Source organism: Larus michahellis, chromosome 3 (genome assembly GCF_964199755.1).
Source record: "Larus michahellis chromosome 3, bLarMic1.1, whole genome shotgun sequence".
In the NCBI taxonomy this organism is placed as follows: Eukaryota; Metazoa; Chordata; class Aves; order Charadriiformes; family Laridae; genus Larus; species Larus michahellis.
Window position 1 is genome coordinate 4,316,783 of NC_133898.1, and position 285,553 is coordinate 4,602,335.

Below are 285,553 nucleotides of genomic sequence, written 5' to 3' on the forward strand. Positions count from 1 at the left end.
CAAAGCACATATCAAGACCTATCTCCACATGGAAAGTGCCAGCAGGGAAAGGTGGGGACTATTCTTGGACTCGATAGGAACTGCTTCAAGTCACCTAATTCTCTCTCTGCCTACTCTCGCCATAAATCTAGGCACAAAACCAACCAACAATCTTCTTGCTGTACCTCCAACATGGAAAGAGCCAGGAGGGAATTGTAGGGCTTGTTTCTCAGTGTCTCCAATAACGGCATTCAGTGTGCCACCAACTTTTTCTTCTACACCCTCCAGGAGTTCTCCTCAAAATCCATAAACGTCTTGTTATACGTAAAACAAGCAAAGGGCCCAAAGCGAATTGTATAGCTGTTCTCAGTGTCTCTGAGAATTGCTCTGATTATCCGTGTTACCTCTTTGCTAAGACTCTCCAGAGAGCCGTCCTCAAAACCAACACACATCTTGACATATCTCCCACATTGATCGCAGTGTCTCCAGGAACGGCATTCGAGGAGCCAGGAACTTTTCTGCCTACACTGTCTGCGGACAGTTCCTCAAAACCAATATACATCCTGCTATATCTCCCACATGGAAAGTGCCAGGAGGGAAAAGTGGGGATTATGTTTAGACTTTCTCGGAACTGCTTCAAATCAACTAGCTAGCTTTGTGCTGCAAATCTCCCAAGAGCCAAATGTAAAAGCAGCAAACATCTCGCTGTATGTCCCACATCCAAAGCGCCAAGAGAGAGCTTGCTCTCCCTGTCTTTGAGTACTGTTTTCACTGTCCCGGTTACCTCTTTGCTAACATTCTCTTCAGAGCTGCACTGAAACCAGGAACCACGTGGAGAAGGCACCCACACTGAAAATGCCTGGAAGGAACACTGGGGCTTCTTCTCAGTGTCTCTGATGTCGGGTTTTACTGTCCCGGGAAAGTCTCTGCTAACAGCCTGCAGAGCGCTGTGCCCAATATACAGAAACGTCTTGCGGTATCTCCTACAGGGAAAGTGCCAAGAGGGAATTGTCGAGCTCGTTCTCAGTGTCTCTGAGAATTGCTCTGATTATCCGTGTGACCTCTTTGCTAAGACTCTCCAGAGAGCCGTCCTCAAAACCAACACACATCTTGACATATCTCCCTCATTGATCGCGGGGTCTCCAGGAACGGCATTCAATGAGCCAGGAACTTTTCTCCCTACACTGTCCATTGAGTTGTCCTCAAAAGCAATATACATCCTGCTATACCTGCTACATGGGAAGTGCCAGGTGGGAAATGTAGAGCTTGTTCTCCCTGTCTTTGAGTACTGCTTTCTACTCTCCCCGTTACCTCTTTGCTAACATTCTCTCGAGAGAGTTGTGCTCAAAAGCAAAGCACATATCAAGACCTATCTCCACATGGAAAGTGCCAGCAGGGAAAGGTGGGGACTATTCTTGGACTCGATAGGAACTGCTTCAAGTCACCTAATTCTCTCTCTGCCTACTCTCGCCATAAAGCTAGGCACAAAACCAACCAACAATCTTCTTGCTGTACCTCCAACATGGAAAGAGCCAGGAGGCAATTGTAGGGCTTGTTTCTCAGTGTCTCCAATAACGGCATTCAGTGTGCCACCAACTTTTTCTTCTACACCCTCCAGGAGTTCTCCTCAAAATCCATAAACGTCTTGTTATACGTAAAACAAGCAAAGGGCCCAAAGCGAATTGTATAGCTGTTCTCAGTGTCTCTGAGAATTGCTCTGATTATCCGTGTTACCTCTTTGCTAAGACTCTCCAGAGAGCCGTCCTCAAAACCAACACACATCTTGACATATCTCCCACATTGATCGCAGTGTCTCCAGGAACGGCATTCGAGGAGCCAGGAACTTTTCTGCCTACACTGTCTGCGGGCAGTTCCTCAAAACCAATATACATCCTGCTATATCTCCCACATGGAAAGTGCCAGGAGGGAAAAGTGGCGATTATGTTTAGACTTTCTCGGAACTGCTTCAAATCAACTAGATAGCTTTGTGCTGCAAATCTCCCAACAGCCAAATGTAAAAGCAGCAAACATCTCGCTGTATGTCCCACATCCAAAGCGCCAAGAGAGAGCTTGCTCTCCCTGTCTTTGAGTACTGTTTTCACTGTCCCGGTTACCTCTTTGCTAACATTCTCTTCAGAGCTGCACTGAAACCAGGAACCACGTGGAGAAGGCACCCACACTGAAAATGCCTGGAAGGAACATTGGGGCTTCTTCTCAGTGTCTCTGATGTCGGGTTTTACTGTCCCGGGAAAGTCTCTGCTAACAGCCTGCAGAGCGCTGTGCCCAATATACAGAAACGTCTTGCGGTATCTCCTACAGGGAAAGTGCCAAGAGGGAATTGTCGAGCTCGTTCTCAGTGTCTCTGAGAATTGCTCTGATTATCCGTGTGACCTCTTTGCTAAGACTCTCCAGAGAGCCGTCCTCAAAACCAACACACATCTTGACATATCTCCCTCATTGATCGCAGGGTCTCCAGGAACGGCATTCAATGAGCCAGGAACTTTTCTCCCTACACTGTCCATTGAGTTGTCCTCAAAAGCAATATACATCCTGCTATACCTGCTACATGGGAAGTGCCAGGTGGGAAATGTAGAGCTTGTTCTCCCTGTCTTTGAGTACTGCTTTCTACTCTCCCCGTTACCTCTTTGCTAACATTCTCGAGAGAGAGTTGTGCTCAAAAGCAAAGCACATATCAAGACCTATCTCCACATGGAAAGTGCCAGCAGGGAAAGGTGGGGACTATTCTTGGACTCGATAGGAACTGCTTCAAGTCACCTAATTCTCTCTCTGCCTACTCTCGCCATAAATCTAGGCACAAAACCAACCAACAATCTTCTTGCTGTACCTCCAACATGGAAAGAGCCAGGAGGGAATTGTAGGGCTTGTTTCTCAGTGTCTCCAATAACGGCATTCAGTGTGCCACCAACTTTTTCTTCTACACCCTCCAGGAGTTCTCCTCAAAATCCATAAACGTCTTGTTATACGTAAAACAAGCAAAGGGCCCAAAGCGAATTGTATAGCTGTTCTCAGTGTCTCTGAGAATTGCTCTGATTATCCGTGTTACCTCTTTGCTAAGACTCTCCAGAGAGCCGTCCTCAAAACCAACACACATCTTGACATATCTCCCACATTGATCGCAGTGTCTCCAGGAACGGCATTCGAGGAGCCAGGAACTTTTCTGCCTACACTGTCTGCGGACAGTTCCTCAAAACCAATATACATCCTGCTATATCTCCCACATGGAAAGTGCCAGGAGGGAAAAGTGGGGGTTATGTTTAGACTTTCTCGGAACTGCTTCAAATCAACTAGCTAGCTTTGTGCTGCAAATCTCCCAAGAGCCAAATGTAAAAGCAGCAAACATCTCGCTGTATGTCCCACATCCAAAGCGCCAAGAGAGAGCTTGCTCTCCCTGTCTTTGAGTACTGTTTTCACTGTCCCGGTTCCCTCTTTGCTAACATTCTCTTCAGAGCTGCACTGAAACCAGGAACCACGTGGAGAAGGCACCCACACTGAAAATGCCTGGAAGGAACACTGGGGCTTCTTCTCAGTGTCTCTGATGTCGGGTTTTACTGTCCCGGGAAAGTCTCTGCTAACAGCCTGCAGAGCGCTGTGCCCAATATACAGAAACGTCTTGCGGTATCTCCTACAGGGAAAGTGCCAAGAGGGAATTGTCGAGCTCGTTCTCAGTGTCTCTGAGAATTGCTCTGATTATCCGTGTGACCTCTTTGCTAAGACTCTCCAGAGAGCCGTCCTCAAAACCAACACACATCTTGACATATCTCCCTCATTGATCGCAGGGTCTCCAGGAACGGCATTCAATGAGCCAGGAACTTTTCTCCCTACACTGTCCATTGAGTTGTCCTCAAAAGCAATATACATCCTGCTATACCTGCTACATGGGAAGTGCCAGGTGGGAAATGTAGAGCTTGTTCTCCCTGTCTTTGAGTACTGCTTTCTACTCTCCCCGTTACCTCTTTGCTAACATTCTCTCGAGAGAGTTGTGCTCAAAAGCAAAGCACATATCAAGACCTATCTCCACATGGAAAGTGCCAGCAGGGAAAGGTGGGGACTATTCTTGGACTCGATAGGAACTGCTTCAAGTCACCTAATTCTCTCTCTGCCTACTCTCGCCATAAAGCTAGGCACAAAACCAACCAACAATCTTCTTGCTGTACCTCCAACATGGAAAGAGCCAGGAGGGAATTGTAGGGCTTGTTTCTCAGTGTCTCCAATAACGGCATTCAGTGTGCCACCAACTTTTTCTTCTACACCCTCCAGGAGTTCTCCTCAAAATCCATAAACGTCTTGTTATACGTAAAACAAGCAAAGGGCCCAAAGCGAATTGTATAGCTGTTCTCAGTGTCTCTGAGAATTGCTCTGATTATCCGTGTTACCTCTTTGCTAAGACTCTCCAGAGAGCCGTCCTCAAAACCAACACACATCTTGACATATCTCCCACATTGATCGCAGTGTCTCCAGGAACGGCATTCGAGGAGCCAGGAACTTCTCTGCCTACACTCTCTGCGGGCAGTTCCTCAAAACCAATCTACATCCTGCTATATCTCCCACATGGAAAGTGCCAGGAGGGAAAAGTGGGGATTATGTTTAGACTTTCTCGGAACTGCTTCAAATCAACTAGCTAGCTTTGTGCTGCAAATCTCCCAAGAGCCAAATGTAAAAGCAGCAAACATCTCGCTGTATGTCCCACATCCAAAGCGCCAAGAGAGAGCTTGCTCTCCCTGTCTTTGAGTAGTGTTTTCACTGTCCCGGTTACCTCTTTGCTAACATTCTCTTCAGAGCTGCACTGAAACCAGGAACCACGTGGAGAAGGCACCCACACTGAAAATGCCTGGAAGGAACATTGGGGCTTCTTCTCAGTGTCTCTGATGTCGGGTTTTACTGTCCCGGGAAAGTCTCTGCTAACAGCCTGCAGAGCGCTGTGCCCAATATACAGAAACGTCTTGCGGTATCTCCTACAGGGAAAGTGCCAAGAGGGAATTGTCGAGCTCGTTCTCAGTGTCTCTGAGAATTGCTCTGATTATCCGTGTGACCTCTTTGCTAAGACTCTCCAGAGAGCCGTCCTCAAAACCAACACACATCTTGACATATCTCCCTCATTGATCGCGGGGTCTCCAGGAACGACATTCAATGAGCCAGGAACTTTTCTCCCTACACTGTCCATTGAGTTGTCCTCAAAAGCAATATACATCCTGCTATACCTGCTACATGGGAAGTGCCAGGTGGGAAATGTAGAGCTTGTTCTCCCTGTCTTTGAGTACTGCTTTCTACTCTCCCCGTTACCTCTTTGCTAACATTCTCTCGAGAGAGTTGTGCTCAAAAGCAAAGCACATATCAAGACCTATCTCCACGTGGAAAGTGCCAGCAGGGAAATGTGGGGACTATTCTTGGACTCGATAGGAACTGCTTCAAGTCACCTAATTCTCTCTCTGCCTACTCTCGCCATAAAGCTAGGCACAAAACCAACCAACAATCTTCTTGCTGTACCTCCAACATGGAAAGAGCCAGGAGGGAATTGTAGGGCTTGTTTCTCAGTGTCTCCAATAACGGCATTCAGTGTGCCACCAACTTTTTCTTCTACACCCTCCAGGAGTTCTCCTCAAAATCCATAAACGTCTTGTTATACGTAAAACAAGCAAAGGGCCCAAAGCGAATTGTATAGCTGTTCTCAGTGTCTCTGAGAATTGCTCTGATTATCCGTGTGACCTCTTTGCTAAGACTCTCCAGAGAGCCGTCCTCAAAACCAACACACATCTTGACATATCTCCCACATTGATCGCAGTGTCTCCAGGAACGGCATTCGAGGAGCCAGGAACTTTTCTGCCTACACTGTCTGCGGACAGTTCCTCAAAACCAATCTACATCCTGCTATATCTCCCACATGGAAAGTGCCAGGAGGGAAAAGTGGGGGTTATGTTTAGACTTTCTCGGAACTGCTTCAAATCAACTAGCTAGCTTTGTGCTGCAAATCTCCCAAGAGCCAAATGTAAAAGCAGCAAACATCTCGCTGTATGTCCCACATCCAAAGCGCCAAGAGAGAGCTTGCTCTCCCTGTCTTTGAGTACTGTTTTCACTGTCCCGGTTCCCTCTTTGCTAACATTCTCTTCAGAGCTGCAGTGAAACCAGGAACCACGTGGAGAAGGCACCCACACTGAAAATGCCTGGAAGGAACATTGGGGCTTCTTCTCAGTGTCTCTGATGTCGGGTTTTACTGTCCCGGGAAAGTCTCTGCTAACAGCCTGCAGAGCGCTGTGCCCAATATACAGAAACGTCTTGCGGTATCTCCTACAGGGAAAGTGCCAAGAGGGAATTGTCGAGCTCGTTCTCAGTGTCTCTGAGAATTGCTCTGATTATCCGTGTGACCTCTTTGCTAAGACTCTCCAGAGAGCCGTCCTCAAAACCAACACACATCTTGACATATCTCCCTCATTGATCGCAGGGTCTCCAGGAACGGCATTCAATGAGCCAGGAACTTTTCTCCCTACACTGTCCATTGAGTTGTCCTCAAAAGCAATATACATCCTGCTATACCTGCTACATGGGAAGTGCCAGGTGGGAAATGTAGAGCTTGTTCTCCCTGTCTTTGAGTACTGCTTTCTACTCTCCCCGTTACCTCTTTGCTAACATTCTCTCGAGAGAGTTGTGCTCAAAAGCAAAGCACATATCAAGACCTATCTCCACATGGAAAGTGCCAGCAGGGAAAGGTGGGGACTATTCTTGGACTCGATAGGAACTGCTTCAAGTCACCTAATTCTCTCTCTGCCTACTCTCGCCATAAAGCTAGGCACAAAACCAACCAACAATCTTCTTGCTGTACCTCCAACATGGAAAGAGCCAGGAGGGAATTGTAGGGCTTGTTTCTCAGTGTCTCCAATAACGGCATTCAGTGTGCCACCAACTTTTTCTTCTACACCCTCCAGGAGTTCTCCTCAAAATCCATAAACGTCTTGTTATACGTAAAACAAGCAAAGGGCCCAAAGTGAATTGTATAGCTGTTCTCAGTGTCTCTGAGAATTGCTCTGATTATCCGTGTTACCTCTTTGCTAAGACTCTCCAGAGAGCCGTCCTCAAAACCAACACACATCTTGACATATCTCCCACATTGATCGCAGTGTCTCCAGGAACGGCATTCGAGGAGCCAGGAACTTTTCTGCCTACACTGTCTGCGGGCAGTTCCTCAAAACCAATATACATCCTGCTATATCTCCCACATGGAAAGTGCCAGGAGGGAAAAGTGGGGGTTATGTTTAGACTTTCTCGGAACTGCTTCAAATCAACTAGATAGCTTTGTGCTGCAAATCTCCCAACAGCCAAATGTAAAAGCAGCAAACATCTCGCTGTATGTCCCACATCCAAAGCGCCAAGAGAGAGCTTGCTCTCCCTGTCTTTGAGTACTGTTTTCACTGTCCCGGTTCCCTCTTTGCTAACATTCTCTTCAGAGCTGCAGTGAAACCAGGAACCACGTGGAGAAGGCACCCACACTGAAAATGCCTGGAAGGAACACTGGGGCTTCTTCTCAGTGTCTCTGATGTCGGGTTTTACTGTCCCGGGAAAGTCTCTGCTAACAGCCTGCAGAGCGCTGTGCCCAATATACAGAAACGTCTTGCGGTATCTCCTACAGGGAAAGTGCCAAGAGGGAATTGTCGAGCTCGTTCTCAGTGTCTCTGAGAATTGCTCTGATTATCCGTGTGACCTCTTTGCTAAGACTCTCCAGAGAGCCGTCCTCAAAACCAACACACATCTTGACATATCTCCCTCATTGATCGCAGGGTCTCCAGGAACGGCATTCAATGAGCCAGGAACTTTTCTCCCTACACTGTCCATTGAGTTGTCCTCAAAAGCAATATACATCCTGCTATACCTGCTACATGGGAAGTGCCAGGTGGGAAATGTAGAGCTTGTTCTCCCTGTCTTTGAGTACTGCTTTCTACTCTCCCCGTTACCTCTTTGCTAACATTCTCTCCAGAGAGTTGTGCTCAAAAGCAAAGCACATATCAAGACCTATCTCCACATGGAAAGTGCCAGCAGGGAAAGGTGGGGACTATTCTTGGACTCGATAGGAACTGCTTCAAGTCACCTAATTCTCTCTCTGCCTACTCTCGCCATAAAGCTAGGCACAAAACCAACCAACAATCTTCTTGCTGTACCTCCAACATGGAAAGAGCCAGGAGGGAATTGTAGGGCTTGTTTCTCAGTGTCTCCAATAACGGCATTCAGTGTGCCACCAACTTTTTCTTCTACACCCTCCAGGAGTTCTCCTCAAAATCCATAAACGTCTTGTTATACGTAAAACAAGCAAAGGGCCCAAAGCGAATTGTATAGCTGTTCTCAGTGTCTCTGAGAATTGCTCTGATTATCCGTGTTACCTCTTTGCTAAGACTCTCCAGAGAGCCGTCCTCAAAACCAACACACATCTTGACATATCTCCCACATTGATCGCAGTGTCTCCAGGAACGGCATTCGAGGAGCCAGGAACTTTTCTGCCTACACTGTCTGCGGACAGTTCCTCAAAACCAATATACATCCTGCTATATCTCCCACATGGAAAGTGCCAGGAGGGAAAAGTGGGGATTATGTTTAGACTTTCTCGGAACTGCTTCAAATCAACTAGATAGCTTTGTGCTGCAAATCTCCCAACAGCCAAATGTAAAAGCAGCAAACATCTCGCTGTATGTCCCACATCCAAAGCGCCAAGAGAGAGCTTGCTCTCCCTGTCTTTGAGTACTGTTTTCACTGTCCCGGTTCCCTCTTTGCTAACATTCTCTTCAGAGCTGCAGTGAAACCAGGAACCACGTGGAGAAGGCACCCACACTGAAAATGCCTGGAAGGAACATTGGGGCTTCTTCTCAGTGTCTCTGATGTCGGGTTTTACTGTCCCGGGAAAGTCTCTGCTAACACCCTGCAGAGCGCTGTGCCCAATATACAGAAACGTCTTGCGGTATCTCCTACAGGGAAAGTGCCAAGAGGGAATTGTCGAGCTCGTTCTCAGTGTCTCTGAGAATTGCTCTGATTATCCGTGTGACCTCTTTGCTAAGACTCTCCAGAGAGCCGTCCTCAAAACCAACACACATCTTGACATATCTCCCTCATTGATCGCAGGGTCTCCAGGAACGGCATTCAATGAGCCAGGAACTTTTCTCCCTACACTGTCCATTGAGTTGTCCTCAAAAGCAATATACATCCTGCTATACCTGCTACATGGGAAGTGCCAGGTGGGAAATGTAGAGCTTGTTCTCCCTGTCTTTGAGTACTGCTTTCTACTCTCCCCGTTACCTCTTTGCTAACATTCTCTCCAGAGAGTTGTGCTCAAAAGCAAAGCACATATCAAGACCTATCTCCACATGGAAAGTGCCAGCAGGGAAAGGTGGGGACTATTCTTGGACTCGATAGGAACTGCTTCAGTCACCTAATTCTCTCTCTGCCTACTCTCGCCATAAATCTAGGCACAAAACCAACCAACAATCTTCTTGCTGTACCTCCAACATGGAAAGAGCCAGGAGGGAATTGTAGGGCTTGTTTCTCAGTGTCTCCAATAACGGCATTCAGTGTGCCACCAACTTTTTCTTCTACACCCTCCAGGAGTTCTCCTCAAAATCCGTAAACGTCTTGTTATACGTAAAACAAGCAAAGGGCCCAAAGCGAATTGTATAGCTGTTCTCAGTGTCTCTGAGAATTGCTCTGATTATCCGTGTTACCTCTTTGCTAAGACTCTCCAGAGAGCCGTCCTCAAAACCAACACACATCTTGACATATCTCCCACATTGATCGCAGTGTCTCCAGGAACGGCATTCGAGGAGCCAGGAACTTCTCTGGCTACACTCTCTGCGGGCAGTTCCTCAAAACCAATCTACATCCTGCTATATCTCCCACATGGAAAGTGCCAGGAGGGAAAAGTGGGGATTATGTTTAGACTTTCTCGGAACTGCTTCAAATCAACTAGATAGCTTTGTGCTGCAAATCTCCCAAGAGCCAAATGTAAAAGCAGCAAACATCTCGCTGTATGTCCCACATCCAAAGCGCCAAGAGAGAGCTTGCTCTCCCTGTCTTTGAGTAGTGTTTTCACTGTCCCGGTTACCTCTTTGCTAACATTCTCTTCAGAGCTGCACTGAAACCAGGAACCACGTGGAGAAGGCACCCACACTGAAAATGCCTGGAAGGAACATTGGGGCTTCTTCTCAGTGTCTCTGATGTCGGGTTTTACTGTCCCGGGAAAGTCTCTGCTAACAGCCTGCAGAGCGCTGTGCCCAATATACAGAAACGTCTTGCGGTATCTCCTACAGGGAAAGTGCCAAGAGGGAATTGTCGAGCTCGTTCTCAGTGTCTCTGAGAATTGCTCTGATTATCCGTGTGACCTCTTTGCTAAGACTCTCCAGAGAGCCGTCCTCAAAACCAACACACATCTTGACATATCTCCCTCATTGATCGCGGGGTCTCCAGGAACGACATTCAATGAGCCAGGAACTTTTCTCCCTACACTGTCCATTGAGTTGTCCTCAAAAGCAATATACATCCTGCTATACCTGCTACATGGGAAGTGCCAGGTGGGAAATGTAGAGCTTGTTCTCCCTGTCTTTGAGTACTGCTTTCTACTCTCCCCATTACCTCTTTGCTAACATTCTCTCGAGAGAGTTGTGCTCAAAAGCAAAGCACATATCAAGACCTATCTCCACGTGGAAAGTGCCAGCAGGGAAAGGTGGGGACTATTCTTGGACTCGATAGGAACTGCTTCAAGTCACCTAATTCTCTCTCTGCCTACTCTCGCCATAAAGCTAGGCACAAAACCAACCAACAATCTTCTTGCTGTACCTCCAACATGGAAAGAGCCAGGAGGGAATTGTAGGGCTTGTTTCTCAGTGTCTCCAATAACGGCATTCAGTGTGCCACCAACTTTTTCTTCTACACCCTCCAGGAGTTCTCCTCAAAATCCATAAACGTCTTGTTATACGTAAAACAAGCAAAGGGCCCAAAGCGAATTGTATAGCTGTTCTCAGTGTCTCTGAGAATTGCTCTGATTATCCGTGTTACCTCTTTGCTAAGACTCTCCAGAGAGCCGTCCTCAAAACCAACACACATCTTGACATATCTCCCACATTGATCGCAGTGTCTCCAGGAACGGCATTCGAGGAGCCAGGAACTTTTCTGCCTACACTGTCTGCGGACAGTTCCTCAAAACCAATATACATCCTGCTATATCTCCCACATGGAAAGTGCCAGGAGGGAAAAGTGGGGATTATGTTTAGACTTTCTCGGAACTGCTTCAAATCAACTAGATAGCTTTGTGCTGCAAATCTCCCAAGAGCCAAATGTAAAAGCAGCAAACATCTCGCTGTATGTCCCACATCCAAAGCGCCAAGAGAGAGCTTGCTCTCCCTGTCTTTGAGTACTGTTTTCACTGTCCCGGTTCCCTCTTTGCTAACATTCTCTTCAGAGCTGCAGTGAAACCAGGAACCACGTGGAGAAGGCACCCACACTGAAAATGCCTGGAAGGAACATTGGGGCTTCTTCTCAGTGTCTCTGATGTCGGGTTTTACTGTCCCGGGAAAGTCTCTGCTAACAGCCTGCAGAGCGCTGTGCCCAATATACAGAAACGTCTTGCGGTATCTCCTACAGGGAAAGTGCCAAGAGGGAATTGTCGAGCTCGTTCTCAGTGTCTCTGAGAATTGCTCTGATTATCCGTGTGACCTCTTTGCTAAGACTCTCCAGAGAGCCGTCCTCAAAACCAACACACATCTTGACATATCTCCCTCATTGATCGCAGGGTCTCCAGGAACGGCATTCAATGAGCCAGGAACTTTTCTCCCTACACTGTCCATTGAGTTGTCCTCAAAAGCAATATACATCCTGCTATACCTGCTACATGGGAAGTGCCAGGTGGGAAATGTAGAGCTTGTTCTCCCTGTCTTTGAGTACTGCTTTCTACTCTCCCCGTTACCTCTTTGCTAACATTCTCTCCAGAGAGTTGTGCTCAAAAGCAAAGCACATATCAAGACCTATCTCCACATGGAAAGTGCCAGCAGGGAAAGGTGGGGACTATTCTTGGACTCGATAGGAACTGCTTCAGTCACCTAATTCTCTCTCTGCCTACTCTCGCCATAAATCTAGGCACAAAACCAACCAACAATCTTCTTGCTGTACCTCCAACATGGAAAGAGCCAGGAGGGAATTGTAGGGCTTGTTTCTCAGTGTCTCCAATAACGGCATTCAGTGTGCCACCAACTTTTTCTTCTACACCCTCCAGGAGTTCTCCTCAAAATCCATAAACGTCTTGTTATACGTAAAACAAGCAAAGGGCCCAAAGCGAATTGTATAGCTGTTCTCAGTGTCTCTGAGAATTGCTCTGATTATCCGTGTTACCTCTTTGCTAAGACTCTCCAGAGAGCCGTCCTCAAAACCAACACACATCTTGACATATCTCCCACATTGATCGCAGTGTCTCCAGGAACGGCATTCGAGGAGCCAGGAACTTCTCTGGCTACACTCTCTGCGGGCAGTTCCTCAAAACCAATCTACATCCTGCTATATCTCCCACATGGAAAGTGCCAGGAGGGAAAAGTGGGGATTATGTTTAGACTTTCTCGGAACTGCTTCAAATCAACTAGCTAGCTTTGTGCTGCAAATCTCCCAAGAGCCAAATGTAAAAGCAGCAAACATCTCGCTGTATGTCCCACATCCAAAGCGCCAAGAGAGAGCTTGCTCTCCCTGTCTTTGAGTAGTGTTTTCACTGTCCCGGTTACCTCTTTGCTAACATTCTCTTCAGAGCTGCACTGAAACCAGGAACCACGTGGAGAAGGCACCCACACTGAAAATGCCTGGAAGGAACATTGGGGCTTCTTCTCAGTGTCTCTGATGTCGGGTTTTACTGTCCCGGGAAAGTCTCTGCTAACAGCCTGCAGAGCGCTGTGCCCAATATACAGAAACGTCTTGCGGTATCTCCTACAGGGAAAGTGCCAAGAGGGAATTGTCGAGCTCGTTCTCAGTGTCTCTGAGAATTGCTCTGATTATCCGTGTGACCTCTTTGCTAAGACTCTCCAGAGAGCCGTCCTCAAAACCAACACACATCTTGACATATCTCCCTCATTGATCGCGGGGTCTCCAGGAACGACATTCAATGAGCCAGGAACTTTTCTCCCTACACTGTCCATTGAGTTGTCCTCAAAAGCAATATACATCCTGCTATACCTGCTACATGGGAAGTGCCAGGTGGGAAATGTAGAGCTTGTTCTCCCTGTCTTTGAGTACTGCTTTCTACTCTCCCCGTTACCTCTTTGCTAACATTCTCTCGAGAGAGTTGTGCTCAAAAGCAAAGCACATATCAAGACCTATCTCCACGTGGAAAGTGCCAGCAGGGAAAGGTGGGGACTATTCTTGGACTCGATAGGAACTGCTTCAAGTCACCTAATTCTCTCTCTGCCTACTCTCGCCATAAAGCTAGGCACAAAACCAACCAACAATCTTCTTGCTGTACCTCCAACATGGAAAGAGCCAGGAGGGAATTGTAGGGCTTGTTTCTCAGTGTCTCCAATAACGGCATTCAGTGTGCCACCAACTTTTTCTTCTACACCCTCCAGGAGTTCTCCTCAAAATCCATAAACGTCTTGTTATACGTAAAACAAGCAAAGGGCCCAAAGCGAATTGTATAGCTGTTCTCAGTGTCTCTGAGAATTGCTCTGATTATCCGTGTGACCTCTTTGCTAAGACTCTCCAGAGAGCCGTCCTCAAAACCAACACACATCTTGACATATCTCCCACATTGATCGCAGTGTCTCCAGGAACGGCATTCGAGGAGCCAGGAACTTTTCTGCCTACACTGTCTGCGGACAGTTCCTCAAAACCAATATACATCCTGCTATATCTCCCACATGGAAAGTGCCGGGAGGGAAAAGTGGGGATTATGTTTAGACTTTCTCGGAACTGCTTCAAATCAACTAGATAGCTTTGTGCTGCAAATCTCCCAAGAGCCAAATGTAAAGGCAGCAAACATCTCGCTGTATGTCCCACATCCAAAGCGCCAAGAGAGAGCTTGCTCTCCCTGTCTTTGAGTACTGTTTTCACTGTCCCGGTTACCTCTTTGCTAACATTCTCTTCAGAGCTGCACTGAAACCAGGAACCACGTGGAGAAGGCACCCACACTGAAAATGCCTGGAAGGAACATTGGGGCTTCTTCTCAGTGTCTCTGATGTCGGGTTTTACTGTCCCGGGAAAGTCTCTGCTAACAGCCTGCAGAGCGCTGTGCCCAATATACAGAAACGTCTTGCGGTATCTCCTACAGGGAAAGTGCCAAGAGGGAATTGTCGAGCTTGTTCTCAGTGTCTCTGAGAATTGCTCTGATTATCCGTGTGACCTCTTTGCTAAGACTCTCCAGAGAGCCGTCCTCAAAACCAACACACATCTTGACATATCTCCCTCATTGATCGCAGGGTCTCCAGGAACTGCATTCAATGAGCCAGGAACTTTTCTCCCTACACTGTCCATTGAGTTGTCCTCAAAAGCAATATACATCCTGCTATACCTGCTACATGGGAAGTGCCAGGTGGGAAATGTAGAGCTTGTTCTCCCTGTCTTTGAGTACTGCTTTCTACTCTCCCCGTTACCTCTTTGCTAACATTCTCTCGAGAGAGTTGTGCTCAAAAGCAAAGCACATATCAAGACCTATCTCCACATGGAAAGTGCCAGCAGGGAAAGGTGGGGACTCTTCTTGGACTCGATAGGAACTGCTTCAAGTCACCTAATTCTCTCTCTGCCTACTCTCGCCATAAAGCTAGGCACAAAACCAACCAACAATCTTCTTGCTGTACCTCCAACATGGAAAGAGCCAGGAGGGAATTGGAGGGCTTGTTTCTCAGTGTCTCCAATAACGGCATTCAGTGTGCCACCAACTTTTTCTTCTACACCCTCCAGGAGTTCTCCTCAAAATCCATAAACGTCTTGTTATACGTAAAACAAGCAAAGGGCCCAAAGCGAATTGTATAGCTGTTCTCAGTGTCTCTGAGAATTGCTCTGATTATCCGTGTGACCTCTTTGCTAAGACTCTCCAGAGAGCCGTCCTCAAAACCAACACACATCTTGACATATCTCCCACATTGATCGCAGTGTCTCCAGGAACGGCATTCGAGGAGCCAGGAACTTTTCTGCCTACACTGTCTGCGGGCAGTTCCTCAAAACCAATCTACATCCTGCTATATCTCCCACATGGAAAGTGCCAGGAGGGAAAAGTGGCGATTATGTTTAGACTTTCTCGGAACTGCTTCAAATCAACTAGATAGCTTTGTGCTGCAAATCTCCCAACAGCCAAATGTAAAAGCAGCAAACATCTCGCTGTATGTCCCACATCCAAAGCGCCAAGAGAGAGCTTGCTCTCCCTGTCTTTGAGTACTGTTTTCACTGTCCCGATTACCTCTTTGCTAACATTCTCTTCAGAGCTGCAGTGAAACCAGGAACCACGTGGAGAAGGCACCCACACTGAAAATGCCTGGAAGGAACATTGGGGCTTCTTCTCAGTGTCTCTGATGTCGGGTTTTACTGTCCCGGGAAAGTCTCTGCTAACAGCCTGCAGAGCGCTGTGCCCAATATACAGAAACGTCTTGCGGTATCTCCTACAGGGAAAGTGCCAAGAGGGAATTGTCGAGCTTGTTCTCAGTGTCTCTGAGAATTGCTCTGATTATCCGTGTGACCTCTTTGCTAAGACTCTCCAGAGAGCCGTCCTCAAAACCAACACACATCTTGACATATCTCCCTCATTGATCGCAGGGTCTCCAGGAACGGCATTCAATGAGCCAGGAACTTTTCTCCCTACACTGTCCATTGAGTTGTCCTCAAAAGCAATATACATCCTGCTATACCTGCTACATGGGAAGTGCCAGGTGGGAAATGTAGAGCTTGTTCTCCCTGTCTTTGAGGACTGCTTTCTACTCTCCCCGTTACCTCTTTGCTAACATTCTCTCGAGAGAGTTGTGCTCAAAAGCAAAGCACATATCAAGACCTATCTCCACATGGAAAGTGCCAGCAGGGAAAGGTGGGGACTCTTCTTGGACTCGATAGGAACTGCTTCAAGTCACCTAATTCTCTCTCTGCCTACTCTCGCCATAAAGCTAGGCACAAAACCAACCAACAATCTTCTTGCTGTACCTCCAACATGGAAAGAGCCAGGAGGGAATTGGAGGGCTTGTTTCTCAGTGTCTCCAATAACGGCATTCAGTGTGCCACCAACTTTTTCTTCTACACCCTCCAGGAGTTCTCCTCAAAATCCATAAACGTCTTGTTATACGTAAAACAAGCAAAGGGCCCAAAGCGAATTGTATAGCTGTTCTCAGTGTCTCTGAGAATTGCTCTGATTATCCGTGTGACCTCTTTGCTAAGACTCTCCAGAGAGCCGTCCTCAAAACCAACACACATCTTGACATATCTCCCACATTGATCGCAGTGTCTCCAGGAACGGCATTCGAGGAGCCAGGAACTTTTCTGCCTACACTGTCTGCGGGCAGTTCCTCAAAACCAATCTACATCCTGCTATATCTCCCACATGGAAAGTGCCAGGAGGGAAAAGTGGCGATTATGTTTAGACTTTCTCGGAACTGCTTCAAATCAACTAGATAGCTTTGTGCTGCAAATATCCCAACAGCCAAATGTAAAAGCCGCAAACATCTCGCTGTATGTCCCACATCCAAAGCGCCAAGAGAGAGCTTGCTCTCCCTGTCTTTGAGTACTGTTTTCACTGTCCCGATTACCTCTTTGCTAACATTCTCTTCAGAGCTGCAGTGAAACCAGGAACCACGTGGAGAAGGCACCCACACTGAAAATGCCTGGAAGGAACATTGGGGCTTCTTCTCAGTGTCTCTGATGTCGGGTTTTACTGTCCCGGGAAAGTCTCTGCTAACAGCCTGCAGAGCGCTGTGCCCAATATACAGAAACGTCTTGCGGTATCTCCTACAGGGAAAGTGCCAAGAGGGAATTGTCGAGCTTGTTCTCAGTGTCTCTGAGAATTGCTCTGATTATCCGTGTGACCTCTTTGCTAAGACTCTCCAGAGAGCCGTCCTCAAAACCAACACACATCTTGACATATCTCCCTCATTGATCGCAGGGTCTCCAGGAACGGCATTCAATGAGCCAGGAACTTTTCTCCCTACACTGTCCATTGAGTTGTCCTCAAAAGCAATATACATCCTGCTATACCTGCTACATGGGAAGTGCCAGGTGGGAAATGTAGAGCTTGTTCTCCCTGTCTTTGAGGACTGCTTTCTACTCTCCCCGTTACCTCTTTGCTAACATTCTCTCGAGAGAGTTGTGCTCAAAAGCAAAGCACATATCAAGACCTATCTCCACATGGAAAGTGCCAGCAGGGAAAGGTGGGGACTATTCTTGGACTCGATAGGAACTGCTTCAAGTCACCTAATTCTCTCTCTGCCTACTCTCGCCATAAAGCTAGGCACAAAACCAACCAACAATCTTCTTGCTGTACCTCCAACATGGAAAGAGCCAGGAGGGAATTGTAGGGCTTGTTTCTCAGTGTCTCCAATAACGGCATTCAGTGTGCCACCAACTTTTTCTTCTACACCCTCCAGGAGTTCTCCTCAAAATCCATAAACGTCTTGTTATACGTAAAACAAGCAAAGGGCCCAAAGCGAATTGTATAGCTGTTCTCAGTGTCTCTGAGAATTGCTCTGATTATCCGTGTTACCTCTTTGCTAAGACTCTCCAGAGAGCCGTCCTCAAAACCAACACACATCTTGACATATCTCCCACATTGATCGCAGTGTCTCCAGGAACGGCATTCGAGGAGCCAGGAACTTTTCTGCCTACACTGTCTGCGGACAGTTCCTCAAAACCAATATACATCCTGCTATATCTCCCACATGGAAATTGCCAGGTGGGAAAAGTGGGGATTATGTTTAGACTTTCTCGGAACTGCTTCAAATCAACTAGATAGCTTTGTGCTGCAAATCTCCCAACAGCCAAATGTAAAGGCAGCAAACATCTCGCTGTATGTCCCACATCCAAAGCGCCAAGAGAGAGGTTGCTCTCCCTGTCTTTGAGTACTGTTTTCACTGTCCCGATTACCTCTTTGCTAACATTCTCTTCAGAGCTGCACTGAAACCAGGAACCACGTGGAGAAGGCACCCACACTGAAAATGCCTGGAAGGAACATTGGGGCTTCATCTCAGTGTCTCTGATGTCGGGTTTTACTGTCCCGGGAAAGTCTCTGCTAACACCCTGCAGAGCGCTGTGCCCAATATACAGAAACGTCTTGCGGTATCTCCTACAGGGAAAGTGCCAAGAGGGAATTGTCGAGCTTGTTCTCAGTGTCTCTGAGAATTGCTCTGATTATCCGTGTGACCTCTTTGCTAAGACTCTCCAGAGAGCCGTCCTCAAAACCAACACACATCTTGACATATCTCCCTCATTGATCGCAGGGTCTCCAGGAACGGCATTCAATGAGCCAGGAACTTTTCTCCCTACACTGTCCATTGAGTTGTCCTCAAAAGCAATATACATCCTGCTATACCTGCTACATGGGAAGTGCCAGGTGGGAAATGTAGAGCTTGTTCTCCCTGTCTTTGAGTACTGCTTTCTACTCTCCCCGTTACCTCTTTGCTAACATTCTCTCGAGAGAGTTGTGCTCAAAAGCAAAGCACATACCAAGACCTATCTCCGCATGGAAAGTGCCAGCAGGGAAAGGTGGGGACTATTCTTGGACTCGATAGGAACTGCTTCAAGTCACCTAATTCTCTCTCTGCCTACTCTCGCCATAAAGCTAGGCACAAAACCAACCAACAATCTTCTTGCTGTACCTCCAACATGGAAAGAGCCAGGAGGGAATTGTAGGGCTTGTTTCTCAGTGTCTCCAATAACGGCATTCATGTGCCACCAACTTTTTCTTCTACACCCTCCAGGAGTTCTCCTCAAAATCCATAAACGTCTTGTTATACGTAAAACAAGCAAAGGGCCCAAAGCGAATTGTATAGCTGTTCTCAGTGTCTCTGAGAATTGCTCTGACTATCCGTGTTACCTCTTTGCTAAGACTCTCCAGAGAGCCGTCCTCAAAACCAACACACATCTTGACATATCTCCCACATTGATCGCAGTGTCTCCAGGAACGGCATTCGAGGAGCCAGGAACTTTTCTGCCTACACTGTCTGCGGACAGTTCCTCAAAACCGATATACATCCTGCTATATCTCCCACATGGAAAGTGCCAGGAGGGAAAAGTGGCGATTATGTTTAGACTTTCTCGGAACTGCTTCAAATCAACTAGATAGCTTTGTGCTGCAAATCTCCCAACAGCCAAATGTAAAGGCAGCAAACATCTCGCTGTATGTCCCACATCCAAAGCGCCAAGAGAGAGCTTGCTCTCCCTGTCTTTGAGTACTGTTTTCACTGTCCCGGTTACCTCTTTGCTAACATTCTCTTCAGAGCTGCACTGAAACCAGGAACCACGTGGAGAAGGCACCCACACTGAAAATGCCTGGAAGGAACATTGGGGCTTCTTCTCAGTGTCTCTGATGTCGGGTTTTACTGTCCCGGGAAAGTCTCTGCTAACAGCCTGCAGAGCGCTGTGCCCAATATACAGAAACGTCTTGCGGTATCTCCTACAGGGAAAGTGCCAAGAGGGAATTGTCGAGCTTCTTCTCAGTGTCTCTGAGAATTGCTCTGATTATCCGTGTGACCTCTTTGCTAAGACTCTCCAGAGAGCCGTCCTCAAAACCAACACACATCTTGACATATCTCCCTCATTGATCGCAGGGTCTCCAGGAACTGCATTCAATGAGCCAGGAACTTTTCTCCCTACACTGTCCATTGAGTTGTCCTCAAAAGCAATATACATCCTGCTATACCTGCTACATGGGAAGTGCCAGGTGGGAAATGTAGAGCTTGTTCTCCCTGTCTTTGAGGACTGCTTTCTACTCTCCCCGTTACCTCTTTGCTAACATTCTCTCGAGAGAGTTGTGCTCAAAAGCAAAGCACATATCAAGACCTATCTCCACATGGAAAGTGCCAGCAGGGAAAGGTGGGGACTCTTCTTGGACTCGATAGGAACTGCTTCAAGTCACCTAATTCTCTCTCTGCCTACTCTCGCCATAAAGCTAGGCACAAAACCAACCAACAATCTTCTTGCTGTACCTCCAACATGGAAAGAGCCAGGAGGGAATTGGAGGGCTTGTTTCTCAGTGTCTCCAATAACGGCATTCAGTGTGCCACCAACTTTTTCTTCTACACCCTCCAGGAGTTCTCCTCAAAATCCATAAACGTCTTGTTATACGTAAAACAAGCAAAGGGCCCAAAGTGAATTGTATAGCTGTTCTCAGTGTCTCTGAGAATTGCTCTGATTATCCGTGTGACCTCTTTGCTAAGACTCTCCAGAGAGCCGTCCTCAAAACCAACACACATCTTGACATATCTCCCACATTGATCGCAGTGTCTCCAGGAACAGCATTCGAGGAGCCAGGAACTTTTCTGCCTACACTGTCTGCGGGCAGTTCCTCAAAACCAATCTACATCCTGCTATATCTCCCACATGGAAAGTGCCAGGAGGGAAAAGTGGCGATTATGTTTAGACTTTCTCGGAACTGCTTCAAATCAACTAGATAGCTTTGTGCTGCAAATCTCCCAACAGCCAAATGTAAAAGCAGCAAACATCTCGCTGTATGTCCCACATCCAAAGCGCCAAGAGAGAGGTTGCTCTCCCTGTCTTTGAGTACTGTTTTCACTGTCCCGATTACCTCTTTGCTAACATTCTCTTCAGAGCTGCAGTGAAACCAGGAACCACGTGGAGAAGGCACCCACACTGAAAATGCCTGGAAGGAACATTGGGGCTTCTTCTCAGTGTCTCTGATGTCGGGTTTTACTGTCCCGGGAAAGTCTCTGCTAACAGCCTGCAGAGCGCTGTGCCCAATATACAGAAACGTCTTGCGGTATCTCCTACAGGGAAAGTGCCAAGAGGGAATTGTCGAGCTTGTTCTCAGTGTCTCTGAGAATTGCTCTGATTATCCGTGTGACCTCTTTGCTAAGACTCTCCAGAGAGCCGTCCTCAAAACCAACACACATCTTGACATATCTCCCTCATTGATCGCAGGGTCTCCAGGAACGGCATTCAATGAGCCAGGAACTTTTCTCCCTACACTGTCCATTGAGTTGTCCTCAAAAGCAATATACATCCTGCTATACCTGCTACATGGGAAGTGCCAGGTGGGAATTGTAGAGCTTGTTCTCCCTGTCTTTGAGGACTGCTTTCTACTCTCCCCGTTACCTCTTTGCTAACATTCTCTCGAGAGAGTTGTGCTCAAAAGCAAAGCACATATCAAGACCTATCTCCACATGGAAAGTGCCAGCAGGGAAAGGTGGGGACTCTTCTTGGACTCGATAGGAACTGCTTCAAGTCACCTAATTCTCTCTCTGCCTACTCTCGCCATAAAGCTAGGCACAAAACCAACCAACAATCTTCTTGCTGTACCTCCAACATGGAAAGAGCCAGGAGGGAATTGTAGGGCTTGTTTCTCAGTGTCTCCAATAGCGGCATTCAGTGTGCCACCAACTTTTTCTTCTACACCCTCCAGGAGTTCTCCTCAAAATCCATAAACGTCTTGTTATACGTAAAACAAGCAAAGGGCCCAAAGCGAATTGTATAGCTGTTCTCAGTGTCTCTGAGAATGGCTCTGACTATCCGTGTTACCTCTTTGCTAAGACTCTCCAGAGAGCCGTCCTCAAAACCAACACACATCTTGACATATCTCCCACATTGATCGCAGTGTCTCCAGGAAGGGCATTCGAGGAGCCAGGAACTTTTCTGCCTACACTGTCTGCGGGCAGTTCCTCAAAACCAATATACATCCTGCTATATCTCCCACATGGAAAGTGCCAGGAGGGAAAAGTGGGGATTATGTTTAGACTTTCTCGGAACTGCTTCAAATCAACTAGATAGCTTTGTGCTGCAAATCTCCCAAGAGCCAAATGGAAAAGCAGCAAACATCTCGCTGTATGTCCCACATCCAAAGCGCCAAGAGAGAGCTTGCTCTCCCTGTCTTTGAGTACTGTTTTCACTGTCCCGGTTCCCTCTTTGCTAACATTCTCTTCAGAGCTGCACTGAAACCAGGAACCACGTGGAGAAGGCACCCACACTGAAAATGCCTGGAAGGAACATTGGGGCTTCTTCTCAGTGTCTCTGATGTCGGGTTTTACTGTCCCGGGAAAGTCTCTGCTAACAGCCTGCAGAGCGCTGTGCCCAATATACAGAAACGTCTTGCGGTATCTCCTACAGGGAAAGTGCCAAGAGGGAATTGTCGAGCTCGTTCTCGGTGTCTCTGAGAATTGCTCTGATTATCCGTGTGACCTCTTTGCTAAGACTCTCCAGAGAGCCGTCCTCAAAACCAACACACATCTTGACATATCTCCCTCATTGATCGCAGGGTCTCCAGGAACGGCATTCAATGAGCCAGGAACTTTTCTCCCTACACTGTCCATTGAGTTGTCCTCAAAAGCAATATACATCCTGCTATACCTGCTACATGGGAAGTGCCAGGTGGGAAATGTAGAGCTTGTTCTCCCTGTCTTTGAGTACTGCTTTCTACTCTCCCCGTTACCTCTTTGCTAACATTCTCTCGAGAGAGTTGTGCTCAAAAGCAAAGCACATATCAAGACCTATCTCCACATGGAAAGTGCCAGCAGGGAAAGGTGGGGACTATTCTTGGACTCGATAGGAACTGCTTCAAGTCACCTAATTCTCTCTCTGCCTACTCTCGCCATAAAGCTAGGCACAAAACCAACCAACAATCTTCTTGCTGGACCTCCAACATGGAAAGAGCCAGGAGGGAATTGTAGGGCTTGTTTCTCAGTGTCTCCAATAACGGCATTCAGTGTGCCACCAACTTTTTCTTCTACACCCTCCAGGAGTTCTCCTCAAAATCCATAAACGTCTTGTTATACGTAAAACAAGCAAAGGGCCCAAAGCGAATTGTATAGCTGTTCTCAGTGTCTCTGAGAATTGCTCTGATTATCCGTGTTACCTCTTTGCTAAGACTCTCCAGAGAGCCGTCCTCAAAACCAACACACATCTTGACATATCTCCCACATTGATCGCAGTGTCTCCAGGAACGGCATTCGAGGAGCCAGGAACTTTTCTGCCTACACTGTCTGCGGACAGTTCCTCAAAACCAATTTACATCCTGCTATATCTCCCACATGGAAAGTGCCAGGAGGGAAAAGTGGGGATTATGTTTAGACTTTCTCGGAACTGCTTCAAATCAACTAGATAGCTTTGTGCTGCAAATCTCCCAAGAGCCAAATGTAAAAGCAGCAAACATCTCGCTGTATGTCCCACATCCAAAGCGCCAAGAGAGAGCTTGCTCTCCCTGTCTTTGAGTACCGTTTTCACTGTCCCGGTTACCTCTTTGCTAACATTCTCTTCAGAGCTGCACTGAAACCAGGAACCACGTGGAGAAGGCACCCACACTGAAAATGCCTGGAAGGAACACTGGGGCTTCTTCTCAGTGTCTCTGATGTCGGGTTTTACTGTCCCGGGAACGTCTCTGCTAACACCCTGCAGAGCGCTGTGCCCAATATACAGAAACGTCTTGCGGTATCTCCTACAGGGAAAGTGCCAAGAGGGAATTGTCGAGCTTGTTCTCAGTGTCTCTGAGAATTGCTCTGATTATCCGTGTGACCTCTTTGCTAAGACTCTCCAGAGAGCCGTCCTCAAAACCAACACACATCTTGACATATCTCCCTCATTGATCGCAGGGTCTCCAGGAACGGCATTCAATGAGCCAGGAACTTTTCTCCCTACACTGTCCATTGAGTTGTCCTCAAAAGCAATATACATCCTGCTATACCTGCTACATGGGAAGTGCCAGGTGGGAAATGTAGAGCTTGTTCTCCCTGTCTTTGAGGACTGCTTTCTACTCTCCCCGTTACCTCCTTGCTAACATTCTCTCGAGAGAGTTGTGCTCAAAAGCAAAGCACATATCAAGACCTATCTCCACATGGAAAGTGCCAGCAGGGAAAGGTGGGGACTATTCTTGCACTCGATAGGAACTGCTTCAAGTCACCTAATTCTCTCTCTGCCTACTCTCGCCATAAAGCTAGGCACAAAACCAACCAACACTCTTCTTGCTGTACCTCCAACATGGAAAGAGCCAGGAGGGAATTGGAGGGCTTGTTTCTCAGTGTCTCCAATAACGGCATTCAGTGTGCCACCAACTTTTTCTTCTACACCCTCCAGGAGTTCTCCTCAAAATCCATAAACGTCTTGTTATACGTAAAACAAGCAAAGGGCCCAAAGTGAATTGTATAGCTGTTCTCAGTGTCTCTGAGAATTGCTCTGATTATCCGTGTGACCTCTTTGCTAAGACTCTCCAGAGAGCCGTCCTCAAAACCAACACACATCTTGACATATCTCCCACATTGATCGCAGTGTCTCCAGGAACGGCATTCGAGGAGCCAGGAACTTTTCTGCCTACACTGTCTGCGGACAGTTCCTCAAAACCAATATACATCCTGCTATATCTCCCACATGGAAAGTGCCAGGAGGGAAAAGTGGGGATTATGTTTAGACTTTCTCGGAACTGCTTCAAATCAACTAGATAGCTTTGTGCTGCAAATCTCCCAACAGCCAAATGTAAAAGCAGCAAACATCTCGCTGTATGTCCCACATCCAAAGCGCCAAGAGAGAGCTTGCTCTCCCTGTCTTTGAGTACTGTTTTCACTGTCCCGGTTACCTCTTTGCTAACATTCTCTTCAGAGCTGCAGTGAAACCAGGAACCACGTGGAGAAGGCACCCACACTGAAAATGCCTGGAAGGAACATTGGGGCTTCTTCTCAGTGTCTCTGATGTCGGGTTTTACTGTCCCGGGAAAGTCTCTGCTAACAGCCTGCAGAGCGCTGTGCCCAATATACAGAAACGTCTTGCGGTATCTCCTACAGGGAAAGTGCCAAGAGGGAATTGTCGAGCTTGTTCTCAGTGTCTCTGAGAATTGCTCTGATTATCCGTGTGACCTCTTTGCTAAGACTCTCCAGAGAGCCGTCCTCAAAACCAACACACATCTTGACATATCTCCCTCATTGATCGCAGGGTCTCCAGGAACGGCATTCAATGAGCCAGGAACTTTTCTCCCTACACTGTCCATTGAGTTGTCCTCAAAAGCAATGTACATCCTGCTATACCTGCTACATGGGAAGTGCCAGGTGGGAAATGTAGAGCTTGTTCTCCCTGTCTTTGAGGACCGCTTTCTACTCTCCCCGTTACCTCCTTGCTAACATTCGAGAGAGAGAGTTGTGCTCAAAAGCAAAGCACATATCAAGACCTATCTCCACATGGAAAGTGCCAGCAGGGAAAGGTGAGGACTATTCTTGGACTCGATAGGAACTGCTTCAAGTCACCTAATTCTCTCTCTGCCTACTCTCGCCATAAAGCTAGGCACAAAACCAACCAACACTCTTCTTGCTGTACCTCCAACATGGAAAGAGCCAGGAGGGAATTGGAGGGCTTGTTTCTCAGTGTCTCCAATAACGGCATTCAGTGTGCCACCAACTTTTTCTTCTACACCCTCGAGGAGTTCTCCTCAAAATCCATAAACGTCTTGTTATACGTAAAACAAGCAAAGGGCCCAAAGTGAATTGTATAGCTGTTCTCAGTGTCTCTGAGAATTGCTCTGATTATCCGTGTTACCTCTTTGCTAAGACTCTCCAGAGAGCCGTCCTCAAAACCAACACACATCTTGACATATCTCCCACATTGATCGCAGTGTCTCCAGGAACGGCATTCGAGGAGCCAGGAACTTTTCTGCCTACACTGTCTGCGGACAGTTCCTCAAAACCAATTTACATCCTGCTATATCTCCCACATGGAAAGTGCCAGGAGGGAAAAGTGGGGATTATGTTTAGACTTTCTCGGAACTGCTTCAAATCAACTAGATAGCTTTGTGCTGCAAATCTCCCAAGAGCCAAATGTAAAAGCAGCAAACATCTCGCTGTATGTCCCACATCCAAAGCGCCAAGAGAGAGGTTGCTCTCCCTGTCTTTGAGTACCGTTTTCACTGTCCCGGTTACCTCTTTGCTAACATTCTCTTCAGAGCTGCACTGAAACCAGGAACCACGTGGAGAAGGCACCCACACTGAAAATGCCTGGAAGGAACACTGGAGCTTCTTCTCAGTGTCTCTGATGTCGGGTTTTACTGTCCCGGGAACGTCTCTGCTAACACCCTGCAGAGCGCTGTGCCCAATATACAGAAACGTCTTGCGGTATCTCCTACAGGGAAAGTGCCAAGAGGGAATTGTCGAGCTTGTTCTCAGTGTCTCTGAGAATTGCTCTGATTATCCGTGTGACCTCTTTGCTAAGACTCTCCAGAGAGCCGTCCTCAAAACCAACACACATCTTGACATATCTCCCTCATTGATCGCAGGGTCTCCAGGAACGGCATTCAATGAGCCAGGAACTTTTCTCCCTACACTGTCCATTGAGTTGTCCTCAAAAGCAATATACATCCTGCTATACCTGCTACATGGGAAGTGCCAGGTGGGAAATGTAGAGCTTGTTCTCCCTGTCTTTGAGTACTGCTTTCTACTCTCCCCGTTACCTCCTTGCTAACATTCTCTCGAGAGAGTTGTGCTCAAAAGCAAAGCACATATCAAGACCTATCTCCACATGGAAAGTGCCAGCAGGGAAAGGTGGGGACTATTCTTGGACTCGATAGGAACTGCTTCAAGTCACCTAATTCTCTCTCTGCCTACTCTCGCCATAAAGCTAGGCACAAAACCAACCAACAATCTTCTTGCTGTACCTCCAACATGGAAAGAGCCAGGAGGGAATTGTAGGGCTTGTTTCTCAGTGTCTCCAATAACGGCATTCAGTGTGCCACCAACTTTTTCTTCTACACCCTCCAGGAGTTCTCCTCAAAATCCATAAACGTCTTGTTATACGTAAAACAAGCAAAGGGCCCAAAGCGAATTGTATAGCTGTTCTCAGTGTCTCTGAGAATTGCTCTGATTATCCGTGTGACCTCTTTGCTAAGACTCTCCAGAGAGCCGTCCTCAAAACCAACACACATCTTGACATATCTCCCACATTGATCGCAGTGTCTCCAGGAACGGCATTCGAGGAGCCAGGAACTTTTCTGCCTACACTGTCTGCGGACAGTTCCTCAAAACCAATCTACATCCTGCTATATCTCCCACATGGAAAGTGCCAGGAGGGAAAAGTGGGGATTATGTTTAGACTTTCTCGGAACTGCTTCAAATCAACTAGATAGCTTTGTGCTGCAAATCTCCCAAGAGCCAAATGTAAAAGCAGCAAACATCTCGCTGTATGTCCCACATCCAAAGCGCCAAGAGAGAGCTTGCTCTCCCTGACTTTGGGTACTGTTTTCACTGTCCCGGTTACCTCTTTGCTAACATTCTCTTCAGAGCTGCAGTGAAACCAGGAACCACGTGGAGAAGGCACCCACACTGAAAATGCCTGGAAGGAACATTGGGGCTTCTTCTCAGTGTCTCTGATGTCGGGTTTTACTGTCCCGGGAAAGTCTCTGCTAACACCCTGCAGAGCGCTGTGCCCAATATACAGAAACGTCTTGCGGTATCTCCTACAGGGAAAGTGCCAAGAGGGAATTGTCGAGCTTGTTCTCAGTGTCTCTGAGAATTGCTCTGATTATCCGTGTGACCTCTTTGCTAAGACTCTCCAGAGAGCCGTCCTCAAAACCCACACACATCTTGACATATCTCCCTCATTGATCGCAGGGTCTCCAGGAACGGCATTCAATGAGCCAGGAACTTTTCTCCCTACACTGTCCATTGAGTTGTCCTCAAAAGCAATATACATCCTGCTATACCTGCTGCATGGGAAGTGCCAGGTGGGAAATGTAGAGCTTGTTCTCCCTGTCTTTGAGTACCGCTTTCTACTCTCCCCGTTACCTCTTTGCTAACATTCTCTCGAGATAGTTGTGCTCAAAAGCAAAGCACATATCAAGACCTGTCTCCACATGGAAAGTGCCAGCAGGGAAAGGTGAGGACTATTCTTGGACTCGATAGGAACTGCTTCAAGTCACCTAATTCTCTCTCTGCCTACTCTCGCCATAAAGCTAGGCACAAAACCAACCAACAATCTTCTTGCTGTACCTGCAACATGGAAAGAGCCAGGAGGGAATTGTAGGGCTTGTTTCTCAGTGTCTCCAATAACGGCATTCAGTGTGCCACCAACTTTTTCTTCTACACCCTCCAGGAGTTCACCTCAAAAATCCATAAACGTCTTGTTATACGTAAAACAAGCAAAGGGCCCAAAGTGAATTGTATAGCTGTTCTCAGTGTCTCTGAGAATTGCTCTGATTATCCGTGTTACCTCTTTGCTAAGACTCTCCAGAGAGCCGTCCTCAAAACCAACACACATCTTGACATATCTCCCACATTGATCGCAGTGTCTCCAGGAACGGCATTCGAGGAGCCAGGAACTTTTCTGCCTACACTGTCTGCGGACAGTTCCTCAAAACCAATCTACATCCTGCTATATCTCCCACATGGAAAGTGCCGGGAGGGAAAAGTGGGGATTATGTTTAGACTTTCTCGGAACTGCTTCAAATCAACTAGATAGCTTTGTGCTGCAAATCTCCCAACAGCCAAATGTAAAAGCAGCAAACATCTCGCTGTATGTCCCACATCCAAAGCGCCAAGAGAGAGCTTGCTCTCCCTGTCTTTGAGTACTGTTTTCACTGTCCCGGTTACCTCTTAGCTAACATTCTCTTCAGAGCTGCACTGAAACCAGGAACCACGTGGAGAAGGCACCCACACTGAAAATGCCTGGAAGGAACATTGGGGCTTCTTCTCAGTGTCTCTGATGTCGGGTTTTACTGTCCCGGGAAAGTCTCTGCTAACACCCTGCAGAGCGCTGTGCCCAATATACAGAAACGTCTTGCGGTATCTCCTACAGGGAAAGTGCCAAGAGGGAATTGTCGAGCTCGTTCTCAGTGTCTCTGAGAATTGCTCTGATTATCCGTGTGACCTCTTTGCTAAGACTCTCCAGAGAGCCGTCCTCAAAACCAACACACATCTTGACATATCTCCCTCATTGATCGCAGGGTCTCCAGGAACGGCATTCAATGAGCCAGGAACTTTTCTCCCTACACTGTCCATTGAGTTGTCCTCAAAAGCAATATACATCCTGCTATACCTGCTGCATGGGAAGTGCCAGGTGGGAAATGTAGAGCTTGTTCTCCCTGTCTTTGAGTACCGCTTTCTACTCTCCCCGTTACCTCTTTGCTAACATTCTCTCGAGATAGTTGTGCTCAAAAGCAAAGCACATATCAAGACCTGTCTCCACATGGAAAGTGCCAGCAGGGAAAGGTGAGGACTATTCTTGGACTCGATAGGAACTGCTTCAAGTCACCTAATTCTCTCTCTGCCTACTCTCGCCATAAAGCTAGGCACAAAACCAACCAACAATCTTCTTGCTGTACCTCCAACATGGAAAGAGCCAGGAGGGAATTGTAGGGCTTGTTTCTCAGTGTCTCCAATAACGGCATTCAGTGTGCCACCAACTTTTTCTTCTACACCCTCCAGGAGTTCTCCTCAAAATCCATAAACGTCTTGTTATACGTAAAACAAGCAAAGGGCCCAAAGTGAATTGTATAGCTGTTCTCAGTGTCTCTGAGAATTGCTCTGATTATCCGTGTGACCTCTTTGCTAAGACTCTCCAGAGAGCCGTCCTCAAAACCAACACACATCTTGACATATCTCCCACATTGATCGCAGTGTCTCCAGGAACGGCATTCGAGGAGCCAGGAACTTTTCTGCCTACACTGTCTGCGGACAGTTCCTCAAAACCAATCTACATCCTGCTATATCTCCCACATGGAAAGTGCCAGGAGGGAAAAGTGGGGATTATGTTTAGACTTTCTCGGAACTGCTTCAAATCAACTAGATAGCTTTGTGCTGCAAATCTCCCAACAGCCAAATGTAAAAGCAGCAAACATCTCGCTGTATGTCCCACATCCAAAGCGCCAAGAGAGAGCTTGCTCTCCCTGACTTTGGGTACTGTTTTCACTGTCCCGGTTACCTCTTAGCTAACATTCTCTTCAGAGCTGCAGTGAAACCAGGAACCACGTGGAGAAGGCACCCACACTGAAAATGCCTGGAAGGAACATTGGGGCTTCTTCTCAGTGTCTCTGATGTCGGGTTTTACTGTCCCGGGAAAGTCTCTGCTAACACCCTGCAGAGCGCTGTGCCCAATATACAGAAACGTCTTGCGGTATCTCCTACAGGGAAAGTGCCAAGAGGGAATTGTCGAGCTTGTTCTCAGTGTCTCTGAGAATTGCTCTGATTATCCGTGTGACCTCTTTGCTAAGACTCTCCAGAGAGCCGTCCTCAAAACCAACACACATCTTGACATATCTCCCTCATTGATCGCAGGGTCTCCAGGAACGGCATTCAATGAGCCAGGAACTTTTCTCCCTACACTGTCCATTGAGTTGTCCTCAAAAGCAATATACATCCTGCTATACCTGCTACATGGGAAGTGCCAGGTGGGAAATGTAGAGCTTGTTCTCCCTGTCTTTGAGTACCGCTTTCTACTCTCCCCGTTACCTCTTTGCTAACATTCTCTCGAGATAGTTGTGCTCAAAAGCAAAGCACATATCAAGACCTGTCTCCACATGGAAAGTGCCAGCAGGGAAAGGTGAGGACTATTCTTGGACTCGATAGGAACTGCTTCAAGTCACCTAATTCTCTCTCTGCCTACTCTCGCCATAAAGCTAGGCACAAAACCAACCAACAATCTTCTTGCTGTACCTCCAACATGGAAAGAGCCAGGAGGGAATTGTAGGGCTTGTTTCTCAGTGTCTCCAATAACGGCATTCAGTGTGCCACCAACTTTTTCTTCTACACCCTCCAGGAGTTCTCCTCAAAATCCATAAACGTCTTGTTATACGTAAAACAAGCAAAGGGCCCAAAGTGAATTGTATAGCTGTTCTCAGTGTCTCTGAGAATTGCTCTGATTATCCGTGTTACCTCTTTGCTAAGACTCTCCAGAGAGCCGTCCTCAAAACCAACACACATCTTGACATATCTCCCACATTGATCGCAGTGTCTCCAGGAACGGCATTCGAGGAGCCAGGAACTTTTCTGCCTACACTGTCTGCGGACAGTTCCTCAAAACCAATCTACATCCTGCTATATCTCCCACATGGAAAGTGCCGGGAGGGAAAAGTGGGGATTATGTTTAGACTTTCTCGGAACTGCTTCAAATCAACTAGATAGCTTTGTGCTGCAAATCTCCCAAGAGCCAAATGTAAAAGCAGCAAACATCTCGCTGTATGTCCCACATCCAAAGCGCCAAGAGAGAGCTTGCTCTCCCTGTCTTTGAGTACTGTTTTCACTGTCCCGGTTACCTCTTTGCTAACATTCTCTTCAGAGCTGCACTGAAACCAGGAACCACGTGGAGAAGGCACCCACACTGAAAATGCCTGGAAGGAACATTGGGGCTTCTTCTCAGTGTCTCTGATGTCGGGTTTTACTGTCCCGGGAAAGTCTCTGCTAACACCCTGCAGAGCGCTGTGCCCAATATACAGAAACGTCTTGCGGTATCTCCTACAGGGAAAGTGCCAAGAGGGAATTGTCGAGCTTGTTCTCAGTGTCTCTGAGAATTGCTCTGATTATCCGTGTGACCTCTTTGCTAAGACTCTCCAGAGAGCCGTCCTCAAAACCAACACACATCTTGACATATCTCCCTCATTGATCGCAGGGTCTCCAGGAACGGCATTCAATGAGCCAGGAACTTTTCTCCCTACACTGTCCATTGAGTTGTCCTCAAAAGCAATATACATCCTGCTATACCTGCTACATGGGAAGTGCCAGGTGGGAAATGTAGAGCTTGTTCTCCCTGTCTTTGAGTACTGCTTTCTACTCTCCCCGTTACCTCTTTGCTAACATTCTCTCGAGAGAGTTGTGCTCAAAAGCAAAGCACATACCAAGACCTATCTCCACATGGAAAGTGCCAGCAGGGAAAGGTGGGGACTATTCTTGCACTCGATAGGAACTGCTTCAAGTCACCTAATTCTCTCTCTGCCTACTCTCGCCATAAAGCTAGGCACAAAACCAACCAACAATCTTCTTGCTGTACCTCCAACATGGAAAGAGCCAGGAGGGAATTGTAGGGCTTGTTTCTCAGTGTCTCCAATAACGGCATTCAGTGTGCCACCAACTTTTTCTTCTACACCCTCCAGGAGTTCTCCTCAAAATCCATAAACGTCTTGTTATACGTAAAACAAGCAAAGGGCCCAAAGTGAATTGTATAGCTGTTCTCAGTGTCTCTGAGAATTGCTCTGATTATCCGTGTGACCTCTTTGCTAAGACTCTCCAGAGAGCCGTCCTCAAAACCAACACACATCTTGACATATCTCCCACATTGATCGCAGTGTCTCCAGGAACGGCATTCGAGGAGCCAGGAACTTTTCTGCCTACACTGTCTGCGGACAGTTCCTCAAAACCAATCTACATCCTGCTATATCTCCCACATGGAAAGTGCCAGGAGGGAAAAGTGGGGATTAGGTTTAGACTTTCTCGGAACTGCTTCAAGTCAACTAGATAGCTTTGTGCTGCAAATCTCCCAAGAGCCAAATGTAAAAGCAGCAAACATCTCGCTGTATGTCCCACATCCAAAGCGCCAAGAGAGAGCTTGCTCTCCCTGACTTTGAGTACTGTTTTCACTGTCCCGGTTACCTCTTTGCTAACATTCTCTTCAGAGCTGCAGTGAAACCAGGAACCACGTGGAGAAGGCACCCACACTGAAAATGCCTGGAAGGAACATTGGGGCTTCTTCTCAGTGTCTCTGATGTCGGGTTTTACTGTCCCGGGAAAGTCTCTGCTAACACCCTGCAGAGCGCTGTGCCCAATATACAGAAACGTCTTGCGGTATCTCCTACAGGGAAAGTGCCAAGAGGGAATTGTCGAGCTTGTTCTCAGTGTCTCTGAGAATTGCTCTGGTTATCCGTGTGACCTCTTTGCTAAGACTCTCCAGAGAGCCGTCCTCAAAACCAACACACATCTTGACCTATCTCCCTCATTGATCGCAGGGTCTCCAGGAACGGCATTCAATGAGCCAGGAACTTTTCTCCCTACACTGTCCATTGAGTTGTCCTCAAAAGCAATATACATCCTGCTATACCTGCTACATGGGAAGTGCCAGGTGGGAAATGTAGAGCTTGTTCTCCATGTCTTTGAGTACTGCTTTCTACTCTCCCCGTTACCTCTTTGCTAACATTCTCTCGAGAGAGTTGTGCTCAAAAGCAAAGCACATATCAAGACCTATCTCCACATGGAAAGTGCCAGCAGGGAAAGGTGGGGACTATTCTTGGACTCGATAGGAACTGCTTCAAGTCACCTAATTCTCTCTCTGCCTACTCTCGCCATAAAGCTAGGCACAAAACCAACCAACAATCTTCTTGCTGTACCTGCAACATGGAAAGAGCCAGGAGGGAATTGTAGGGCTTGTTTCTCAGTGTCTCCAATAACGGCATTCAGTGTGCCACCAACTTTTTCTTCTACACCCTCCAGGAGTTCACCTCAAAAATCCATAAACGTCTTGTTATACGTAAAACAAGCAAAGGGCCCAAAGTGAATTGTATAGCTGTTCTCAGTGTCTCTGAGAATTGCTCTGATTATCCGTGTGACCTCTTTGCTAAGACTCTCCAGAGAGCCGTCCTCAAAACCAACACACATCTTGACATATCTCCCTCATTGATCGCAGGGTCTCCAGGAACGGCATTCGAGGAGCCAGGAACTTTTCTCCCTACACTGTCCATTGAGTTGTCCTCAAAAGCAATATACATCCTGCTATACCTGCTACATGGGAAGTGCCAGGTGGGAAATGTAGAGCTTGTTCTCCATGTCTTTGAGTACTGCTTTCTACTCTCCCCGTTACCTCTTTGCTAACATTCTCGAGAGAGAGTTGTGCTCAAAAGCAAAGCACATATCAAGACCTATCTCCACATGGAAAGTGCCAGCAGGGAAAGGTGGGGACTATTCTTGGACTCGATAGGAACTGCTTCAAGTCACCTAATTCTCTCTCTGCCTACTCTCGCCATAAAGCTAGGCACAAAACCAACCAACAATCTTCTTGCTGTACCTCCAACATGGAAAGAGCCAGGAGGCAATTGTAGGGCTTGTTTCTCAGTGTCTCCAATAACGGCATTCAGTGTGCCACCAACTTTTTCTTCTACACCCTCCAGGAGTTCACCTCAAAAATCCATAAACGTCTTGTTATACGTAAAACAAGCAAAGGGCCCAAAGTGAATTGTATAGCTGTTCTCAGTGTCTCTGAGAATTGCTCTGATTATCCGTGTGACCTCTTTGCTAAGACTCTCCAGAGAGCCGTCCTCAAAACCAACACACATCTTGACATATCTCCCACATTGATCGCAGTGTCTCCAGGAACGGCATTCGAGGAGCCAGGAACTTTTCTGCCTACACTGTCTGCGGACAGTTCCTCAAAACCAATCTACATCCTGCTATATCTCCCACATGGAAAGTGCCGGGAGGGAAAAGTGGGGATTATGTTTAGACTTTCTCTAAACTGCTTCAAATCAACCTGCTAGCTTTGTGCTGCAAATCTCCCAAGAGCCAAATGTAAAAGCAGCAAACATCTCGCTGTATGTCCCACATCCAAAGCGCCAAGAGAGAGCTTGCTCTCCCTGACTTTGGGTACTGTTTTCACTGTCCCGGTTACCTCTTTGCTAACATTCTCTTCAGAGCTGCAGTGAAACCAGGAACCACGTGGAGAAGGCACCCACACTGAAAATGCCTGGAAGGAACATTGGGGCTTCTTCTCAGTGTCTCTGATGTCGGGTTTTACTGTCCCGGGAAAGTCTCTGCTAACAGCCTGCAGAGCGCTGTGCCCAATATACAGAAACGTCTTGCGGTATCTCCTACAGGGAAAGTGCCAAGAGGGAATTGTCGAGCTTGTTCTCAGTGTCTCTGAGAATTGCTCTGATTATCCGTGTTACCTCTTTGCTAAGACTCTCCAGAGAGCCGTCCTCAAAACCAACACACATCTTGACATATATCCCTCATTGATCGCAGGGTCTCCAGGAACGGCATTCAATGAGCCAGGAACTTTTCTCCCTACACTGTCCATTGAGTTGTCCTCAAAAGCAATATACATCCTGCTATACCTGCTACATGGGAAGTGCCAGGTGGGAAATGTAGAGCTTGTTCTCCCTGTCTTTGAGGACTGCTTTCTACTCTCCCCGTTACCTCCTTGCTAACATTCTCTCGAGAGAGAGTTGTGCTCAAAAGCAAAGCACATATCAAGACCTGTCTCCACATGGAAAGTGCCAGCAGGGAAAGGTGGGGACTATTCTTGGACTCGATAGGAACTGCTTCAAGTCACCTAATTCTCTCTCTGCCTACTCTCGCCATAAAGCTAGGCACAAAACCAACCAACAATCTTCTTGCTGTACCTCCAACATGGAAAGAGCCAGGAGGGAATTGTAGGGCTTGTTTCTCAGTGTCTCCAATAACGGCATTCAGTGTGCCACCAACTTTTTCTTCTACACCCTCCAGGAGTTCTCCTCAAAATCCATAAACGTCTTGTTATACGTAAAACAAGCAAAGGGCCCAAAGCGAATTGTATAGCTGTTCTCAGTGTCTCTGAGAATTGCTCTGATTATCCGTGTGACCTCTTTGCTAAGACTCTCCAGAGAGCCGTCCTCAAAACCAACACACATCTTGACCTATCTCCCACATTGATCGCAGTGTCTCCAGGAACGGCATTCGAGGAGCCAGGAACTTTTCTGCCTACACTGTCTGCGGACAGTTCCTCAAAACCAATCTACATCCTGCTATATCTCCCACATGGAAAGTGCCAGGAGGGAAAAGTGGGGATTATGTTTAGACTTTCTCGGAACTGCTTCAAATCAACTAGATAGCTTTGTGCTGCAAATCTCCCAAGAGCCAAATGTAAAAGCAGCAAACATCTCGCTGTATGTCCCACATCCAAAGCGCCAAGAGAGAGCTTGCTCTCCCTGTCTTTGAGTACTGTTTTCACTGTCCCGGTTACCTCTTAGCTAACATTCTCTTCAGAGCTGCAGTGAAACCAGGAACCACGTGGAGAAGGCACCCACACTGAAAATGCCTGGAAGGAACATTGGGGCTTCTTCTCAGTGTCTCTGATGTCGGGTTTTACTGTCCCGGGAAAGTCTCTGCTAACACCCTGCAGAGCGCTGTGCCCAATATACAGAAACGTCTTGCGGTATCTCCTACAGGGAAAGTGCCAAGAGGGAATTGTCGATCTCGTTCTCAGTGTCTCTGAGAATTGCTCTGATTATCCGTGTGACCTCTTTGCTAAGACTCTCCAGAGAGCCGTCCTCAAAACCAACACACATCTTGACATATCTCCCTCATTGATCGCAGGGTCTCCAGGAACGGCATTCAATGAGCCAGGAACTTTTCTCCCTACACTGTCCATTGAGTTGTCCTCAAAAGCAATATACATCCTGCTATACCTGCTACATGGGAAGTGCCAGGTGGGAAATGTAGAGCTTGTTCTCCCTGTCTTTGAGGACTGCTTTCTACTCTCCCCGTTACCTCCTTGCTAACATTCTCTCGAGAGAGTTGTGCTCAAAAGCAAGGCACATATCAAGACCTGTCTCCACATGGAAAGTGCCAGCGGGGAAAGGTGGGGACTATTCTTGGACTCGATAGGAACTGCTTCAAGTCACCTAATTCTCTCTCTGCCTACTCTCGCCATAAAGCTAGGCACAAAACCAACCAACAATCTTCTTGCTGTACCTCCAACATGGAAAGAGCCAGCAGGGAATTGTAGGGCTTGTTTCTCAGTGTCTCCAATAACGGCATTCAGTGTGCCACCAACTTTTTCTTCTACACCCTCCAGGAGTTCTCCTCAAAATCCATAAACGTCTTGTTATACGTAAAACAAGCAAAGGGCCCAAAGCGAATTGTATAGCTGTTCTCAGTGTCTCTGAGAATTGCTCTGATTATCCGTGTTACCTCTTTGCTAAGACTCTCCAGAGAGCCGTCCTCAAAACCAACACACATCTTGACATATCTCCCACATTGATCGCAGTGTCTCCAGGAACGGCATTCGAGGAGCCAGGAACTTTTCTGCCTACACAGTCTGCGGACAGTTCCTCAAAACCAATCTACATCCTGCTATATCTCCCACATGGAAAGTGCCAGGAGGGAAAAGTGGGGATTATGTTTAGACTTTCTCGGAACTGCTTCAAATCAACTAGATAGCTTTGTGCTGCAAATCTCCCAACAGCCAAATGTAAAAGCAGCAAACATCTCGCTGTATGTCCCACATCCAAAGCGCCAAGAGAGAGCTTGCTCTCCCTGTCTTTGAGTACTGTTTTCACCGTCCCGGTTACCTCTTTGCTAACATTCTCTTCAGAGCTGCAGTGAAACCAGGAACCACGTGGAGAAGGCACCCACACTGAAAATGCCTGGAAGGAACATTGGGGCTTCTTCTCAGTGTCTCTGATGTCGGGTTTTACTGTCCCGGGAAAGTCTCTGCTAACAGCCTGCAGAGCGCTGTGCCCAATATACAGAAACGTCTTGCGGTATCTCCTACAGGGAAAGTGCCAAGAGGGAATTGTCGAGCTTGTTCTCAGTGTCTCTGAGAATTGCTCTGGTTATCCGTGTGACCTCTTTGCTAAGACTCTCCAGAGAGCCGTCCTCAAAACCAACACACATCTTGACCTATCTCCCTCATTGATCGCAGGGTCTCCAGGAACGGCATTCAATGAGCCAGGAACTTTTCTCCCTACACTGTCCATTGAGTTGTCCTCAAAAGCAATATACATCCTGCTATACCTGCTACATGGGAAGTGCCAGGTGGGAAATGTAGAGCTTGTTCTCCCTGTCTTTGAGGACTGCTTTCTACTCTCCCCGTTACCTCTTTGCTAACATTCTCTCGAGAGAGTTGTGCTCAAAAGCAAAGCACATATCAAGACCTATCTCCACATGGAAAGTGCCAGCAGGGAAAGGTGAGGACTATTCTTGGACTCGATAGGAACTGCTTCAAGTCACCTAATTCTCTCTCTGCCTACTCTCGCCATAAAGCTAGGCACAAAACCAACCAACAATCTTCTTGCTGTACCTCCAACATGGAAAGAGCCAGCAGGGAATTGTAGGGCTTGTTTCTCAGTGTCTCCAATAACGGCATTCAGTGTGCCACCAACTTTTTCTTCTACACCCTCCAGGAGTTCTCCTCAAAATCCATAAACGTCTTGTTATACGTAAAACAAGCAAAGGGCCCAAAGTGAATTGTATAGCTGTTCTCAGTGTCTCTGAGAATTGCTCTGATTATCCGTGTGACCTCTTTGCTAAGACTCTCCAGAGAGCCGTCCTCAAAACCAACACACATCTTGACCTATCTCCCTCATTGATCGCAGTGTCTCCAGGAACGGCATTCGAGGAGCCAGGAACTTTTCTCCCTACACTGTCCATTGAGTTGTCCTCAAAAGCAATATACATCCTGCTATACCTGCTACATGGGAAGTGCCAGGTGGGAAATGTAGAGCTTGTTCTCCCTGTCTTTGAGTACTGCTTTCTACTCTCCCCGTTACCTCTTTGCTAACATTCTCTCGAGAGAGTTGTGCTCAAAAGCAAAGCACATACCAAGACCTATCTCCACATGGAAAGTGCCAGCAGGGAAAGGTGAGGACTATTCTTGGACTCGATAGGAACTGCTTCAAGTCACCTAATTCTCTCTCTGCCTACTCTAGCCATAAAGCTAGGCACAAAACCAACCAACACTCTTCTTGCTGTACCTCCAACATGGAAAGAGCCAGGAGGGAATTGTAGGGCTTGTTTCTCAGTGTCTCCAATAACGGCATTCAGTGTGCCACCAACTTTTTCTTCTACACCCTCCAGGAGTTCTCCTCAAAATCCATAAACATCTTGTTATACGTAAAACAAGCAAAGGGCCCAAAGTGAAGTGTATAGCTGTTCTCAGTGTCTCTGAGAATTGCTCTGATTATCCGTGTTACCTCTTTGCTAAGACTCTCCAGAGAGCCGTCCTCAAAAGCAACACACATCTTGACCTATCTCCCACATTGATCGCAGTGTCTCCAGGAACGGCATTCGAGGAGCCAGTAACTTTTCTGCCTACACTGTCTGCGGACAGTTCCTCAAAACCAATCTACATCCTGCTATATCTCCCACATGGAAAGTGCCAGGAGGGAAAAGTGGCGATTATGTTTAGACTTTCTCGGAACTGCTTCAAATCAACTAGATAGCTTTGTGCTGCAAATCTCCCAAGAGCCAAATGTAAAAGCAGCAAACATCTCGCTGTATGTCCCACATCCAAAGCGCCAAGAGAGAGCTTGCTCTCCCTGTCTTTGAGTACTGTTTTCACTGTCCCGGTTACCTCTTTGCTAACATTCTCTTCAGAGCTGCAGTGAAACCAGGAACCACGTGGAGAAGGCACCCACACTGAAAATGCCTGGAAGGAACATTGGGGCTTCTTCTCAGTGTCTCTGATGTCGGGTTTTACTGTCCCGGGAAAGTCTCTGCTAACAGCCTGCAGAGCGCTGTGCCCAATATACAGAAACGTCTTGCGGTATCTCCTACAGGGAAAGTGCCAAGAGGGAATTGTCGAGCTCGTTCTCAGTGTCTCTGAGAATTGCTCTGATTATCCGTGTGACCTCTTTGCTAAGACTCTCCAGAGAGCCGTCCTCAAAACCAACACACATCTTGACATATCTCCCTCATTGATCGCAGGGTCTCCAGGAACGGCATTCAATGAGCCAGGAACTTTTCTCCCTACACTGTCCATTGAGTTGTCCTCAAAAGCAATATACATCCTGCTATACCTGCTACATGGGAAGTGCCAGGTGGGAAATGTAGAGCTTGTTCTCCCTGTCTTTGAGGACTGCTTTCTACTCTCCCCGTTACCTCCTTGCTAACATTCTCTCGAGAGAGTTGTGCTCAAAAGCAAAGCACATATCAAGACCTGTCTCCACATGGAAAGTGCCAGCAGGGAAAGGTGGGGACTATTCTTGGACTCGATAGGAACTGCTTCAAGTCACCTAATTCTCTCTCTGCCTACTCTCGCCATAAAGCTAGGCACAAAACCAACCAACAATCTTCTTGCTGTACCTCCAACATGGAAAGAGCCAGCAGGGAATTGTAGGGCTTGTTTCTCAGTGTCTCCAATAACGGCATTCAGTGCGCCACCAACTTTTTCTTCTACACCCTCCAGGAGTTCTCCTCAAAATCCATAAACGTCTTGTTATACGTAAAACAAGCAAAGGGCCCAAAGCGAATTGTATAGCTGTTCTCAGTGTCTCTGAGAATTGCTCTGATTATCCGTGTGACCTCTTTGCTAAGACTCTCCAGAGAGCCGTCCTCAAAACCAACACACATCTTGACATATCTCCCACATTGATCGCAGTGTCTCCAGGAACGGCATTCGAGGAGCCAGGAACTTTTCTGCCTACACAGTCTGCGGACAGTTCCTCAAAACCAATCTACATCCTGCTATATCTCCCACATGGAAAGTGCCAGGAGGGAAAAGTGGGGATTATGTTTAGACTTTCTCGGAACTGCTTCAAATCAACTAGATAGCTTTGTGCTGCAAATCTCCCAAGAGCCAAATGTAAAAGCAGCAAACATCTCGCTGTATGTCCCACATCCAAAGCGCCAAGAGAGAGCTTGCTCTCCCTGTCTTTGAGTACTGTTTTCACCGTCCCGGTTACCTCTTTGCTAACATTCTCTTCAGAGCTGCAGTGAAACCAGGAACCACGTGGAGAAGGCACCCACACTGAAAATGCCTGGAAGGAACATTGGGGCTTCTTCTCAGTGTCTCTGATGTCGGGTTTTACTGTCCCGGGAAAGTCTCTGCTAACACCCTGCAGAGCGCTGTGCCCAATATACAGAAACGTCTTGCGGTATCTCCTACAGGGAAAGTGCCAAGAGGGAATTGTCGAGCTTCTTCTCAGTGTCTCTGAGAATTGCTCTGGTTATCCGTGTGACCTCTTTGCTAAGACTCTCCAGAGAGCCGTCCTCAAAACCAACACACATCTTGACCTATCTCCCTCATTGATCGCAGGGTCTCCAGGAACGGCATTCAATGAGCCAGGAACTTTTCTCCCTACACTGTCCATTGAGTTGTCCTCAAAAGCAATATACATCCTGCTATACCTGCTACATGGGAAGTGCCAGGTGGGAAATGTAGAGCTTGTTCTCCCTGTCTTTGAGTACTGCTTTCTACTCTCCCCGTTACCTCTTTGCTAACATTCTCTCGAGAGAGTTGTGCTCAAAAGCAAAGCACATACCAAGACCTATCTCTACATGGAAAGTGCCAGCAGGGAAAGGTGAGGACTATTCTTGGACTCGATAGGAACTGCTTCAAGTCACCTAATTCTCTCTCTGCCTACTCTCGCCATAAAGCTAGGCACAAAACCAACCAACACTCTTCTTGCTGTACCTCCAACATGGAAAGAGCCAGCAGGGAATTGTAGGGCTTGTTTCTCAGTGTCTCCAATAACGGCATTCAGTGTGCCACCAACTTTTTCTTCTACACCCTCCAGGAGTTCTCCTCAAAATCCATAAACATCTTGTTATACGTAAAACAAGCAAAGGGCCCAAAGTGAAGTGTATAGCTGTTCTCAGTGTCTCTGAGAATTGCTCTGATTATCCGTGTTACCTCTTTGCTAAGACTCTCCAGAGAGCCGTCCTCAAAACCAACACACATCTTGACCTATCTCCCACATTGATCGCAGTGTCTCCAGGAACGGCATTCGAGGAGCCAGGAACTTTTCTGCCTACACTGTCTGCGGACAGTTCCTCAAAACCAATCTACATCCTGCTATATCTCCCACATGGAAAGTGCCAGGAGGGAAAAGTGGGGATTATGTTTAGACTTTCTCGGAACTGCTTCAAATCAACTAGATAGCTTTGTGCTGCAAATCTCCCAACAGCCAAATGTAAAAGCAGCAAACATCTCGCTGTATGTCCCACATCCAAAGCGCCAAGAGAGAGCTTGCTCTCCCTGTCTTTGAGTACTGTTTTCACTGTCCCGGTTACCTCTTTGCTAACATTCTCTTCAGAGCTGCACTGAAACCAGGAACCACGTGGAGAAGGCACCCACACTGAAAATGCCTGGAAGGAACATTGGGGCTTCTTCTCAGTGTCTCTGATGTCGGGTTTTACTGTCCCGGGAAAGTCTCTGCTAACACCCTGCAGAGCGCTGTGCCCAATATACAGAAACGTCTTGCGGTATCTCCTACAGGGAAAGTGCCAAGAGGGAATTGTCGAGCTCGTTCTCAGTGTCTCTGAGAATTGCTCTGATTATCCGTGTGACCTCTTTGCTAAGACTGTCCAGAGAGCCGTCCTCAAAACCAACACACATCTTGACATATCTCCCTCATTGATCGCAGGGTCTCCAGGAACGGCATTCAATGAGCCAGGAACTTTTCTCCCTACACTGTCCATTGAGTTGTCCTCAAAAGCAATATACATCCTGCTATACCTGCTACATGGGAAGTGCCAGGTGGGAAATGTAGAGCTTGTTCTCCCTGTCTTTGAGGACTGCTTTCTACTCTCCCCGTTACCTCCTTGCTAACATTCTCTCGAGAGAGTTGTGCTCAAAAGCAAAGCACATATCAAGACCTGTCTCCACATGGAAAGTGCCAGCAGGGAAAGGTGGGGACTATTCTTGGACTCGATAGGAACTGCTTCAAGTCACCTAATTCTCTCTCTGCCTACTCTCGCCATAAAGCTAGGCACAAAACCAACCAACAATCTTCTTGCTGTACCTCCAACATGGAAAGAGCCAGGAGGGAATTGTAGGGCTTGTTTCTCAGTGTCTCCAATAACGGCATTCAGTGTGCCACCAACTTTTTCTTCTACACCCTCCAGGAGTTCTCCTCAAAATCCATAAACGTCTTGTTATACGTAAAACAAGCAAAGGGCCCAAAGCGAATTGTATAGCTGTTCTCAGTGTCTCTGAGAATTGCTCTGATTATCCGTGTGACCTCTTTGCTAAGACTCTCCAGAGAGCCGTCCTCAAAACCAACACACATCTTGACATATCTCCCACATTGATCGCAGTGTCTCCAGGAACGGCATTCGAGGAGCCAGGAACTTTTCTGCCTACACAGTCTGCGGACAGTTCCTCAAAACCAATCTACATCCTGCTATATCTCCCACATGGAAAGTGCCAGGAGGGAAAAGTGGGGATTATGTTTAGACTTTCTCGGAACTGCTTCAAATCAACTAGATAGCTTTGTGCTGCAAATCTTCCAACAGCCAAATGTAAAAGCAGCAAACATCTCGCTGTATGTCCCACATCCAAAGCGCCAAGAGAGAGCTTGCTCTCCCTGTCTTTGAGTACTGTTTTCACTGTCCCGGTTACCTCTTAGCTAACATTCTCTTCAGAGCTGCACTGAAACCAGGAACCACGTGGAGAAGGCACCCACACTGAAAATGCCTGGAAGGAACATTGGGGCTTCTTCTCAGTGTCTCTGATGTCGGGTTTTACTGTCCCGGGAAAGTCTCTGCTAACACCCTGCAGAGCGCTGTGCCCAATATACAGAAACGTCTTGCGGTATCTCCTACAGGGAAAGTGCCAAGAGGGAATTGTCGAGCTTGTTCTCAGTGTCTCTGAGAATTGCTCTGGTTATCCGTGTGACCTCTTTGCTAAGACTCTCCAGAGAGCCGTCCTCAAAACCAACACACATCTTGACCTATCTCCCTCATTGATCGCAGGGTCTCCAGGAACGGCATTCAATGAGCCAGGAACTTTTCTCCCTACACTGTCCATTGAGTTGTCCTCAAAAGCAATATACATCCTGCTATACCTGCTACATGGGAAGTGCCAGGTGGGAAATGTAGAGCTTGTTCTCCCTGTCTTTGAGGACTGCTTTCTACTCTCCCCGTTACCTCTTTGCTAACATTCTCTCGAGAGAGTTGTGCTCAAAAGCAAAGCACATATCAAGACCTATCTCCACATGGAAAGTGCCAGCAGGGAAAGGTGAGGACTATTCTTGGACTCGATAGGAACTGCTTCAAGTCACCTAATTCTCTCTCTGCCTACTCTCGCCATAAAGCTAGGCACAAAACCAACCAACAATCTTCTTGCTGTACCTCCAACATGGAAAGAGCCAGCAGGGAATTGTAGGGCTTGTTTCTCAGTGTCTCCAATAACGGCATTCAGTGTGCCACCAACTTTTTCTTCTACACCCTCCAGGAGTTCTCCTCAAAATCCATAAACGTCTTGTTATACGTAAAACAAGCAAAGGGCACAAAGTGAATTGTATAGCTGTTCTCAGTGTCTCTGAGAATTGCTCTGATTATCCGTGTGACCTCTTTGCTAAGACTCTCCAGAGAGCCGTCCTCAAAACCAACACACATCTTGACCTATCTCCCTCATTGATCGCAGGGTCTCCAGGAACGGCATTCAATGAGCCAGGAACTTTTCTCCCTACACTGTCCATTGAGTTGTCCTCAAAAGCAATATACATCCTGCTATACCTGCTACATGGGAAGTGCCAGGTGGGAAATGTAGAGCTTGTTCTCCCTGTCTTTGAGTACTGCTTTCTACTCTCCCCGTTACCTCTTTGCTAACATTCTCGAGAGAGAGTTGTGCTCAAAAGCAAAGCACATACCAAGACCTATCTCTACATGGAAAGTGCCAGCAGGGAAAGGTGAGGACTATTCTTGGACTCGATAGGAACTGCTTCAAGTCACCTAATTCTCTCTCTGCCTACTCTCGCCATAAAGCTAGGCACAAAACCAACCAACAATCTTCTTGCTGTACCTCCAACATGGAAAGAGCCAGGAGGGAATTGTAGGGCTTGTTTCTCAGTGTCTCCAATAACGGCATTCAGTGTGCCACCAACTTTTTCTTCTACACCCTCCAGGAGTTCTCCTCAAAATCCATAAACGTCTTGTTATACGTAAAACAAGCAAAGGGCCCAAAGTGAATTGTATAGCTGTTCTCAGTGTCTCTGAGAATTGCTCTGATTATCCGTGTGACCTCTTTGCTAAGACTCTCCAGAGAGCCGTCCTCAAAACCAACACACATCTTGACCTATCTCCCTCATTGATCGCAGGGTCTCCAGGAACGGCATTCAATGAGCCAGGAACTTTTCTCCCTACACTGTCCATTGAGTTGTCCTCAAAAGCAATATACATCCTGCTATACCTGCTACATGGGAAGTGCCAGGTGGGAAATGTAGAGCTTGTTCTCCCTGTCTTTGAGGACTGCTTTCTACTCTCCCCGTTACCTCTTTGCTAACATTCTCTCGAGAGAGTTGTGCTCAAAAGCAAAGCACATATCAAGACCTATCTCCACATGGAAAGTGCCAGCAGGGAAAGGTGAGGACTATTCTTGGACTCGATAGGAACTGCTTCAAGTCACCTAATTCTCTCTCTGCCTACTCTCGCCATAAAGCTAGGCACAAAACCAACCAACAATCTTCTTGCTGTACCTCCAACATGGAAAGAGCCAGCAGGGAATTGTAGGGCTTGTTTCTCAGTGTCTCCAATAACGGCATTCAGTGTGCCACCAACTTTTTCTTCTACACCCTCCAGGAGTTCTCCTCAAAATCCATAAACGTCTTGTTATACGTAAAACAAGCAAAGGGCACAAAGTGAATTGTATAGCTGTTCTCAGTGTCTCTGAGAATTGCTCTGATTATCCGTGTGACCTCTTTGCTAAGACTCTCCAGAGAGCCGTCCTCAAAACCAACACACATCTTGACCTATCTCCCTCATTGATCGCAGGGTCTCCAGGAACAGCATTCAATGAGCCAGGAACTTTTCTCCCTACACTGTCCATTGAGTTGTCCTCAAAAGCAATATACATCCTGCTATACCTGCTACATGGGAAGTGCCAGGTGGGAAATGTAGAGCTTGTTCTCCCTGTCTTTGAGTACTGCTTTCTACTCTCCCCGTTACCTCTTTGCTAACATTCTCGAGAGAGAGTTGTGCTCAAAAGCAAAGCACATACCAAGACCTATCTCTACATGGAAAGTGCCAGCAGGGAAAGGTGAGGACTATTCTTGGACTCGATAGGAACTGCTTCAAGTCACCTAATTCTCTCTCTGCCTACTCTCGCCATAAAGCTAGGCACAAAACCAACCAACAATCTTCTTGCTGTACCTCCAACATGGAAAGAGCCAGGAGGGAATTGTAGGGCTTGTTTCTCAGTGTCTCCAATAACGGCATTCAGTGTGCCACCAACTTTTTCTTCTACACCCTCCAGGAGTTCTCCTCAAAATCCATAAACGTCTTGTTATACGTAAAACAAGCAAAGGGCCCAAAGTGAATTGTATAGCTGTTCTCAGTGTCTCTGAGAATTGCTCTGATTATCCGTGTGACCTCTTTGCTAAGACTCTCCAGAGAGCCGTCCTCAAAACCAACACACATCTTGACCTATCTCCCTCATTGATCGCAGGGTCTCCAGGAACGGCATTCAATGAGCCAGGAACTTTTCTCCCTACACTGTCCATTGAGTTGTCCTCAAAAGCAATATACATCCTGCTATACCTGCTACATGGGAAGTGCCAGGTGGGAAATGTAGAGCTTGTTCTCCCTGTCTTTGAGGACTGCTTTCTACTCTCCCCGTTACCTCTTTGCTAACATTCTCTCGAGAGAGTTGTGCTCAAAAGCAAAGCACATACCAAGACCTATCTCTACATGGAAAGTGCCAGCAGGGAAAGGTGAGGACTATTCTTGGACTCGATAGGAACTGCTTCAAGTCACCTAATTCTCTCTCTGCCTACTCTAGCCATAAAGCTAGGCACAAAACCAACCAACACTCTTCTTGCTGTACCTCCAACATGGAAAGAGCCAGGAGGGAATTGTAGGGCTTGTTTCTCAGTGTCTCCAATAACGGCATTCAGTGTGCCACCAACTTTTTCTTCTACACCCTCCAGGAGTTCTCCTCAAAATCCATAAACATCTTGTTATACGTAAAACAAGCAAAGGGCCCAAAGTGAAGTGTATAGCTGTTCTCAGTGTCTCTGAGAATTGCTCTGATTATCCGTGTGACCTCTTTGCTAAGACTCTCCAGAGAGCCGTCCTCAAAACCAACACACATCTTGACCTATCTCCCACATTGATCGCAGTGTCTCCAGGAACGGCATTCGAGGAGCCAGTAACTTTTCTGCCTACACTGTCTGCGGACAGTTCCTCAAAACCAATCTACATCCTGCTATATCTCCCACATGGAAAGTGCCAGGAGGGAAAAGTGGGGATTATGTTTAGACTTTCTCGGAACTGCTTCAAATCAACTAGATAGCTTTGTGCTGCAAATCTCCCAAGAGCCAAATGTAAAAGCAGCAAACATCTCGCTGTATGTCCCACATCCAAAGCGCCAAGAGAGAGCTTGCTCTCCCTGTCTTTGAGTACTGTTTTCACTGTCCCGGTTACCTCTTTGCTAACATTCTCTTCAGAGCTGCACTGAAACCAGGAACCACGTGGAGAAGGCACCCACACTGAAAATGCCTGGAAGGAACATTGGGGCTTCTTCTCAGTGTCTCTGATGTCGGGTTTTACTGTCCCGGGAAAGTCTCTGCTAACACCCTGCAGAGCGCTGTGCCCAATATACAGAAACGTCTTGCGGTATCTCCTACAGGGAAAGTGCCAAGAGGGAATTGTCGAGCTCGTTCTCAGTGTCTCTGAGAATTGCTCTGATTATCCGTGTGACCTCTTTGCTAAGACTCTCCAGAGAGCCGTCCTCAAAACCAACACACATCTTGACATATCTCCCACATTGATCGCAGTGTCTCCAGGAACGGCATTCAATGAGCCAGGAACTTTTCTCCCTACACTGTCCATTGAGTTGTCCTCAAAAGCAATATACATCCTGCTATACCTGCTACATGGGAAGTGCCAGGTGGGAAATGTAGAGCTTGTTCTCCCTGTCTTTGAGGACTGCTTTCTACTCTCCCCGTTACCTCCTTGCTAACATTCTCTCGAGAGAGTTGTGCTCAAAAGCAAAGCACATATCAAGACCTGTCTCCACATGGAAAGTGCCAGCAGGGAAAGGTGGGGACTATTCTTGGACTCGATAGGAACTGCTTCAAGTCACCTAATTCTCTCTCTGCCTACTCTAGCCATAAAGCTAGGCACAAAACCAACCAACACTCTTCTTGCTGTACCTCCAACATGGAAAGAGCCAGGAGGGAATTGTAGGGCTTGTTTCTCAGTGTCTCCAATAACGGCATTCAGTGTGCCACCAACTTTTTCTTCTACACCCTCCAGGAGTTCTCCTCAAAATCCATAAACATCTTGTTATACGTAAAACAAGCAAAGGGCCCAAAGTGAAGTGTATAGCTGTTCTCAGTGTCTCTGAGAATTGCTCTGATTATCCGTGTGACCTCTTTGCTAAGACTCTCCAGAGAGCCGTCCTCAAAACCAACACACATCTTGACATATCTCCCACATTGATCGCAGTGTCTCCAGGAACGGCATTCGAGGAGCCAGGAACTTTTCTGCCTACACTGTCTGCGGACAGTTCCTCAAAACCAATCTACATCCTGCTATATCTCCCACATGGGAAGTGCCAGGAGGGAAAAGTGGGGATTATGTTTAGACTTTCTCGGAACTGCTTCAAATCAACTAGATAGCTTTGTGCTGCAAATCTCCCAAGAGCCAAATGTAAAAGCAGCAAACATCTCGCTGTATGTCCCACATCCAAAGCGCCAAGAGAGAGCTTGCTCTCCCTGTCTTTGAGTACTGTTTTCACTGTCCCGGTTACCTCTTTGCTAACATTCTCTTCAGAGCTGCAGTGAAACCAGGAAGCACGTGGAGAAGGCACCCACACTGAAAATGCCTGGAAGGAACATTGGGACTTCTTCTCAGTGTCTCTGATGTCGGGTTTTACTGTCCCGGGAAAGTCTCTGCTAACACCCTGCAGAGCGCTGTGCCCAATATACAGAAACGTCTTGCGGTATCTCCTACAGGGAAAGTGCCAAGAGGGAATTGTCGAGCTCGTTCTCAGTGTCTCTGAGAATTGCTCTGATTATCCGTGTGACCTCTTTGCTAAGACTCTCCAGAGAGCCGTCCTCAAAACCAACACACATCTTGACATATCTCCCTCATTGATCGCAGGGTCTCCAGGAACAGCATTCAATGAGCCAGGAACTTTTCTCCCTACACTGTCCATTGAGTTGTCCTCAAAAGCAATATACATCCTGCTATACCTGCTACATGGGAAGTGCCAGGTGGGAAATGTAGAGCTTGTTCTCCCTGTCTTTGAGTACTGCTTTCTACTCTCCCCGTTACCTCTTTGCTAACATTCTCGAGAGAGAGTTGTGCTCAAAAGCAAAGCACATACCAAGACCTATCTCCACATGGAAAGTGCCAGCAGGGAAAGGTGAGGACTATTCTTGGACTCGATAGGAACTGCTTCAAGTCACCTAATTCTCTCTCTGCCTACTCTCGCCATAAAGCTAGGCACAAAACCAACCAACAATCTTCTTGCTGTACCTCCAACATGGAAAGAGCCAGGAGGGAATTGTAGGGCTTGTTTCTCAGTGTCTCCAATAACGGCATTCAGTGTGCCACCAACTTTTTCTTCTACACCCTCCAGGAGTTCTCCTCAAAATCCATAAACGTCTTGTTATACGTAAAACAAGCAAAGGGCCCAAAGTGAATTGTATAGCTGTTCTCAGTGTCTCTGAGAATTGCTCTGATTATCCATGTGACCTCTTTGCTAAGACTCTCCAGAGAGCCGTCCTCAAAACCAACACACATCTTGACATATCTCCCACATTGATCGCAGTGTCTCCAGGATCGGCATTCGAGGAGCCAGGAACTTTTCTGCCTACACTGTCTGCGGACAGTTCCTCAAAACCAATCTACATCCTGCTATATCTCCCACATGGAAAGTGCCAGGAGGGAAAAGTGGCGATTATGTTTAGACTTTCTCGGAACTGCTTCAAATCAACTAGATAGCTTTGTGCTGCAAATCTCCCAAGAGCCAAATGTAAAAGCAGCAAACATCTCGCTGTATGTCCCACACCCAAAGCGCCAAGAGAGAGCTTGCTCTCCCTGTCTTTGAGTACTGTTTTCACTGTCCCGGTTACCTCTTAGCTAACATTCTCTTCAGAGCTGCAGTGAAACCAGGAACCACGTGGAGAAGGCACCCACACTGAAAATGCCTGGAAGGAACATTGGGGCTTCTTCTCAGTGTCTCTGATGTCGGGTTTTACTGTCCCGGGAAAGTCTCTGCTAACACCCTGCAGAGCGCTGTGCCCAATATACAGAAACGTCTTGCGGTATCTCCTACAGGGAAAGTGCCAAGAGGGAATTGTCGAGCTTGTTCTCAGTGTCTCTGAGAATTGCTCTGGTTATCCGTGTGACCTCTTTGCTAAGACTCTCCAGAGAGCCGTCCTCAAAACCAACACACATCTTGACATATCTCCCTCATTGATCGCAGGGTCTCCAGGAACGGCATTCAATGAGCCAGGAACTTTTCTCCCTACACTGTCCATTGAGTTGTCCTCAAAAGCAATATACATCCTGCTATACCTGCTACATGGGAAGTGCCAGGTGGGAAATGTAGAGCTTGTTCTCCCTGTCTTTGAGGACTGCTTTCTACTCTCCCCGTTACCTCCTTGCTAACATTCTCTCGAGAGAGTTGTGCTCAAAAGCAAAGCACATACCAAGACCTGTCTCCACATGGAAAGTGCCAGCAGGGAAAGGTGGGGACTATTCTTGGACTCGATAGGAACTGCTTCAAGTCACCTAATTCTCTCTCTGCCTACTCTCGCCATAAAGCTAGGCACAAAACCAACCAACACTCTTCTTGCTGTACCTCCAACATGGAAAGAGCCAGGAGGGAATTGTAGGGCTTGTTTCTCAGTGTCTCCAATAACGGCATTCAGTGTGCCACCAACTTTTTCTTCTACACCCTCCAGGAGTTCTCCTCAAAATCCATAAACGTCTTGTTATACGTAAAACAAACAAAGGGCCCAAAGCGAATTGTATAGCTGTTCTCAGTGTCTCTGAGAATTGCTCTGATTATCCGTGTGACCTCTTTGCTAAGACTCTCCAGAGAGCCGTCCTCAAAACCAACACACATCTTGACATATCTCCCACATTGATCGCAGCGTCTCCAGGAACGGCATTCGAGGAGCCAGGAACTTTTCTGCCTACACTGTCTGCGGACAGTTCCTCAAAACCAATCTACATCCTGCTATATCTCCCACATGGAAAGTGCCAGGAGGGAAAAGTGGGGATTATGTTTAGACTTTCTCGGAACTGCTTCAAATCAACTAGATAGCTTTGTGCTGCAAATCTCCCAAGAGCCAAATGTAAAAGCAGCAAACATCTCGCTGTATGTCCCACATCCAAAGTGCCAAGAGAGAGCTTGCTCTCCCTGTCTTTGAGTACTGTTTTCACTGTCCCGGTTACCTCTTTGCTAACATTCTCTTCAGAGCTGCACTGAAACCAGGAACCACGTGGAGAAGGCACCCACACTGAAAATGCCTGGAAGGAACATTGGGGCTTCTTCTCAGTGTCTCTGATGTCGGGTTTTACTGTCCCGGGAAAGTCTCTGCTAACACCCTGCAGAGCGCTGTGCCCAATATACAGAAACGTCTTGCGGTATCTCCTACAGGGAAAGTGCCAAGAGGGAATTGTCGAGCTTGTTCTCAGTGTCTCTGAGAATTGCTCTGATTATCCGTGTGACCTCTTTGCTAAGACTGTCCAGAGAGCCGTCCTCAAAACCAACACACATCTTGACATATCTCCCTCATTGATCGCAGGGTCTCCAGGAACGGCATTCAATGAGCCAGGAACTTTTCTCCCTACACTGTCCATTGAGTTGTCCTCAAAAGCAATATACATCCTGCTATACCTGCTACATGGGAAGTGCCAGGTGGGAAATGTAGAGCTTGTTCTCCCTGTCTTTGAGTACTGCTTTCTACTCTCCCCGTTACCTCTTTGCTAACATTCTCGAGAGAGAGTTGTGCTCAAAAGCAAAGCACATATCAAGACCTATCTCCACATGGAAAGTGCCAGCAGGGAAAGGTGGGGACTATTCTTGGACTCGATAGGAACTGCTTCAAGTCACCTAATTCTCTCTCTGCCTACTCTCGCCATAAAGCTAGGCACAAAACCAACCAACAATCTTCTTGCTGTACCTCCAACATGGAAAGAGCCAGGAGGGAATTGTAGGGCTTGTTTCTCAGTGTCTCCAATAACGGCATTCAGTGTGCCACCAACTTTTTCTTCTACACCCTCCAGGAGTTCTCCTCAAAATCCATAAACGTCTTGTTATACGTAAAACAAGCAAAGGGCCCAAAGTGAATTGTATAGCTGTTCTCAGTGTCTCTGAGAATTGCTCTGATTATCCGTGTGACCTCTTTGCTAAGACTCTCCAGAGAGCCGTCCTCAAAACCAACACACATCTTGACATATCTCCCACATTGATCGCAGTGTCTCCAGGAACGGCATTCGAGGAGCCAGGAACTTTTCTGCCTACACTGTCTGCGGACAGTTCCTCAAAACCAATATACATCCTGCTATATCTCCCACATGGAAAGTGCCAGGAGGGAAAAGTGGGGATTATGTTTAGACTTTCTCGGAACTGCTTCAAATCAACTAGATAGCTTTGTGCTGCAAATCTCCCAACAGCCAAATGTAAAAGCAGCAAACATCTCGCTGTATGTCCCACATCCAAAGTGCCAAGAGAGAGCTTGCTCTCCCTGTCTTTGAGTACTGTTTTCACTGTCCCGGTTACCTCTTTGCTAACATTCTCTTCAGAGCTGCAGTGAAACCAGGAACCACGTGGAGAAGGCACCCACACTGAAAATGCCTGGAAGGAACATTGGGGCTTCTTCTCAGTGTCTCTGATGTCGGGTTTTACTGTCCCGGGAAAGTCTCTGCTAACACCCTGCAGAGCGCTGTGCCCAATATACAGAAACGTCTTGCGGTATCTCCTACAGGGAAAGTGCCAAGAGGGAATTGTCGAGCTTGTTCTCAGTGTCTCTGAGAATTGCTCTGATTATCCGTGTGACCTCTTTGCTAAGACTCTCCAGAGAGCCGTCCTCAAAACCAACACACGTCTTGACATATCTCCCTCATTGATCGCAGGGTCTCCAGGAACGGCATTCAATGAGCCAGGAACTTTTCTCCCTACACTGTCCATTGAGTTGTCCTCAAAAGCAATATACATCCTGCTATACCTGCTACATGGGAAGTGCCAGGTGGGAAATGTAGAGCTTGTTCTCCCTGTCTTTGAGTACTGCTTTCTACTCTCCCCGTTACCTCTTTGCTAACATTCTCGAGAGAGAGTTGTGCTCAAAAGCAAAGCACATATCAAGACCTGTCTCCACATGGAAAGTGCCAGCAGGGAAAGGTGGGGACTATTCTTGGACTCGATAGGAACTGCTTCAAGTCACCTAATTCTCTCTCTGCCTACTCTCGCCATAAAGCTAGGCACAAAACCAACCAACAATCTTCTTGCTGTACCTCCAACATGGAAAGAGCCAGGAGGGAATTGTAGGGCTTGTTTCTCAGTGTCTCCAATAACGGCATTCAGTGTGCCACCAACTTTTTCTTCTACACCCTCCAGGAGTTCTCCTCAAAATCCATAAACGTCTTGTTATACGTAAAACAAGCAAAGGGCCCAAAGTGAATTGTATAGCTGTTCTCAGTGTCTCTGAGAATTGCTCTGATTATCCGTGTGACCTCTTTGCTAAGACTCTCCAGAGAGCCGTCCTCAAAACCAACACACATCTTGACATATCTCCCACATTGATCGCAGTGTCTCCAGGAACGGCATTCGAGGAGCCAGGAACTTTTCTGCCTACACTGTCTGCGGACAGTTCCTCAAAACCAATCTACATCCTGCTATATCTCCCACATGGAAAGTGCCAGGAGGGAAAAGTGGCGATTATGTTTAGACTTTCTCGGAACTGCTTCAAATCAACTAGATAGCTTTGTGCTGCAAATCTCCCAAGAGCCAAATGTAAAAGCAGCAAACATCTCGCTGTATGTCCCACACCCAAAGCGCCAAGAGAGAGCTTGCTCTCCCTGTCTTTGAGTACTGTTTTCACTGTCCCGGTTACCTCTTTGCTAACATTCTCTTCAGAGCTGCAGTGAAACCAGGAACCACGTGGAGAAGGCACCCACACTGAAAATGCCTGGAAGGAACATTGGGGCTTCTTCTCAGTGTCTCTGATGTCGGGTTTTACTGTCCCGGGAAAGTCTCTGCTAACAGCCTGCAGAGCGCTGTGCCCAATATACAGAAACGTCTTGCGGTATCTCCTACAGGGAAAGTGCCAAGAGGGAATTGTCGAGCTTGTTCTCAGTGTCTCTGAGAATTGCTCTGATTATCCGTGTGACCTCTTTGCTAAGACTCTCCAGAGAGCCGTCCTCAAAACCAACACACATCTTGACATATCTCCCTCATTGATCGCAGGGTCTCCAGGAACGGCATTCAATGAGCCAGGAACTTTTCTCCCTACACTGTCCATTGAGTTGTCCTCAAAAGCAATATACATCCTGCTATACCTGCTACATGGGAAGTGCCAGGTGGGAAATGTAGAGCTTGTTCTCCCTGTCTTTGAGGACTGCTTTCTACTCTCCCCGTTACCTCCTTGCTAACATTCTCTCGAGAGAGTTGTGCTCAAAAGCAAAGCACATACCAAGACCTGTCTCCACATGGAAAGTGCCAGCAGGGAAAGGTGGGGACTATTCTTGGACTCGATAGGAACTGCTTCAAGTCACCTAATTCTCTCTCTGCCTACTCTCGCCATAAAGCTAGGCACAAAACCAACCAACAATCTTCTTGCTGTACCTCCAACATGGAAAGAGCCAGGAGGGAATTGTAGGGCTTGTTTCTCAGTGTCTCCAATAACGGCATTCAGTGTGCCACCAACTTTTTCTTCTACACCCTCCAGGAGTTCTCCTCAAAATCCATAAACGTCTTGTTATACGTAAAACAAGCAAAGGGCCCAAAGTGAATTGTATAGCTGTTCTCAGTGTCTCTGAGAATTGCTCTGATTATCCGTGTGACCTCTTTGCTAAGACTCTCCAGAGAGCCGTCCTCAAAACCAACACACATCTTGACATATCTCCCACATTGATCGCAGTGTCTCCAGGAACGGCATTCGAGGAGCCAGGAACTTTTCTGCCTACACTGTCTGCGGACAGTTCCTCAAAACCAATCTACATCCTGCTATATCTCCCACATGGAAAGTGCCAGGAGGGAAAAGTGGCGATTATGTTTAGACTTTCTCGGAACTGCTTCAAATCAACTAGATAGCTTTGTGCTGCAAATCTCCCAACAGCCAAATGTAAAAGCAGCAAACATCTCGCTGTATGTCCCACATCCAAAGCACCAAGAGAGAGCTTGCTCTCCCTGTCTTTGAGTACTGTTTTCACTGTCCCGGTTACCTCTTTGCTAACATTCTCTTCAGAGCTGCAGTGAAACCAGGAACCACGTGGAGAAGGCACCCACACTGAAAATGCCTGGAAGGAACATTGGGGCTTCTTCTCAGTGTCTCTGATGTCGGGTTTTACTGTCCCGGGAAAGTCTCTGCTAACACCCTGCAGAGCGCCGTGCCCAATATACAGAAACGTCTTGCGGTATCTCCTACAGGGAAAGTGCCAAGAGGGAATTGTCGAGCTCGTTCTCAGTGTCTCTGAGAATTGCTCTGATTATCCGTGTGACCTCTTTGCTAAGACTCTCCAGAGAGCCGTCCTCAAAACCAACACACATCTTGACATATCTCCCTCATTGATCGCAGGGTCTCCAGGAACGGCATTCAATGAGCCAGGAACTTTTCTCCCTACACTGTCCATTGAGTTGTCCTCAAAAGCAATATACATCCTGCTATACCTGCTACATGGGAAGTGCCAGGTGGGAAATGTAGAGCTTGTTCTCCCTGTCTTTGAGGACTGCTTTCTACTCTCCCCGTTACCTCCTTGCTAACATTCTCTCGAGAGAGTTGTGCTCAAAAGCAAAGCACATACCAAGACCTGTCTCCACATGGAAAGTGCCAGCAGGGAAAGGTGGGGACTATTCTTGGACTCGATAGGAACTGCTTCAAGTCACCTAATTCTCTCTCTGCCTACTCTCGCCATAAAGCTAGGCACAAAACCAACCAACACTCTTCTTGCTGTACCTCCAACATGGAAAGAGCCAGGAGGGAATTGTAGGGCTTGTTTCTCAGTGTCTCCAATAACGGCATTCAGTGTGCCACCAACTTTTTCTTCTACACCCTCCAGGAGTTCTCCTCAAAATCCATAAACGTCTTGTTATACGTAAAACAAACAAAGGGCCCAAAGCGAATTGTATAGCTGTTCTCAGTGTCTCTGAGAATTGCTCTGATTATCCGTGTGACCTCTTTGCTAAGACTCTCCAGAGAGCCATCCTCAAAACCAACACACATCTTGACATATCTCCCACATTGATCGCAGCGTCTCCAGGAACGGCATTCGAGGAGCCAGGAACTTTTCTGCCTACACTGTCTGCGGACAGTTCCTCAAAACCAATCTACATCCTGCTATATCTCCCACATGGAAAGTGCCAGGAGGGAAAAGTGGGGATTATGTTTAGACTTTCTCGGAACTGCTTCAAATCAACTAGATAGCTTTGTGCTGCAAATCTCCCAAGAGCCAAATGTAAAAGCAGCAAACATCTCGCTGTATGTCCCACATCCAAAGTGCCAAGAGAGAGCTTGCTCTCCCTGTCTTTGAGTACTGTTTTCACTGTCCCGGTTACCTCTTTGCTAACATTCTCTTCAGAGCTGCAGTGAAACCAGGAACCACGTGGAGAAGGCACCCACACTGAAAATGCCTGGAAGGAACATTGGGGCTTCTTCTCAGTGTCTCTGATGTCGGGTTTTACTGTCCCGGGAAAGTCTCTCTAACACCCTGCAGAGCGCTGTGCCCAATATACAGAAACGTCTTGCGGTATCTCCTACAGGGAAAGTGCCAAGAGGGAATTGTCGAGCTCGTTCTCAGTGTCTCTGAGAATTGCTCTGATTATCCGTGTGACCTCTTTGCTAAGACTCTCCAGAGAGCCGTCCTCAAAACCAACACACATCTTGACATATCTCCCTCATTGATCGCAGGGTCTCCAGGAACGGCATTCAATGAGCCAGGAACTTTTCTCCCTACACTGTCCATTGAGTTGTCCTCAAAAGCAATATACATCCTGCTATACCTGCTACATGGGAAGTGCCAGGTGGGAAATGTAGAGCTTGTTCTCCCTGTCTTTGAGTACTGCTTTCTACTCTCCCCGTTACCTCTTTGCTAACATTCTCGAGAGAGAGTTGTGCTCAAAAGCAAAGCACATATCAAGACCTGTCTCCACATGGAAAGTGCCAGCAGGGAAAGGTGGGGACTATTCTTGGACTCGATAGGAACTGCTTCAAGTCACCTAATTCTCTCTCTGCCTACTCTCGCCATAAAGCTAGGCACAAAACCAACCAACAATCTTCTTGCTGTACCTCCAACATGGAAAGAGCCAGCAGGGAATTGTAGGGCTTGTTTCTCAGTGTCTCCAATAACGGCATTCAGTGTGCCACCAACTTTTTCTTCTACACCCTCCAGGAGTTCTCCTCAAAATCCATAAACGTCTTGTTATACGTAAAACAAGCAAAGGGCCCAAAGCGAATTGTATAGCTGTTCTCAGTGTCTCTGAGAATTGCTCTGATTATCCGTGTGACCTCTTTGCTAAGACTCTCCAGAGAGCCGTCCTCAAAAGCAACACACATCTTGACATATCTCCCACATTGATCGCAGCGTCTCCAGGAACGGCATTCGAGGAGCCAGGAACTTTTCTGCCTACACTGTCTGCGGACAGTTCCTCAAAACCAATCTACATCCTGCTATATCTCCCACATGGAAAGTGCCAGGAGGGAAAAGTGGGGATTATGTTTAGACTTTCTCAGAACTGCTTCAAATCAAGTAGATAGCTTTGTGCTGCAAATCTCCCAAGAGCCAAATGTAAAAGCAGCAAACATCTCGCTGTATGTCCCACACCCAAAGCGCCAAGAGAGAGCTTGCTCTCCCTGTCTTTGAGTACTGTTTTCACTGTCCCGGTTACCTCTTTGCTAACATTCTCTTCAGAGCTGCAGTGAAACCAGGAACCACGTGGAGAAGGCACCCACACTGAAAATGCCTGGAAGGAACATTGGGGCTTCTTCTCAGTGTCTCTGATGTCGGGTTTTACTGTCCCGGGAAAGTCTCTGCTAACAGCCTGCAGAGCGCTGTGCCCAATATACAGAAACGTCTTGCGGTATCTCCTACAGGGAAAGTGCCAAGAGGGAATTGTCGAGCTTGTTCTCAGTGTCTCTGAGAATTGCTCTGATTATCCGTGTGACCTCTTTGCTAAGACTCTCCAGAGAGCCGTCCTCAAAACCAACACACATCTTGACATATCTCCCTCATTGATCGCAGGGTCTCCAGGAACGGCATTCAATGAGCCAGGAACTTTTCTCCCTACACTGTCCATTGAGTTGTCCTCAAAAGCAATGTACATCCTGCTATACCTGCTACATGGGAAGTGCCAGGTGGGAAATGTAGAGCTTGTTCTCCCTGTCTTTGAGGACTGCTTTCTACTCTCCCCGTTACCTCTTTGCTAACATTCTCGAGAGAGAGTTGTGCTCAAAAGCAAAGCACATATCAAGACCTGTCTCCACATGGAAAGTGCCAGCAGGGAAAGGTGGGGACTATTCTTGGACTCGATAGGAACTGCTTCAAGTCACCTAATTCTCTCTCTGCCTACTCTCGCCATAAAGCTAGGCACAAAACCAACCAACAATCTTCTTGCTGTACCTCCAACATGGAAAGAGCCAGCAGGGAATTGTAGGGCTTGTTTCTCAGTGTCTCCAATAACGGCATTCAGTGTGCCACCAACTTTTTCTTCTACACCCTCCAGGAGTTCTCCTCAAAATCCATAAACGTCTTGTTATACGTAAAACAAGCAAAGGGCCCAAAGTGAATTGTATAGCTGTTCTCAGTGTCTCTGAGAATTGCTCTGATTATCTGTGTTACCTCTTTGCTAAGACTCTCCAGAGAGCCGTCCTCAAAAGCAACACACATCTTGACATATCTCCCACATTGATCGCAGTGTCTCCAGGAACGGCATTCGAGGAGCCAGGAACTTTTCTGCCTACACTGTCTGTGGACAGTTCCTCAAAACCAATCTACATCCTGCTATATCTCCCACATGGAAAGTGCCAGGAGGGAAAAGTGGGGATTATGTTTAGACTTTCTCGGAACTGCTTCAAATCAACTAGATAGCTTTGTGCTGCAAATCTCCCAAGAGCCAAATGTAAAAGCAGCAAACATCTCGCTGTATGTCCCACATCCAAAGCGCCAAGAGAGAGCTTGCTCTCCCTGTCTTTGAGTACTGTTTTCACTGTCCCGGTTACCTCTTAGCTAACATTCTCTTCAGAGCTGCAGTGAAACAAGGAACCACGTGGAGAAGGCACCCACACTGAAAATGCCTGGAAGGAACATTGGGGCTTCTTCTCAGTGTCTCTGATGTCGGGTTTTACTGTCCCGGGAAAGTCTCTGCTAACACCCTGCAGAGCGCTGTGCCCAATATACAGAAACGTCTTGCGGTATCTCCTACAGGGAAAGTGCCAAGAGGGAATTGTCGAGCTCGTTCTCAGTGTCTCTGAGAATTGCTCTGATTATCCGTGTGACCTCTTTGCTAAGACTCTCCAGAGAGCCGTCCTCAAAACCAACACACATCTTGACATATCTCCCTCATTGATCTCAGGGTCTCCAGGAACGACATTCAATGAGCCAGGAACTTTTCTCCCTACACTGTCCATTGAGTTGTCCTCAAAAGCAATATACATCCTGCTATACCTGCTACATGGGAAGTGCCAGGTGGGAAATGTAGAGCTTGTTCTCCCTGTCTTTGAGGACTGCTTTCTACTCTCCCCGTTACCTCTTTGCTAACATTCTCTTGAGAGAGTTGTGCTCAAAAGCAAAGCACATATCAAGACCTATCTCCACATGGAAAGTGCCAGCAGGGAAAGGTGGGGACTATTCTTGGACTCGATAGCAACTGCTTCAAGTCACCTAATTCTCTCTCTGCCTACTCTCGCCATAAAGGTAGGCACAAAACCAACCAACAATCTTGTTGCTGTACCTCCAACATGGAAAGAGCCAGGAGGGAATTGTAGGGCTTGTTTCTCAGTGTCTCCAATAACGGCATTCAGTGTGCCACCAACTTTTTCTTCTACACCCTCGAGGAGTTCTCCTCAAAATCCATAAAATTCTTGTTATACGTAAAACAAGCAAAGGGCCCAAAGTGAATTGTATAGCTGTTCTCAGTGTCTCTGAGAATTGCTCTGATTATCCGTGTGACCTCTTTGCTAAGACTCTCCAGAGAGCCGTCCTCAAAACCAACACACATCTTGACATATCTCCCACATTGATCGCAGTGTCTCCAGGAACGGCATTCGAGGAGCCAGGAACTTTTCTGCCTACACTGTCTGCGGACAGTTCCTCAAAACCAATCTACATCCTGCTATATCTCCCACATGGAAAGTGCCAGGAGGGAAAAGTGGGGATTATGTTTAGACTTTCTCGGAACTGCTTCAAATCAACTAGATAGCTTTGTGCTGCAAATCTCCCAAGAGCCAAATGTAAAAGCAGCAAACATCTCGCTGTATGTCCCACATCCAAAGCGCCAAGAGAGAGCTTGCTCTCCCTGTCTTTGAGTACTGTTTTCACTGTCCCGGTTACCTCTTAGCTAACATTCTCTTCAGAGCTGCAGTGAAACCAGGAACCACGTGGAGAAGGCACCCACACTGAAAATGCCTGGAAGGAACATTGGGGCTTCTTCTCAGTGTCTCTGATGTCGGGTTTTACTGTCCCGGGAAAGTCTCTGCTAACACCCTGCAGAGCGCTGTGCCCAATATACAGAAACGTCTTGCGGTATCTCCTTCGGGGAAAGTGCCAAGAGGGAATTGTCGAGCTTGTTCTCAGTGTCTCTGAGAATTGCTCTGGTTATCCGTGTGACCTCTTTGCTAAGACTCTCCAGAGAGCCGTCCTCAAAACCAACACACATCTTGACATATCTCCCTCATTGATCGCAGGGTCTCCAGGAACGGCATTCAATGAGCCAGGAACTTTTCTCCCTACACTGTCCATTGAGTTGTCCTCAAAAGCGATATACATCCTGCTATACCTGCTACATGGGAAGTGCCAGGTGGGAAATGTAGAGCTTGTTCTCCCTGTCTTTGAGGACTGCTTTCTACTCTCCCCGTTACCTCCTTGCTAACATTCTCTCGAGAGAGTTGTGCTCAAAAGCAAAGCACATACCAAGACCTGTCTCCACATGGAAAGTGCCAGCAGGGAAAGGTGGGGACTATTCTTGGACTCGATAGGAACTGCTTCAAGTCACCTAATTCTCTCTCTGCCTACTCTCGCCATAAAGCTAGGCACAAAACCAACCAACAATCTTCTTGCTGTACCTCCAACATGGAAAGAGCCAGGAGGGAATTGTAGGGCTTGTTTCTCAGTGTCTCCAATAACGGCATTCAGTGTGCCACCAACTTTTTCTTCTACACCCTCCAGGAGTTCTCCTCAAAATCCATAAACGTCTTGTTATACGTAAAACAAGCAAAGGGCCCAAAGTGAATTGTATAGCTGTTCTCAGTGTCTCTGAGAATTGCTCTGATTATCCGTGTGACCTCTTTGCTAAGACTCTCCAGAGAGCCGTCCTCAAAACCAACACACATCTTGACATATCTCCCACATTGATCGCAGTGTCTCCAGGAACGGCATTCGAGGAGCCAGGAACTTTTCTGCCTACACTGTCTGCGGACAGTTCCTCAAAACCAATCTACATCCTGCTATATCTCCCACATGGAAAGTGCCAGGAGGGAAAAGTGGGGATTAGGTTTAGACTTTCTCGGAACTGCTTCAAATCAACTAGATAGCTTTGTGCTGCAAATCTCCCAAGAGCCAAATGTAAAAGCAGCAAACATCTCGCTGTATGTCCCACATCCAAAGCGCCAAGAGAGAGCTTGCTCTCCCTGTCTTTGAGTACTGTTTTCACTGTCCCGGTTTCCTCTTTGCTAACATTCTCTTCAGAGCTGCAGTGAAACCAGGAACCACGTGGAGAAGGCACCCACACTGAAAATGCCTGGAAGGAACATTGGGGCTTCTTCTCAGTGTCTCTGATGTCGGGTTTTACTGTCCCGGGAAAGTCTCTGCTAACACCCTGCAGAGCGCTGTGCCCAATATACAGAAACGTCTTGCGGTATCTCCTACAGGGAAAGTGCCAAGAGGGAATTGTCGAGCTCGTTCTCAGTGTCTCTGAGAATTGCTCTGATTATCCGTGTGACCTCTTTGCTAAGACTCTCCAGAGAGCCGTCCTCAAAACCAACACACATCTTGACATATCTCCCTCATTGATCGCAGGGTCTCCAGGAACGGCATTCAATGAGCCAGGAACTTTTCTCCCTACACTGTCCATTGAGTTGTCCTCAAAAGCAATATACATCCTGCTATACCTGCTACATGGGAAGTGCCAGGTGGGAAATGTAGAGCTTGTTCTCCCTGTCTTTGAGTACTGCTTTCTACTCTCCCCGTTACCTCTTTGCTAACATTCTCGAGAGAGAGTTGTGCTCAAAAGCAAAGCACATATCAAGACCTATCTCCACATGGAAAGTGCCAGCAGGGAAAGGTGGGGACTATTCTTGGACTCGATAGGAACTGCTTCAAGTCACCTAATTCTCTCTCTGCCTACTCTCGCCATAAAGCTAGGCACAAAACCAACCAACAATCTTCTTGCTGTACCTCCAACATGGAAAGAGCCAGGAGGGAATTGTAGGGCTTGTTTCTCAGTGTCTCCAATAACGGCATTCAGTGTGCCACCAACTTTTTCTTCTACACCCTCCAGGAGTTCTCCTCAAAATCCATAAACGTCTTGTTATACGTAAAACAAGCAAAGGGCCCAAAGCGAATTGTATAGCTGTTCTCAGTGTCTCTGAGAATTGCTCTGATTATCTGTGTGACCTCTTTGCTAAGACTCTCCAGAGAGCCGTCCTCAAAACCAACACACATCTTGACATATCTCCCACATTGATCGCAGTGTCTCCAGGAACGGCATTCGAGGAGCCAGGAACTTTTCTGCCTACACTGTCTGCGGACAGTTCCTCAAAACCAATCTACATCCTGCTATATCTCCCACATGGAAAGTGCCAGGAGGGAAAAGTGGGGATTATGTTTAGACTTTCTCGGAACTGCTTCAAATCAACTAGATAGCTTTGTGCTGCAAATCTCCCAACAGCCAAATGTAAAAGCAGCAAACATCTCGCTGTATGTCCCACATCCAAAGCGCCAAGAGAGAGCTTGCTCTCCCTGTCTTTGAGTACTGTTTTCACTGTCCCGGTTACCTCTTTGCTAACATTCTCTTCAGAGCTGCAGTGAAACCAGGAACCACGTGGAGAAGGCACCCACACTGAAAATGCCTGGAAGGAACATTGGGGCTTCTTCTCAGTGTCTCTGATGTCGGGTTTTACTGTCCCGGGAAAGTCTCTGCTAACAGCCTGCAGAGCGCTGTGCCCAATATACAGAAACGTCTTGCGGTATCTCCTACAGGGAAAGTGCCAAGAGGGAATTGTCGAGCTTGTTCTCAGTGTCTCTGAGAATTGCTCTGATTATCCGTGTGACCTCTTTGCTAAGACTCTCCAGAGAGCCGTCCTCAAAACCAACACACATCTTGACATATCTCCCTCATTGATCGCAGGGTCTCCAGGAACGGCATTCAATGAGCCAGGAACTTTTCTCCCTACACTGTCCATTGAGTTGTCCTCAAAAGCAATATACATCCTGCTATACCTGCTACATGGGAAGTGCCAGGTGGGAAATGTAGAGCTTGTTCTCCCTGTCTTTGAGGACTGCTTTCTACTCTCCCCGTTACCTCCTTGCTAACATTCTCTCGAGAGAGTTGTGCTCAAAAGCAAAGCACATACCAAGACCTGTCTCCACATGGAAAGTGCCAGCAGGGAAAGGTGGGGACTATTCTTGGACTCGATAGGAACTGCTTCAAGTCACCTAATTCTCTCTCTGCCTACTCTCGCCATAAAGCTAGGCACAAAACCAACCAACAATCTTCTTGCTGTACCTCCAACATGGAAAGAGCCAGGAGGGAATTGTAGGGCTTGTTTCTCAGTGTCTCCAATAACGGCATTCAGTGTGCCACCAACTTTTTCTTCTACACCCTCCAGGAGTTCTCCTCAAAATCCATAAACGTCTTGTTATACGTAAAACAAACAAAGGGCCCAAAGCGAATTGTATAGCTGTTCTCAGTGTCTCTGAGAATTGCTCTGATTATCCGTGTGACCTCTTTGCTAAGACTCTCCAGAGAGCCGTCCTCAAAACCAACACACATCTTGACATATCTCCCACATTGATCGCAGTGTCTCCAGGAACGGCATTCGAGGAGCCAGGAACTTTTCTGCCTACACTGTCTGCGGACAGTTCCTCAAAACCAATCTACATCCTGCTATATCTCCCACATGGAAAGTGCCAGGAGGGAAAAGTGGGGATTAGGTTTAGACTTTCTCGGAACTGCTTCAAATCAACTAGATAGCTTTGTGCTGCAAATCTCCCAAGAGCCAAATGTAAAAGCAGCAAACATCTCGCTGTATGTCCCACATCCAAAGTGCCAAGAGAGAGCTTGCTCTCCCTGTCTTTGAGTACTGTTTTCACTGTCCCGGTTACCTCTTAGCTAACATTCTCTTCAGAGCTGCAGTGAAACAAGGAACCACGTGGAGAAGGCACCCACACTGAAAATGCCTGGAAGGAACATTGGGGCTTCTTCTCAGTGTCTCTGATGTCGGGTTTTACTGTCCCGGGAAAGTCTCTGCTAACAGCCTGCAGAGCGCTGTGCCCAATATACAGAAACGTCTTGCGGTATCTCCTACAGGGAAAGTGCCAAGAGGGAATTGTCGAGCTTGTTCTCAGTGTCTCTGAGAATTGCTCTGATTATCCGTGTGACCTCTTTGCTAAGACTCTCCAGAGAGCCGTCCTCAAAACCAACACACATCTTGACATATCTCCCTCATTGATCGCAGGGTCTCCAGGAACGGCATTCAATGAGCCAGGAACTTTTCTCCCTACACTGTCCATTGAGTTGTCCTCAAAACCAATATACATCCTGCTATACCTGCTACATGGGAAGTGCCAGGTGGGAAATGTAGAGCTTGTTCTCCCTGTCTTTGAGGACTGCTTTCTACTCTCCCCGTTACCTCCTTGCTAACATTCTCTCGAGAGAGTTGTGCTCAAAAGCAAAGCACATATCAAGACCTATCTCCACATGGAAAGTGCCAGCAGGGAAAGGTGGGGACTATTCTTGGACTCGATAGGAACTGCTTCAAGTCACCTAATTCTCTCTCTGCCTACTCTAGCCATAAAGCTAGGCACAAAACCAACCAACACTCTTCTTGCTGTACCTCCAACATGGAAAGAGCCAGGAGGGAATTGTAGGGCTTGTTTCTCAGTGTCTCCAATAACGGCATTCAGTGTGCCACCAACTTTTTCTTCTACACCCTCCAGGAGTTCTCCTCAAAATCCATAAACGTCTTGTTATACGTAAAACAAGCAAAGGGCCCAAAGTGAATTGTATAGCTGTTCTCAGTGTCTCTGAGAATTGCTCTGATTATCCGTGTGACCTCTTTGCTAAGACTCTCCAGAGAGCCGTCCTCAAAACCAACACACATCTTGACATATCTCCCACATTGATCGCAGTGTCTCCAGGATCGGCATTCGAGGAGCCAGGAACTTTTCTGCCTACACTGTCTGCGGACAGTTCCTCAAAACCAATCTACATCCTGCTATATCTCCCACATGGAAAGTGCCAGGAGGGAAAAGTGGCGATTAGGTTTAGACTTTCTCGGAACTGCTTCAAATCAACTAGATAGCTTTGTGCTGCAAATCTCCCAAGAGCCAAATGTAAAAGCAGCAAACATCTCGCTGTATGTCCCACATCCAAAGCGCCAAGAGAGAGCTTGCTCTCCCTGTCTTTGAGTACTGTTTTCACTGTCCCGGTTACCTCTTAGCTAACATTCTCTTCAGAGCTGCAGTGAAACCAGGAACCACGTGGAGAAGGCACCCACACTGAAAATGCCTGGAAGGAACATTGGGGCTTCTTCTCAGTGTCTCTGATGTCGGGTTTTACTGTCCCGGGAAAGTCTCTGCTAACACCCTGCAGAGCGCTGTGCCCAATATACAGAAACGTCTTGTGGTATCTCCTACAGGGAAAGTGCCAAGAGGGAATTGTCGAGCTCGTTCTCAGTGTCTCTGAGAATTGCTCTGATTATCCGTGTGACCTCTTTGCTAAGACTGTCCAGAGAGCCGTCCTCAAAACCAACACACGTGTTGACATATCTCCCTCATTGATCTCAGGGTCTCCAGGAACGACATTCAATGAGCCAGGAACTTTTCTCCCTACACTGTCCATTGAGTTGTCCTCAAAAGCAATATACATCCTGCTATACCTGCTACATGGGAAGTGCCAGGTGGGAAATGTAGAGCTTGTTCTCCCTGTCTTTGAGGACTGCTTTCTACTCTCCCCGTTACCTCTTTGCTAACATTCTCGAGAGAGAGTTGTGCTCAAAAGCAAAGCACATATCAAGACCTATCTCCACATGGAAAGTGCCAGCAGGGAAAGGTGGGGACTATTCTTGGACTCGATAGCAACTGCTTCAAGTCACCTAATTCTCTCTCTGCCTACTCTCGCCATAAAGCTAGGCACAAAACCAACCAACAATCTTCTTGCTGTACCTCCAACATGGAAAGAGCCAGGAGGGAATTGTAGGGCTTGTTTCTCAGTGTCTCCAATAACGGCATTCAGTGTGCCACCAACTTTTTCTTCTACACCCTCCAGGAGTTCTCCTCAAAATCCATAAAATTCTTGTTATACGTAAAACAAGCAAAGGGCCCAAAGTGAATTGTATAGCTGTTCTCAGTGTCTCTGAGAATTGCTCTGATTATCTGTGTTACCTCTTTGCTAAGACTCTCCAGAGAGCCGTCCTCAAAAGCAACACACATCTTGACATATCTCCCACATTGATCGCAGTGTCTCCAGGAACGGCATTCGAGGAGCCAGGAACTTTTCTGCCTACACTGTCTGCGGACAGTTCCTCAAAACCAATCTACATCCTGCTATATCTCCCACATGGAAAGTGCCAGGAGGGAAAAGTGGGGATTAGGTTTAGACTTTCTCGGAACTGCTTCAAATCAACTAGATAGCTTTGTGCTGCAAATCTCCCAAGAGCCAAATGTAAAAGCAGCAAACATCTCGCTGTATGTCCCACATCCAAAGCGCCAAGAGAGAGCTTGCTCTCCCTGTCTTTGAGTACTGTTTTCACTGTCCCGGTTACCTCTTTGCTAACATTCTCTTCAGAGCTGCAGTGAAACCAGGAACCACGTGGAGAAGGCACCCACACTGAAAATGCCTGGAAGGAACATTGGGGCTTCTTCTCAGTGTCTCTGATGTCGGGTTTTACTGTCCCGGGAAAGTCTCTGCTAACACCCTGCAGAGCGCTGTGCCCAATATACAGAAACGTCTTGCGGTATCTCCTACAGGGAAAGTGCCAAGAGGGAATTGTCGAGCTCGTTCTCAGTGTCTCTGAGAATTGCTCTGATTATCCGTGTGACCTCTTTGCTAAGACTCTCCAGAGAGCCGTCCTCAAAACCAACACACATCTTGACATATCTCCCTCATTGATCGCAGGGTCTCCAGGAACGGCATTCAATGAGCCAGGAACTTTTCTCCCTACACTGTCCATTGAGTTGTCCTCAAAAGCAATATACATCCTGCTATACCTGCTACATGGGAAGTGCCAGGTGGGAAATGTAGAGCTTGTTCTCCCTGTCTTTGAGGACTGCTTTCTACTCTCCCCGTTACCTCCTTGCTAACATTCTCTCGAGAGAGTTGTGCTCAAAAGCAAAGCACATACCAAGACCTGTCTCCACATGGAAAGTGCCAGCAGGGAAAGGTGGGGACTATTCTTGGACTCGATAGGAACTGCTTCAAGTCACCTAATTCTCTCTCTGCCTACTCTCGCCATAAAGCTAGGCACAAAACCAACCAACAATCTTCTTGCTGTACCTCCAACATGGAAAGAGCCAGGAGGGAATTGTAGGGCTTGTTTCTCAGTGTCTCCAATAACGGCATTCAGTGTGCCACCAACTTTTTCTTCTACACCCTCCAGGAGTTCTCCTCAAAATCCATAAACGTCTTGTTATACGTAAAACAAACAAAGGGCCCAAAGCGAATTGTATAGCTGTTCTCAGTGTCTCTGAGAATTGCTCTGATTATCCGTGTGACCTCTTTGCTAAGACTCTCCAGAGAGCCGTCCTCAAAACCAACACACATCTTGACATATCTCCCACATTGATCGCAGTGTCTCCAGGATCGGCATTCGAGGAGCCAGGAACTTTTCTGCCTACACTGTCTGCGGACAGTTCCTCAAAACCAATCTACATCCTGCTATATCTCCCACATGGAAAGTGCCAGGAGGGAAAAGTGGGGATTAGGTTTAGACTTTCTCGGAACTGCTTCAAATCAACTAGATAGCTTTGTGCTGCAAATCTCCCAACAGCCAAATGTAAAAGCAGCAAACATCTCGCTGTATGTCCCACATCCAAAGCGCCAAGAGAGAGCTTGCTCTCCCTGTCTTTGAGTACTGTTTTCACTGTCCCGGTTACCTCTTAGCTAACATTCTCTTCAGAGCTGCAGTGAAACCAGGAACCACGTGGAGAAGGCACCCACACTGAAAATGCCTGGAAGGAACATTGGGGCTTCTTCTCAGTGTCTCTGATGTCGGGTTTTACTGTCCCGGGAAAGTCTCTGCTAACACCCTGCAGAGCGCTGTGCCCAATATACAGAAACGTCTTGCGGTATCTCCTACAGGGAAAGTGCCAAGAGGGAATTGTCGAGCTCGTTCTCAGTGTCTCTGAGAATTGCTCTGATTATCCGTGTGACCTCTTTGCTAAGACTCTCCAGAGAGCCGTCCTCAAAACCAACACAGATCTTGACATATCTCCCTCATTGATCGCAGGGTCTCCAGGAACGGCATTCAATGAGCCAGGAACTTTTCTCCCTACACTGTCCATTGAGTTGTCCTCAAAAGCAATATACATCCTGCTATACCTGCTACATGGGAAGTGCCAGGTGGGAAATGTAGAGCTTGTTCTCCCTGTCTTTGAGGACTGCTTTCTACTCTCCCCGTTACCTCTTTGCTAACATTCTCTCGAGAGAGTTGTGCTCAAAAGCAAAGCACATATCAAGACCTATCTCCACATGGAAAGTGCCAGCAGGGAAAGGTGGGGACTATTCTTGGACTCGATAGCAACTGCTTCAAGTCACCTAATTCTCTCTCTGCCTACTCTCGCCATAAAGCTAGGCACAAAACCAACCAACAATCTTCTTGCTGTACCTCCAACATGGAAAGAGCCAGCAGGGAATTGTAGGGCTTGTTTCTCAGTGTCTCCAATAACGGCATTCAGTGTGCCACCAACTTTTTCTTCTACACCCTCCAGGAGTTCTCCTCAAAATCCATAAAATTCTTGTTATACGTAAAACAAGCAAAGGGCCCAAAGTGAATTGTATAGCTGTTCTCAGTGTCTCTGAGAATTGCTCTGATTATCCGTGTTACCTCTTTGCTAAGACTCTCCAGAGAGCCGTCCTCAAAAGCAACACACATCTTGACATATCTCCCACATTGATCGCAGTGTCTCCAGGAACGGCATTCGAGGAGCCAGGAACTTTTCTGCCTACACTGTCTGCGGACAGTTCCTCAAAACCAATCTACATCCTGCTATATCTCCCACATGGAAAGTGCCAGGAGGGAAAAGTGGGGATTAGGTTTAGACTTTCTCGGAACTGCTTCAAATCAACTAGATAGCTTTGTGCTGCAAATCTCCCAAGAGCCAAATGTAAAAGCAGCAAACATCTCGCTGTATGTCCCACATCCAAAGCGCCAAGAGAGAGCTTGCTCTCCCTGTCTTTGAGTACTGTTTTCACTGTCCCGGTTTCCTCTTTGCTAACATTCTCTTCAGAGCTGCACTGAAACCAGGAACCACGTGGAGAAGGCACCCACACTGAAAATGCCTGGAAGGAACATTGGGGCTTCTTCTCAGTGTCTCTGATGTCGGGTTTTACTGTCCCGGGAAAGTCTCTGCTAACACCCTGCAGAGCGCTGTGCCCAATATACAGAAACGTCTTGCGGTATCTCCTACAGGGAAAGTGCCAAGAGGGAATTGTCGAGCTTGTTCTCAGTGTCTCTGAGAATTGCTCTGATTATCCGTGTGACCTCTTTGCTAAGACTCTCCAGAGAGCCGTCCTCAAAACCAACACACATCTTGACATATCTCCCTCATTGATCGCAGGGTCTCCAGGAACGGCATTCAATGAGCCAGGAACTTTTCTCCCTACACTGTCCATTGAGTTGTCCTCAAAAGCAATATACATCCTGCTATACCTGCTACATGGGAAGTGCCAGGTGGGAAATGTAGAGCTTGTTCTCCCTGTCTTTGAGTACTGCTTTCTACTCTCCCCGTTACCTCTTTGCTAACATTCTCTTGAGAGAGTTGTGCTGAAAAGCAAAGCACATATCAAGACCTATCTCCACATGGAAAGTGCCAGCAGGGAAAGGTGGGGACTATTCTTGGACTTGATAGGAACTGCTTCAAGTCACCTAATTCTCTCTCTGCCTACTCTCGCCATAAAGCTAGGCACAAAACCAACCAACAATCTTCTTGCTGTACCTCCAACATGGAAAGAGCCAGGAGGGAATTGTAGGGCTTGTTTCTCAGTGTCTCCAATAACGGCATTCAGTGTGCCACCAACTTTTTCTTCTACACCCTCCAGGAGTTCTCCTCAAAATCCATAAACGTCTTGTTATACGTAAAACAAGCAAAGGGCCCAAAGCGAATTGTATAGCTGTTCTCAGTGTCTCTGAGAATTGCTCTGATTATCCGTGTGACCTCTTTGCTAAGACTCTCCAGAGAGCCGTCCTCAAAACCAACACACATCTTGACATATCTCCCACATTGATCGCAGTGTCTCCCGGAACGGCATTCGAGGAGCCAGGAACTTTTCTGCCTACACTGTCTGCGGACAGTTCCTCAAAACCAATCTACATCCTGCTATATCTCCCACATGGAAAGTGCCAGGAGGGAAAAGTGGGGATTATGTTTAGACTTTCTCGGAACTGCTTCAAATCAACTAGATAGCTTTGTGCTGCAAATCTCCCAACAGCCAAATGTAAAAGCAGCAAACATCTCGCTGTATGTCCCACATCCAAAGCGCCAAGAGAGAGCTTGCTCTCCCTGTCTTTGAGTACTGTTTTCACTGTCCCGGTTACCTCTTTGCTAACATTCTCTTCAGAGCTGCACTGAAACCAGGAACCACGTGGAGAAGGCACCCACACTGAAAATGCCTGGAAGGAACATTGGGGCTTCTTCTCAGTGTCTCTGATGTCGGGTTTTACTGTCCCGGGAAAGTCTCTGCTAACACCCTGCAGAGCGCTGTGCCCAATATACAGAAACGTCTTGCAGTATCTCCTACAGGGAAAGTGCCAAGAGGGAATTGTCGAGCTTGTTCTCAGTGTCTCTGAGAATTGCTCTGATTATCCGTGTGACCTCTTTGCTAAGACTCTCCAGAGAGCCGTCCTCAAAACCAACACACATCTTGACATATCTCCCTCATTGATCGCAGGGTCTCCAGGAACGGCATTCAATGAGCCAGGAACTTTTCTCCCTACACTGTCCATTGAGTTGTCCTCAAAAGCAATATACATCCTGCTATACCTGCTACATGGGAAGTGCCAGGTGGGAAATGTAGAGCTTGTTCTCCCTGTCTTTGAGGACTGCTTTCTACTCTCCCCGTTACCTCTTTGCTAACATTCTCTCGAGAGAGTTGTGCTCAAAAGCAAAGCACATATCAAAACCTATCTCCACATGGAAAGTGCCAGCAGGGAAAGGTGGGGACTATTCTTGGACTCGATAGGAACTGCTTCAAGTCACCTAATTCTCTCTCTGCCTACTCTCGCCATAAAGCTAGGCACAAAACCAACCAACAATCTTCTTGCTGTACCTCCAACATGGAAAGAGCCAGCAGGGAATTGTAGGGCTTGTTTCTCAGTGTCTCCAATAACGGCATTCAGTGTGCCACCAACTTTTTCTTCTACACCCTCCAGGAGTTCTCCTCAAAATCCATAAACGTCTTGTTATACGTAAAACAAGCAAAGGGCCCAAAGTGAATTGTATAGCTGTTCTCAGTGTCTCTGAGAATTGCTCTGATTATCCGTGTGACCTCTTTGCTAAGACTCTCCAGAGAGCCGTCCTCAAAACCAACACACATCTTGACATATCTCCCACATTGATCGCAGTGTCTCCAGGAACGGCATTCGAGGAGCCAGGAACTTTTCTGCCTACACTGTCTGCGGACAGTTCCTCAAAACCAATCTACATCCTGCTATATCTCCCACATGGAAAGTGCCAGGAGGGAAAAGTGGGGATTAGGTTTAGACTTTCTCGGAACTGCTTCAAATCAACTAGATAGCTTTGTGCTGCAAATCTCCCAACAGCCAAATGTAAAAGCAGCAAACATCTCGCTGTATGTCCCACATCCAAAGCGCCAAGAGAGAGCTTGCTCTCCCTGTCTTTGAGTACTGTTTTCACTGTCCCGGTTACCTCTTAGCTAACATTCTCTTCAGAGCTGCACTGAAACCAGGAACCACGTGGAGAAGGCACCCACACTGAAAATGCCTGGAAGGAACATTGGGGCTTCTTCTCAGTGTCTCTGATGTCGGGTTTTACTGTCCCGGGAAAGTCTCTGCTAACACCCTGCAGAGCGCTGTGCCCAATATACAGAAACGTCTTGCGGTATCTCCTACAGGGAAAGTGCCAAGAGGGAATTGTCGAGCTCGTTCTCAGTGTCTCTGAGAATTGCTCTGATTATCCGTGTGACCTCTTTGCTAAGACTCTCCAGAGAGCCGTCCTCAAAACCAACACACATCTTGACATATCTCCCTCATTGATCGCAGGGTCTCCAGGAACGGCATTCAATGAGCCAGGAACTTTTCTCCCTACACTGTCCATTGAGTTGTCCTCAAAAGCAATGTACATCCTGCTATACCTGCTACATGGGAAGTGCCAGGTGGGAAATGTAGAGCTTGTTCTCCCTGTCTTTGAGGACTGCTTTCTACTCTCCCCGTTACCTCTTTGCTAACATTCTCTTGAGAGAGTTGTGCTCAAAAGCAAAGCACATATCAAGACCTATCTCCACATGGAAAGTGCCAGCAGGGAAAGGTGGGGACTATTCTTGGACTCGATAGGAACTGCTTCAAGTCACCTAATTCTCTCTCTGCCTACTCTCGCCATAAAGCTAGGCACAAAACCAACCAACAATCTTCTTGCTGTACCTCCAACATGGAAAGAGCCAGCAGGGAATTGTAGGGCTTGTTTCTCAGTGTCTCCAATAACGGCATTCAGTGTGCCACCAACTTTTTCTTCTACACCCTCCAGGAGTTCTCCTCAAAATCCATAAACGTCTTGTTATACGTAAAACAAGCAAAGGGCCCAAAGTGAATTGTATAGCTGTTCTCAGTGTCTCTGAGAATTGCTCTGATTATCCGTGTGACCTCTTTGCTAAGACTCTCCAGAGAGCCGTCCTCAAAACCAACACACATCTTGACATATCTCCCACATTGATCGCAGTGTCTCCAGGAACGGCATTCGAGGAGCCAGGAACTTTTCTGCCTACACTGTCTGCGGACAGTTCCTCAAAACCAATCTACATCCTGCTATATCTCCCACATGGAAAGTGCCAGGAGGGAAAAGTGGGGATTAGGTTTAGACTTTCTCGGAACTGCTTCAAATCAACTAGATAGCTTTGTGCTGCAAATCTCCCAAGAGCCAAATGTAAAAGCAGCAAACATCTCGCTGTATGTCCCACATCCAAAGCGCCAAGAGAGAGCTTGCTCTCCCTGTCTTTGAGTACTGTTTTCACTGTCCCGGTTACCTCTTTGCTAACATTCTCTTCAGAGCTGCAGTGAAACCAGGAACCACGTGGAGAAGGCACCCACACTGAAAATGCCTGGAAGGAACATTGGGGCTTCTTCTCAGTGTCTCTGATGTCGGGTTTTACTGTCCCGGGAAAGTCTCTGCTAACACCCTGCAGAGCGCTGTGCCCAATATACAGAAACGTCTTGCGGTATCTCCTACAGGGAAAGTGCCAAGAGGGAATTGTCGAGCTTGTTCTCAGTGTCTCTGAGAATTGCTCTGATTATCCGTGTGACCTCTTTGCTAAGACTCTCCAGAGAGCCGTCCTCAAAACCAACACACATCTTGACATATCTCCCTCATTGATCGCAGGGTCTCCAGGAACGGCATTCAATGAGCCAGGAACTTTTCTCCCTACACTGTCCATTGAGTTGTCCTCAAAAGCAATATACATCCTGCTATACCTGCTACATGGGAAGTGCCAGGTGGGAAATGTAGAGCTTGTTCTCCCTGTCTTTGAGGACTGCTTTCTACTCTCCCCGTTACCTCTTTGCTAACATTCTCTCGAGAGAGTTGTGCTCAAAAGCAAAGCACATATCAAAACCTATCTCCACATGGAAAGTGCCAGCAGGGAAAGGTGGGGACTATTCTTGGACTCGATAGGAACTGCTTCAAGTCACCTAATTCTCTCTCTGCCTACTCTCGCCATAAAGCTAGGCACAAAACCAACCAACAATCTTCTTGCTGTACCTCCAACATGGAAAGAGCCAGGAGGGAATTGTAGGGCTTGTTTCTCAGTGTCTCCAATAACGGCATTCAGTGTGCCACCAACTTTTTCTTCTACACCCTCCAGGAGTTCTCCTCAAAAATCCATAAACGTCTTGTTATACGTAAAACAAGCAAAGGGCCCAAAGTGAATTGTATAGCTGTTCTCAGTGTCTCTGAGAATTGCTCTGATTATCCGTGTTACCTCTTTGCTAAGACTCTCCAGAGAGCCGTCCTCAAAACCAACACACATCTTGACATATCTCCCACATTGATCGCAGTGTCTCCAGGAACGGCATTCGAGGAGCCAGGAACTTTTCTGCCTACACTGTCTGCAGACAGTTCCTCAAAACCAATATACATCCTGCTATATCTCCCACATGGAAAGTGCCAGGAGGGAAAAGTGGGGATTATGTTTAGACTTTCTCGGAACTGCTTCAAATCAACTAGATAGCTTTGTGCTGCAAATCTCCCAAGAGCCAAATGTAAAAGCAGCAAACATCTCGCTGTATGTCCCACATCCAAAGCGCCAAGAGAGAGCTTGCTCTCCCTGTCTTTGAGTACTGTTTTCACTGTCCCGGTTACCTCTTTGCTAACATTCTCTTCAGAGCTGCACTGAAACCAGGAACCACGTGGAGAAGGCACCCACACTGAAAATGCCTGGAAGGAACATTGGGGCTTCTTCTCAGTGTCTCTGATGTCAGGTTTTACTGTCCCGGGAAAGTCTCTGCTAACACCCTGCAGAGCGCTGTGCCCAATATACAGAAACGTCTTGCGGTATCTCCTACAGGGAAAGTGCCAAGAGGGAATTGTCGAGCTTGTTCTCAGTGTCTCTGAGAATTGCTCTGATTATCCGTGTGACCTCTTTGCTAAGACTCTCCAGAGAGCCGTCCTCAAAACCAACACACATCTTGACATATCTCCCTCATTGATCGCAGGGTCTCCAGGAACGGCATTCAATGAGCCAGGAACTTTTCTCCCTACACTGTCCATTGAGTTGTCCTCAAAAGCAATATACATCCTGCTATACCTGCTACATGGGAAGTGCCAGGTGGGAAATGTAGAGCTTGTTCTCCCTGTCTTTGAGGACTGCTTTCTACTCTCCCCGTTACCTCTTTGCTAACATTCTCTCGAGAGAGTTGTGCTCAAAAGCAAAGCACATATCAAGACCTATCTCCACATGGAAAGTGCCAGCAGGGAAAGGTGGGGACTATTCTTGGACTCGATAGGAACTGCTTCAAGTCACCTAATTCTCTCTCTGCCTACTCTCGCCATAAAGCTAGGCACAAAACCAACCAACAATCTTCTTGCTGTACCTGCAACATGGAAAGAGCCAGGAGGGAATTGTAGGGCTTGTTTCTCAGTGTCTCCAATAACGGCATTCAGTGTGCCACCAACTTTTTCTTCTACACCCTCCAGGAGTTCTCCTCAAAATCCATAAACGTCTTGTTATACGTAAAACAAGCAAAGGGCCCAAAGTGAATTGTATAGCTGTTCTCAGTGTCTCTGAGAATTGCTCTGATTATCCGTGTGACCTCTTTGCTAAGACTCTCCAGAGAGCCGTCCTCAAAACCAACACACATCTTGACATATCTCCCACATTGATCGCAGTGTCTCCCGGAACGGCATTCGAGGAGCCAGGAACTTTTCTGCCTACACTGTCTGCGGGCAGTTCCTCAAAACCAATCTACATCCTGCTATATCTCCCACATGGAAAGTGCCAGGAGGGAAAAGTGGGGATTATGTTTAGACTTTCTCGGAACTGCTTCAAATCAACTAGATAGCTTTGTGCTGCAAATCTCCCAAGAGCCAAATGTAAAAGCAGCAAACATCTCGCTGTATGTCCCACATCCAAAGCGCCAAGAGAGAGCTTGCTCTCCCTGTCTTTGAGTACTGTTTTCACTGTCCCGGTTACCTCTTTGCTAACATTCTCTTCAGAGCTGCAGTGAAACCAGGAACCACGTGGAGAAGGCACCCACACTGAAAATGCCTGGAAGGAACATTGGGGCTTCTTCTCAGTGTCTCTGATGTCGGGTTTTACTGTCCCGGGAAAGTCTCTGCTAACACCCTGCAGAGCGCTGTGCCCAATATACAGAAACGTCTTGCGGTATCTCCTACAGGGAAAGTGCCAAGAGGGAATTGTCGAGCTTGTTCTCAGTGTCTCTGAGAATTGCTCTGATTATCCGTGTGACCTCTTTGCTAAGACTCTCCAGAGAGCCGTCCTCAAAACCAACACACATCTTGACATATCTCCCTCATTGATCGCAGGGTCTCCAGGAACGGCATTCAATGAGCCAGGAACTTTTCTCCCTACACTGTCCATTGAGTTGTCCTCAAAAGCAATGTACATCCTGCTATACCTGCTACATGGGAAGTGCCAGGTGGGAAATGTAGAGCTTGTTCTCCCTGTCTTTGAGGACTGCTTTCTACTCTCCCCGTTACCTCTTTGCTAACATTCTCGAGAGAGAGTTGTGCTCAAAAGCAAAGCACATATCAAGACCTATCTCCACATGGAAAGTGCCAGCAGGGAAAGGTGGGGACTATTCTTGGACTCGATAGGAACTGCTTCAAGTCACCTAATTCTCTCTCTGCCTACTCTCGCCATAAAGCTAGGCAGAAAACCAACCAACAATCTTCTTGCTGTACCTCCAACATGGAAAGAGCCAGGAGGGAATTGTAGGGCTTGTTTCTCAGTGTCTCCAATAACGGCATTCAGTGTGCCACCAACTTTTTCTTCTACACCCTCCAGGAGTTCTCCTCAAAATCCATAAACGTCTTGTTATACGTAAAACAAGCAAAGGGCCCAAAGTGAATTGTATAGCTGTTCTCAGTGTCTCTGAGAATTGCTCTGATTATCCGTGTGACCTCTTTGCTAAGACTCTCCAGAGAGCCGTCCTCAAAACCAACACACATCTTGACATATCTCCCACATTGATCGCAGTGTCTCCAGGATCGGCATTCGAGGAGCCAGGAACTTTTCTGCCTACACTGTCTGCGGACAGTTCCTCAAAACCAATCTACATCCTGCTATATCTCCCACATGGAAAGTGCCAGGAGGGAAAAGTGGGGATTAGGTTTAGACTTTCTCGGAACTGCTTCAAATCAACTAGATAGCTTTGTGCTGCAAATCTCCCAAGAGCCAAATGTAAAAGCAGCAAACATCTCGCTGTATGTCCCACATCCAAAGCGCCAAGAGAGAGCTTGCTCTCCCTGTCTTTGAGTACTGTTTTCACTGTCCCGGTTACCTCTTTGCTAACATTCTCTTCAGAGCTGCACTGAAACCAGGAACCACGTGGAGAAGGCACCCACACTGAAAATGCCTGGAAGGAACATTGGGGCTTCTTCTCAGTGTCTCTGATGTCGGGTTTTACTGTCCCGGGAAAGTCTCTGCTAACACCCTGCAGAGCGCTGTGCCCAATATACAGAAACGTCTTGCGGTATCTCCTACAGGGAAAGTGCCAAGAGGGAATTGTCGAGCTCGTTCTCAGTGTCTCTGAGAATTGCTCTGATTATCCGTGTGACCTCTTTGCTAAGACTCTCCAGAGAGCCGTCCTCAAAACCAACACACATCTTGACATATCTCCCTCATTGATCGCAGGGTCTCCAGGAACGGCATTCAATGAGCCAGGAACTTTTCTCCCTACACTGTCCATTGAGTTGTCCTCAAAAGCAATGTACATCCTGCTATACCTGCTACATGGGAAGTGCCAGGTGGGAAATGTAGAGCTTGTTCTCCCTGTCTTTGAGGACTGCTTTCTACTCTCCCCGTTACCTCTTTGCTAACATTCGAGAGAGAGAGTTGTGCTCAAAAGCAAAGCACATATCAAGACCTATCTCCACATGGAAAGTGCCAGCAGGGAAAGGTGGGGACTATTCTTGGACTCGATAGCAACTGCTTCAAGTCACCTAATTCTCTCTCTGCCTACTCTCGCCATAAAGCTAGGCACAAAACCAACCAACAATCTTCTTGCTGTACCTCCAACATGGAAAGAGCCAGCAGGGAATTGTAGGGCTTGTTTCTCAGTGTCTCCAATAACGGCATTCAGTGTGCCACCAACTTTTTCTTCTACACCCTCCAGGAGTTCTCCTCAAAATCCATAAACGTCTTGTTATACGTAAAACAAGCAAAGGGCCCAAAGCGAATTGTATAGCTGTTCTCAGTGTCTCTGAGAATTGCTCTGATTATCCGTGTGACCTCTTTGCTAAGACTCTCCAGAGAGCCGTCCTCAAAACCAACACACATCTTGACATCTCTCCCACATCGATCGCAGCGTCTCCAGGAACGGCATTCAAGGAGCCAGGAACTTTTCTGCCTACACTGTCTGCGGACAGTTCCTCAAAACCAATCTACATCCTGCTATATCTCCCACATGGAAAGTGCCAGGAGGGAAAAGTGGGGATTAGGTTTAGACTTTCTCGAAACTGCTTCAAATCAACTAGATAGCTTTGTGCTGCAAATCTCCCAAGAGCCAAATGTAAAAGCAGCAAACATCTCGCTGTATGTCCCACATCCAAAGCGCCAAGAGAGAGCTTGCTCTCCCTGTCTTTGAGTACTGTTTTCACTGTCCCGGTTACCTCTTAGCTAACATTCTCTTCAGAGCTGCAGTGAAACCAGGAACCACGTGGAGAAGGCACCCACACTGAAAATGCCTGGAAGGAACATTGGGGCTTCTTCTCAGTGTCTCTGATGTCGGGTTTTACTGTCCCGGGAAAGTCTCTGCTAACAGCCTGCAGAGCGCTGTGCCCAATATACAGAAACGTCTTGCGGTATCTCCTACAGGGAAAGTGCCAAGAGGGAATTGTCGAGCTCGTTCTCAGTGTCTCTGAGAATTGCTCTGATTATCCGTGTGACCTCTTTGCTAAGACTCTCCAGAGAGCCGTCCTCAAAACCAACACACATCTTGACATATCTCCCTCATTGATCGCAGGGTCTCCAGGAACGGCATTCAATGAGCCAGGAACTTTTCTCCCTACACTGTCCATTGAGTTGTCCTCAAAAGCAATGTACATCCTGCTATACCTGCTACATGGGAAGTGCCAGGTGGGAAATGTAGAGCTTGTTCTCCCTGTCTTTGAGGACTGCTTTCTACTCTCCCCGTTACCTCTTTGCTAACATTCTCTCGAGAGAGTTGTGCTCAAAAGCAAAGCACATATCAAGACCTATCTCCACATGGAAAGTGCCAGCAGGGAAAGGTGGGGACTATTCTTGGACTCGATAGGAACTGCTTCAAGTCACCTAATTCTCTCTCTGTCTACTCTCGCCACAAAGCTAGGCACAAAACCAACCAACAATCTTCTTGCTGTACCTCCAACATGGAAAGAGCCAGCAGGGAATTGTAGGGCTTGTTTCTCAGTGTCTCCAATAACGGCATTCAGTGTGCCACCAACTTTTTCTTCTACACCCTCCAGGAGTTCTCCTCAAAATCCATAAACGTCTTGTTATACGTAAAACAAGCAAAGGGCCCAAAGCGAATTGTATAGCTGTTCTCAGTGTCTCTGAGAATTGCTCTGATTATCCGTGTTACCTCTTTGCTAAGACTCTCCAGAGAGCCGTCCTCAAAACCAACACACATCTTGACATCTCTCCCTCATCGATCGCAGCGTCTCCAGGAACGGCATTCAAGGAGCCAGGAACTTTTCTGCCTACACTGTCTGCGGACAGTTCCTCAAAACCAATCTACATCCTGCTATATCTCCCACATGGAAAGTGCCAGGAGGGAAAAGTGGGGATTAGGTTTAGACTTTCTCGAAACTGCTTCAAATCAACTAGATAGCTTTGTGCTGCAAATCTCCCAAGAGCCAAATGTAAAAGCAGCAAACATCTCGCTGTATGTCCCACATCCAAAGCGCCAAGAGAGAGCTTGCTCTCCCTGTCTTTGAGTACTGTTTTCACTGTCCCGGTTACCTCTTAGCTAACATTCTCTTCAGAGCTGCAGTGAAACCAGGAACCACGTGGAGAAGGCACCCACACTGAAAATGCCTGGAAGGAACATTGGGGCTTCTTCTCAGTGTCTCTGATGTCGGGTTTTACTGTCCCGGGAAAGTCTCTGCTAACACCCTGCAGAGCGCCGTGCCCAATATACAGAAACGTCTTGCGGTATCTCCTACAGGGAAAGTGCCAAGAGGGAATTGTCGAGCTCGTTCTCAGTGTCTCTGAGAATTGCTCTGATTATCCGTGTGACCTCTTTGCTAAGACTCTCCAGAGAGCCGTCCTCAAAACCAACACACATCTTGACATATCTCCCACATTGATCGCAGTGTCTCCAGGAACGGCATTCGAGGAGCCAGGAACTTTTCTCCCTACACTGTCCATTGAGTTGTCCTCAAAAGCAATGTACATCCTGCTATACCTGCTACATGGGAAGTGCCAGGTGGGAAATGTAGAGCTTGTTCTCCCTGTCTTTGAGGACTGCTTTCTACTCTCCCCGTTACCTCTTTGCTAACATTCTCGAGAGAGAGTTGTGCTCAAAAGCAAAGCACATACCAAGACCTATCTCCACATGGAAAGTGCCAGCAGGGAAAGGTGGGGACTATTCTTGGTCTCGATAGGAACTGCTTCAAGTCACCTAATTCTCTCTCTGCCTACTCTCGCCATAAAGCTAGGCAGAAAACCAACCAACAATCTTCTTGCTGTACCTCCAACATGGAAAGAGCCAGGAGGGAATTGTAGGGCTTGTTTCTCAGTGTCTCCAATAACGGCATTCAGTGTGCCACCAACTTTTTCTTCTACACCCTCCAGGAGTTCTCCTCAAAATCCATAAACGTCTTGTTATACGTAAAACAAGCAAAGGGCCCAAAGTGAATTGTATAGCTGTTCTCAGTGTCTCTGAGAATTGCTCTGATTATCCGTGTTACCTCTTTGCTAAGACTCTCCAGAGAGCCGTCCTCAAAACCAACACACATCTTGACATATCTCCCACATTGATCGCAGTGTCTCCAGGAACGGCATTCGAGGAGCCAGGAACTTTTCTGCCTACACTGTCTGCGGACAGTTCCTCAAAACCAATCTACATCCTGCTATATCTCCCACATGGAAAGTGCCAGGAGGGAAAAGTGGGGATTATGTTTAGACTTTCTCGGAACTGCTTCAAATCAACTAGATAGCTTTGTGCTGCAAATCTCCCAAGAGCCAAATGTAAAAGCAGCAAACATCTCGCTGTATGTCCCACATCCAAAGCGCCAAGAGAGAGCTTGCTCTCCCTGTCTTTGAGTACTGTTTTCACTGTCCCGGTTACCTCTTAGCTAACATTCTCTTCAGAGCTGCAGTGAAACCAGGAACCACGTGGAGAAGGCACCCACACTGAAAATGCCTGGAAGGAACATTGGGGCTTCTTCTCAGTGTCTCTGATGTCGGGTTTTACTGTCCCGGGAAAGTCTCTGCTAACACCCTGCAGAGCGCTGTGCCCAATATACAGAAACGTCTTGCGGTATCTCCTACAGGGAAAGTGCCAAGAGGGAATTGTCGAGCTCGTTCTCAGTGTCTCTGAGAATTGCTCTGATTATCCGTGTGACCTCTTTGCTAAGACTCTCCAGAGAGCCGTCCTCAAAACCAACACACATCTTGACATATCTCCCTCATTGATCGCAGGGTCTCCAGGAACGGCATTCAATGAGCCAGGAACTTTTCTCCCTACACTGTCCATTGAGTTGTCCTCAAAACCAATGTACATCCTGCTATACCTGCTACATGGGAAGTGCCAGGTGGGAAATGTAGAGCTTGTTCTCCCTGTCTTTGAGGACTGCTTTCTACTCTCCCCGTTACCTCCTTGCTAACATTCTCTCGAGAGAGTTGTGCTCAAAAGCAAAGCACATATCAAGACTATCTCCACATGGAAAGTGCCAGCAGGGAAAGGTGGGGACTATTCTTGCACTCGATAGGAACTGCTTCAAGTCACCTAATTCTCTCTCTGCCTACTCTCGCCATAAAGCTAGGCACAAAACCAACCAACACTCTTCTTGCTGTACCTCCAACATGGAAAGAGCCAGGAGGGAATTGTAGGGCTTGTTTCTCAGTGTCTCCAATAACGGCATTCAGTGTGCCACCAACTTTTTCTTCTACACCCTCCAGGAGTTCTCCTCAAAATCCATAAACGTCTTGTTATACGTAAAACAAGCAAAGGGCCCAAAGTGAATTGTATAGCTGTTCTCAGTGTCTCTGAGAATTGCTCTGATTATCCGTGTTACCTCTTTGCTAAGACTCTCCAGAGAGCCGTCCTCAAAACCAACACACATCTTGACATATCTCCCACATTGATCGCAGTGTCTCCAGGATCGGCATTCGAGGAGCCAGGAACTTTTCTGCCTACACTGTCTGCGGACAGTTCCTCAAAACCAATCTACATCCTGCTATATCTCCCACATGGAAAGTGCCAGGAGGGAAAAGTGGGGATTAGGTTTAGACTTTCTCGGAACTGCTTCAAATCAACTAGATAGCTTTGTGCTGCAAATCTCCCAAGAGCCAAATGTAAAAGCAGCAAACATCTCGCTGTATGTCCCACATCCAAAGCGCCAAGAGAGAGCTTGCTCTCCCTGTCTTTGAGTACTGTTTTCACTGTCCCGGTTACCTCTTAGCTAACATTCTCTTCAGAGCTGCAGTGAAACCAGGAACCACGTGGAGAAGGCACCCACACTGAAAATGCCTGGAAGGAACATTGGGGCTTCTTCTCAGTGTCTCTGATGTCGGGTTTTACTGTCCCGGGAACGTCTCTGCTAACACCCTGCAGAGCGCTGTGCCCAATATACAGAAACGTCTTGGGGTATCTCCTACAGGGAAAGTGCCAAGAGGGAATTGTCGAGCTCGTTCTCAGTGTCTCTGAGAATTGCTCTGATTATCCGTGTGACCTCTTTGCTAAGACTCTCCAGAGAGCCGTCCTCAAAACCAACACACATCTTGACATATCTCCCTCATTGATCTCAGGGTCTCCAGGAACGACATTCAATGAGCCAGGAACTTTTCTCCCTACACTGTCCATTGAGTTGTCCTCAAAAGCAATATACATCCTGCTATACCTGCTACATGGGAAGTGCCAGGTGGGAAATGTAGAGCTTGTTCTCCCTGTCTTTGAGGACTGCTTTCTACTCTCCCCGTTACCTCTTTGCTAACATTCTCTCGAGAGAGTTGTGCTCAAAAGCAAAGCACATATCAAGACCTATCTCCACATGGAAAGTGCCAGCAGGGAAAGGTGGGGACTATTCTTGGACTCGATAGGAACTGCTTCAAGTCACCTAATTCTCTCTCTGCCTACTCTCGCCATAAAGCTAGGCACAAAACCAACCAACAATCTTCTTGCTGTACCTCCAACATGGAAAGAGCCAGGAGGGAATTGTAGGGCTTGTTTCTCAGTGTCTCCAATAACGGCATTCAGTGTGCCACCAACTTTTTCTTCTACACCCTCCAGGAGTTCTCCTCAAAATCCATAAACTTCTTGTTATACGTAAAACAAGCAAAGGGCCCAAAGTGAATTGTATAGCTGTTCTCAGTGTCTCTGAGAATTGCTCTGATTATCTGTGTTACCTCTTTGCTAAGACTCTCCAGAGAGCCGTCCTCAAAAGCAACACACATCTTGACATATCTCCCACATTGATCGCAGTGTCTCCAGGAACGGCATTCGAGGAGCCAGGAACTTTTCTGCCTACACTGTCTGCGGACAGTTCCTCAAAACCAATCTACATCCTGCTATATCTCCCACATGGAAAGTGCCAGGAGGGAAAAGTGGGGATTATGTTTAGACTTTCTCGGAACTGCTTCAAATCAACTAGATAGCTTTGTGCTGCAAATCTCCCAACAGCCAAATGTAAAAGCAGCAAACATCTCGCTGTATGTCCCACATCCAAAGTGCCAAGAGAGAGCTTGCTCTCCCTGTCTTTGAGTACTGTTTTCACTGTCCCGGTTACCTCTTAGCTAACATTCTCTTCAGAGCTGCAGTGAAACCAGGAACCACGTGGAGAAGGCACCCACACTGAAAATGCCTGGAAGGAACATTGGGGCTTCTTCTCAGTGTCTCTGATGTCGGGTTTTACTGTCCCGGGAAAGTCTCTGCTAACACCCTGCAGAGCGCTGTGCCCAATATACAGAAACGTCTTGCGGTATCTCCTACAGGGAAAGTGCCAAGAGGGAATTGTCGAGCTCGTTCTCAGTGTCTCTGAGAATTGCTCTGATTATCCGTGTGACCTCTTTGCTAAGACTCTCCAGAGAGCCGTCCTCAAAACCAACACACATCTTGACATATCTCCCTCATTGATCGCAGGGTCTCCAGGAACGGCGTTCAATGAGCCAGGAACTTTTCTCCCTACACTGTCCATTGAGTTGTCCTCAAAAGCAATATACATCCTGCTATACCTGCTACATGGGAAGTGCCAGGTGGGAAATGTAGAGCTTGTTCTCCCTGTCTTTGAGGACTGCTTTCTACACTCCCCGTTACCTCTTTGCTAACATTCGAGAGAGAGAGTTGTGCTCAAAAGCAAAGCACATATCAAGACCTATCTCCACATGGAAAGTGCCAGCAGGGAAAGGTGGGGACTATTCTTGGACTCGATAGGAACTGCTTCAAGTCACCTAATTCTCTCTCTGCCTACTCTCGCCATAAAGCTAGGCACAAAACCAACCAACAATCTTCTTGCTGTACCTCCAACATGGAAAGAGCCAGGAGGGAATTGTAGGGCTTGTTTCTCAGTGTCTCCAATAACGGCATTCAGTGTGCCACCAACTTTTTCTTCTACACCCTCCAGGAGTTCTCCTCAAAATCCATAAACGTCTTGTTATACGTAAAACAAGCAAAGGGCCCAAAGTGAATTGTATAGCTGTTCTCAGTGTCTCTGAGAATTGCTCTGATTATCCGTGTGACCTCTTTGCTAAGACTCTCCAGAGAGCCGTCCTCAAAACCAACACACATCTTGACATATCTCCCACATTGATCGCAGTGTCTCCAGGAACGGCATTCGAGGAGCCAGGAACTTTTCTGCCTACACTGTCTGCGGACAGTTCCTCAAAACCAATATACATCCTGCTATATCTCCCACATGGAAAGTGCCAGGAGGGAAAAGTGGGGATTATGTTTAGACTTTCTCGGAACTGCTTCAAATCAACTAGATAGCTTTGTGCTGCAAATCTCCCAACAGCCAAATGTAAAAGCAGCAAACATCTCGCTGTATGTCCCACATCCAAAGTGCCAAGAGAGAGCTTGCTCTCCCTGTCTTTGAGTACTGTTTTCACTGTCCCGGTTACCTCTTAGCTAACATTCTCTTCAGAGCTGCAGTGAAACCAGGAACCACGTGGAGAAGGCACCCACACTGAAAATGCCTGGAAGGAACATTGGGGCTTCTTCTCAGTGTCTCTGATGTCGGGTTTTACTGTCCCGGGAAAGTCTCTGCTAACACCCTGCAGAGCGCTGTGCCCAATATACAGAAACGTCTTGCGGTATCTCCTACAGGGAAAGTGCCAAGAGGGAATTGTCGATCTCGTTCTCAGTGTCTCTGAGAATTGCTCTGATTATCCGTGTGACCTCTTTGCTAAGACTCTCCAGAGAGCCGTCCTCAAAACCAACACACATCTTGACATATCTCCCTCATTGATCGCAGGGTCTCCAGGAACGGCATTCAATGAGCCAGGAACTTTTCTCCCTACACTGTCCATTGAGTTGTCCTCAAAAGCAATATACATCCTGCTATACCTGCTACATGGGAAGTGCCAGGTGGGAAATGTAGAGCTTGTTCTCCCTGTCTTTGAGGACTGCTTTCTACTCTCCCCGTTACCTCTTTGCTAACATTCTCTCGAGAGAGTTGTGCTCAAAAGTAAAGCACATATCAAGACCTATCTCCACATGGAAAGTGCCAGCAGGGAAAGGTGGGGACTATTCTTGGACTCGATAGCAACTGCTTCAAGTCACCTAATTCTCTCTCTGCCTACTCTCGCCATAAAGCTAGGCACAAAACCAACCAACAATCTTCTTGCTGTACCTCCAACATGGAAAGAGCCAGGAGGGAATTGTAGGGCTTGTTTCTCAGTGTCTCCAATAACGGCATTCAGTGTGCCACCAACTTTTTCTTCTACACCCTCCAGGAGTTCTCCTCAAAATCCATAAACGTCTTGTTATACGTAAAACAAGCAAAGGGCCCAAAGTGAATTGTATAGCTGTTCTCAGTGTCTCTGAGAATTGCTCTGATTATCTGTGTGACCTCTTTGCTAAGACTCTCCAGAGAGCCGTCCTCAAAACCAACACACATCTTGACATATCTCCCACATTGATCGCAGTGTCTCCAGGAACGGCATTCGAGGAGCCAGGAACTTTTCTGCCTACACTGTCTGCGGACAGTTCCTCAAAACCAATCTACATCCTGCTATATCTCCCACATGGAAAGTGCCAGGAGGGAAAAGTGGGGATTATGTTTAGACTTTCTCGGAACTGCTTCAAATCAACTAGATAGCTTTGTGCTGCAAATCTCCCAACAGCCAAATGTAAAAGCAGCAAACATCTCGCTGTATGTCCCACATCCAAAGTGCCAAGAGAGAGCTTGCTCTCCCTGTCTTTGAGTACTGTTTTCACTGTCCCGGTTACCTCTTTGCTAACATTCTCTTCAGAGCTGCAGTGAAACCAGGAACCATGTGGAGAAGGCACCCACACTGAAAATGCCTGGAAGGAACATTGGGGCTTCTTCTCAGTGTCTCTGATGTCGGGTTTTACTGTCCCGGGAAAGTCTCTGCTAACACCCTGCAGAGCGCTGTGCCCAATATACAGAAACGTCTTGCGGTATCTCCTACAGGGAAAGTGCCAAGAGGGAATTGTCGATCTCGTTCTCAGTGTCTCTGAGAATTGCTCTGATTATCCGTGTGACCTCTTTGCTAAGACTCTCCAGAGAGCCGTCCTCAAAACCAACACACATCTTGACATATCTCCCTCATTGATCGCAGGGTCTCCAGGAACGGCATTCAATGAGCCAGGAACTTTTCTCCCTACACTGTCCATTGAGTTGTCCTCAAAAGCAATATACATCCTGCTATACCTGCTACATGGGAAGTGCCAGGTGGGAAATGTAGAGCTTGTTCTCCCTGTCTTTGAGGACTGCTTTCTACTCTCCCCGTTACCTCTTTGCTAACATTCTCTCGAGAGAGTTGTGCTCAAAAGCAAAGCACATACCAAGACCTGTCTCCACATGGAAAGTGCCAGCAGGGAAAGGTGGGGACTATTCTTGGACTCGATAGGAACTGCTTCAAGTCACCTAATTCTCTCTCTGCCTACTCTCGCCATAAAGCTAGGCACAAAACCAACCAACACTCTTCTTGCTGTACCTCCAACATGGAAAGAGCCAGGAGGGAATTGTAGGGCTTGTTTCTCAGTGTCTCCAATAACGGCATTCAGTGTGCCACCAACTTTTTCTTCTACACCCTCCAGGAGTTCTCCTCAAAATCCATAAACGTCTTGTTATACGTAAAACAAGCAAAGGGCCCAAAGTGAATTGTATAGCTGTTCTCAGTGTCTCTGAGAATTGCTCTGATTATCCGTGTGACCTCTTTGCTAAGACTCTCCAGAGAGCCGTCCTCAAAACCAACACACATCTTGACATATCTCCCACATTGATCGCAGTGTCTCCAGGAACGGCATTCGAGGAGCCAGGAACTTTTCTGCCTACACTGTCTGCGGACAGTTCCTCAAAACCAATCTACATCCTGCTATATCTCCCACATGGAAAGTGCCAGGAGGGAAAAGTGGGGATTATGTTTAGACTTTCTCGGAACTGCTTCAAATCAACTAGATAGCTTTGTGCTGCAAATCTCCCAAGAGCCAAATGTAAAAGCAGCAAACATCTCGCTGTATGTCCCACATCCAAAGTGCCAAGAGAGAGCTTGCTCTCCCTGTCTTTGAGTACTGTTTTCACTGTCCCGGTTACCTCTTTGCTAACATTCTCTTCAGAGCTGCAGTGAAACCAGGAACCACGTGGAGAAGGCACCCACACTGAAAATGCCTGGAAGGAACATTGGGGCTTCTTCTCAGTGTCTCTGATGTCGGGTTTTACTGTCCCGGGAAAGTCTCTGCTAACACCCTGCAGAGCGCTGTGCCCAATATACAGAAACGTCTTGCGGTATCTCCTACAGGGAAAGTGCCAAGAGGGAATTGTCGATCTCGTTCTCAGTGTCTCTGAGAATTGCTCTGATTATCCGTGTGACCTCTTTGCTAAGACTGTCCAGAGAGCCATCCTCAAAACCAACACACATCTTGACATATCTCCCTCATTGATCGCAGGGTCTCCAGGAACGGCATTCAATGAGCCAGGAACTTTTCTCCCTACACTGTCCATTGAGTTGTCCTCAAAAGCAATATACATCCTGCTATACCTGCTACATGGGAAGTGCCAGGTGGGAAATGTAGAGCTTGTTCTCCCTGTCTTTGAGGACTGCTTTCTACTCTCCCCGTTACCTCTTTGCTAACATTCTCTTGAGAGAGTTGTGCTCAAAAGCAAAGCACATATCAAGACCTATCTCCACATGGAAAGTGCCAGCAGGGAAAGGTGGGGACTATTCTTGGACTCGATAGCAACTGCTTCAAGTCACCTAATTCTCTCTCTGCCTACTCTCGCCATAAAGCTAGGCACAAAACCAACCAACAATCTTCTTGCTGTACCTCCAACATGGAAAGAGCCAGCAGGGAATTGTAGGGCTTGTTTCTCAGTGTCTCCAATAACGGCATTCAGTGTGCCACCAACTTTTTCTTCTACACCCTCCAGGAGTTCTCCTCAAAAATCCATAAACGTCTTGTTATACGTAAAACAAGCAAAGGGCCCAAAGTGAATTGTATAGCTGTTCTCAGTGTCTCTGAGAATTGCTCTGATTATCCGTGTGACCTCTTTGCTAAGACTCTCCAGAGAGCCGTCCTCAAAACCAACACACATCTTGACATATCTCCCACATTGATCGCAGTGTCTCCAGGAACGGCATTCGAGGAGCCAGGAACTTTTCTGCCTACACTGTCTGCGGACAGTTCCTCAAAACCAATCTACATCCTGCTATATCTCCCACATGGAAAGTGCCAGGAGGGAAAAGTGGGGATTAGGTTTAGACTTTCTCGGAACTGCTTCAAATCAACTAGATAGCTTTGTGCTGCAAATCTCCCAACAGCCAAATGTAAAAGCAGCAAACATCTCGCTGTATGTCCCACATCCAAAGTGCCAAGAGAGAGCTTGCTCTCCCTGTCTTTGAGTACTGTTTTCACTGTCCCGGTTACCTCTTAGCTAACATTCTCTTCAGAGCTGCAGTGAAACCAGGAACCACGTGGAGAAGGCACCCACACTGAAAATGCCTGGAAGGAACATTGGGGCTTCTTCTCAGTGTCTCTGATGTCGGGTTTTACTGTCCCGGGAAAGTCTCTGCTAACACCCTGCAGAGCGCTGTGCCCAATATACAGAAACGTCTTGCGGTATCTCCTACAGGGAAAGTGCCAAGAGGGAATTGTCGATCTCGTTCTCAGTGTCTCTGAGAATTGCTCTGATTATCCGTGTGACCTCTTTGCTAAGACTCTCCAGAGAGCCGTCCTCAAAACCAACACACATCTTGACATATCTCCCTCATTGATCGCAGGGTCTCCAGGAACGGCATTCAATGAGCCAGGAACTTTTCTCCCTACACTGTCCATTGAGTTGTCCTCAAAAGCAATATACATCCTGCTATACCTGCTACATGGGAAGTGCCAGGTGGGAAATGTAGAGCTTGTTCTCCCTGTCTTTGAGGACTGCTTTCTACTCTCCCCGTTACCTCTTTGCTAACATTCTCTCGAGAGAGTTGTGCTCAAAAGCAAAGCACATATCAAGACCTATCTCCACATGGAAAGTGCCAGCAGGGAAAGGTGGGGACTATTCTTGGACTCGATAGCAACTGCTTCAAGTCACCTAATTCTCTCTCTGCCTACTCTCGCCATAAAGCTAGGCACAAAACCAACCAACAATCTTCTTGCTGTACCTCCAACATGGAAAGAGCCAGGAGGGAATTGTAGGGCTTGTTTCTCAGTGTCTCCAATAACGGCATTCAGTGTGCCACCAACTTTTTCTTCTACACCCTCCAGGAGTTCTCCTCAAAAATCCATAAACATCTTGTTATACGTAAAACAAGCAAAGGGCCCAAAGTGAATTGTATAGCTGTTCTCAGTGTCTCTGAGAATTGCTCTGATTATCCGTGTGACCTCTTTGCTAAGACTCTCCAGAGAGCCGTCCTCAAAACCAACACACATCTTGACATCTCTCCCACATTGATCGCAGCGTCTCCAGGAACGGCATTCGAGGAGCCAGGAACTTTTCTGCCTACACTGTCTGCGGACAGTTCCTCAAAACCAATCTACATCCTGCTATATCTCCCACATGGAAAGTGCCAGGAGGGAAAAGTGGGGATTAGGTTTAGACTTTCTCGAAACTGCTTCAAATCAACTAGATAGCTTTGTGCTGCAAATCTCCCAACAGCCAAATGTAAAAGCAGCAAACATCTCGCTGTATGTCCCACATCCAAAGTGCCAAGAGAGAGCTTGCTCTCCCTGTCTTTGAGTACTGTTTTCACTGTCCCGGTTACCTCTTTGCTAACATTCTCTTCAGAGCTGCACTGAAACCAGGAACCACGTGGAGAAGGCACCCACACTGAAAATGCCTGGAAGGAACATTGGGGCTTCTTCTCAGTGTCTCTGATGTCGGGTTTTACTGTCCCGGGAAAGTCTCTGCTAACACCCTGCAGAGCGCTGTGCCCAATATACAGAAACGTCTTGCGGTATCTCCTACAGGGAAAGTGCCAAGAGGGAGTTGTCGAGCTTGTTCTCAGTGTCTCTGAGAATTGCTCTGATTATCCGTGTGACCTCTTTGCTAAGACTGTCCAGAGAGCCGTCCTCAAAACCAACACACATCTTGACATATCTCCCACATTGATCGCAGCGTCTCCAGGAACGGCATTCGAGGAGCCAGGAACTTTTCTGCCTACACTGTCTGCGGACAGTTCCTCAAAACCAATCTACATCCTGCTATATCTCCCACATGGAAAGTGCCAGGAGGGAAAAGTGGGGATTATGTTTAGACTTTCTCGGAACTGCTTCAAATCAACTAGATAGCTTTGTGCTGCAAATCTCCCAAGAGCCAAATGTAAAAGCAGCAAACATCTCGCTGTATGTCCCACATCCAAAGCGCCAAGAGCCAGCAGGGAAAACTATGCCTTGTTCTAAAGCTCTTTGGGAACCGCTTGCGTAGCCCCACACACCTGGGGGCTGCAGGCTTTCCTGCTGCCTTCAGCCTCAAAACCACCCTTTCCCACTTGGCGCCGCGCCAGGCACAAAAATGGCCACATCCCTGGAGATTGGTCCCACGCCCAAAGAGCCAGCAGGGAAAACTATGCCTTGTTCTAAAGCTCTTTGGGAACCGCTTGCGTAGCCCCACACACCTGGGGGCTGCAGGCTTTCCTGCTGCCTTCAGACTCAAAACCACCCTTTTGCACCTGGCGTAACGCCAGGCACAAAAATGGCCATATGTCTGGAGATTGGTGCCACGCCCAAAGAGCCAGCAGGGAAAACTATGCCTTGTTCTAAAGCTCTTTGGGAACCGCTTGCGTAGCCCCACACACCTGGGGGCTGCAGGCTTTCCTGCTGCCTTCAGCCTCAAAACCACCCTTTCCCACTTGGCGCCGCGCCAGGCACAAAAATGGCCATATGTCTGGAGATTGGTCCCACGCCAAAGTAGCCAGCAGGGAAAATTATGCCTTGTTCTAAAGCTCTTTGGGAACCGCTTGCGTAGCCCCACACACCTGGGGGCTGCAGGCTTTCCTGCTGCCTTCACCCTCAAAACCACCCTTTCCCACTTGGCGCCGCGCCAGGCACAAAAATGGCCATATCTCTGGAGATTGGTGCCACGCCCAAAGAGCCGGCAGGGGCAACTATGCCTTGTTCTAAAGCCCTTTGGTTACCGCTTGAGTAGCCCCACAGACCTGGGGGCTGCAGGCTTTCCTGCTGCCTTCAGACTCAACACCACCCTTTCGCACCTGGCGTCACGCCAGGCACAAAAGTGGCCATATGTCTGGAAATTGGTCCCACGCCCAAAGAGCCAGCAGGGAAAACTATGCCTTGTTCTAAAGCTCTTTGGGAACCGCTTGCGTAGCCCCACACACCTGGGGGCTGCAGCCTTTCCTGCTGCCTTCAGCCTCAAAACCACCCTTTCCCACTTGGCACCGCGCCAGGCACAAAAATGGCCAAATCCCTGGAGATTGGTCCCACGCCCAAAGAGCCAGCAAGGAAAATTATGCCTTGTTCTAAAGCTCTTTGGGAACCGCTTGCGTAGCCCCACACACCTGGGGGCTGCAGGCTTTCCTGCTGCCTTCAGCCTCAAAACCACCCTTTCCCACTTGGTGCCGCGCCAGGCACAAAAATGGCCATATATCTGGAGATTGGTCCCACGCCCAAAGAGCCAGCAGGGAAAACTATGCCTTGTTCTAAAGCTCTTTGGGAACCGCTTGTGTCGCCCCACAGACCTGGGGGCTGCAGGCTTTCCTGCTGCCTTCAGCCTCAAAACCACCCTTTCCCACTTGGTGCCGTTCCAGGCACAACAATGGCCATATGTCTGGAGATTGGTCCCACGCCGAATTAGGCAGCAGGGAAAACTATGCCTTGTTCTAAAGCCCTTTGGGAACCGCTTGCGTAGACCCACACACCTGGGGGCTGCAGGCTTTCCTGCTGCCTTCAGCCTCAAAACCACCCTTTCCCACTTGGTGCCGCGCCAGGCACAAAAATGGCCACATCCCTGGAGATTGGTCCCACGGCCAAAGAGCCAGCAGGGAAAACTATGCCTTGTTCTAAAGCCCTTTGGGAACCGCTTGCGTAGCCCCACACACCTGGGGGCTGCAGCCTTTCCTGCTGCCTTCAGACTCAAAACCACCCTTTTGCACCTGGCGTCACGCCAGGCACAAAAGTGGCCATATGTCTGGAGACTGCTCCAACGCCCAAAGAGCCAGCAGGGAAAACTATGCCTTGTTCAAAAGCTCTTTGGGAACCGCTTGTGTAGCCCCACAGACCTGGGGGCTGCAGCCTTTCCTGCTGCCTTCAGACTCAACACCACCCTTTCGCACCTGGCGTCACGCCAGGCACAAAAGTGGCCATATGTCTGGAAATTGGCGCCACGCCCAAAGAGCCAGCAGGGAAAACTATGCCTTGTTCTAAAGCCCTTTGGGAACCGCTTGCGTAGCCCCACACACCTGGGGGCTGCAGGCTTTCCTGCTGCCTTCAGCCTCAAAACCACCCTTTCCCACTTGGCGCCGCGCCAGGCACAAAAATGGCCACATCCCTGGAGATTGGTCCCACGCCCAAAGAGCCAGCAAGGAAAAATATGCCTTGTTCTAAAGCCCTTTGGGAACCGCTTGCGTAGCCCCACACACCTGGGGGCTGCAGGCTTTCCTGCTGCCTTCAGACTCAAAACCACCCTTTTGCACCTGGCGTAACGCCAGGCACAAAAATGGCCATATGTCTGGAGATTGGTGCCACGCCCAAAGAGCCAGCAGGGAAAACTATGCCTTGTTCTAAAGCTCTTTGGGAACCGCTTGCGTAGCCCCACACACCTGGGTGCTGCAGGCTTTCCTGCTGCCTTCAGCCTCAAAACCACCCTTTCCCACTTGGCGCCGCGCCAGGCACAAAAATGGCCATATGTCTGGAGATTGGTCCCACGCCAAAGTAGCCAGCAGGGAAAATTATGCCTTGTTCTAAAGCTCTTTGGGAACCGCTTGCGTAGCCCCACACACCTGGGGGCTGCAGGCTTTCCTGCTGCCTTCAGCCTCAAAACCACCCTTTCCCACTTGGCGCCGCGCCAGGCACAAAAATGGCCATATCTCTGGAGATTGGTGCCACGCCCAAAGAGCCGGCAGGGACAACTATGCCTTGTTCTAAAGCCCTTTGGTTACCGCTTGAGTAGCCCCACAGACCTGGGGGCTGCAGCCTTTCCTGCTGCCTTCAGCCTCAAAACCACCCTTTCCCACTTGGCGCCACGCCAGGCACAAAAATGGCCATATCTCTGGAGATTGGTCCCAAGCCCAAATAGCCAGCAGGGAAAACTATGCCTTGTTCTAAAGCTCTTTGGGAAGCCCTTGCGTAGCCCCACACACCTGGGGGCTGCAGCCTTTCCTGCTGCCTTCAGCCTCAAAACCACCCTTTCCCACTTGGCGCCGCGCCAGGCACAAAAATGGCCAAATCCCTGGAGATTGGTCCCACGCCCAAAGAGCCAGCAGGGAAAACTATGCCTTGTTCTAAAGCTCTTTGGGAACCGCTTGTGTCGCCCCACACACCTGGGGGCTGCAGGCTTTCCTGCTGCCTTCAGCCTCAAAACCACCCTTTCCCACTTGGTGCCGCGCCAGGCACAAAAATGGCCATATGTCTGGAGATTGGTGCCACGCCCAAAGAGCCGGCAGGGACAACTATGCCTTGTTCTAAAGCCCTTTGGGAACCGCTTGCGTAGCCCCACACACCTGGGGGCTGCAGGCTTTCCTGCTGCCTTCAGCCTCAAAACCACCCTTTCCCACTTGGCGCCGCGCCAGGCACAAAAATGGCCATATGTCTGGAGATTGGTGCCACGCCCAAAGAGCCAGCAGGGAAAACTATGCCTTGTTCTAAAGCTCTTTGGGAACCGCTTGCGTAGCCCCACACACCTGGGGGCTGCAGGCTTTCCTGCTGCCTTCAGCCTCAAAACCACCCTTTCCCACTTGGCACCGCGCCAGGCACAAAAATGGCCATATCTCTGGAGATTGGTCCCACGCCCAAAGAGCCAGCAGGGAAAACTATGCCTTGTTCTAAAGCCCTTTGGTTACCGCTTGAGTAGCCCCACACACCTGGGGGCTGCAGCCTTTCCTGCTGCCTTCAGCCTCAAAACCACCCTTTCCCACTTGGCGCCGCGCCAGGCACAACAATGGCCATATGTCTGGAGATTGGTCCCACGCCCAAAGAGCCAGCAGGGAAAACTATGCCTTGTTCTAAAGCCCTTTGGGAACCGCTTGCGCAGCCCCACACACCTGGGGGCTGCAGCCTTTCCTGCTGCCTTCAGACTCAAAACCACCCTTTTGCACCTGGCGTCACGCCAGGCACAAAAGTGGCCATATGTCTGGAGACTGCTCCAACGCCCAAAGAGCCAGCAGGGAAAACTATGCCTTGTTCTAAAGCCCTTTGGTTACCGCTTGAGTAGCCCGACACACCTGGGGGCTGCAGCCTTTCCTGCTGCCTTCAGACTCAACACCACCCTTTCCCACTTGGCGTCACGCCAGGCACAAAAGTGGCCATATGTCTGGAAATTGGTGCCACGCCCAAAGAGCCAGCAGGGAAAATTATGCCTTGTTCTAAAGCTCTTTGGGAACCGCTTGCGTAGCCCCACAGACCTGGGGGCTGCAGGCTTTCCTGCTGCCTTCAGCCTCAAAACCACCCTTTCCCACTTGGCGCCGCACCAGGCACAAAAATGGCCATATGTCTGGAGATTGGTCCCACGCCCAAAGAGCCAGCAGGGACAACTATGCCTTGTTCTAAAGCCCTTTGGGAACCGCTTGCGTAGCCCCACAGACCTGGGGGCTGCAGCCTTTCCTGCTGCCTTCAGCCTCAAAACCACCCTTTCCCACTTGGCGTCACGCCAGGCACAAAAGTGGCCATATGTCTGGAAATTGGCGCCACGCCCAAAGAGCCAGCAGGGAAAACTATGCCTTGTTCTAAAGCTCTTTGGGAACCGCTTGCGTAGCCCCACACACCTGGGGGCTGCAGGCTTTCCTGCTGCCTTCAGCCTCAAAACCACCCTTTCCCACTTGGCGCCGCGCCAGGCACAAAAATGGCCACATGTCTGGAGATTGGTCCCACGCCCAAAGAGCCAGCAGGGAAAACTATGCCTTGTTCTAAAGCTCTTTGGGAACCGCTTGCGTAGCCCCACACACCTGGGGGCTGCAGGCTTTCCTGCTGCCTTCAGCCTCAAAACCACCCTTTCCCACTTGGTGCCGCGCCAGGCACAAAAATGGCCACATCCCTGGAGATTGGTCCCACGCCCAAAGAGCCAGCAGGGAAAACTATGCCTTGTTCTAAAGCCCTTTGGGAACCGCTTGCGTAGCCCCACACACCTGGGGGCTGCAGGCTTTCCTGCTGCCTTCAGCCTCAAAACCACCCTTTTGCACCTGGCGTCACGCCAGGCACAACAATGGCCATATGTCTGGAGATTGGTCCCACGCCCAAAGAGCCAGCAGGGAAAACTATGCCTTGTTCTGAAGCTCTTTGGGAACTGCTTGCGTAGCCCCACAGACCTGGGGGCTGCAGGCTTTCCTGCTGCCTTCAGCCTCAAAACCACCCTTTCCCACTTGGCGCCGCGCCAGGCACAAAAATGGCCATATCTCTGGAGATTGGTGCCACGCCCAAAGAGCCAGCAGGGAAAACTATGCCTTGTTCTAAAGCCCTTTGGGAACCGCTTGCGTAGCCCCACACACCTGGGGGCTGCAGGCTTTCCTGCTGCCTTCAGCCTCAAAACCACCCTTTCCCACTTGGCGCTGCGCCAGGCACAAAAATGGCCATATGTCTGGAGATTGGTGCCACGCCCAAAGAGCCAGCAGGGAAAACTATGCCTTGTTCTAAAGCTCTTTGGGAACCGCTTGCGTAGCCCCACACACCTGGGGGCTGCAGGCTTTCCTGCTGCCTTCAGCCTCAAAACCACCCTTTCCCACTTGGCGCCGCGCCAGGCACAAAAATGGCCATATGTCTGGAGATTGGTCCCACGCCCAAAGAGCCAGCAGGGAAAACTATGCCTTGTTCTAAAGCTCCTTGGGAACCGCTTGAGTAGCCCCACACACCTGGGGGCTGCAGGCTTTCCTGCTGCCTTCAGCCTCAAAACCACCCTTTCCCACTTGGCGCCGCGCCAGGCACAAAAATGGCCATATGTCTGGAGATTGGTCCCACGCCCAAAGAGCCAGCAGGGAAAATTATGCCTTGTTCTAAAGCCCTTTGGGAACCACTTGCGTAGCCCCACACACCTGGGGGCTGCAGGCTTTCCTGCTGCCTTCAGCCTCAAAACCACCCTTTTGCACCTGGCGTCACGCCAGGCACAAAAGTGGCCATATGTCTGGAGACTGCTCCAACGCCCAAAGAGACAGCAGGGAAAACTATGCCTTGTTCTAAAGCTCTTTGGGAACCGCTTGCATAGCCCCACAGACCTGGGGGCTGCAGGCTTTCCTGCTGCCTTCAGCCTCAAAACCACCCTTTCCCACTTGGCGCCACGCCAGGCACAAAAATGGCCATATGTCTGGAGATTGGTGCCACGCCCAAAGAGCCAGCAGGGAAAACTATGCCTTGTTCTAAAGCTCTTTGGGAACCGCTTGCATAGCCCCACACACCTGGGGGCTGCAGCCTTTCCTGCTGCCTTCAGCCTCAAAACCACCCTTTTGCACCTGGCGTCACGCCAGGCACAAAAGTGGCCATATGTCTGGAGATTGGTGCCACGCCCAAAGAGCCAGCAGGGAAAACTATGCCTTGTTCTAAAGCTCTTTGGGAACCGCTTGCGTAGCCCCACAGACCTGGGGGCTGCAGGCTTTCCTGCTGCCTTCAGCCTCAAAACCACCCTTTCCCACTTGGCGCCGCGCCAGGCACAAAAAGGGCCATATGTCTGGAGATTGGTCCCACGCCAAATTAGCCAGCAGGGAAAATTATGCCTTGTTCTAAAGCTCTTTGGGAACCGCTTGCGTAGCCCCACAGACCTGGGGGCTGCAGGCTTTCCTGCTGCCTTCAGCCTCAAAACCACCCTTTCCCACTTGGCGCCACGCCAGGCACAAAAATGGCCATATGTCTGGAGATTGGTGCCACGCCCAAAGAGCCGGCAGGGACAACTATGCCTTGTTCTAAAGCCCTTTGGGAACCGCTTGCGTAGCCCCACAGACCTGGGGGCTGCAGGCTTTCCTGCTGCCTTCAGCCTCAAAACCACCCTTTCCCACTTGGCGCCGCGCCAGGCACAAAAATGGCCACATCCCTGGAGATTGGTCCCACACCCAAAGAGCCAGCAGGGAAAATTATGCCTTGTTCTAAAGCTCTTTGGGAACCGCTTGCGTAGCCCCACACACCTAGGGGCTGCAGGCTTTCCTGCTGCCTTCAGCCTCAAAACCACCCTTTCCCACTTGGCGCCGCGCCAGGCACAAAAATGGCCATATCTCTGGAGATTGGTGCCACGCCCAAAGAGCCAGCAGGGAAAACTATGCCTTGTTCTAAAGCTCTTTGGGAACCGCTTGCGTAGCCCCACAGACCTGGGGGCTGCAGGCTTTCCTGCTGCCTTCAGCCTCAAAACCACCCTTTCCCACTTGGCGCCGCGCCAGGCACAACAATGGCCATATGTCTGGAGATTGGTGCCACGCCCAAAGAGCCAGCAGGGAAAACTATGCCTTGTTCTAAAGCCCTTTGGTTACCGCTTGAGTAGCCCCACAGATCTGGGGGCTGCAGGCTTTCCTGCTGCCTTCAGCCTCAAAACCACCCTTTCCCACTTGGCGCCGCACCAGGCACAAAAATGGCCATATGTCTGGAGATTGGTCCCACGCCCAAAGAGCCAGCAGGGAAAACTATGCCTTGTTCTAAAGCTCTTTGGGAACCGCTTGCGTAGCCCCACACACCTGGGGGCTGCAGGCTTTCCTGCTGCCTTCAGCCTCAAAACCACCCTTTCCCACTTGGCACCGCGCCAGGCACAAAAATGGCCATATGTCTGGAGATTGGTCCCACGCCCAAAGAGCCAGCAGGGAAAACTATGCCTTGTTCTGAAGCCCTTTGGTTACCGCTTGAGTAGCCCCACACACCTGGGGGCTGCAGCCTTTCCTGCTGCCTTCAGCCTCAAAACCACCCTTTCCCACTTGGCGCCGCGCCAGGCACAACAATGGCCATATGTCTGGAGATTGGTGCCACGCCCAAAGAGCCAGCAGGGAAAACCATGCCTTGTTCTAAAGCCCTTTGGGAACCGCTTGCGCAGCCCCACACACCTGGGGGCTGCAGCCTTTCCTGCTGCCTTCAGACTCAAAACCACCCTTTTGCACCTGGCGTCACGCCAGGCACAAAAGTGGCCATATGTCTGGAGACTGCTCCAACGCCCAAAGAGCCAGCAGGGAAAACTATGCCTTGTTGTAAAGCTCTTTGGGAACCGCTTGCGTAGCCCCACAGACCTGGGGGCTGCAGGCTTTCCTGCTGCCTTCAGCCTCAAAACCACCCTTTCCCACTTGGCGCCGCGCCAGGCACAAAAAGGGCCATATGTCTGGAGATTGGTCCCACGCCAAATTAGCCAGCAGGGAAAATTATGCCTTGTTCTAAAGCTCTTTGGGAACCGCTTGCGTAGCCCCACAGACCTGGGGGCTGCAGGCTTTCCTGCTGCCTTCAGCCTCAAAACCACCCTTTCCCACTTGGCGCCACGCCAGGCACAAAAATGGCCATATGTCTGGAGATTGGTCCCACGCCCAAAGAGCCGGCAGGGACAACTATGCCTTGTTCTAAAGCCCTTTGGGAACCGCTTGCGTAGCCCCACACACCTGGGGGCTGCAGGCTTTCCTGCTGCCTTCAGCCTCAAAACCACCCTTTCCCACTTGGCGCCGCGCCAGGCACAAAAATGGCCACATCCCTGGAGATTGGTCCCACACCCAAAGAGCCAGCAGGGAAAATTATGCCTTGTTCTAAAGCTCTTTGGGAACCGCTTGCGTAGACCCACACACCTAGGGGCTGCAGGCTTTCCTGCTGCCTTCAGACTCAAAACCACCCTTTTGCACCTGGCGTCACGCCAGGCACAAAAATGGCCATATGTCTGGAGATTGGTGCCACGCCCAAAGAGCCAGCAGGGAAAACTATGCCTTGTTCTAAAGCCCTTTGGGAACCGCTTGCGTAGCCCCACAGACCTGGGGGCTGCAGGCTTTCCTGCTGCCTTCAGCCTCAAAACCACCCTTTCCCACTTGGCGCCGCGCCAGGCACAACAATGGCCATATGTCTGGAGATTGGTGCCACGCCCAAAGAGCCAGCAGGGAAAACTATGCCTTGTTCTAAAGCCCTTTGGTTACCGCTTGAGTAGCCCCACAGATCTGGGGGCTGCAGGCTTTCCTGCTGCCTTCAGCCTCAAAACCACCCTTTCCCACTTGGCGCCGCACCAGGCACAAAAATGGCCACATGTCTGGAGATTGGTCCCACGCCCAAAGAGCCAGCAGGGAAAACTATGCCTTGTTCTAAAGCTCTTTGGGAACCGCTTGTGTCGCCCCACACACCTGGGGGCTGCAGGCTTTCCTGCTGCCTTCAGCCTCAAAACCACCCTTTCCCACTTGGTGCCGTGCCAGGCACAAAAATGGCCATATGTCTGGAGATTGGTCCCACACCCAAAGAGCCAGCAGGGAAAACTATGCCTTATTCTAAAGCTCTTTGGGAACCGCTTGCGTAGCCCCACACACCTGGGGGCTGCAGGCTTTCCTGCTGCCTTCAGCCTCAAAACCACCCTTTCCCACTTGGCGCCGCGCCAGGCACAAAAATGGCCACATCCCTGGGATTGGTCCCACGCCCAAAGAGCCAGCAGGGAAAACTATGCCTTGTTCTAAAGCTCTTTGGGAACCGCTTGCGTAGCCCCACACACCTGGGGGCTGCAGCCTTTCCTGCTGCCTTCAGACTCAAAACCACCCTTTTGCACCTGGCGTCACGCCAGGCACAAAAATGGCCATATGTCTGGAGATTGGTGCCATGCCCAAAGAGCCAGCAGGGAAAACTATGCCTTGTTCTGAAGCTCTTTGGGAACCGCTTGCGTAGCCCCACACACCTGGGGGCTGCAGGCTTTCCTGCTGCCTTCAGCCTCAAAACCACCCTTTCCCACTTGGCACCGCGCCAGGCACAAAAATGGCCATATGTCTGGAGATTGGTCCCACGCCCAAAGAGCCAGCAGGGAAAACTATGCCTTGTTCTGAAGCCCTTTGGTTACCGCTTGAGTAGCCCCACACACCTGGGGGCTGCAGCCTTTCCTGCTGCCTTCAGCCTCAAAACCACCCTTTCCCACTTGGCGCCGCGCCAGGCACAACAATGGCCATATGTCTGGAGATTGGTGCCACGCCCAAAGAGCCAGCAGGGAAAACCATGCCTTGTTCTAAAGCCCTTTGGGAACCGCTTGCGCAGCCCCACACACCTGGGGGCTGCAGCCTTTCCTGCTGCCTTCAGACTCAAAACCACCCTTTTGCACCTGGCGTCACGCCAGGCACAAAAGTGGCCATATGTCTGGAGACTGCTCCAACGCCCAAAGAGCCAGCAGGGAAAACTATGCCTTGTTGTAAAGCTCTTTGGGAACCGCTTGCGTAGCCCCACACACCTGGGGGCTGCAGGCTTTCCTGCTGCCTTCAGCCTCAAAACCACCCTTTCCCACTTGGCGCCGCGCCAGGCACAACAATGGCCATATGTCTGGAGATTGGTGCCACGCCCAAAGAGACAGCAGGGAAAACTATGCCTTGTTCTAAAGCTCTTTGGGAACCGCTTGCGTAGCCCCACACACCTGGGGGCTGTAGGCTTTCCTGCTGCCTTCAGCCTCAAAACCACCCTTTCCCACTTGGCGCCGCACCAGGCACAAAAATGGCCATATGTCTGGAGATTGGTGCCACGCCCAAAGAGCCAGCAGGGAAAACTATGCCTTGTTCTAAAGCCCTTTGGGAACCGCTTGCGCAGCCCCACACACCTGGGGGCTGCAGCCTTTCCTGCTGCCTTCAGACTCAAAACCACCCTTTTGCACCTGGCGTCACGCCAGGCACAAAAGTGGCCATATGTCTGGAGACTGCTCCAACGCCCAAAGAGCCAGCAGGGAAAACTATGCCTTGTTCTAAAGCTCCTTGGGAACCGCTTGAGTAGCCCCACACACCTGGGGGCTGCAGCCTTTCCTGCTGCCTTCAGCCTCAAAACCACCCTTTCCCACTTGGCGCCGCGCCAGGCACAACAATGGCCATATGTCTGGAGATTGGTGCCACGCCCAAAGAGCCAGCAGGGAAAACTATGCCTTGTTCTAAAGCCCTTTGGGAACCGCTTGCGCAGCCCCACACACCTGGGGGCTGCAGCCTTTCCTGCTGCCTTCAGACTCAAAACCACCCTTTTGCACCTGGCGTCACGCCAGGCACAAAAGTGGCCATATGTCTGGAGACTGCTCCAACGCCCAAAGAGCCAGCAGGGAAAACTATGCCTTGTTGTAAAGCTCTTTGGGAACCGCTTGCGTAGCCCCACACACCTGGGGGCTGCAGGCTTTCCTGCTGCCTTCAGCCTCAAAACCACCCTTTCCCACTTGGCGCCGCGCCAGGCACAACAATGGCCACATGTCTGGAGATTGGTGCCACGCCCAAAGAGACAGCAGGGAAAACTATGCCTTGTTCTAAAGCTCTTTGGGAACCGCTTGCGTAGCCCCACAGACCTGGGGGCTGCAGGCTTTCCTGCTGCCTTCAGCCTCAAAACCACCCTTTCCCACTTGGTGCCGCGCCAGGCACAAAAATGGCCATATGTCTGGAGATTGGTGCCACGCCCAAAGAGCCAGCAGGGAAAACTATGCCTTGTTCTAAAGCCCTTTGGGAACCGCTTGCGCAGCCCCACACACCTGGGGGCTGCAGCCTTTCCTGCTGCCTTCAGACTCAAAACCACCCTTTTGCACCTGGCGTCACGCCAGGCACAAAAGTGGCCATATGTCTGGAGACTGCTCCAACGCCCAAAGAGCCAGCAGGGAAAAATATGCCTTGTTGTAAAGCTCTTTGGGAACCGCTTGCGTAGCCCCACACACCTGGGGGCTGCAGGCTTTCCTGCTGCCTTCAGCCTCAAAACCACCCTTTCCCACTTGGCGCCGCGCCAGGCACAACAATGGCCATATGTCTGGAGATTGGTGCCACGCCCAAAGAGACAGCAGGGAAAACTATGCCTTGTTCTAAAGCTCTTTGGGAACCGCTTGCGTAGCCCCACAGACCTGGGGGCTGCAGGCTTTCCTGCTGCCTTCAGCCTCAAAACCACCCTTTCCCACTTGGCGCCGCGCCAGGCACAAAAATGGCCATATGTCTGGAGATTGGTGCCACGCCCAAAGAGCCAGCAGGGAAAACTATGCCTTGTTCTAAAGCCCTTTGGGAACCGCTTGTGTAGCCCCACACACCTGAGGGCTGCAGGCTTTCCTGCTGCCTTCAGCCTCAAAACCACCCTTTCCCACTTGGTGCCGCGCCAGGCACAAAAATGGCCATATGTCTGGAGATTGGTCCCACGCCCAAAGAGCCAGCAGGGAAAACTATGCCTTGTTCTAAAGCCCTTTGGGAACCGCTTGCGTAGCCCCACACACCTGGGGGCTGCAGGCTTTCCTGCTGCCTTCAGCCTCAAAACCACCCTTTTGCACCTGGCGTCACGCCAAGCACAACAATGGCCATATGTCTGGAGATTGGTCCCACGCCCAAAGAGCCAGCAGGGAAAACTATGCCTTGTTCTGAAGCTCTTTGGGAACTGCTTGCGTAGCCCCACAGACCTGGGGGCTGCAGGCTTTCCTGCTGCCTTCAGCCTCAAAACCACCCTTTCCCACTTGGCGCCGCGCCAGGCACAAAAATGGCCATATCTCTGGAGATTGGTGCCACGCCCAAAGAGCCAGCAGGGAAAACTATGCCTTGTTCTAAAGCCCTTTGGGAACCGCTTGCGTAGCCCCACAGACCTGGGGGCTGCAGGCTTTCCTGCTGCCTTCAGCCTCAAAACCACCCTTTCCCACTTGGCGCTGCGCCAGGCACAAAAATGGCCATATGTCTGGAGATTGGTCCCACGCCCAAAGAGCCAGCAGGGAAAACTATGCCTTGTTCTAAAGCTCTTTGGGAACCGCTTGCGTAGCCCCACACACCTGGGTGCTGCAGGCTTTCCTGCTGCCTTCAGCCTCAAAACCACCCTTTCCCACTTGGCGCCGCGCCAGGCACAAAAATGGCCATATCTCTGGAGATTGGTCCCACGCCCAAAGAGCCAGCAGGGAAAACTATGCCTTGTTCTAAAGCCCTTTGGGAACCGCTTGCGTAGCCCCACAGACCTGGGGGCTGCCGGCTTTCCTGCTGCCTTCAGCCTCAAAACCACCCTTTCCCACTTGGCGCCACGCCAGGCACAAAAATGGCCATATGTCTGGAGATTGGTCCCACGCTCAAAGAGCCAGCAGGGAAAATTATGCCTTGTTCTAAAGCCCTTTGGGAACCACTTGCGGAGCCCCACACACCTGGGTGCTGCAGGCTTTCCTGCTGCCTTCAGCCTCAAAACCACCCTTTTGCACCTGGCGTCACGCCAGGCACAAAAGTGGCCATATGTCTGGAGACTGCTCCAACGCCCAAAGAGACAGCAGGGAAAACTATGCCTTGTTCTAAAGCTCTTTGGGAACCGCTTGTGTAGCCCCACAGACCTGGGGGCTGCAGGCTTTCCTGCTGCCTTCAGCCTCAAAACCACCCTTTCCCACTTGGCGCCGCGCCAGGCACAAAAGTGGCCATATGTCTGGAAATTGGTGCCACGCCCAAAGAGCCAGCAGGGAAAACTATGCCTTGTTCTAAAGCTCTTTGGGAACCGGTTGCGTAGCCCCACAGACCTGGGGGCTGCAGGCTTTCCTGCTGCCTTCAGCCTCAAAACCACCCTTTCCCACTTGGCACTGCGCCAGGCACAAAAATGGCCATATGTCTGGAGATTGGTCCCACGCCCAAAGAGCCAGCAGGGAAAACTATGCCTTGTTCTGAAGCTCTTTGGGAACTGCTTGCGTAGCCCCACACACCTGGGGGCTGCAGGCTTTCCTGCTGCCTTCAGCCTCAAAACCACCCTTTCCCACTTGGCGCCGCGCCAGGCACAAAAATGGCCATATCTCTGGAGATTGGTCCCACGCCCAAAGAGCCAGCAGGGACAACTATGCCTTGTTCTAAAGCCCTTTGGGAACCGCTTGCGTAGCCCCACAGACCTGGGGGCTGCAGGCTTTCCTGCTGCCTTCAGCCTCAAAACCACCCTTTCCCACTTGGCGCTGCGCCAGGCACAAAAATGGCCATATGTCTGGAGATTGGTGCCACGCCCAAAGAGCCAGCAGGGAAAACTATGCCTTGTTCTAAAGCTCTTTGGGAACCGCTTGCGTAGCCCCACACACCTGGGGGCTGCAGGCTTTCCTGCTGCCTTCAGCCTCAAAACCACCCTTTCCCACTTGGCGCCGCGCCAGGCACAAAAATGGCCATATCTCTGGAGATTGGTCCCACGCCCAAAGAGCCAGCAGGGAAAACTATGCCTTGTTCTAAAGCTCCTTGGGAACCGCTTGAGTAGCCCCACACACCTGGGGGCTGCAGGCTTTCCTGCTGCCTTCAGCCTCAAAACCACCCTTTCCCACTTGGCGCCGCGCCAGGCACAACAATGGCCATATGTCTGGAGATTGGTCCCACGCCCAAAGAGCCAGCAGGGAAAATTATGCCTTGTTCTAAAGCCCTTTGGGAACCACTTGAGTAGCCCCACGCACCTGGGGGCTGCAGGCTTTCCTGCTGCCTTCAGCCTCAAAACCACCCTTTTGCACCTGGCGTCACGCCAGGCACAAAAGTGGCCATATGTCTGGAGACTGCTCCAACGCCCAAAGAGCCAGCAGGGAAAACTATGCCTTGTTCTAAAGCCCTTTGGGAACCGCTTGCGCAGCCCCACAGACCTGGGGGCTGCAGCCTTTCCTGCTGCCTTCAGACTCAAAACCACCCTTTTGCACCTGGCGTCACGCCAGGCACTAAAGTGGCCATATGTCTGGAGACTGCTCCAATGCCCAAAGAGCCAGCAGGGAAAACTATGCCTTGTTCTAAAGCCCTTTGGGAACCGCTTGCGTAGCCCCACAGACCTGGGGGCTGCAGGCTTTCCTACTGCCTTCAGCCTCAAAACCACCCTTTCCCACTTGGCGCTGCGCCAGGCACAAAAATGGCCACATGTCTGGAGATTGGTCCCACGCCCAAAGAGCCAGCAGGGAAAACTATGCCTTGTTCTAAAGCTCTTTGGGAACCGCTTGCGTAGCCCCACACACCTGGGGGCTGTAGGCTTTCCTGCTGCCTTCAGCCTCAAAACCACCCTTTCCCACTTGGCGCCGCGCCAGGCACAACAATGGCCATATGTCTGGAGATTGGTGCCACGCCCAAAGAGCCAGCAGGGAAAACTATGCCTTGTTCTAAAGCCCTTTGGTTACCGCTTGAGTAGCCCCACAGACCTGGGGGCTGCAGGCTTTCCTGCTGCCTTCAGCCTCAAAACCACCCTTTCCCACTTGGCGCCGCGCCAGGCACAAAAATGGCCACATCCCTGGAGATTGGTCCCACGCCCAAAGAGCCAGCAGGGAAAACTATGCCTTGTTCTAAAGCTCTTTGGGAACCGCTTGTGTCGCCCCACACACCTGGGGGCTGCAGGCTTTCCTGCTGCCTTCAGCCTCAAAACCACCCTTTCCCACTTGGTGCCGTGCCAGGCACAAAAATGGCCACATCCCTGGAGATTGGTCCCACGCCCAAAGAGCCAGCAGGGAAAACTATGCCTTATTCTAAAGCCTTTTGGGAACCACTTGCGTAGCCCCACACACCTGGGGGCTGCAGGCTTTCCTGCTGCCTTCAGACTCAAAACCACCCTTTCCCACTTGGCGCCGCGCCAGGCACAAAAATGGCCACATCCCTGGAGATTGGTCCCACGGCCAAAGAGCCAGCAGGGAAAATTATGCCTTGTTCTAAAGCTCTTTGGGAACTGCTTGCGTAGCCCCACAGACCTGGGGGCTGCAGCCTTTCCTGCTGCCTTCAGACTCAAAACCACCCTTTCCCACTTGGCACCGCGCCAGGCACAAAAATGGCCATATGTCTGGAGATTGGTGCCACGCCCAAAGAGCCAGCAGGGACAACTATGCCTTGTTCTAAAGCCCTTTGGGAACCGCTTGCGTAGCCCCACACACCTGGGGGCTGCAGGCTTTCCTGCTGCCTTCAGCCTCAAAACCACCCTTTCCCACTTGGCGCCGCGCCAGGCACAACAATGGCCATATCTCTGGAGATTGGTGCCACGCCCAAAGAGCCAGCAGGGAAAACTATGCCTTGTTCTAAAGCCCTTTGGTTACCGCTTGAGTAGCCCCACACACCTGGGGGCTGCAGGCTTTCCTGCTGCCTTCAGCCTCAAAACCACCCTTTCCCACTTGGCGCCGCGCCAGGCACAACAATGGCCATATGTCTGGAGATTGGTGCCACGCCCAAAGAGCCAGCAGGGAAAACTATGCCTTGTTCTAAAGCCCTTTTGGAACCGCTTGCGCAGCCCCACAGACCTGGGGGCTGCAGCCTTTCCTGCTGCCTTCAGACTCAAAACCACCCTTTCCCACTTGGCGCCGCGCCAGGCACAACAATGGCCATATCTCTGGAGACTGCTCCAACGCCCAAAGAGACAGCAGGGAAAACTATGCCTTGTTCTAAAGCTCTTTGGGAACCGCTTGTGTAGCCCCACAGACCTGGGGGCTGCAGGCTTTCCTGCTGCCTTCAGCCTCAACACCACCCTTTCCCACTTGGCGTCACGCCAGGCACAAAAGTGGCCATATGTCTGGAAATTGGTGCCACGCCCAAAGAGCCAGCAGGGAAAACTATGCCTTGTTCTAAAGCTTTTTGGGAACCGCTTGCGTAGCCCCACACACCTGGGGGCTGCAGGCTTTCCTGCTGCCTTCAGCCTCAAAACCACCCTTTCCCACTTGGCGCCGCACCAGGCACAAAAATGGCCATATGTCTGGAGATTGGTCCCACGCCCAAAGAGCCAGCAGGGAAAACTATGCCTTGTTCTAAAGCTCTTTGGGAACTGCTTGCGTAGCCCCACACACCTGGGGGCTGCAGGCTTTCCTGCTGCCTTCAGCCTCAAAACCACCCTTTCCCACTAGGTGCCGCGCCAGGCACAAAAATGGCCATATCTCTGGAGATTGGTCCCACGCCCAAAGAGCCAGCAGGGAAAACTATGCCTTGTTCTAAAGCTCTTTGGGAACCGCTTGCGTAGCCCCACACACCTGGGGGCTGCAGGCTTTCCTGCTGCCTTCAGCCTCAAAACCACCCTTTCCCACTTGGTGCCGCGCCAGGCACAACAATGGCCATATGTCTGGAGATTGGTGCCAAGCCCAAAGAGCCAGCAGGGAAAACTATGCCTTGTTCTAAAGCCCTTTGGGAACCGCTTGTGTAGCCCCACACACCTGAGGGCTGCAGGCTTTCCTGCTGCCTTCAGCCTCAAAACCACCCTTTCCCACTTGGCACCGCGCCAGGCACAAAAATGGCCACATCCCTGGAGATTGGTGCCACGCCCAAAGAGCCAGCAGGGAAAACTATGCCTTGTTCTAAAGCCCTTTGGGAACCACTTGCGGAGCCCCACAGACCTGGGGGCTGCAGGCTTTCCTGCTGCCTTCAGCCTCAAAACCACCCTTTTGCACCTGGCGTCACGCCAGGCACAAAAGTGGCCATATGTCTGGAGACTGCTCCAATGCCCAAAGAGACAGCAGGGAAAACTATGCCTTGTTCTAAAGCTCTTTGGGAACCGCTTGTGTAGCCCCACAGACCTGGGGGCTGCAGGCTTTCCTGCTGCCTTCAGCCTCAAAACCACCCTTTCCCACTTGGCGCCGCGCCAGGCACAAAAGTGGCCATATGTCTGGAAATTGGTGCCACGCCCAAAGAGCCAGCAGGGAAAACTATGCCTTGTTCTAAAGCTCTTTGGGAACCGCTTGCGTAGCCCCACACACCTGGGGGCTGCAGGCTTTCCTGCTGCCTTCAGCCTCAAAACCACCCTTTCCCACTTGGCACTGCGCCAGGCACAAAAATGGCCATATGTCTGGAGATTGGTCCCACGCCCAAAGAGCCAGCAGGGAAAACTATGCCTTGTTCTGAAGCTCTTTGGGAACTGCTTGCGTAGCCCCACACACCTGGGGGCTGCAGGCTTTCCTGCTGCCTTCAGCCTCAAAACCACCCTTTCCCACTTGGCGCCGCGCCAGGCACAAAAATGGCCATATCTCTGGAGATTGGTGCCACGCCCAAAGAGCCAGCAGGGACAACTATGCCTTGTTCTAAAGCCCTTTGGGAACCGCTTGCGTAGCCCCACAGACCTGGGGGCTGCAGGCTTTCCTGCTGCCTTCAGCCTCAAAACCACCCTTTCCCACTTGGCGCTGCGCCAGGCACAAAAATGGCCACATGTCTGGAGATTGGTGCCACGCCCAAAGAGCCAGCAGGGAAAACTATGCCTTGTTCTAAAGCTCTTTGGGAACCGCTTGCGTAGCCCCACACACCTGGGTGCTGCAGGCTTTCCTGCTGCCTTCAGCCTCAAAACCACCCTTTCCCACTTGGCGCCGCGCCAGGCACAAAAATGGCCATATCTCTGGAGATTGGTCCCACGCCCAAAGAGCCAGCAGGGAAAACTATGCCTTGTTCTAAAGCTCCTTGGGAACCGCTTGAGTAGCCCCACACACCTGGGGGCTGCAGGCTTTCCTGCTGCCTTCAGCCTCAAAACCACCCTTTCCCACTTGGCGCCGCGCCAGGCACAACAATGGCCATATGTCTGGAGATTGGTCCCACGCCCAAAGAGCCAGCAGGGAAAATTATGCCTTGTTCTAAAGCCCTTTGGGAACCACTTGAGTAGCCCCACACACCTGGGGGCTGCAGGCTTTCCTGCTGCCTTCAGCCTCAAAACCACCCTTTTGCACCTGGCGTCACGCCAGGCACAAAAGTGGCCATATGTCTGGAGACTGCTCCAACGCCCAAAGAGCCAGCAGGGAAAACTATGCCTTGTTCTAAAGCCCTTTGGGAACCGCTTGTGTAGCCCCACAGACCTGGGGGCTGCAGCCTTTCCTGCTGACTTCAGACTCAAAACCACCCTTTTGCACCTGGCGTGACGCCAGGCACTAAAGTGGCCATATGTCTGGAGACTGCTCCAATGCCCAAAGAGCCAGCAGGGAAAACTATGCCTTGTTCTAAAGCCCTTTGGGAACCGCTTGCGTAGCCCCACAGACCTGGGGGCTGCAGGCTTTCCTACTGCCTTCAGCCTCAAAACCACCCTTTCCCACTTGGCGCTGCGCCAGGCACAAAAATGGCCATATGTCTGGAGATTGGTCCCACGCCCAAAGAGCCAGCAGGGAAAACTATGCCTTGTTCTAAAGCTCTTTGGGAACCGCTTGCGTTGCCCCACACACCTGGGGGCTGCAGGCTTTCCTGCTGCCTTCAGCCTCAAAACCACCCTTTCCCACTTGGCGCCGCGCCAGGCACAACAATGGCCATATGTCTGGAGATTGGTGCCACGCCCAAAGAGCCAGCAGGGAAAACTATGCCTTGTTCTAAAGCCCTTTGGTTACCGCTTGAGTAGCCCCACAGACCTGGGGGCTGCAGGCTTTCCTGCTGCCTTCAGCCTCAAAACCACCCTTTCCCACTTGGCGCCGCGCCAGGCACAAAAATGGCCACATCCCTGGAGATTGGTCCCACGCCCAAAGAGCCAGCAGGGAAAACTATGCCTTGTTCTAAAGCTCTTTGGGAACCGCTTGTGTCGCCCCACACACCTGGGTGCTGCAGGCTTTCCTGCTGCCTTCAGCCTCAAAACCACCCTTTCCCACTTGGTGCCGTGCCAGGCACAAAAATGGCCACATCCCTGGAGATTGGTCCCACGCCCAAAGAGCCAGCAGGGAAAACTATGCCTTATTCTAAAGCCTTTTGGGAACCACTTGCGTAGCCCCACACACCTGGGGGCTGCAGGCTTTCCTGCTGCCTTCAGACTCAAAACCACCCTTTCCTACTTGGCGCCGCGCCAGGCACAAAAATGGCCACATCCCTGGAGATTGGTCCCACGGCCAAAGAGCCAGCAGGGAAAATTATGCCTTGTTCTAAAGCTCTTTGGGAACTGCTTGCGTAGCCCCACAGACCTGGGGGCTGCAGCCTTTCCTGCTGCCTTCAGACTCAAAACCACCCTTTCCCACTTGGCACCGCGCCAGGCACAAAAATGGCCATATGTCTGGAGATTGGTCCCACGCCCAAAGAGCCAGCAGGGACAACTATGCCTTGTTCTAAAGCCCTTTGGGAACCGCTTGCGTAGCCCCACAGACCTGGGGGCTGCAGGCTTTCCTGCTGCCTTCAGCCTCAAAACCACCCTTTCCCACTTGGCGCCGCGCCAGGCACAACAATGGCCATATCTCTGGAGATTGGTGCCACGCCCAAAGAGCCAGCAGGGAAAACTATGCCTTGTTCTAAAGCCCTTTGGTTACCGCTTGAGTAGCCCCACACACCTGGGGGCTGCAGGCTTTCCTGCTGCCTTCAGCCTCAAAACCACCCTTTCCCACTTGGCGCCGCGCCAGGCACAACAATGGCCATATGTCTGGAGATTGGTGCCACGCCCAAAGAGCCAGCAGGGAAAACTATGCCTTGTTCTAAAGCCCTTTGGGAACCGCTTGCGCAGCCCCACAGACCTGGGGGCTGCAGCCTTTCCTGCTGCCTTCAGACTCAAAACCACCCTTTCCCACTTGGCGCCGCGCCAGGCACAACAATGGCCATATGTCTGGAGACTGCTCCAACGCCCAAAGAGACAGCAGGGAAAACTATGCCTTGTTCTAAAGCTCTTTGGGAACCGCTTGTGTAGCCCCACAGACCTGGGGGCTGCAGGCTTTCCTGCTGCCTTCAGCCTCAACACCACCCTTTCCCACTTGGCGTCACGCCATGCACAAAAGTGGCCAAATGTCTGGAAATTGGTGCCACGCCCAAAGAGCCAGCAGGGAAAACTATGCCTTGTTCTAAAGCTCTTTGGGAACCGCTTGCGTAGCCCCACACACCTGGGGGCTGCAGGCTTTCCTGCTGCCTTCAGCCTCAAAACCACCCTTTCCCACTTGGCGCCGCACCAGGCACAAAAATGGCCATATGTCTGGAGATTGGTCCCACGCCCAAAGAGCCAGCAGGGAAAACTATGCCTTGTTCTAAAGCTCTTTGGGAACTGCTTGCGTAGCCCCACACACCTGGGGGCTGCAGGCTTTCCTGCTGCCTTCAGCCTCAAAAACACCCTTTCCCACTAGGTGCCGCGCCAGGCACAAAAATGGCCATATCTCTGGAGATTGGTCCCACGCCCAAAGAGCCAGCAGGGAAAACTATGCCTTGTTCTAAAGCTCTTTGGGAACCGCTTGCGTAGCCCCACACACCTGGGGGCTGCAGGCTTTCCTGCTGCCTTCAGCCTCAAAACCACCCTTTCCCACTTGGCGCCGCGCCAGGCACAACAATGGCCATATGTCTGGAGATTGGTGCCAAGCCCAAAGAGCCAGCAGGGAAAACTATGCCTTGTTCTAAAGCCCTTTGGGAACCGCTTGTGTAGCCCCACACACCTGAGGGCTGCAGGCTTTCCTGCTGCCTTCAGCCTCAAAACCACCCTTTCCCACTTGGCGCCGCGCCAGGCACAAAAATGGCCACATCCCTGGAGATTGGTGCCACGCCCAAAGAGCCAGCAGGGAAAACTATGCCTTGTTCTAAAGCTCTTTGGGAACCGCTTGCGTAGCCCCACAGACCTGGGGGCTGCAGGCTTTCCTGCTGCCTTCAGCCTCAAAACCACCCTTTCCCACTTGGCGCCGCGCCAGGCACAAAAATGGCCATATCTCTGGAGATTGGTGCCACGCCCAAAGAGCCAGCAGGGAAAACTATGCCTTGTTCTAAAGCTCTTTGGGAACCGCTTGCGTAGCCCCACAGACCTGGGGGCTGCAGGCTTTCCTGCTGCCTTCAGCCTCAAAACCACCCTTTCCCACTTGGCGCCGCGCCAGGCACAAAAATGGCCATATCTCTGGAGATTGGTGCCACGCCCAAAGAGCCAGCAGGGAAAACTATGCCTTGTTCTAAAGCTCTTTGGGAACCGCTTGCGTAGCCCCACACACCTGGGGGCTGCAGGCTTTCCTGCTGCCTTCAGCCTCAAAACCACCCTTTCCCACTTGGCGCCGCGCCAGGCACAAAAATGGCCATATCTCTGGAGATTGGTGCCACGCCCAAAGAGCCAGCAGGGACAACTATGCCTTGTTCTAAAGCCCTTTGGGAACCGCTTGTGTAGCCCCACAGACCTGGGGGCTGCAGGCTTTCCTGCTGCCTTCAGCCTCAAAACCACCCTTTCCCACTTGGCGCCGCGCCAGGCACAAAAATGGCCATATGTCTGGAGATTGGTCCCACGCCCAAAGAGCCAGCAGGGAAAATTATGCCTTGTTCTAAAGCCCTTTGGGAACCGCTTGCGGAGCCCCACACACCTGGGGGCTGCAGGCTTTCCTGCTGCCTTCAGCCTCAAAACCACCCTTTTGCACCTGGCGTCACGCCAGGCACAAAAGTGGTCATATCTCTGGAGACTGCTCCAACGCCCAAAGAGACAGCAGGGAAAACTATGCCTTGTTCTAAAGCTCTTTGGGAACCGCTTGCATAGCCCCACAGACCTGGGGGCTGCAGGCTTTCCTGCTGCCTTCAGCCTCAAAACCACCCTTTCCCACTTGGCGCCGCGCCAGGCACAAAAGTGGCCATATGTCTGGAAATTGGTGCCACGCCCAAAGAGCCAGCAGGGAAAACTATGCCTTGTTCTAAAGCTCTTTGGGAACCGCTTGCGTAGCCCCACAGACCTGGGGGCTGCAGGCTTTCCTGCTGCCTTCAGCCTCAAAACCACCCTTTCCCACTTGGCACCGCGCCAGGCACAAAAATGGCCATATCTCTGGAGATTGGTCCCACGCCCAAAGAGCCAGCAGGGAAAACTATGCCTTGTTCTAAAGCCCTTTGGTTACCGCTTGAGTAGCCCGACACACCTGGGGGCTGCAGCCTTTCCTGCTGCCTTCAGCCTCAAAACCACCCTTTCCCACTTGGCGCCACGCCAGGCACAACAATGGCCATATGTCTGGAGATTGGTGACACGCCCAAAGAGCCAGCAGGGAAAACTATGCCTTGTTCTAAAGCTCTTTGGGAACCGCTTGCACAGCCCCACACACCTGGGGGCTGCAGGCTTTCCTGCTGCCTTCAGACTCAACACCACCCTTTCCCACTTGGCGTCACGCCAGGCACAAAAGTGGCCATATGTCTGGAGATTGGCCCCACGCCCAAAGAGCCAGCAGGGAAAACTATGCCTTGTTCTAAAGCTCTTTGGGAACCGCTTGCGTAGCCCCACAGACCTGGGGGCTGCAGGCTTTCCTGCTGCCTTCAGCCTCAAAACCACCCTTTCCCACTAGGTGCCGCGCCAGGCACAAAAATGGCCATATCTCTGGAGATTGGTCCCACGCCCAAAGAGCCAGCAGGGAAAACTATGCCTTGTTCTAAAGCTCTTTGGGAACCGCTTGCGTAGCCCCACACACCTGGGGGCTGCAGGCTTTCCTGCTGCCTTCAGCCTCAAAACCACCCTTTCCCACTTGGTGCCGCGCCAGGCACAAAAATGGCCATATGTCTGGAGATTGGTGCCACGCCCAAAGAGCCAGCAGGGAAAACTATGCCTTGTTCTAAAGCTCTTTGGGAACCGCTTGCGTAGCCCCACAGACCTGGGGGCTGCAGGCTTTCCTGCTGCCTTCAGCTTCAAAACCACCCTTTCCCACTTGGCGCCGCGCCAGGCACAAAAATGGCCATATCTCTGGAGATTGGTGCCACGCCCAAAGAGCCAGCAGGGAAAACTATGCCTTGTTCTAAAGCTCTTTGGGAACCGCTTGCGTAGCCCCACACACCTGGGTGCTGCAGGCTTTCCTCCTGCCTTCAGCCTCAAAACCACCCTTTCCCACTTGGCGCCGCGCCAGGCACAAAAATGGCCATATCTCTGGAGATTGGTGCCACGCCCAAAGAGCCAGCAGGGACAACTATGCCTTGTTCTAAAGCCCTTTGGGAACCGCTTGTGTAGCCCCACAGACCTGGGGGCTGCAGGCTTTCCTGCTGCCTTCAGCCTCAAAACCACCCTTTCCCACTTGGCGCCGCGCCAGGCACAAAAATGGCCATATCTCTGGAGATTGGTCCCACGCCCAAAGAGCCAGCAGGGAAAATTATGCCTTGTTCTAAAGCCCTTTGGGAACCACTTGCGGAGCCCCACACACCTGGGGGCTGCAGGCTTTCCTGCTGCCTTCAGCCTCAAAACCACCCTTTTGCACCTGGCGTCACACCAGGCACAAAAGTGGCCATATCTCTGGAGACTGCTCCAACGCCCAAAGAGACAGCAGGGAAAACTATGCCTTGTTCTAAAGCTCTTTGGGAACCGCTTGCATAGCCCCACAGACCTGGGGGCTGCAGGCTTTCCTGCTGCCTTCAGCCTCAAAACCACCCTTTCCCACTTGGCGCCGCGCCAGGCACAAAAGTGGCCATATGTCTGGAAATTGGTGCCACGCCCAAAGAGCCAGCAGGGAAAACTATGCCTTGTTCTAAAGCTCTTTGGGAACCGCTTGCGTAGCCCCACACACCTGGGGGCTGCAGGCTTTCCTGCTGCCTTCAGCCTCAAAACCACCCTTTCCCACTTGGCACCGCGCCAGGCACAACAATGGCCATATCTCTGGAGATTGGTCCCACGCCCAAAGAGCCAGCAGGGAAAACTATGCCTTGTTCTAAAGCCCTTTGGTTACCGCTTGAGTAGCCCGACACACCTGGGGGCTGCAGCCTTTCCTGCTGCCTTCAGCCTCAAAACCACCCTTTCCCACTTGGCGCCGCGCCAGGCACAACAATGGCCATATGTCTGGAGATTGGTGCCACGCCCAAAGAGCCAGCAGGGAAAACTATGCCTTGTTCTAAAGCTCTTTGGGAACCGCTTGCACAGCCCCACACACCTGGGGGCTGCAGGCTTTCCTGCTGCCTTCAGACTCAACACCACCCTTTCCCACTTGGCGTCACGCCAGGCACAAAAGTGGCCATATGTCTGGAGATTGGCCCCACGCCCAAAGAGCCAGCAGGGAAAACTATGCCTTGTTCTAAAGCTCTTTGGGAACCGCTTGCGTAGCCCCACACACCTGGGGGCTGCAGGCTTTCCTGCTGCCTTCAGCCTCAAAACCACCCTTTCCCACTAGGTGCCGCGCCAGGCACAAAAATGGCCATATCTCTGGAGATTGGTCCCACGCCCAAAGAGCCAGCAGGGAAAACTATGCCTTGTTCTAAAGCTCTTTGGGAACCGCTTGCGTAGCCCCACACACCTGGGGGCTGCAGCCTTTCCTGCTGCCTTCAGCCTCAAAACCACCCTTTCCCACTTGGTGCCGCGCCAGGCACAAAAATGGCCATATGTCTGGAGATTGGTCCCACGCCCAAAGAGCCAGCAGGGAAAACTATGCCTTGTTCTGAAGCTCTTTGGGAACTGCTTGCGTAGCCCCACAGACCTGGGGGCTGCAGGCTTTCCTGCTGCCTTCAGCCTCAAAACCACCCTTTCCCACTTGGCGCCGCGCCAGGCACAAAAATGGCCATATCTCTGGAGATTGATGCCACGCCCAAAGAGCCAGCAGGGAAAACTATGCCTTGTTCTAAAGCTCCTTGGGAACCGCTTGAGTAGCCCCACACACCTGGGGGCTGCAGGCTTTCCTGCTGCCTTCAGCCTCAAAACCACCCTTTCCCACTTGGCGCCGCGCCAGGCACAACAATGGCCATATGTCTGGAGATTGGTCCCACGCCCAAAGAGCCAGCAGGGAAAATTATGCCTTGTTCTATAGCCCTTTGGGAACCACTTGCGGAGCCCCACACACCTGGGGGCTGCAGGCTTTCCTGCTGCCTTCAGCCTCAAAACCACCCTTTTGCACCTGGCGTCACGCCAGGCACAAAAGTGGCCATATGTCTGGAGACTGCTCCAACGCCCAAAGAGCCAGCAGGGAAAACTATGCCTTGTTCTAAAGCTCTTTGGGAACCGCTTGCATAGCCCCACAGACCTGGGGGCTGCAGGCTTTCCTGCTGCCTTCAGCCTCAAAACCACCCTTTCCCACTTGGCACCGCGCCAGGCACAAAAATGGCCATATCTCTGGAGATTGGTCCCACGCCCAAAGAGCCAGCAGGGAAAACTATGCCTTGTTCTAAAGCCCTTTGGTTACCGCTTGAGTAGCCCCACAGACCTGGGGGCTGCAGCCTTTCCTGCTGCCTTCAGCCTCAAAACCACCCTTTCCCACTTGGCGCCGCGCCAGGCACAACAATGGCCATATGTCTGGAGATTGGTCCCACGCCCAAAGAGCCAGCAGGGAAAACTATGCCTTGTTCTAAAGCCCTTTGGGAACCGCTTGCGCAGCCCCACACACCTGGGGGCTGCAGGCTTTCCTGCTGCCTTCAGCCTCAAAACCACCCTTTTGCACCTGGCGTCACGCCAGGCACAAAAGTGGCCATATGTCTGGAGATTGGTCCCACGCCCAAAGAGCCAGCAGGGAAAACTATGCCTTGTTCTAAAGCTCTTTGGGAACCGCTTGCGTAGCCACACAGACCTGGGGGCTGCAGGCTTTCCTGCTGCCTTCAGCCTCAAAACCACCCTTTCCCACTAGGTGCCGCGCCAGGCACAAAAATGGCCATATCTCTGGAGATTGGTCCCACGCCCAAAGAGCCAGCAGGGAAAACTATGCCTTGTTCTAAAGCTCTTTGGGAACCGCTTGCGTAGCCCCACACACCTGGGGGCTGCAGGCTTTCCTGCTGCCTTCAGACTCAAAACCACCCTTTCCCACTTGGTGCCGCGCCAGGCACAAAAATGGCCATATGTCTGGAGATTGGTCCCACGCCCAAAGAGCCAGCAGGGAAAACTATGCCTTGTTCTAAAGCCCTTTGGGAACCGCTTGTGTAGCCCCACACACCTGGGGGCTGCAGGCTTTCCTGCTGCCTTCAGCCTCAAAACCACCCTTTTGCACCTGGCGTCACGCCAGGCACAAAAGTGGCCATATGTCTGGAGATTGGTCCCACGCCCAAAGAGCCAGCAGGGAAAACTATGCCTTGTTCTAAAGCTCTTTGGGAACCGCTTGCGTAGCCACACAGACCTGGGGGCTGCAGGCTTTCCTGCTGCCTTCAGCCTCAAAACCACCCTTTCCCACTAGGTGCCGCGCCAGGCACAAAAATGGCCATATCTCTGGAGATTGGTCCCACGCCCAAAGAGCCAGCAGGGAAAACTATGCCTTGTTCTAAAGCTCTTTGGGAACCGCTTGCGTAGCCCCACACACCTGGGGGCTGCAGGCTTTCCTGCTGCCTTCAGCCTCAAAACCACCCTTTCCCACTTGGTGCCGCGCCAGGCACAAAAATGGCCATATGTCTGGAGATTGGTCCCACGCCCAAAGAGCCAGCAGGGAAAACTATGCCTTGTTCTAAAGCCCTTTGGGAACCGCTTGTGTAGCCCCACACACCTGGGGGCTGCAGGCTTTCCTGCTGCCTTCAGCCTCAAAACCACCCTTTTGCACCTGGCGTCACGCCAGGCACAACAATGGCCATATGTCTGGAGATTGGTCCCACGCCCAAAGAGCCAGCAGGGAAAACTATGCCTTGTTCTGAAGCTCTTTGGGAACCGCTTGCGTAGCCCCACAGACCTGGGGGCTGCAGGCTTTCCTGCTGCCTTCAGCCTCAAAACCACCCTTTCCCACTCGGCGCCGCGCCAGGCACAAAAATGGCCATATGTCTGGAGATTGGTGCCACGCCCAAAGAGCCAGCAGGGACAACTATGCCTTGTTCTAAAGCCCTTTGGGAACCGCTTGCGTAGCCCCACACACCTGGGGGCTGCAGGCTTTCCTGCTGCCTTCAGCCTCAAAACCACCCTTTCCCACTTGGCGCTGCGCCAGGCACAAAAATGGCCATATGTCTGGAGATTGGTCCCACGCCCAAAGAGCCAGCAGGGAAAACTATGCCTTGTTCTAAAGCTCTTTGGGAACCGCTTGCGTAGCCCCACACACCTGGGTGCTGCAGGCTTTCCTGCTGCCTTCAGCCTCAAAACCACCCTTTCCCACTTGGCGCCGCGCCAGGCACAAAAATGGCCATATCTCTGGAGATTGGTCCCACGCCCAAAGAGCCAGCAGGGAAAACTATGCCTTGTTCTAAAGCTCCTTGGGAACCGCTTGAGTAGCCCCACACACCTGGGGGCTGCAGGCTTTCCTGCTGCCTTCAGCCTCAAAACCACCCTTTCCCACTTGGCGCCGCGCCAGGCACAAAAATGGCCATATGTCTGGAGATTGGTCCCACGCCCAAAGAGCCAGCAGGGAAAATTATGCCTTGTTCTAAAGCCCTTTGGGAACCACTTGCGGAGCCCCACACACCTGGGGGCTGCAGGCTTTCCTGCTGCCTTCAGCCTCAAAACCACCCTTTTGCACCTGGCGTCACGCCAGGCACAAAAGTGGCCATATGTCTGGAGACTGCTCCAACGCCCAAAGAGACAGCAGGGAAAACTATGCCTTGTTCTAAAGCTCTTTGGGAACCGCTTGCATAGCCCCACAGACCTGGGGGCTGCAGGCTTTCCTGCTGCCTTCAGCCTCAAAACCACCATTTCCCACTTGGCACCGCGCCAGGCACAAAAATGGCCATATGTCTGGAGATTGGTCCCACGCCCAAAGAGCCAGCAGGGAAAACTATGCCTTGTTCTAAAGCTCTTTGGGAACCGCTTGCGTAGCCCCACACACCTGGGGGCTGCAGGCTTTCCTGCTGCCTTCAGCCTCAAAACCACCCTTTCCCACTTGGCGCCGCGCCAGGCACAACAATGGCCATATGTCTGGAGATTCGTGCCACGCCCAAAGAGCCAGCAGGGAAAACTATGCCTTGTTCTAAAGCCCTTTGGGAACCGCTTGTGTAGCCCCACACACCTGAGGGCTGCAGGCTTTCCTGCTGCCTTCAGCCTCAAAACCACCCTTTCCCACTTGGTGCCGCGCCAGGCACAAAAATGGCCATATGTCTGGAGATTGGTGCCACGCCCAAAGAGCCAGCAGGGAAAACTATGCCTTGTTCTAAAGCCCTTTGGGAACCGCTTGCGTAGCCCCACACACCTGGGGGCTGCAGGCTTTCCTGCTGCCTTCAGCCTCAAAACCACCCTTTTGCACCTGGCATCACGCCAGGCACAACAATGGCCATATGTCTGGAGATTGGTCCCACGCCCAAAGAGCCAGCAGGGAAAACTATGCCTTGTTCTAAAGCCCTTTGGGAACCGCTTGCGTAGCCCCACACACCTGGGGGCTGCAGGCTTTCCTGCTGCCTTCAGCCTCAAAACCACCCTTTCCCACTTGGCGCTGCGCCAGGCACAAAAATGGCCATATGTCTGGAGATTGGTCCCACGCCCAAAGAGCCAGCAGGGAAAATTATGCCTTGTTCTAAAGCCCTTTGGGAACCACTTGCGGAGCCCCACACACCTGGGGGCTGCAGGCTTTCCTGCTGCCTTCAGCCTCAAAACCACCCTTTTGCACCTGGCGTCACGCCAGGCACAAAAGTGGCCATATGTCTGGAGACTGCTCCAACGCCCAAAGAGACAGCAGGGAAAACTATGCCTTGTTCTAAAGCTCTTTGGGAACCGCTTGCATAGCCCCACAGACCTGGGGGCTGCAGGCTTTCCTGCTGCCTTCAGCCTCGAAACCACCCTTTCCCACTTGGCGCCACGCCAGGCACAAAAATGGCCATATGTCTGGAAATTGGTGCCACGCCCAAAGAGCCAGCAGGGAAAACTATGCCTTGTTCTAAAGCTCTTTGGGAACCGCTTGCGTAGCCCCACACACCTGGGGGCTGCAGGCTTTCCTGCTGCCTTCAGCCTCAAAACCACCCTTTCCCACTTGGCGCCGCACCAGGCACAACAATGGCCATATGTCTGGAGATTGGTGCCACGCCCAAAGAGCCAGCAGGGAAAACTATGCCTTGTTCTAAAGCCCTTTGGGAACCGCTTGTGTAGCCCCACACACCTGGGGGCTGCAGGCTTTCCTGCTGCCTTCAGCCTCAAAACCACCCTTTCCCACTTGGCGCCGCGCCAGGCACAACAATGGCCACATCCCTGGAGATTGGTCCCACGCCCAAAGAGCCAGCAGGGAAAACTATGCCTTGTTCTAAAGCTCCTTGGGAACCGCTTGAGTAGCCCCACAGACCTGGGGGCTGCAGGCTTTCCTGCTGCCTTCAGCCTCAAAACCACCCTTTCCCACTTGGCGCTGCGCCAGGCACAAAAATGGCCATATGTCTGGAGATTGGTCCCATGCCCAAAGAGCCAGCAGGGAAAACTATGCCTTGTTCTAAAGCTCTTTGGGAACCGCTTGCGTAGCCCCACACACCTGGGGGCTGCAGGCTTTCCTGCTGCCTTCAGCCTCAAAACCACCCTTTCCCACTTGGCGCCGCGCCAGGCACAAAAATGGCCATATCTCTGGAGATTGGTCCCACGCCCAAAGAGCCAGCAGGGAAAACTATGCCTTGTTCTAAAGCCCTTTGGGAACCGCTTGAGTAGCCCCACAGACCTGGGGGCTGCAGGCTTTCCTGCTGCCTTCAGCCTCAAAACCACCCTTTCCCACTTGGCGCCGCGCCAGGCACAAAAATGGCCATATGTCTGGAGATTGGTCCCACGCCCAAAGAGCCATTAGGGAAAATTATGCCTTGTTCTAAAGCCCTTTGGGAACCACTTGCGGAGCCCCACACACCTGGGGGCTGCAGGCTTTCCTGCTGCCTTCAGCCTCAAAACCACCCTTTTGCACCTGGCGTCAAGCCAGGCACAAAAGTGGCCATATGTCTGGAGACTGCTCCAACGCCCAAAGAGACAGCAGGGAAAACTATGCCTTGTTCTAAAGCTCTTTGGGAACCGCTTGCATAGCCCCACACACCTGGGGGCTGCAGGCTTTCCTGCTGCCTTCAGCCTCGAAACCACCCTTTCCCACTTGGCGCCACGCCAGGCACAAAAATGGCCATATGTCTGGAAATTGGTGCCACGCCCAAAGAGCCAGCAGGGAAAACTATGCCTTGTTCTAAAGCTCTTTGGGAACCGCTTGCGTAGCCCCACACACCTGGGGGCTGCAGGCTTTCCTGCTGCCTTCAGCCTCAAAAACACCCTTTCCCACTTGGCGCCGCGCCAGGCACAACAATGGCCATATCTCTGGAGATTGGTGCCACGCCCAAAGAGCCAGCAGGGAAAACTATGCCTTGTTCTAAAGCCCTTTGGGAACCGCTTGTGTAGCCCCACACACCTGGGGGCTGCAGGCTTTCCTGCTGCCTTCAGCCTCAAAACCACCCTTTCCCACTTGGCGCCGCGCCAGGCACAAAAATGGCCATATGTCTGGAGATTGGTCCCACGCCCAAAGAGCCAGCAGGGAAAACTATGCCTTGTTCTAAAGCTCTTTGGGAACCGCTTGCGTAGCCCCACACACCTGGGGGCTGCAGGCTTTCCTGCTGCCTTCAGCCTCAAAACCACCCTTTCCCACTTGGCGCCGCGCCAGGCACAAAAATGGCCACATCGCTGGAGATTGGTCCCAAGCCCAAAGAGCCAGCAGGGAAAACTATGCCTTGTTCTAAAGCCCTTTGGGAAGCCCTTGCGTAGCCCCACACACCTGGGGGCTGCAGGCTTTCCTGCTGCCTTCAGACTCAAAACCACCCTTTCCCACTTGGCGTCACGCCAGGCACAACAATGGCCATATGTCTGGAGATTGGTGCCACGCCCAAAGAGCCAGCAGGGAAAACTATGCCTTGTTCTGAAGCTCTTTGGGAACTGCTTGCGTAGCCCCACAGACCTGGGGGCTGCAGGCTTTCCTGCTGCCTTCGGCCTCAAAACCACCCTTTCCCACTTGGCGCCGCGCCAGGCACAAAAATGGCCACATCCCTGGAGATTGGTCCCACGCCCAAAGAGCCAGCAGGGAAAACTATGCCTTGTTCTAAAGCCCTTTGGGAACCGCTTGCGTAGCCCCACAGACCTGGGGGCTGCAGGCTTTCCTGCTTCCTTCAGCCTCAAAACCACCATTTCCCACTTGGTGCCGTGCCAGGCACAAAAATGGCCATATGTCTGGAGATTGGTGCCACGCCCAAAGAGCCAGCAGGGAAAACTATGCCTTGTTCTGAAGCTCTTTGGGAAGTGCTTGCGTAGCCCCACACACCTGGGGGCTGCAGGCTTTCCTGCTGCCTTCAGCCTCAAAACCACCCTTTCCCACTTGGCGCCGCGCCAGGCACAAAAATGGCCATATCTCTGGAGATTGGTGCCACGCCCAAAGAGCCAGCAGGGAAAACTATGCCTTGTTCTAAAGCCCTTTGGGAACCGCTTGCGTAGCCCCACACACCTGGGGGCTGCAGCCTTTCCTGCTGCCTTCAGCCTCAAAACCACCCTTTCCCACTTGGCGCCGCGCCAGGCACAACAATGGCCATATGTCTGGAGATTGGTGCCACGCCCAAAGAGCCAGCAGGGAAAACTATGCCTTGTTCTAAAGCCCTTTGGGAACCGCTTGTGTAGCCCCACACACCTGGGGGCTGCAGCCTTTCCTGCTGCCTTCAGCCTCAAAACCACCCTTTCCCACTTGGTACCGCGCCAGGCACAAAAATGGCCATATGTCTGGAGATTGGTCCCACGCCCAAAGAGCCAGCAGGGAAAATTATGCCTTGTTCTAAAGCTCTTTGGGAACCGCTTGCGTAGCCCCACACACCTGGGGGCTGCAGGCTTTCCTGCTGCCTTCAGCCTCAAAACCACCCTCTCCCACTTGGCGCCGCGCCAGGCACAAAAATGGCCACATGTCTGGAGTTTGGTCCCACGCCCAAAGAGCCAGCAGGGAAAACTATGCCTTGTTCTAAAGCCCTTTGGGAACCGCTTGTGTAGCCCCACACACCTGGGGGCTGCAGGCTTTCCTGCTGCCTTCAGCCTCAAAACCACCCTTTTGCACCTGGCGTCACGCCAGGCACAACAATGGCCATATGTCTGGAGATTGGTCCCAAGCCCAAAGAGCCAGCAGGGAAAACTATGCCTTGTTCTAAAGCCCTTTGGGAACTGCTTGCGTAGCCCCACAGACCTGGGGGCTGCAGCCTTTCCTGCTGCCTTCAGCCTCAAAACCACCCTTTCCCACTTGGCGCCGCGCCAGGCACAAAAATGGCCATATCTCTGGAGATTGGTCCCACGCCCAAAGAGCCAGCAGGGAAAACTATGCCTTGTTCTAAAGCGCTTTGGGAACCGCTTGCGTAGCTCCACAGACCTGGGGCTGCAGGCTTTCCTGCTGCCTTCAGCCTCAAAACCACCATTTCCCACTTGGTGCCGTGCCAGGCACAAAAATGGCCATATGTCTGGAGATTGGTCCCACGCCCAAAGAGCCAGCAGGGAAAACTATGCCTTGTTCTAAAGCCCTTTGGGAACCGCTTGCGTAGCCCCACACACCTGGGGGCTGCAGGCTTTCCTGCTGCCTTCAGCCTCAAAACCACCCTTTCCCACTTGGCGCCGCGCCAGGCACAAAAATGGCCATATGTCTGGAGATTGGTCCCAAGCCCAAAGAGCCAGCAGGGAAAACTATGCCTTGTTCTAAAGCCCTTTGGGAACCGCTTGTGTAGCCCCACACACCTGGGGGCTGCAGGCTTTCCTGCTGCCTTCAGCCTCAAAACCACCCTTTCCCACTTGGTGCCGCGCCAGGCACAAAAATGGCCATATGTCTGGAGATTGGTGCCACGCCCAGGGAGCCAGCAGGGAAAACTATGCCTTGTTCTAAAGCCCTTTGGGAACCGCTTGTGTAGCCCCACACACCTGGGGGCTGCAGGCTTTCCTGCTGCCTTCAGCCTCAAAACCACCCTTTTGCACCTGGCGTCACGCCAGGCACAACAATGGCCATATGTCTGGAGATTGGTGCCACGCCCAAAGAGCCAGCAGGGAAAACTATGCCTTGTTCTGAAGCTCTTTGGGAACTGCTTGCGTAGCCCCACAGACCTGGGGGCTGCAGCCTTTCCTGCTGCCCTCAGCCTCAAAACCACCCTTTCCCACTTGGCGCCGCGCCAGGCACAAAAATGGCCATATGTCTGGAGATTGGTCCCACGCCCAAAGAGCCAGCAGGGAAAACTATGCCTTGTTCTAAAGCGCTTTGGGAACCGCTTGCGTAGCCCCACAGACCTGGGGGCTGCAGGCTTTCCTGCTGCCTTCAGCCTCAAAACCACCATTTCCCACTTGGTGCCGTGCCAGGCACAAAAATGGCCATATGTCTGGAGATTGGTGCCACGCCCAAAGAGCCAGCAGGGAAAACTATGCCTTGTTCTAAAGCCCTTTGGGAACCGCTTGCGTAGCCCCACACACCTGGGGGCTGCAGGCTTTCCTGCTGCCTTCAGCCTCAAAACCACCCTTTCCCACTTGGCGCCGCGCCAGGCACAAAAATGGCCACATCCCTGGAGATTGGTCCCACGCCCAAAGAGCCAGCAGGGAAAACTATGCCTTGTTCTAAAGCCCTTTGGGAACCGCTTGCGTAGCCCCACAGACCTGGGGGCTGCAGGCTTTCCTGCTGCCTTCAGCCTCAAAACCACCCTTTCCCACTTGGCGCCGCGCCAGGCACAACAATGGCCATATGTCTGGAGATTGGTCCCACGCCCAAAGAGCCAGCAGGGAAAACTATGCCTTGTTCTAAAACTCTTTGGGAACCGCTTGCGTAGCCCCAAAGACCTGGGGGCTGCAGGCTTTCCTGCTGCCTTCAGCCTCAAAACCACCCTTTTGCACCTGGCGTCACGCCAGGCACAAAAGTGGCCATATGTCTGGAGATTGGTGCCACGCCCAAAGAGCCAGCAGGGAAAACTATGCCTTGTTCTAAACTCTTTGGGAACCGCTTGCATAGCCCCACACACCTGGGGGCTGCAGGCTTTCCTGCTGCCTTCAGCCTCAAAACGACCCTTTCCCACTTGGCGCCGCGCCAGGCACAAAAATGGCCATATGTCTGGAAATTGGTGCCACGCCCAAAGAGCCAGCAGGGAAAACTATGCCTTGTTCTGAAGCTCTTTGGGAACCGCTTGCGTAGCCCCACAGACCTGGGGGCTGCAGGCTTTCCTGCTGCCTTCAGACTCAAAACCACCCTTTCCCACTTGGCGCCGCGCCAGGCACAAAAATGGCCATATGTCTGGAGATTGGTGCCACGCCCAAAGAGCCAGCAGGGAAAACTATGCCTTGTTCTAAAGCCCTTTGGGAACCGCTTGCGTAGCCCCACACACCTGGGGGCTGCAGCCTTTCCTGCTGCCTTCAGCCTCAAAACCACCCTTTCCCACTTGGTGCCGCGCCAGGCACAAAAATGGCCATATGTCTGGAGATTGGTGACACGCCCAGGGAGCCAGCAGGGAAAACTATGCCTTGTTCTAAAGCCCTTTGGGAACCGCTTGTGTAGCCCCACACACCTGGGGGCTGCAGGCTTTCCTGCTGCCTTCAGCCTCAAAACCACCCTTTTGCACCTGGCGTCACGCCAGGCACAACAATGGCCATATGTCTGGAGATTGGTGCCACGCCCAAAGAGCCAGCAGGGAAAACTATGCCTTGTTCTGAAGCTCTTTGGGAACTGCTTGCGTAGCCCCACAGACCTGGGGGCTGCAGCCTTTCCTGCTGCCCTCAGCCTCAAAACCACCCTTTCCCACTTGGCGCCGCGCCAGGCACAAAAATGGCCATATGTCTGGAGATTGGTCCCACGCCCAAAGAGCCAGCAGGGAAAACTATGCCTTGTTCTAAAGCGCTTTGGGAACCGCTTGCGTAGCCCCACAGACCTGGGGGCTGCAGGCTTTCCTGCTGCCTTCAGCCTCAAAACCACCATTTCCCACTTGGTGCCGTGCCAGGCACAAAAATGGCCATATGTCTGGAGATTGGTGCCACGCCCAAAGAGCCAGCAGGGAAAACTATGCCTTGTTCTAAAGCCCTTTGGGAACCGCTTGCGTAGCCCCACACACCTGGGGGCTGCAGGCTTTCCTGCTGCCTTCAGCCTCAAAACCACCCTTTCCCACTTGGCGCCGCGCCAGGCACAAAAATGGCCACATCCCTGGAGATTGGTCCCACGCCCAAAGAGCCAGCAGGGAAAACTATGCCTTGTTCTAAAGCCCTTTGGGAACCGCTTGCGTAGCCCCACAGACCTGGGGGCTGCAGGCTTTCCTGCTGCCTTCAGCCTCAAAACCACCCTTTCCCACTTGGCGCCGCGCCAGGCACAACAATGGCCATATGTCTGGAGATTGGTCCCACGCCCAAAGAGCCAGCAGGGAAAACTATGCCTTGTTCTAAAGCCCTTTGGGAACCGCTTGCGTAGCCCCACAGACCTGGGGGCTGCAGGCTTTCCTGCTGCCTTCAGCCTCAAAACTACCCTTTCCCACTTGGTGCCGTGCAAGGCACAACAATGGCCATATGTCTGGAGATTGGTCCCACGCCCAAAGAGCCAGCAGGGAAAACTATGCCTTGTTCTAAAACTCTTTGGGAACCGCTTGCGTAGCCCCAAAGACCTGGGGGCTGCAGGCTTTCCTGCTGCCTTCAGCCTCAAAACCACCCTTTTGCACCTGGCGTCACGCCAGGCACAAAAGTGGCCATATGTCTGGAGATTGGTGCCACGCCCAAAGAGCCAGCAGGGAAAACTATGCCTTGTTCTAAACTCTTTGGGAACCGCTTGCATAGCCCCACACACCTGGGGGCTGCAGGCTTTCCTGCTGCCTTCAGCCTCAAAACGACCCTTTCCCACTTGGCGCCGCGCCAGGCACAAAAATGGCCACATCCCTGGAGATTGGTCCCACGCCCAAAGAGCCAGCAGGGAAAACTATGCCTTGTTCTGAAGCTCTTTGGGAACCGCTTGCGTAGCCCCACAGACCTGGGGGCTGCAGGCTTTCCTGCTGCCTTCAGACTCAAAACCACCCTTTCCCACTTGGCGCCGCGCCAGGCACAAAAATGGCCATATGTCTGGAGATTGGTGCCACGCCCAAAGAGCCAGCAGGGAAAACTATGCCTTGTTCTAAAGCTCTTTGGGGACCGCTTGCGTAGCCCCACACACCTGGGGGCTGCAGGCTTTCCTGCTGCCTTCAGCCTCAAAACCACCCTTTCCCACTTGGCGCCACGCCAGGCACAAAAATGGCCATATGTCTGGAGATTGGTGCCACGCCCAAAGAGTCAGCAGGGAAAACTATGCTTTGTTCTAAAGCCCTTTGGGAACCGCTTGCGTAGCCCCACACACCTGGGGGCTGCAGGCTTTCCTGCTGCCTTCAGCCTCAAAACCACCCTTTCCCACTTGGCGCCGCGCCAGGCACAACAATGGCCACATCCCTGGAGATTGGTCCCACGCCCAAAGAGCCAGCAGGGAAAACTATGCCTTGTTCTAAAGCCCTTTGGGAACCGCTTGCGTAGCCCCACACACCTGGGGGCTGCAGGCTTTCCTGCTGCCTTCAGCCTCAAAACCACCCTTTCCCACTTGGCGCCGCGCCAGGCACAAAAATGGCCACATCCCTGGAGATTGGTCCCAAGCCCAAAGAGCCAGCAGGGAAAATTATGCCTTGTTCTAAAGCTCTTTGGGAAGCCCTTGCGTAGCCCCACAGACCTGGGGGCTGCAGGCTTTCCTGCTGCCTTCAGCCTCGAAACCACCCTTTCCCACTTGGCGCCACGCCAGGCACAAAAATGGCCATATGTCTGGAGATTGGTGCCACGCCCAAAGAGCCAGCAGGGAAAACTATGCCTTGTTCTAAAGCTCTTTGGGAACCGCTTGCGTAGCCCCACACACCTGGGGGCTGCAGGCTTTCCTGCTGCCTTCAGCCTCAAAACCACCCTTTCCCACTTGGCGCCGCGCCAGGCACAAAAATGGCCATATGTCTGGAAATTGGTGCCACGCCCAAAGAGCCAGCAGGGAAAACTATGCCTTGTTCTAAAGCCCTTTGGGAACCGCTTGCGTAGCCCCACACACCTGGGGGCTGCAGGCTTTCCTGCTGCCTTCAGCCTCAAAACCACCCTTTCCCACTTGGCGCCGTGCCAGGCACAACAATGGCCATATGTCTGGAGATTGGTGCTACGCCCAAAGAGCCAGCAGGGAAAACTATGCCTTGTTCTGAAGCTCTTTGGGAACTGTTTGCGTAGCCCCACAGACCTGGGGGCTGCAGCCTTTCCTGCTGCCTTCAGCCTCAAAACCACCCTTTCCCACTTGGCGCCGCGCCAGGCACAACAATGGCCACATCCCTGGAGATTGGTCCCACGCCCAAAGAGCCAGCAGGGAAAACTATGCCTTGTTCTAAAGCCCTTTGGGAACCGCTTGCGTAGCCCCACAGACCTGGGGGCTGCAGGCTTTCCTGCTGCCTTCAGCCTCAAAACTACCCTTTCCCACTTGGTGCCGTGCAAGGCACAACAATGGCCATATGTCTGGAGATTGGTGCCACGCCCAAAGAGCCAGCAGGGAAAACTATGCCTTGTTCTAAAACTCTTTGGGAACCGCTTGCGTAGCCCCAAAGACCTGGGGGCTGCAGGCTTTCCTGCTGCCTTCAGCCTCAAAACCACCCTTTTGCACCTGGCGTCACGCCAGGCACAACAATGGCCACATCCCTGGAGATTGGTCCCACGCCCAAAGAGCCAGCAGGGAAAACTATGCCTTGTTCTGAAGCTCTTTGGGAACCGCTTGCGTAGCCCCACAGACCTGGGGGCTGCAGGCTTTCCTGCTGCCTTCAGACTCAAAACCACCCTTTCCCACTTGGCGCCGCGCCAGGCACAAAAATGGCCATATGTCTGGTGATTGGTGCCACGCCCAAAGAGCCAGCAGGGAAAACTATGCCTTGTTCTAAAGCTCTTTGGGGACCGCTTGCGTAGCCCCACACACCTGGGGGCTGCAGGCTTTCCTGCTGCCTTCAGCCTCAAAACCACCCTTTCCCACTTGGCGCCACGCCAGGCACAAAAATGGCCATATGTCTGGAGATTGGTCCCACGCCCAAAGAGCCAGCAGGGAAAACTATGCTTTGTTCTAAAGCCCTTTGGGAACCGCTTGCGTAGCCCCACACACCTGGGGGCTGCAGGCTTTCCTGCTGCCTTCAGCCTCAAAACCACCCTTTCCCACTTGGCGCCGCGCCAGGCACAACAATGGCCATATGTCTGGAGATTGGTCCCACGCCCAAAGAGCCAGCAGGGAAAACTATGCCTTGTTCTAAAGCCCTTTGGGAACCGCTTGCGTAGCCCCACACACCTGGGGGCTGCAGGCTTTCCTGCTGCCTTCAGCCTCAAAACCACCCTTTCCCACTTGGCGCCGCGCCAGGCACAAAAATGGCCACATCCCTGGAGATTGGTCCCAAGCCCAAAGAGCCAGCAGGGAAAATTATGCCTTGTTCTAAAGCTCTTTGGGAAGCCCTTGCGTAGCCCCACAGACCTGGGGGCTGCAGGCTTTCCTGCTGCCTTCAGCCTCAAAACCACCCTTTTGCACCTGGCGTCACGCCAGGCACAAAAGTGGCCATATGTCTGGAGACTGCTCCAACGCCCAAAGAGCCAGCAGGGAAAACTATGCCTTGTTCTAAAGCTCTTTGGGAACCGCTTGCATAGCCCCACAGACCTGGGGGCTGCAGGCTTTCCTGCTGCCTTCAGCCTCGAAACCACCCTTTCCCACTTGGCGCCAGGCCAGGCACAAAAATGGCCATATGTCTGGAAATTGGTGCCACGCCCAAAGAGCCAGCAGGGAAAACTATGCCTTGTTCTAAAGCTCTTTGGGAACCGCTTGCATAGCCCCACACACCTGGGGGCTGCAGGCTTTCCTGCTGCCTTCAGCCTCAAAACCACCCTTTCCCACTTGGCGCCGCGCCAGGCACAAAAATGGCCATATGTCTGGAAATTGGTGCCACGCCCAAAGAGCCAGCAGGGAAAACTATGCCTTGTTCTAAAGCTCTTTGGGAACCGCTTGCATAGCCCCACACACCTGGGGGCTGCAGGCTTTCCTGCTGCCTTCAGCCTCAAAACCACCCTTTCCCACTTGGCGCCGCGCCAGGCACAAAAATGGCCATATGTCTGGAAATTGGTGCTACGCCCAAAGAGCCAGCAGGGAAAACTATGCCTTGTTCTAAAGCTCTTTGGGAACCGCTTGCGTAGCCCCACAGACCTGGGGGCTGCAGGCTTTCCTGCTGCCTTCAGCCTCAAAACCACCCTTTTGCACCTGGCGTCACGCCAGGCACAAAAGTGGCCATATGTCTGGAGATTGGTGCCACGCCCAAAGAGCCAGCAGGGAAAACTATGCCTTGTTCTAAAGCTCTTTGGGGACCGCTTGCGTAGCCCCACACACCTGGGGGCTGCAGGCTTTCCTGCTGCCTTCAGCCTCAAAACCACCCTTTCCCACTTGGCGCCACGCCAGGCACAAAAATAGCCATATGTCTGGAGATTGGTCCCACGCCCAAAGAGCCAGCAGGGAAAACTATGCTTTGTTCTAAAGCCCTTTGGGAACCGCTTGCGTAGCCTCACACACCTGGGGGCTGCAGGCTTTCCTGCTGCCTTCAGCCTCAAAACCACCCTTTCCCACTTGGCGCCGCGCCAGGCACAACAATGGCCATATGTCTGGAGATTGGTCCCACGCCCAAAGAGCCAGCAGGGAAAACTATGCCTTGTTCTAAAGCCCTTTGGGAACCGCTTGCGTAGCCCCACACACCTGGGGGCTGCAGGCTTTCCTGCTGCCTTCAGCCTCAAAACCACCCTTTCCCACTTGGCGCCGCGCCAGGCACAAAAATGGCCACATCCCTGGAGATTGGTCCCACGCCCAAAGAGCCAGCAGGGAAAATTATGCCTTGTTCTAAAGCTCTTTGGGAAGCCCTTGCGTAGCCCCACAGACCTGGGGGCTGCAGGCTTTCCTGCTGCCTTCAGCCTCAAAACCACCCTTTTGCACCTGGCGTCACGCCAGGCACAAAAGTGGCCATATGTCTGGAGACTGCTCCAACGCCCAAAGAGCCAGCAGGGAAAACTATGCCTTGTTCTAAAGCTCTTTGGGAACCGCTTGCGTAGCCCCACAGACCTGGGGGCTGCAGGCTTTCCTGCTGCCTTCAGCCTCAAAACCACCCTTTCCCACTTGGCGCCGCGCCAGGCACAAAAATGGCCATATGTCTGGAAATTGGTGCCACGCCCAAAGAGCCAGCAGGGAAAACTATGCCTTGTTCTAAAGCTCTTTGGGAACCGCTTGCATAGCCCCACACACCTGGGGGCTGCAGGCTTTCCTGCTGCCTTCAGCCTCAAAACCACCCTTTCCCACTTGGCGCCGCGCCAGGCACAAAAATGGCCATATGTCTGGAAATTGGTCCCACGCCCAAAGAGCCAGCAGGGAAAACTATGCCTTGTTCTAAAGCTCTTTGGGAACCGCTTGCATAGCCCCACACACCTGGGGGCTGCAGGCTTTCCTGCTGCCTTCAGCCTCAAAACCACCCTTTCCCACTTGGCGCCGCGCCAGGCACAAAAATGGCCATATGTCTGTAAATTGGTGCCACGCCCAAAGAGCCAGCAGGGAAAACTATGCCTTGTTCTAAAGCTCTTTGGGAACCGCTTGCGTAGCCCCACAGACCTGGGGGCTGCAGGCTTTCCTGCTGCCTTCAGACTCAAAACCACCCTTTCCCACTTGGCGCCGCGCCAGGCACAAAAATGGCCATATGTCTGGAGATTGGTGCCACGCCCAAAGAGCCAGCAGGGAAAACTATGCCTTGTTCTAAAGCTCTTTGGGGACCGCTTGCGTAGCCCCACACACCTGGGGGCTGCAGGCTTTCCTGCTGCCTTCAGCCTCAAAACCACCCTTTCCCACTTGGCGCCACGCCAGGCACAAAAATGGCCATATGTCTGGAGATTGGTCCCACGCCCAAAGAGCCAGCAGGGAAAACTATGCCTTGTTCTAAAGCCCTTTGGGAACCGCTTGCGTAGCCCCACACACCTGGGGGCTGCAGGCTTTCCTGCTGCCTTCAGCCTCAAAACCACCCTTTCCCACTTGGCGCCGCGCCAGGCACAACAATGGCCATATGTCTGGAGATTGGTCCCACGCCCAAAGAGCCAGCAGGGAAAACTATGCCTTGTTCTAAAGCCCTTTGGGAACCGCTTGCGTAGCCCCACACACCTGGGGGCTGCAGGCTTTCCTGCTGCCTTCAGCCTCAAAACCACCCTTTCCCACTTGGCGCCGCGCCAGGCACAACAATGGCCATATGTCTGGAGATTGGTGCCACGCCCAAAGAGCCAGCAGGGAAAACTATGCCTTGTTCTAAAGCCCTTTGGGAACCGCTTGTGTAGCCCCACACACCTGGGGGCTGCAGGCTTTCCTGCTGCCTTCAGACTCAAAACCACCCTTTTGCACCTGGCGTCACGCCAGGCACAACAATGGCCATATGTCTGGAGATTGGTGCCACGCCCAAAGAGCCAGCAGGGAAAACTATGCCTTGTTCTGAAGCTCTTTGGGAACTGCTTGCGTAGCCCCACAGACCTGGGGGCTGCAGCCTTTCCTGCTGCCCTCAGCCTCAAAACCACCCTTTCCCACTTGGCGCCGCGCCAGGCACAAAAATGGCCATATGTCTGGAGATTGGTCCCACGCCCAAAGAGCCAGCAGGGAAAACTATGCCTTGTTCTAAAGCGCTTTGGGAACCGCTTGCGTAGCCCCACAGACCTGGGGGCTGCAGGCTTTCCTGCTGCCTTCAGCCTCAAAACCACCATTTCCCACTTGGTGCCGTGCCAGGCACAAAAATGGCCATATGTCTGGAGATTGGTGCCACGCCCAAAGAGCCAGCAGGGAAAACTATGCCTTGTTCTAAAGCCCTTTGGGAACCGCTTGCGTAGCCCCACACACCTGGGGGCTGCAGGCTTTCCTGCTGCCTTCAGCCTCAAAACCACCCTTTCCCACTTGGCGCCGCGCCAGGCACAAAAATGGCCACATCCCTGGAGATTGGTCCCACGCCCAAAGAGCCAGCAGGGAAAACTATGCCTTGTTCTAAAGCCCTTTGGGAACCGCTTGCGTAGCCCCACACACCTGGGGGCTGCAGGCTTTCCTGCTGCCTTCAGCCTCAAAACCACCCTTTCCCACTTGGCGCCGCGCCAGGCACAACAATGGCCATATGTCTGGAGATTGGTCCCACGCCCAAAGAGCCAGCAGGGAAAACTATGCCTTGTTCTAAAGCCCTTTGGGAACCGCTTGCGTAGCCCCACAGACCTGGGGGCTGCAGGCTTTCCTGCTGCCTTCAGCCTCAAAACTACCCTTTCCCACTTGGTGCCGTGCAAGGCACAACAATGGCCATATGTCTGGAGATTGGTCCCACGCCCAAAGAGCCAGCAGGGAAAACTATGCCTTGTTCTAAAACTCTTTGGGAACCGCTTGCGTAGCCCCAAAGACCTGGGGGCTGCAGGCTTTCCTGCTGCCTTCAGCCTCAAAACCACCCTTTTGCACCTGGCGTCACGCCAGGCACAAAAGTGGCCATATGTCTGGAGATTGGTGCCACGCCCAAAGAGCCAGCAGGGAAAACTATGCCTTGTTCTAAAGCTCTTTGGGGACCGCTTGCGTAGCCCCACACACCTGGGGGCTGCAGGCTTTCCTGCTGCCTTCAGCCTCAAAACCACCCTTTCCCACTTGGCGCCACGCCAGGCACAAAAATGGCCATATGTCTGGAGATTGGTCCCACGCCCAAAGAGCCAGCAGGGAAAACTATGCTTTGTTCTAAAGCCCTTTGGGAACCGCTTGCGTAGCCCCACACACCTGGGGGCTGCAGGCTTTCCTGCTGCCTTCAGCCTCAAAACCACCCTTTCCCACTTGGCGCCGCGCCAGGCACAACAATGGCCACATCCCTGGAGATTGGTCCCACGCCCAAAGAGCCAGCAGGGAAAACTATGCCTTGTTCTAAAGCCCTTTGGGAACCGCTTGCGTAGCCCCACAGACCTGGGGGCTGCAGGCTTTCCTGCTGCCTTCAGCCTCAAAACCACCCTTTCCCACTTGGCGCCGCGCCAGGCACAAAAATGGCCACATCCCTGGAGATTGGTCCCAAGCCCAAAGAGCCAGCAGGGAAAATTATGCCTTGTTCTAAAGCTCTTTGGGAAGCCCTTGCGTAGCCCCACAGACCTGGGGGCTGCAGGCTTTCCTGCTGCCTTCAGCCTCAAAACCACCCTTTTGCACCTGGCGTCACGCCAGGCACAAAAGTGGCCATATGTCTGGAGACTGTTCCAACGCCCAAAGAGCCAGCAGGGAAAACTATGCCTTGTTCTAAAGCTCTTTGGGAACCGCTTGCGTAGCCCCACACACCTGGGGGCTGCAGCCTTTCCTGCTGCCTTCAGCCTCAAAACCACCCTTTCCCACTTGGCGCCGCGCCAGGCACAAAAATGGCCATATGTCTGGAAATTGGTGCCACGCCCAAAGAGCCAGCAGGGAAAACTATGCCTTGTTCTAAAGCCCTTTGGGAACCGCTTGCGTAGCCCCACACACCTGGGGGCTGCAGGCTTTCCTGCTGCCTTCAGCCTCAAAACCACCCTTTCCCACTTGGCGTCACGCCAGGCACAACAATGGCCATATGTCTGGAGATTGGTGCTACGCCCAAAGAGCCAGCAGGGAAAACTATGCCTTGTTCTGAAGCTCTTTGGGAACTGCTTGCGTAGCCCCACAGACCTGGGGGCTGCAGCCTTTCCTGCTGCCTTCAGCCTCAAAACCACCCTTTCCCACTTGGCGCCGCGCCAGGCACAACAATGGCCATATGTCTGGAGATTGGTGCCACGCCCAAAGAGCCAGCAGGGAAAACTATGCCTTGTTCTAAAGCTCTTTGGGGACCGCTTGCGTAGCCCCACACACCTGGGGGCTGCAGGCTTTCCTGCTGCCTTCAGCCTCAAAACCACCCTTTCCCACTTGGCGCCACGCCAGGCACAAAAATGGCCATATGTCTGGAGATTGGTCCCACGCCCAAAGAGCCAGCAGGGAAAACTATGCTTTGTTCTAAAGCCCTTTGGGAACCGCTTGCGTAGCCCCACACACCTGGGGGCTGCAGGCTTTCCTGCTGCCTTCAGCCTCAAAACCACCCTTTCCCACTTGGCGCCGCGCCAGGCACAACAATGGCCATATGTCTGGAGATTGGTCCCACGCCCAAAGAGCCAGCAGGGAAAACTATGCCTTGTTCTAAAGCCCTTTGGGAACCGCTTGCGTAGCCCCACACACCTGGGGGCTGCAGGCTTTCCTGCTGCCTTCAGCCTCAAAACCACCCTTTCCCACTTGGCGCCGCGCCAGGCACAAAAATGGCCACATCCCTGGAGATTGGTCCCAAGCCCAAAGAGCCAGCAGGGAAAATTATGCCTTGTTCTAAAGCTCTTTGGGAAGCCCTTGCGTAGCCCCACAGACCTGGGGGCTGCAGGCTTTCCTGCTGCCTTCAGCCTCAAAACCACCCTTTTGCACCTGGCGTCACGCCAGGCACAAAAGTGGCCATATGTCTGGAGACTGCTCCAACGCCCAAAGAGCCAGCAGGGAAAACTATGCCTTGTTCTAAAGCCCTTTGGGAACCGCTTGCGTAGCCCCACACACCTGGGGGCTGCAGGCTTTCCTGCTGCCTTCAGCCTCAAAACCACCCTTTTGCACCTGGCGTCACGCCAGGCACAAAAGTGGCCATATGTCTGGAGATTGGTGCCACGCCCAAAGAGCCAGCAGGGAAAACTATGCCTTGTTCTAAAGCCCTTTGGGAACCGCTTGCGTAGCCCCACACACCTGGGGGCTGCAGGCTTTCCTGCTGCCTTCAGCCTCAAAACCACCCTTTCCCACTTGGCGCCGCGCCAGGCACAAAAATGGCCACATCCCTGGAGATTGGTCCCAAGCCCAAAGAGCCAGCAGGGAAAATTATGCCTTGTTCTAAAGCTCTTTGGGAAGCCCTTGCGTAGCCCCACAGACCTGGGGGCTGCAGGCTTTCCTGCTGCCTTCAGCCTCAAAACCACCCTTTTGCACCTGGCGTCACGCCAGGCACAAAAGTGGCCATATGTCTGGAGACTGCTCCAACGCCCAAAGAGCCAGCAGGGAAAACTATGCCTTGTTCTAAAGCCCTTTGGGAACCGCTTGCGTAGCCCCACACACCTGGGGGCTGCAGGCTTTCCTGCTGCCTTCAGCCTCAAAACCACCCTTTTGCACCTGGCGTCACGCCAGGCACAAAAGTGGCCATATGTCTGGAGATTGGTGTCACGCCCAAAGAGCCAGCAGGGAAAACTATGCCTTGTTCTAAACTCTTTGGGAACCGCTTGCATAGCCCCACACACCTGGGGGCTGCAGGCTTTCCTGCTGCCTTCAGCCTCAAAACCACCCTTTCCCACTTGGCGCCGCGCCAGGCACAAAAATGGCCACATCCCTGGAGATTGGTCCCACGCCCAAAGAGCCAGCAGGGAAAACTATGCCTTGTTCTGAAGCTCTTTGGGAACCGCTTGCGTAGCCCCACACACCTGGGGGCTGCAGGCTTTCCTGCTGCCTTCAGACTCAAAACCACCCTTTCCCACTTGGCGCCGCGCCAGGCACAAAAATGGCAATCTCTGGAGATTGGTGCCACGCCCAAAGAGCCAGCAGGGAAAACTATGCCTTGTTCTAAAGCTCTTTGGGGACCGCTTGCGTAGCCCCACACACCTGGGGGCTGCAGGCTTTCCTGCTGCCTTCAGCCTCAAAACCACCCTTTCCCACTTGGCGCCACGCCAGGCACAAAAATGGCCATATGTCTGGAGATTGGTCCCACGCCCAAAGAGCCAGCAGGGAAAACTATGCTTTGTTCTAAAGCCCTTTGGGAACCGCTTGCGTAGCCCCACACACCTGGGGGCTGCAGGCTTTCCTGCTGCCTTCAGCCTCAAAACCACCCTTTCCCACTTGGCGCCGCGCCAGGCACAACAATGGCCATATGTCTGGAAATTGGTGCTACGCCCAAAGAGCCAGCAGGGAAAACTATGCCTTGTTCTAAAGCTCTTTGGGAACCGCTTGCGTAGCCCCACACACCTGGGGGCTGCAGGCTTTCCTGCTGCCTTCAGCCTCAAAACCACCCTTTCCCACTTGGCGCCGCGCCAGGCACAACAATGGCCATATGTCTGGAGATTGGTCCCACGCCCAAAGAGCCAGCAGGGAAAACTATGCCTTGTTCTAAAGCCCTTTGGGAACCGCTTGCGTAGCCCCACACACCTGGGGGCTGCAGGCTTTCCTGCTGCCTTCAGCCTCAAAACCACCCTTTCCCACTTGGCGCCACGCCAGGCACAAAAATGGCCATATGTCTGGAGATTGGTCCCACGCCCAAAGAGCCAGCAGGGAAAACTATGCTTTGTTCTAAAGCCCTTTGGGAACCGCTTGCGTAGCCCCACACACCTGGGGGCTGCAGGCTTTCCTGCTGCCTTCAGCCTCAAAACCACCCTTTCCCACTTGGCGCCGCGCCAGGCACAACAATGGCCATATGTCTGGAGATTGGTCCCACGCCCAAAGAGCCAGCAGGGAAAACTATGCCTTGTTCTAAAGCCCTTTGGGAACCGCTTGCGTAGCCCCACACACCTGGGGGCTGCAGGCTTTCCTGCTGCCTTCAGCCTCAAAACCACCCTTTCCCACTTGGCGCCGCGCCAGGCACAAAAATGGCCACATCCCTGGAGATTGGTCCCAAGCCCAAAGAGCCAGCAGGGAAAATTATGCCTTGTTCTAAAGCTCTTTGGGAAGCCCTTGCGTAGCCCCACAGACCTGGGGGCTGCAGGCTTTCCTGCTGCCTTCAGCCTCAAAACCACCCTTTTGCACCTGGCGTCACGCCAGGCACAAAAGTGGCCATATGTCTGGAGACTGCTCCAACGCCCAAAGAGCCAGCAGGGAAAACTATGCCTTGTTCTAAAGCCCTTTGGGAACCGCTTGCGTAGCCCCACACACCTGGGGGCTGCAGGCTTTCCTGCTGCCTTCAGCCTCAAAACCACCCTTTTGCACCTGGCGTCACGCCAGGCACAAAAGTGGCCATATGTCTGGAGATTGGTCCCACGCCCAAAGAGCCAGCAGGGAAAACTATGCCTTGTTCTAAACTCTTTGGGAACCGCTTGCATAGCCCCACACACCTGGGGGCTGCAGGCTTTCCTGCTGCCTTCAGCCTCAAAACCACCCTTTCCCACTTGGCGCCGCGCCAGGCACAAAAATGGCCACATCCCTGGAGATTGGTCCCACGCCCAAAGAGCCAGCAGGGAAAACTATGCCTTGTTCTGAAGCTCTTTGGGAACCGCTTGCGTAGCCCCACAGACCTGGGGGCTGCAGGCTTTCCTGCTGCCTTCAGACTCAAAACCACCCTTTCCCACTTGGCGCCGCGCCAGGCACAAAAATGGCCATATCTCTGGAGATTGGTGCCACGCCCAAAGAGCCAGCAGGGAAAACTATGCCTTGTTCTAAAGCTCTTTGGGGACCGCTTGCGTAGCCCCACACACCTGGGGGCTGCAGGCTTTCCTGCTGCCTTCAGCCTCAAAACCACCCTTTCCCACTTGGCGCCACGCCAGGCACAAAAATGGCCATATGTCTGGAGATTGGTCCCACGCCCAAAGAGCCAGCAGGGAAAACTATGCTTTGTTCTAAAGCCCTTTGGGAACCGCTTGCGTAGCCCCACACACCTGGGGGCTGCAGGCTTTCCTGCTGCCTTCAGCCTCAAAACCACCCTTTCCCACTTGGCGCCGCGCCAGGCACAACAATGGCCATATGTCTGGAAATTGGTGCTACGCCCAAAGAGCCAGCAGGGAAAACTATGCCTTGTTCTAAAGCTCTTTGGGAACCGCTTGCGTAGCCCCACAGACCTGGGGGCTGCAGGCTTTCCTGCTGCCTTCAGACTCAAAACCACCCTTTTGCACCTGGCGTCACGCCAGGCACAAAAGTGGCCATATGTCTGGAGATTGGTGCCACGCCCAAAGAGCCAGCAGGGAAAACTATGCCTTGTTCTAAAGCTCTTTGGGGACCGCTTGCGTAGCCCCACACACCTGGGGGCTGCAGGCTTTCCTGCTGCCTTCAGCCTCAAAACCACCCTTTCCCACTTGGCGCCACGCCAGGCACAAAAATGGCCATATGTCTGGAGATTGGTCCCACGCCCAAAGAGCCAGCAGGGAAAACTATGCTTTGTTCTAAAGCCCTTTGGGAACCGCTTGCGTAGCCTCACACACCTGGGGGCTGCAGGCTTTCCTGCTGCCTTCAGCCTCAAAACCACCCTTTCCCACTTGGCGCCGCGCCAGGCACAACAATGGCCATATGTCTGGAGATTGGTCCCACGCCCAAAGAGCCAGCAGGGAAAACTATGCCTTGTTCTAAAGCCCTTTGGGAACCGCTTGCGTAGCCCCACACACCTGGGGGCTGCAGGCTTTCCTGCTGCCTTCAGCCTCAAAACCACCCTTTCCCACTTGGCGCCGCGCCAGGCACAAAAATGGCCACATCCCTGGAGATTGGTCCCACGCCCAAAGAGCCAGCAGGAAAATTATGCCTTGTTCTAAAGCTCTTTGGGAAGCCCTTGCGTAGCCCCACAGACCTGGGGGCTGCAGGCTTTCCTGCTGCCTTCAGCCTCAAAACCACCCTTTTGCACCTGGCGTCACGCCAGGCACAAAAGTGGCCATATGTCTGGAGACTGCTCCAACGCCCAAAGAGCCAGCAGGGAAAACTATGCCTTGTTCTAAAGCTCTTTGGGAACCGCTTGCATAGCCCCACAGACCTGGGGGCTGCAGGCTTTCCTGCTGCCTTCAGCCTCGAAACCACCCTTTCCCACTTGGCGCCAGGACAGGCACAAAAATGGCCATATGTCTGGAAATTGGTGCCACGCCCAAAGAGCCAGCAGGGAAAACTATGCCTTGTTCTAAAGCTCTTTGGGAACCGCTTGCATAGCCCCACACACCTGGGGGCTGCAGGCTTTCCTGCTGCCTTCAGCCTCAAAACCACCCTTTCCCACTTGGCGCCGCGCCAGGCACAAAAATGGCCATATGTCTGGAAATTGGTGCCATGCCCAAAGAGCCAGCAGGGAAAACTATGCCTTGTTCTAAAGCTCTTTGGGAACCGCTTGCATAGCCCCACAGACCTGGGGGCTGCAGGCTTTCCTGCTGCCTTCAGCCTCGAAACCACCCTTTCCCACTTGGCGCCAGGACAGGCACAAAAATGGCCATATGTCTGGAAATTGGTGCCACGCCCAAAGAGCCAGCAGGGAAAACTATGCCTTGTTCTAAAGCTCTTTGGGAACCGCTTGCATAGCCCCACACACCTGGGGGCTGCAGGCTTTCCTGCTGCCTTCAGCCTCAAAACCACCCTTTCCCACTTGGCGCCGCGCCAGGCACAAAAATGGCCATATGTCTGGAAATTGGTGCCATGCCCAAAGAGCCAGCAGGGAAAACTATGCCTTGTTCTAAAGCTCTTTGGGAACCGCTTGCATAGCCCCACACACCTGGGGGCTGCAGGCTTTCCTGCTGCCTTCAGCCTCAAAACCACCCTTTCCCACTTGGCGCCGCGCCAGGCACAAAAATGGCCATATGTCTGGAAATTGGTGCCACGCCCAAAGAGCCAGCAGGGAAAACTATGCCTTGTTCTAAAGCTCTTTGGGAACCGCTTGCGTAGCCCCACAGACCTGGGGGCTGCAGGCTTTCCTGCTGCCTTCAGACTCAAAACCACCCTTTCCCACTTGGCGCCGCGCCAGGCACAAAAATGGCCATATGTCTGGAGATTGGTGCCACGCCCAAAGAGCCAGCAGGGAAAACTATGCCTTGTTCTAAAGCTCTTTGGGGACCGCTTGCGTAGCCCCACACACCTGGGGGCTGCAGGCTTTCCTGCTGCCTTCAGCCTCAAAACCACCCTTTCCCACTTGGCGCCACGCCAGGCACAAAAATGGCCATATGTCTGGAGATTGGTCCCACGCCCAAAGAGCCAGCAGGGAAAACTATGCCTTGTTCTAAAGCCCTTTGGGAACCGCTTGCGTAGCCCCACAGACCTGGGGGCTGCAGGCTTTCCTGCTGCCTTCAGCCTCAAAACCACCCTTTCCCACTTGGCGCCGCGCCAGGCACAACAATGGCCATATGTCTGGAGATTGGTCCCACGCCCAAAGAGCCAGCAGGGAAAACTATGCCTTGTTCTAAAGCTCTTTGGGAACCGCTTGCGTAGCCCCACAGACCTGGGGGCTGCAGGCTTTCCTGCTGCCTTCAGCCTCAAAACCACCCTTTCCCACTTGGCGCCGCGCCAGGCACAAAAGTGGCCATATGTCTGGAGATTGGTCCCACGCCCAAAGAGCCAGCAGGGAAAACTATGCCTTGTTCTAAAGCTCTTTCGGAACCGCTTGCATAGCCCCACACACCTGGGGGCTGCAGGCTTTCCTGCTGCCTTCAGCCTCAAAACCACCCTTTCCCACTTGGCGCCGCGCCAGGCACAAAAATGGCCACATGTCTGGAGATTGGTCCCACACCCAAAGAGCCAGCAGGGAAAACTATGCCTTGTTCTAAAGCCCTTTGGGAACCGCTTGTGTAGCCCCACACACCTGGGGGCTGCAGGCTTTCCTGCTGCCTTCAGCCTCAAAACCACCCTTTCCCACTTGGTGCCACGCCAGGCACAAAAATGGCCACATCCCTGGAGATTGGTGCCACGCCCAAAGAGCCAGCAGGGAAAACTATGCCTTGTTCTAAAGCCCTTTGGGAACCGCTTGTGTAGCCCCACACACCTGGGGGCTGCAGGCTTTCCTGCTGCCTTCAGCCTCAAAACCACCCTTTTGCACCTGGCGTCACGCCAGGCACAAAAATGGCCATATGTCTGGAGATTGGTGCCACGCCCAAAGAGCCAGCAGGGAAAACTATGCCTTGTTCTGAAGCTCTTTGGGAACTGCTTGCGTAGCCCCACAGACCTGGGGGCTGCAGCCTTTCCTGCTGCCCTCAGCCTCAAAACCACCCTTTCCCACTTGGCGCCGCGCCAGGCACAAAAATGGCCATATGTCTGGAGATTGGTCCCACGCCCAAAGAGCCATCAGGGAAAACTATGCCTTGTTCTAAAGCGCTTTGGGAACCGCTTGCGTAGCCCCACACACCTGGGGGCTGCAGGCTTTCCTGCTGCCTTCAGCCTCAAAACCACCATTTCCCACTTGGTGCCGTGCCAGGCACAAAAATGGCCATATGTCTGGAGATTGGTGCCACGCCCAAAGAGCCAGCAGGGAAAACTATGCCTTGTTCTAAAGCCCTTTGGGAACCGCTTGCGTAGCCCCACACACCTGGGGGCTGCAGGCTTTCCTGCTGCCTTCAGCCTCAAAACCACCCTTTCCCACTTGGCGCCGCGCCAGGCACAAAAATGGCCACATGTCTGGAGATTGGTCCCACACCCAAAGAGCCAGCCGGGAAAACTATGCCTTGTTCTAAAGCCCTTTGGGAACCGCTTGCGTAGCCCCACAGACCTGGGGGCTGCAGGCTTTCCTGCTGCCTTCAGCCTCAAAACCACCCTTTCCCACTTGGTGCCGTGCAAGGCACAACAATGGCCATATGTCTGGAGATTGGTCCCACGCCCAAAGAGCCAGCAGGGAAAACTATGCCTTGTTCTAAAACTCTTTGGGAACCGCTTGCGTAGCCCCAAAGACCTGGGGGCTGCAGGCTTTCCTGCTGCCTTCAGCCTCAAAACCACCCTTTTGCACCTGGCGTCACGCCAGGCACAAAAGTGGCCATATGTCTGGAGATTGGTCCCACGCCCAAAGAGCCAGCAGGGAAAACTATGCCTTGTTCTAAACTCTTTGGGAACCGCTTGCATAGCCCCACACACCTGGGGGCTGCAGGCTTTCCTGCTGCCTTCAGCCTCAAAACCACCCTTTCCCACTTGGCGCTGCGCCAGGCACAAAAATGGCCATATGTCTGGAAATTGGTGCCACGCCCAAAGAGCCAGCAGGGAAAACTATGCCTTGTTCTGAAGCTCTTTGGGAACCGCTTGCGTAGCCCCACAGACCTGGGGGCTGCAGGCTTTCCTGCTGCCTTCAGACTCAAAACCACCCTTTCCCACTTGGCGCCGCGCCAGGCACAAAAATGGCCATATGTCTGGAGATTGGTGCCACGCCCAAAGAGCCAGCAGGGAAAACTATGCCTTGTTCTAAAGCTCTTTGGGGACCGCTTGCGTAGCCCCACACACCTGGGGGCTGCAGGCTTTCCTGCTGCCTTCAGCCTCAAAACCACCCTTTCCCACTTGGCGCCACGCCAGGCACAAAAATGGCCATATGTCTGGAGATTGGTCCCACGCCCAAAGAGCCAGCAGGGAAAACTATGCCTTGTTCTAAAGCTCTTTGGGAACCGCTTGCGTAGCCCCACACACCTGGGGGCTGCAGGCTTTCCTGCTGCCTTCAGCCTCAAAACCACCCTTTCCCACTTGGCGCCGCGCCAGGCACAACAATGGCCATATGTCTGGAGATTGGTCCCACGCCCAAAGAGCCAGCAGGGAAAACTATGCCTTGTTCTAAAGCCCTTTGGGAACCGCTTGCGTAGCCCCACACACCTGGGGGCTGCAGGCTTTCCTGCTGCCTTCAGCCTCAAAACCACCCTTTCCCACTTGGCGCCGCGCCAGGCACAAAAATGGCCACATCCCTGGAGATTGGTCCCAAGCCCAAAGAGCCAGCAGGGAAAATTATGCCTTGTTCTAAAGCTCTTTGGGAACCGCTTGCGTAGCCCCACAGACCTGGGGGCTGCAGGCTTTCCTGCTGCCTTCAGCCTCAAAACCACCCTTTTGCACCTGGCGTCACGCCAGGCACAAAAGTGGCCATATGTCTGGAGACTGCTCCAACGCCCAAAGAGCCAGCAGGGAAAACTATGCCTTGTTCTAAAGCTCTTTGGGAACCGCTTGCATAGCCCCACAGACCTGGGGGCTGCAGGCTTTCCTGCTGCCTTCAGCCTCGAAACCACCCTTTCCCACTTGGCGCCAGGCCAGGCACAAAAATGGCCATATGTCTGGAAATTGGTGCCACGCCCAAAGAGCCAGCAGGGAAAACTATGCCTTGTTCTAAAGCTCTTTGGGAACCGCTTGCGTAGCCCCACAGACCTGGCGGCTGCAGGCTTTCCTGCTGCCTTCAGCCTCAAAACCACCCTTTTGCACCTGGCGTCACGCCAGGCACAAAAGTGGCCATATGTCTGGAGACTGCTCCAACGCCCAAAGAGCCAGCAGGGAAAACTATGCCTTGTTCTAAAGCTCTTTGGGAACCGCTTGCATAGCCCCACAGACCTGGGGGCTGCAGGCTTTCCTGCTGCCTTCAGCCTCAAAACCACCCTTTCCCACTTGGCGCCACGCCAGGCACAAAAATGGCCATATGTCTGGAAATTGGTGCCACGCCCAAAGAGCCAGCAGGGAAAACTATGCCTTGTTCTAAAGCTCTTTGGGAACCGCTTGCATAGCCCCACACACCTGGGGGCTGCAGGCTTTCCTGCTGCCTTCAGCCTCAAAACCACCCTTTCCCACTTGGCGCCGCGCCAGGCACAAAAATGGCCATATCTCTGGAGATTGGTGCCACGCCCAAAGAGCCAGCAGGGAAAACTATGCCTTGTTCTAAAGCTCTTTGGGAACCGCTTGCGTAGCCCCACAGACCTGGGGGCTGCAGGCTTTCCTGCTGCCTTCAGACTCAAAACCACCCTTTCCCACTTGGCGCCGCGCCAGGCACAAAAATGGCCATATGTCTGGAGATTGGTGCCACGCCCAAAGAGCCAGCAGGGAAAACTATGCCTTGTTCTAAAGCTCTTTGGGGACCGCTTGCGTAGCCCCACAGACCTGGGGGCTGCAGGCTTTCCTGCTGCCTTCAGCCTCAAAACCACCCTTTCCCACTTGGCGCCACGCCAGGCACAAAAATGGCCATATGTCTGGAGATTGGTCCCATGCCCAAAGAGCCAGCAGGGAAAACTATGCCTTGTTCTAAAGCCCTTTGGGAACCGCTTGCGTAGCCCCACAGACCTGGGGGCTGCAGGCTTTCCTGCTGCCTTCAGCCTCAAAACCACCCTTTCCCACTTGGCGCCGCGCCAGGCACAACAATGGCCACATCCCTGGAGATTGGTCCCACGCCCAAAGAGCCAGCAGGGAAAACTATGCCTTGTTCTAAAGCCCTTTGGGAACCGCTTGCGTAGCCCCACACACCTGGGGGCTGCAGGCTTTCCTGCTGCCTTCAGCCTCAAAACCACCCTTTCCCACTTGGCGCCGCGCCAGGCACAAAAATGGCCACATCCCTGGAGATTGGTCCCAAGCCCAAAGAGCCAGCAGGGAAAATTATGCCTTGTTCTAAAGCTCTTTGGGAAGCCCTTGCGTAGCCCCACACACCTGGGGGCTGCAGGCTTTCCTGCTGCCTTCAGCCTCAAAACCACCCTTTTGCACCTGGCGTCACGCCAGGCACAAAAGTGGCCATATGTCTGGAGATGGGGCCCACGCCCAAAGAGCCAGCAGGGAAAACTATGCCTTGTTCTCAAGCTCTTTGGGAACCGCTTCCATAGCCCCACAGACCTGGGGGCTGCAGGCTTTCCTGCTGCCTTCAGCCTCAAAACCACCCTTTCCCACTTGGCGCCACGCCAGGCACAAAAATGGCCATATGTCTGGAAATTGGTGCCACGCCCAAAGAGCCAGCAGGGAAAACTATGCCTTGTTCTAAAGCTCTTTGGGAACCGCTTGCGTAGCCCCACACACCTGGGGGCTGCAGGCTTTCCTGCTGCCTTCAGCCTCAAAACCACCCTTTCCCACTTTGCGCCGCGCCAGGCACAAAAATGGCCATATGTCTGGAGATTGGTGCCACGCCCAAAGAGCCAGCAGGGAAAACTATGCCTTGTTCTAAAGCCCTTTGGGAACCGCTTGCGTAGCCCCACACACCTGGGGGCTGCAGGCTTTCCTGCTGCCTTCAGCCTCAAAACCACCCTTTCCCACTTCGTGCCGCGCCAGGCACAAAAATGGCCATATCTCTGGAGATTGGTGCCACGCCCAAAGAGCCAGCAGGGAAAACTATGCCTTGTTCTAAAGCTCTTTGGGAACCGCTTGCGTAGCCCCACACACCTGGGGGCTGCAGGCTTTCCTGCTGCCTTCAGCCTCAAAACCACCCTTTCCCACTTGGCGCCGCGCCAGGCACAAAAATGGCCACATGTCTGGAGATTGGTCCCACGCCCAAAGAGCCAGCAGGGAAAACTATGCCTTGTTCTAAAGCCCTTTGGGAACCGCTTGCGTAGCCCCACACACCTGGGGGCTGCAGGCTTTCCTGCTGCCTTCAGCCTCAACACCACCCTTTCCCACTTGGCGCCGCGCCAGGCACAAAAGTGGCCATATGTCTGGAAATTGGTGCCACGCCCAAAGAGCCAGCAGGGAAAACTATGCCTTGTTCTAAAGCTCTTTGGGAACCGCTTCCATAGCCCCACAGACCTGGGGGCTGCAGGCTTTCCTGCTGCCTTCAGCCTCGAAACCACCCTTTCCCACTTGGCGCCGCGCCAGGCACAAAAATGGCCATATGTCTGGAAATTGGTGCCACGCCCAAAGAGCCAGCAGGGAAAACTATGCCTTGTTCTAAAGCTCTTTGGGAACCGCTTGCGTAGCCCCACAGACCTGGGGGCTGCAGCCTTTCCTGCTGCCTTCAGCCTCAAAACCACCCTTTCCCACTTGGCGCCGCGCCAGGCACAAAAATGGCCATATGTCTGGAGATTGGTGCCACGCCCAAAGAGCCAGCAGGGAAAACTATGCCTTGTTCTAAAGCCCTTTGGGAACCGCTTGTGTAGCCCCACACACCTGGGGGCTGCAGGCTTTCCTGCTGCCTTCAGCCTCAAAACCACCCTTTCCCACTTCGTGCCGCGCCAGGCACAAAAATGGCCATATCTCTGGAGATTGGTGCCACGCCCAAAGAGCCAGCAGGGAAAACTATGCCTTGTTCTAAACTCTTTGGGAACCGCTTGCGTAGCCCCACAAACCTGGGGGCTGCAGGCTTTCCTGCTGCCTTCAGCCTCAAAACCACCCTTTTCCACTTGGCGCCGCGCCAGGCACAAAAATGGCCACATGTCTGGAGATTGGTCCCACACCCAAAGAGCTAGCAGGGAAAACTATGCCTTGTTCTAAAGCTCTTTGGGAACCGCTTGCGTAGCCCCACAGACCTGGGGGCTGCAGGCTTTCCTGCTGCCTTCAGCCTCAAAACCACCCTTTCCCACTTGGCGCCGCGCCAGGCACAACAATGGCCATATGTCTGGAGATTGGTCCCACGCCCAAAGAGCCAGCAGGGAAAACTATGCCTTGTTCTAAAGCTCTTTGGGAACCGCTTGCATAGCCCCACAGACCTGGGGGCTGCAGGCTTTCCTGCTGCCTTTTGCCTCGAAACCACCCTTTCCCACTTGGCGCCAGGCCAGGCACAAAAATGGCCATATGTCTGGAAATTGGTGCCACGCCCAAAGAGCCAGCAGGGAAAACTATGCCTTGTTCTAAAGCTCTTTGGGAACCGCTTGCGTAGCCCCACAGACCTGGGGGCTGCAGGCTTTCCTGCTGCCTTCAGCCTCAAAACCACCCTTTTGCACCTGGCGTCACGCCAGGCACAAAAGTGGCCATATGTCTGGAGACTGCTCCAACGCCCAAAGAGCCAGCAGGGAAAACTATGCCTTGTTCTAAAGCTCTTTGGGAACCGCTTGCATAGCCCCACAGACCTGGGGGCTGCAGGCTTTCCTGCTGCCTTCAGCCTCAAAACCACCCTTTCCCACTTGGCGCCGCGCCAGGCACAAAAATGGCCATATGTCTGGAAATTGGTGCCACGCCCAAAGAGCCAGCAGGGAAAACTATGCCTTGTTCTAAAGCTCTTTGGGAACCGCTTGCATAGCCCCACACACCTGGGGGCTGCAGGCTTTCCTGCTGCCTTCAGCCTCAAAACCACCCTTTCCCACTTGGCGCCGCGCCAGGCACAAAAATGGCCATATCTCTGGAGATTGGTGCCACGCCCAAAGAGCCAGCAGGGAAAACTATGCCTTGTTCTAAAGCTCTTTGGGAACCGCTTGCGTAGCCCCACAGACCTGGGGGCTGCAGGCTTTCCTGCTGCCTTCAGCCTCAAAACCACCCTTTCCCACTTGGCGCCGCGCCAGGCACAAAAATGGCCATATGTCTGGAGATTGGTGCCACGCCCAAAGAGCCAGCAGGGAAAACTATGCCTTGTTCTAAAGCTCTTTGGGGACCGCTTGCGTAGCCCCACACACCTGGGGGCTGCAGGCTTTCCTGCTGCCTTCAGCCTCAAAACCACCCTTTCCCACTTGGCGCCACGCCAGGCACAAAAATGGCCATATGTCTGGAAATTGGTCCCATGCCCAAAGAGCCAGCAGGGAAAACTATGCCTTGTTCTAAAGCCCTTTGGGAACCGCTTGCGTAGCCCCACAGACCTGGGGGCTGCAGGCTTTCCTGCTGCCTTCAGCCTCAAAACCACCCTTTCCCACTTGGCGCCGCGCCAGGCACAACAATGGCCACATCCCTGGAGATTGGTCCCACGCCCAAAGAGCCAGCAGGGAAAACTATGCCTTGTTCTAAAGCCCTTTGGGAACCGCTTGCGTAGCCCCACACACCTGGGGGCTGCAGGCTTTCCTGCTGCCTTCAGCCTCAAAACCACCCTTTCCCACTTGGCGCCGCGCCAGGCACAACAATGGCCACATCCCTGGAGATTGGTCCCAAGCCCAAAGAGCCAGCAGGGAAAATTATGCCTTGTTCTAAAGCTCTTTGGGAAGCCCTTGCGTAGCCCCACACACCTGGGGGCTGCAGGCTTTCCTGCTGCCTTCAGCCTCAAAACCACCCTTTTGCACCTGGCGTCACGCCAGGCACAAAAGTGGCCATATGTCTGGAGATGGGGCCCACGCCCAAAGAGCCAGCAGGGAAAACTATGCCTTGTTCTCAAGCTCTTTGGGAACCGCTTCCATAGCCCCACAGACCTGGGGGCTGCAGGCTTTCCTGCTGCCTTCAGCCTCAAAACCACCCTTTCCCACTTGGTGCCACGCCAGGCACAAAAATGGCCATATGTCTGGAAATTGGTGCCACGCCCAAAGAGCCAGCAGGGAAAACTATGCCTTGTTCTAAAGCTCTTTGGGAACCGCTTGCGTAGCCCCACACACCTGGGGGCTGCAGGCTTTCCTGCTGCCTTCAGCCTCAAAACCACCCTTTCCCACTTTGCGCCGCGCCAGGCACAAAAATGGCCATATGTCTGGAGATTGGTGCCACGCCCAAAGAGCCAGCAGGGAAAACTATGCCTTGTTCTAAAGCCCTTTGGGAACCGCTTGCGTAGCCCCACACACCTGGGGGCTGCAGGCTTTCCTGCTGCCTTCAGCCTCAAAACCACCCTTTCCCACTTCGTGCCGCGCCAGGCACAAAAATGGCCATATTTCTGGAGATTGGTGCCACGCCCAAAGAGCCAGCAGGGAAAACTATGCCTTGTTCTAAAGCTCTTTGGGAACCGCTTGCGTAGCCCCACACACCTGGGGGCTGCAGGCTTTCCTGCTGCCTTCAGCCTCAAAACCACCCTTTCCCACTTGGCGCCGCGCCAGGCACAAAAATGGCCACATGTCTGGAGATTGGTCCCACGCCCAAAGAGCCAGCAGGGAAAACTATGCCTTGTTCTAACGCTCTTTGGGAACCGCTTGCGTAGCCCCACAGACCTGGGGGCTGCAGGCTTTCCTGCTGCCTTCAGCCTCAAAACCACCCTTTTGCACCTGGCGTCACGCCAGGCACAAAAGTGGCCATATGTCTGGAGATTGGTCCCACGCCCAAAGAGCCAGCAGGGAAAACTATGCCTTGTTCTAAAGCTCTTTGGGAACCGCTTGCATAGCCCCACACACCTGGGGGCTGCAGGCTTTCCTGCTGCCTTCAGCCTCAAAACCACCCTTTCCCACTTGGCGCCGCGCCAGGCACAAAAATGGCCATATGTCTGGAAATTGGTGCCACGCCCAAAGAGCCAGCAGGGAAAACTATGCCTTGTTCTAAAGCTCTTTGGGAACCGCTTGCGTAGCCCCACAGACCTGGGGGCTGCAGGCTTTCCTGCTGCCTTCAGCCTCAAAACCACCCTTTCCCACTTGGCGCCGCGCCAGGCACAAAAATGGCCATATGTCTGGAGATTGGTGCCACGCCCAAAGAGCCAGCAGGGAAAACTATGCCTTGTTCTAAAGCCCTTTGGGAACCGCTTGCGTAGCCCCACACACCTGGGGGCTGCAGGCTTTCCTGCTGCCTTCAGCCTCAAAACCACCCTTTCCCACTTGGTGCCGCGCCAGGCACAAAAATGGCCATATGTCTGGAGATTGGTCCCACGCCCAAAGAGCCAGCAGGGAAAACTATGCCTTGTTCTAAAGCTCTTTGGGAACCGCTTGCGTAGCCCCACACACCTGGGGGCTGCAGGCTTTCCTGCTGCCTTCAGCCTCAAAACCACCCTTTCCCACTTGGCGCCGCGCCAGGCACAAAAATGGCCATATGTCTGGAGATTGGTGCCACGCCCAAAGAGCCAGCAGGGAAAACTATGCCTTGTTCTAAAGCTCTTTGGGAACCGCTTGTGTAGCCCCACACACCTGGGGGCTGCAGGCTTTCCTGCTGCCTTCAGCCTCAAAACCACCCTTTCCCACTTGGCGCCGCGCGAGGCACAAAAATGGCCACATGTCTGGAGATTGGTGCCACGCCCAAAGAGCCAGCAGGGAAAACTATGCCTTGTTCTAAAGCCCTTTGGGAACCGCTTGTGTAGCCCCACACACCTGGGGGCTGCAGGCTTTCCTGCTGCCTTCAGCCTCAAAACCACCCTTTTGCACCTGGCGTCACGCCAGGCACAACAATGGCCATATGTCTGGAGATTGGTGCCACGCCCAAAGAGCCAGCAGGGAAAACTATGCCTTGTTCTGAAGCTCTTTGGGAACTGCTTGCGTAGCCCCACAGACCTGGGGGCTGCAGCCTTTCCTGCTGCCTTCAGCCTCAAAACCACCCTTTCCCACTTGGCGCCACGCCAGGCACAAAAGTGGCCATATGTCTGGAAATTGGTGCCACGCCCAAAGAGCCAGCAGGGAAAACTATGCCTTGTTCTAAAGCTCTTTGGGAACCGCTTCCATAGCCCCACAGACCTGGGGGCTGCAGGCTTTCCTGCTGCCTTCAGCCTCGAAACCACCCTTTCCCACTTGGCGCCAGGCCAGGCACAAAAATGGCCATATGTCTGGAAATTGGTGCCACGCCCAAAGAGCCAGCAGGGAAAACTATGCCTTGTTCTAAAGCTCTTTGGGAACCGCTTGCATAGCCCCACAGACCTGGGGGCTGCAGCCTTTCCTGCTGCCTTCAGCCTCAAAACCACCCTTTCCCACTTTGCGCCGCGCCAGGCACAAAAATGGCCATATGTCTGGAGATTGGTGCCACGCCCAAAGAGCCAGCAGGGAAAACTATGCCTTGTTCTAAAGCCCTTTGGGAACCGCTTGTGTAGCCCCACACACCTGGGGGCTGCAGGCTTTCCTGCTGCCTTCAGCCTCAAAACCACCCTTTCCCACTTCGTGCCGCGCCAGGCACAAAAATGGCCATATCTCTGGAGATTGGTGCCACGCCCAAAGAGCCAGCAGGGAAAACTATGCCTTGTTCTAAAGCTCTTTGGGAACCGCTTGCGTAGCCCCACACACCTGGGGGCTGCAGGCTTTCCTGCTGCCTTCAGCCTCAAAACCACCCTTTCCCACTTGGCGCCGCGCCAGGCACAAAAATGGCCACATGTCTGGAGATTGGTCCCACGCCCAAAGAGCCAGCAGGGAAAACTATGCCTTGTTCTAAAGCTCTTTGGGAACCGCTTGCGTAGCCCCACACACCTGGGGGCTGCAGGCTTTCCTGCTGCCTTCAGCCTCAAAACCACCCTTTTGCACCTGGCGTCACGCCAGGCACAAAAGTGGCCATATGTCTGGAGATTGGTCCCACGCCCAAAGAGCCAGCAGGGAAAACTATGCCTTGTTCTAAAGCTCTTTGGGAACCGCTTGCATAGCCCCACACACCTGGGGGCTGCAGGCTTTCCTGCTGCCTTCAGCCTCAAAACCACCCTTTCCCACTTGGCGCCACGCCAGGCACAAAAATGGCCATATGTCTGGAAATTGGTGCCACGCCCAAAGAGCCAGCAGGGAAAACTATGCCTTGTTCTAAAGCTCTTTGGGAACCGCTTGCGTAGCCCCACAGACCTGGGGGCTGCAGGCTTTCCTGCTGCCTTCAGCCTCAAAACCACCCTTTCCCACTTGGCGCCGCGCCAGGCACAAAAATGGCCATATGTCTGGAGATTGGTGCCACGCCCAAAGAGCCAGCAGGGAAAACTATGCCTTGTTCTAAAGCCCTTTGGGAACCGCTTGTGTAGCCCCACACACCTGGGGGCTGCAGGCTTTCCTGCTGCCTTCAGCCTCAAAACCACCCTTTCCCACTTGGTGCCGCGCCAGGCACAAAAATGGCCATATGTCTGGAGATTGGTCCCACGCCCAAAGAGCCAGCAGGGAAAACTATGCCTTGTTCTAAAGCTCTTTGGGAACCGCTTGCGTAGCCCCACACACCTGGGGGCTGCAGGCTTTCCTGCTGCCTTCAGCCTCAAAACCACCCTTTCCCACTTGGCGCCGCGCCAGGCACAAAAATGGCCACATGTCTGGAGATTGGTCCCACGCCCAAAGAGCTAGCAGGGAAAACTATGCCTTGTTCTAAAGCTCTTTGGGAACCGCTTGCGTAGCCCCACACACCTGGGGGCTGCAGGCTTTCCTGCTGCCTTCAGCCTCAAAACCACCCTTTCCCACTTGGCGCCGCGCGAGGCACAAAAATGGCCACATGTCTGGAGATTGGTGCCACGCCCAAAGAGCCAGCAGGGAAAACTATGCCTTGTTCTAAAGCCCTTTGGGAACCGCTTGTGTAGCCCCACACACCTGGGGGCTGCAGGCTTTCCTGCTGCCTTCAGCCTCAAAACCACCCTTTTGCACCTGGCGTCACGCCAGGCACAACAATGGCCATATGTCTGGAGATTGGTGCCACGCCCAAAGAGCCAGCAGGGAAAACTATGCCTTGTTCTGAAGCTCTTTGGGAACTGCTTGCGTAGCCCCACAGACCTGGGGGCTGCAGCCTTTCCTGCTGCCTTCAGCCTCAAAACCACCCTTTCCCACTTGGCGCCGCGCCAGGCACAACAATGGCCACATCCCTGGAGATTGGTCCCACGCCCAAAGAGCCAGCAGGGAAAACTATGCCTTGTTCTAAAGCGCTTTGGGAACCGCTTGTGTAGCCCCACAGACCTGGGGGCTGCAGGCTTTCCTGCTGCCTTCAGCCTCAAAACCACCCTTTTGCACCTGGCGTCACGCCAGGCACAAAAGTGGCCATATGTCTGGAGACTGCTCCAACGCCCAAAGAGCCAGCAGGGAAAACTATGCCTTGTTCTAAAGCTCTTTGGGAACCGCTTGCGTAGCCCCACACACCTGGGGGCTGCAGGCTTTCCTGCTGCCTTCAGCCTCAAAACCACCCTTTCCCACTTGGCGCCACGCCAGGCACAAAAATGGCCACATGTCTGGAGATTGGTCCCACGCCCAAAGAGCCAGCAGGGAAAACTATGCCTTGTTCTAAAGCTCTTTGGGAACCGCTTGCGTAGCCCCACAGACCTGGGGGCTGCAGGCTTTCCTGCTGCCTTCAGCCTCAAAACCACCCTTTTGCACCTGGCGTCACGCCAGGCACAAAAGTGTCCATATGTCTGGAGATTGGTGCCACGCCCAAAGAGCCAGCAGGGAAAACTATGCCTTGTTCTAAAGCTCTTTGGGAACCGCTTGCATAGCCCCACACACCTGGGGGCTGCAGGCTTTCCTGCTGCCTTCAGCCTCGAAACCACCCTTTCCCACTTGGCGCCGCGCCAGGCACAAAAATGGCCATATCTCTGGAGATTGGTGCCACGCCCAAAGAGCCAGCAGGGAAAACTATGCCTTGTTCTAAAGCTCTTTGGGAACCGCTTGCGTAGCCCCACAGACCTGGGGGCTGCAGGCTTTCCTGCTGCCTTCAGCCTCAAAACCACCCTTTTGCACCTGGCGTCACGCCAGGCACAAAAGTGGCCATATGTCTGGAGACTGCTCCAACGCCCAAAGAGCCAGCAGGGAAAACTATGCCTTGTTCTAAAGCGCTTTGGGAACCGCTTGCGTAGCCCCACAGACCTGGGGGCTGCAGGCTTTCCTGCTGCCTTCAGCCTCAAAACCACCCTTTTGCACCTGGCGTCACGCCAGGCACAAAAGTGGCCATATGTCTGGAGACTGCTCCAACGCCCAAAGAGCCAGCAGGGAAAACTATGCCTTGTTCTAAAGCGCTTTGGGAACCGCTTGCGTAGCCCCACACACCTGGGGGCTGCAGGCTTTCCTGCTGCCTTCAGCCTCAAAACCACCCTTTCCCACTTGGCGCCGCGCCAGGCACAAAAATGGCCATATGTCTGGAAATTGGTGCCACGCCCAAAGAGCCAGCAGGGAAAATTATGCCTTGTTCTAAAGCTCTTTGGGAACCGCTTGCGTAGCCCCACACACCTGGGGGCTGCAGGCTTTCCTGCTGCCTTCAGCCTCAAAACCACCCTTTCCCACTTGGCGCCGCGCCAGGCACAAAAATGGCCATATGTCTGGAGATTGGTGCCACGCCCAAAGAGCCAGCAGGGAAAACTATGCCTTGTTCTAAAGCTCTTTGGGGACCGCTTGCGTAGCCCCACACACCTGGGGGCTGCAGGCTTTCCTGCTGCCTTCAGCCTCAAAACCACCCTTTCCCACTTGGCGCCACGCCAGGCACAAAAATGGCCATATGTCTGGAGATTGGTCCCATGCCCAAAGAGCCAGCAGGGAAAACTATGCCTTGTTCTAAAGCCCTTTGAGAACCGCTTGCGTAGCCCCACAGACCTGGGGGCTGCAGGCTTTCCTGCTGCCTTCAGCCTCAAAACCACCCTTTCCCACTTGGCGCCGCGCCAGGCACAACAATGGCCATATGTCTGGAGATTGGTCCCACGCCCAAAGAGCCAGCAGGGAAAACTATGCCTTGTTCTAAAGCCCTTTGGGAACCGCTTGCGTAGCCCCACACACCTGGGGGCTGCAGGCTTTCCTGCTGCCTTCAGCCTCAAAACCACCCTTTCCCACTTGGCGCCGCGCCAGGCACAAAAATGGCCACATCCCTGGAGATTGGTCCCACGCCCAAAGAGCCAGCAGGGAAAATTATGCCTTGTTCTAAAGCCCTTTGGGAACCACGTGCGTAGCCCCACACACCTGGGGGCTGCAGGCTTTCCTGCTGCCTTCAGCCTCAAAACCACCCTTTTGCACCTGGCGTCACGCCAGGCACAACAATGGCCATATGTCTGGAGACTGCTCCAACGCCCAAAGAGACAGCAGGGAAAACTATGCCTTGTTCTAAAGCTCTTTGGGAACCGCTTGCATAGCCCCACAGACCTGGGGGCTGCAGGCTTTCCTGCTGCCTTCAGCCTCAAAACCACCCTTTCCCACTTGGCGCCAGGCCAGGCACAAAAATGGCCATATGTCTGGAAATTGGTGCCACGCCCAATGAGCCAGCAGGGAAAACTATGCCTTGTTCTAAAGCCCTTTGGGAACCGCTTGTGTAGCCCCACACACCTGGGGGCTGCAGGCTTTCCTGCTGCCTTCAGCCTCAAAACCACCCTTTCCCACTTGGTGCCGCGCCAGGCACAAAAATGGCCACATGTCTGGAGATTGGTCCCACGCCCAAAGAGCCAGCAGGGAAAAATATGCCTTGTTCTAAAGCTCTTTGGGAACCGCTTGCGTAGCCCCACAGACCTGGGGGCTGCAGGCTTTCCTGCTGCCTTCAGCCTCAAAACCACCCTTTCCCACTTGGCGCTGCGCCAGGCACAACAATGGCCATATGTCTGGAGATTGGTGCCACGCCCAAAGAGCCAGCAGGGAAAACTATGCCTTGTTCTAAAGCCCTTTGGGAACCGCTTGTGTAGCCCCACAGACCTGGGGGCTGCAGGCTTTCCTGCTGCCTTCAGCCTCAAAACCACCCTTTCCCACCTGGTGCCGCGCCAGGCACAAAAATGGCCATATGTCTGGAGATTGGTGCCACGCCCAAAGAGCCAGCAGGGAAAATTATGCCTTGTTCTAAAGCTCTTTGGGAACCGCTTGCGTAGCCCCACACACCTGGGGGCTGCAGGCTTTCCTGCTGCCTTCAGCCTCAAAACCACCCTTTCCCACTTGGCGCCGCGCCAGGCACAAAAATGGCCACATCCCTGGAGATTGGTGCCACGCCCAAAGAGCCAGCAGGGAAAACTATGCCTTGTTCTAAAGCCCTTTGGGAACCGCTTGTGTAGCCCCACACACCTGGGGGCTGTAGGCTTTCCTGCTGCCTTCAGCCTCAAAACCACCCTTTTGCACCTGGCGTCACGCCAGGCACAAAAGTGGCCATATGTCTGGAGATTGGTGCCACGCCCAAAGAGCCAGCAGGGAAAACTATGCCTTGTTCTGAAGCTCTTTGGGAACTGCATGCGTAGCCCCACAGACCTGGGGGCTGCAGCCTTTCCTGCTGCCTTCAGCCTCAAAACCACCCTTTCCCACTTGGCGCCGCGCCAGGCACAAAAATGGCCATATGTCTGGAGATTGGTTCCACGCCCAAAGAGCCAGCAGGGAAAACTATGCCTTGTTCTAAAGCGCTTTGGGAACCGCTTGCGTAGCCCCACACACCTGGGGGCTGCAGGCTTTCCTGCTGCCTTCAGCCTCAAAACCACCATTTCCCACTTGGTGCCGTGCCAGGCACAAAAATGGCCATATGTCTGGAGATTGGTGCCACGCCCAAAGAGCCAGCAGGGAAAACTATGCCTTGTTCTAAAGCCCTTTGGGAACCGCTTGCGTAGCCCCACACACCTGGGGGCTGCAGGCTTTCCTGCTGCCTTCAGCCTCAAAACCACCCTTTCCCACTTGGCGCCGCGCCAGGCACAACAATGGCCACATGTCTGGAGATTGGTCCCACACCCAAAGAGCCAGCAGGGAAAACTATGCCTTGTTCTAAAGCCCTTTGGGAACCGATTGTGTAGCCCCACACACCTGGGGGCTGCAGGCTTTCCTGCTGCCTTCAGCCTCAAAACCACCCTTTCCCACTTGGTGCCGCGCCAGGCACAAAAATGGCCATATGTCTGGAGATTGGTCCCACGCCCAAAGAGCCAGCAGGGAAAACTATGCCTTGTTCTAAAGCTCTTTGGGAACCGCTTGCGTAGCCCCACACACCTGGGGGCTGCAGGCTTTCCTGCTGCCTTCAGCCTCAAAACCACCCTTTCCCACTTGGCGCCGCGCCAGGCACAAAAATGGCCATATCTCTGGAGATTGGTCCCACGCCCAAAGAGCCAGCAGGGAAAACTATGCCTTGTTCTAAAGCCCTTTGGGAACCGCTTGCGTAGCCCCACAGACCTGGGGGCTGCAGGCTTTCCTGCTGCCTTCAGCCTCAAAACCACCCTTTCCCACTTGGTGCCGCGCCAGGCACAACAACGGCCATATGTCTGGAGACTGGTGCCACGGCCAAAGAGCCAGCAGGGAAAACTATGCCTTGTTCTAAAGCTCTTTGGGAACCGCTTGCGTAGCCCCACAGACCTGGGGGCTGCAGGCTTTCCTGCTGCCTTCAGCCTCAAAACCACCCTTTTGCACCTGGCGTCACGCCAGGCACAAAAGTGGCCATATGTCTGGAGATTGGTCCCACGCCCAAAGAGCCAGCAGGGAAAACTATGCCTTGTTCTAAAGCTCTTTGGGAACCGCTTGCGTAGCCCCACACACCTGGGGGCTGCAGGCTTTCCTGCTGCCTTCAGCCTCAAAACCACCCTTTCCCACTTGGCGCCGCGCCAGGCACAACAATGGCCACATGTCTGGAGATTGGTGCCACTCCCAAAGAGCCAGCAGGGAAAACTATGCCTTGTTCTAAAGCCCTTTGGGAACCGCTTGTGTAGCCCCACACACCTGGGGGCTGCAGGCTTTCCTGCTGCCTTCAGCCTCAAAACCACCCTTTCCCACTTGGTGCCGCGCCAGGCACAAAAATGGCCATATGTCTGGAGATTGGTGCCACGCCCAAAGAGCCAGCAGGGAAAACTATGCCTTGTTCTAAAGCTCTTTGGGAACCGCTTGTGTAGCCCCACACACCTGGGGGCTGCAGGCTTTCCTGCTGCCTTCAGCCTCAAAACCACCCTTTCCCACTTGGCGCCGCGCCAGGCACAAAAATGGCCATATCTCTGGAGATTGGTCCCACGCCCAAAGAGCCAGCAGGGAAAACTGTGCCTTGTTCTAAAGCCCTTTGGTTACCGCTTGTGTAGCCCCACAGACCTGGGGGCTGCAGGCTTTCCTGCTGCCTTCAGCCTCAAAACCACCCTTTCCCACTTGGCGCTGCGCCAGGCACAACAATGGCCATATCTCTGGAGATTGGTGCCACGCCCAAAGAGCCAGCAGGGAAAACTATGCCTTGTTCTAAATCTCTTTGGGAAGCCCTTGCGTAGCCCCACAGACCTGGGGGCTGCAGGCTTTCCCGCTGCCTTCAGACTCAAAACCACCCTTTCCCACTTGGCGCCGCGCCAGGCACAAAAATGGCCATATCTCTGGAGATTGGTCCCACGCCCAAAGAGCCAGCAGGGAAAACTATGCCTTGTTGTAAAGCTCTTTGGGAACCGCTTGCGTAGCCCCACACACCTGGGGGCTGCAGCCTTTCCTGCTGCCTTCAGCCTCAAAACCACCCTTTCCCACTTGGCGCCGCGCTAGGCACAACAATAGCCATATGTCTGGAGATTGGTCCCATGCCCAAAGAGCCAGCAGGGAAAACTATGCCTTGTTCTAAAGCTCTTTGGGAACCGCTTGTGTAGCCCCACACACCTGGGGGCTGCAGGCTTTCCTGCTGCCTTCAGCCTCAAAACCACCCTTTCCCACTTGGCGCCGCGCCAGGCACAACAATGGCCATATGTCTGGAGATTGGTGCCACACCCAAAGAGCCAGCAGGGAAAACTATGCCTTGTTCTAAAGCCCTTTGGGAACCGCTTGTGTAACCCCACACACCTGGGGGCTGCAGGCTTTCCTGCTGCCTTCAGCCTCAAAACCACCCTTTCCCACTTGGTGCCGCGCCAGGCACAAAAATGGCCATATGTCTGGAGATTGGTCCCACGCCCAAAGAGCCAGCAGGGAAAACTATGCCTTGTTCTAAAGCTCTTTGGGAACCGCTTGCGTAGCCCCACACACCTGGGGGCTGCAGGCTTTCCTGCTGCCTTCAGCCTCAACACCACCCTTTCCCACTTGGCGCCGTGCCAGGCACAAAAATGGCCATATGTCTGGAGATTGGTCCCACGCCCAAAGAGCCAGCAGGGAAAACTATGCCTTGTTCTAAAGCCCTTTGGGAACCGCTTGCGTAGCCCCACAGACCTGGGGGCTGCAGGCTTCCCTGCTGCCTTCAGCCTCAAAACCACCCTTTCCCACTTGGCGCCGCGCCAGGCACAACAATGGCCATATGTCTGGAGATTGGTCCCATGCCCAAAGAGCCAGCAGGGAAAACTATGCCTTGTTCTAAAGCTCTTTGGGAACCGCTTGCGTAGCCCCACACACCTGGGGGCTGCAGGCTTTCCTGCTGCCTTCAGCCTCAAAACCACCCTTTCCCACTTGGCGCCGCGCCAGGCACAACAATGGCCATATGTCTGGAGATTCGTGCCACACCCAAAGAGCCAGCAGGGAAAACTATGCCTTGTTCTAAAGCCCTTTGGGAACCGCTTGTGTAACCCCACACACCTGGGGGCTGCAGGCTTTCCTGCTGCCTTCAGCCTCAAAACCACCCTTTCCCACTTGGTGCCGCGCCAGGCACAAAAATGGCCATATGTCTGGAGATTGGTCCCACGCCCAAAGAGCCAGCAGGGAAAACTATGCCTTGTTCTAAAGCTCTTTGGGAACCGCTTGCGTAGCCCCACACACCTGGGGGCTGCAGGCTTTCCTGCTGCCTTCAGCCTCAACACCACCCTTTCCCACTTGGCGCCGTGCCAGGCACAAAAATGGCCATATGTCTGGAGATTGGTCCCACGCCCAAAGAGCCAGCAGGGAAAACTATGCCTTGTTCTAAAGCCCTTTGGGAACCGCTTGCGTAGCCCCACAGACCTGGGGGCTGCAGGCTTCCCTGCTGCCTTCAGCCTCAAAACCACCCTTTCCCACTTGGCGCCACGCCAGGCACAAAAATGGCCATATTTCTGGAGATTGGTGCCACGCCCAAAGAGCCAGCAGGGAAAACTATGCCTTGTTCTAAAGCTCTTTGGGAAGCCCTTGCGTAGCCCCACACACCTGGGGGCTGCAGGCTTTCCTGCTGCCTTCAGACTCAAAACCACCCTTTCCCACTTGGCGCCACGCCAGGCACAAAAATGGCCACATGTCTGGAGATTGGTCCCACGCCCAAAGAGCCAGCAGGGAAAACTATGCCTTGTTCTAAAGCCCTTTGGTTACCGCTTGTGTAGCCCCACAGACCTGGGGGCTGCAGGCTTTCCTGCTGCCTTCAGCCTCAAAACCACCCTTTCCCACTTGGCGCTGCGCCAGGCACAAAAATGGCCATATGTCTGGAGATTGGTGCCACGCCCAAAGAGCCAGCAGGGAAAACTATGCCTTGTTCTAAAGCTCTTTGGGAAGCCCTTGCGTAGCCCCACAGACCTGGGGGCTGCAGGCTTTCCTGCTGCCTTCAGCCTCAAAACCACCCTTTCCCACTTGGCGCCGCGCCAGGCACAAAAATGGCCATATGTCTGGAGATTGGTGCCACGCCCAAAGAGCCAGCAGGGAAAACTATGCCTTGTTCTAAAGCTCTTTGGGAACCGCTTGCGTAGCCCCACACACCTGGGGGCTGCAGGCTTTCCTGCTGCCTTCAGCCTCAAAACCACCCTTTCCCACTTGGCGCCGCGCCAGGCACAAAAATGGCCATATGTCTGGAGATTGGTCCCACGCCCAAAGAGCCAGCAGGGAAAACTATGCCTTGTTCTAAAGCCCTTTGGGAACCGCTTGCGTAGCCCCACACACCTGGGGGCTGCAGGCTTTCCTGCTGCCTTCAGCCTCAAAACCACCCTTTCCCACTTGGCGCCGCGCCAGGCACAACAATGGCCATATGTCTGGAGATTGGTGCCACGCCCAAAGAGCCAGAAGGGAAAACTATGCCTTGTTCTGAAGCTCTTTGGGAACCGCTTGCGTAGCCCCACACACCTGGGGGCTGCAGCCTTTCCTGCTGCCTTCAGCCTCAAAACCACCCTTTCCCACTTGGCGCCGCGCCAGGCACAAAAATGGCCACATCTCTGGAGATTGGTCCCACGCCCAAAGAGCCAGCAGGGAAAACTATGCCTTGTTCTAAAGCCCTTTGGGAACCGCTTGCGTAGCCCCACAGACCTGGGGGCTGCAGGCTTTCCTGCTGCCTTCAGCCTCAAAACCACCATTTCCCACTTGGTGCCGTGCCAGGCGCAACAATGGCCATATGTCTGGAGATTGGTGCCACGCCCAAAGAGCCAGCAGGGAAAACTATGCCTTGTTCTAAAGCTCTTTGGGAACCGCTTGCATAGCCCCACACACCTGGGGGCTGCAGGCTTTCCTGCTGCCTTCAGCCTCAAAACCACCCTTTCCCACTTGGCGCCGCGCCAGGCACAACAATGGCCATATGTCTGGAGATTGGTCCCACGCCGAATTAGCCAGCAGGGAAAATTATGCCTTGTTCTAAAGCTCTTTGGGAACCGCTTGCGTAGCCCCACACACCTGGGGGCTGCAGGCTTTCCTGCTGCCTTCAGCCTCAAAACCACCCTTTCCCACTTGGCGCCGCGCCAGGCACAAAAATGGCCATATCTCTGGAGATTGGTGCCACGCCCAAAGAGCCAGCAGGGAAAACTATGCCTTGTTCTAAAGCCCTTTGGGAACCGCTTGCGTAGCCCCACAGACCTGGGGGCTGCAGGCTTCCCTGCTGCCTTCAGCCTCAAAACCACCCTTTCCCACTTGGCGCCACGCCAGGCACAAAAATGGCCATATGTCTGGAGATTGGTCCCACGCCCAAAGAGCCAGCAGGGAAAACTATGCCTTGTCCTAAAGCTCTTTGGGAAGCCCTTGCGTAGCCCCACACACCTGGGGGCTGCAGGCTTTCCTGCTGCCTTCAGACTCAAAACCACCCTTTCCCACTTGGCGCCACGCCAGGCACAAAAATGGCCAAATCCCTGGAGATTGGTCCCACGCCCAAAGAGCCAGCAGGGAAAACTATGCCTTGTTCTAAAGCCCTTTGGTTACCGCTTGTGTAGCCCCACACACCTGGGGGCTGCAGGCTTTCCTGCTGCCTTCAGCCTCAAAACCACCCTTTCCCACTTGGCGCTGCGCCAGGCACAAAAATGGCCATATGTCTGGAGATTGGTGCCACGCCCAAAGAGCCAGCAGGGAAAACTATGCCTTGTTCTAAAGCTCTTTGGGAAGCCCTTGCGTAGCCCCACAGACCTGGGGGCTGCAGGCTTTCCTGCTGCCTTCAGCCTCAAAACCACCCTTTCCCACTTGGCGCCGCGCCAGGCACAAAAATGGCCATATGTCTGGAGATTGGTGCCACGCCCAAAGAGCCAGCAGGGAAAACTATGCCTTGTTCTAAAGCTCTTTGGGAACCGCTTGCGTAGCCCCACACACCTGGGGGCTGCAGGCTTTCCTGCTGCCTTCAGCCTCAAAACCACCCTTTCCCACTTGGCGCTGCGCCAGGCACAAAAATGGCCATATGTCTGGAGATTGGTCCCACGCCCAAAGAGCCAGCAGGGAAAACTATGCCTTGTTCTAAAGCCCTTTGGGAACCGCTTGTGTAGCCCCACACACCTGGGGGCTGCAGGCTTTCCTGCTGCCTTCAGCCTCAAAACCACCCTTTCCCACTTGGCGCCGCGCCAGGCACAGAAATGGCCACATGTCTGGAGATTGGTCCCACGCCCAAAGAGCCAGCAGGGAAAACTATGCCTTGTTCTAAAGCCCTTTGGGAACCGCTTGTGTAGCCCCACACACCTGGGGGCTGCAGGCTTTCCTGCTGCCTTCAGCCTCAAAACCACCCTTTCCCACTTGGCGTCACGCCAGGCACAACAATGGCCATATGTCTGGAGATTGGTGCCACGCCCAAAGAGCCAGAAGGGAAAACTATGCCTTGTTCTGAAGCTCTTTGGGAACTGCTTGCGTAGCCCCACACACCTGGGGGCTGCAGCCTTTCCTGCTGCCTTCAGCCTCAAAACCACCCTTTCCCACTTGGCGCCGCGCCAGGCACAAAAATGGCCATATCTCTGGAGATTGGTGCCACGCCCAAAGAGCCAGCAGGGAAAACTATGCCTTGTTCTAAAGCCCTTTGGGAACCGCTTGCGTAGCCCCACACACCTGGGGGCTGCAGGCTTTCCTGCTGCCTTCAGCCTCAAAACCACCATTTCCCACTTGGTGCCGTGCCAGGCGCAACAATGGCCATATGTCTGGAGATTGGTGCCACGCCCAAAGAGCCAGCAGGGAAAACTATGCCTTGTTCTAAAGCTCTTTGGGAACCGCTTGCGTAGCCCCACACACCTGGGGGCTGCAGCCTTTCCTGCTGCCTTCAGCCTCAAAACCACCCTTTCCCACTTGGCGCCGCGCCAGGCACAACAATGGCCATATGTCTGGAGATTGGTCCCACGCCGAATTAGCCAGCAGGGAAAATTATGCCTTGTTCTAAAGCTCTTTGGGAACCGCTTGCGTAGCCCCACACACCTGGGGGCTGCAGGCTTTCCTGCTGCCTTCAGCCTCAAAACCACCCTTTCCCACTTGGCGCCACGCCAGGCACAAAAATGGCCATATGTCTGGAGATTGGTGCCACGCCCAAAGAGCCATTAGGGAAAATTATGCCTTGTTCTAAAGCTCTTTGGGAACCGCTTGCGTAGCCCCACACACCTGGGGGCTGCAGGCTTTCCTGCTGCCTTCAGCCTCAACACCACCCTTTCCCACTTGGCGCCGCGCCAGGCACAAAAATGGCCACATGTCTGGAGATTGGTCCCACGCCCAAAGAGCCAGCAGGGAAAACTATGCCTTGTTCTAAAGCCCTTTGGGAACCGCTTGCGTAGCCCCACACACCTGGGGGCTGCAGGCTTTCCTGCTGCCTTCAGCCTCAAAACCACCCTTTCCCACTTGGCGCTGCGCCAGGCACAACAATGGCCATATGTCTGGAGATTGGTCCCACGCCCAAAGAGCCAGCAGGGAAAACTATGCCTTGTTCTAAAGCTCTTTGGGAAGCCCTTGCGTAGCCCCACAGACCTGGGGGCTGCAGGCTTTCCCGCTGCCTTCAGACTCAAAACCACCCTTTCCCACTTGGCGCCGCGCCAGGCACAAAAATGGCCATATCTCTGGAGATTGGTCCCACGCCCAAAGAGCCAGCAGGGAAAACTATGCCTTGTTGTAAAGCTCTTTAGGAAGCCCTTGCGTAGCCCCACACACCTGGGGGCTGCAGGCTTTCCTGCTGCCTTCAGCCTCAAAACCACCCTTTCCCACTTGGCGCCACGCCAGGCACAACAATGGCCATATGTCTGGAGATTGGTCCCATGCCCAAAGAGCCAGCAGGGAAAATTATGCCTTGTTCTAAAGCTCTTTGGGAACCGCTTGTGTAGCCCCACACACCTGGGGGCTGCAGGCTTCCCTGCTGCCTTCAGCCTCAAAACCACCCTTTCCCACTTGGCGCCGCGCCAGGCACAACAATGGCCATATGTCTGGAGATTGGTCCCATGCCCAAAGAGCCAGCAGGGAAAACTATGCCTTGTTCTAAAGCTCTTTGGGAACCGCTTGTGTAGCCCCACAGACCTGGGGGCTGCAGGCTTTCCTGCTGCCTTCAGCCTCAAAACCACCCTTTCCCACTTGGCGCCACGCCAGGCACAAAAATGGCCAAATCCCTGGAGATTGGTCCCACGCCCAAAGAGCCAGCAGGGAAAACTATGCCTTGTTCTAAAGCCCTTTGGTTACCGCTTGTGTAGCCCCACAGACCTGGGGGCTGCAGGCTTTCCTGCTGCCTTCAGCCTCAAAACCACCCTTTCCCACTTGGCGCTGCGCCAGGCACAACAATGGCCATATGTCTGGAGATTGGTGCCACGCCCAAAGAGCCAGCAGGGAAAACTATGCCTTGTTCTAAAGCTCTTTGGGAAGCCCTTGCGTAGCCCCACAGACCTGGGGGCTGCAGGCTTTCCTGCTGCCTTCAGCCTCAAAACCACCCTTTCCCACTTGGCGCCGCGCCAGGCACAAAAATGGCCATATGTCTGGAGATTGGTGCCACGCCCAAAGAGCCAGCAGGGAAAACTATGCCTTGTTCTAAAGCTCTTTGGGAACCGCTTGCGTAGCCCCACACACCTGGGGGCTGCAGGCTTTCCTGCTGCCTTCAGACTCAAAACCACCCTTTCCCACTTGGCGCCGCGCCAGGCACAAAAATGGCCATATGTCTGGAGATTGGTCCCACGCCCAAAGAGCCAGCAGGGAAAATTATGCCTTGTTCTAAAGCCCTTTGGGAACCGCTTGCGTAGCCCCACACACCTGGGGGCTGCAGGCTTTCCTGCTGCCTTCAGCCTCAAAACCACCCTTTCCCACTTGGCGCCGCGCCAGGCACAGAAATGGCCACATGTCTGGAGATTGGCCCCACGCCCAAAGAGCCAGCAGGGAAAACTATGCCTTGTTCTAAAGCCCTTTGGGAACCGCTTGTGTAGCCCCACACACCTGGGGGCTGCAGGCTTTCCTGCTGCCTTCAGCCTCAAAACCACCCTTTCCCACTTGGCGCCGCGCCAGGCACAGAAATGGCCACATGTCTGGAGATTGGTCCCACGCCCAAAGAGCCAGCAGGGAAAACTATGCCTTGTTCTAAAGCCCTTTGGGAACCGCTTGTGTAGCCCCACACACCTGGGGGCTGCAGGCTTTCCTGCTGCCTTCAGCCTCAAAACCACCCTTTCCCACTTGGCGTCACGCCAGGCACAACAATGGCCATATGTCTGGAGATTGGTGCCACGCCCAAAGAGCCAGAAGGGAAAACTATGCCTTGTTCTGAAGCTCTTTGGGAACTGCTTGCGTAGCCCCACACACCTGGGGGCTGCAGCCTTTCCTGCTGCCTTCAGCCTCAAAACCACCCTTTCCCACTTGGCGCCGCGCCAGGCACAAAAATGGCCATATCTCTGGAGATTGGTGCCACGCCCAAAGAGCCAGCAGGGAAAACTATGCCTTGTTCTAAAGCCCTTTGGGAACCGCTTGCGTAGCCCCACACACCTGGGGGCTGCAGGCTTTCCTGCTGCCTTCAGCCTCAAAACCACCATTTCCCACTTGGTGCCGTGCCAGGCGCAACAATGGCCATATGTCTGGAGATTGGTGCCACGCCCAAAGAGCCAGCAGGGAAAACTATGCCTTGTTCTAAAGCTCTTTGGGAACCGCTTGCGTAGCCCCACACACCTGGGGGCTGCAGCCTTTCCTGCTGCCTTCAGCCTCAAAACCACCCTTTCCCACTTGGCGCCGCGCCAGGCACAACAATGGCCATATGTCTGGAGATTGGTCCCACGCCGAATTAGCCAGCAGGGAAAATTATGCCTTGTTCTAAAGCTCTTTGGGAACCGCTTGCGTAGCCCCACACACCTGGGGGCTGCAGGCTTTCCTGCTGCCTTCAGCCTCAAAACCACCCTTTCCCACTTGGCGCCACGCCAGGCACAAAAATGGCCATATGTCTGGAGATTGGTGCCACGCCCAAAGAGCCATTAGGGAAAATTATGCCTTGTTCTAAAGCTCTTTGGGAACCGCTTGCGTAGCCCCACACACCTGGGGGCTGCAGGCTTTCCTGCTGCCTTCAGCCTCAACACCACCCTTTCCCACTTGGCGCCGCGCCAGGCACAAAAATGGCCACATGTCTGGAGATTGGTCCCACGCCCAAAGAGCCAGCAGGGAAAACTATGCCTTGTTCTAAAGCCCTTTGGGAACCGCTTGCGTAGCCCCACACACCTGGGGGCTGCAGGCTTTCCTGCTGCCTTCAGCCTCAAAACCACCCTTTCCCACTTGGCGCTGCGCCAGGCACAACAATGGCCATATGTCTGGAGATTGGTCCCACGCCCAAAGAGCCAGCAGGGAAAACTATGCCTTGTTCTAAAGCTCTTTGGGAAGCCCTTGCGTAGCCCCACAGACCTGGGGGCTGCAGGCTTTCCCGCTGCCTTCAGACTCAAAACCACCCTTTCCCACTTGGCGCCGCGCCAGGCACAAAAATGGCCATATCTCTGGAGATTGGTCCCACGCCCAAAGAGCCAGCAGGGAAAACTATGCCTTGTTGTAAAGCTCTTTAGGAAGCCCTTGCGTAGCCCCACACACCTGGGGGCTGCAGGCTTTCCTGCTGCCTTCAGCCTCAAAACCACCCTTTCCCACTTGGCGCCACGCCAGGCACAACAATGGCCATATGTCTGGAGATTGGTCCCATGCCCAAAGAGCCAGCAGGGAAAATTATGCCTTGTTCTAAAGCTCTTTGGGAACCGCTTGTGTAGCCCCACACACCTGGGGGCTGCAGGCTTCCCTGCTGCCTTCAGCCTCAAAACCACCCTTTCCCACTTGGCGCCGCGCCAGGCACAACAATGGCCATATGTCTGGAGATTGGTCCCATGCCCAAAGAGCCAGCAGGGAAAACTATGCCTTGTTCTAAAGCTCTTTGGGAACCGCTTGTGTAGCCCCACAGACCTGGGGGCTGCAGGCTTTCCTGCTGCCTTCAGCCTCAAAACCACCCTTTCCCACTTGGCGCCACGCCAGGCACAAAAATGGCCAAATCCCTGGAGATTGGTCCCACGCCCAAAGAGCCAGCAGGGAAAACTATGCCTTGTTCTAAAGCCCTTTGGTTACCGCTTGTGTAGCCCCACAGACCTGGGGGCTGCAGGCTTTCCTGCTGCCTTCAGCCTCAAAACCACCCTTTCCCACTTGGCGCTGCGCCAGGCACAACAATGGCCATATGTCTGGAGATTGGTGCCACGCCCAAAGAGCCAGCAGGGAAAACTATGCCTTGTTCTAAAGCTCTTTGGGAAGCCCTTGCGTAGCCCCACAGACCTGGGGGCTGCAGGCTTTCCTGCTGCCTTCAGCCTCAAAACCACCCTTTCCCACTTGGCGCCGCGCCAGGCACAAAAATGGCCATATGTCTGGAGATTGGTGCCACGCCCAAAGAGCCAGCAGGGAAAACTATGCCTTGTTCTAAAGCTCTTTGGGAACCGCTTGCGTAGCCCCACACACCTGGGGGCTGCAGGCTTTCCTGCTGCCTTCAGACTCAAAACCACCCTTTCCCACTTGGCGCCGCGCCAGGCACAAAAATGGCCATATGTCTGGAGATTGGTCCCACGCCCAAAGAGCCAGCAGGGAAAATTATGCCTTGTTCTAAAGCCCTTTGGGAACCGCTTGCGTAGCCCCACACACCTGGGGGCTGCAGGCTTTCCTGCTGCCTTCAGCCTCAAAACCACCCTTTCCCACTTGGCGCCGCGCCAGGCACAGAAATGGCCACATGTCTGGAGATTGGCCCCACGCCCAAAGAGCCAGCAGGGAAAACTATGCCTTGTTCTAAAGCCCTTTGGGAACCGCTTGTGTAGCCCCACACACCTGGGGGCTGCAGGCTTTCCTGCTGCCTTCAGCCTCAAAACCACCCTTTCCCACTTGGCGTCACGCCAGGCACAACAATGGCCATATGTCTGGAGATTGGTGCCACGCCCAAAGAGCCAGAAGGGAAAACTATGCCTTGTTCTGAAGCTCTTTGGGAACTGCTTGCGTAGCCCCACAGACCTGGGGGCTGCAGCCTTTCCTGCTGCCTTCAGCCTCAAAACCACCCTTTCCCACTTGGCGCCGCGCCAGGCACAAAAATGGCCATATCTCTGGAGATTGGTCCCACGCCCAAAGAGCCAGCAGGGAAAACTATGCCTTGTTCTAAAGCCCTTTGGGAACCGCTTGCGTAGCCCCACAGACCTGGGGGCTGCAGGCTTTCCTGCTGCCTTCAGCCTCAAAACCACCATTTCCCACTTGGTGCCGTGCCAGGCACAACAATGGCCATATGTCTGGAGATTGGTGCCACGCCCAAAGAGCCAGCAGGGAAAACTATGCCTTGTTCTAAAGCTCTTTGGGAACCGCTTGCGTAGCCCCACACACCTGGGGGCTGCAGCCTTTCCTGCTGCCTTCAGCCTCAAAACCACCCTTTCCCACTTGGCGCCGCGCCAGGCACAACAATGGCCATATGTCTGGAGATTGGTCCCACGCCGAATTAGCCAGCAGGGAAAATTATGCCTTGTTCTAAAGCTCTTTGGGAACCGCTTGTGTAGCCCCACACACCTGGGGGCTGCAGGCTTTCCTGCTGCCTTCAGCCTCAAAACCACCCTTTCCCACTTGGCGCCAGGCCAGGCACAAAAATGGCCATATGTCTGGAGATTGGTGCCACGCCCAAAGAGCCATTAGGGAAAATTATGCCTTGTTCTAAAGCTCTTTGGGAACCGCTTGCGTAGCCCCACACACCTGGGGGCTGCAGGCTTTCCTGCTGCCTTCAGCCTCAACACCACCCTTTCCCACTTGGCGCCGCGCCAGGCACAAAAATGGCCATATGTCTGGAGATTGGTCCCACGCCCAAAGAGCCAGCAGGGAAAACTATGCCTTGTTCTAAAGCCCTTTGGGAACCGCTTGCGTAGCCCCACAGACCTGGGGGCTGCAGGCTTTCCTGCTGCCTTCAGCCTCAAAACCACCCTTTCCCACTTGGCGCCACGCCAGGCACAAAAATGGCCAAATCCCTGGGATTGGTCCCACGCCCAAAGAGCCAGCAGGGAAAACTATGCCTTGTTCTAAAGCCCTTTGGTTACCGCTTGTGTAGCCCCACAGACCTGGGGGCTGCAGGCTTTCCTGCTGCCTTCAGCCTCAAAACCACCCTTTCCCACTTGGCGCTGCGCCAGGCACAACAATGGCCATATGTCTGGAGATTGGTCCCACGCCCAAAGAGCCAGCAGGGAAAACTATGCCTTGTTCTAAAGCTCTTTGGGAAGCCCTTGCGTAGCCCCACAGACCTGGGGGCTGCAGGCTTTCCCGCTGCCTTCAGACTCAAAACCACCCTTTCCCACTTGGCGCCGCGCCAGGCACAAAAATGGCCATATCTCTGGAGATTGGTCCCACGCCCAAAGAGCCAGCAGGGAAAATTATGCCTTGTTGTAAAGCTCTTTGGGAAGCCCTTGCGTAGCCCCACACACCTGGGGGCTGCAGGCTTCCCTGCTGCCTTCAGCCTCAAAACCACCCTTTCCCACTTGGCGCCACGCCAGGCACAACAATGGCCATGTGTCTGGAGATTGGTCCCATGCCCAAAGAGCCAGCAGGGAAAACTATGCCTTGTTCTAAAGCTCTTTGGGAACCGCTTGTGTAGCCCCACACACCTGGGGGCTGCAGGCTTCCCTGCTGCCTTCAGCCTCAAAACCACCCTTTCCCACTTGGCGCTGCGCCAGGCACAACAATGGCCATATGTCTGGAGATTGGTGCCACGCCCAAAGAGCCAGCAGGGAAAACTATGCCTTGTTCTAAAGCCCTTTGGGAACCGCTTGCGTAGCCCCACAGACCTGGGGGCTGCAGGCTTTCCTGCTGCCTTCAGCCTCAAAACCACCCTTTCCCACTTGGCGCTGCGCCAGGCACAAAAATGGCCATATGTCTGGAGATTGGTGCCACGCCCAAAGAGCCAGCAGGGAAAACTATGCCTTGTTGTAAAGCTCTTTGGGAACCGCTTGCGTAGCCCCACACACCTGGGGGCTGCAGGCTTTCCTGCTGCCTTCAGCCTCAAAACCACCCTTTCCCACTTGGTGCCGTGCCAGGCACAACAATGGCCATATGTCTGGAGATTGGTCCCACGCCCAAAGAGCCAGCAGGGAAAACTATGCCTTGTTCTAAAGCTCTTTGGGAACCGCTTGCGTAGCCCCACACACCTGGGGGCTGCAGGCTTTCCTGCTGCCTTCAGCCTCAAAACCACCCTTTCCCACTTGGCGCCGCGCCAGGCACAAAAATGGCCATATCTCTGGAGATTGGTCCCACGCCGAATTAGCCAGCAGGGAAAATTATGCCTTGTTCTAAAGCTCTTTGGGAACCGCTTGTGTAGCCCCACAGACCTGGGGGCTGCAGCCTTTCCTGCTGCCTTCAGCCTCAACACCACCCTTTCCCACTTGGCGCCGCGCCAGGCACAACAATGGCCATATGTCTGGAGATTGGTCCCACGCCCAAAGAGCCAGCAGGGAAAACTATGCCTTGTTCTAAAGCCCTTTGGGAAGCCCTTGCGTAGCCCCACACACCTGGGGGCTGCAGGCTTTCCTGCTGCCTTCAGCCTCAAAACCACCCTTTCCCACTTGGCGCCGCGCCAGGCACAACAATGGCCATATGTCTGGAGATTGGTGCCACGCCCAAAGAGCCAGCAGGGAAAACTATGCCTTGTTCTAAAGCCCTTTGGGAACCGCTTGCGTAGCCCCACACACCTGGGAGCTGCAGCCTTTCCTGCTGCCTTCAGCCTCAAAACCACTTTTTCCCACTTGGCACCGCGCCAGGCACAACAATGGCCATATGTCTGGAGATTGGTGCCACGCCCAAAGAGCCAGCAGGGAAAAACTATGCCTTGTTCTAAAGCTCTTTGGGAAGCCCTTGCGTAGCCCCACGGACCTGGGGGCTGCAGGCTTTCCTGCTGCCTTCAGCCTCAAAACCACCCTTTCCCACCTGGCGTCACGCCAGGCACAAAAGTGGCCATATGTCTGGAGACTGCTCCAACGCCCAAAGAGCCAGCAGGGAAAACTATGCCTTGTTCTAAAGCTCCTTGGGAACCGCTTGCGTAGCCCCACACACCTGGGGGCTGCAGGCTTTCCTGCTGCCTTCAGACTCAACACAACCCTTTCCCACCTGTCGCCACGCCAGGCACAAAAATGGCCATGTGTCTGGAGATTGGTCCCACGCCCAAAGAGCCAGCAGGGAAAATTATGCCTTGTTCTAAAGCTCTTTGGGAACCGCTTGCGTAGCCCCACAGACCTGGGGGCTGCAGGCCTTCCTGCTGCCTTCAGCCTCAAAACCACCCTTTCCCACTTGGCGTCGCGCCAGGCACAAAAATGGCCATATGTCTGGAGATTGGTCCCACGCCCAAAGAGCCAGCAGGGAAAACTATGCCTTGTTCTAAAGCTCTTTGGGAACCGCTTGCGTAGCCCCACACACCTGGGGGCTGCAGGCTTTCCTGCTGCCTTCAGACTCAACACCACCCTTTCCCACTTGGCGCCACGCCAGGCACAAAAGTGGCCATATGTCTAGAGACTGCTCCAACGCCCAAAGACCAGCAGGGAAAACTATGCCTTGTTCTAAAGCTCTTTGGGAACCGCTTGCGTAGCCCCACACACCTGGGGGCTGCAGGCTTTCCTGCTGCCTTCAGACTCAACACCACCCTTTCCCAGCTGTCGCCACGCCAGGCACAAAAATGGCCACATCCTTGGACACTGGTCCCACACCCAAAGAGCCAGCAGGGAAAACAATGCCTTGTTCTAAAGCCCTTTGGGAACCGCTTGCGTAGCCCCACAGACCTGGGGGCTGCAGGCTTTCCTGCTGCCTTCAGCCTCAAAACCACCCTTTCCCACTTGGCGCCGCGCCAGGCACAAAAATGGCCATATGTCTGGAGTTTGGTGCCACTCCCAAAGAGCCAGCAGGGAAAAATATGCCTTGTTCTAAAGCTCTTTGGGAACCGCCTGTGTAGCCCCACACACCTGGGGGCTGCAGGCTTTCCTGCTGCCTTCAGCCTCAAAACCACCCTTTCCCACTTGTAGCCATGCCAGGCACAAAAATGGCCATATGTCTGGAGACTGCTCCAATGCCCAAAGAGCCAGCAGGGAAAACTATGCCTTGTTCTAAAGCTCTTTGGGAACCGCTTGCGTAGCCCCACACACCTGGGGGCTGCAGGCTTTCCTGCTGCCTTCAGCCTCAAAACCACCCTTTCCCACTTGGCGCCGCGCCAGGCACAACAATGGCCATATCTCTGGAGATTGGTGCCACGCCGAATTGTACAGCAGGGAAAACTATGCCTTGTTCTGAAGCTCTTTGGGAACCGCTTGTGTAGCCCCACAGACCTGGGGGCTGCAGGCTTTCCTGCTGCCTTCAGCCTCAAAATCACCCTTTCCAACTTGGTGCCACGCCAGGCACAACAATGGCCATATCTCTGGACATTGGTGCCACGCCGAATTATACAGCAGGGAAAATTATGCCTTGTTCTAAAGCTCTTTGGGAACCGCTTGCGTAGCCCCACAGACCTGGGGGCTGCAGGCTTTCCCGCTGCCTTCAGACTCAAAACCACCCTTTCCCACTTGGCGCCGCGCCAGGCACAAAAATGGCCATATGTCTGGAGATTGGTGCCACGCCCAAAGAGCCAGCAGGGAAAATTATGCCTTGTTGTAAAGCTCTTTGGGAAGCCCTTGCGTAGCCCCACACACCTGGGGGCTGCAGGCTTTCCTGCTGCCTTCAGCCTCAAAACCACCCTTTCCCACTTGGCGCCACGCCAGGCACAACAATGGCCATATGTCTGGAGATTGGTCCCATGCCCAAAGAGCCAGCAGGGAAAACTATGCCTTGTTCTAAAGCTCTTTGGGAACCGCTTGCGTAGCCCCACACACCTGGGGGCTGCAGGCTTCCCTGCTGCCTTCAGCCTCAAAACCACCCTTTCCCACTTGGCGCTGCGCCAGGCACAACAATGGCCATATGTCTGGAGATTGGTGCCACGCCCAAAGAGCCAGCAGGGAAAACTATGCCTTGTTCTAAAGCTCTTTGGGAAGCCCTTGCGTAGCCCCACAGACCTGGGGGCTGCAGGCTTTCCTGCTGCCTTCAGCCTCAAAACCACCCTTTCCCACTTGGCGCCACGCCAGGCACAAAAATGGCCATATGTCTGGAGATTGGTGCCACGCCCAAAGAGCCAGCAGGGAAAACTATGCCTTGTTGTAAAGCTCTTTGGGAACCGCTTGCGTAGCCCCACACACCTGGGGGCTGCAGGCTTTCCTGCTGCCTTCAGCCTCAAAACCACCATTTCCCACTTGGTGCCGTGCCAGGCACAACAATGGCCATATGTCTGGAGATTGGTGCCACGCCCAAAGAGCCAGCAGGGAAAACTATGCCTTGTTCTAAAGCTCTTTGGGAACCGCTTGCGTAGCCCCACACACCTGGGGGCTGCAGGCTTTCCTGCTGCCTTCAGCCTCAAAACCACCCTTTCCCACTTGGCGCCGCGCCAGGCACAAAAATGGCCATATCTCTGGAGATTGGTCCCACGCCGAATTAGCCAGCAGGGAAAATTATGCCTTGTTCTAAAGCTCTTTGGGAACCGCTTGTGTAGCCCCACAGACCTGGGGGCTGCAGGCTTTCCTGCTGCCTTCAGACTCAAAACCACCCTTTCCCACTTGGCGCCGCGCCAGGCACAAAAATGGCCATATGTCTGGAGATTGGTGCCACGCCCAAAGAGCCAGCAGGGAAAACTATGCCTTGTTCTAAAGCCCTTTTGGAACCGCTTGCGTAGCCCCACACACCTGGGGGCTGCAGCCTTTCCTGCTGCCTTCAGCCTCAACACCACCCTTTCCCACTTGGCGCCGCGCCAGGCACAACAATGGCCATATGTCTGGAGACTGCTCCAATGCCCAAAGGGCCAGCAGGGAAAACTATGCCTTGTTCTAAAGCTCTTTGGGAACCGCTTGCGTAGCCCCACACACCTGGGGGCTGCAGGCTTTCCTGCTGCCTTCAGCCTCAAAACCACCCTTTCCCACTTGGCGCCGCGCCAGGCACAACAATGGCCATATCTCTGGAGATTGGTGCCACGCCGAATTGTACAGCAGGGAAAACTATGCCTTGTTCTGAAGCTCTTTGGGAACCGCTTGCGTAGCCCCACAGACCTGGGGGCTGCAGGCTTTCCTGCTGCCTTCAGCCTCAAAATCACCCTTTCCAACTTGGTGCCACGCCAGGCACAACAATGGCCATATCTCTGGACATTGGTGCCACGCCGAATTATACAGCAGGGAAAATTATGCCTTGTTCTAAAGCTCTTTGGGAACCGCTTGCGTAGCCCCACACACCTGGGGGCTGCAGGCTTTCCTGCTGCCTTCAGCCTCAAAACCACCCTTTCCCACTTGGTGCCGCGCCAGGCACAAAAATGGCCATATGTCTGGAGACTGCTCCAATGCCCAAAGAGCCAGCAGGGAAAACTATGCCTTGTTCTAAAGCTCTTTGGGAACCGCTTGCGTAGCCCCACACACCTGGGGGCTGCAGGCTTTCCTGCTGCCTTCAGCCTCAAAAACACCCTTTCCAACTTGGTGCCGCGCCAGGCACAACAATGACCATATCTCTGGAGATTGGTGCCACGCCCAAAGAGCCAGCAGGGAAAACTATGCCTTGTTCTAAAGCTCTTTGGGAAGCCCTTGCGTAGCCCCACACACCTGGGGGCTGCAGCCTTTCCTGCTGCCTTCAGCCTCAAAACCACCCTTTCCCACTTGGCGCTGCGCCAGGCACAAAAATGGCCATATGTCTGGAGACTGCTCCAATGCCCAAAGAGCCAGCAGGGAAAAACTATGCCTTGTTCTAAAGCTCTTTGGGAACCGCTTGCGTAGCCCCACACACCTGGGGGCTGCAGGCTTTCCTGCTGCCTTCAGCCTCAACACCACCCTTTCCCAGCTGTCGCCACGCCAGGCACAAAAATGGCCATATGTCTGGAGATTGGTCCCACGCCCAAAGAGCCAGCAGGGAAAACTATGCCTTGTTCTAAAGCCCTTTGGGAACCGCTTGCGTAGCCCCACACACCTGGGGGCTGCAGGCTTTCCTGCTGCCTTCAGACTCAAAACCACCCTTTCCCACTTGGCGCCACGCCAGGCACAAAAATGGCCATATGTCTGGAGATTGGTCCCACGCCCAAAGAGCCAGCAGGGAAAACTATGCCTTGTTCTAAAGCCCTTTGGGAACCGCTTGCGTAGCCCCACACACCTGGGGGCTGCAGGCTTTCCTGCTGCCTTCAGACTCAAAACCACCCTTTCCCACTTGGCGCCACGCCAGGCACAAAAATGGCCATATGTCTGGAGATTGGTGCCACGCCCAAAGAGCCAGCAGGGAAAACTATGCCTTGTTGTAAAGCTCTTTGGGAACCGCTTGCGTAGCCCCACACACCTGGGGGCTGCAGGCTTTCCTGCTGCCTTCAGCCTCAAAACCACCATTTCCCACTTGGTGCCGTGCCAGGCACAACAATGGCCATATGTCTGGAGATTGGTGCCACGCCCAAAGAGCCAGCAGGGAAAACTATGCCTTGTTCTAAAGCTCTTTGGGAACCGCTTGCGTAGCCCCACACACCTGGGGGCTGCAGGCTTTCCTGCTGCCTTCAGCCTCAAAACCACCCTTTCCCACTTGGCGCCGCGCCAGGCACAAAAATGGCCATATCTCTGGAGATTGGTCCCACGCCGAATTAGCCAGCAGGGAAAATTATGCCTTGTTCTAAAGCTCTTTGGGAACCGCTTGTGTAGCCCCACAGACCTGGGGGCTGCAGGCTTTCCTGCTGCCTTCAGACTCAAAACCACCCTTTCCCACTTGGCGCCGCGCCAGGCACAACAATGGCCATATGTCTGGAGATTGGTCCCACGCCCAAAGAGCCAGCAGGGAAAACTATGCCTTGTTCTAAAGCCCTTTTGGAACCGCTTGCGTAGCCCCACACACCTGGGGGCTGCAGCCTTTCCTGCTGCCTTCAGCCTCAACACCACCCTTTCCCACTTGGCGCCGCGCCAGGCACAACAATGGCCATATGTCTGGAGACTGCTCCAATGCCCAAAGGGCCAGCAGGGAAAACTATGCCTTGTTCTAAAGCTCTTTGGGAACCGCTTGCGTAGCCCCACACACCTGGGGGCTGCAGGCTTTCCTGCTGCCTTCAGCCTCAAAACCACCCTTTCCCACTTGGCGCCGCGCCAGGCACAACAATGGCCATATCTCTGGAGATTGGTGCCACGCCGAATTGTACAGCAGGGAAAACTATGCCTTGTTCTGAAGCTCTTTGGGAACCGCTTGCGTAGCCCCACAGACCTGGGGGCTGCAGGCTTTCCTGCTGCCTTCAGCCTCAAAATCACCCTTTCCAACTTGGTGCCACGCCAGGCACAACAATGGCCATATCTCTGGACATTGGTGCCACGCCGAATTATACAGCAGGGAAAATTATGCCTTGTTCTAAAGCTCTTTGGGAACCGCTTGCGTAGCCCCACACACCTGGGGGCTGCAGGCTTTCCTGCTGCCTTCAGCCTCAAAACCACCCTTTCCCACTTGGTGCCGCGCCAGGCACAAAAATGGCCATATGTCTGGAGACTGCTCCAATGCCCAAAGAGCCAGCAGGGAAAACTATGCCTTGTTCTAAAGCTCTTTGGGAACCGCTTGCGTAGCCCCACACACCTGGGGGCTGCAGGCTTTCCTGCTGCCTTCAGCCTCAAAAACACCCTTTCCAACTTGGTGCCGCGCCAGGCACAACAATGACCATATCTCTGGAGATTGGTGCCACGCCCAAAGAGCCAGCAGGGAAAACTATGCCTTGTTCTAAAGCTCTTTGGGAAGCCCTTGCGTAGCCCCACACACCTGGGGGCTGCAGCCTTTCCTGCTGCCTTCAGCCTCAAAACCACCCTTTCCCACTTGGCGCTGCGCCAGGCACAAAAATGGCCATATGTCTGGAGACTGCTCCAATGCCCAAAGAGCCAGCAGGGAAAACTATGCCTTGTTCTAAAGCTCTTTGGGAACCGCTTGCGTAGCCCCACACACCTGGGGGCTGCAGGCTTTCCTGCTGCCTTCAGCCTCAACACCACCCTTTCCCAGCTGTCGCCACGCCAGGCACAAAAATGGCCATATGTCTGGAGATTGGTCCCACGCCCAAAGAGCCAGCAGGGAAAACTATGCCTTGTTCTAAAGCCCTTTGGGAACCGCTTGCGTAGCCCCACACACCTGGGGGCTGCAGGCTTTCCTGCTGCCTTCAGACTCAAAACCACCCTTTCCCACTTGGCGCCACGCCAGGCACAAAAATGGCCATATGTCTGGAGATTGGTCCCACGCCCAAAGAGCCAGCAGGGAAAACTATGCCTTGTTCTAAAGCCCTTTGGGAACCGCTTGTGTAGCCCCACACACCTGGGGGCTGCAGGCTTTCCTGCTGCCTTCAGCCTCAAAACCACCCTTTCCCACCTGGCGCCGCGCCAGGCACAAAAATGGCCATATCTCTGGAGATTGGTGCCACTCCCAAAGAGCCAGCAGGGAAAACTATGCCTTGTTCTAAAGCTCTTTGGGAACAGCTTGTGTAGCCCCACACACCTGGGGGCTGCAGGCTTTCCTGCTGCCTTCAGCCTCAAAACCACCCTTTCCCACTTGGCGCTGCGCCAGGCACAAAAATGGCCATATGTCTGGAGACTGGTCCCATGCCCAAAGAGCCAGCAGGGAAAATTATGCCTTGTTCTAAAACTCTTTGGGAACCGCTTGTGTAGCCCCACACACCTGGGGGCTGCAGGCTTTCCTGCTGCCTTCAGCCTCAAAACCACCCTTTCCCACTTGGCGCCGCGCCAGGCACAACAATGGCCATATCTCTGGAGATTGGTGCCACGCCGAATTATACAGCAGGGAAAATTATGCCTTGTTCTAAAGCCCTTTGGGAACCGCTTGCGTAGCCCCACACACCTGGGGGCTGCAGCCTTTCCTGCTGCCTTCAGCCTCAAAACCACCCTTTCCCACTTGGCGCCGCGCCAGGCACAAAAATGGCCATATCTCTGGAGATGGGTCCCACGCCCAAAGAGCCAGCAGGGAAAATTATGCCTTGTTCTAAAACTCTTTGGGAACCGCTTGCGTAGCCCCACACACCTGGGGGCTGCAGGCTTTCCTGCTGCCTTCAGCCTCAAAACCACCCTTTCCCACTTCGCGCCGCACCAGGCACAAAAATGGCCATATGTCTGGAGATTGGTCCCACGCCCAAAGAGCCAGCAGGGAAAACTATGCCTTGTTCTGAAGCTCTTGGGGAACCGCTTGCGTAGCCCCACACACCTGGGGGCTGCAGGCTTTCCTGCTGCCTTCAGCCTCAAAACCACCCTTTCCCACTTGGCGCCGCGCCAGGCACAAAAATGGCCACATCCCTGGAGATTGGTCCCACGCCCAAAGAGCCAGCAGGGAAAACTATGCCTTGTTCTAAAGCTCTTTGGGAACCGCTTGCGTAGCCCCACACACCTGGGGGCTGCAGGCTTTCCTGCTGCCTTCAGCCTCAAAACCACCCTTTCCCACTTGGCGCCGCGCCAGGCACAAAAATGGCCATATCTCTGGAGATTGGTCCCACGCCGAATTAGCCAGCAGGGAAAATTATGCCTTGTTCTAAAGCTCTTTGGGAACCGCTTGTGTAGCCCCACAGACCTGGGGGCTGCAGGCTTTCCTGCTGCCTTCAGACTCAAAACCACCCTTTCCCACTTGGCGCCGCGCCAGGCACAAAAATGGCCATATGTCTGGAGATTGGTCCCACGCCCAAAGAGCCAGCAGGGAAAACTATGCCTTGTTCTAAAGCCCTTTTGGAACCGCTTGCGTAGCCCCACACACCTGGGGGCTGCAGCCTTTCCTGCTGCCTTCAGCCTCAACACCACCCTTTCCCACTTGGCGCCGCGCCAGGCACAACAATGGCCATATGTCTGGAGATTGGTCCCACGCCCAAAGAGCCAGCAGGGAAAACTATGCCTTGTTCTAAAGCCCTTTGGGAAGCCCTTGCGTAGCCCCACACACCTGGGGGCTGCAGGCTTTCCTGCTGCCTTCAGCCTCAAAACCACCCTTTCCCACTTGGCGCCGCGCCAGGCACAACAATGGCCATATGTCTGGAGATTGGTGCCACGCCCAAAGAGCCAGCAGGGAAAACTATGCCTTGTTCTAAAGCCCTTTGGGAACCGCTTGCGTAGCCCCACACACCTGGGAGCTGCAGCCTTTCCTGCTGCCTTCAGCCTCAAAACCACTTTTTCCCACTTGGCACCGCGCCAGGCACAACAATGGCCATATGTCTGGAGATTGGTGCCACGCCCAAAGAGCCAGCAGGGAAAAACTATGCCTTGTTCTAAAGCTCTTTGGGAAGCCCTTGCGTAGCCCCACGGACCTGGGGGCTGCAGGCTTTCCTGCTGCCTTCAGCCTCAAAACCACCCTTTCCCACTTGGCGCAGCGCCAGGCACAAAAATGGCCATATGTCTGGAGATTGGTCCCACGCCCAAAGAGCCAGCAGGGAAAACTATGCCGTGTTCTAAAGCCCTTTGGGAACCGCTTGTGTAGCCCCACAGACCTGGGGGCTGCAGCCTTTCCTGCTGCCTTCAGCCTCAAAACCACCCTTTCGCACCTGGCGTCACGCCAGGCACAAAAGTGGCCATATGTCTGGAGACTGCTCCAACGCCCAAAGAGCCAGCAGGGAAAACTATGCCTTGTTCTAAAGCTCCTTGGGAACCGCTTGCGTAGCCCCACAGACCTGGGGGCTGCAGGCTTTCCTGCTGCCTTCAGACTCAACACAACCCTTTCCCACCTGTCGCCACGCCAGGCACAAAAATGGCCATGTGTCTGGAGATTGGTCCCACGCCCAAAGAGCCAGCAGGGAAAACTATGCCTTGTTCTAAAGCTCTTTGGGAACCGCTTGCGTAGCCCCACAGACCTGGGGGCTGCAGGCCTTCCTGCTGCCTTCAGCCTCAAAACCACCCTTTCCCACTTGGCGCTGCGCCAGGCACAAAAATGGCCATATGTCTGGAGATTGGTCCCACGCCCAAAGAGCCAGCAGGGAAAACTATGCCTTGTTCTAAAGCTCTTTGGGAACCGCTTGTGTAGCCCCACAGACCTGGGGGCTGCAGGCTTTCCTGCTGCCTTCAGCCTCAACACCACCCTTTCCCACTTGGCGCCACGCCAGGCACAAAAGTGGCCATATGTCTAGAGACTGCTCCAACGCCCAAAGACCAGCAGGGAAAACTATGCCTTGTTCTAAAGCTCTTTGGGAACCGCTTGCGTAGCCCCACACACCTGGGGGCTGCAGGCTTTCCTGCTGCCTTCAGACTCAACACCACCCTTTCCCAGCTGTCGCCACGCCAGGCACAAAAATGGCCACATCCTTGGACACTGGTCCCACACCCAAAGAGCCAGCAGGGAAAACAATGCCTTGTTCTAAAGCCCTTTGGGAACCGCTTGCGTAGCCCCACAGACCTGGGGGCTGCAGGCTTTCCTGCTGCCTTCAGAATCAACACCACCCTTTCGCACCTGGCGTCACGCCAGGCACAAAAGTGGCCATATGTCTGGAGACTGCTCCAACGCCCAAAGAGCCAGCAGGGAAAACTATGCCTTGTTCTAAAGCTCCTTGGGAACCGCTTGCGTAGCCCCACACACCTGGGGGCTGCAGGCTTTCCTGCTGCCTTCAGACTCAACACAACCCTTTCCCACCTGTCGCCACGCCAGGCACAAAAATGGCCATATGTCTGGAGATTGGTGCCACGCCCAAAGAGCCAGCAGGGAAAAACTATGCCTTGTTCTAAAGCTCTTTGGGAAGCCCTTGCGTAGCCCCACGGACCTGGGGGCTGCAGGCTTTCCTGCTGCCTTCAGCCTCAAAACCACCCTTTCCCACTTGGCGCCGCGCCAGGCACAAAAATGGCCACATCCCTGGAGATTGGTCCCACGCCCAAAGAGCCAGCAGGGAAAACTATGCCTTGTTCTAAAGCCCTTTGGGAACCGCTTGTGTAGCCCCACAGACCTGGGGGCTGCAGCCTTTCCTGCTGCCTTCAGAATCAACACCACCCTTTCGCACCTGGCGTCACGCCAGGCACAAAAGTGGCCATATGTCTGGAGACTGCTCCAACGCCCAAAGAGCCAGCAGGGAAAACTATGCCTTGTTCTAAAGCTCCTTGGGAACCGCTTGCGTAGCCCCACAGACCTGGGGGCTGCAGGCTTTCCTGCTGCCTTCAGACTCAACACAACCCTTTCCCACCTGTCGCCACGCCAGGCACAAAAATGGCCATGTGTCTGGAGATTGGTCCCACGCCCAAAGAGCCAGCAGGGAAAACTATGCCTTGCTCTAAAGCTCTTTGGGAACCGCTTGCGTAGCCCCACAGACCTGGGGGCTGCAGGCCTTCCTGCTGCCTTCAGCCTCAAAACCACCCTTTCCCACTTGGCGCTGCGCCAGGCACAAAAATGGCCATATGTCTGGAGATTGGTCCCACGCCCAAAGAGACAGCAGGGAAAACTATGCCTTGTTCTAAAGCTCTTTGGGAACCGCTTGTGTAGCCCCACACACCTGGGGGCTGCAGGCTTTCCTGCTGCCTTCAGACTCAAAACCACCCTTTCCCACTTGGCGTCGCGCCAGGCACAAAAATGGCCATATGTCTGGAGATTGGTGCCACGCCCAAAGAGCCAGCAGGGAAAACTATGCCTTGTTCTGAAGCTCTTTGGGAACCGCTTGCGTAGCCCCACAGACCTGGGGGCTGCAGGCTTTCCTGCTGCCTTCAGCCTCAAAACCACCCTTTCCCACTTGGCGCCGCGCCAGGCACAAAAATGGCCATATGTCTGGAGATTGGTCCCACGCCCAAAGAGCCAGCAGGGAAAACTATGCCTTGTTCTAAAGCTCTTTGGGAACCGCTTGCGTAGCCCCACAGACCTGGGGGCTGCAGGCTTTCCTGCTGCCTTCAGACTCAACACCACCCTTTCCCACTTGGCGCCACGCCAGGCACTAAAGTGGCCATATGTCTAGAGACTGCTCCAACGCCCAAAGACCAGCAGGGAAAACTATGCCTTGTTCTAAAGCTCTTTGGGAACCGCTTGCGTAGCCCCACACACCTGGGGGCTGCAGGCTTTCCTGCTGCCTTCAGACTCAACACCACCCTTTCCCAGCTGTCGCCACGCCAGGCACAAAAATGGCCACATCCTTGGACACTGGTCCCACACCCAAAGAGCCAGCAGGGAAAACAATGCCTTGTTCTAAAGCCCTTTGGGAACCGCTTGCGTAGCCCCACAGACCTGGGGGCTGCAGGCTTTCCTGCTGCCTTCAGCCTCAAAACCACCCTTTCCCACTTGGCGCCGTGCCAGGCACAAAAATGGCCATATGTCTGGAGTTTGGTGCCACTCCCAAAGAGCCAGCAGGGAAAAATATGCCTTGTTCTAAAGCTCTTTGGGAACCGCCTGTGTAGCCCCACACACATGGGGGCTGCAGGCTTTCCTGCTGCCTTCAGCCTCAAAACCACCCTTTCCCACTTGTAGCCATGCCAGGCACAAAAATGGCCATATGTCTGGAGACTGCTCCAATGCCCAAAGGGCCAGCAGGGAAAACTATGCCTTGTTCTAAAGCTCTTTGGGAACCGCTTGCGTAGCCCCACACACCTGGGGGCTGCAGGCTTTCCTGCTGCCTTCAGCCTCAAAACCACCCTTTCCCACTTGGCGCCGCGCCAGGCACAACAATGGCCATATCTCTGGAGATTGGTGCCACGCCGAATTGTACAGCAGGGAAAACTATGCCTTGTTCTGAAGCTCTTTGGGAACCGCTTGCGTAGCCCCACAGACCTGGGGGCTGCAGGCTTTCCTGCTGCCTTCAGCCTCAAAATCACCCTTTCCAACTTGGTGCCACGCCAGGCACAACAATGGCCATATCTCTGGACATTGGTGCCACGCCGAATTATACAGCAGGGAAAATTATGCCTTGTTCTAAAGCTCTTTGGGAACCGCTTGCGTAGCCCCACACACCTGGGGGCTGCAGGCTTTCCTGCTGCCTTCAGCCTCAAAACCACCCTTTCCCACTTGGTGCCGCGCCAGGCACAAAAATGGCCATATGTCTGGAGACTGCTCCAATGCCCAAAGAGCCAGCAGGGAAAACTATGCCTTGTTCTAAAGCTCTTTGGGAACCGCTTGCGTAGCCCCACACACCTGGGGGCTGCAGGCTTTCCTGCTGCCTTCAGCCTCAAAAACACCCTTTCCAACTTGGTGCCGCGCCAGGCACAACAATGGCCATATGTCTGGAGATTGGTGCCACGCCCAAAGAGCCAGCAGGGAAAACTATGCCTTGTTCTAAAGCTCTTTGGGAAGCCCTTGCGTAGCCCCACACACCTGGGGGCTGCAGGCTTTCCTGCTGCCTTCAGCCTCAAAAACCACCCTTTCCCACTTGGCGCCGCGCCAGGCACAAAAATGGCCACATCCCTGGAGATTGGTCCCACGCCCAAAGAGCCAGCAGGGAAAACTATGCCTTGTTCTAAAGCTCTTTGGGAACCGCTTGTGTAGCCCCACACACCTGGGGGCTGCAGTCTTTCCTGCTGCCTTCAGCCTCAACACCACCCTTTCGCACCTGGCGTCAAGCCAGGCACAAAAGTGGCCATATGTCTGGAGACTGCTCCAACGCCCAAAGAGCCAGCAGGGAAAACTATGCCTTGTTCTGAAGCTCTTTGGGAACCGCTTGCGTAGCCCCACACACCTGGGGGCTGCAGGCTTTCCTGCTGCCTTCAGCCTCAAAACCACCCTTTCCCACTTGGCGCCGCGCCAAGCACAACAATGGCCATATGTCTGGAGATTGGTGCCACGCCCAAAGAGCCAGCAGGGAAAATTATGCCTTGTTCTAAAGCTCTTTGGGAACCGCTTGCGTAGCCCCACACACCTGGGGGCTGCAGGCTTTCCTGCTGCCTTCAGCCTCAAAACCACCCTTTCCCACTTGGCGCCGCGCCAGGCACAACAATGGCCATATGTCTGGAGATTGGTCCCACGCCCAAAGAGCCAGCAGGGAAAACTATGCCTTGTTCTAAAGCTCTTTGGGAACCGCTTGCGTAGCCCCACACACCTGGGGGCTGCAGGCTTTCCTGCTGCCTTCAGCCTCAAAACCACCCTTTCCCACTTGGCGCCGCGCTAGGCACAACAATGGCCATATGTCTGGAGATTGGTGCCACGCCCAAAGAGCCAGCAGGGAAAACTATGCCTTGTTCTGAAGCTCTTTGGGAACCGCTTGCGTAGCCCCACACACCTGGGGGCTGCAGGCTTTCCTGCTGCCTTCAGCCTCAAAACCACCCTTTCCCACTTGGTGCCGCGCCAGGCACAAAAATGGCCACATCCCTGGACATTGGTCCCATGCCCAAAGAGCCAGCAGGGAAAACTATGCCTTGTTCTAAAGCTCTTTGGGAACCGCTTGCGTAGCCCCACACACCTGGGGGCTGCAGCCTTTCCTGCTGCCTTCAGCCTCAAAACCACCCTTTCCAACTTGGTGCCGCGCCAGGCACAACAATGGCCATATCTCTGGAGATTGGTGCCACGCCGAATTATACAGCAGGGAAAATTATGCCTTGTTCTAAAGCTCTTTGGGAACCGCTTGCATAGCCCCACACACCTGGGGCTGCAGGCTTTCCTGCTGCCTTCAGCCTCAAAACCACCCTTTCCCACTTCGCGCCGTGCCAGGCACAACAATGGCCATATGTCTGGAGATTGGTGCCACGCCCAAAGAGCCAGCAGGGAAAATTATGCCTTGTTCTAAAACTCTTTGGGAACCGCTTGCGTAGCCCCACAGACCTGGGGGCTGCAGGCTTTCCTGCTGCCTTCAGCCTCAAAACCACCCTTTCCCACTTGGCGCCACGCCAGGCACAACAATGGCCATATGTCTGGAGATTGGTGCCACGCCCAAAGAGCCAGCAGGGAAAACTATGCCTTGTTCTAAAGCTCTTTGGGAAGCCCTTGCGTAGCCCCACACACCTGGGGGCTGCAGGCTTTCCTGCTGCCTTCAGCCTCAAAAACCACCCTTTCCCACTTGGCGCCGCGCCAGGCACAAAAATGGCCACATCCCTGGAGATTGGTCCCACGCCCAAAGAGCCAGCAGGGAAAACTATGCCTTGTTCTAAAGCTCTTTGGGAACCGCTTGTGTAGCCCCACACACCTGGGGGCTGCAGTCTTTCCTGCTGCCTTCAGCCTCAACACCACCCTTTCGCACCTGGCGTCAAGCCAGGCACAAAAGTGGCCATATGTCTGGAGACTGCTCCAACGCCCAAAGAGCCAGCAGGGAAAACTATGCCTTGTTCTGAAGCTCTTTGGGAACCGCTTGCGTAGCCCCACACACCTGGGGGCTGCAGGCTTTCCTGCTGCCTTCAGCCTCAAAACCACCCTTTCCCACTTGGCGCCGCGCCAAGCACAACAATGGCCATATGTCTGGAGATTGGTGCCACGCCCAAAGAGCCAGCAGGGAAAATTATGCCTTGTTCTAAAGCTCTTTGGGAACCGCTTGCGTAGCCCCACACACCTGGGGGCTGCAGGCTTTCCTGCTGCCTTCAGCCTCAAAACCACCCTTTCCCACTTGGCGCCGCGCCAGGCACAACAATGGCCATATGTCTGGAGATTGGTCCCACGCCCAAAGAGCCAGCAGGGAAAACTATGCCTTGTTCTAAAGCTCTTTGGGAACCGCTTGCGTAGCCCCACACACCTGGGGGCTGCAGGCTTTCCTGCTGCCTTCAGCCTCAAAACCACCCTTTCCCACTTGGCGCCGCGCTAGGCACAACAATGGCCATATGTCTGGAGATTGGTGCCACGCCCAAAGAGCCAGCAGGGAAAACTATGCCTTGTTCTGAAGCTCTTTGGGAACCGCTTGCGTAGCCCCACACACCTGGGGGCTGCAGGCTTTCCTGCTGCCTTCAGCCTCAAAACCACCCTTTCCCACTTGGCGCCGCGCCAGGCACAAAAATGGCCACATCCCTGGAGATTGGTCCCACGCCCAAAGAGCCAGCAGGGAAAACTATGCCTTGTTCTAAAGCTCTTTGGGAACCGCTTGCGTAGCCCCACACACCTGGGGGCTGCAGGCTTTCCTGCTGCCTTCAGCCTCAAAACCACCCTTTCCCACTTGGCGCTGCGCCAGGCACAACAATGGCCATATGTCTGGAGATTGGTGCCACGCCCAAAGAGCCAGCAGGGAAAACTATGCCTTGTTCTAAAGCTCTTTGGGAAGCCCTTGCGTAGCCCCACACACCTGGGGGCTGCAGGCTTTCCTGCTGCCTTCAGCCTCAAAACCACCCTTTCCCACTTGGTGCCGCGCCAGGCACAAAAATGGCCACATCCCTGGACATTGGTCCCATGCCCAAAGAGCCAGCAGGGAAAACTATGCCTTGTTCTAAAGCTCTTTGGGAACCGCTTGCGTATCCCCACAGACCTGGGGGCTGCAGCCTTTCCTGCTGCCTTCAGCCTCAAAACCACCCTTTCCAACTTGGTGCCGCGCCAGGCACAACAATGGCCATATCTCTGGAGATTGGTGCCACGCCGAATTATACAGCAGGGAAAATTATGCCTTGTTCTAAAGCTCTTTGGGAACCGCTTGCATAGCCCCACACACCTGGGGCTGCAGGCTTTCCTGCTGCCTTCAGCCTCAAAACCACCCTTTCCCACTTCGCGCCGTGCCAGGCACAACAATGGCCATATGTCTGGAGATTGGTGCCACGCCCAAAGAGCCAGCAGAGAAAATTATGCCTTGGTCTAAAACTCTTTGGGAACCGCTTGCGTAGCCCCACAGACCTGGGGGCTGCAGCCTTTCCTGCTGCCTTCAGCCTCAAAACCACCCTTTCCCACTTGGCGCCACGCCAGGCACAACAATGGCCACATCCCTGGAGATTGGTCCCACGCCCAAAGAGCCAGCAGGGAAAACTATGCCTTGTTCTAAAGCTCTTTGGGAAGCCCTTGCGTAGCCCCACACACCTGGGGGCTGCAGGCTTTCCTGCTGCCTTCAGCCTCAAAAACCACCCTTTCCCACTTGGCGCCGCGCCAGGCACAAAAATGGCCACATCCCTGGAGATTGGTCGCACGCCCAAAGAGCCAGCAGGGAAAACTATGCCTTGTTCTAAAGCTCTTTGGGAACCGCTTGTGTAGCCCCACACACCTGGGGGCTGCAGGCTTTCCTGCTGCCTTCAGCCTCAAAACCACCCTTTCCCACTTGGCGCCGCGCCAGGCACAAAAATGGCCATATGTCTGGAGATTGGTGCCACGCCCAAAGAGCCAGCAGGGAAAATTATGCCTTGTTCTAAAGCTCTTTGGGAACCGCTTGCGTAGCCCCACACACCTGGGGGCTGCAGGCTTTCCTGCTGCCTTCAGCCTCAAAACCACCCTTTCCCACTTGGCGCCGCGCCAGGCACAACAATGGCCATATGTCTGGAGATTGGTCCCACGCCCAAAGAGCCAGCAGGGAAAACTATGCCTTGTTCTAAAGCTCTTTGGGAACCGCTTGCGTAGCCCCACACACCTGGGGGCTGCAGGCTTTCCTGCTGCCTTCAGCCTCAAAACCACCCTTTCCCACTTGGCGCCGCGCTAGGCACAACAATGGCCATATGTCTGGAGATTGGTGCCACGCCCAAAGAGCCAGCAGGGAAAACTATGCCTTGTTCTGAAGCTCTTTGGGAACCGCTTGCGTAGCCCCACAGACCTGGGGGCTGCAGGCTTTCCTGCTGCCTTCAGCCTCAAAACCACCCTTTCCCACTTGGCGCCGCGCCAGGCACAAAAATGGCCACATCCCTGGAGATTGGTCCCACGCCCAAAGAGCCAGCAGGGAAAACTATGCCTTGTTCTAAAGCTCTTTGGGAACCGCTTGCGTAGCCCCACACACCTGGGGGCTGCAGGCTTTCCTGCTGCCTTCAGCCTCAACACCACCCTTTCGCACCTGGCGTCAAGCCAGGCACAAAAGTGACCATATGTCTGGAGACTGCTCCAACGCCCAAAGAGCCAGCAGGGAAAACTATGCCTTGTTCTAAAGCTCTTTGGGAACCGCTTGCGTAGCCCCACACACCTGGGGGCTGCAGGCTTTCCTGCTGCCTTCAGCCTCAAAACCACCCTTTCCCACTTGGCGCCGCGCCAGGCACAACAATGGCCATATGTCTGGAGATTGGTGCCACGCCCAAAGAGCCAGCAGGGAAAACTATGCCTTGTTCTAAAGCTCTTTGGGAAGCCCTTGCGTAGCCCCACAGACCTGGGGGCTGCAGGCTTTCCTGCTGCCTTCAGCCTCAAAACCACCCTTTCGCACCTGGCGTCAAGCCAGGCACAAAAGTGGCCATATGTCTGGAGACTGCTCCAACGCCCAAAGAGCCAGCAGGGAAAACTATGCCTTGTTCTGAAGCTCTTTGGGAACCGCTTGCGTAGCCCCACACACCTGGGGGCTGCAGGCTTTCCTGCTGCCTTCAGCCTCAACACCACCCTTTCCCAGCTGTCGCCACGCCAGGCACAAAAATGGCCATATGTCTGGAGATTGGTCCCACGCCCAAAGAGCCAGCAGGGAAAACTATGCCTTGTTCTAAAGCCCTTTGGGAACCGCTTGCGTAGCCCCACACACCTGGGGGCTGCAGGCTTTCCTGCTGCCTTCAGCCTCAAAACCACCCTTTCCCACTTGGCGCCGCGCCAGGCACAACAATGGCCATATGTCTGGAGATTGGTGCCACGCCCAAAGAGCCAGCAGGGAAAACTATGCCTTGTTCTGAAGCTCTTTGGGAAGCCCTTGCGTAGCCCCACACACCTGGGGGCTGCAGGCTTTCCTGCTGCCTTCAGCCTCAAAACCACCCTTTCCCACTTGGCGCCGTGCCAGGCACAAAAATGGCCATATGTCTGGAGATTGGTCCCATGCCCAAAGAGCCAGCAGGGAAAACTATGCCTTGTTCTAAAGCTCTTTGGGAACCGCTTGTGTAGCCCCACACACCTGGGGGCTGCAGGCTTTCCCGCTGCCTTCAGCCTCAAAACCACCCTTTCCCACTTGGCGCCGCGCCAGGCACAACAATGGCCACATGTCTGGAGATTGGTCCCACGCCCAAAGAGCCAGCAGGGAAAACTATGCCTTGTTCTAAAGCCCTTTGGGAACCGCTTGTGTAGCCCCATACACCTGGGGGCTGCAGGCTTTCCTGCTGCCTTCAGCCTCAAAACCACCCTTTCCCACTTGGCGCCGCGCCAGGCACAAAAATGGCCATATGTCTGGAGATTGGTGCCACGCCCAAAGAGCCAGCAGGGAAAATTATGCCTTGTTCTAAAACTCTTTGGGAACCGCTTGCGTAGCCCCACAGACCTGGGGGCTGCAGCCTTTCCTGCTGCCTTCAGCCTCAAAACCACCCTTTCCCACTTGGCGCCACGCCAGGCACAACAATGGCCACATCCCTGGACATTGGTCCCACGCCCAAAGAGCCAGCAGGGAAAACTATGCCTTGTTCTAAAGCTCTTTGGGAAGCCCTTGCGTAGCCCCACAGACCTGGGGGCTGCAGGCTTTCCTGCTGCCTTCAGCCTCAAAAACCACCCTTTCCCACTTGGCGCCGCGCCAGGCACAAAAATGGCCACATCCCTGGAGATTGGTCCCACGCCCAAAGAGCCAGCAGGGAAAACTATGCCTTGTTCTAAAGCTCTTTGGGAACCGCTTGTGTAGCCCCACACACCTGGGGGCTGCAGGCTTTCCTACTGCCTTCAGCCTCAACACCACCCTTTCGCACCTGGCGTCAAGCCAGGCACAAAAGTGGCCATATGTCTGGAGACTGCTCCAACGCCCAAAGAGCCAGCAGGGAAAACTATGCCTTGTTCTAAAACTCTTTGGGAACCGCTTGCGTAGCCCCACACACCTGGGGGCTGCAGGCTTTCCTGCTGCCTTCAGCCTCAAAACCACCCTTTCCCACTTGGCGCCGCGCCAGGCACAACAATGGCCATATGTCTGGAGATTGGTCCCACGCCCAAAGAGCCAGCAGGGAAAATTATGCCTTGTTCTAAAGCTCTTTGGGAACCGCTTGCGTAGCCCCACACACCTGGGGGCTGCAGGCTTTCCTGCTGCCTTCAGCCTCAAAACCACCCTTTCCCACTTGGCGCCGCGCCAGGCACAACAATGGCCATATGTCTGGAGATTGGTCCCACGCCCAAAGAGCCAGCAGGGAAAATTATGCCTTGTTCTAAAGCTCTTTGGGAACCGCTTGCGTAGCCCCACACACCTGGGGGCTGCAGGCTTTCCTGCTGCCTTCAGCCTCAAAACCACCCTTTCCCACTTGGCGCCGCGCCAGGCACAACAATGGCCATATGTCTGGAGATTGGTGCCACTCCCAAAGAGCCAGCAGGGAAAACTATGCCTTGTTCTAAAGCTCTTTGGGAAGCCCTTGCGTAGCCCCACAGACCTGGGGGCTGCAGGCTTTCCTGCTGCCTTCAGCCTCAAAACCACCCTTTCCCACTTGGAGCCCCGCCAGGCATAAAAATGGCCACATCCCTGGAGATGGGTCCCACGCCCAAAGAGCCAGCAGGGAAAACTATGCCTTGTTCTAAAGCTCTTTGGGAACCGCTTGCGTAGCCCCACACACCTGGGGGCTGCAGCCTTTCCTGCTGCCTTCAGCCTCAAAACCACCCTTTCCCACTTGGCGCCGCGCCAGGCACAAAAGTGGCCATATGTCTGGAGACTGCTCCAACGCCCAAAGAGCCAGCAGGGAAAACTATGCCTTGTTCTAAAGCTCTTTGGGAACCGCTTGCGTAGCCCCACACACCTGGGGGCTGCAGGCTTTCCTGCTGCCTTCAGCCTCAAAACCACCCTTTCCCACTTGGCGCCGCGCCAGGCACAACAATGGCCATATGTCTGGAGATTGGTGCCACGCCCAAAGAGCCAGCAGGGAAAACTATGCCTTGTTCTAAAGCTCTTTGGGAAGCCCTTGCGTAGCCCCACAGACCTGGGGGCTGCAGGCTTTCCTGCTGCCTTCAGCCTCAAAACCACCCTTTTGCACCTGGCGTCACGCCAGGCACAAAAGTGGCCATATGTCTGGAGACTGCTCCAACGGCCAAAGAGCCAGCAGGGAAAACTATGCCTTGTTCTGAAGCTCTTTGGGAACCGCTTGCGTAGCCCCACACACCTGGGGGCTGCAGGCTTTCCTGCTGCCTTCAGCCTCAACACCACCCTTTCCCAGCTGTCGCCACGCCAGGCACAAAAATGGCCATATGTCTGGAGATTGGTCCCACGCCCAAAGAGCCAGCAGGGAAAACTATGCCTTGTTCTAAAGCCCTTTGGGAACCGCTTGTATAGCCCCACACACCTGGGGGCTGCAGGCTTTCCTGCTGCCTTCAGCCTCAAAACCACCCTTTCCCACTTGGCGCCGCGCCAGGCACAACAATGGCCATATGTCTGGAGATTGGTGCCACGCCCAAAGAGCCAGCAGGGAAAACTATGCCTTGTTCTGAAGCTCTTTGGGAAGCCCTTGCGTAGCCCCACACACCTGGGGGCTGCAGGCTTTCCTGCTGCCTTCAGCCTCAAAACCACCCTTTCCCACTTGGCGCCGTGCCAGGCACAAAAATGGCCATATGTCTGGAGATTGGTCCCATGCCCAAAGAGCCAGCAGGGAAAACTATGCCTTGTTCTAAAGCTCTTTGGGAACCGCTTGTGTAGCCCCACACACCTGGGGGCTGCAGGCTTTCCTGCTGCCTTCAGCCTCAAAACCACCCTTTCCCACTTGGCGCCGCGCCAGGCACAACAATGGCCACATGTCTGGAGATTGGTCCCACGCCCAAAGAGCCAGCAGGGAAAACTATGCCTTGTTCTAAAGCCCTTTGGGAACCGCTTGTGTAGCCCCATACACCTGGGGGCTGCAGGCTTTCCTGCTGCCTTCAGCCTCAAAACCACCCTTTCCCACTTGGCGCCGCGCCAGGCACAAAAATGGCCATATGTCTGGAGATTGGTGCCACGCCCAAAGAGCCAGCAGGGAAAATTATGCCTTGTTGTAAAGCTCTTTGGGAACCGCTTGCGTAGCCCCACACACCTGGGGGCTGCAGGCTTTCCTGCTGCCTTCAGCCTCAAAACCACCCTTTCCCACTTGGCGCCGCGCCAGGCACAACAATGGCCATATGTCTGGAGATTGGTGCCACGCCCAAAGAGCCAGCAGGGAAAAATATGCCTTGTTCTGAAGCTCTTTGGGAACCGCTTGCGTAGCCCCACACACCTGGGGGCTGCAGGCTTTCCTGCTGCCTTCAGCCTCAAAACCACCCTTTCCCACTTGGCGCCGCGCCAGGCACAACAATGGCCATATGTCTGGAGATTGGTGCCACGCCCAAAGAGCCAGCAGGGAAAACTATGCCTTGTTCTAAAGCTCTTTGGGAAGCCCTTGCGTAGCCCCACAGACCTGGGGGCTGCAGGCTTTCCTGCTGCCTTCAGCCTCAAAACCACCCTTTCCCACTTGGAGCCCCGCCAGGCACAAAAATGGCCACATCCCTGGACATTGGTCCCATGCCCAAAGAGCCAGCAGGGAAAACTATGCCTTGTTCTAAAGCTCTTTGGGAACCGCTTGCGTAGCCCCACAGACCTGGGGACTGCAGCCTTTCCTGCTGCCTTCAGCCTCAAAACCACCCTTTCCCACTTGGCGCCGCGCCAGGCACAAAAGTGGCCATATGTCTGGAGACTGCTCCAACGCCCAAAGAGCCAGCAGGGAAAACTATGCCTTGTTCTAAAGCTCTTTGGGAACCGCTTGCGTAGCCCCACACACCTGGGGGCTGCAGGCTTTCCTGCTGCCTTCAGCCTCAAAACCACCCTTTCCCACTTGGCGCCGCGCCAGGCACAACAATGGCCATATGTCTGGAGATTGGTGCCACGCCCAAAGAGCCAGCAGGGAAAACTATGCCTTGTTCTAAAGCTCTTTGGGAAGCCCTTGCGTAGCCCCACAGACCTGGGGGCTGCAGGCTTTCCTGCTGCCTTCAGCCTCAAAACCACCCTTTCGCACCTGGTGTCAAGCCAGGCACAAAAGTGGCCATATGTCTGGAGACTGCTCCAACGCCCAAAGAGCCAGCAGGGAAAACTATGCCTTGTTCTGAAGCTCTTTGGGAACCGCTTGTGTAGCCCCACACACCTGGGGGCTGCAGGCTTTCCTGCTGCCTTCAGCCTCAAAACCACCCTTTCCCACTTGGCGCCAAGCCAGGCAAAACACTGGCCACATGTCTGGAGATTGGTGCCACGCCCAAAGAGCCAGCAGGGAAAACTATGCCTTGTTCTAAAGCCCTTTGGGAACTGCTTGTGTAGCCCCATACACCTGGGGGCTGCAGGCTTTCCTGCTGCCTTCAGCCTCAAAACCACCCTTTCCCACTTGGCGCCGCGCCAGGCACAACAATGGCCATATGTCTGGAGATTGGTGCCACGCCCAAAGAGCCAGCAGGGAAAATTATGCCTTGTTGTAAAGCTCTTTGGGAACCGCTTGCGTAGCCCCACACACCTGGAGGCTGCAGGCTTTCCTGCTGCCTTCAGCCTCAAAACCACCCTTTCCCACTTGGCGCCGCGCCAGGCACAACAATGGCCATATGTCTGGAGATTGGTGCCACGCCCAAAGAGCCAGCAGGGAAAACTATGCCTTGTTCTGAAGCTCTTTGGGAACCGCTTGCGTAGCCCCACACACCTGGGGGCTGCAGGCTTTCCTGCTGCCTTCAGCCTCAAAACCACCCTTTCCCACTTGGCGCCGCGCCAGGCACAAAAATGGCCACATCCCTGGAGATTGGTGCCACGCCCAAAGAGCCAGCAGGGAAAACTATGCCTTGTTCTAAAGCTCTTTGGGAACCGCTTGCGTAGCCCCACACACCTGGGGGCTGCAGGCTTTCCTGCTGCCTTCAGCCTCAAAACCACCCTTTCCCACTTGGCGCTGCGCCAGGCACAACAATGGCCATATGTCTGGAGATTGGTCCCACGCCCAAAGAGCCAGCAGGGAAAACTATGCCTTGTTCTAAAGCTCTTTGGGAAGCCCTTGCGTAGCCCCACAGACCTGGGGGCTGCAGCCTTTCCTGCTGCCTTCAGCCTCAAAACCACCCTTTCCCACTTGGCGCCGCGCCAGGCACAAAAATGGCCACATCCCTGGAGATTGGTCCCATGCCCAAAGAGCCAGCAGGGAAAACTATGCCTTGTTCTAAAGCTCTTTGGGAACCGCTTGCGTAGCCCCACACACCTGGGGGCTGCAGCCTTTCCTGCTGCCTTCAGCCTCAAAACCACCCTTTCCCACTTGGCGCCGCGCCAGGCACAAAAATGGCCATATGTCTGGAGATGGGTCCCACGCCCAAAGAGCCAGCAGGGAAAATTATGCCTTGTTCTAAAACTCTTTGGGAACCGCTTGCGTAGCCCCACACACCTGGGGGCTGCAGCCTTTCCTGCTGCCTTCAGCCTCAAAACCACCCTTTCGCACCTGGCGTCAAGCCAGGCACAAAAGTGGCCATATGTCTGGAGACTGCTCCAACGCCCAAAGAGCCAGCAGGGAAAACTATGCCTTGTTCTAAAGCTCTTTGGGAACCGCTTGCGTAGCCCCACACACCTGGGGGCTGCAGGCTTTCCTGCTGCCTTCAGACTCAACACCACCCTTTCGCACCTGGCGTCAAGCCAGGCACAAAAGTGGCCATATGTCTGGAGACTGCTCCAACGCCCAAAGAGCCAGCAGGGAAAACTATGCCTTGTTCTAAAGCTCTTTGGGAACCGCTTGCGTAGCCCCACACACCTGGGGGCTGCAGGCTTTCCTGCTGCCTTCAGCCTCAAAACCACCCTTTCCCACTTGGCGCCGCGCTAGGCACAACAATGGCCATATGTCTGGAGATTGGTGCCACGCCCAAAGAGCCAGCAGGGAAAACTATGCCTTGTTCTGAAGCTCTTTGGGAACCGCTTGCGTAGCCCCACACACCTGGGGGCTGCAGGCTTTCCTGCTGCCTTCAGCCTCAAAACGACCCTTTCCCACTTGGCGCCGCGCCAGGCACAAAAATGGCCACATCCATGGAGATTGGTCCCACGCCCAAAGAGCCAGCAGGGAAAACTATGCCTTGTTCTAAAGCTCTTTGGGAACCGCTTGCGTAGCCCCACACACCTGGGGGCTGCAGGCTTTCCTGCTGCCTTCAGCCTCAACACCACCCTTTCGCACCTGGCGTCAAGCCAGGCACAAAAGTGGCCATATGTCTGGAGACTGCTCCAACGCCCAAAGAGCCAGCAGGGAAAACTATGCCTTGTTCTGAAGCTCTTTGGGAACCGCTTGCGTAGCCCCACACACCTGGGGGCTGCAGGCTTTCCTGCTGCCTTCAGCCTCAAAACCACCCTTTCCCACTTGGCGCCGCGCCAGGCACAACAATGGCCATATGTCTGGAGATTGGTGCCACGCCCAAAGAGCCAGCAGGGAAAACTATGCCTTGTTCTAAAGCTCTTTGGGAAGCCCTTGCGTAGCCCCACAGACCTGGGGGCTGCAGGCTTTCCTGCTGCCTTCAGCCTCAAAACCACCCTTTCGCACCTGGCGTCAAGCTAGGCACAAAAGTGGCCATATGTCTGGAGACTGCTCCAACGCCCAAAGAGCCAGCAGGGAAAACTATGCCTTGTTCTGAAGCTCTTTGGGAACCGCTTGCGTAGCCCCACACACCTGGGGGCTGCAGGCTTTCCTGCTGCCTTCAGCCTCAACACCACCCTTTCCCAGCTGTCGCCACGCCAGGCACAAAAATGGCCATATGTCTGGAGATTGGTCCCACGCCCAAAGAGCCAGCAGGGAAAACTATGCCTTGTTCTAAAGCCCTTTGGGAACCGCTTGTATAGCCCCACACACCTGGGGGCTGCAGGCTTTCCTGCTGCCTTCAGCCTCAAAACCACCCTTTCCCACTTGGCGCCGCGCCAGGCACAACAATGGCCATATGTCTGGAGATTGGTGCCACGCCCAAAGAGCCAGCAGGGAAAACTATGCCTTGTTCTGAAGCTCTTTGGGAAGCCCTTGCGTAGCCCCACACACCTGGGGGCTGCAGGCTTTCCTGCTGCCTTCAGCCTCAAAACCACCCTTTCCCACTTGGCGACGCGCCAGGCTCAAAAATGGCCATATGTCTGGAGATTGGTGCCACGCCCAAAGAGCCAGCAGGGAAAATTATGCCTTGTTGTAAAGCTCTTTGGGAACCGCTTGCGTAGCCCCACAGACCTGGGGGCTGCAGGCTTTCCTGCTGCCTTCAGCCTCAAAACCACCCTTTCCCACTTGGCGCCGCGCCAGGCACAACAATGGCCATATGTCTGGAGATCGGTGCCACGCCCAAAGAGCCAGCAGGGAAAACTATGCCTTGTTCTGAAGCTCTTTGGGAACCGCTTGCGTAGCCCCACACACCTGGGGGCTGCAGCCTTTCCTGCTGCCTTCAGCCTCAAAACCACCCTTTCCCACTTGGCGCCGCGCCAGGCACAACAATGGCCATATGTCTGGAGATTGGTGCCACGCCCAAAGAGCCAGCAGGGAAAACTATGCCTTGTTCTAAAGCTCTTTGGGAACCGCTTGCGTAGCCCCACACACCTGGGGGCTGCAGGCTTTCCTGCTGCCTTCAGACTCAACACCACCCTTTCCCACTTGGCGCTGCGCCAGGCACAACAATGGCCATATGTCTGGAGATTGGTCCCACGCCCAAAGAGCCAGCAGGGAAAACTATGCCTTGTTCTAAAGCTCTTTGGGAAGCCCTTGCGTAGCCCCACAGACCTGGGGGCTGCAGGCTTTCCTGCTGCCTTCAGCCTCAAAACCACCCTTTCCCACTTGGCGCCGCGCCAGGCACAACAATGGCCACATGTCTGGAGATTGGTGCCACGCCCAAAGAGCCAGCAGGGAAAACTATGCCTTGTTCTAAAGCTCTTTGGGAACCGCTTGCGTAGCCCCACACACCTGGGGGCTGCAGCCTTTCCTGCTGCCTTCAGCCTCAAAACCACCCTTTCCCACTTGGCGTCAAGCCAGGCACAAAAATGGCCATATGTCTGGAGATGGGTCCCACGCCCAAAGAGCCAACAGGGAAAATTATGCCTTGTTCTAAAACTCTTTGGGAACCGCTTGCGTAGCCCCACACACCTGGGGGCTGCAGGCTTTCCTGCTGCCTTCAGCCTCAAAACCACCCTTTCCCACTTGGCGCCGTGCCAGGCACAAAAATGGCCATATGTCTGGGGATTGGTCCCATGCCCAGAGAGCCAGCAGGGAAAACTATGCCTTGTTCTAAAGCTCTTTGGGAACCGCTTGCGTAGCCCCACACACCTGGGGGCTGCAGGCTTTCCTGCTGCCTTCAGCCTCAACACCACCCTTTCGCACCTGGCGTCAAGCCAGGCACAAAAGTGGCCATATGTCTGGAGACTGCTCCAACGCCCAAAGAGCCAGCAGGGAAAACTATGCCTTGTTCTAAAGCCCTTTGGGAACCGCTTGTGTAGCCCCACACACCTGGGGGCTGCAGGCTTTCCTGCTGCCTTCAGCCTCAAAACCACCCTTTCCCACTTGGCGCCGCGCCAGGCACAACAATGGCCATATGTCTGGAGATTGGTGCCACGCCCAAAGAGCCAGCAGGGAAAACTATGCCTTGTTCTGAAGCTCTTTGGGAACCGCTTGCGTAGCCCCACACACCTGGGGGCTGCAGGCTTTCCTGCTGCCTTCAGCCTCAAAACCACCCTTTCCCACTTGGCGCTGCGCCAGGCACAACAATGGCCATATGTCTGGAGATTGGTCCCACGCCCAAAGAGCCAGCAGGGAAAACTATGCCTTGTTCTAAAGCTCTTTGGGAAGCCCTTGCGTAGCCCCACACACCTGGGGGCTGCAGGCTTTCCTGCTGCCTTCAGCCTCAAAACCACCCTTTCCCACTTGGCGTCACGCCAGGCACAACAATGGCCATATGTCTGGACATTGGTCCCATGCCCAAAGAGCCAGCAGGGAAAACTATGCCTTGTTGTAAAGCTCTTTGGGAACCGCTTGCGTAGCCCCACACACCTGGGGGCTGCAGGCTTTCCTGCTGCCTTCAGCCTCAAAACCACCCTTTCCCACTTGGCGCCGCACCAGGCACAACAATGGCCATATGTCTGGAGACTGCTCCAACGCCCAAAGAGCCAGCAGGGAAAACTATGCCTTGTTCTAAAGCTCTTTGGGAACCGCTTGCGTAGCCCCACACACCTGGGGGCTGCAGGCTTTCCTGCTGCCTTCAGCCTCAAAACCACCCTTTCCCACTTGGCGCCACGCCAGGCACAACAATGGCCACATGTCTGGAGACTGATGCCACGCCCAAAGAGCCAGCAGGGAAAACTATGCCTTGTTCTAAAGCTCTTTGGGAAGCCCTTGCGTAGCCCCACACACCTGGGGGCTGCAGGCTTTCCTGCTGCCTTCAGCCTCAAAACCACCCTTTCCCACTTGGCGCCGCGCCAGGCACAACAATGGCCACATCCCTGGAGATTGGTGCCACGCCCAAAGAGCCAGCAGGGAAAATTATGCCTTGTTCTAAAGCTCTTTGGGAACCGCTTGCGTAGCCCCACACACCTGGGGGCTGCAGGCTTTCCTGCTGCCTTCAGCCTCAAAACCACCCTTTCCCACTTGGCGCCGCGCCAGGCACAACAATGGCCATATGTCTGGAGATTGGTCCCACGCCCAAAGAGCCAGCAGGGAAAACTGTGCCTTGTTCTAAAGCTCTTTGGGAACCGCTTGCGTAGCCCCACAGACCTGGGGGCTGCAGGCTTTCCTGCTGCCTTCAGCCTCAAAACCACCCTTTCCCACTTGGCGCCGCGCCAGGCACAACAATGGCCATATGTCTGGAGATTGGTGCCACGCCCAAAGAGCCAGCAGGGAAAACTATGCCTTGTTCTAAAGCTCTTTGGGAAGCCCTTGCGTAGCCCCACAGACCTGGGGGCTGCAGGCTTTCCTGCTGCCTTCAGCCTCAAAACCACCCTTTCCCACTTGGCGCCGCGCCAGGCACAAAAATGGCCACATCCCTGGAGATTGGTCCCATGCCCAAAGAGCCAGCAGGGAAAACTATGCCTTGTTCTAAAGCTCTTTGGGAACCGCTTGCGTAGCCCCACACACCTGGGGGCTGCAGGCTTTCCTGCTGCCTTCAGACTCAACACCACCCTTTCCCACTTGGCGCTGCGCCAGGCACAACAATGGCCATATGTCTGGAGATTGGTCCCACGCCCAAAGAGCCAGCAGGGAAAACTATGCCTTGTTCTAAAGCTCTTTGGGAAGCCCTTGCGTAGCCCCACAGACCTGGGGGCTGCAGGCTTTCCTGCTGCCTTCAGCCTCAAAACCACCCTTTCCCACTTGGCGCCGCGCCAGGCACAACAATGGCCACATCCCTGGAGATTGGTCCCATGCCCAAAGAGCCAGCAGGGAAAACTATGCCTTGTTCTAAAGCTCTTTGGGAACCGCTTGCGTAGCCCCACACACCTGGGGGCTGCAGCCTTTCCTGCTGCCTTCAGCCTCAAAACCACCCTTTCCCACTTGGCGTCAAGCCAGACACAAAAATGGCCATATGTCTGGAGATGGGTCCCACGCCCAAAGAGCCAACAGGGAAAATTATGCCTTGTTCTAAAACTCTTTGGGAACCGCTTGCATAGCCCCACACACCTGGGGGCTGCAGGCTTTCCTGCTGCCTTCAGCCTCAAAACCACCCTTTCCCACTTGGCGCCGTGCCAGGCACAAAAATGGCCATATGTCTGGGGATTGGTCCCATGCCCAGAGAGCCAGCAGGGAAAACTATGCCTTGTTCTAAAGCTCTTTGGGAACCGCTTGCGTAGCCCCACACACCTGGGGGCTGCAGGCTTTCCTGCTGCCTTCAGCCTCAACACCACCCTTTCGCACCTGGCGTCAAGCCAGGCACAAAAGTGGCCATATGTCTGGAGACTGCTCCAACGCCCAAAGAGCCAGCAGGGAAAACTATGCCTTGTTCTAAAGCCCTTTGGGAACCGCTTGTGTAGCCCCACACACCTGGGGGCTGCAGGCTTTCCTGCTGCCTTCAGCCTCAAAACCACCCTTTCCCACTTGGCGCCGCGCCAGGCACAACAATGGCCATATGTCTGGAGATTGGTGCCACGCCCAAAGAGCCAGCAGGGAAAACTATGCCTTGTTCTGAAGCTCTTTGGGAACCGCTTGCGTAGCCCCACACACCTGGGGGCTGCAGGCTTTCCTGCTGCCTTCAGCCTCAAAACCACCCTTTCCCACTTGGCGCTGCGCCAGGCACAACAATGGCCATATGTCTGGAGATTGGTCCCACGCCCAAAGAGCCAGCAGGGAAAACTATGCCTTGTTCTAAAGCTCTTTGGGAAGCCCTTGCGTAGCCCCACACACCTGGGGGCTGCAGGCTTTCCTGCTGCCTTCAGCCTCAAAACCACCCTTTCCCACTTGGCGTCACGCCAGGCACAACAATGGCCATATGTCTGGACATTGGTCCCATGCCCAAAGAGCCAGCAGGGAAAACTATGCCTTGTTGTAAAGCTCTTTGGGAACCGCTTGCGTAGCCCCACACACCTGGGGGCTGCAGGCTTTCCTGCTGCCTTCAGCCTCAAAACCACCCTTTCCCACTTGGCGCCGCACCAGGCACAACAATGGCCATATGTCTGGAGACTGCTCCAACGCCCAAAGAGCCAGCAGGGAAAACTATGCCTTGTTCTAAAGCTCTTTGGGAACCGCTTGCGTAGCCCCACACACCTGGGGGCTGCAGGCTTTCCTGCTGCCTTCAGCCTCAAAACCACCCTTTCCCACTTGGCGCCACGCCAGGCACAACAATGGCCACATGTCTGGAGACTGATGCCACGCCCAAAGAGCCAGCAGGGAAAACTATGCCTTGTTCTAAAGCTCTTTGGGAAGCCCTTGCGTAGCCCCACACACCTGGGGGCTGCAGGCTTTCCTGCTGCCTTCAGCCTCAAAACCACCCTTTCCCACTTGGCGCCGCGCCAGGCACAACAATGGCCACATCCCTGGAGATTGGTGCCACGCCCAAAGAGCCAGCAGGGAAAATTATGCCTTGTTCTAAAGCTCTTTGGGAACCGCTTGCGTAGCCCCACACACCTGGGGGCTGCAGGCTTTCCTGCTGCCTTCAGCCTCAAAACCACCCTTTCCCACTTGGCGCCGCGCCAGGCACAACAATGGCCATATGTCTGGAGATTGGTCCCACGCCCAAAGAGCCAGCAGGGAAAACTGTGCCTTGTTCTAAAGCTCTTTGGGAACCGCTTGCGTAGCCCCACAGACCTGGGGGCTGCAGGCTTTCCTGCTGCCTTCAGCCTCAAAACCACCCTTTCCCACTTGGCGCCGCGCCAGGCACAACAATGGCCATATGTCTGGAGATTGGTGCCACGCCCAAAGAGCCAGCAGGGAAAACTATGCCTTGTTCTAAAGCTCTTTGGGAAGCCCTTGCGTAGCCCCACAGACCTGGGGGCTGCAGGCTTTCCTGCTGCCTTCAGCCTCAAAACCACCCTTTCCCACTTGGCGCCGCGCCAGGCACAAAAATGGCCACATCCCTGGAGATTGGTCCCATGCCCAAAGAGCCAGCAGGGAAAACTATGCCTTGTTCTAAAGCTCTTTGGGAACCGCTTGCGTAGCCCCATACACCTGGGGGCTGCAGCCTTTCCTGCTGCCTTCAGCCTCAAAACCACCCTTTCCCACTTGGCGCCGCGCCAGGCACAACAATGGCCATATGTCTGGAGACTGCTCCAACGCCCAAAGAGCCAGCAGGGAAAACTATGCCTTGTTCTAAAGCTCTTTGGGAACCGCTTGCGTAGCCCCACACACCTGGGGGCTGCAGGCTTTCCTGCTGCCTTCAGCCTCAAAACCACCCTTTCCCACTTGGCGCCGCGCCAGGCACAACAATGGCCATATGTCTGGAGATTGGTGCCACGCCCAAAGAGCCAGCAGGGAAAACTATGCCTTGTTCTAAAGCTCTTTGGGAAGCCCTTGCGTAGCCCCACAGACCTGGGGGCTGCAGGCTTTCCTGCTGCCTTCAGCCTCAAAACCACCCTTTCACACCTGGCGTCAAGCCAGGCACAAAAGTGGCCATATGTCTGGAGACTGCTCCAACGCCCAAAGAGCCAGCAGGGAAAACTATGCCTTGTTCTGAAGCTCTTTGGGAACCGCTTGCGTAGCCCCACACACCTGGGGGCTGCAGGCTTTCCTGCTGCCTTCAGCCTCAAAACCACCCTTTCCCACTTGGCGCCGCGCCAGGCACAAAAATGGCCATATGTCTGGAGATTGGTGCCACGCCCAAAGAGCCAGCAGGGAAAACTATGCCTTGTTCTAAAGCTCTTTGGGAACCGCTTGTGTAGCCCCACACACCTGGGGGCTGCAGGCTTTCCTGCTGCCTTCAGCCTCAAAACCACCCTTTCCCACTTGGCGCTGCGCCAGGCACAACAATGGCCATATGTCTGGAGATTGGTCCCACGCCCAAAGAGCCAGCAGGGAAAACTATGCCTTGTTCTAAAGCTCTTTGGGAAGCCCTTGCGTAGCCCCACACACCTGGGGGCTGCAGGCTTTCCTGCTGCCTTCAGCCTCAAAACCACCCTTTCCCACTTGGCGCCGCGCCAGGCACAAAAATGGCCACATCCCTGGACATTGGTCCCATGCCCAAAGAGCCAGCAGGGAAAACTATGCCTTGTTCTAAAGCTCTTTGGGAACCGCTTGCGTAGCCCCACACACCTGGGGGCTGCAGGCTTTCCTGCTGCCTTCAGCCTCAAAACCACCCTTTCCCACTTGGCGCCGCACCAGGCACAACAATGGCCATATGTCTGGAGACTGCTCCAACGCCCAAAGAGCCAGCAGGGAAAACTATGCCTTGTTCTAAAGCTCTTTGGGAACCGCTTGCGTAGCCCCACACACCTGGGGGCTGCAGGCTTTCCTGCTGCCTTCAGCCTCAAAACCACCCTTTCCCACTTGGCGCCACGCCAGGCACAACAATGGCCACATGTCTGGAGACTGATGCCACGCCCAAAGAGCCAGCAGGGAAAACTATGCCTTGTTCTAAAGCTCTTTGGGAAGCCCTTGCGTAGCCCCACACACCTGGGGGCTGCAGGCTTTCCTGCTGCCTTCAGCCTCAAAACCACCCTTTCCCACTTGGCGCCGCGCCAGGCACAACAATGGCCACATCCCTGGAGATTGGTGCCACGCCCAAAGAGCCAGCAGGGAAAATTATGCCTTGTTCTAAAGCTCTTTGGGAACCGCTTGCGTAGCCCCATACACCTGGGGGCTGCAGCCTTTCCTGCTGCCTTCAGCCTCAAAACCACCCTTTCCCACTTGGCGCCGCGCCAGGCACAACAATGGCCATATGTCTGGAGACTGCTCCAACGCCCAAAGAGCCAGCAGGGAAAACTATGCCTTGTTCTAAAGCTCTTTGGGAACCGCTTGCGTAGCCCCACACACCTGGGGGCTGCAGGCTTTCCTGCTGCCTTCAGCCTCAAAACCACCCTTTCCCACTTGGCGCCGCGCCAGGCACAACAATGGCCATATGTCTGGAGATTGGTGCCACGCCCAAAGAGCCAGCAGGGAAAACTATGCCTTGTTCTAAAGCTCTTTGGGAAGCCCTTGCGTAGCCCCACAGACCTGGGGGCTGCAGGCTTTCCTGCTGCCTTCAGCCTCAAAACCACCCTTTCACACCTGGCGTCAAGCCAGGCACAAAAGTGGCCATATGTCTGGAGACTGCTCCAACGCCCAAAGAGCCAGCAGGGAAAACTATGCCTTGTTCTGAAGCTCTTTGGGAACCGCTTGCGTAGCCCCACACACCTGGGGGCTGCAGGCTTTCCTGCTGCCTTCAGCCTCAAAACCACCCTTTCCCACTTGGCGCCGCGCCAGGCACAAAAATGGCCATATGTCTGGAGATTGGTGCCACGCCCAAAGAGCCAGCAGGGAAAACTATGCCTTGTTCTAAAGCTCTTTGGGAACCGCTTGTGTAGCCCCACACACCTGGGGGCTGCAGGCTTTCCTGCTGCCTTCAGCCTCAAAACCACCCTTTCCCACTTGGCGCTGCGCCAGGCACAACAATGGCCATATGTCTGGAGATTGGTCCCACGCCCAAAGAGCCAGCAGGGAAAACTATGCCTTGTTCTAAAGCTCTTTGGGAAGCCCTTGCGTAGCCCCACACACCTGGGGGCTGCAGGCTTTCCTGCTGCCTTCAGCCTCAAAACCACCCTTTCCCACTTGGCGCCGCGCCAGGCACAAAAATGGCCACATCCCTGGACATTGGTCCCATGCCCAAAGAGCCAGCAGGGAAAACTATGCCTTGTTCTAAAGCTCTTTGGGAACCGCTTGCGTAGCCCCACACACCTGGGGGCTGCAGGCTTTCCTGCTGCCTTCAGCCTCAAAACCACCCTTTCCCACTTGGCGCCGCACCAGGCACAACAATGGCCATATGTCTGGAGACTGCTCCAACGCCCAAAGAGCCAGCAGGGAAAACTATGCCTTGTTCTAAAGCTCTTTGGGAACCGCTTGCGTAGCCCCACACACCTGGGGGCTGCAGGCTTTCCTGCTGCCTTCAGCCTCAAAACCACCCTTTCCCACTTGGCGCCACGCCAGGCACAACAATGGCCACATGTCTGGAGACTGATGCCACGCCCAAAGAGCCAGCAGGGAAAACTATGCCTTGTTCTAAAGCTCTTTGGGAAGCCCTTGCGTAGCCCCACACACCTGGGGGCTGCAGGCTTTCCTGCTGCCTTCAGCCTCAAAACCACCCTTTCCCACTTGGCGCCGCGCCAGGCACAACAATGGCCACATCCCTGGAGATTGGTGCCACGCCCAAAGAGCCAGCAGGGAAAATTATGCCTTGTTCTAAAGCTCTTTGGGAACCGCTTGCGTAGCCCCACACACCTGGGGGCTGCAGGCTTTCCTGCTGCCTTCAGCCTCAAAACCACCCTTTCCCACTTGGCGCCGCGCCAGGCACAACAATGGCCATATGTCTGGAGATTGGTCCCACGCCCAAAGAGCCAGCAGGGAAAACTGTGCCTTGTTCTAAAGCTCTTTGGGAACCGCTTGCGTAGCCCCACACACCTGGGGGCTGCAGGCTTTCCTGCTGCCTTCAGCCTCAAAACCACCCTTTCCCACTTGGCGCTGCGCCAGGCACAACAATGGCCATATGTCTGGAGATTGGTGCCACGCCCAAAGAGCCAGCAGGGAAAACTATGCCTTGTTCTAAAGCTCTTTGGGAAGCCCTTGCGTAGCCCCACAGACCTGGGGGCTGCAGGCTTTCCTGCTGCCTTCAGCCTCAAAACCACCCTTTCCCACTTGGCGCCGCGCCAGGCACAAAAATGGCCACATCCCTGGAGATTGGTCCCATGCCCAAAGAGCCAGCAGGGAAAACTATGCCTTGTTCTAAAGCTCTTTGGGAACCGCTTGCGTAGCCCCATACACCTGGGGGCTGCAGCCTTTCCTGCTGCCTTCAGCCTCAAAACCACCCTTTCCCACTTGGCGCCGCGCCAGGCACAACAATGGCCATATGTCTGGAGACTGCTCCAACGCCCAAAGAGCCAGCAGGGAAAACTATGCCTTGTTCTAAAGCTCTTTGGGAACCGCTTGCGTAGCCCCACACACCTGGGGGCTGCAGGCTTTCCTGCTGCCTTCAGCCTCAAAACCACCCTTTCCCACTTGGCGCCGCGCCAGGCACAACAATGGCCATATGTCTGGAGATTGGTGCCACGCCCAAAGAGCCAGCAGGGAAAACTATGCCTTGTTCTAAAGCTCTTTGGGAAGCCCTTGCGTAGCCCCACACACCTGGGGGCTGCAGGCTTTCCTGCTGCCTTCAGCCTCAAAACCACCCTTTCACACCTGGCGTCAAGCCAGGCACAAAAGTGGCCATATGTCTGGAGACTGCTCCAACGCCCAAAGAGCCAGCAGGGAAAACTATGCCTTGTTCTGAAGCTCTTTGGGAACCGCTTGCGTAGCCCCACACACCTGGGGGCTGCAGGCTTTCCTGCTGCCTTCAGCCTCAACACCACCCTTTCCCAGCTGTCGCCACGCCAGGCACAAAAATGGCCATATGTCTGGAGTTTGGTCCCACGCCCAAAGAGCCAGCAGGGAAAACTATGCCTTGTTCTAAAGCCCTTTGGGAACCGCTTGTATAGCCCCACACACCTGGGGGCTGCAGGCTTTCCTGCTGCCTTCAGCCTCAAAACCACCCTTTCCCACTTGGCGCCGCGCCAGGCACAACAATGGCCATATGTCTGGAGATTGGTGCCACGCCCAAAGAGCCAGCAGGGAAAACTATGCCTTGTTCTAAAGCTCTTTGGGAACCGCTTGTGTAGCCCCACACACCTGGGGGCTGCAGGCTTTCCTGCTGCCTTCAGCCTCAAAACCACCCTTTCCCACTTGGCGCCGCGCCAGGCACAAAAATGGCCATATGTCTGGAGATTGGTCCCATGCCCAAAGAGCCAGCAGGGAAAACTATGCCTTGTTCTAAAGCTCTTTGGGAACCGCTTGTGTAGTCCCACACACCTGGGGGCTGCAGGCTTTCCTGCTGCCTTCAGCCTCAAAACCACCCTTTCCCACTTGGCGCCGCGCCAGGCACAACAATGGCCACATGTCTGGAGATTGGTCCCACGCCCAAAGAGCCAGCAGGGAAAACTATGCCTTGTTCTAAAGCTCTTTGGGAACCGCTTGTGTAGCCCCATACACCTGGGGGCTGCAGGCTTTCCTGCTGCCTTCAGCCTCAAAACCACCCTTTCCCACTTGGCGCCGCGCCAGGCACAAAAATGGCCATATGTCTGCTGATTGGTGCCACGCCCAAAGAGCCAGCAGGGAAAATTATGCCTTGTTGTAAAGCTCTTTGGGAACCGCTTGCGTAGCCCCACACACCTGGGGGCTGCAGGCTTTCCTGCTGCCTTCAGCCTCAAAACCACCCTTTCCCACTTGGCGACGCGCCAGGCACAACAATGGCCATATGTCTGGAGATTGGTGCCACGCTCAAAGAGCCAGCAGGGAAAACTATGCCTTGTTCTGAAGCTCTTTGGGAACCGCTTGCGTAGCCCCACACACCTGGGGGCTGCAGGCTTTCCTGCTGCCTTCAGCCTCAAAACCACCCTTTCCCACTTGGCGCCGCGCCAGGCACAAAAATGGCCACATCCCTGGAGATTGGTCCCACGCCCAAAGAGCCAGCAGGGAAAACTATGCCTTGTTCTAAAGCTCTTTGGGAACCGCTTGCGTAGCCCCACACACCTGGGGGCTGCAGGCTTTCCTGCTGCCTTCAGCCTCAAAACCACCCTTTCCCACTTGGCGCCACGCCAGGCACAACAATGGCCATATGTCTGGAGATTGGTGCCACGCCCAAAGAGCCAGCAGGGAAAACTATGCCTTGTTCTAAAGCTCTTTGGGAAGCCCTTGCGTAGCCCCACACACCTGGGGGCTGCAGGCTTTCCTGCTGCCTTCAGCCTCAAAACCACCCTTTCCCACTTGGCGCCGCGCCAGGCACAAAAATGGCCATATGTCTGGAGATTGGTCCCATGCTCAAAGAGCCAGCAGGGAAAACTATGCCTTGTTCTGAAGCTCTTTGGGAACCGCTTGCGTAGCCCCACACACCTGGGGGCTGCAGGCTTTCCTGCTGCCTTCAGCCTCAAAACCACCCTTTCCCACTTGGCGCCGCGCCAGGCACAAAAATGGCCATATGTCTGGAGATGGGTCCCACGCCCAAAGAGCCAGCAGGGAAAATTATGCCTTGTTCTAAAACTCTTTGGGAACCGCTTGCGTAGCCCCACACACCTGGGGGCTGCAGGCTTTCCTGCTGCCTTCAGCCTCAAAACCACCCTTTCCCACTTGGCGCCGCGCCAGGCACAACAATGGCCATATGTCTGGAGATTGGTGCCACGCCCAAAGAGCCAGCAGGGAAAACTATGCCTTGTTCTAAAGCTCTTTGGGAACCGCTTGCGTAGCCCCACACACCTGGGGGCTGCAGGCTTTCCTGCTGCCTTCAGCCTCAAAACCACCCTTTCCCACTTGGCGCCGCGCCAGGCACAACAATGGCCATATGTCTGGAGATTGGTGCCACGCCCAAAGAGCCAGCAGGGAAAACTATGCCTTGTTCTGAAGCTCTTTGGGAACCGCTTGCGTAGCCCCACAGACCTGGGGGCTGCAGGCTTTCCTGCTGCCTTCAGCCTCAAAACCACCCTTTCCCACTTGGCGCCACGCCAGGCACAAAAATGGCCATATGTCTGGAGATTGGTGCCACGCCCAAAGAGCCAGCAGGGAAAACTATGCCTTGTTCTAAAGCTCTTTGGGAACCGCTTGCGTAGCCCCACACACCTGGGGGCTGCAGGCTTTCCTGCTGCCTTCAGCCTCAAAACCACCCTTTCCCACTTGGCGCTGCGCCAGGCACAACAATGGCCATATGTCTGGAGATTGGTCCCACGCCCAAAGAGCCAGCAGGGAAAACTATGCCTTGTTCTAAAGCTCTTTGGGAACCGCTTGAGTAGCCCCACAGACCTGGGGGCTGCAGGCTTTCCTGCTGCCTTCAGCCTCAAAACCACCCTTTCCCACTTGGCGCCGCGCCAGACACAAAAATGGCCATATGTCTGGAGATTGGTCCCACGCCCAAAGAGCCAGCAGGGAAAATTATGCCTTGTTCTAAAGCTCTTTGGGAACCGCTTGCGTAGCCCCACACACCTGGGGGCTGCAGGCTTTCCTGCTGCCTTCAGCCTCAAAACCACCCTTTCCCACTTGGCGCCGCGCCAGGCACAACAATGGCCATATGTCTGGAGATTGGTGCCACGCCCAAAGAGCCAGCAGGGAAAACTATGCCTTGTTCTGAAGCTCTTTGGGAACCGCTTGCGTAGCCCCACACACCTGGGGGCTGCAGGCTTTCCTGCTGCCTTCAGCCTCAAAACCACCCTTTCCCACTTGGCGCCGCGCCAGGCACAAAAATGGCCATATGTCTGGAGATTGGTCCCACGCCCAAAGAGCCAGCAGGGAAAACTATGCCTTGTTCTAAAGCTCTTTGGGAACCGCTTGCGTAGCCCCACACACCTGGGGGCTGCAGGCCTTCCTGCTGCCTTCAGCCTCAACACCACCCTTTCGCACCTGGCGTCAAGCCAGGCACAAATGTGGCCATATGTCTGGAGACTGCTCCAACGCCCAAAGAGCCAGCAGGGAAAACTATGCCTTGTTCTAAAGCTCTTTGGGAACCGCTTGCGTAGCCCCACACACCTGGGGGCTGCAGGCTTTCCTGCTGCCTTCAGCCTCAACACCACCCTTTCCCACTTGGCGCCGCGCCAGGCACAAAAATGGCCATATGTCTGGAGATTGGTGCCACGCCCAAAGAGCCAGCAGGGAAAACTATGCCTTGTTCTAAAGCTCTTTGGGAACCGCTTGCGTAGCCCCACACACCTGGGGGCTGCAGGCTTTCCTGCTGCCTTCAGCCTCAAAACCACCCTTTCCCACTTGGCGCCGCGCCAGGCACAACAATGGCCACATGTCTGGAGATTGGTCCCACGCCCAAAGAGCCAGCAGGGAAAACTATGCCTTGTTCTAAAGCCCTTTGGGAACCGCTTGCGTAGCCCCACACACCTGGGGGCTGCAGGCTTTCCTGCTGCCTTCAGCCTCAAAACCACCCTTTCCCACTTGGCGCCGCGCCAGGCACAAAAATGGCCATATGTCTGGAGATTGGTGCCACGCCCAAAGAGCCAGCAGGGAAAATTATGCCTTGTTCTGAAGCTCTTTGGGAACCGCTTGCGTAGCCCCACACACCTGGGGGCTGCAGGCTTTCCTGCTGCCTTCAGCCTCAAAACCAACCTTTCCCACTTGGCGCCACGCCAGGCCCAAAAATGGCCATATCTCTGGAGATTGGTGCCACGCCCAAAGAGCCAGCAGGGAAAACTATGCCTTGTTCTGAAGCTCTTTGGGAAGCCCTTGCGTAGCCCCACACACCTGGGGGCTGCAGGCTTTCCTGCTGTCTTCAGCCTCAAAACCACCCTTTCCCACTTGGCGCCGCGCCAGGCACAACAATGGCCATATGTCTGGAGATTGGTGCCACGCCCAAAGAGACAGCAGGGAAAACTATGCCTTGTTCTAAAGCTCTTTGGGAAGCCCTTGCGTAGCCCCACACACCTGGGGGCTGCAGGCTTTCCTGCTGCCTTCAGCCTCAAAACCACCCTTTCCCACTTGGCACCGTGCCAGGCACAAAAATGGCCATATGTCTGGAGATTGGTCCCATGCCCAAAGAGCCAGCAGGGAAAACTATGCCTTGTTCTAAAGCTCTTTGGGAACCGCTTGTGTAGCCCCACACACCTGGGGGCTGCAGGCTTTCTTGCTGCCTTCAGCCCCAAAACCACCCTTTCCCACTTGGCGCCGCGCCAGGCACAAAAATGGCCATATGTCTGGAGATTGGTGCCACGCCCAAAGAGCCAGCAGGGAAAACTATGCCTTGTTCTAAAGCCCTTTGGGAACCGCTTGCGTAGCCCCACACACCTGGGGGCTGCAGGCTTTCCTGCTGCCTTCAGCCTCAAAACCACCCTTTCCCACTTGGCGCCGCGCCAGGCACAAAAATGGCCATATGTCTGGAGATGGGTCCCACGCCCAAAGAGCCAGCAGGGAAAATTATGCCTTGTTCTAAAACTCTTTGGGAACCGCTTGCGTAGCCCCACACACCTGGGGGCTGCAGGCTTTCCTGCTGCCTTCAGCCTCAAAACCACCCTTTCCCACTTGGCGCCGCGCCAGGCACAAAAATGGCCATATGTCTGGAGATTGGTGCCACGCCCAAAGAGCCAGCAGGGAAAACTATGCCTTGTTCTGAAGCTCTTTGGGAAGCCATTGCGTAGCCCCACACACCTGGGGGCTGCAGGCTTTCCTGCTGCCTTCAGCCTCAAAACCACCCTTTCCCACTTGGCGCCGCGCCAGGCACAACAATGGCCATATGTCTGGAGATTGGTCCCACGCCCAAAGAGCCAGCAGGGAAAACTATGCCTTGTTCTAAAGCTCTTTGGGAACCGCTTGTGTAGCCCCACACACCTGGGGGCTGCAGGCTTTCCTGCTGCCTTCAGCCTCAAAACCACCCTTTCCCACTTGGCGCCGCGCCAGGCACAAAAATGGCCATATGTCTGGAGATTGGTGCCACGCCCAAAGAGCCAGCAGGGAAAATTATGCCTTGTTCTAAAATTCTTTGGGAACCGCTTGCGTAGCCCCACACACCTGGGGGCTGCAGCCTTTCCTGCTGCCTTCAGCCTCAAAACCACCCTTTCCCACTTGGCGCCGCGCCAGGCACCACAATGGCCATATGTCTGGAGATTGGTGCCACGCCCAAAGAGCCAGCAGGGAAAACTATGCCTTGTTCTGAAGCTCTTTGGGAACCGCTTGCGTAGCCCCACACACCTGGGGGCTGCAGGCTTTCCTGCTGCCTTCAGCCTCAAAACCACCCTTTCGCACCTGGCGTCAAGCCAGGCACAAAAGTGGCCATATGTCTGGAGACTGCTCCAACGCCCAAAGAGCCAGCAGGGAAAACTATGCCTTGTTCTAAAGCTCTTTGGGAACCGCTTGCGTAGCCCCACACACCTGGGGGCTGCAGGCTTTCCTGCTGCCTTCAGCCTCAACACCACCCTTTCCCAGCTGTCGCCACGCCAGGCACAAAAATGGCCATATGTCTGGAGATTGGTCCCACGCCCAAAGAGCCAGCAGGGAAAACTATGCCTTGTTCTAAAGCCATTTGGGAACCGCTTGCGTAGCCCCACACACCTGAGGGCTGCAAGCTTTCCTACTGCCTTCAGCCTCAAAACCACCCTTTCCCACTTAGCGCTGCGCCAGGCACAACAATGGCCATATGTCTGGAGATTGGTGCCACGCCCAAAGAGCCAGCAGGGAAAACTATGCCTTGTTCTGAAGCTCTTTGGGAAGCCCTTGCGTAGCCCCACAGACCTGGGGGCTGCAGGCTTTCCTGCTGCCTTCAGCCTCAAAACCACCCTTTCCCACTTGGCGCCGCGCCAGGCACAAAAATGGCCATATGTCTGGAGATTGGTGCCACGCCCAAAGAGCCAGCAGGGAAAACTATGCCTTGTTCTAAAGCCCTTTGGGAACCGCTTGCGTAGCCCCACAGACCTGGGGGCTGCAGGCTTTCCTGCTGCCTTCAGCCTCAAAACCACCCTTTCCCACTTGGCGCTGCGCCAGGCACAACAATGGCCATATGTCTGGAGATTGGTGCCACGCCCAAAGAGCCAGCAGGGAAAACCATGCCTTTTTCTAAAGCTCTTTGGGAACCGCTTGCGTAGCCCCACAGACCTGGGGGCTGCAGGCTTTCCTGCTGCCTTCAGCCTCAAAACCACCCTTTCCCACTTGGCGCCGCGCCAGGCACAACAATGGCCATATGTCTGGAGATTGGTCCCATGCCCAAAGAGCCAGCAGGGAAAACTATGCCTTGTTCTAAAGCTCTTTGGGAACCACTTGTGTAGCCCCACACACCTGGGGGCTGCAGGCTTTCCTGCTGCCTTCAGCCTCAAAACCACCCTTTCCCACTTGGCGCCGCGCCAGGCACAAAAATGGCCATATGTCTGGAGATTGGTGCCACGCCCAAAGAGCCAGCAGGGAAAATTATGCCTTGTTCTAAAGCTCTTTGGGAACCGCTTGCGTAGCCCTACACACCTGGGGGCTGCAGGCTTTCCTGCTGCCTTCAGCCTCAAAACCACCCTTTCCCACTTGGCGCCGCGCCAGGCACAACAATGGCCATATGTCTGGAGATTGGTGCCACTCCCAAAGAGCCAGCAGGGAAAACTATGCCTTGTTCTAAAGCTCTTTGGGAACCGCTTGCGTAGCCCCACACACCTGGGGGCTGCAGGCTTTCCTGCTGCCTTCAGACTCAAAACCACCCTTTCCCACTTGGCACCGTGCCAGGCACAAAAATGACCATATGTCTGGAGATTGGTCCCATGCCCAAAGAGCCAGCAGGGAAAACTATGCCTTGTTCTAAAGCTCTTTGGGAACCGCTTGTGTAGCCCCACACACCTAGGGGCTGCAGGCTTTCCTGCTGCCTTCAGCCTCAAAACCACCCTTTCCCACTTGGCGCCGCGCCAGGCACAAAAATGGCCACATCCCTGGAGATTGGTGCCACGCCCAAAGAGCCAGCAGGGAAAACTATGCCTTGTTCTAAAGCCCTTTGGGAACCGCTTGCGTAGCCCCACACACCTGGGGGCTGCAGCCTTTCCTGCTGCCTTCAGCCTCAAAACCACCCTTTCCCACTTGGCGCCGCGCCAGGCACAAAAATGGCCATATGTCTGGAGATGGGTCCCACGCCCAAAGAGCCAGCAGGGAAAATTATGCCTTGTTCTAAAACTCTTTGGGAACCGCTTGCGTAGCCCCACACACCTGGGGGCTGCAGGCTTTCCTGCTGCCTTCAGCCTCAAAACCACCCTTTCCCACTTGGCGCCGTGCCAGGCACAACAATGGCCATATGTCTGGAGATTGGTGCCACGCCCAAAGAGCCAGCAGGGAAAATTATGCCTTGTTCTAAAGCTCTTTGGGAACCGCTTGCGTAGCCCCACACACCTGGGGGCTGCAGGCTTTCCTGCTGCCTTCAGCCTCAAAACCACCCTTTCCCACTTGGCGCCGCGCCAGGCACAAAAATGGCCATATGTCTGGAGATTGGTCCCACGCCCAAAGAGCCAGCAGGGAAAACTATGCCTTGTTCTAAAGCTCTTTGGGAACCGCTTGTGTAGCCCCACACACCTGGGGGCTGCAGGCTTTCCTGCTGCCTTCAGCCTCAAAACCACCCTTTCCCACTTGGCGCCGTGCCAGGCACAACAATGGCCATATGTCTGGAGATTGGTGCCACGCCCAAAGAGCCAGCAGGGAAAACTATGCCTTGTTCTGAAGCTCTTTGGGAACCGCTTGCGTAGCCCCACACACCTGGGGGCTGCAGGCTTTCCTGCTGCCTTCAGCCTCAAAACCACCCTTTCCCACTTGGCGCCGCGCCAGGCACAAAAATGGCCATATCTCTGGAGATTGGTGCCACGCCCAAAGAGCCAGCAGGGAAAACTATGCCTTGTTCTAAAGCTCTTTGGGAACCGCTTGCGTAGCCCCACACACCTGGGGGCTGCAGGCTTTCCTGCTGCCTTCAGCCTCAAAACCACCCTTTCCCACTTGGCGCCGCGCCAGGCACAACAATGGCCATATGTCTGGAGATTGGTGCCACGCCCAAAGAGCCAGCAGGGAAAACTATGCCTTGTTCTGAAGCTCTTTGGGAACCGCTTGCGTAGCCCCACAGACCTGGGGGCTGCAGGCTTTCCTGCTGCCTTCAGCCTCAACACCACCCTTTCGCACCTGGCGTCAAGCCAGGCACAAATGTGGCCATATGTCTGGAGACTGCTCCAACGCCCAAAGAGCCAGCAGGGAAAACTATGCCTTGTTCTAAAGCTCTTTGGGAACCGCTTGCGTAGCCCCACACACCTGGGGGCTGCAGGCTTTCCTGCTGCCTTCAGCCTCAACACCACCCTTTCCCAGCTGTCGCCACGCCAGGCACAAAAATGGCCATATGTCTGGAGATTGGTCCCACGCCCAAAGAGCCAGCAGGGAAAACTATGCCTTGTTCTAAAGCCCTTTGGGAACCGCTTGCGTAGCCCCACACACCTGAGGGCTGCAAGCTTTCCTGCTGCCTTCAGCCTCAAAACCACCCTTTCCCACTTGGCGCTGCGCCAGGCACAACAATGGCCATATGTCTGGAGATTGGTGCCACGCCCAAAGAGCCAGCAGGGAAAACTATGCCTTGTTCTGAAGCTCTTTGGGAAGCCCTTGCGTAGCCCCACACACCTGGGGGCTGCAGGCTTTCCTGCTGCCTTCAGCCTCAAAACCACCCTTTTGCACCTGGCGTCGCGCCAGGCACAAAAATGGCCATATGTCTGGAGATTGGTGCCACGCCCAAAGAGCCAGCAGGGAAAACTATGCCTTGTTCTAAAGCCCTTTGGGAACCGCTTGCGTAGCCCCACAGACCTGGGGGCTGCAGGCTTTCCTGCTGCCTTCACCCTCAAAACCACCCTTTCCCACTTGGCGCCACGCCAGGCACAAAAATGGCCATATGTCTGGAGATGGGGCCCACGCCCAAAGAGCCAGCAGGGAAAATTATGCCTTGTTCTAAAACTCTTTGGGAACCGCTTGCGTAGCCCCACACACCTGAGGGCTGCAGGCTTTCCTGCTGCCTTCAGCCTCAAAACCACCCTTTCCCACTTGGCGCCGCGCCAGGCACAACAATGGCCATATGTCTGGAGATTGGTGCCCCGCCCAAAGAGCCAGCAGGGAAAACTATGCCTTGTTCTAAAACTCTTTGGGAACCGCTTGTGTAGCCCCACAGACCTGGGGGCTGCAGGCTTTCCTGCTGCCTTCAGCCTCAAAACCACCCTTTCCCACTTGGCGCCGCGCCAGGCACAAAAATGGCCATATGTCTGGAGACTGCTCCAACGCCCAAAGAGCCAGCAGGGAAAACTATGCCTTGTTCTGAAGCTCTTTGGGAACCGCTTGCGTAGCCCCACACACCTGGGGGCTGCAGGCTTTCCTGCTGCCTTCAACCTCAACACCACCCTTTCCCAGCTGTCGCCACGCCAGGCACGAAAATGGCCATATGTCTGGAGATTGGTCCCACGCCCAAAGAGCCAGCAGGGAAAACTATGCCTTGTTCTAAAGCCCTTTGGGAACCGCTTGTGTAGCCCCACACACCTGGGGGCTGCAGGTTTTCCTGCTGCCTTCAGCCTCAAAACCACCCTTTCCCACTTGGCGCTGCGCCATGCACAACAATGGCCATATGTCTGGAGATTGGTGCCACGCCCAAAGAGCCAGCAGGGAAAACTATGCCTTGTTCTAAAGCTCTTTGGGAAGCCCTTGCGTAGCCCCACAGACCTGGGGGCTGCAGGCTTTCCTGCTGCCTTCAGCCTCAAAACCACCCTTTCCCACTTGGCGCCGTGCCAGGCACAAAAATGGCCATATGTCTGGAGATTGGTCCCATGCCCAAAGAGCCAGCAGGGAAAACTATGCCTTGTTCTAAAGCTCTTTGGGAACCGCTTGTGTAGCCCCACAGACCTGGGGGCTGCAGCCTTTCCTGCTGCCTTCAGCCTCAAAACCACCCTTTCCCACTTGGCGCCGCGCCAGGCACAAAAATGGCCACATCCCTGGAGATGGGTCCCACGCCCAAAGAGCCAGCAGGGAAAATTATGCCTTGTTCTAAAACTCTTTGGGAACCGCTTGCGTAGCCCCACACACCTGGGGGCTGCAGGCTTTCCTGCTGCCTTCAGCCTCAAAAACAACCTTTCCCACTTGGCGCCGCGCCAGGCACAAAAATGGCCATATGTCTGGAGATTGGTGCCACGCCCAAAGAGCCAGCAGGGAAAACTATGCCTTGTTCTAAAGCTCTTTGGGAACAACTTGCGTAGCCCTACACACCTGGGGGCTGCAGCCTTTCCTGCTGCCTTCAGCCTCAAAACCACACTTTCCCACTTGGCGCCGCGCCAGGCACAAAAATGGCCATATGTCTGGAGATTGGTGCCACTCCCAAAGAGCCAGCAGGGAAAACTATGCCTTGTTCTAAAGCTCTTTGGGAACCGCTTGCGTAGCCCCACACACCTAGGGGCTGCAGGCTTTCCTGCTGCCTTCAGCCTCAAAACCACCCTTTCCCACTTGGCGCCGCGCCAGGCACAAAAATGGCCACATCCCTGGAGATTGGTCCCACGCCCAAAGAGCCAGCAGGGAAAACTATGCCTTGTTCTAAAGCCCTTTGGGAACCGCTTGCGTAGCCCCACACACCTGGGGGCTGCAGCCTTTCCTGCTGCCTTCAGCCTCAAAACCACCCTTTCCCACTTGGCGCCGCGCCAGGCACAAAAATGGCCATATGTCTGGAGATGGGTCCCACGCCCAAAGAGCCAGCAGGGAAAATTATGCCTTGTTCTAAAACTCTTTGGGAACCGCTTGCGTAGCCCCACACACCTGGGGGCTGCAGGCTTTCCTGCTGCCTTCAGCCTCAAAACCACCCTTTCCCACTTGGCGCCGTGCCAGGCACAACAATGGCCATATGTCTGGAGATTGGTCCCACGCCCAAAGAGCCAGCAGGGAAAACTATGCCTTGTTCTAAAACTCTTTGGGAACCGCTTGCGTAGCCCCACACACCTGGGGGCTGCAGGCTTTCCTGCTGCCTTCAGCCTCAAAACCACCCTTTCCCACTTGGCGCCGCGCCAGGCACAACAATGGCCATATGTCTGGAGATGGGTCCCACGCCCAAAGAGCCAGCAGGGAAAACTATGCCTTGTTGTAAAGCTCTTTGGGAACCGCTTGCGTAGCCCCACACACCTGGGGGCTGCAGGCTTTCCTGCTGCCTTCAGCCTCAAAACCACCCTTTCCCACTTGGCGCCGCGCCAGGCACAAAAATGGCCATATGTCTGGAGATTGGTGCCACGCCCAAAGAGCCAGCAGGGAAAACTATGCCTTGTTCTAAAGCTCTTTGGGAAGCCCTTGCGTAGCCCCACACACCTGGGGGCTGCAGGCTTTCCTGCTGCCTTCAGCCTCAAAACCACCCTTTCCCACTTGGCGCCGCGCCAGGCACAACAATGGCCACATGTCTGGAGATTGGTGCCACGCCCAAAGAGCCAGCAGGGAAAACTATGCCTTGTTCTAAAGCTCTTTGGGAAGCCCTTGCGTAGCCCCACACACCTGGGGGCTGCAGGCTTTCCTGCTGCCTTCAGCCTCAAAACCACCCTTTCCCACTTGGCGCCGCGCCAGGCACAACAATGGCCACATGTCTGGAGATTGGTGCCACGCCCAAAGAGCCAGCAGGGAAAACTATGCCTTGTTCTAAAGCTCTTTGGGAACCGCTTGTGTAGCCCCACACACCTGGGGGCTGCAGGCTTTCCTGCTGCCTTCAGCCTCAAAACCACCCTTTCCCACTTGGCGCCGCGCCAGGCACAACAATAGCCACATGTCTGGAGATTGGTCCCACGCCCAAAGAGCCAGCAGGGAAAACTATGCCTTGTTCTAAAGCCCTTTGGGAACCGCTTGCGTAGCCCCACACACCTGGGGGCTGCAGGCTTTCCTGCTGCCTTCAGCCTCAAAACCACCCTTTCCCACTTGGCGCCGCGCCAGGCACAAAAATGGCCATGTGTCTGGAGATTGGTGCCACGCCCAAAGAGCCAGCAGGGAAAACTATGCCTTGTTCTAAAGCCCTTTGGGAACCGCTTGCGTAGCCCCACACACCTGGGGGCTGCAGCCTTTCCTGCTGCCTTCAGCCTCAAAACCACCCTTTCCCACTTGGCGCCGCGCCAGGCACAAAAATGGCCATATGTCTGGAGATGGGTCCCACGCCCAAAGAGCCAGCAGGGAAAATTATGCCTTGTTCTAAAACTCTTTGGGAACCGCTTGCGTAGCCCCACACACCTGGGGGCTGCAGGCTTTCCTGCTGCCTTCAGCCTCAAAACCACCCTTTCCCACTTGGCGCTGTGCCAGGCACAACAATGGCCATATGTCTGGAGATTGGTCCCACGCCCAAAGAGCCAGCAGGGAAAACTATGCCTTGTTCTAAAGCTCTTTGGGAACCGCTTGCGTAGCCCCACACACCTGGGGGCTGCAGGCTTTCCTGCTGCCTTCAGCCTCAAAACCACCCTTTCCCACTTGGCGCCGCGCCAGGCACAAAAATGGCCATATGTCTGGAGATTGGTGCCACGCCCAAAGAGCCAGCAGGGAAAACTATGCCTTGTTCTAAAGCTCTTTGGGAAGCCCTTGCGTAGCCCCACACACCTGGGGGCTGCAGGCTTTCCTGCTGCCTTCAGCCTCAAAACCACCCTTTCCCACTTGGCGCCGCGCCAGGCACAAAAATGGCCATATCTCTGGAGATTGGTGCCACGCCCAAAGAGCCAGCAGGGAAAACTATGCCTTGTTCTAAAGCCCTTTGGGAACCGCTTGCGTAGCCCCACACACCTGGGGGCTGCAGGCTTTCCTGCTGCCTTCAGCCTCAAAACCACCCTTTCCCACTTGGCGCCGCGCCAGGCACAAAAATGGCCATGTGTCTGGAGATTGGTGCCACGCCCAAAGAGCCAGCAGGGAAAACTATGCCTTGTTCTAAAGCCCTTTGGGAACCGCTTGCGTAGCCCCACACACCTGGGGGCTGCAGCCTTTCCTGCTGCCTTCAGCCTCAAAACCACCCTTTCCCACTTGGCGCCGCGCCAGGCACAAAAATGGCCATATGTCTGGAGATGGGTCCCACGCCCAAAGAGCCAGCAGGGAAAACTATGCCTTGTTCTAAAACTCTTTGGGAACCGCTTGCGTAGCCCCACACACCTGGGGGCTGCAGGCTTTCCTGCTGCCTTCAGCCTCAAAACCACCCTTTCCCACTTGGCGCTGTGCCAGGCACAACAATGGCCATATGTCTGGAGATTGGTCCCACGCCCAAAGAGCCAGCAGGGAAAACTATGCCTTGTTCTAAAGCTCTTTGGGAACCGCTTGCGTAGCCCCACACACCTGGGGGCTGCAGGCTTTCCTGCTGCCTTCAGCCTCAAAACCACCCTTTCCCACTTGGCGCCGCGCCAGGCACAAAAATGGCCATATGTCTGGAGATTGGTGCCACGCCCAAAGAGCCAGCAGGGAAAACTATGCCTTGTTCTAAAGCTCTTTGGGAAGCCCTTGCGTAGCCCCACACACCTGGGGGCTGCAGGCTTTCCTGCTGCCTTCAGCCTCAAAACCACCCTTTCCCACTTGGCGCCGCGCCAGGCACAAAAATGGCCATATCTCTGGAGATTGGTGCCACGCCCAAAGAGCCAGCAGGGAAAACTATGCCTTGTTCTAAAGCCCTTTGGGAACCGCTTGCGTAGCCCCACACACCTGGGGGCTGCAGGCTTTCCTGCTGCCTTCAGACTCAAAACCACCCTTTCCCACTTGGTGCCGCGCCAGGCACAAAAATGGCCACATCCCTGGAGATTGGTGCCACGCCCAAAGAGCCAGCAGGGAAAACTATGCCTTGTTCTAAAGCCCTTTGGGAACCGCTTGCGTAGCCCCACACACCTGGGGGCTGCAGGCTTTCCTGCTGCCTTCAGCCTCAAAACCACCCTTTCCCACTTGGCGCCGCGCCAGGCACAACAATGGCCACATCCCTGGAGATGGGTCCCACGCCCAAAGAGCCAGCAGGGAAAATTATGCCTTGTTCTAAAACTCTTTGGGAACCGCTTGCGTAGCCCCACACACCTGGGGGCTGCAGGCTTTCCTGCTGCCTTCAGCCTCAAAACCACCCTTTCCCACTTGGCGCCGTGCCAGGCACAACAATGGCCATATGTCTGGAGATTGGTCCCACGCCCAAAGAGCCAGCAGGGAAAACTATGCCTTGTTCTAAAGCTCTTTGGGAACCACTTGCGTAGCCCCACACACCTGGGGGCTGCAGGCTTTCCTGCTGCCTTCAGCCTCAAAACCACCCTTTCCCACTTGGCGCCGTGCCAGGCACAAAAATGGCCATATGTCTGGAGATTGGTCCCACGCCCAAAGAGCCAGCAGGGAAAACTATGCCTTGTTCTAAAGCTCTTTGGGAACCGCTTGCGTAGCCCCACACACCTGGGGGCTGCAGGCTTTCCTGCTGCCTTCAGCCTCAAAACCACCCTTTCCCACTTGGCGCCGCGCCAGGCACAAAAATGGCCATATCTCTGGAGATTGGTGCCACGCCCAAAGAGCCAGCAGGGAAAACTATGCCTTGTTCTAAAGCTCTTTGGGAACCGCTTGTGTAGCCCCACACACCTGGGGGCTGCAGGCTTTCCTGCTGCCTTCAGCCTCAAAACCACCCTTTCCCACTTGGCGCCGCGCCAGGCACAACAATGGCCACATGTCTGGAGACTGGTCCCACGCCCAAAGAGCCAGCAGAGAAAACTATGCCTTGTTCTAAAGCCCTTTGGGAACCGCTTGCGTAGCCCCACACACCTGGGGGCTGCAGGCTTTCCTGCTGCCTTCAGCCTCAAAACCACCCTTTCCCACTTGGCGCCGCGCCAGGCACAAAAATGGCCATATGTCTGGAGATGGGTCCCACGCCCAAAGAGCCAGCAGGGAAAATTATGCCTTGTTCTAAAACTCTTTGGGAACCGCTTGCGTAGCCCCACACACCTGGGGGCTGCAGGCTTTCCTGCTGCCTTCAGCCTCAAAACCACCCTTTCCCACTTGGCGCCGTGCCAGGCACAACAATGGCCATATGTCTGGAGATTGGTGCCACGCCCAAAGAGCCAGCAGGGAAAACTATGCCTTGTTCTAAAGCTCTTTGGGAACCGCTTGCGTAGCCCCACACACCTGGGGGCTGCAGGCTTTCCTGCTGCCTTCAGCCTCAAAACCACCCTTTCCCACTTGGCGCCGCGCCAGGCACAAAAATGGCCATATGTCTGGAGATTGGTCCCACGCCCAAAGAGCCAGCAGGGAAAACTATGCCTTGTTCTAAAGCTCTTTGGGAACCGCTTGTGTAGCCCCACACACCTGGGGGCTGCAGGCTTTCCTGCTGCCTTCAGCCTCAAAACCACCCTTTCCCACTTGGCGCCGCGCCAGGCACAACAATGGCCACATGTCTGGAGATTGGTCCCATGCCCAAAGAGCCAGCAGAGAAAACTATGCCTTGTTCTAAAGCCCTTTGGGAACTGCTTGCGTAGCCCCACACACCTGGGGGCTGCAGGCTTTCCTGCTGCCTTCAGCCTCAAAACCACCCTTTCCCACTTGGCGCTGCGCCAGGCACAAAAATGGCCACATCCCTGGAGATTGGTGCCACGCCCAAAGAGCCAGCAGGGAAAACTATGCCTTGTTCTAAATCTCTTTGGGAAGCCCTTGCGTAGCCCCACAGACCTGGGGGCTGCAGGCTTTCCTGCTGCCTTCAGCCTCAAAACCACCCTTTCCCACTTGGCGCCGCGCCAGGCACAACAATGGCCATATGTCTGGAGATTGGTGCCACGCCCAAAGAGCCAGCAGGGAAAACTATGCCTTGTTCTAAAACTCTTTGGGAACCGCTTGCGTAGCCCCACACACCTGGGGGCTGCAGGCTTTCCTGCTGCCTTCAGCCTCAAAACCACCCTTTCCCACTTGGCGCCGCGCCAGGCACAAAAATGGCCATATGTCTGGAGATTGGTCCCACGCCCAAAGAGCCAGCAGGGAAAACTATGCCTTGTTCTAAAGCTCTTTGGGAACCGCTTGTGTAGCCCCACACACCTGGGGGCTGCAGGCTTTCCTGCTGCCTTCAGCCTCAAAACCACCCTTTCCCACTTGGCCCCGCGCCAGGCACAACAATGGCCACATGTCTGGAGATTGGTCCCACGCCCAAAGAGCCAGCAGAGAAAACTATGCCTTGTTCTAAAGCCCTTTGGGAACCGCTTGCGTAGCCCCACACACCTGGGGGCTGCAGGCTTTCCTGCTGCCTTCAGCCTCAAAACCACCCTTTCCCACTTGGCGCCGCGCCAGGCCCAAAAATGGCCATATGTCTGGAGATTGGTGCCACGCCCAAAGAGCCAGCAGGGAAAATTATGCCTTGTTCTAAAACTCTTTGGGAACCGCTTGCGTAGCCCCACACACCTGGGGGCTGCAGGCTTTCCTGCTGCCTTCAGCCTCAAAACCACCCTTTCCCACTTGGCGCCGCGCCAGGCACAAAAATGGCCATATGTCTGGAGATTGGTGCCACGCCCAAAGAGCCAGCAGGGAAAACTATGCCTTGTTCTAAAGCTCTTTGGGAACCGCTTGCGTAGCCCCACACACCTGGGGGCTGCAGGCTTTCCTGCTGCCTTCAGCCTCAAAACCACCCTTTCCCACTTGGCGCCGCGCCAGGCACAAAAATGGCCATATGTCTGGAGATTGGTCCCATGCCCAAAGAGCCAGCAGGGAAAACTATGCCTTGTTCTGAAGCTCTTTGGGAACCGCTTGTGTAGCCCCACACACCTGGGGGCTGCAGGCTTTCCTGCTGCCTTCAGCCTCAAAACCACCCTTTCCCACTTGGCGCCGCGCCAGGCACAAAAATGGCCACATCCCTGGAGATTGGTCCCACGCCCAAAGAGCCAGCAGGGAAAACTATGCCTTGTTCTAAATCTCTTTGGGAAGCCCTTGCGTAGCCCCACACACCTGGGGGCTGCAGGCTTTCCTGCTGCCTTCAGCCTCAAAACCACCCTTTCCCACTTGGCGCCGCGCCAGGCACAACAATGGCCATATGTCTGGAGATTGGTCCCACGCCCAAAGAGCCAGCAGGGAAAACTATGCCTTGTTCTGAAGCTCTTTGGGAACCGCTTGCGTAGCCCCACAGACCTGGGGGCTGCAGGCTTTCCTGCTGCCTTCAGCCTCAACACCACCCTTTCGCACCTGGCGTCAAGCCAGGCACAAAAGTGGCCATATGTCTGGAGACTGCTCCAACGCCCAAAGAGCCAGCAGGGAAAACTATGCCTTGTTCTAAAGCTCTTTGGGAACCGCTTGCGTAGCCCCACACACCTGGGGGCTGCAGGCTTTCCTGCTGCCTTCAGCCTCAACACCACCCTTTCCCAGCTGTCGCCACGCCAGGCACAAAAATGGCCATATGTCTGGAGATTGGTCCCACGCCCAAAGAGCCAGCAGGGAAAACTATGCCTTGTTCTAAAGCCCTTTGGGAACCGCTTGCGTAGCCCCACACACCTAAGGGCTGCAAGCTTTCCTGCTGCCTTCAGCCTCAAAACCACCCTTTCCCACTTGGCGCTGCGCCAGGCACAACAATGGCCATATGTCTGGAGATTGGTGCCACGCCCAAAGAGCCAGCAGGGAAAACTATGCCTTGTTCTGAAGCTCTTTGGGAAGCCCTTGCGTAGCCCCACACACCTGGGGGCTGCAGGCTTTCCTGCTGCCTTCAGCCTCAAAACCACCCTTTTGCACCTGGCGTCGCGCCAGGCACAGAAATGGCCATATGTCTGGAGATTGGTGCCACGCCCAAAGAGCCAGAAGGGAAAACTATGCCTTGTTCTAAAGCCCTTTGGGAACCGCTTGCGTAGCCCCACACACCTGGGGGCTGCAGGCTTTCCTGCTGCCTTCAGCCTCAAAACCACCATTTCCCACTTGGCGCTGCGCCAGGCACAACAATGGCCATATGTCTGGAGATTGGTGCCACGCCCAAAGAGCCAGCAGGGAAAACTATGCCTTGTTCTAAAGCTCTTTGGGAACCGCTTGCGTAGCCCCACACACCTGGGGGCTGCAGGCTTTCCTGCTGCCTTCAGCCTCAAAACCACCCTTTCCCACTTGGCGCCGCGCCAGGCACAAAAATGGCCATATGTCTGGAGATGGGGCCCACGCCCAAAGAGCCAGCAGGGAAAATTATGCCTTGTTCTAAAACTCTTTGGGAACCGCTTGCGTACCCCACACACCTGGGGGCTGCAGGCTTTCCTGCTGCCTTCAACCTCAACACCACCCTTTCCCAGCTGTCGCCACGCCAGGCACGAAAATGGCCATATGTCTGGAGATTGGTGCCACGCCCAAAGAGCCAGCAGGGAAAACTATGCCTTGTTCTAAAGCCCTTTGGGAACCGCTTGCGTAGCCCCACACACCTGGGGGCTGCAGGTTTTCCTGCTGCCTTCAGCCTCAAAACCACCCTTTCCCACTTGGCGCTGCGCCATACACAACAATGGCCACATGTCTGGAGATTGGTGCCACGCCCAAAGAGCCAGCAGGGAAAACTATGCCTTGTTCTAAAGCTCTTTGGGAAGCCCTTGCGTAGCCCCACACACCTGGGGGCTGCAGGCTTTCCTGCTGCCTTCAGCCTCAAAACCACCCTTTCCCACTTGGCGCCGTGCCAGGCACAAAAATGGCCATATGTCTGCAGATTGGTCCCATGCCCAAAGAGCCAGCAGGGAAAACTATGCCTTGTTCTAAAGCTCTTTGGGAACCGCTTGTGTAGCCCCACACACCTGGGGGCTGCAGCCTTTCCTGCTGCCTTCAGCCTCAAAACCACCCTTTCCCACTTGGCGCCGCGCCAGGCACAAAAATGGCCACATCCCTGGAGATGGGTCCCACGCCCAAAGAGCCAGCAGGGAAAATTATGCCTTGTTCTAAAACTCTTTGGGAACCGCTTGCGTAGCCCCACACACCTGGGGGCTGCAGGCTTTCCTGCTGCCTTCAGCCTCAAAACCACCCTTTCCCACTTGGCGCCGCGCCAGGCACAAAAATGGCCATATGTCTGGAGATTGGTGCCATGCCCAAAGAGCCAGCAGGGAAAACTATGCCTTGTTCTAAAGCTCTTTGGGAACCCCTTGCGTAGCCCTACACACCTGGGGGCTGCAGGCTTTCCTGCTGCCTTCAGACTCAAAACCACCCTTTCCCACTTGGCGCCGCGCCAGGCACAAAAATGGCCATATGTCTGGAGATTGGTCCCACGCCCAAAGAGCCAGCAGGGAAAACTATGCCTTGTTCTAAAGCTCTTTGGGAACCGCTTGCGTAGCCCCACACACCTGGGGGCTGCAGGCTTTCCTGCTGCCTTCAGACTCAAAACCACCCTTTCCCACTTGGCACCGTGCCAGGCACAAAAATGACCATATGTCTGGAGATTGGTCCCATGCCCAAAGAGCCAGCAGGGAAAACTATGCCTTGTTCTAAAGCTCTTTGGGAACCGCTTGTGTAGCCCCACACACCTGGGGGCTGCAGGCTTTCCTGCTGCCTTCAGCCTCAAAACCACCCTTTCCCACTTGGCGCCGCGCCAGGCACAAAAATGGCCACATCCCTGGAGATTGGTCCCACGCCCAAAGAGCCAGCAGGGAAAACTATGCCTTGTTCTAAAGCCCTTTGGGAACCGCTTGCGTAGCCCCACACACCTGGGGGCTGCAGGCTTTCCTGCTGCCTTCAGCCTCAAAACCACCCTTTCCCACTTGGCGCCGCGCCAGGCACAAAAATGGCCATATGTCTGGAGATTGGTCCCACGCCCAAAGAGCCAGCAGGGAAAATTATGCCTTGTTCTAAAACTCTTTGGGAACCGCTTGCGTAGCCCCACACACCTGGGGGCTGCAGGCTTTCCTGCTGCCTTCAGCCTCAAAACCACCCTTTCCCACTTGGCGCCGTGCCAGGCACAACAATGGCCATATGTCTGGAGATTGGTCCCACGCCCAAAGAGCCAGCAGGGAAAACTATGCCTTGTTCTAAAGCTCTTTGGGAACCGCTTGCGTAGCCCCACACACCTGGGGGCTGCAGGCTTTCCTGCTGCCTTCAGCCTCAAAACCACCCTTTCCCACTTGGCGCCGCGCCAGGCACAAAAATGGCCATATGTCTGGAGATTGGTGCCACGCCCAAAGAGCCAGCAGGGAAAACTATGCCTTGTTCTAAAGCTCTTTGGGAAGCCCTTGCGTAGCCCCACACACCTGGGGGCTGCAGGCTTTCCTGCTGCCTTCAGCCTCAAAACCACCCTTTCCCACTTGGCGCCGCGCCAGGCACAAAAATGGCCATATCTCTGGAGATTGGTCCCACGCCCAAAGAGCCAGCAGGGAAAACTATGCCTTGTTCTAAAGCTCTTTGGGAACCGCTTGTGTAGCCCCACACACCTGGGGGCTGCAGGCTTTCCTGCTGCCTTCAGCCTCAAAACCACCCTTTCCCACTTGGCGTCACGCCATGCACAACAATGGCCACATGTCTGGAGATTGGTCCCACGCCCAAAGAGCCAGCAGAGAAAACTATGCCTTGTTCTAAAGCCCTTTGGGAACCGCTTGCGTAGCCCCACACACCTGGGGGCTGCAGGCTTTCCTGCTGCCTTCAGCCTCAAAACCACCCTTTCCCACTTGGCGCCGCGCCAGGCACAACAATGGCCACATCCCTGGAGATTGGGGCCACGCCCAAAGAGCCAGCAGGGAAAACTATGCCTTGTTCTAAAGCTCTTTGGGAACCGCTTGCGTAGCCCCACAGACCTGGGGGCTGCAGGCTTTCCTGCTGCCTTCAGCCTCAAAACCACCCTTTCCCACTTGGCACCGTGCCAGGCACAAAAATGACCATATGTCTGGAGATTGGTCCCATGCCCAAAGAGCCAGCAGGGAAAACTATGCCTTGTTCTAAAGCTCTTTGGGAACCGCTTGTGTAGCCCCACACACCTGGGGGCTGCAGGCTTTCCTGCTGCCTTCAGCCTCAAAACCACCCTTTCCCACTTGGCGCCGCGCCAGGCACAAAAATGGCCACATCCGTGGAGATTGGTCCCACGCCCAAAGAGCCAGCAGGGAAAACTATGCCTTGTTCTAAAGCCCTTTGGGAACCGCTTGCGTAGCCCCACACACCTGGGGGCTGCAGGCTTTCCTGCTGCCTTCAGCCTCAAAACCACCCTTTCCCACTTGGCGCCGCGCCAGGCACAAAAATGGCCATATGTCTGGAGATTGGTCCCACGCCCAAAGAGCCAGCAGGGAAAATTATGCCTTGTTCTAAAGCTCTTTGGGAACCGCTTGTGTAGCCCCACACACCTGGGGGCTGCAGGCTTTCCTGCTGCCTTCAGCCTCAAAACCACCCTTTCCCACTTGGCGCCGTGCCAGGCACAACAATGGCCATATGTCTGGAGATTGGTCCCACGCCCAAAGAGCCAGCAGGGAAAACTATGCCTTGTTCTAAAGCTCTTTGGGAACCGCTTGCGTAGCCCCACACACCTGGGGGCTGCAGGCTTTCCTGCTGCCTTCAGCCTCAAAACCACCCTTTCCCACTTGGCGCCGCGCCAGGCACAAAAATGGCCATATGTCTGGAGATTGGTGCCACGCCCAAAGAGCCAGCAGGGAAAACTATGCCTTGTTCTAAAGCTCTTTGGGAAGCCCTTGCGTAGCCCCACACACCTGGGGGCTGCAGGCTTTCCTGCTGCCTTCAGCCTCAAAACCACCCTTTCCCACTTGGCGCCGCGCCAGGCACAAAAATGGCCATATGTCTGGAGATTGGTCCCACGCCCAAAGAGCCAGCAGGGAAAACTATGCCTTGTTCTAAAGCTCTTTGGGAACCGCTTGTGTAGCCCCACACACCTGGGGGCTGCAGGCTTTCCTGCTGCCTTCAGCCTCAAAACCACCCTTTCCCACTTGGCGCCGCGCCAGGCACAACAATGGCCACATGTCTGGAGATTGGTCCCACGCCCAAAGAGCCAGCAGAGAAAACTATGCCTTGTTCTAAAGCCCTTTGGGAACCGCTTGCGTAGCCCCACACACCTGGGTGCTGCAGGCTTTCCTGCTGCCTTCAGCCTCAAAACCACCCTTTCCCACTTGGCGCCGCGCCAGGCACAAAAATGGCCACATCCCTGGAGATTGGGGCCACGCCCAAAGAGCCAGCAGGGAAAACTATGCCTTGTTCTAAAGCCCTTTGGGAACCGCTTGCGTAGCCCCACACACCTGGGGGCTGCAGGCTTTCCTGCTGCCTTCAGCCTCAAAACCACCCTTTCCCACTTGGCGCCGCGCCAGGCACAAAAATGGCCACATCCCTGGAGATGGGTCCCACGCCCAAAGAGCCAGCAGGGAAAATTATGCCTTGTTCTAAAACTCTTTGGGAACCGCTTGCGTAGCCCCACACACCTGGGGGCTGCAGGCTTTCCTGCTGCCTTCAGCCTCAAAACCACCCTTTCCCACTTGGCGCCGTGCCAGGCACAACAATGGCCATATGTCTGGAGATTGGTGCCACGCCCAAAGAGCCAGCAGGGAAAACTATGCCTTGTTCTAAAGCTCTTTGGGAACCGCTTGCATAGCCCCACACACCTGGGGGCTGCAGGCTTTCCTGCTGCCTTCAGCCTCAAAACCACCCTTTCCCACTTGGCGCCGCGCCAGGCACAAAAATGGCCACATCCCTGGAGATTGGTCCCACGCCCAAAGAGCCAGCAGGGAAAACTATGCCTTGTTCTAAAGCTCTTTGGGAACCGCTTGTGTAGCCCCACACACCTGGGGGCTGCAGGCTTTCCTGCTGCCTTCAGCCTCAAAACCACCCTTTCCCACTTGGCGCCGCGCCAGGCACAACAATGGCCACATGTCTGGAGATTGGTCCCACGCCCAAAGAGCCAGCAGAGAAAACTATGCCTTGTTCTAAAGCCCTTTGGGAACCGCTTGCGTAGCCCCACACACCTGGGGGCTGCAGGCTTTCCTGCTGCCTTCAGACTCAAAACCACCCTTTCCCACTTGGTGCCGCGCCAGGCACAAAAATGGCCATATGTCTGGAGATTGGTGCCACGCCCAAAGAGCCAGCAGGGAAAATTATGCCTTGTTCTAAAACTCTTTGGGAACCGCTTGCGTAGCCCCACACACCTGGGGGCTGCAGGCTTTCCTGCTGCCTTCAGCCTCAAAACCACCCTTTCCCACTTGGCGCCGCGCCAGGCACAAAAATGGCCATATGTCTGGAGATTGGTGCCACGCCCAAAGAGCCAGCAGGGAAAACTATGCCTTGTTCTAAAGCTCTTTGGGAACCGCTTGCGTAGCCCCACACACCTGGGGGCTGCAGGCTTTCCTGCTGCCTTCAGCCTCAAAACCACCCTTTCCCACTTGGCGCTGCGCCAGGCACAAAAATGGCCATATGTCTGGAGATTGGTGCCACGCCCAAAGAGCCAGCAGGGAAAACTATGCCTTGTTCTAAATCTCTTTGGGAAGCCCTTGCGTAGCCCCACACACCTGGGGGCTGCAGGCTTTCCTGCTGCCTTCAGCCTCAAAACCACCCTTTCCCACTTGGCGCCGCGCCAGGCACAAAAATGGCCATATGTCTGGAGATTGGTGCCACGCCCAAAGAGCCAGCAGGGAAAACTATGCCTTGTTCTAAAGCTCTTTGGGAACCGCTTGCGTAGCCCCACAGACCTGGGGGCTGCAGGCTTTCCTGCTGCCTTCAGACTCAAAACCACCCTTTCCCACTTGGCACCGTGCCAGGCACAAAAATGACCATATGTCTGGAGATTGGTCCCATGCCCAAAGAGCCAGCAGGGAAAACTATGCCTTGTTCTAAAGCTCTTTGGGAACCGCTTGTGTAGCCCCACACACCTAGGGGCTGCAGGCTTTCCTGCTGCCTTCAGCCTCAAAACCACCCTTTCCCACTTGGCGCCGCGCCAGGCACAAAAATGGCCACATCCCTGGAGATTGGTGCCACGCCCAAAGAGCCAGCAGGGAAAACTATGCCTTGTTCTAAAGCCCTTTGGGAACCGCTTGCGTAGCCCCACACACCTGGGGGCTGCAGCCTTTCCTGCTGCCTTCAGCCTCAAAACCACCCTTTCCCACTTGGCGCCGCGCCAGGCACAACAATGGCCACATCCCTGAAGATTGGTCCCACGCCCAAAGAGCCAGCAGGGAAAATTATGCCTTGTTCTAAAACTCTTTGGGAACCGCTTGCGTAGCGCCACAGACCTGGGGGCTGCAGGCTTTCCTGCTGCCTTCAGCCTCAAAACCACCCTTTCCCACTTGGCGCCGTGCCAGGCACAACAATGGCCATATGTCTGGAGATTGGTGCCACGCCCAAAGAGCCAGCAGGGAAAACTATGCCTTGTTCTAAAGCTCTTTGGGAACCGCTTGCGTAGCCCCACACACCTGGGGGCTGCAGGCTTTCCTGCTGCCTTCAGCCTCAAAACCACCCTTTCCCACTTGGCGCCGCGCCAGGCACAAAAATGGCCATATGTCTGGAGATTGGTGCCACGCCCAAAGAGCCAGCAGGGAAAACTATGCCTTGTTCTAAAGCTCTTTGGGAAGCCCTTGCGTAGCCCCACACACCTGGGGGCTGCAGGCTTTCCTGCTGCCTTCAGCCTCAAAACCACCCTTTCCCACTTGGCGCCGCGCCAGGCACAAAAATGGCCATATCTCTGGAGATTGGTCCCATGCCCAAAGAGCCAGCAGGGAAAACTATGCCTTGTTCTAAAGCTCTTTGGGAACCGCTTGTGTAGCCCCACACACCTGGGGGCTGCAGGCTTTCCTGCTGCCTTCAGCCTCAAAACCACCCTTTCCCACTTGGCGCCGCGCCAGGCACAAAAATGGCCACATGTCTGGAGATTGGTCCCACGCCCAAAGAGCCAGCAGAGAAAACTATGCCTTGTTCTAAAGCCCTTTGGGAACCGCTTGCGTAGCCCCACACACCTGGGGGCTGCAGGCTTTCCTGCTGCCTTCAGCCTCAAAACCACCCTTTCCCACTTGGCGCCGCGCCAGGCACAAAAATGGCCACATCCCTGGAGATTGGTGCCACGCCCAAAGAGCCAGCAGGGAAAACTATGCCTTGTTCTAAAGCCCTTTGGGAACCGCTTGCGTAGCCCCACACACCTGGGGGCTGCAGGCTTTCCTGCTGCCTTCAGCCTCAAAACCACCCTTTCCCACTTGGCGCCGCGCCAGGCACAAAAATGGCCATATGTCTGGAGATGGGTCCCACGCCCAAAGAGCCAGCAGGGAAAATTATGCCTTGTTCTAAAACTCTTTGGGAACCGCTTGCGTAGCCCCACACACCTGGGGGCTGCAGGCTTTCCTGCTGCCTTCAGCCTCAAAACCACCCTTTCCCACTTGGCGCCGTGCCAGGCACAACAATGGCCATATGTCTGGAGATTGGTGCCACGCCCAAAGAGCCAGCAGGGAAAACTATGCCTTGTTCTAAAGCTCTTTGGGAAGCCCTTGCGTAGCCCCACACACCTGGGGGCTGCAGGCTTTCCTGCTGCCTTCAGCCTCAAAACCACCCTTTCCCACTTGGCGCCGCGCCAGGCACAAAAATGGCCACATCCCTGGAGATTGGTCCCACGCCCAAAGAGCCAGCAGGGAAAACTATGCCTTGTTCTAAAGCTCTTTGGGAACCGCTTGTGTAGCCCCACACACCTGGGGGCTGCAGGCTTTCCTGCTGCCTTCAGCCTCAAAACCACCCTTTCCCACTTGGCGCCGCGCCAGGCACAACAATGGCCACATGTCTGGAGATTGGTCCCACGCCCAAAGAGCCAGCAGAGAAAACTATGCCTTGTTCTAAAGCCCTTTGGGAACCGCTTGCGTAGCCCCACAGACCTGGGGGCTGCAGGCTTTCCTGCTGCCTTCAGACTCAAAACCACCCTTTCCCACTTGGCGCCGCGCCAGGCACAAAAATGGCCATATGTCTGGAGATTGGTGCCACGCCCAAAGAGCCAGCAGGGAAAATTATGCCTTGTTCTAAAACTCTTTGGGAACCGCTTGCGTAGCCCCACAGACCTGGGGGCTGCAGGCTTTCCTGCTGCCTTCAGCCTCAAAACCACCCTTTCCCACTTGGCGCCGCGCCAGGCACAACAATGGCCATATGTCTGGAGATTGGTGCCACGCCCAAAGAGCCAGCAGGGAAAAATATGCCTTGTTCTGAAGCTCTTTGGGAACCGCTTGCGTAGCCCCACAGACCTGGGGGCTGCAGGCTTTCCTGCTGCCTTCAGCCTCAAAACCACCCTTTCCCACTTGGCGCCGCGCCAGGCACAAAAATGGCCATATGTCTGGAGATTGGTGCCACGCCCAAAGAGCCAGCAGGGAAAACTATGCCTTGTTCTAAAGCTATTTGGGAACCGCTTGCGTAGCCCCACACACCTGGGGGCTGCAGGCTTTCCTGCTGCCTTCAGCCTCAAAACCACCCTTTCCCACTTGGCGCTGCGCCAGGCACAAAAATGGCCACATCCCTGGAGATTGGGGCCACGCCCAAAGAGCCAGCAGGGAAAACTATGCCTTGTTCTAAATCTCTTTGGGAAGCCCTTGCGTAGCCCCACAGACCTGGGGGCTGCAGGCTTTCCTGCTGCCTTCAGCCTCAAAACCACCCTTTCCCACTTGGCGCCGCGCCAGGCACAACAATGGCCATATGTCTGGAGATTGGTGCCACGCCCAAAGAGCCAGCAGGGAAAAATATGCCTTGTTCTGAAGCTCTTTGGGAACCGCTTGCGTAGCCCCACAGACCTGGGGGCTGCAGGCTTTCCTGCTGCCTTCAGCCTCAAAACCACCCTTTCCCACTTGGCGCCGCGCCAGGCACAAAAATGGCCATATGTCTGGAGATTGGTGCCACGCCCAAAGAGCCAGCAGGGAAAACTATGCCTTGTTCTAAAGCTCTTTGGGAACCGCTTGCGTAGCCCCACACACCTGGGGGCTGCAGGCTTTCCTGCTGCCTTCAGCCTCAAAACCACCCTTTCCCACTTGGCGCTGCGCCAGGCACAAAAATGGCCATATGTCTGGAGATTGGTGCCACTCCCAAAGAGCCAGCAGGGAAAACTATGCCTTGTTCTAAATCTCTTTGGGAAGCCCTTGCGTAGCCCCACAGACCTGGGGGCTGCAGGCTTTCCTGCTGCCTTCAGCCTCAAAACCACCCTTTCCCACTTGGCGCCGCGCCAGGCACAAAAATGGCCATATGTCTGGAGATTGGTCCCATGCCCAAAGAGCCAGCAGGGAAAACTATGCCTTGTTCTAAAGCTCTTTGGGAACCGCTTGCGTAGCCCCACACACCTGGGGGCTGCAGGCTTTCCTGCTGCCTTCAGCCTCAAAACCACCCTTTCCCACTTGGCGCTGCGCCAGGCACAACAATGGCCATATGTCTGGAGATTGGTGCCACGCCCAAAGAGCCAGCAGGGAAAACTATGCCTTGTTCTAAAGCTCTTTGGGAAGCCCTTGCGTAGCCCCACACACCTGGGGGCTGCAGGCTTTCCTGCTGCCTTCAGCCTCAAAACCACCCTTTCCCACTTGGCGCCGCGCCAGGCACAACAATGGCCATATGTCTGGAGATTGGTGCCACGCCCAAAGAGCCAGCAGGGAAAACTATGCCTTGTTCTAAAGCTCTTTGGGAACCGCTTGCGTAGCCCCACACACCTGGGGGCTGCAGGCTTTCCTGCTGCCTTCAGCCTCAAAACCACCCTTTCCCACTTGGCGCCGCGCCAGGCACAACAATGGCCACATGTCTGGAGATTGGTCCCACGCCCAAAGAGCCAGCAGGGAAAACTATGCCTTGTTCTAAAGCCCTTTGGGAACCGCTTGCGTAGCCCCACAGACCTGGGGGCTGCAGGCTTTCCTGCTGCCTTCAGCCTCAAAACCACCCTTTCCCACTTGGCGCCGCGCCAGGCACAAAAATGGCCACATCCCTGGAGATGGGTCCCACGCCCAAAGAGCCAGCAGGGAAAACTATGCCTTGTTCTAAAGCTCTTTGGGAACCGCTTGCGTAGCCCCACACACCTGGCGGCTGCAGGCTTTCCTGCTGCCTTCAGCCTCAAAACCACCCTTTCCCACTTGGCGCCGCGCCAGGCACAAAAATGGCCATATGTCTGGAGATTGGTGCCACGCCCAAAGAGCCAGCAGGGAAAATTATGCCTTGTTCTAAAACTCTTTGGGAACCGCTTGCGTAGCCCCACACACCTGGGGGCTGCAGGCTTTCCTGCTGCCTTCAGCCTCAAAACCACCCTTTCCCACTTGGCGCCGTGCCAGGCACAACAATGGCCATATGTCTGGAGATTGGTGCCACGCCCAAAGAGCCAGCAGGGAAAACTATGCCTTGTTCTGAAGCTCTTTGGGAACCGCTTGCGTAGCCCCACACACCTGGGGGCTGCAGGCTTTCCTGCTGCCTTCAGCCTCAAAACCACCCTTTCCCACTTGGCGCCGCGCCAGGCACAGAAATGGCCATATGTCTGGAGATTGGTGCCACGCCCAAAGAGCCAGCAGGGAAAACTATGCCTTGTTCTAAAGCCCTTTGGGAACCGCTTGCGTAGCCCCACACACCTGGGGGCTGCAGGCTTTCCTGCTGCCTTCAGCCTCAAAACCACCCTTTCCCACTTGGTGCTGCGCCAGGCACAACAATGGCCATATGTCTGGAGATTGGTGCCACGCCCAAAGAGCCAGCAGGGAAAACTATGCCTTGTTCTAAAGCTCTTTGGGAAGCCCTTGCGTAGCCCCACAGACCTGGGGGCTGCATGCTTTCCTGCTGCCTTCAGCCTCAAAACCACCCTTTCCCACTTGGCGCCGCGCCAGGCACAACAATGGCCATATGTCTGGAGATTGGTCCCATGCCCAAAGAGCCAGCAGGGAAAACTATGCCTTGTTCTAAAGCTCTTTGGGAACCGCTTGCGTAGCCCCACACACCTGGGGGCTGCAGGCTTTCCTGCTGCCTTCAGCCTCAAAACCACCCTTTCCCACTTGGCGCCGCGCCAGGCACAAAAATGGCCATATGTCTGGAGATTGGTGCCACGCCCAAAGAGCCAGCAGGGAAAACTATGCCTTGTTCTAAAGCTCTTTGGGAACCGCTTGCGTAGCCCCACACACCTGGGGGCTGCAGGCTTTCCTGCTGCCTTCAGCCTCAAAACCACCCTTTCCCACTTGGCGCTGCGCCAGGCACAACAATGGCCATATGTCTGGAGATTGGTGCCACGCCCAAAGAGCCAGCAGGGAAAACTATGCCTTGTTCTAAATCTCTTTGGGAAGCCGTTGCGTAGCCCCACAGACCTGGGGGCTGCATGCTTTCCTGCTGCCTTCAGCCTCAAAACCACCCTTTCCCACTTGGCGCCGCGCCAGGCCAACAATGGCCATATGTCTGGAGATTGGTCCCATGCCCAAAGAGCCAGCAGGGAAAACTATGCCTTGTTCTAAAGCTCTTTGGGAACCGCTTGTGTAGCCCCACACACCTGGGGGCTGCAGGCTTTCCTGCTGCCTTCAGCCTCAAAACCACCCTTTCCCACTTGGCGCCGCGCCAGGCACAAAAATGGCCACATCCCTGGAGATTGGTCCCACGCCCAAAGAGCCAGCAGGGAAAACTATGCCTTGTTCTAAAGCCCTTTGGTTACCGCTTGCGTAGCCCCACACACCTGGGGGCTGCAGGCTTTCCTGCTGCCTTCAGCCTCAAAACCACCCTTTCCCACTTGGCGCCGCGCCAGGCACAAAAATGGCCATATGTCTGGAGATGGGTCCCACGCCCAAAGAGCCAGCAGGGAAAATTATGCCTTGTTCTAAAACTCTTTGGGAACCGCTTGCGTAGCCCCACACACCTGGGGGCTGCAGGCTTTCCTGCTGCCTTCAGCCTCAAAACCACCCTTTCCCACTTGGCGCCGTGCCAGGCACAACAATGGCCATATGTCTGGAGATTGGTGCCACGCCCAAAGAGCCAGCAGGGAAAACTATGCCTTGTTCTAAAGCTCTTTGGGAACCGCTTGCGTAGCCCCACAGACCTGGGGGCTGCAGGCTTTCCTGCTGCCTTCAGCCTCAAAACCACCCTTTCCCACTTGGCGCCGTGCCAGGCACAAAAATGGCCATATGTCTGGAAATTGGTGCCACGCCCAAAGAGCCAGCAGGGAAAACTATGCCTTGTTCTAAAGCTCTTTGGGAACCGCTTGTGTAGCCCCACAGACCTGGGGGCTGCAGGCTTTCCTGCTGCCTTCAGCCTCAAAACCACCCTTTCCCACTTGGCGCCGCGCCAGGCACAAAAATGGCCACATCCCTTGAGATTGGTCCCACGCCCAAAGAGCCAGCAGGGAAAACTATGCCTTGTTCTAAAGCCCTTTGGGAACCGCTTGCGTAGCCCCACACACCTGGGGGCTGCAGGCTTTCCTGCTGCCTTCAGCCTCAAAACCACCCTTTCCCACTTGGCGCCGCGCCAGGCACAAAAATGGCCATATGTCTGGAGATGGGTCCCACGCCCAAAGAGCCAGCAGGGAAAATTATGCCTTGTTCTAAAACTCTTTGGGAACCGCTTGCGTAGCCCCACACACCTGGGGGCTGCAGGCTTTCCTGCTGCCTTCAGCCTCAAAACCACCCTTTCCCACTTGGCGCCGTGCCAGGCACAACAATGGCCATATGTCTGGAGATTGGTGCCACGCCCAAAGAGCCAGCAGGGAAAACTATGCCTTGTTCTAAAGCTCTTTGGGAACCACTTGCGTAGCCCCACACACCTGGGGGCTGCAGGCTTTCCTGCTGCCTTCAGCCTCAACACCACCCTTTCGCACCTGGCGTCAAGCCAGGCACAAAAGTGGCCATATGTCTGGAGACTGCTCCAACGCCCAAAGAGCCAGCAGGGAAAACTATGCCTTGTTCTAAAGCTCTTTGGGAACCGCTTGCGTAGCCCCACACACCTGGGGGCTGCAGGCTTTCCTGCTGCCTTCAGCCTCAACACCACCCTTTCCCAGCTGTCGCCACGCCAGGCACAAAAATGGCCATATGTCTGGAGATTGGTCCCACGCCCAAAGAGCCAGCAGGGAAAACTATGCCTTGTTCTAAAGCTCTTTGGGAACCGCTTGCGTAGCCCCACACACCTGGGGGCTGCAGGCTTTCCTGCTGCCTTCAGCCTCAAAACCACCCTTTCCCACTTGGCGCCGTGCCAGGCACAACAATGGCCATATGTCTGGAGATTGGTCCCATGCCCAAAGAGCCAGCAGGGAAAACTATGCCTTGTTCTAAAGCTCTTTGGGAACCGCTTGCGTAGCCCCACACACCTGGGGGCTGCAGCCTTTCCTGCTGCCTTCAGCCTCAACACCACCCTTTCCCACTTGGCGCCGCGCCAGGCACAACAATGGCCACATGTCTGGAGATTGGTCCCACACCCAAAGAGCCAGCAGAGAAAACTATGCCTTGTTCTAAAGCTCTTTGGGAACCGCTTGCGTAGCCCCACACACCTGGGGGCTGCAGGCTTTCCTGCTGCCTTCAGCCTCAAAACCACCCTTTCCCACTTGGCGCCGCGCCAGGCACAAAAATGGCCATATGTCTGGAGATTGGTGCCACGCCCAAAGAGCCAGCAGGGAAAATTATGCCTTGTTCTAAAACTCTTTGGGAACCGCTTGCGTAGCCCCACACACCTGGGGGCTGCAGGCTTTCCTGCTGCCTTCAGCTTCAAAACCACCCTTTCCCACTTGGCGCCGCGCCAGGCACAACAATGGCCATATGTCTGGAGATTGGTGCCACGCCCAAAGAGCCAGCAGGGAAAACTATGCCTTGTTCTGAAGCTCTTTGGGAACCGCTTGCGTAGCCCCACACACCTGGGGGCTGCAGGCTTTCCTGCTGCCTTCAGCCTCAAAACCACCCTTTCCCACTTGGCGCCGCGCCAGGCACCACAATGGCCATATGTCTGGAGATTGGTGCCACGCCCAAAGAGCCAGCAGGGAAAACTATGCCTTGTTCTAAAGCTCTTTGGGAACCGCTTGTGTAGCCCCACACACCTGGGGGCTGCAGGCTTTCCTGCTGCCTTCAGCCTCAAAACCACCCTTTCCCACTTGGCGTTGCGCCAGGCACAACAATGGCCATATGTCTGGAGATTGGTGCCACGCCCAAAGAGCCAGCAGGGAAAACTATGCCTTGTTCTAAAGCTCTTTGGGAAGCCCTTGCGTAGCCCCACAGACCTGGGGGCTGCAGGCTTTCCTGCTGCCTTCAGCCTCAAAACCACCCTTTCCCACTTGGCGCCGCGCCAGGCACAACAATGGCCATATGTCTGGAGATTGGTCCCATGCCCAAAGAGCCAGCAGGGAAAACTATGCCTTGTTCTAAAGCTCTTTGGGAACCGCTTGTGTAGCCCCACAGACCTGGGGGCTGCAGGCTTTCCTGCTGCCTTCAGCCTCAAAACCACCCTTTCCCACTTGGCGCCGCGCCAGGCACAAAAATGGCCACATCCCTGGAGATGGGTCCCACGCCCAAAGAGCCAGCAGGGAAAATTATGCCTTGTTCTAAAACTCTTTGGGAACCGCTTGCGTAGCCCCACACACCTGGGGGCTGCAGGCTTTCCTGCTGCCTTCAGCCTCAAAACCACCCTTTCCCACTTGGCGCCGCGCCAGGCACAAAAATGGCCATATGTCTGGAGATTGGTCCCACGCCCAAAGAGCCAGCAGGGAAAACTATGCCTTGTTCTAAAGCTCTTTGGGAACCGCTTGCGTAGCCCTACACACCTGGGGGCTGCAGCCTTTCCTGCTGCCTTCAGCCTCAAAACCACCCTTTCCCACTTGGCGCCGCGCCAGGCACAAAAATGGCCATATGTCTGGAGATTGGTGCCACTCCCAAAGAGCCAGCAGGGAAAACTATGCCTTGTTCTAAAGCTCTTTGGGAACCGCTTGCGTAGCCCCACACACCTGAGGGCTGCAGGCTTTCCTGCTGCCTTCAGACTCAAAACCACCCTTTCCCACTTGGCACCGTGCCAGGCACAAAAATGGCCATATGTCTGGAGATTGGTCCCAAGCCCAAATAGCCAGCAGGGAAAACTATGCCTTGTTCTAAAGCTCTTTGGGAACCGCTTGTGTAGCCCCACACACCTAGGGGCTGCAGGCTTTCCTGCTGCCTTCAGCCTCAAAACCACCCTTTCCCACTTGGCGCCGCGCCAGGCACAAAAATGGCCACATCCCTGGAGATTGGTCCCACGCCCAAAGAGCCAGCAGGGAAAACTATGCCTTGTTCTAAAGCCCTTTGGGAACCGCTTGCGTAGCCCCACACACCTGGGGGCTGCAGGCTTTCCTGCTGCCTTCAGCCTCAAAACCACCCTTTCCCACTTGGCGCCGCGCCAGGCACAAAAATGGCCATATGTCTGGAGATTGGTCCCACGCCCAAAGAGCCAGCAGGGAAAATTATGCCTTGTTCTAAAGCTCTTTGGGAACCGCTTGCGTAGCCCCACAGACCTGGGGGCTGCAGGCTTTCCTGCTGCCTTCAGACTCAAAACCACCCTTTCCCACTTGGCGCCGCGCCAGGCACAAAAATGGCCATATGTCTGGAGATTGGTCCCATGCCCAAAGAGCCAGCAGGGAAAACTATGCCTTGTTCTAAAGCTCTTTGGGAACCGCTTGTGTAGCCCCACACACCTAGGGGCTGCAGGCTTTCCTGCTGCCTTCAGCCTCAAAACCACCCTTTCCCACTTGGTGCCGCGCCAGGCACAAAAATGGCCATATGTCTGGAGATTGGTCCCACGCCCAAAGAGCCAGCAGGGAAAACTATGCCTTGTTCTAAAGCCCTTTGGGAACCGCTTCTGTAGCCCCACACACCTGGGGGCTGCAGGCTTTCCTGCTGCCTTCAGCCTCAAAACCACCCTTTCCCACTTGGCGCCGCGCCAGGCACAAAAATGGCCATATGTCTGGAGATTGGTCCCACGCCCAAAGAGCCAGCAGGGAAAATTATGCCTTGTTTTGAAGCTCTTTGGGAACCGCTTGCGTAGCCCCACACACCTGGGGGCTGCAGGCTTTCCTGCTGCCTTCAGCCTCAAAACCACCCTTTCCCACTTGGCGCCGTGCCAGGCACAACAATGGCCATATGTCTGGAGATTGGTGCCACGCCCAAAGAGCCAGCAGGGAAAACTATGCCTTGTTCTAAAGCTCTTTGGGAACCGCTTGCGTAGCCCCACACACCTGGGGGCTGCAGGCTTTCCTGCTGCCTTCAGCCTCAAAACCACCCTTTCCCACTTGGCGCCGCGCCAGGCACAAAAATGGCCACATCCCTGGAGATTGGTCCCACGCCCAAAGAGCCAGCAGGGAAAACTATGCCTTGTTCTGAAGCTCTTTGGGAACCGCTTGTGTAGCCCCACAGACCTGGGGGCTGCAGGCTTTCCTGCTGCCTTCAGCCTCAAAACCACCCTTTCCCACTTGGCGCCGCGCCAGGCACAAAAATGGCCACATCCCTGGAGACTGGTCCCACGCCCAAAGAGCCAGCAGGGAAAATTATGCCTTGTTCTAAAACTCTTTGGGAACCGCTTGCGTAGCCCCACACACCTGGGGGCTGCAGGCTTTCCTGCTGCCTTCAGCCTCAAAACCACCCTTTCCCACTTGGCGCCGCGCCAGGCACAACAATGGCCATATGTCTGGAGATTGGTGCCACGCCCAAAGAGCCAGCAGGGAAAACTATGCCTTGTTCTGAAGCTCTTTGGGAACCGCTTGCGTAGCCCCACAGACCTGGGGGCTGCAGGCTTTCCTGCTGCCTTCAGCCTCAACACCACCCTTTCGCACCTGGCGTCAAGCCAGGCACAAAAGTGGCCATATGTCTGGAGACTGCTCCAACGCCCAAAGAGCCAGCAGGGAAAACTATGCCTTGTTCTAAAGCTCTTTGGGAACCGCTTGCGTAGCCCCACACACCTGGGGGCTGCAGGCTTTCCTGCTGCCTTCAGCCTCAAAACCACCCTTTCCCACTTGGCGCCGCGCCAGGCACAACAATGGCCATATGTCTGGAGATTGGTGCCACGCCCAAAGAGCCAGCAGGGAAAACTATGCCTTGTTCTAAAGCTCTTTGGGAACCGCTTGTGTAGCCCCACACACCTGGGGGCTGCAGGCTTTCCTGCTGCCTTCAGACTCAAAACCACCCTTTCCCACTTGGCGTTGCGCCAGGCACAACAATGGCCATATGTCTGGAGATTGGTGCCACGCCCAAAGAGCCAGCAGGGAAAACTATGCCTTGTTCTAAAGCTCTTTGGGAAGCCCTTGCGTAGCCCCACACACCTGGGGGCTGCAGGCTTTCCTGCTGCCTTCAGCCTCAAAACCACCCTTTCCCACTTGGCGCCGCGCCAGGCACAACAATGGCCATATGTCTGGAGATTGGTCCCATGCCCAAAGAGCCAGCAGGGAAAACTATGCCTTGTTCTAAAGCTCTTTGGGAACCGCTTGTGTAGCCCCACACACCTGGGGGCTGCAGGCTTTCCTGCTGCCTTCAGCCTCAAAACCACCCTTTCCCACTTGGCGCCGCACCAGGCACAAAAATGGCCACATCCCTGGAGATGGGTCCCACGCCCAAAGAGCCAGCAGGGAAAATTATGGCTTGTTCTAAAACTCTTTGGGAACCGCTTGCGTAGCCCCACACACCTGGGGGCTGCAGGCTTTCCTGCTGCCTTCAGCCTCAAAACCACCCTTTCCCACTTGGCGCCGCGCCAGGCACAAAAATGGCCATATGTCTGGAGATTGGTGCCACGCCCAAAGAGCCAGCAGGGAAAACTATGCCTTGATCTAAAGCTCTTTGGGAACCGCTTGCGTAGCCCTACACACCTGGGGGCTGCAGCCTTTCCTGCTGCCTTCAGCCTCAAAACCACCCTTTCCCACTTGGCGCCGTGCCAGGCACAAAAATGGCCATATGTCTGGAGATTGGTGCCACTCCCAAAGAGCCAGCAGGGAAAACTATGCCTTGTTCTGAAGCTCTTTGGGAACCGCTTGCGTAGCCCCACAGACCTGGGGGCTGCAGGCTTTCCTGCTGCCTTCAGACTCAAAACCACCCTTTCCCACTTGGCACCGTGCCAGGCACAAAAATGGCCATATGTCTGGAGATTGGTCCCATGCCCAAAGAGCCAGCAGGGAAAACTATGCCTTGTTCTAAAGCTCTTTGGGAACCGCTTGTGTAGCCCCACACACCTAGGGGCTGCAGGCTTTCCTGCTGCCTTCAGCCTCAAAACCACCCTTTCCCACTTGGCGCCGCGCCAGGCACAACAATGGCCACATCCCTGAAGATTGGTCCCACGCCCAAAGAGCCAGCAGGGAAAACTATGCCTTGTTCTAAAGCCCTTTGGGAACCGCTTGCGTAGCCCCACACACCTGGGGGCTGCAGGCTTTCCTGCTGCCTTCAGCCTCAAAACCACCCTTTCCCACTTGGCGCCGCGCCAGGCACAAAAATGGCCATATGTCTGGAGATTGGTCCCACGCCCAAAGAGCCAGCAGGGAAAATTATGCCTTGTTCTAAAGCCCTTTGGGAACCGCTTGCGTAGCCCCACAGACCTGGGGGCTGCAGGCTTTCCTGCTGCCTTCAGACTCAAAACCACCCTTTCCCACTTGGCACCGTGCCAGGCACAAAAATGGCCATATGTCTGGAGATTGGTCCCATGCCCAAAGAGCCAGCAGGGAAAACTATGCCTTGTTCTAAAGCTCTTTGGGAACCGCTTGTGTAGCCCCACACACCTAGGGGCTGCAGGCTTTCCTGCTGCCTTCAGCCTCAAAACCACCCTTTCCCACTTGGCGCCGCGCCAGGCACAACAATGGCCATATGTCTGGAGATTGGTCCCACGCCCAAAGAGCCAGCAGGGAAAACTATGCCTTGTTCTAAAGCCCTTTGGGAACCGCTTGTGTAGCCCCACACACCTGGGGGCTGCAGGCTTTCCTGCTGCCTTCAGCCTCAAAACCACCCTTTCCCACTTGGCGCCGCGCCAGGCACAAAAATGGCCATATGTCTGGAGATGGGTCCCACGCCCAAAGAGCCAGCAGGGAAAATTATGCCTTGTTCTAAAACTCTTTGGGAACCGCTTGCGTAGCCCCACACACCTGGGGGCTGCAGGCTTTCCTGCTGCCTTCAGCCTCAAAACCACCCTTTCCCACTTGGCGCCGTGCCAGACACAACAATGGCCATATGTCTTGAGATTGGTGCCACGCCCAAAGAGCCAGCAGGGAAAACTATGCCTTGTTCTAAAGCTCTTTGGGAACCGCTTGCGTAGCCCCACACACCTGGGGGCTGCAGGCTTTCCTGCTGCCTTCAGCCTCAAAACCACCCTTTCCCACTTGGCGCCGCGCCAGGCACAAAAATGGCCACATCCCTGGAGATTGGTCCCACGCCCAAAGAGCCAGCAGGGAAAACTATGCCTTGTTCTAAAGCTCTTTGGGAACCGCTTGTGTAGCCCCACACACCTGGGGGCTGCAGGCTTTCCTGCTGCCTTCAGCCTCAAAACCACCCTTTCCCACTTGGCGCCGCGCCAGGCACAAAAATGGCCATATGTCTGGAGATTGGTCCCACGCCCAAAGAGCCAGCAGGGAAAATTATGCCTTGTTCTAAAACTCTTTGGGAACCGCTTGCGTAGCCCCACACACCTGGGGGCTGCAGGCTTTCCTGCTGCCTTCAGCCTCAAAACCACCCTTTCCCACTTGGCGCCGCGCCAGGCACAACAATGGCCATATGTCTGGAGATTGGTGCCACGCCCAAAGAGCCAGCAGGGAAAACTATGCCTTGTTCTGAAGCTCTTTGGGAACCGCTTGCGTAGCCCCACAGACCTGGGGGCTGCAGGCTTTCCTGCTGCCTTCAGCCTCAACACCACCCTTTCGCACCTGGCGTCAAGCCAGGCACAAAAGTGGCCATATGTCTGGAGACTGCTCCAACGCCCAAAGAGCCAGCAGGGAAAACTATGCCTTGTTCTAAAGCTCTTTGGGAAGCCCTTGCGTAGCCCCACACACCTGGGGGCTGCAGGCTTCCCTGCTGCCTTCAGCCTCAAAACCACCCTTTCCCACTTGGCGCCGCGCCAGGCACAAAAATGGCCATATGTCTGGAGATTGGTGCCACGCCCAAAGAGCCAGCAGGGAAAACTATGCCTTGTTCTAAAGCTCTTTGGGAACCGCTTGCGTAGCCCCACAGATCTGGGGGCTGCAGCCTTTCCTGCTGCCTTCAGCCTCAAAACCACCCTTTCCTACTTGGCGCCGCGCCAGGCACAAAAATGGCCATATGTCTGGAGATGGGGCCCACGCCCAAAGAGCCAGCAGGGAAAATTATGCCTTGTTCCAAAACTCTTTGGGAACCGCTTGCGTAGCCCCACAGACCTGGGGGCTGCAGGCTTTCCTGCTGCCTTCAGCCTCAAAACCACCCTTTCCCACTTGGCGCCGCGCCAGGCACAACAATGGCCATATGTCTGGAGATTGGTGCCACGCCCAAAGAGCCAGCAGGGAAAACTATGCCCTGTTTTGAAGCTCTTTGGGAACCGCTTGCGTAGCCCCACACACCTGGGGGCTGCAGGCTTTCCTGCTGCCTTCAGCCTCAAAACCACCCTTTCCCACTTGGCACCGCGCCAGGCACAAAAATGGCCATATGTCTGGAGATTGGTCCCACGCCCAAAGAGCCAGAAGGGAAAACTATGCCTTGTTCTAAAACTCTTTGGGAACCGCTTGCGTAGCCCCACACACCTGGGGGCTGCAGGCTTTCCTGCTGCCTTCAGCCTCAAAACCACCCTTTCCCACTTGGCGCCGCGCCAGGCACAAAAATGGCCATATGTCTGGAGATTGGTGCCACGCCCAAAGAGCCAGCAGGGAAAACTATGCCTTGTTCTGAAGCTCTTTGGGAAGCCCTTGCGTAGCCCCACACACCTGGGGGCTGCAGGCTTTCCTGCTGCCTTCAGCCTCAAAACCACCCTTTCCAACTTGGCGCCGCGCCAGGCACAAAAATGGCCATATGTCTGGAGATTGGTGCCACGCCCAAAGAGCCAGCAGGGAAAACTATGCCTTGTTCTGAAGCTCTTTGGGAACCGCTTGCGTAGCCCCACAGACCTGGGGGCTGCAGGCTTTCCTCCTGCCTTCAGCCTCAAAACCACCCTTTCCCACTTGGCGCCGCGCCAGGCACAAAAATGGCCATATGTCTGGAGATTGGTCCCATGCCCAAAGAGCCAGCAGGGAAAACTATGCCTTGTTCTAAAGCTCTTTGGGAACCGCTTGTGTAGCCCCACACACCTGGGGGCTGCAGGCTTTCCTGCTGCCTTCAGCCTCAAAACCACCCTTTCCCACTTGGCGCCGCGCCAGGCACGAAAATGGCCACATCCCTGGAGATTGGTCCCACGCCCAAAGAGCCAGAAGGGAAAACTATGCCTTGTTCTAAAGCTCTTTGGGAACCGCTTGTGTAGCCCCACAGACCTGGGGGCTGCAGGCTTTCCTGCTGCCTTCAGCCTCAAAACCACCCTTTCCCACTTGGCGCCGCGCCAGGCACAAAAATGGCCATATGTCTGGAGATTGGTCCCACGCCCAAAGAGCCAGCAGGGAAAATTATGCCTTGTTCTAAAACTCTTTGGGAACCGCTTGCGTAGCCCCACACACCTGGGGGCTGCAGGCTTTCCTGCTGCCTTCAGCCTCAAAACCACCCTTTCCCACTTGGCGCCGCGCCAGGCACAACAATGGCCATATGTCTGGAGATTGGTGCCACGCCCAAAGAGCCAGCAGGGAAAACTATGCCTTGTTCTGAAGCTCTTTGGGAACCGCTTGCGTAGCCCCACACACCTGGGGGCTGCAGGCTTTCCTGCTGCCTTCAGCCTCAACACCACCCTTTCGCACCTGGCGTCAAGCCAGGCACAAAAGTGGCCATATGTCTGGAGACTGCTCCAACGCCCAAAGAGCCAGCAGGGAAAACTATGCCTTGTTCTAAAGCTCTTTGGGAACCGCTTGCGTAGCCCCACACACCTGGGGGCTGCAGGCTTTCCTGCTGCCTTCAGCCTCAACACCACCCTTTCCCAGCTGTCGCCACGCCAGGCACAAAAATGGCCATATGTCTGGAGATTGGTCCCACGCCCAAAGAGCCAGCAGGGAAAACTATGCCTTGTTCTAAAGCCCTTTGGGAACCGCTTGCGTAGCCCCACACACCTGAGGGCTGCAGGCTTTCCTGCTGCCTTCAGCCTCAAAACCACCCTTTCCCACTTGGCGCCGCGCCAGGCACAACAATGGCCATATGTCTGGAGATTGGTGCCACGCCCAAAGAGCCAGCAGGGAAAACTATGCCTTGTTCTGAAGCTCTTTGGGAAGCCCTTGCGTAGCCCCACACACCTGGGGGCTGCAGGCTTCCCTGCTGCCTTCAGCCTCAAAACCACCCTTTCCCACTTGGCGCCGCGCCAGGCACAACAATGGCCATATGTCTGGAGATTGGTGCCACGCCCAAAGAGCCAGCAGGGAAAACTATGCCTTGTTCTAAAGCTCTTTGGGAACCGCTTGCGTAGCCCCACAGATCTGGGGGCTGCAGGCTTTCCTGCTGCCTTCAGCCTCAAAACCACCCTTTCCTACTTGGCGCCGCGCCAGGCACAAAAATGGCCATATGTCTGGAGATGGGGCCCACGCCCAAAGAGCCAGCAGGGAAAATTATGCCTTGTTCCAAAACTCTTTGGGAACCGCTTGCGTAGCCCCACAGACCTGGGGGCTGCAGGCTTTCCTGCTGCCTTCAGCCTCAAAACCACCCTTTCCCACTTGGCGCCGCGCCAGGCACAACAATGGCCATATGTCTGGAGATTGGTGCCACGCCCAAAGAGCCAGCAGGGAAAACTATGCCTTGTTTTGAAGCTCTTTGGGAACCGCTTGCGTAGCCCCACACACCTGGGGGCTGCAGGCTTTCCTGCTGCCTTCAGCCTCAAAACCACCCTTTCCCACTTGGCACCGCGCCAGGCACAAAAATGGCCATATGTCTGGAGATTGGTCCCACGCCCAAAGAGCCAGAAGGGAAAACTATGCCTCGTTCTAAAACTCTTTGGGAACCGCTTGCGTAGCCCCACACACCTGGGGGCTGCAGGCTTTCCTGCTGCCTTCAGCCTCAAAACCACCCTTTCCCACTTGGCGCCGCGCCAGGCACAAAAATGGCCATATGTCTGGAGATTGGTGCCACGCCCAAAGAGCCAGCAGGGAAAACTATGCCTTGTTCTGAAGCTCTTTGGGAAGCCCTTGCGTAGCCCCACACACCTGGGGGCTGCAGGCTTTCCTGCTGCCTTCAGCCTCAAAACCACCCTTTCCCACTTGGCGCCGCGCCAGGCACAACAATGGCCACATGTCTGGAGATTCGTCCCACGCCCAAAGAGCCAGCAGGGAAAACTATGCCTTGTTCTAAAGCCCTTTGGGAACCGCTTGCGTAGCCCCACACACCTGGGGGCTGCAGGCTTTCCTGCTGCCTTCAGCCTCAAAACCACCCTTTCCCACTTGGCGCCGCGCCAGGCACAAAAATGGCCATATGTCTGGAGATGGGGCCCACGCCCAAAGAGCCAGCAGGGAAAATTATGCCTTGTTCTAAAACTCTTTGGGAACCGCTTGCGTAGCCCCACACACCTGGGGGCTGCAGGCTTTCCTGCTGCCTTCAGCCTCAAAACCACCCTTTCCCACTTGGCGCCGCGCCAGGCACAACAATGGCCATATGTCTGGAGATTGGTGCCACGCCCAAAGAGCCAGCAGGGAAAACTATGCCTTGTTCTGAAGCTCTTTGGGAAGCCCTTGCATAGCCCCACACACCTGGGGGCTGCAGGCTTTCCTGCTGCCTTCAGCCTCAAAACCACCCTTTCCCACTTGGCGCCGCGCCAGGCACAACAATGGCCATATGTCTGGAGATTGGTGCCACGCCCAAAGAGCCAGCAGGGAAAACTATGCCTTGTTTTAAAGCTCTTTGGGAACCGCTTGCGTAGCCCCACACACCTGGGGGCTGCAGCCTTTCCTGCTGCCTTCAGCCTCAAAACCACCCTTTCCCACTTGGCGCCGCGCCAGGCACAACAATGGCCATATGTCTGGAGATTGGTGCCACGCCCAAAGAGCCAGCAGGGAAAACTATGCCTTGTTCTGAAGCTCTTTGGGAACCGCTTGCGTAGCCCCACAGACCTGGGGGCTGCAGGCTTTCCTCCTGCCTTCAGCCTCAAAACCACCCTTTCCCACTTGGCGCCGCGCCAGGCACAAAAATGGCCATATGTCTGGAGATTGGTCCCATGCCCAAAGAGCCAGCAGGGAAAACTATGCCTTGTTCTAAAGCTCTTTGGGAACCGCTTGCGTAGCCCCACACACCTGGGGGCTGCAGGCTTTCCTGCTGCCTTCAGCCTCAAAACCACCCTTTCCCACTTGGCGCCGCGCCAGGCACAAAAATGGCCACATCCCTGGAGATTGGTCCCACGCCCAAAGAGCCAGCAGGGAAAACTATGCCTTGTTCTAAAGCTCTTTGGGAACCACTTGCGTAGCCCCACAGACCTGGGGGCTGCAGGCTTTCCTGCTGCCTTCAGCCTCAAAACCACCCTTTCCCACTTGGCGCCGCGCCAGGCACAACAATGGCCATATGTTTGGAGATGGGGCCCACGCCCAAAGATCCAGCAGGGAAAACTATGCCTTGTTCTGAAGCTCTTTGGGAACCGCTTGCGTAGCCCCACAGACCTGGGGGCTGCAGGCTTTCCTGCTGCCTTCAGCCTCAAAACCACCCTTTCCCACTTGGCGCCGCGCCAGGCACAACAATGGCCATATGTCTGGAGATTGGTGCCATGCCCAAAGAGCCAGCAGGGAAAACTATGCCTTGTTCTAAAGCTCTTTGGGAACCGCTTGCGTAGCCCCACACACCTGGGGGCTGCAGGCTTTCCTGCTGCCTTCAGCCTCAAAACCACCCTTTCCCACTTGGCGCCGCGCCAGGCACAACAATGGCCATATGTCTGGAGATTGGTGCCACGCCCAAAGAGCCAGCAGGGAAAACTATGCCTTGTTCTGAAGCTCTTTGGGAACCGCTTGCGTAGCCCCACACACCTGGGGGCTGCAGCCTTTCCTGCTGCCTTCAGCCTCAAAACCACCCTTTCCCACTTGGCGCCGCGCCAGGCACAAAAATGGCCATATGTCTGGAGATTGGTCCCATGCCCAAAGAGCCAGCAGGGAAAACTATGCCTTGTTCTAAAGCTCTTTGGGAACCGCTTGTGTAGCCCCACACACCTGGGGGCTGCAGGCTTTCCTGCTGCCTTCAGCCTCAAAACCACCCTTTCCCACTTGGCGCCGCGCCAGGCACAACAATGGCCATATGTCTGGAGATTGGTGCCACGCCCAAAGAGCCAGCAGGGAAAACTATGCCTTGTTCTGAAGCTCTTTGGGAACCGCTTGTGTAGCCCCACACACCTGGGGGCTTCAGGCTTTCCTGCTGCCTTCAGCCTCAAAACCACCCTTTCCCACTTGGCGCCGCGCCACGCACAACAATGGCCATATGTTTGGAGATGGGGCCCACGCCCAAAGAGCCAGCAGGGAAAATTATGCCTTGTTCTAAAACTCTTTGGGAACCGCTTGCGTAGCCCCACACACCTGGGGGCTGCAGGCTTTCCTGCTGCCTTCAGCCTCAAAACCACCCTTTCCCACTTGGCGCCGCGCCAGGCACCACAATGGCCATATGTCTGGAGATTGGTGCCACGCCCAAAGAGCCAGCAGGGAAAACTATGCCTTGTTCTGAAGATCTTTGGGAACCGATTGCGTAGCCCCACAGACCTGGGGGCTGCAGGCTTTCCTCCTGCCTTCAGCCTCAAAACCACCCTTTCCCACTTGGCGCCGCGCCAGGCACAAAAATGGCCATATGTCTGGAGATTGGTCCCATGCCCAAAGAGCCAGCAGGGAAAACTATGCCTTGTTCTAAAGCTCTTTGGGAACCGCTTGTGTAGCCCCACACACCTGGGGGCTGCAGGCTTTCCTGCTGCCTTCAGCCTCAAAACCACCCTTTCCCACTTGGCGCCGCGCCAGGCACGAAAATGGCCACATCCCTGGAGATTGGTCCCACGCCCAAAGAGCCAGAAGGGAAAACTATGCCTTGTTCTAAAGCTCTTTGGGAACCGCTTGTGTAGCCCCACAGACCTGGGGGCTGCAGGCTTTCCTGCTGCCTTCAGCCTCAAAACCACCCTTTCCCACTTGGCGCCGCGCCAGGCACAAAAATGGCCATATGTCTGGAGATTGGTCCCACGCCCAAAGAGCCAGCAGGGAAAATTATGCCTTGTTCTAAAACTCTTTGGGAACCGCTTGCGTAGCCCCACACACCTGGGGGCTGCAGGCTTTCCTGCTGCCTTCAGCCTCAAAACCACCCTTTCCCACTTGGCGCCGCGCCAGGCACAACAATGGCCATATGTCTGGAGATTGGTGCCACGCCCAAAGAGCCAGCAGGGAAAACTATGCCTTGTTCTGAAGCTCTTTGGGAACCGCTTGCGTAGCCCCACACACCTGGGGGCTGCAGGCTTTCCTGCTGCCTTCAGCCTCAACACCACCCTTTCGCACCTGGCGTCAAGCCAGGCACAAAAGTGGCCATATGTCTGGAGACTGCTCCAACGCCCAAAGAGCCAGCAGGGAAAACTATGCCTTGTTCTAAAGCTCTTTGGGAACCGCTTGCGTAGCCCCACACACCTGGGGGCTGCAGGCTTTCCTGCTGCCTTCAGCCTCAACACCACCCTTTCCCAGCTGTCGCCACGCCAGGCACAAAAATGGCCATATGTCTGGAGATTGGTCCCACGCCCAAAGAGCCAGCAGGGAAAACTATGCCTTGTTCTAAAGCCCTTTGGGAACCGCTTGCGTAGCCCCACACACCTGAGGGCTGCAGGCTTTCCTGCTGCCTTCAGCCTCAAAACCACCCTTTCCCACTTGGCGCCGCGCCAGGCACAACAATGGCCATATGTCTGGAGATTGGTGCCACGCCCAAAGAGCCAGCAGGGAAAACTATGCCTTGTTCTGAAGCTCTTTGGGAAGCCCTTGCGTAGCCCCACACACCTGGGGGCTGCAGGCTTCCCTGCTGCCTTCAGCCTCAAAACCACCCTTTCCCACTTGGCGCCGCGCCAGGCACAACAATGGCCATATGTCTGGAGATTGGTGCCACGCCCAAAGAGCCAGCAGGGAAAACTATGCCTTGTTCTAAAGCTCTTTGGGAACCGCTTGCGTAGCCCCACACACCTGGGGGCTGCAGGCTTTCCTGCTGCCTTCAGCCTCAAAACCACCCTTTCCTACTTGGCGCCGCGCCAGGCACAAAAATGGCCATATGTCTGGAGATGGGGCCCACGCCCAAAGAGCCAGCAGGGAAAATTATGCCTTGTTCCAAAACTCTTTGGGAACCGCTTGCGTAGCCCCACAGACCTGGGGGCTGCAGGCTTTCCTGCTGCCTTCAGCCTCAAAACCACCCTTTCCCACTTGGCGCCGCGCCAGGCACAACAATGGCCATATGTCTGGAGATTGGTGCCACGCCCAAAGAGCCAGCAGGGAAAACTATGCCTTGTTTTGAAGCTCTTTGGGAACCGCTTGCGTAGCCCCACACACCTGGGGGCTGCAGGCTTTCCTGCTGCCTTCAGCCTCAAAACCACCCTTTCCCACTTGGCACCGCGCCAGGCACAAAAATGGCCATATGTCTGGAGATTGGTCCCACGCCCAAAGAGCCAGAAGGGAAAACTATGCCTCGTTCTAAAACTCTTTGGGAACCGCTTGCGTAGCCCCACACACCTGGGGGCTGCAGGCTTTCCTGCTGCCTTCAGCCTCAAAACCACCCTTTCCCACTTGGCGCCGCGCCAGGCACAAAAATGGCCATATGTCTGGAGATTGGTGCCACGCCCAAAGAGCCAGCAGGGAAAACTATGCCTTGTTCTGAAGCTCTTTGGGAAGCCCTTGCGTAGCCCCACACACCTGGGGGCTGCAGGCTTTCCTGCTGCCTTCAGCCTCAAAACCACCCTTTCCCACTTGGCGCCGCGCCAGGCACAACAATGGCCACATGTCTGGAGATTGGTCCCACGCCCAAAGAGCCAGCAGGGAAAACTATGCCTTGTTCTAAAGCCCTTTGGGAACCGCTTGCGTAGCCCCACACACCTGGGGGCTGCAGGCTTTCCTGCTGCCTTCAGCCTCAAAACCACCCTTTCCCACTTGGCGCCGCGCCAGGCACAAAAATGGCCATATGTCTGGAGATGGGGCCCACGCCCAAAGAGCCAGCAGGGAAAATTATGCCTTGTTCTAAAACTCTTTGGGAACCGCTTGCGTAGCCCCACACACCTGGGGGCTGCAGGCTTTCCTGCTGCCTTCAGCCTCAAAACCACCCTTTCCCACTTGGCGCCGCGCCAGGCACAACAATGGCCATATGTCTGGAGATTGGTGCCACGCCCAAAGAGCCAGCAGGGAAAACTATGCCTTGTTCTGAAGCTCTTTGGGAAGCCCTTGCATAGCCCCACACACCTGGGGGCTGCAGGCTTTCCTGCTGCCTTCAGCCTCAAAACCACCCTTTCCCACTTGGCGCCGCGCCAGGCACAACAATGGCCATATGTCTGGAGATTGGTGCCACGCCCAAAGAGCCAGCAGGGAAAACTATGCCTTGTTTTAAAGCTCTTTGGGAACCGCTTGCGTAGCCCCACACACCTGGGGGCTGCAGCCTTTCCTGCTGCCTTCAGCCTCAAAACCACCCTTTCCCACTTGGCGCCGCGCCAGGCACAACAATGGCCATATGTCTGGAGATTGGTGCCACGCCCAAAGAGCCAGCAGGGAAAACTATGCCTTGTTCTGAAGCTCTTTGGGAACCGCTTGCGTAGCCCCACAGACCTGGGGGCTGCAGGCTTTCCTCCTGCCTTCAGCCTCAAAACCACCCTTTCCCACTTGGCGCCGCGCCAGGCACAAAAATGGCCATATGTCTGGAGATTGGTCCCATGCCCAAAGAGCCAGCAGGGAAAACTATGCCTTGTTCTAAAGCTCTTTGGGAACCGCTTGCGTAGCCCCACACACCTGGGGGCTGCAGGCTTTCCTGCTGCCTTCAGCCTCAAAACCACCCTTTCCCACTTGGCGCCGCGCCAGGCACAAAAATGGCCACATCCCTGGAGATTGGTCCCACGCCCAAAGAGCCAGCAGGGAAAACTATGCCTTGTTCTAAAGCTCTTTGGGAACCACTTGCGTAGCCCCACAGACCTGGGGGCTGCAGGCTTTCCTGCTGCCTTCAGCCTCAAAACCACCCTTTCCCACTTGGCGCCGCGCCAGGCACAACAATGGCCATATGTTTGGAGATGGGGCCCACGCCCAAAGATCCAGCAGGGAAAACTATGCCTTGTTCTGAAGCTCTTTGGGAACCGCTTGCGTAGCCCCACAGACCTGGGGGCTGCAGGCTTTCCTGCTGCCTTCAGCCTCAAAACCACCCTTTCCCACTTGGCGCCGCGCCAGGCACAAAAATGGCCACATCCCTGGAGATTGGTCCCACGCCCAAAGAGCCAGCAGGGAAAACTATGCCTTGTTCTAAAGCTCTTTGGGAACCACTTGCGTAGCCCCACAGACCTGGGGGCTGCAGGCTTTCCTGCTGCCTTCAGCCTCAAAACCACCCTTTCCCACTTGGCGCCGCGCCAGGCACAACAATGGCCATATGTTTGGAGATGGGGCCCACGCCCAAAGATCCAGCAGGGAAAACTATGCCTTGTTCTGAAGCTCTTTGGGAACCGCTTGCGTAGCCCCACAGACCTGGGGGCTGCAGGCTTTCCTGCTGCCTTCAGCCTCAAAACCACCCTTTCCCACTTGGCGCCGCGCCAGGCACAACAATGGCCATATGTCTGGAGATTGGTGCCATGCCCAAAGAGCCAGCAGGGAAAACTATGCCTTGTTCTAAAGCTCTTTGGGAACCGCTTGCGTAGCCCCACACACCTGGGGGCTGCAGGCTTTCCTGCTGCCTTCAGCCTCAAAACCACCCTTTCCCACTTGGCGCCGCGCCAGGCACAACAATGGCCATATGTCTGGAGATTGGTGCCACGCCCAAAGAGCCAGCAGGGAAAACTATGCCTTGTTCTGAAGCTCTTTGGGAACCGCTTGCGTAGCCCCACACACCTGGGGGCTTCAGGCTTTCCTGCTGCCTTCAGCCTCAAAACCACCCTTTCCCACTTGGCGCCGCGCCACGCACAACAATGGCCATATGTTTGGAGATGGGGCCCACGCCCAAAGAGCCAGCAGGGAAAATTATGCCTTGTTCTAAAACTCTTTGGGAACCGCTTGCGTAGCCCCACACACCTGGGGGCTGCAGGCTTTCCTGCTGCCTTCAGCCTCAAAACCACCCTTTCCCACTTGGCGCCGCGCCAGGCACCACAATGGCCATATGTCTGGAGATTGGTGCCACGCCCAAAGAGCCAGCAGGGAAAACTATGCCTTGTTCTGAAGATCTTTGGGAACCGCTTGCGTAGCCCCATACACCTGGGGGCTGCAGGCTTTCCTGCTGCCTTCAGCCTCAAAACCACCCTTTCCCACTTGGCGCCGCGCCAGGCACAACAATGGCCATATGTCTGGAGATTGGTGCCACGCCCAAAGAGCCAGAAGGGAAAACTATGCCTTGTTCTAAAGCTCTTTGGGAACCGCTTGCGTAGCCCCACACACCTGGGGGCTGCAGGCTTTCCTGCTGCCTTCAGCCTCAAAACCACCCTTTCCCACTTGGCGCCGCGCCAGGCACAACAATGGCCATATGTCTGGAGATTGGTGCCACGCCCAAAGAGCCAGCAGGGAAAACTATGCCTTGTTCTGAAGCTCTTTGGGAACCGCTTGCGTAGCCCCACACACCTGGGGGCTGCAGGCTTTCCTGCTGCCTTCAGCCTCAACACCACCCTTTCGCACATGGCGTCAAGCCAGGCACAAAAGTGGCCATATGTCTGGAGACTGCTCCAACGCCCAAAGAGCCAGCAGGGAAAACTATGCCTTGTTCTAAAGCTCTTTGGGAACCGCTTGCGTAGCCCCACACACCTGGGGGCTGCAGGCTTTCCTGCTGCCTTCAGCCTCAACACCACCCTTTCCCAGCTGTCGCCACGCCAGGCACAAAAATGGCCATATGTCTGGAGATTGGTCCCACGCCCAAAGAGCCAGCAGGGAAAACTATGCCTTGTTCTAAAGCCCTTTGGGAACCGCTTGCGTAGCCCCACACACCTGAGGGCTGCAGGCTTTCCTGCTGCCTTCAGCCTCAAAACCACCCTTTCCCACTTGGCGCTGCGCCAGGCACAACAATGGCCATATGTCTGGAGATTGGTGCCACGCCCAAAGAGCCAGCAGGGAAAACTATGCCTTGTTCTGAAGCTCTTTGGGAAGCCCTTGCGTAGCCCCACACACCTGGGGGCTGCAGGCTTTCCTGCTGCCTTCAGCCTCAAAACCACCCTTTCCCACTTGGCGCCGCGCCAGGCACAAAAATGGCCATATCTCTGGTGATTGGTGCCACGCCCAAAGAGCCAGCAGGGAAAACTATGCCTTGTTCTAAAGCTCTTTGGGAACCGCTTGCGTAGCCCCACAGATCTGGGGGCTGCAGGCTTTCCTGCTGCCTTCAGCCTCAAAACCACCCTTTCCCACTTGGTGCCGCGCCAGGCACAAAAATGGCCACATCCCTGGAGATTGGTCCCACGCCAAAAGAGCCAGCAGGGAAAATTATGCCTTGTTCTAAAACTCTTTGGGAACCGCTTGCGTAGCCCCACAGACCTGGGGGCTGCAGGCTTTCCTGCTGCCTTCAGCCTCAAAACCACCCTTTCCCACTTGGCGCCGCGCCAGGCACAACAATGGCCATATGTCTGGAGATTGGTGCCACGCCCAAAGAGCCAGCAGGGAAAACTATGCCTTGTTCTGAAGCTCTTTGGGAACCGCTTGCGTAGCCCCACACACCTGGGGGCTGCAGGCTTTCCTGCTGCCTTCAGCCTCAAAACCACCCTTTCCCACTTGGCGCCGCACCAGGCACAACAATGGCCACATCCCTGGAGATTGGTCCCACGCCCAAAGAGCCAGCAGGGAAAACTATGCCTTGTTCTAAAGCCCTTTGGGAACCGCTTGTGTAGCCCCACACACCTGGGGGCTGCAGGCTTTCCTGCTGCCTTCAGCCTCAAAACCACCCTTTCCCACTTGGCGCCGCGCCAGGCACAAAAATGGCCATATGTCTGGAGATGGGGCCCACGCCCAAAGAGCCAGCAGGGAAAATTATGCCTTGTTCTGAAGCTCTTTGGGAACCGCTTGCGTAGCCCCACACACCTGGGGGCTGCAGGCTTTCCTGCTGCCTTCAGCCTCAAAACCACCCTTTCCCACTTGGCGCCGCGCCAGGCACAACAATGGCCATATGTCTGGAGATTGGTGCCACGCCCAAAGAGCCAGCAGGGAAAACTATGCCTTGTTCTGAAGCTCTTTGGGAACCGCTTGCGTAGCCCCACACACCTGGGGGCTGCAGGCTTTCCTGCTGCCTTCAGCCTCAAAACCACCCTTTCCCACTTGGCGCCGCGCCAGGCACAACAATGGCCATATGTCTGGAGATTGGTGCCACGCCCAAAGAGCCATCAGGGAAAACTATGCCTTGTTCTAAAGCTCTTTGGGAACCGCTTGCGTAGCCCCACACACCTGGGGGCTGCAGCCTTTCCTGCTGCCTTCAGCCTCAAAACCACCCTTTCCCACTTGGCGCCGCGCCAGGCACAACAATGGCCATATGTCTGGAGATTGGTGCCACGCCCAAAGAGCCAGCAGGGAAAACTATGCCTTGTTCTGAAGATCTTTGGGAACCGCTTGCGTAGCCCCACACACCTGGGGGCTGCAGGCTTTCCTGCTGCCTTCAGCCTCAAAACCACCCTTTCCCACTTGGCGCCGCGCCAGGCACAACAATGGCCATATGTCTGGAGATTGGTGCCACGCCCAAAGAGCCAGAAGGGAAAACTATGCCTTGTTCTGAAGATCTTTGGGAACCGCTTGCGTAGCCCCACACACCTGGGGGCTGCAGGCTTTCCTGCTGCCTTCAGCCTCAAAACCACCCTTTCCCACTTGGCGCCGCGCCAGGCACAACAATGGCCATATGTCTGGAGATTGGTGCCACGCCCAAAGAGCCAGAAGGGAAAACTATGCCTTGTTCTAAAACTCTTTGGGAACCGCTTGCGTAGCCCCACACACCTGGGGGCTGCAGGCTTTCCTGCTGCCTTCAGCCTCAAAACCACCCTTTCCCACTTGGCGCCGCGCCAGGCACAACAATGGCCATATGTCTGGAGATTGGTGCCACGCCCAAAGAGCCAGCAGGGAAAACTATGCCTTGTTCTGAAGCTCTTTGGGAACCGCTTGCGTAGCCCCACAGACCTGGGGGCTGCAGGCTTTCCTGCTGCCTTCAGCCTCAACACCACCCTTTCGCACATGGCGTCAAGCCAGGCACAAAAGTGGCCATATGTCTGGAGACTGCTCCAACGCCCAAAGAGCCAGCAGGGAAAACTATGCCTTGTTCTAAAGCTCTTTGGGAACCGCTTGCGTAGCCCCACACACCTGGGGGCTGCAGGCTTTCCTGCTGCCTTCAGCCTCAACACCACCCTTTCCCAGCTGTCGCCACGCCAGGCACAAAAATGGCCATATGTCTGGAGATTGGTCCCACGCCCAAAGAGCCAGCAGGGAAAACTATGCCTTGTTCTAAAGCCCTTTGGGAACCGCTTGCGTAGCCCCACACACCTGAGGGCTGCAGGCTTTCCTGCTGCCTTCAGCCTCAAAACCACCCTTTCCCACTTGGCGCTGCGCCAGGCACAACAATGGCCATATGTCTGGAGATTGGTGCCACGCCCAAAGAGCCAGCAGGGAAAACTATGCCTTGTTCTGAAGCTCTTTGGGAAGCCCTTGCGTAGCCCCACACACCTGGGGGCTGCAGGCTTTCCTGCTGCCTTCAGCCTCAAAACCACCCTTTCCCACTTGGCGCCGCGCCAGGCACAAAAATGGCCACATCCCTGGAGATTGGTCCCACGCCCAAAGAGCCAGCAGGGAAAATTATGCCTTGTTCTAAAACTCTTTGGGAACCGCTTGCGTAGCCCCACAGACCTGGGGGCTGCAGGCTTTCCTGCTGCCTTCAGCCTCAAAACCACCCTTTCCCACTTGGCGCCGCGCCAGGCACAACAATGGCCATATGTCTGGAGATTGGTGCCACGCCCAAAGAGCCAGCAGGGAAAACTATGCCTTGTTCTGAAGCTCTTTGGGAACCGCTTGCGTAGCCCCACACACCTGGGGGCTGCAGGCTTTCCTGCTGCCTTCAGCCTCAAAACCACCCTTTCCCACTTGGCGCCGCACCAGGCACAACAATGGCCACATCCCTTGAGATTGGTCCCACGCCCAAAGAGCCAGCAGGGAAAACTATGCCTTGTTCTAAAGCCCTTTGGGAACCGCTTGTGTAGCCCCACACACCTGGGGGCTGCAGGCTTTCCTGCTGCCTTCAGCCTCAAAACCACCCTTTCCCACTTGGCGCCGCGCCAGGCACAAAAATGGCCATATGTCTGGAGATGGGGCCCACGCCCAAAGAGCCAGCAGGGAAAATTATGCCTTGTTCTGAAGCTCTTTGGGAACCGCTTGCGTAGCCCCACACACCTGGGGGCTGCAGGCTTTCCTGCTGCCTTCAGCCTCAAAACCACCCTTTCCCACTTGGCGCCGCGCCAGGCACAACAATGGCCATATGTCTGGAGATTGGTGCCACGCCCAAAGAGCCAGCAGGGAAAACTATGCCTTGTTCTGAAGCTCTTTGGGAACCGCTTGCGTAGCCCCACACACCTGGGGGCTGCAGGCTTTCCTGCTGCCTTCAGCCTCAAAACCACCCTTTCCCACTTGGCGCCGCGCCAGGCACAACAATGGCCATATGTCTGGAGATTGGTGCCACGCCCAAAGAGCCAGCAGGGAAAACTATGCCTTGTTCTAAAGCTCTTTGGGAACCGCTTGCGTAGCCCCACAGACCTGGGGGCTGCAGCCTTTCCTGCTGCCTTCAGCCTCAAAACCACCCTTTCCCACTTGGCGCCGCGCCAGGCACAACAATGGCCATATGTCTGGAGATTGGTGCCACGCCCAAAGAGCCAGCAGGGAAAACTATGCCTTGTTCTGAAGCTCTTTGGGAACCGCTTGCGTAGCCCCACAGACCTGGGGGCTGCAGGCTTTCCTCCTGCCTTCAGCCTCAAAACCACCCTTTCCCACTTGGCGCTGCGCCAGGCACAAAAATGGCCATATGTCTGGAGATTGGTCCCATGCCCAAAGAGTCAGCAGGGAAAACTATGCCTTGTTCTAAAGCTCTTTGGGAACCGCTTGCGTAGCCCCACACACCTGGGGGCTGCAGGCTTTCCTGCTGCCTTCAGCCTCAAAACCACCCTTTCCCACTTGGCGCCGCGCCAGGCACAAAAATGGCCACATCCCTGGAGATTGGTCCCACGCCCAAAGAGCCAGCAGGGAAAACTATGCCTTGTTCTAAAGCCCTTTGGGAACCGCTTGCGTAGCCCCACAGACCTGGGGGCTGCAGGCTTTCCTGCTGCCTTCAGCCTCAAAACCACCCTTTCCCACTTGGCGCCGCGCCAGGCACAACAATGGCCATATGTTTGGAGATGGGGCCCACGCCCAAAGAGCCAGCAGGGAAAACTATGCCTTGTTCTGAAGCTCTTTGGGAACCGCTTGCGTAGCCCCACACACCTGGGGGCTGCAGGCTTTCCTGCTGCCTTCAGCCTCAAAACCACCCTTTCCCACTTGGCGCCGCGCCAGGCACAACAATGGCCATATGTCTGGAGATTGGTGCCACGCCCAAAGAGCCAGCAGGGAAAACTATGCCTTGTTCTAAAGCTCTTTGGGAACCGCTTGCGTAGCCCCACACACCTGGGGGCTGCAGCCTTTCCTGCTGCCTTCAGCCTCAAAACCACCCTTTCCCACTTGGCGCCGCGCCAGGCACAACAATGGCCATATGTCTGGAGATTGGTGCCACGCCCAAAGAGCCAGCAGGGAAAACTATGCCTTGTTCTGAAGCTCTTTGGGAACCGCTTGCGTAGCCCCACACACCTGGGGGCTGCAGGCTTTCCTGCTGCCTTCAGCCTCAAAACCACCCTTTCCCACTTGGCGCCGCGCCACGCACAACAATGGCCATATGTTTGGAGATGGGGCCCACGCCCAAAGAGCCAGCAGGGAAAATTATGCCTTGTTCTAAAACTCTTTGGGAACCGCTTGCGTAGCCCCACAGACCTGGGGGCTGCAGGCTTTCCTGCTGCCTTCAGCCTCAAAACCACTCTTTCCCACTTGGCGCCGCGCCAGGCACCACAATGGCCATATGTCTGGAGATTGGTGCCACGCCCAAAGAGCCAGCAGGGAAAACTATGCCTTGTTCTGAAGATCTTTGGGAACCGCTTGCGTAGCCCCACACACCTGGGGGCTGCAGGCTTTCCTGCTGCCTTCAGCCTCAAAACCACCCTTTCCCACTTGGCGCCGCGCCAGGCACAACAATGGCCATATGTCTGGAGATTGGTGCCACGCCCAAAGAGCCAGAAGGGAAAACTATGCCTTGTTCTAAAGCTCTTTGGGAACCGCTTGCGTAGCCCCACACACCTGGGGGCTGCAGGCTTTCCTGCTGCCTTCAGCCTCAAAACCACCCTTTCCCACTTGGCGCCGCACCAGGCACAACAATGGCCATATGTCTGGAGATTGGTGCCACGCCCAAAGAGCCAGCAGGAAAAAATATGCCTTGTTCTAAAGCTCTTTGGGAAGCCCTTGCGTAGCCCCACAGACCTGGGGGCTGCAGGCTTTCCTGCTGCTTTCAGCCTCAAAACCACCCTTTCCCACTTGGCGCCGTGCCAGGCACAAAAATGGCCATATGTCTGGAGATTGGTCCCATGCCCAAAGAGCCAGCAGGGAAAACTATGCCTTGTTCTAAAGCTCTTTGGGAACCGCTTGTGTAGCCCCACACACCTGGGGGCTGCAGGCTTTCCTGCTGCCTTCAGCCTCAAAACCAACCTTTCCCACTTGGCGCCGCGCCAGGCACAAAAATGGCCACATCCCTGGAGATTGGTCCCACGACCAAAGAGCCAGCAGGGAAAACTATGCCTTGTTCTAAAGCCCTTTGGGAACCGCTTGCGTAGCCCCACACACCTGGGGGCTGCAGGCTTTCCTGCTGCCTTCAGCCTCAAAACCACCCTTTCCCACTTGGCGCCGCGCCAGGCACAACAATGGCCATATGTCTGGAGATTGGTCCCACGCCCAAAGAGCCAGCAGGGAAAATTATGCCTTGTTCTAAAACTCTTTGGGAACCGCTTGCGTAGCCCCACACACCTGGGGGCTGCAGGCTTTCCTGCTGCCTTCAGCCTCAAAACCACCCTTTCCCACTTGGCACCGTGCCAGGCACAACAATGGCCATATGTCTGGAGATTGGTGCCACGCCCAAAGAGCCAGCAGGGAAAACTATGCCTTGTTCTAAAGCTCTTTGGGAACCGCTTGCGTAGCCCCACACACCTGGGGGCTGCAGCCTTTCCTGCTGCCTTCAGCCTCAAAACCACTCTTTCCCACTTGGCGCCGCGCCAGGCACAACAATGGCCATATGTCTGGAGATTGGTGCCACGCCCAAAGAGCCAGAAGGGAAAACTATGCCTTGTTCTAAAGCTCTTTGGGAACCGCTTGTGTAGCCCCACACACCTGGGGGCTGCAGGCTTTCCTGCTGCCTTCAGCCTCAAAACCAACCTTTCCCACTTGGCGCCGCGCCAGGCACAAAAATGGCCACATCCCTGGAGATTGGTCCCACGACCAAAGAGCCAGCAGGGAAAACTATGCCTTGTTCTAAAGCCCTTTGGGAACCGCTTGCGTAGCCCCACACACCTGGGGGCTGCAGGCTTTCCTGCTGCCTTCAGCCTCAAAACCACCCTTTCCCACTTGGCGCCGCGCCAGGCACAACAATGGCCATATGTCTGGAGATTGGTCCCACGCCCAAAGAGCCAGCAGGGAAAATTATGCCTTGTTCTAAAACTCTTTGGGAACCGCTTGCGTAGCCCCACACACCTGGGGGCTGCAGGCTTTCCTGCTGCCTTCAGCCTCAAAACCACCCTTTCCCACTTGGCGCCGCGCCAGGCACAACAATGGCCATATGTCTGGAGATTGGTGCCACGCCCAAAGAGCCATCAGGGAAAACTATGCCTTGTTCTAAAGCTCTTTGGGAACCGCTTGCGTAGCCCCACACACCTGGGGGCTGCAGCCTTTCCTGCTGCCTTCAGCCTCAAAACCACTCTTTCCCACTTGGCGCCGCGCCAGGCACAACAATGGCCATATGTCTGGAGATTGGTGCCACGCCCAAAGAGCCAGCAGGGAAAACTATGCCTTGTTCTAAAACTCTTTGGGAACCGCTTGTGTAGCCCCACACACCTGGGGGCTGCAGGCTTTCCTCCTGCCTTCAGCCTCAAAACCACCCTTTCCCACTTGGCGCCGCGCCAGGCACAAAAATGGCCACATGTCTGGAGATTGGTCCCATGCCCAAAGAGCCAGCAGGGAAAACTATGCCTTGTTCTAAAGCCCTTTGGGAACCGCTTGTGTAGCCCCACACACCTGGGGGCTGCAGGCTTTCCTGCTGCCTTCAGCCTCAAAACCACCCTTTCCCACTTGGCGCCGCGCCAGGCACAAAAATGGCCACATCCCTGGAGATTGGTCCCACGCCCAAAGAGCCAGCAGGGAAAACTATGCCTTGTTCTAAAGCCCTTTGGGAACCGCTTGCGTAGCCCCACACACCTGGGGGCTGCAGGCTTTCCTGCTGCCTTCAGCCTCAAAACCACCCTTTCCCACTTGGCGCCGCGCCAGGCACAACAATGGCCATATGTTTGGAGATGGGGCCCACGCCCAAAGAGCCAGCAGGGAAAATTATGCCTTGTTCTAAAACTCTTTGGGAACCGCTTGCGTAGCCCCACACACCTGGGGGCTGCAGGCTTTCCTGCTGCCTTCAGCCTCAAAACCACCCTTTCCCACTTGGCGCCGCGCCAGGCACCACAATGGCCATATGTCTGGAGATTGGTGCCACGCCCAAAGAGCCAGCAGGGAAAACTATGCCTTGTTCTGAAGCTCTTTGGGAACCGCTTGCGTAGCCCCACACACCTGGGGGCTGCAGGCTTTCCTGCTGCCTTCAGCCTCAAAACCACCCTTTCCCACTTGGCGCCGCGCCAGGCACAACAATGGCCATATGTCTGGAGATTGGTGCCACGCCCAAAGAGCCAGAAGGGAAAACTATGCCTTGTTCTAAAGCTCTTTGGGAACCGCTTGCGTAGCCCCACACACCTGGGGGCTGCAGGCTTTCCTGCTGCCTTCAGCCTCAAAACCACCCTTTCCCACTTGGCGCCGCACCAGGCACAACAATGGCCATATGTCTGGAGATTGGTGCCACGCCCAAAGAGCCAGCAGGAAAAAATATGCCTTGTTCTAAAGCTCTTTGGGAAGCCCTTGCGTAGCCCCACAGACCTGGGGGCTGCAGGCTTTCCTGCTGCTTTCAGCCTCAAAACCACCCTTTCCCACTTGGCACCGTGCCAGGCACAAAAATGGCCATATGTCTGGAGATTGGTCCCATGCCCAAAGAGCCAGCAGGGAAAACTATGCCTTGTTCTAAAGCTCTTTGGGAACCGCTTGTGTAGCCCCACACACCTGGGGGCTGCAGGCTTTCCTGCTGCCTTCAGCCTCAAAACCACCCTTTCCCACTTGGCGCCGCGCCAGGCACAAAAATGGCCACATCCCTGGAGATTGGTCCCACGCCCAAAGAGCCAGCAGGGAAAACTATGCCTTGTTCTAAAGCCCTTTGGGAACCGCTTGCGTAGCCCCACACACCTGGGGGCTGCAGGCTTTCCTGCTGCCTTCAGCCTCAAAACCACCCTTTCCCACTTGGCGCCGCGCCAGGCACAACAATGGCCATATGTCTGGAGATTGGTCCCACGCCCAAAGAGCCAGCAGGGAAAATTATGCCTTGTTCTAAAACTCTTTGGGAACCGCTTGCGTAGCCCCACACACCTGGGGGCTGCAGGCTTTCCTGCTGCCTTCAGCCTCAAAACCACCCTTTCCCACTTGGCGCCGCGCCAGGCACAACAATGGCCATATGTCTGGAGATTGGTGCCACGCCCAAAGAGCCAGCAGGGAAAACTATGCCTTGTTCTGAAGCTCTTTGGGAACCGCTTGTGTAGCCCCACACACCTGGGGGCTGCAGGCTTTCCTGCTGCCTTCAGCCTCAAAACCACCCTTTCCCACTTGGCGCCGCGCCAGGCACAACAATGGCCATATGTCTGGAGATTGGTGCCACGCCCAAAGAGCCAGCAGGGAAAACTATGCCTTGTTCTGAAGCTCTTTGGGAACCGCTTGCGTAGCCCCACAGACCTGGGGGCTGCAGGCTTTCCTCCTGCCTTCAGCCTCAAAACCACCCTTTCCCACTTGGCGCCGCGCCAGGCACAAAAATGGCCATATGTCTGGAGATTGGTCCCATGCCCAAAGAGCCAGCAGGGAAAACTATGCCTTGTTCTAAAGCTCTTTGGGAACCGCTTGTGTAGCCCCACACACCTGGGGGCTGCAGGCTTTCCTGCTGCCTTCAGCCTCAAAACCACCCTTTCCCACTTGGCGCCGCGCCAGGCACAACAATGGCCACATCCCTGGAGATTGGTCCCACGCCCAAAGAGCCAGCAGGGAAAACTATGCCTTGTTCTAAAGCCCTTTGGGAACCGCTTGCGTAGCCCCACACACCTGGGGGCTGCAGGCTTTCCTGCTGCCTTCAGCCTCAAAACCACCCTTTCCCACTTGGCGCCGCGCCAGGCACAACAATGGCCATATGTTTGGAGATGGGGCCCACGCCCAAAGAGCCAGCAGGGAAAATTATGCCTTGTTCTAAAACTCTTTGGGAACCGCTTGCGTAGCCCCACACACCTGGGGGCTGCAGGCTTTCCTGCTGCCTTCAGCCTCAAAACCACCCTTTCCCACTTGGCGCCGCGCCAGGCACAACAATGGCCATATGTCTGGAGATTGGTGCCACGCCCAAAGAGCCAGCAGGGAAAACTATGCCTTGTTCTGAAGATCTTTGGGAACCGCTTGCGTAGCCCCACACACCTGGGGGCTGCAGGCTTTCCTGCTGCCTTCAGCCTCAAAACCACCCTTTCCCACTTGGCGCCGTGCCAGGCACAACAATGGCCATATGTCTGGAGATTGGTGCCACGCCCAAAGAGCCAGAAGGGAAAACTATGCCTTGTTCTAAAGCTCTTTGGGAACCTCTTGCGTAGCCCCACACACCTGGGGGCTGCAGCCTTTCCTGCTGCCTTCAGCCTCAAAACCACCCTTTCCCACTTGGCGCCGCACCAGGCACAACAACGGCCATATGTCTGGAGATTGGTGCCACGCCCAAAGAGCCAGCAGGAAAAAATATGCCTTGTTCTAAAGCTCTTTGGGAAGCCCTTGCGTAGCCCCACAGACCTGGGGGCTGCAGGCTTTCCTGCTGCTTTCAGCCTCAAAACCACCCTTTCCCACTTGGCACCGTGCCAGGCACAAAAATGGCCATATGTCTGGAGATTGGTCCCATGCCCAAAGAGCCAGCAGGGAAAACTATGCCTTGTTCTAAAGCTCTTTGGGAACCGCTTGTGTAGCCCCACACACCTGGGGGCTGCAGGCTTTCCTGCTGCCTTCAGCCTCAAAACCAACCTTTCCCACTTGGCGCCGCGCCAGGCACAAAAATGGCCACATCCCTGGAGATTCGTCCCACGCCCAAAGAGCCAGCAGGGAAAACTATGCCTTGTTCTAAAGCCCTTTGGGAACCGCTTGCGTAGCCCCACACACCTGGGGGCTGCAGGCTTCCCTGCTGCCTTCAGCCTCAAAACCACCCTTTCCCACTTGGCGCCGCGCCAGGCACAACAATGGCCATATGTCTGGAGATTGGTCCCACACCCAAAGAGCCAGCAGGGAAAATTATGCCTTGTTCTAAAACTCTTTGGGAACCGCTTGCGTAGCCCCACACACCTGGGGGCTGCAGGCTTTCCTGCTGCCTTCAGCCTCAAAACCACCCTTTCCCACTTGGCGCCGCGCCAGGCACAACAATGGCCATATGTCCGGAGATTGGTGCCACGCCCAAAGAGCCAGCAGGGAAAACTATGCCTTGTTCTGAAGCTCTTTGGGAACCGCTTGTGTAGCCCCACACACCTGGGGGCTGCAGGCTTTCCTGCTGCCTTCAGCCTCAACACCACCCTTTCCCAGCTGTCGCCACGCCAGGCACAACAATGGCCATATGTCCGGAGATCGGTGCCACGCCCAAAGAGCCAGCAGGGAAAATTATGCCTTGTTCTGAAGCTCTTTGGGAACCGCTTGTGTAGCCCCACACACCTGGGGGCTGCAGGCTTTCCTGCTGCCTTCAGCCTCAAAACCACCCTTTCCCACTTGGCGCCGCGCCAGGCACAACAATGGCCACATGTCTGGAGATTAGTGGCACGCCCAAAGAGCCAGCAGGGAAAACTATGCCTTGTTCTAAAGCTCTTTGGGAACCGCTTGCGTAGCCCCACACACCTGGGGGCTGCAGGCTTTCCTGCTGCCTTCAGCCTCAAAACTACCCTTTCCCACTTGGCACCGTGCCAGGCACAAAAATGGCCATATGTCTGGAGATTGGTCCCACGCCCAAAGAGCCAGCAGGGAAAACTATGCCTTGTTCTAAAGCTCTTTGGGAACCGCTTGCGTAGCCCCACACACCTGGGGGCTGCAGGCTTTCCTGCTGCCTTCAGCCTCAAAACCACCCTTTCCCACTTGGCGCCGCGCCAGGCACAAAAATGGCCATATGTCTGGAGATTGGTGCCACGCCCAAAGAGCCAGCAGGGAAAACTATGCCTTGTTCTAAAGCTCTTTGGGAACCGCTTGCGTAGCCCCACACACCTGGGGGCTGCAGGCTTTCCTGCTGCCTTCAGCCTCAAAACCACCCTTTCCCACTTGGCGCCGCGCCAGGCACAACAATGGCCATATGTCTGGAGATTGGTGCCACGCCCAAAGAGCCAGCAGGGAAAACTATGCCTTGTTCTAAAGCTCTTTGGGAAGCCCTTGCGTAGCCCCACACACCTGGGGGCTGCAGGCTTTCCTGCTGCCTTCAGCCTCAAAACCACCCTTTTGCACCTGGCGTCGCGCCAGGCACAAAAATGGCCATATGTCTGGAGATTGGTGCCATGCCCAAAGAGCCAGCAGGGAAAATTATGCCTTGTTCTAAAACTCTTTGGGAACCGCTTGCGTAGCCCCACAGACCTGGGGGCTGCAGGCTTTCCTGCTGCCTTCAGCCTCAAAACCACCCTTTCCCACTTGGCGCCGCGCCAGGCACAACAATGGCCATATGTCCGGAGATTGGTGCCACGCCCAAAGAGCCAGCAGGGAAAACTATGCCTTGTTCTAAAGCTCTTTGGGAACCGCTTGCGTAGCCCCACACACCTGGGGGCTGCAGGCTTTCCTGCTGCCTTCAGCCTCAAAACCACCCTTTCCCACTTGGCGCCGCGCCAGGCACAACAATGGCCATATGTCTGGAGATTGGTGCCACGCCCAAAGAGCCAGCAGGGAAAACTATGCCTTGTTTTGAAGCTCTTTGGGAACCGCTTGCGTAGCCCCACACACCTGGGGGCTGCAGGCTTTCCTGCTGCCTTCAGCCTCAAAACCACCCTTTTGCACCTGGCGTCGCGCCAGGCACAAAAATGGCCATATGTCTGGAGATTGGTGCCATGCCCAAAGAGCCAGCAGGGAAAACTATGCCTTGTTCTAAAGCCCTTTGGGAACCGCTTGTGTAGCCCCACAGACCTGGGGGCTGCAGGCTTTCCTGCTGCCTTCAGCCTCAAAACCACCCTTTCCCACTTGGCGCCGCGCCAGGCACAACAATGGCCATATGTCTGGAGATTGGTGCCACGCCCAAAGAGCCAGCAGGGAAAACTATGCCTTGTTCTAAAGCTCTTTGGGAACCGCTTGTGTAGCCCCACACACCTGGGGGCTGCAGGCTTTCCTGCTGCCTTCAGCCTCAAAACCACCCTTTCCCACTTGGCGCCGCGCCAGGCACAACAATGGCCATATGTCTGGAGATTGGTCCCACGCCCAAAGAGCCAGCAGGGAAAATTATGCCTTGTTCTAAAACTCTTTGGGAACCGCTTGCGTAGCCCCACACACCTGGGGGCTGCAGGCTTTCCTGCTGCCTTCAGCCTCAAAACCACCCTTTCCCACTTGGCGCCGTGCCAGGCACAACAATGGCCATATGTCTGGAGATTGGTGCCACGCCCAAAGAGCCAGCAGGGAAAACTATGCCTTGTTCTGAAGCTCTTTGGGAACCGCTTGTGTAGCCCCACAGACCTGGGGGCTGCAGGCTTTCCTGCTGCCTTCAGCCTCAACACCACCCTTTCCCAGCTGTCGCCACGCCAGGCACAACAATGGCCATATGTCTGGAGATTGGTGCCACGCCCAAAGAGCCAGCAGGGAAAACTATGCCTTCTTCTAAAGCTCTTTGGGAACCGCTTGTGTAGCCCCACACACCTGGGGGCTGCAGGCTTTCCTGCTGCCTTCAGCCTCAAAACCACCCTTTCCCACTTGGCGCCGCGCCAGGCACAGCAATGGCCACATGTCTGGAGATTGGTCCCACGCCCAAAGAGCCAGCAGGGAAAACTATGCCTTGTTCTAAAGCTCTTTGGGAACCGCTTGCGTAGCCCCACACACCTGGGGGCTGCAGGCTTTCCTGCTGCCTTCAGCCTCAAAACCACCCTTTCCCACTTGGCGCCGCGCCAGGCACAACAATGGCCATATGTTTGGAGATGGGGCCCACGCCCAAAGAGCCAGCAGGGAAAATTATGCCTTGTTCTAAAACTCTTTGGGAACCGCTTGCGTAGCCCCACACACCTGGGGGCTGCAGGCTTTCCTGCTGCCTTCAGCCTCAAAACCACCCTTTCCCACTTGGCGCCGCGCCAGGCACAACAATGGCCATATGTCTGGAGATTGGTGCCACGCCCAAAGAGCCAGCAGGGAAAACTATGCCTTGTTCTGAAGATCTTTGGGAACCGCTTGCGTAGCCCCACACACCTGGGGGCTGCAGGCTTTCCTGCTGCCTTCAGCCTCAAAACCACCCTTTCCCACTTGGCGCCGCGCCAGGCACAAAAATGGCCACATCCCTGGAGATTCGTCCCACGCCCAAAGAGCCAGCAGGGAAAACTATGCCTTGTTCTAAAGCCCTTTGGGAACCGCTTGCGTAGCCCCACACACCTGGGGGCTGCAGGCTTCCCTGCTGCCTTCAGCCTCAAAACCACCCTTTCCCACTTGGCGCCGCGCCAGGCACAACAATGGCCATATGTCTGGAGATTGGTCCCACACCCAAAGAGCCAGCAGGGAAAATTATGCCTTGTTCTAAAACTCTTTGGGAACCGCTTGCGTAGCCCCACACACCTGGGGGCTGCAGGCTTTCCTGCTGCCTTCAGCCTCAAAACCACCCTTTCCCACTTGGCGCCGCGCCAGGCACAACAATGGCCATATGTCCGGAGATTGGTGCCACGCCCAAAGAGCCAGCAGGGAAAACTATGCCTTGTTCTGAAGCTCTTTGGGAACCGCTTGTGTAGCCCCACACACCTGGGGGCTGCAGGCTTTCCTGCTGCCTTCAGCCTCAACACCACCCTTTCCCAGCTGTCGCCACGCCAGGCACAACAATGGCCATATGTCCGGAGATCGGTGCCACGCCCAAAGAGCCAGCAGGGAAAATTATGCCTTGTTCTGAAGCTCTTTGGGAACCGCTTGTGTAGCCCCACACACCTGGGGGCTGCAGGCTTTCCTGCTGCCTTCAGCCTCAAAACCACCCTTTCCCACTTGGCGCCGCGCCAGGCACAACAATGGCCACATGTCTGGAGATTAGTGGCACGCCCAAAGAGCCAGCAGGGAAAACTATGCCTTGTTCTAAAGCTCTTTGGGAACCGCTTGCGTAGCCCCACACACCTGGGGGCTGCAGGCTTTCCTGCTGCCTTCAGCCTCAAAACTACCCTTTCCCACTTGGCACCGTGCCAGGCACAAAAATGGCCATATGTCTGGAGATTGGTCCCACGCCCAAAGAGCCAGCAGGGAAAACTATGCCTTGTTCTAAAGCTCTTTGGGAACCGCTTGCGTAGCCCCACACACCTGGGGGCTGCAGGCTTTCCTGCTGCCTTCAGCCTCAAAACGACCCTTTCCCACTTGGCGCCGCGCCAGGCACAAAAATGGCCATATGTCTGGAGATTGGTGCCACGCCCAAAGAGCCAGCAGGGAAAACTATGCCTTGTTCTAAAGCTCTTTGGGAACCGCTTGCGTAGCCCCACACACCTGGGGGCTGCAGGCTTTCCTGCTGCCTTCAGCCTCAAAACCACCCTTTCCCACTTGGCGCCGCGCCAGGCACAACAATGGCCATATGTCTGGAGATTGGTGCCACGCCCAAAGAGCCAGCAGGGAAAACTATGCCTTGTTTTGAAGCTCTTTGGGAAGCCCTTGCGTAGCCCCACACACCTGGGGGCTGCAGGCTTTCCTGCTGCCTTCAGCCTCAAAACCACCCTTTTGCACCTGGCGTCGCGCCAGGCACAAAAATGGCCATATGTCTGGAGATTGGTGCCATGCCCAAAGAGCCAGCAGGGAAAATTATGCCTTGTTCTAAAACTCTTTGGGAACCGCTTGCGTAGCCCCACACACCTGGGGGCTGCAGGCTTTCCTGCTGCCTTCAGCCTCAAAACCACCCTTTCCCACTTGGCGCCGCGCCAGGCACAACAATGGCCATATGTCCGGAGATTGGTGCCACGCCCAAAGAGCCAGCAGGGAAAACTATGCCTTGTTCTGAAGCTCTTTGGGAACCGCTTGTGTAGCCCCACACACCTGGGGGCTGCAGGCTTTCCTGCTGCCTTCAGCCTCAACACCACACTTTCCCAGCTGTCGCCACGCCAGGCACAACAATGGCCATATGTCCGGAGATCGGTGCCACGCCCAAAGAGCCAGCAGGGAAAATTATGCCTTGTTCTGAAGCTCTTTGGGAACCGCTTGTGTAGCCCCACACACCTGGGGGCTGCAGGCTTTCCTGCTGCCTTCAGCCTCAAAACCACCCTTTCCCACTTGGCGCCGCGCCAGGCACAACAATGGCCACATGTCTGGAGATTAGTGGCACGCCCAAAGAGCCAGCAGGGAAAACTATGCCTTGTTCTAAAGCTCTTTGGGAACCGCTTGCGTAGCCCCACACACCTGGGGGCTGCAGGCTTTCCTGCTGCCTTCAGCCTCAAAACTACCCTTTCCCACTTGGCACCGTGCCAGGCACAAAAATGGCCATATGTCTGGAGATTGGTGCCACGCCCAAAGAGCCAGCAGGGAAAACTATGCCTTGTTCTAAAGCTCTTTGGGAACCGCTTGCGTAGCCCCACACACCTGGGGGCTGCAGGCTTTCCTGCTGCCTTCAGCCTCAAAACCACCCTTTCCCACTTGGCGCCGCGCCAGGCACAAAAATGGCCATATGTCTGGAGATTGGTCCCACGCCCAAAGAGCCAGCAGGGAAAACTATGCCTTGTTCTAAAGCTCTTTGGGAACCGCTTGCGTAGCCCCACACACCTGGGGGCTGCAGGCTTTCCTGCTGCCTTCAGCCTCAAAACCACCCTTTCCCACTTGGCGCCGCGCCAGGCACAACAATGGCCATATGTCTGGAGATTGGTGCCACGCCCAAAGAGCCAGCAGGGAAAACTATGCCTTGTTTTGAAGCTCTTTGGGAAGCCCTTGCGTAGCCCCACACACCTGGGGGCTGCAGGCTTTCCTGCTGCCTTCAGCCTCAAAACCACCCTTTTGCACCTGGCGTCGCGCCAGGCACAAAAATGGCCATATGTCTGGAGATTGGTGCCATGCCCAAAGAGCCAGCAGGGAAAACTATGCCTTGTTCTAAAGCCCTTTGGGAACCGCTTGTGTAGCCCCACACACCTGGGGGCTGCAGGCTTTCCTGCTGCCTTCAGCCTCAAAACCACCCTTTCCCACTTGGCGCCGCGCCAGGCACAACAATGGCCATATGTCTGGAGATTGGTGCCACGCCCAAAGAGCCAGCAGGGAAAACTATGCCTTGTTCTAAAGCTCTTTGGGAACCGCTTGTGTAGCCCCACACACCTGGGGGCTGCAGGCTTTCCTGCTGCCTTCAGCCTCAAAACCACCCTTTCCCACTTGGCGCCGCGCCAGGCACAACAATGGCCATATGTCTGGAGATTGGTCCCACGCCCAAAGAGCCAGCAGGGAAAATTATGCCTTGTTCTAAAACTCTTTGGGAACCGCTTGCGTAGCCCCACACACCTGGGGGCTGCAGGCTTTCCTGCTGCCTTCAGCCTCAAAACCACCCTTTCCCACTTGGCGCCGTGCCAGGCACAACAATGGCCATATGTCTGGAGATTGGTGCCACGCCCAAAGAGCCAGCAGGGAAAACTATGCCTTGTTCTGAAGCTCTTTGGGAACCGCTTGTGTAGCCCCACAGACCTGGGGGCTGCAGGCTTTCCTGCTGCCTTCAGCCTCAACACCACCCTTTCCCAGCTGTCGCCACGCCAGGCACAACAATGGCCATATGTCTGGAGATTGGTGCCACGCCCAAAGAGCCAGCAGGGAAAACTATGCCTTCTTCTAAAGCTCTTTGGGAACCGCTTGTGTAGCCCCACACACCTGGGGGCTGCAGGCTTTCCTGCTGCCTTCAGCCTCAAAACCACCCTTTCCCACTTGGCGCCGCGCCAGGCACAGCAATGGCCACATGTCTGGAGATTGGTCCCACGCCCAAAGAGCCAGCAGGGAAAACTATGCCTTGTTCTAAAGCTCTTTGGGAACCGCTTGCGTAGCCCCACACACCTGGGGGCTGCAGGCTTTCCTGCTGCCTTCAGCCTCAAAACCACCCTTTCCCACTTGGCGCCGCGCCAGGCACAACAATGGCCATATGTTTGGAGATTGGTGCCACGCCCAAAGAGCCAGCAGGGAAAATTATGCCTTGTTCTAAAACTCTTTGGGAACCGCTTGCGTAGCCCCACACACCTGGGGGCTGCAGGCTTTCCTGCTGCCTTCAGCCTCAAAACCACCCTTTCCCACTTGGCGCCGCGCCAGGCACAACAATGGCCATATGTCTGGAGATTGGTGCCACGCCCAAAGAGCCAGCAGGGAAAACTATGCCTTGTTCTGAAGCTCTTTGGGAACCGCTTGCGTAGCCCCACACACCTGGGGGCTGCAGGCTTTCCTGCTGCCTTCAGCCTCAAAACCAACCTTTCCCACTTGGCGCCGTGCCAGGCACAACAATGGCCATATGTCTGGAGATTGGTGCCACGCCCAAAGAGCCAGAAGGGAAAACTATGCCTTGTTCTAAAGCTCTTTGGGAACCTCTTTCGTAGCCCCACACACCTGGGGGCTGCAGCCTTTCCTGCTGCCTTCAGCCTCAAAACCACCCTTTCCCACTTGGCGCCGTGCCAGGCACAACAACGGCCATATGTCTGGAGATTGGTGCCACGCCCAAAGAGCCAGCAGGGAAAACTATGCCTTGTTCTAAAGCTCTTTGGGAAGCCCTTGCGTAGCCCCACAGACCTGGGGGCTGCAGGCTTTCCTGCTGCTTTCAGCCTCAAAACCACCCTCTCCCACTTGGCACCGTGCCAGGCACAAAAATGGCCATATGTCTGGAGATTGGTCCCATGCCCAAAGAGCCAGCAGGGAAAACTATGCCTTGTTCTAAAGCTCTTTGGGAACCGCTTGTGTAGCCCCACACACCTGGGGGCTGCAGGCTTTCCTGCTGCCTTCAGCCTCAAAACCAACCTTTCCCACTTGGCGCCGCGCCAGGCACAAAAATGGCCACATCCCTGGAGATTCGTCCCACGCCCAAAGAGCCAGCAGGGAAAACTATGCCTTGTTCTAAAGCCCTTTGGGAACCGCTTGCGTAGCCCCACACACCTGGGGGCTGCAGCCTTTCCTGCTGCCTTCAGCCTCAAAACCACCCTTTCCCACTTGGCGCCGCGCCAGGCACAACAATGGCCATATGTCTGGAGATTGGTCCCACACCCAAAGAGCCAGCAGGGAAAATTATGCCTTGTTCTAAAACTCTTTGGGAACCGCTTGCGTAGCCCCACACACCTGGGGGCTGCAGGCTTTCCTGCTGCCTTCAGCCTCAAAACCACCCTTTCCCACTTGGCGCCGCGCCAGGCACAACAATGGCCATATGTCCGGAGATTGGTGCCACGCCCAAAGAGCCAGCAGGGAAAACTATGCCTTGTTCTGAAGCTCTTTGGGAACCGCTTGTGTAGCCCCACACACCTGGGGGCTGCAGGCTTTCCTGCTGCCTTCAGCCTCAACACCACCCTTTCCCAGCTGTCGCCACGCCAGGCACAACAATGGCCATATGTCCGGAGATCGGTGCCACGCCCAAAGAGCCAGCAGGGAAAACTATGCCTTGTTCTGAAGCTCTTTGGGAACCGCTTGTGTAGCCCCACAGACCTGGGGGCTGCAGGCTTTCCTGCTGCCTTCAGCCTCAAAACCACCCTTTCCCACTTGGCGCCGCGCCAGGCACAACAATGGCCACATGTCTGGAGATTAGTGGCACGCCCAAAGAGCCAGCAGGGAAAACTATGCCTTGTTCTAAAGCTCTTTGGGAACCGCTTGCGTAGCCCCACACACCTGGGGGCTGCAGGCTTTCCTGCTGCCTTCAGCCTCAAAACTACCCTTTCCCACTTGGCACCGTGCCAGGCACAAAAATGGCCATATGTCTGGAGATTGGTCCCACGCCCAAAGAGCCAGCAGGGAAAACTATGCCTTGTTCTAAAGCTCTTTGGGAACCGCTTGCGTAGCCCCACACACCTGGGGGCTGCAGGCTTTCCTGCTGCCTTCAGCCTCAAAACCACCCTTTCCCACTTGGCGCCGCGCCAGGCACAAAAATGGCCATATGTCTGGAGATTGGTGCCACGCCCAAAGAGCCAGCAGGGAAAACTATGCCTTGTTCTAAAGCTCTTTGGGAACCGCTTGCGTAGCCCCACACACCTGGGGGCTGCAGGCTTTCCTGCTGCCTTCAGCCTCAAAACCACCCTTTCCCACTTGGCGCCGCGCCAGGCACAACAATGGCCATATGTCTGGAGATTGGTGCCACGCCCAAAGAGCCAGCAGGGAAAACTATGCCTTGTTTTGAAGCTCTTTGGGAAGCCCTTGCGTAGCCCCACACACCTGGGGGCTGCAGGCTTTCCTGCTGCCTTCAGCCTCAAAACCACCCTTTTGCACCTGGCGTCGCGCCAGGCACAAAAATGGCCATATGTCTGGAGATTGGTGCCATGCCCAAAGAGCCAGCAGGGAAAACTATGCCTTGTTCTAAAGCCCTTTGGGAACCGCTTGTGTAGCCCCACACACCTGGGGGCTGCAGGCTTTCCTGCTGCCTTCAGCCTCAAAACCACCCTTTCCCACTTGGCGCCGCGCCAGGCACAACAATGGCCATATGTCTGGAGATTGGTGCCACGCCCAAAGAGCCAGCAGGGAAAACTATGCCTTGTTCTAAAGCTCTTTGGGAACCGCTTGTGTAGCCCCACACACCTGGGGGCTGCAGGCTTTCCTGCTGCCTTCAGCCTCAAAACCACCCTTTCCCACTTGGCGCCGCGCCAGGCACAACAATGGCCATATGTCTGGAGATTGGTCCCACGCCCAAAGAGCCAGCAGGGAAAATTATGCCTTGTTCTAAAACTCTTTGGGAACCGCTTGCGTAGCCCCACACACCTGGGGGCTGCAGGCTTTCCTGCTGCCTTCAGCCTCAAAACCACCCTTTCCCACTTGGCGCCGTGCCAGGCACAACAATGGCCATATGTCTGGAGATTGGTGCCACGCCCAAAGAGCCAGCAGGGAAAACTATGCCTTGTTCTGAAGCTCTTTGGGAACCGCTTGTGTAGCCCCACAGACCTGGGGGCTGCAGGCTTTCCTGCTGCCTTCAGCCTCAACACCACCCTTTCCCAGCTGTCGCCACGCCAGGCACAACAATGGCCATATGTCTGGAGATTGGTGCCACGCCCAAAGAGCCAGCAGGGAAAACTATGCCTTCTTCTAAAGCTCTTTGGGAACCGCTTGTGTAGCCCCACACACCTGGGGGCTGCAGGCTTTCCTGCTGCCTTCAGCCTCAAAACCACCCTTTCCCACTTGGCGCCGCGCCAGGCACAGCAATGGCCACATGTCTGGAGATTGGTCCCACGCCCAAAGAGCCAGCAGGGAAAACTATGCCTTGTTCTAAAGCCCTTTGGGAACCGCTTGCGTAGCCCCACACACCTGGGGGCTGCAGGCTTTCCTGCTGCCTTCAGCCTCAAAACCACCCTTTCCCACTTGGCACCGTGCCAGGCACAAAAATGGCCATATGTCTGGAGATTGGTCCCACGCCCAAAGAGCCAGCAGGGAAAACTATGCCTTGTTCTAAAGCTCTTTGGGAACCGCTTGCGTAGCCCCACACACCTGGGGGCTGCAGGCTTTCCTGCTGCCTTCAGCCTCAAAACCACCCTTTCCCACTTGGCGCCGCGCCAGGCACAAAAATGGCCATATGTCTGGAGATTGGTGCCACGCCCAAAGAGCCAGCAGGGAAAACTATGCCTTGTTCTAAAGCTCTTTGGGAACCGCTTGCGTAGCCCCACACACCTGGGGGCTGCAGGCTTTCCTGCTGCCTTCAGCCTCAAAACCACCCTTTCCCACTTGGCGCCGCGCCAGGCACAACAATGGCCATATGTCTGGAGATTGGTGCCACGCCCAAAGAGCCAGCAGGGAAAACTATGCCTTGTTTTGAAGCTCTTTGGGAAGCCCTTGCGTAGCCCCACACACCTGGGGGCTGCAGGCTTTCCTGCTGCCTTCAGCCTCAAAACCACCCTTTTGCACCTGGCGTCGCGCCAGGCACAAAAATGGCCATATGTCTGGAGATTGGTGCCATGCCCAAAGAGCCAGCAGGGAAAACTATGCCTTGTTCTAAAGCCCTTTGGGAACCGCTTGTGTAGCCCCACACACCTGGGGGCTGCAGGCTTTCCTGCTGCCTTCAGCCTCAAAACCACCCTTTCCCACTTGGCGCCGCGCCAGGCACAACAATGGCCATATCTCTGGAGATTGGTGCCACGCCCAAAGAGCCAGCAGGGAAAACTATGCCTTGTTCTAAAGCTCTTTGGGAACCGCTTGTGTAGCCCCACACACCTGGGGGCTGCAGGCTTTCCTGCTGCCTTCAGCCTCAAAACCACCCTTTCCCACTTGGCGCCGCGCCAGGCACAACAATGGCCATATGTCTGGAGATTGGTGCCACGCCCAAAGAGCCAGCAGGGAAAATTATGCCTTGTTCTAAAACTCTTTGGGAACCGCTTGCGTAGCCCCACAGACCTGGGGGCTGCAGGCTTTCCTGCTGCCTTCAGCCTCAAAAACACCCTTTCCCACTTGGCGCCGCGCCAGGCACAACAATGGCCATATGTCTGGAGATTGGTCCCACGCCCAAAGAGCCAGCAGGGAAAATTATGCCTTGTTCTAAAACTCTTTGGGAACCGCTTGCGTAGCCCCACACACCTGGGGGCTGCAGGCTTTCCTGCTGCCTTCAGCCTCAAAACCACCCTTTCCCACTTGGCGCCGCGCCAGGCACAAAAATGGCCACATCCCTGGAGATTGGTCCCACGCCCAAAGAGCCAGCAGGGAAAACTATGCCTTGTTCTGAAGCTCTTTGGGAACCGCTTGTGTAGCCCCACACACCTGGGGGCTGCAGGCTTTCCTGCTGCCTTCAGCCTCAACACCACCCTTTCCCAGCTGTCGCCACGCCAGGCACAACAATGGCCATATGTCTGGAGATTGGTGCCACGCCCAAAGAGCCAGCAGGGAAAACTATGCCTTCTTCTAAAGCTCTTTGGGAACCGCTTGTGTAGCCCCACACACCTGGGGGCTGCAGGCTTTCCTGCTGCCTTCAGCCTCAAAACCACCCTTTCCCACTTGGCGCCGCGCCAGGCACAGCAATGGCCACATGTCTGGAGATTGGTCCCACGCCCAAAGAGCCAGCAGGGAAAACTATGCCTTGTTCTAAAGCTCTTTGGGAACCGCTTGCGTAGCCCCACACACCTGGGGGCTGCAGGCTTTCCTGCTGCCTTCAGCCTCAAAACCACCCTTTCCCACTTGGCACCGTGCCAGGCACAAAAATGGCCATATGTCTGGAGATTGGTCCCACGCCCAAAGAGCCAGCAGGGAAAACTATGCCTTGTTCTAAAGCTCTTTGGGAACCGCTTGCGTAGCCCCACACACCTGGGGGCTGCAGGCTTTCCTGCTGCCTTCAGCCTCAAAACCACCCTTTCCCACTTGGCGCCGCGCCAGGCACAACAATGGCCATATGTCTGGAGATTGGTGCCACGCCCAAAGAGCCAGCAGGGAAAACTATGCCTTGTTCTAAAGCTCTTTGGGAACCGCTTGCGTAGCCCCACACACCTGGGGGCTGCAGGCTTTCCTGCTGCCTTCAGCCTCAAAACCACCCTTTCCCACTTGGCGCCGCGCCAGGCACAAAAATGGCCATATGTCTGGAGATTGGTGCCACGCCCAAAGAGCCAGCAGGGAAAACTATGCCTTGTTCTGAAGCTCTTTGGGAAGCCCTTGCGTAGCCCCACACACCTGGGGGCTGCAGGCTTTCCTGCTGCCTTCAGCCTCAAAACCACCCTTTTGCACCTGGCGTCGCGCCAGGCACAAAAATGGCCATATGTCTGGAGATTGGTGCCATGCCCAAAGAGCCAGCAGGGAAAACTATGCCTTGTTCTAAAGCCCTTTGGGAACCGCTTGTGTAGCCCCACACACCTGGGGGCTGCAGGCTTTCCTGCTGCCTTCAGCCTCAAAACCACCCTTTCCCACTTGGCGCCGCGCCAGGCACAAAAATGGCCACATGTCTGGAGATTGGTCCCACGCCCAAAGAGCCAGCAGGGAAAACTATGCCTTGTTCTAAAGCTCTTTGGGAACCGCTTGCGTAGCCCCACACACCTGGGGGCTGCAGGCTTTCCTGCTGCCTTCAGCCTCAAAACCACCCTTTCGCACCTGGCGTCAAGCAAGGCACAAAAGTGGCCATATGTCTGGAGACTGCTCCAACGCCCAAAGAGCCAGCAGGGAAAACTATGCCTTGTTCTAAAGCTCTTTGGGAACCGCTTGCGTAGCCCCACACACCTGGGGGCTGCAGGCTTTCCTGCTGCCTTCAGCCTCAACACCACCCTTTCCCAGCTGTCGCCACGCCAGGCACAAAAATGGCCATATGTCTGGAGATTGGTCCCACGCCCAAAGAGCCAGCAGGGAAAACTATGCCTTGTTCTAAAGCCCTTTGGGAACCGCTTGCGTAGCCCCACACACCTGGGGGCTGCAGGCTTTCCTGCTGCCTTCAGCCTCAAAACCACCCTTTCCCACTTGGCGCTGCGCCAGGCACAAAAATGGCCATATGTCTGGAGATTGGTGCCACGCCCAAAGAGCCAGCAGGGAAAACTATGCCTTGTTCTAAAGCTCTTTGGGAAGCCCTTGCGTAGCCCACACACCTGGGGGCTGCAGGCTTTCCTGCTGCCTTCAGCCTCAAAACCAACCTTTCCCACTTGGCGCCGTGCCAGGCACAAAAATGGCCACATCCCTGGAGATTGGTCCCATGCCCAAAGAGCCAGCAGGGAAAACTATGCCTTGTTCTAAAGCTCTTTGGGAACCGCTTGTGTAACCCCACACACCTGGGGGCTGCAGGCTTTCCTGCTGCCTTCAGCCTCAAAACCACCCTTTCCCACTTGGCGCCGCGCCAGGCACAACAATGGCCACATGTCTGGAGATTGGTCCCACGCCCAAAGAGCCAGCAGGGAAAACTATGCCTTGTTCTAAAGCCCTTTGGGAACCGCTTGCGTAGCCCCACACACCTGGGGGCTGCAGGCTTTCCTGCTGCCTTCAGCCTCAAAACCACCCTTTCCCACTTGGCGCCGCGCCAGGCACAACAATGGCCACATGTCTGGAGATTGGTCCCACGCCCAAAGAGCCAGCAGGGAAAACTATGCCTTGTTCTAAAGCCCTTTGGGAACCGCTTGCGTAGCCCCACACACCTGGGGGCTGCAGCCTTTCCTGATGCCTTCAGCCTCAAAACCACCCTTTCCCACTTGGCGCCGCGCCAGGCACAACAATGGCCATATGTCTGGAGATTGGTCCCACGCCCAAAGAGCCAGCAGGGAAAACTATGCCTTGTTCTAAAGCTCTTTGGGAACCGCTTGCGTAGCCCCACAGACCTGGGGGCTGCAGGCTTTCCTGCTGCCTTCAGCCTCAAAACCACCCTTTCCCACTTGGCGCCGCGCCAGGCACAAAAATGGCCATATGTCTGGAGATTGGTGCCACGCCCAAAGAGCCAGCAGGGAAAACTATGCCTTGTTCTAAAGCTCTTTGGGAACCGCTTGCGTAGCCCCACAAACCTGGGGGCTGCAGGCTTTCCTGCTGCCTTCAGCCTCAAAACCACCCTTTCCCACTTGGCGCCGCGCCAGGCACAACAATGGCCATATGTCTGGAGATTGGTGCCACGCCCAAAGAGCCAGCAGGGAAAACTATGCCTTGTTCTGAAGCTCTTTGGGAAGCCCTTGCGTAGCCCCACACACCTGGGGGCTGCAGGCTTTCCTGCTGCCTTCAGCCTCAAAACCACCCTTTTGCACCTGGCGTCGCGCCAGGCACAAAAATGGCCATATGTCTGGAGATTGGTGCCACGCCCAAAGAGCCAGCAGGGAAAACTATGCCTTGTTCTAAAGCCCTTTGGGAACCGCTTGTGTAGCCCCACACACCTGGGGGCTGCAGGCTTTCCTGCGGCCTTCAGCCTCAAAACCACCCTTTCCCACTTGGCGCCGCGCCAGGCACAAAAGTGGCCATATGTCTGGAGACTGCTCCAACGCCCAAAGAGCCAGCAGGGAAAACTATGCCTTGTTCTAAAGCTCTTTGGGAACCGCTTGCGTAGCCCCACACACCTGGGGGCTGCAGGCTTTCCTGCTGCCTTCAGCCTCAACACCACCCTTTCCCAGCTGTCGCCACGCCAGGCACAAAAATGGCCATATGTCTGGAGATTGGTCCCACGCCCAAAGAGCCAGCAGGGAAAACTATGCCTTGTTCTAAAGCCCTTTGGGAACCGCTTGCGTAGCCCCACACACCTGGGGGCTGCAGGCTTTCCCGCTGCCTTCAGCCTCAAAACCACCCTTTCCCACTTAGCGCTGCGCCAGGCAGAAAAATGGCCACATCCCTGGAGATTGGTGCCACGCCCAAAGAGCCAGCAGGGAAAACTATGCCTTGTTCTAAAGCTCTTTGGGAAGCCCTTGCGTAGCCCACACACCTGGGGGCTGCAGGCTTTCCTGCTGCCTTCAGCCTCAAAACCACCCTTTCCCACTTGGCGCCGTGCCAGGCACAAAAATGGCCACATCCCTGGAGATTGGTCCCACACCCAACGAGCCAGCAGGGAAAACTATGCCTTGTTCTAAAGCTCTTTGGGAACCGCTTGTGTAACCCCACACACCTGGGGGCTGCAGGCTTTCCTGCTGCCTTCGGCCTCAAAACCACCCTTTCCCACTTGGCGCCGCGCCAGGCACAAAAATGGCCACATCCCTGGAGATTGGTCCCACGCCCAAAGAGCCAGCAGGGAAAACTATGCCTTGTTCTAAAGCCCTTTGGGAACCGCTTGCGTAGCCCCACACACCTGGGGGCTGCAGGCTTTCCTGCTGCCTTCAGCCTCAAAACCACCCTTTCCCACTTGGCGCCGCGCCAGGCACAAAAATGGCCACATCCCTGGAGATTGGTCCCACGCCCAAAGAGCCAGCAGGGAAAATTATGCCTTGTTCTAAAGCCCTTTGGGAACCGCTTGCGTAGGCTCACACACCTGGGGGCTGCAGGCTTTCCTGCTGCCTTCAGCCTCAAAACCACCCTTTCCCACTTGGCGCCGCGCCAGGCACAACAATGGCCATATGTCTGGAGATGGGTCCCACGCCCAAAGAGCCAGCAGGGAAAATTATGCCTTGTTCTAAAACTCTTTGGGAACCGCTTGCGTAGCCCCACACACCTGGGGGCTGCAGGCTTCCCTGCTGCCTTCAGCCTCAAAACCACCCTTTCCCACTTGGCGCCGCGCCAGGCACAACAATGGCCATATGTCTGGAGATTGGTGCCACGCCCAAAGAGCCAGCAGGGAAAACTATGTCATGTTCTGAAGCTCTTTGGGAACCGCTTGCGTAGCCCCACAGACCTGGGGGCTGCAGGCTTTCCTGCTGCCTTCAGCCTCAAAACCACCCTTTCCCACTTGGCGCCGCGCCAGGCACAACAATGGCCATATGTCTGGAGATTGGTGCCACGCCCAAAGAGCCAGCAGGGAAAACTATGCCTTGTTCTAAAGCCCTTTGGGAACCGCTTGCGTAGCCCCACACACCTGGGGGCTGCAGGCTTTCCTGCTGCCTTCAGCCTCAACACCACCCTTTCCCAGCTGTCGCCACGCCAGGCACAACAATGGCCATATGTCTGGAGATTGGTGCCACGCCCAAAGAGCCAGCAGGGAAAACTATGCCTTCTTCTAAAGCTCTTTGGGAACCGCTTGTGTAGCCCCACACACCTGGGGGCTGCAAGCTTTCCTGCTGCCTTCAGCCTCAGAACCACCCTTTCCCACTTGGCGCCGCGCCAGGCACAGCAATGGCCACATGTCTGGAGATTGGTCCCACGCCCAAAGAGCCAGCAGGGAAAACTATGCCTTGTTCTAAAGCTCTTTGGGAACCGCTTGCGTAGCCCCACACACCTGGGGGCTGCAGGCTTTCCTGCTGCCTTCAGCCTCAAAACTACCCTTTCCCACTTGGCACCGTGCCAGGCACAAAAATGGCCATATGTCTGGAGATTGGTGCCACGCCCAAAGAGCCAGCAGGGAAAACTATGCCTTGTTCTAAAGCTCTTTGGGAACCGCTTGCGTAGCCCCACACACCTGGGGGCTGCAGGCTTTCCTGCTGCCTTCAGCCTCAAAACCACCCTTTCCCACTTGGCGCCGCGCCAGGCACAACAATGGCCATATGTCTGGAGATTGGTGCCACGCCCAAAGAGCCAGCAGGGAAAACTATGCCTTGTTCTGAAGCTCTTTGGGAAGCCCTTGCGTAGCCCCACACACCTGGGGGCTGCAGGCTTTCCTGCTGCCTTCAGCCTCAAAACCACCCTTTTGCACCTGGCGTCGCGCCAGGCACAAAAATGGCCATATGTCTGGAGATTGGTCCCACGCCCAAAGAGCCAGCAGGGAAAACTATGCCTTGTTCTAAAGCCCTTTGGGAACCGCTTGTGTAGCCCCACACACCTGGGGGCTGCAGGCTTTCCTGCTGCCTTCAGCCTCAAAACCACCCTTTCCCACTTGGCGCCGCGCCAGGCACAAAAATGGCCACATCCCTGGAGATTGGTCCCACGCCCAAAGAGCCAGCAGGGAAAACTATGCCTTGTTCTAAAGCTCTTTGGGAACCGCTTGCGTAGCCCCACACACCTGGGGGCTGCAGGCTTTCCTGCTGCCTTCAGCCTCAAAACCACCCTTTCGCACCTGGCGTCAAGCAAGGCACAAAAGTGGCCATATGTCTGGAGACTGCTCCAACGCCCAAAGAGCCAGCAGGGAAAACTATGCCTTGTTCTAAAGCTCTTTGGGAACCGCTTGCGTAGCCCCACACACCTGGGGGCTGCAGGCTTTCCTGCTGCCTTCAGCCTCAACACCACCCTTTCCCAGCTGTCGCCACGCCAGGCACAAAAATGGCCATATGTCTGGAGATTGGTGCCACGCCCAAAGAGCCAGCAGGGAAAACTATGCCTTGT